General features: G+C 42.9%; 5 protein-coding genes across 5 annotated transcripts; 2 read left to right on the forward strand and 3 right to left on the reverse strand.

Moving 5' to 3' along the window:
* Positions 1-371: 371 nt before the first annotated feature.
* On the reverse strand, positions 372-35351 carry LOC124110762 (26S proteasome regulatory subunit 7). Its single transcript, XM_046470152.2, has 12 exons — positions 35177-35351; positions 32691-32728; positions 32238-32319; positions 25906-25980; positions 18958-19114; positions 18109-18181; positions 17199-17294; positions 14899-15063; positions 12165-12252; positions 10930-11132; positions 10224-10320; positions 372-842 (listed from the first exon to the last, which is right to left on the reverse strand). The coding sequence occupies exons 1-12, from the start codon at positions 35244-35246 to the stop codon at positions 685-687; spliced, it is 1302 nt and encodes a 433-aa protein (XP_046326108.1). The 5' UTR covers positions 35247-35351; the 3' UTR covers positions 372-684.
* Positions 35352-35365: 14 nt separating this feature from the next.
* Positions 35366-66400, forward strand: LOC124110761. Its single transcript, XM_048394354.1, has 16 exons — positions 35366-35480; positions 39512-39724; positions 39839-39979; positions 40480-40634; positions 42438-42531; positions 48561-48704; positions 50799-50875; positions 51577-51666; positions 52369-52468; positions 52996-53144; positions 54546-54673; positions 55149-55258; positions 56085-56189; positions 61631-61761; positions 62481-62572; positions 63638-66400. Exons 1-16 carry the CDS (start codon positions 35448-35450, stop codon positions 63802-63804), a joined length of 1929 nt encoding a protein of 642 aa, XP_048250311.1. The 5' UTR covers positions 35366-35447; the 3' UTR covers positions 63805-66400.
* A 4837-nt stretch (positions 66401-71237) lies between these two features.
* LOC124110794 (ultra-long-chain fatty acid omega-hydroxylase-like) lies at positions 71238-86819 on the reverse strand. The gene is made up of 12 exons (XM_046470214.2): positions 86429-86819; positions 85456-85603; positions 84619-84806; positions 83956-84077; positions 82325-82387; positions 79154-79277; positions 77618-77738; positions 76074-76203; positions 74764-74876; positions 73888-74053; positions 73326-73391; positions 71238-72144 (listed from the first exon to the last, which is right to left on the reverse strand). Exons 1-12 carry the CDS (start codon positions 86591-86593, stop codon positions 72027-72029), a joined length of 1524 nt encoding a protein of 507 aa, XP_046326170.1. The 5' UTR covers positions 86594-86819; the 3' UTR covers positions 71238-72026.
* A 4739-nt stretch (positions 86820-91558) lies between these two features.
* On the reverse strand, positions 91559-170037 carry LOC124152542 (ATP-dependent RNA helicase dhx29-like). The gene is made up of 29 exons (XM_048394355.1): positions 169851-170037; positions 166899-166972; positions 165309-165422; positions 162027-162156; positions 161301-161440; positions 141176-141298; positions 140837-140963; positions 140082-140348; positions 137723-137891; positions 136867-136993; positions 134047-134148; positions 129899-130027; positions 129275-129532; positions 127608-127877; positions 126942-127118; positions 124483-124572; positions 123935-124030; positions 109411-109500; positions 109014-109153; positions 108158-108331; positions 106204-106332; positions 105514-105589; positions 102232-102456; positions 100772-100908; positions 100346-100436; positions 97266-97616; positions 92235-92366; positions 91868-91964; positions 91559-91678 (listed from the first exon to the last, which is right to left on the reverse strand). The coding sequence occupies exons 1-29, from the start codon at positions 169915-169917 to the stop codon at positions 91626-91628; spliced, it is 4155 nt and encodes a 1384-aa protein (XP_048250312.1). The 5' UTR covers positions 169918-170037; the 3' UTR covers positions 91559-91625.
* Positions 170038-206557: 36520 nt separating this feature from the next.
* On the forward strand, positions 206558-249213 carry LOC124152517 (alpha-(1,3)-fucosyltransferase C-like). The gene is made up of 3 exons (XM_046525479.2): positions 206558-206848; positions 246659-246738; positions 247669-249213. The coding sequence occupies exons 2-3, from the start codon at positions 246679-246681 to the stop codon at positions 248953-248955; spliced, it is 1347 nt and encodes a 448-aa protein (XP_046381435.2). The 5' UTR covers positions 206558-206848; positions 246659-246678; the 3' UTR covers positions 248956-249213.
* The last annotated feature ends 4370 nt before the right edge of the window (positions 249214-253583 follow it).

The following is a 253583-nucleotide window of genomic DNA, read 5'->3' on the forward strand; positions in this document are numbered from 1 at the left end:
CTGTGCTGTGTGTATAAGTATAAAAGGCCCCATTTCTAAAAATTATTGATTAATGGTAGTTTTCAGATCAGCCTTGCCCCCTGACTGATGCCATTGTGTAGGTGGTCTTGTGCTGCCAGTCCTGGCATTTTTAACTCATCAAGTGTAGGAAACCTGAGCACATTAACATAGTATCACCCATGTGTGTGTGTGTGTCAAAATTTAACATTTTCCCATGACCCCCTTCCAATAATACATGACCAGTGCATGAATAATGTTCAAATTCATAACTTTTTTATTTTGAAATACTAGACCAGTTTTCCAAGTTATAGGATGGGAATGTCGATTTTAGACATTTGAATCTTCCAGATAAAGTGAAGACATACACAGAATAAGTGCTGAAATGTTTATTAATCAGCAAATGAAGTTGTGACCATCTGAGTCACAGTACTGGAGTGTGGAAGGGTGGAATTATCCCACAGTTGAACATGTCCACCACATATACATGTCCCTCATGATCCACAAATCCATGTTGTCTCGAGATGTTTATGGTCAGTTAACATGCTGCAACAGGAGACCCATTTCACATTTACCAGACATTGTACTCCACAGTGATGACAAAAAGAGGTCAACACATCTTAAAAGACAACAAACGGTAAATGACTTTAATGACTTTGATGATGTTAAATTAATCATGTGATCCTCCTAATTGTATGTCATGTATCTTGGTGTGGCGCTGAACTTGGCATAAGCTTTGATGACTTTATTGACAGCCTCAAGGAAATCCTTCTCAGTTGCCATCTTCCTCCGGGCCCTGATTGCGAACATCCCTGCCTCTGTACATACACTGCGGATCTCGGCACCTGCAGCCACAAGATGTCACAATCAACATCAAACATGCTACAACACAGCACTTATAGCCACAAGATGTCACTAAAACAGACATGCTACCACACAGTGGATATCAGTACCTGCACACAAAACTAAATTATTGAACAAGAGTGCAAGATTGTTTCAAGTAAACATTTCAAGACATATGTTGCATCATATAGTCCAACATCCTGAGTTAAATAGTTTTAAAACATGAAAGGTCGATTCAAATGACTTTCAATAATAAAGAGTAAACACACACTACTTCAACAGCCACCATTCAATACTGTTTCATCACAACAAACCTTATCCGATATGTTCATGAATACTCTTGTTCTAAGAAAACTTTCAATTAACAGTGTGATGTTTTGACACAGACATAATAACGATAAAGTGCATAACATGTGCATCAATTTTCATTAATCATATATGTGTTCCAGGGTGAGAAGCGAGTTGAGTAATGACAAACCAAGCTCCGCATCTGTTTTCAGTGCTGGACGAGGATGTAAGTACAGGCTATCAGGTGACAGTGTGTTACACAGGGAAGTAGTACTGGGCAAACTAGGACTAAATCTGACCCGTATATAATATACTGAGACAGTAGATGCTGCAGCAGGAAGGTGTCCTATCAAGACAAACATGACTGATATCATGACAAGGCTCTTGTGACATGGTTCTTCCTGGTACTGCAGTGGGGACAGCATTGGCTATTATATTTCTCACATTTTGATAGGGGCAATCAAATATGCCATTTAATATAAATATATACTGTTGACATATTATGAGGATCAGTTTTGTATGTCTATAAAAAATAATCCTATCAACAGTAAAGTAGCATATGTCTTGAATGAAGAAAATATAGCGACCTGTTTCTCAGCTTATCTCTCACTAGCAACTTTCTTACCACATTTTACTCAAATATAAGATGTCTATGTGATATATTGCAAAGAACAACGAAAGAACGAAGTGGTTTATTTCATGATAAAACATTGTTCTATTATGACGTCATTTTTGGAGATTTGAACATGTTCTCGCAACTTGACGTCGAAAATTGGACAACGTTATTTTTGAGAGGGAAGTGTCTAGTGAGTTGTTCCCCATAGATGTAGCTGGGCAACTTAGTTAAACGCAATGGTCAAACCATTGAAAAATGTGAAAATATCTGTGAAATACCAAACTTCATAAGTTCATAAAATTGTTCATAAAATTGTTCATAAAATGGACTTGTTCGACATTGCTAAGGTTGGATTGTATTCAGGCAGTCATCATTATATAAATACGAGTAAATATTTATAAAGCTTGTACATTATATTAACATTCTCAACGAGGATGTTCATAATTTTAATATCTCATATAAGAAATAAATGACTCATAGACATTGTTTGTCATTCAATAAAACGCTGCAGGGAGAATAAACCACACAGGGCTGCCCCTCATGCTTTATTCTGCCTCCAGTGTTTTATTGAATGATAAACAACTCTTACTCATCGTTTATTTCTTAAATATATCATCCTAACATTGACAACAAATGTTTGATGTTTAGCAAATTTGTATGTTTTGTAAAGTAGCAATATTCTACAGTGTATGACACTCGTGCTGAGGACAAGTAAAAGTCTCATGATAGTGGTAGTCATCAATATAAACACACAGATAATGATCTTTACTTCTGATGAGTTAACCTGGTAGACAAATTAAATCAATAATTGTTTTAGATAACTCTGGTTGTTTATGTATGGATAGAAGTTTTAACTTGGAGGTTTCCTGTTATGAAGCCAAAGGGTGGAGTGGTTAGGCCTATCAGATACATGCAGGAAAACAGCACTTGAGATCTTTCTACATCCTTGTAACTATGAAGCAAGGGGAAGTGTGTGTGGTAGCAGCATCGCCTTGAGGCAAGGCTATATAATGAGCAGTTACTCATGTTGAGTGCTACACAGCAGACTACTGTATCACTGTGTTTGAAGAATTCTACACCACTTTATGTTCAATGTATAGCCAGTGGAGTTTATGAAAACCCTAATAGCATGAATACAACAAACATTTACTGAACATGTTGAAAGGAATTAATCTGTTATTTACTGAACATGCTGAAGGGAATTAGCCAATCTGATCATTTACTGAAAATACTGAAGGGGATTGACTGTTATTTACTGAACATGTTGGAAGGGAATTAGTCAATCTGTTATTTATTGAAGGGAATTAATTAATCTGTTATTTACTGAACATGTTGAAGGGAATTAGTCAATCCCTTATTTACTGAACATGTTGAAGGGAATTAGTCAATCTGTTATTTACTGAACATGTTGAAGGGAATTAGTCAATCTGTTATTTACTGAAGGGAATTAATTAATCTGTTATTTACTGAAGGGAATTAATTTATCTGATTATTTACTGAACATGTTGAATGGAATTTGTCAATCTGATTATTTAATGAACATATTGAAGGGAATTAGTCAATCTGATTATTTAATCTGTTATTTACTGAAGGGAATTAGTCAATCTGTTATTTACTGAACATGTTGAAGGGAATTTGTCAATCTGTTATTTACTGAACATGTTGAAGGGAATTAGTCAATCTGTTGACAAATTGTTTTGAAAAAACCCAGAAGATACTTTACATGGCCCTGCCATCAACCCCAAATAATGAAACTGTCATAAACCATTGTAAACACTAGCTGAAATGAAAATAAAGTCTACCGAACTCTAGTCTTACATTGAAAGCATAGTGATGATCAAAGCTCCTCGAATCCCAGCTCGCCCCGATTATGTTCTAGGTTTGTGAGCACCATACCCGTGCTCGTGGGTTTCACCAAAGTGGCAAATGTTTAAGACCTGCATCATTTCGGGCTTTCCTCCCACATTAAGCTGACACGCTGTGATATAACTGGATTACAGTTAAAAGCGGCGATAAACATAACTCACTCACTCAAAGCTCTTCAATGACTGCATCCTTAATATGTTATTCCTAAAATACTATCATACACAAATACTCCAGTGCACTTTCTTTATCATGAAATAAACAATGACTTGCCACACATGAGACCATTGAGAGTAAGGAAATGCTTCTACTTCATTCCATAACATGACATGTTTTTATGTGTAATAGGACACTTGACAAGCCCTCGTCAAAGTAGGGTGTGTGCCCAATGTTATATTACACTGTGTTCTCCAATAGCACAGCCTGGTTGCTGCTTTGTGAATATCAACAATGTGACAATCAGTTATAATAAAGAGATAACTGACTTCTTTACACTAATCAACCTTTGCTTTGGATCACACCTCTGACCAAAGATGATGACTGTTTTGGTAAAAAGCAGATGTTGAATAGTATATTTTAATATATAATTAAGGAAATAGGTTTTATAGTCGTAACCGATTTGTGTGGCAATAATTTTCTGACTTAATATACAATACAATCATAAATAACCTTGAGTTATGATGATACATGTTATATAATGAAAATTAACACAATTAGTAAAATCTAAATATTTTTTACATTTGTATACTTATCCTGCATTACTCCTTAATGCATTCACTGCCTACCTTACGACAACAAAAAGAAGCGGAGGTGGAAATAGCTCAGGAAAAACGCCATTACGTAAGGGTCGTTCAATCTTCTTACAGAAGGAACATAGGAATTAAAGAGTAGTTCCCTATGCATATTTAGTAATAAAGAAAATGTTGGCTAGGCAGCTAGTTCTTTAGTAACTATGTCATAGAGCCAAGGCCTGACAAAAGAGGTTGTCTTATTTTCTTCCACTGGCCAAATCTCAGCGACTTGCGTGGGGAAATAGACTGGCTCTGTACAGGGCGAGTTCAGTATTTGCATCAGGGGTTGGTAACCTGCTTGGGCTACTACCAGAGGGCCCAAACTGCGCATGCCTTCAATGTCCTCGAGAGTCACATCGCGAAGATAATGACTAGCGAAAAGTGTTTCGGACCTCTAAAAACATCCTTCCGTGATCGTTCGAATAGTCGAGGCTAACGCCCTGATATCGTGAGGATTATTCGCTCTTGGAGGATCTAGTTTAGCGATCTCGTAAGCCTGAAGGATGACTGCGTGTAACCATAGAGATATTGTGTTGCGAATAACTTCAGTCGTGGACATAGGATATATGGGTTTAAATAACTGCCTCCTCGAACCACGCCTAGTTTTGGAGAAGTTCACCCTCATCTTCCGTTCCTACAATGGTCAATATTGGTGGGATGGTGAAGGAATGATCGGGTTGGCCTTGTAGTTAATTTGTGTTATAAAATCCCAGAACAAACCGGGATGTACCGCTCCATGCATCCCATGTTCAAAACAAACCCGGGTGATACTGATTGCAAGTAGCTCGCTCACCCGTGCCACCGTGGCTAATGCCAAGAAAAATATTGTTTTCTTGGTGAGGTCATAAAATTAGGATGCATAGAGGGGCTCGAAGGGGGCCCTCGCAAACCTCGAAGTACCATGTTCAAGTCCTAAGCAGGGGGGTGGAACTTGGCCTTCTGATCCTCAAGCCTGAATGAGGGTAGTAGGGCCTGTAGTCCCCAGACCTTAGTCATCTTGCGATTTTCTGGAATGGCCAACACTGAGTTAAGTGCAACCAAATACGTAGTAATGGTGCTACCTTTCAAGTGTTTTTGGGTACGCAATTGTAGGAAGTATTCGGCTAGGAGTTGTGGTGGTGCAGTCATGGAGTCTTGGTGTTTTCGCACTTAACACCTTTTAAAGATGTAAATTGTAGTTCCGGATGATACACTAGATGGAAAAATCTGAATGTCTGTTGAAGCAGGGAGTGGGAGGGCGTTGTTCCCTGATTGCACCACAGTGCTGATGTCTGTGGATATTGCGAGTTGGGTGGACTGTAGCTGATTCTGCCAAAGAGATATGGCCAGAATTAACGCTTCCAACACCAGATTATTTATGTGCCACTTTTGATGAGCGCCAGACCATAGCCCTGAGGCTGTCTGGCCTTGTGGAGAGCACCCCACCAGTGGAGAGAGGTGTCTACGAAGAGGTGCAGTATCGGGGATAACCTGGATAAAGAGACTCCTCCTAAGACTTTCGACTCTACCCTCACCAATTGAGGTTAGGTCTTAGATGGGCCCGTAGAGTGATGGCCTTGTGTGGATCCTGACTCTTGATGTTTGAGTTCAGGAATTATTGAATTGGCCGCAGTCTGCTGGTTAAGTCCTGTGCCGAAGTGAGTAACCCTAGTAACACTTGCCATTGGTGAAGCATGCGTGGTTGGTGTAGTTCAGGTGACATGAGGCGTAAAATCTTTAGCCATCTGTCCCTCGGTACTGATAGGAGATCCTGGTCTGTCTGGAACAGGCCTCCTATGAACAGGAGCCGATAAGATGGAGTTAACTCCAACTTCGCCTCGTTGATTATCCATCCCAGTTGATATAGTATCCGTCTGGTAAATTCCTGATGGCGTACAAGCGTTGGTTGGATAGGTATATGCAGGTAGTCATCCTGCAAGTCGAGTGTTCTGAATTCGGTCTCAATGTGGTGAGGTGGTAATAAGGTGGATGCTTCAGATAACATTCGTTGAACACGGACAGATTGTGGATCATATCTTCTTGTCTGAGTCCTTCATGGGTACCAGGCAGATGTGAAAATAAGACCCCAGTGTTAACTATGGCGTGTGAACCAGCTCTACAGCTCTTTTCACCAACAGTATGTCTATGTCGGATTTTAATATCAGATGTTGCTTTCTTGGATATTTCCAAAGCGGAGGAGTTGTGGACAATGGTGGAGTTACCTCTACATCTAGACGGTAACAGTGACGTAGGACGTTGAGTATGTAATCATCCTTGAGAATGAATCTGTTTTGGGAAAACTGGACCAGTCTTCTGCCTACGTGAGGCAGGGAGTCGCTAGACATGACTGTCCAACACTTCAGTGTTTACCCCTCTTATCACCTCCCCTGCCTTTGTATTTACCATGAAGGGATTGATAAGAACCTTGAGGTTGATTCTGTCACGCCCATTTCCCATGAAGGGAGTCCTGGTCTTGGCCTTCCTTTAGAGATGCGCGTCTAGGCTTATAACTGCCTGACCTGTCAGCCCGCAGGGATAGACGATGAGAGACGTTCTCTAGAGCCTTGAATGCGGTCTCATCCCAAGCGTCATTGGGAACTTTGGTGTGCGTGTCTGCAATCTGTTCATTGAACAGGGAAGAAGATGACTAAGGTTGACGTAGAAGCCTGCGCTTGAACTCAAGAGTCCCAGTTGGAAAACTATGTTGGAAAGTATGTGTGTGAGGGTAATCTCTGCCAGAGCGGCCTTAAGATGGTTTCTCATATGGTCAATCAGAAGCTGTTGGAACTTCACCATAGTCTGGAAATGATGCCTTGACGATGTTTCAGTACACGCCTGATTTCCGTTTCTATAAACGCAAATCTGGGACCTTGTACCTTAAGGGTGGTTGGTCCTGACGATCCCATCATCCTTTGAATGTTTTCATCTGAACTATGAGCTTGGTCTGCGATAGGAAAATCATCCTTCCTAAACTTGGGTAGTTTGACTGACGGAGCAAGTGTAAGCTTGGAGAAGTCCTTGTCCAATGACCTAATCATGTCTGTCACCGGCAACGATGTAGAATGTGACCATATGGTGTCCCTTTTATCCACCCCGTTACCAGGGGAGGGCGCCACTGACAAGACGGTCTGCTACCCAATCGGGTACTTGCGCTAAGCCGAGATGCGTATTCCATTCCACAGAGGAATCGACTTCCTCGCCATTTGATAAGTCAGACGAGTCAGAGCGATGTTGATGCACTAGCCTAGACGGCGATGGGCTTCTGCTCCGGTGCATAGCACCCTCTTTTAGAATGCTTTGATGACCCTCCTGGTGATAAGGAGTTATGCGCCGATGTCCCCGTACACGCTGGCATACTAGCGCTGCCTAGCCATGTATGCACTGTATGAGAACGCATATTAGGTGTTTGGTATACGTTAGACGCCTGTGTAGGCGTTAACACTTGTGCCATAGATGTAGCTGACGCAGGCGTCTGATACATAGGCATAGGCGCAGGATACAGGTGTGCCATAGACTGCACATGTTTTGCATCCTAATAGTGTTCTGGAACAGTGCTTAGGCCTGAGCGTACATCTGCTGCGCTGGATAAATTGTTGGATCAGCGCTTAGCTCATCATTTGTTGCCTACGTAACAGAGTACGCTGTAAGCCCTGGGGCTGATGTCATTGTAGAGGTGGTTGGTTGGTAGACAGACGCTGCACTCGGCGAAGGTGTATGAGAAGCAATGCTCATCTGTGATGATTGGATCATTGTTGAGGCGCCTGGGTGGTAGGCAGGCACTGCCCTCAGCGTAGGTGTATGAGATGCAATGCTCATCTGTGATTACTGGGTAATGGCTTATGCCTGCGCTATCCCCATCAAGGCATCTTGAGATGTGAGCGCCAACGTCGATTTCGGTGGAAGATGCACATCTTCAGTCACAATGACGGATCAATATTAGCCACCAAAAATAATGGCTGGTTAGTAATGACAGAAGCATGTCCATCGCTAACCTCTAGCGATTGTGACATCTTCCTCGCCACTCGAGGGGATTGCTGCAAAATACATTTGAGAGTAACCTGTCAATAGATTGCAAAACTCACTTGAGAGTGAGTTAACCAAACAATTACATTTAAAGTTTGGAGAGCAAATCTGCGTGCATGCCAAACAACATTGATAAGTATCTTGGAAGATTTTATCCACGACAATTAGTACAATGCGCAAACATAAGTTACGCAAAATATAGAATGGTTGATGAAACGGTGTGAGAATATTGCCATAGAATTAAACAGTATTCTATCAGCAGATTTGAAAGTGTATACATATTATTGATACACGCAAACTCAATGTAACGCCAAAGCTAGTAGTATTTAAAAACACATGACTATGTTATACATACGTAGCTGAGAATTGTAAACAATTTGACTACCTTTGCAGGTAAATGATTGTAATAGAAATTCAAAATGGTGGGAAACAACGAGTATGTGGTGGGAAAAATGACAAAGTCTTTTTACGCCTAAATCACCCACATAAAACAACACAACTTGGTGAAAGTAATATGAAAAGAATACATCACCCATTGCAGATGATATTCAGAATTATAACCGAAGCTGAAGGTCTAAAATGATCCAATTTGAATGAGTGAGTTGGGATTAACGGTGCTTTTAACAGTATTCCAGTTATATCGCGGCATGTCAGCTTAATGTGGGAGGAAAGCCTAAAGTGATGCGGGTCTAAGACATAAACCACTTCGATGAAACCCACGAGCACAGGTATGGTACTGACAAACATAGAAACATAATCGGGGCGAACCGGGATTCGAACCCACAATCATAGGTTTCTGGCGTGCCCAAGAGGTGCAACTCTGCACAGCGAATCGCGGCACCTTAGACGACCGGGCCACCTGTGCTCCCTTATCCAATTTGAAGAGCTCTGCTGAGGCACGTCCTTGCTGTAGCACAACAGGCAGTGATGTGAGGAAGGTGACTTGTCATCAAGGTCACATGACAGTGGCGATGGTCGAAACGAAAAGAAGGATTGGGACTTTGAAACAACTTTATTTCTTCACCCAAGACCACTGCTGTGCGCTGTCTTTTTGTTGTCGTAAGTTTAGCAGTGAATGCATTAAGGAGTAATGCAAGATAAGTAAAAAATGCCATTTTTATAAAAGTCTCGAGAATAATTTTACAAAACATGCTATAAAGGTTTTTGAAAGTCTGGCCAGGATAAAACAGTTAATACGACTCAGGGTACATTGACCCACAATCAACCCATTCACAGAGACTCTTACAACAAGAATCGTAAACGAGCGACATATTCTGGCCCTGCATCCTCATATGAGATTCCACTATATACCAACTATGCATCATTAACGTGATTAAGATTACACTTGTCAGAGGGGTACACAAATATGTGATCTCGACTACCAGTTGTCGGACTTCCATTTTTGTGGAAGCCTCGGTGGCTGAGTGGGTTAGATTGTGGACTCAGATTAGGTGCCTGACTCTGAGAGTGTGGGTTCGAATCCCCCAAAATACTAGAATCTGAACTCAATATAATGCTTGTTACATGATAAGAAAAACAAGATTCAGCAAAACTGCAGTAAATATGACAGCAATTTACAAGCCCTTAAACATGTTTCCAAAACTAAACATTTCAATTTAGTTCAGGATCAAAATGGATATCCTGAAACTACTGCACTTATCACTGATTTAATTGTATAACTTTTTGAAAGGATTTTGTCCCAATTGTCTTTGACATTATATAGGCACGATATCCTCAAGGGCACCAACCACTGATCCAACATGAGTTAATTTGTTTGATTTATATAAATATTGATGTATTTGGGCCGAGTAATCGCAACAAACCTGTGCTGTTGGGGCAGAGTCGTGCGAGGAGCTCATATCTGATGTCCTTCTCCACACTCATAGATCTGGCATGAATCTTGAATATATGAGACCTTCCCTGGAACAGATCAGAGTGAGAGATGCAGTTGTCATCTAGATCATAGTGATATGAAACAGTGAAGCCTGTGAGTTTGCATGGTTAATAACACATTTCAAATCCCTACTATATGCAGTCTGCGACTTTAGCCACTAGTCCAAAGCCTGAGTCTACATTGGTCTAGTAACATTCTGTTCTCTATAGTAACCTCAGCTCACAATAATCTGAGAGTGTCAACATTCACTGTCAATAAATTATTGATTGATGTCAATTATCATTCATAAATGTAGAGGTAGATTCCCAACACTATTTCGAACCGTATTCTTTACATTCATCATGATTCATCAGCTTCCACTCGACGAACATGTACACTGGAGTCTTAAACACTTCACCTACATCTATGCTTGACATGCTTAATCAAATGGCCAAGATTCTATATCTTTTGAAATATGTTGTGAACAGGAGTGTAGGACCCCTTAAAAAATCTGCCATCTTATTCTGTCTGCATCAGTGTCTTTTTATCATGTTGTAACCAAAGCAAATACATTTTTTGAGAAGTACAGTTCATCTACAGAAATAAAACAAACATAACACTGAACCACATAAAAAATATGGAGTCAAAGCACATACCTCTAAGTCTGGTAGACCAAACTCAATCTTCCGGTCAAGACGCCCCGGTCTCATCAAGGCAGGGTCTAAGGTGTCGGGTCTATTTGTTGCCATGAGAACCTTGATATTTCCACGGGGGTCGAAACCATCCAGCTGGTTGATGAGCTCCAACATAGTTCTCTGGACCTCATTGTCTCCCCCAGCTCCGTCATCGAATCGTGCACCTGAACACATATGCAACAACACTAAACTACTGCACATAGGACACCTGAACAGATGCAGCAACACTAAACCACTGCACACGGGACACCTGAACAGATGCAGCAACACTAAACTACTGCACATAGGACACCTGAACACAGATGCAACAACACTAAACCACTGCACACGGGACACCCGAACAGATGCAGCAACACTAAACCACTGCACATGGGACACCTGAACAGATGCAGCAACACTAAACCACTGCACACAGGACACCTGAAGAGAGATGCAGCAACACTAAACCACTGCACACGGGACACCTGAACAGATGCAGCAACACTAAACCACTGCACATAGGACACCTGAAGAGATGCAGCAACACTAAACCACTGCACATAGGACACCTGAAGAGATGCAGCAACACTAAACCACTGCACACGGGACACCTGAAGAGATGCAGCAACACTAAACCACTGCACATAGGACACCTGAAGAGATGCAGCAACACTAAACCACTGCACACAGGACACCTGAACAGATGCAGCAACACTAAACCACTGCACACAGGACACCTGAAGAGATGCAGCAACACTAAACCACTGCACACAGGACACCTGAACAGATGCAGCAACACTAAACCACTGCACACAGGACACCTGAAGAGATGCAAAAACACTAAACTACTGCACATAGGACACCTGAACAGATGCAGCAACACTAAACCACTGCACAGGGACCCTTGGTTTTAGCCTGTGCAGCCTGTGCAGCCTGTGCAGCCTGTGTTGTGATAGATTTCATCACAGGTTAGAATGTGAAGAATGAATACAAAGGTTTTTCTATCTTGCAATAAGGTTGACAAGGACTTCTACCACAGAAAACCCCACCTAATGCAAAGACCAGCATCTCCTTGAACTTTCCTCCTACACTAAGCTGTCACTGTTAAAAAAAGTGGTAAATTCAACTTATTCAAATCGTGCTCAATGACAGCAAATTAATGTTTGTTCAAAGTTCATAAAGAACATTACTGATTTGCAAGACAGTTTCAAACTAACCTCCAATAGCATCGATCTCATCAAAGAAGACAATACATGCTTTCTTTGACCTTGCCATTTCAAACAGCTCTCTGACCATCCTGGCACCCTGAATAACAAAGAAACTTACATGGACAAATGTGTACAGTACTGTTTAATGGTGTTACAATACAATGAGTTGTTTGTTGTGTAATGTCGCACTCAGCAATATTCCAGCTACATGATGGCGGTCTGTAAATAATTGAGTCTGGACCAGACAGTCCAGTGATATGGTGACATGCATCAACGAAGTCAGCGAGCCTGACCACCCAATGTCGTTAATCGCCTGTTCAGTGTTAGAAATTGGCACTAGTCCTAAAGTCCTTACCGAAATGCCCAATAGTTAAGGTATCAGAAGGACTAGTAGAAATTTGCCATTTTAAAGGGTTTTGCTATCTGTTATCGTTGTAAGGACTAGTGGACAAAAACAGTTAGTTTCTATCGCTGCTGATCCGACAAGCATGAGTTGCTGAAGACCTATTCCCCCAGGGGTGACACAAGAACACTGATACATCATCATGTGATACAAAGCTGCCCATATGCACAGCATTACCTGTAGTGCAATATGAACATGCCAAATCTAATCAATTCACACTGAAAATACTAGAAAAGATATCAAAGCATGTCATCTTAAATTGCTTCCTATTATACATCTGTAAGGTTATCCGTAGATCTGTATTTAACTTTATTATTTAAATAATCTAGCTAATTTAACTTTATTATTTAAATAATCTAGCTATTGTGCTGGGTGAACTGCCATGCCATATTCACAGTTTATTTTGTCATTAATAGCATTAAACTTTCAAAAAGATTTTAATCACATATGGATAAAACGATAATCTATAAGAAAACATCACAATTTCTCTATATTGGTGTGCAAATAGATAAAATCCTTCAGCGACATTGTTGAGGTCATACAGTGGTTTGACGCCATGCATCGCAGATCCACTGTACTGAGGTCATAGTTTATTGAATGTTACTGCACTTCTCTCATTCCCTTTTGCCAAAAGGAATATGCAACATGGGAATTAATTCACTTTTTATATTGTATATTATGCCATATACAGTATAGTACCATTAATCCAACATGGTTGGTTGCATATGATTATGTTGGATTAACAAGTATGTCGGATAAAGGAAATTAGTGAGTAAGTTGGGTTTAACACCGTTTTAACAGTATTCCCTAAACCAAATTAAGTAGTATCAACATTCATGATTGAAAATCAGATAACTACACAAAAGATATTGATACAAACAAGTAATAAAAAAAATGAAAAAGGAACTATTCATATTGTTATGTTAAATTAACATGCAACCTCTAAAGCTTAACACTAAACAACTGTTATGGACTGTATGACTGATTCAACTTCCTGTTAAAGTACTCATGGAAATGGAAAAACCTGTTTTTTCAATCTCAGATTTTAAATAAATGCAGCTAATATACAAAATATATAAATATTTAAACAACTCAATTAGTACTAATTGGGCCTTGGCACAAAGGTTTTTATGTCTTTTTACATGTAAAAGTGTGTAAAAATATGAACAAAACAGACTATTGTGAAACTGAGCATAACCAGGTGTTAGCAGATCAAGGTGAATGTCCATGACCTATGACACCTTGACGACAGGTGAAAACAGTTGCTTGAAACCCACGTGCATGTGATTTGTGAGTGGTTAGTGATTTGTGAATGGCATTGTGGGATAGTGAATCATCGTCAAAATATCAGAACGTAAAAGTAACATATTCCCTTCTTCAACAACAACTTACATGTCATTATTATTATGTACATAAACATAGCTGTTATTTTTATTGTTGTTTTGATAACTTTTTTCCAGGCTAATTTACATAATGCCTATAGCCTGTTTCTGCCATGTCAATTTGGACTTTTATTTTTGAATGTTGAAAGTGCCTACAAATTACCTCCTGTAAAGTACATTTTGTATTGAGCACCGAGATAAAACTAGCAAATCCAGACTAGTACTTTTCCAGTTGTTTTGTTAATTCGTATTTACATCTACGTAATGCTTTGTGTCGATTATTAAATCCAGCAAAACAGTTTATTTTCATTTCCATGAGTACTTTAGTCATTTCATTGGTCGGTTATAGTTCGCGAAAGGTCGTTCTGTAATGGGATGTCCTCGGCGATAGTGAGAACTTGTATCTGATATTAGTGAGATTGAGGTAATCTAAGCATGTGATTAATCTTCTCCTTTTTTTTACTGCATTAATTATTTATTGTTAAGCAAGTTTATCCTTGCAGCCGTTGTAATATGCAGCTACCAGTCAACTCGTCTCGTGGGCAGATGACCACAGAGTAAGTGGATCTTTGTGTCAGATTAACAAGACTGTTTAATGAGTGATTTCAGCAATTCATTCAGCATAGACTGTATTTGACAGTTTGACTTTCATCAATTATTCCCAGCTCCATCACTTCAGATTAACTTAAACTAAATCATATTCCAGATACACGACAGTTCAAGTTGTGCAGTGAACAGAAATCATACCAGCAGATATCCAAAACATTCAATTTATGTGCATCAACAAATGCGTCATATTGCAAATATATTACGACTTGGCAGTTTACATGGTTTTGATAGGGGTGATCAGAGATGTCATTCTATTTAAATATACAGTTGACATGTGAGAATCAGTCTTATGCATCATGGAAAGATAAAAACATCCCGATTAAAAGTGGAGTAGCATATGACGACATACCTCTCCCACATATTTCTGTACAAGTTCTGATCCAATGACTCGGATGAAGCAGGCGTCTGTCCTGTTAGCGACGGCCCGGGCACACAAGGTCTTCCCTGTTCCTGGGGGCCCAAACAACAACACTCCCTTGGGGGGCTCAATACCAAGGTTGACAAACCTTTCAGGCTGGAACCAATTTGAAGACATTACTATGCAAAACTGATGATGATGACAAAAAAACTTCTACATTAGAATGTCTTGTGTTCATATTTGTTGAAATGTACTTATACTTTTGGCAAAAAAGTAACTTCCTCTTGAATTAGTTTTTTAGGTAATCTTTGCATGTCTGCAATATTCAGATATCTGGACAAAAATGAAGAGAATTGTCTTATTTTGTCACAAAGATTACTACATAGTGAGTGAATGAGTGAGTTAGGTTTAACGCTATTTTGAACAGTATTCCAGGTATATCAGAGCGTCAGCTTAATGTGGGAGGAATGCCCAAAGGAACACAGGTCTCAAATGTTTACCACTTTGGTGAGACCAACCAAGAAACATAATCAGACTGAACTGGGATTTGAACCCACAATCATAGGTTACTAGTGTGCCAAAGGGATGCAACTAGAAAATACAACTAGTTCACTTTAACTCAGAATGCAAGGATGTTTTCATATTCCAAACAGGAGCTAGTGTTCATAGCATGACAGTCAGATTTAATTGGAGATCTGTACATGTGGCAAGTGAAGGCAACCGATGGATTGGTGTTACTCAATGCAAGGATATTGATGCTGAAACTGAAGTCGCCAATCTGTGCCTCCAGTCAGGCCCAGATATCCTGATATACTCATATACAGCAAACAGAGAGGTGTCGACAGTCCAGGTAAACACTGTTTCACTCCTCTCCCCGAGGCAAGGGAGTTAACTGACAATATAAGTCCAGTTTCCACCAAGGCTTGAATTGTGGCTGGACTAATGAATCTATGCATAGTCCAATCAAAATTGCCCAATGAAATTGACATCTGGTTCGTAACATGTAGTGCAGATTTCGGTCGATTGCAGGATTTACAAAGCATGCGTACCATGAACTTAGTTCTACAGATATTTAAAAAAAATCTTTTCATGTTTTTTTATCAAGGTGCTCACATGTTTTGATGTACTACGTGAAGTAAGCCCTATTTTATTACAATACAGATCTTGATTATCGATTAGATCGCCCTGACTGGGCACCGCCATTTTGTTTGAAGCAAATGTAAGTGATATCAGAGGTGGAAACTGATTGGTCAACAGGAGGGAAATGGTTGGACATAACTCATAATAGCCACTGGTGGTGCTACGATTGAACCTAGAAATTCCAGCCAGTTCGGCAATGGTGGACACTGCTTTAACAGTCAGTTAACTCCCTTGCCTCGGGAAGATGTATTTTACAAAACACTCATTCTACATGACCAAAGACCAGTCAGCCCAATACTTTGATCTAATCTCTTTTTTTGAATATGAACAACATTAACAAAAGAGCTTGATAAGTATGGCAATAATTACTATTCAAAAAGAATCCTACCAGCTGCAGACTCAACACAACAGCAGCTTGTATAAAATTTCACAGGCATCACAGAATTCAAGAGTTATCTTCCTTGAGAATATCATGTCTACTCAGTACTGTGTGTGTATAACACCACACTCAGCAGTATTCCAGCCATATGATGGCAGCCTGTAAATAATCGAGTTGTGATCAAACAATCCAGTGTTTGTCATTGTGAGCAATGATTCTCACTGTTGGGTTACACTGACATGCCATCAACCAAGTCACCGAGGCTGACCACCCATTTCATCGCTGCCTCTTACAACCAGCATAGCTTGCTAGAGACCAGTTATAATACAGAATGCCCATGGGTTGACCTCTTAGAGACCAGTTATAATACAGAATGCCCATGGGTTGACCTCTTAGAGGCCAATTATGATACAGAATGCCCATGGGTTGACCTCTTACAACTAGCAATGAGATGCTGGGGACACATTTTCCTGGGTCCCTACAGAGTACTTAGTACTAAGTATTGTATGCTTCAATCTTATCAATCAATTGGCAGTATCAGCATGTCAAATATTTTGTTTATTAATAGGAACAGAGACCATGGTTTGACTTCAATAGCTAAATCCAAATAATTTACAATAACCAATATATGATAAGCCTTCAATAACCATGATAACATCGATTCAAAAGCTGCTGCTGGTGTTGATATTTATTATCTTCATGTTGTGTTTGGCATGGATATCAATAAAAGTTTTCAAATGATCTAAATTCCAGAAATCAGGCGAATACTGACATGTAAGAGAGGTGTCTCCACAACTTCTCGTAGTTTCTCTATTTGCTCTTTACAGCCACCCACATCGCTGTACGTCACATCAGGCTTTTCTTCAACCTGGAACAGAATCAACATACTGAAATCATCACAGAATAGAGCTAATACAAGGAGGAACAAAGTATCTGTCTAGAACAAATCAATACCAAGCATTTGCAAAGGACTGGCTACAATAGGTGAAGTGAGGTGAAATGAAATGAAGCTTAACGTTGCGTTCAAGATTATTGCACTCCTAGAGTGATGGGCATGCACATGTGTGTGTGGCTGCTTGTACTGTCCAAACTAATGCCGATACCATGCCACAATTCAACATGAATACCCGACTCAACACACAACATACCGACTCTGAGCAGACCAGTCCTTGCTTTAGTCCCTTACTGCTTGTACTAGTTCGAACTAATGCTGTTTTTGTAGTGCCAGCCCACTGAGATGCCATGCCACAGTTTAACATGTATACCCCTCTCAGACACAGTATACTGACTCCGAGCCAACCAGTCCTTGTTTTAGCCCCTTAGTGCTGAGCACCAGGCAGGGTATAAGTACCATCTTTTAACATCTTTTGGTATGACACGACCCGGGATCGAAGCCCTGACCTACCGCTCTCCAGGCAGACACTAGACCATGGAGGCGGTCTTTGAAGAACAGATAATTAGTAACTGTAGAACTTCATATCTGATTACCCACTGTTATTTCAAGGAAAAAACTGCACAAAAATGAATGAAATGTTTCCAGTATAAAGAAGTTTTGTAATGTCAAAATAATCAAGGTGTTAGTTATTTTCATTTTCCCTCAAGTTGGCTTTAATTGTTTGGAGAACAAATAAATTTTCTGATCAAGCAATAGGAAACTGGAAAGTGTGTGAGACAAGACAAACCTGCATCATGGTGACAGTGGGGTCAATCTTCGGGGGGAGAGGAATGTGAATCTGGTACTTGTTGCGGTCAACTCTGAATGAACAACATGCAGGGCATCATTGCCACATACAGACATTATTACAAGAAACAGTCCTAAAATCACAGGGATGTTGATAACAATTTGTTGTGTATGTTGGCAACAGTGAGTGTGGTAGGAACAATATTTCAGTTATTATACCATGTCATGTCAGTATGATCATTGTTGATGTGAGAGAAAAGCCTCAAGTTATGCAGGTCTCAGACGTTTACCACTTCAGTTAAATCCAAGGGCAACAGTATGGTGATGACAAACCATACCGTTTTAGAATATTAATCAGAAACATAATCAGGATTCAAACTATGATCATGGGTTTCTGGCATGCCCAATGGATGTAACACTACACAGCAAATTGTGGCACCTTAGACAACTGGCCCACACATGCCACAGTGTTGGTACAAATATCTTTGATACAATACAGAGGCCATATTACCCAAGTTTGACAGAAGAATATTATGAATAAAACGATGATAATGTGATATAAGCTTTGAAAAAGTCAATAATATTGTTATCAGCGATAGAAACTAACAGTTTTAGTCCACTAGTCTTAATAATGATAACACATAGCAAAACCTTTTAAAAATGGCAAATTTCTAATAGTCTTTATGATACCTTAAACATTGGGCAGTTTGGCAAGGACAATAGAACTAGTGCCAATTCTAATGCTGTAAAAGTTATGCTCATTCACTTCCTGACAGTGCCAAGATTCTTATTTTCCATAATATTCTAAAAACAAAATTCTTGTACTATCCATCATGTGTATTCCACTCACCCAACTCTCATGCCTTCTTCAATATCTGTGGGGGCCACCTGATCTCCAAGATCTACTACAAATTTGGCAAACTGTTTCACATTGATAATGTATTTAGGGTCGTCTGAGTCTGCATTGATGATCTTGGTACACCTCGCTACTTGTAGGGGCTGCTCACCTGAAATAATAATGTATCAGTAATCTGGTAATCGAGGGCCTCAGTCCTGTGTGGGTTACTGCACACACATCAACATGACAAAATGTGATAGCAAGTAAGTACAGATGAACCTCATTTTGTCGACTTGGATGTGTGCCATTACGGTTGTCTCGAAATCACATTTAGGTCCCTGAGAATTCCTGACATATTTATCATCATGTATACTCAGATCAGTCAAAACAGATGTGTCGAGTTCCTGGTTGTCTCAAACTAATTTGGGAGTCCAAATTATCCAAATTAAGCATAACATTTAGAAGTTTTAACAGACGGGTTATCTGGTGGTCTTCATGCACTGTATTAACATGACGCACAACCTAATACTTCAGAGTGTCTCCAAACAATATAGTCATGATAATGTGTTGTGCTGGTTTCAAATTTCCAGTTTCCTCATTCACACACGTCAACGCCTGGTTTACTAAACATGGAATTTTGTAGAATTTTCCTATTCAGAATATTCTATAAGTAATACGTTACCACTGTTATACCGAGGCTGTTGTCTCCCACAACTGCTGCTATAGCGAAATCTACCACAGAGATCTCAATTACCTCATGCAGCCTGTGCGTAGCCACCTAGCTGCCATGTGACACCCTTCACTCTTGTCTCTCGCGAGAGCAAGGTGCTCAGGGGACGGACGGGCGGGCAGCAGCCCAGTTGTAACGTATTACTTATAGAATATTCCGAATAGGAAAATTCTACAAATTACATTAAGTAATACGTTACCACTGTTATACCGAGGCTGACTACCACAGTAGGCGGTGGGGAGCACCTACAACCCGAATCCTGACTGCTAGCGTTCCTTCCGACCAGCGGAAGTAAACACCAAGGTGGAAGCACTCGATGCGCATGCACCTAGCTAGGCGTTACCCTATAGGAATACCAAAGCACTGTCAAGCGCATACCATAAGGCTCAATCGTCATTGCCAAAACGATTGGTGACTCCAAACGGCCCCACTGGATAGGTATTTCATCGCCGCAGCGGATGAGAACACTGTATCTGCGTGAGCTAAATCATAGATCAGGTTAAACAGTCGAAAGAGGGAAATTAATTTCATTCAGACCGTATATCCCAGAGCAAGCCTACTTAACGTATGTATTAGGCGCGTGACCTACTTCCAGTATTCGTAAGCATGTATCACAAGGATGGAATACACGACAGACAATTAAATGCATAATTGTCAAACACAAATAAGGACAAAACACACAAAAAGCCAGCCTCACCTGTGGTGTGAGTGCGCTTGGTTTGCAGGACCCCCACTCCTGTACCTACGGCGTGGGAACATTGGAGACAACCCAGATTGACAATCGTGCAAGGACTGACGACTGCAGAGTTTGGAATTGCGCTGGACACACCCCCTAGATGCCTGCTTGTGCCCCGATCAGCGGCCCAAGACGGTGCATCCCCTCCACGTCTTCATCAGAAACCTTTCTGAGGTAATGATTGGCAAAAACCGAGTCAGAACGCCAGTAACAACCTCGTAATATTCTGTGAACAGAGATATTCGAGTGTAGGGCAAATGTTGCCACTAGCGCCCTGATCTCGTGCGGGTTTGACCCCGTTACCGGTAACCCCCGAGACCGGTACGCCAGATTGATGACAGAACGAAGCCACAACGCAATCGAGTTGCGAGTTATGTCAACCGTGCGATTAGGGTTACACGATATGAACAGACGGTCACGTCCTTGTCTACGTTCATTCGAAGCCTTAAAATAATACTTAAGGGCCCTAACCGGACACAGCGCTCTGTCCCCAGTATCAGCAGGATGTAAGATTTCTTTGAGTGATCTTACAGTGAATTCTCTCTCAGTTTGCCCGATTCTCTGATTCTTGGCGACGAAGCCCATGAGCAGGCCCAGGCGGACCGCTCCTTCATCACCTCTATCGAATCGTACTTTGGCGACATCGAGTGCATGAATTTTGGATACACGTGCCGCCGTGGCAAAGGAGAGGAGAAATGCTGTTTTCCAAGTCACATGCCGGAACGAAGCACTATGCAAGGGTTCATACGGAGCTTCCGTAAGTGATTTCAACACTAGGGAAAGATCCCCGGCCGGTGCCCGAAGGCGGCCCTTCTTAAGATCTTGCTGTTTGAAACCCTTGATAATACCCCGTATCACCGGCTCTTTGGAGAGACTGGTACCCATAGCAACGTCCCGTACCGTAGCAACGGACGAGACATAGTTGGCAATGGAACCCCCGGAGAGTTTCCGGGTCTCTCGCAAGTGAGACATGAAACGAGCCATATCCTGCACTGATACCTTATCTGGCGAATGAATGTGATGTTTACAACACCACTTCGTGAAAATAACCCAACGTGCATTATACACCTTCTGGGTAGAATCACGATGCATACTAACGTATGCCCGAGACGCCCAACGAGAAAAACCTTTACTCCTTAGATGCTCGGTGACAACATCCACGCGTGCAAATTGAACTGCCCTGCGTTTGGATGAAGCTGACTGGTGTGAGGATGGATCAAGAGATCTGGTCTCACAGGCAGTGGTAGTGGCGACTGCGTGACCTTGGTCAGCAAGTAGGGGTACCACGATCTGTTCGGCCACATGGGCGCGATCAGTAACATTCGACAGCAAACTCCTCGGAGCCGGCTTAGAATGTGTGGTATCAACGCTGTCGGCGGGTAAGCATAAGCGTCCAAGCCCGTCCAGTCTAACGCGAGAGCATCGTGATCGATGGCCCTCGGGTCCGGGACTGGTGATACAAACAACGGGAGTTGATTGTTGAACCGTGTTGCGAACAGGTCGACCATCGGACGACCCAAACGTTCACACAGCCACTGAAACACTACTGGGTTCAGCATCCACTCTGTGGGGCTCGGGTCCTGAGGCCTCGATAGAGCGTCGGCCAGTACGTTCCGCACAACTGGGATGTGACGGGCGCGTATCTGGCACGGGACACTGTCCACCAGAGCGAAAAACTCCAACATGAGATCGAGTAGCGAGTGACTGTGGGTTCCCCCCAGTTTGTTCACATAGGACACTACCGTTGTGTTGTCGGTTGCCAGCATGAGCCGGGCGTCGATGAGACGATGCTTCCAGTGATTGACTGCGTTGATCACTGCCTTGAACTCGAGACAATTGATGTGAAGGCCTTGTTCATCTACGCACCACAGCCCCGAGCTCACCTCCCCCTCTAGATGGGCGCCCCAGCCAACTAGAGAGGCGTCTGTATACAGGTTCAATGTGGCCCGGTAGGGGCGCATAGAGACTCCTGATAAGACATTGTAAGGGACCGTCCACCACTCCAGATGTGGTCGGAGCCAATCCGGGAGGGAGACGGTCGCACTGTTCTCCTCCTGTGCTAACAACTGGATTAAAAACCGTTGCAGCGGGCGGAGTTGGAGACGACCCCGTTCGGTGCGGTCCTGGGCTGACACAAGTAACCCTAACAGCTGTTCCCAAAAGTGAACAGTCTGTTGCACCGCTAAGACTTTGGCAATCATCGCCTGAATCTTGTGCCACCGGTCTGGGGGGACAAAGAGGCGATGGATCACCGTGTTGAACCGACCTTCGATGAACTGAAGTTCTGAGAGGGGGTTAACTCGCTCTTGGGGAGATTGACAATCCACCCCAATTGCTCAAGAGCCGAAGTGCGAAATTGAGCTGCTGAGACAGCGTGTCCATCATTCGATTTGCTACTAGCGAGTCGTCCAGGTACGCAAAGTACCGGACACCCCTCCGGTGGAGGAAATCCACTATGGGGGTGGTCAACCGGGTGAACAGCCACGGAGCGGATGAAAGACCGAATGGGAGTACAACCCACTCGTAGTGCCTGCCTTTAAAGACAAACCTGAGATACTTGTGATGATCCGAGTGAATCGGAACATGCAGATAAGCATCCTTCAGGTCGATCGAAGCTAGCCAGTCGGCCGGCATGATCAGAGCTTTCAGGTCCGCCAAGCTCAACATTCTGAACTTGGGCGGCTTGTGCAGGTAGAACTCGTTGAACGATTTCAAGTTGTGAATCATTCTGAGTTCAGCAACGGTGAGCGGCAGACTCCCTTTGAGATCGAGCCGATAGCCGTACCGAATCGTGTTGACCACCCACGGGGCGTCGAAAACTTGTTCCCAATTCTCCCAGAAAGTCTGGAGTCTGGCTACCACTGGGGAAGGAGATGGGGGCCTGACAGGCTGCGGCAGGCGCAACTGTCCAGGGCCAAGTGACTCGGGTTCACCTACGGGCCAACCGAAGTTGGCGCTGTCGGCATACGAACCCCTCCAATAAGAGTCACCTGGAGGGGCCCTTGCCGTCCTTAGAAGACTTGGGCTTCCCCCAGTTCCCCTTCTTCCCGCGAAAGGGCTACTGATGGCCCTTACCGGAGCCCTCAGGGCGGGGCTTCCTACCGGAAGAAGAAGAACCCGACCCTTTAGGCCTGTCGGCCGCAGCATCCTGGGGCACGCTCCGCTTAGGAGCTGCACCCAGGCGCCTATGCAAGGACCCCACAAGATCCAGTGTGTGCCGAGAGGCCTCGGCAGACACAGCGGCCTGTTGTTCTTTCAGAACCCCAGGGATCTTGTTATTAAACAGGGTCCAAGCAGACCAAGGCTGCGAAAGGAGCACCTCCTGATTAGCAGCGTCCAACCCTGAGGCAACCAGATACGACTGGCGCCGGAGAAAATGGCACGTGCCGGAAATAAAGGCCAAAGCCCCGGCAACGTACTCCAGGGAAACATTTAAACCGAGCAGGCAGTTATAAATGCGCTGATCTCGGTCCGTGGGAGAACCTTCGACCAGACTGGCCGCTGCAGCCAGGTATGTGTCTCCATGAGACATTGCCAGCATGGAGTGTCGAGCGAGGGTGTCCAGCTGTTGCAAGGTACTTTGTGGTACCGTGGAAGCCGGTGGGGCACGGACACCCAAACGCTCAACATGGGCTTCCGCGGTAGGACCAGCCTCGGGAAAGGCAAGGTCATGCACCGGGAAGGACCCTTTTCTCCACGACGGTGGAGGTAACGGGGACCCCGACCGGACGAGCCGGCCACCACAGGGGTGTAGACAGACTGGACGTACAGTCGGTAACGCTCAAACTCTGCAGGCCCCAGACCTTCGCACAGGGTGCACCGGGTGTCCCCGCAAGGAACCCTGCACCGAGGGCAACGTGGGGATCCCGGGACGACAAGAATTTGCGGCACACCCCGCAACTCCGAGGAGTAGGGGTAGAGGGGGTTGAAACCGGGGACATTTCCATGTCAGACATTGTTTGATTCTATGAACAAAGAGCAAAACATGGTTACAACCCACGCACCACAATGATTCACAAACGAACATTTGCACAAGAAAATAAACGAGCAATGTGAACATATAACATACACATATAACATATAGAGAAATAAGTGATGTTAACCCCAAAACATACAAGAACAGGGGAAACGTGCATACGTGAACCCCGCAAGTCTAGAGAAAAAAGGGCGGGAAAAATTCTCCGTTTGGCGGGAAAATTATATCCAAGCGTAGCTACCGCAACGCCCCATAAAAGCACAGTTTATTAGAGAAAAAACTATAATAAATATCACCGAATATTCGAGGAACGCTTCAGCAGTAGGATACACGTCTTGCTAACGCAAGCGAAGGAGACAAGAGTGAAGGGTGTCACATGGCAGCTAGGTGGCTACGCACGTGCTGCATGAGGTAATTGAGATCTCTGTGGTAGATTTCGCTATAGCAGCAGTTGTGGGAGACAACAGCCTCGGTATAACAGTGGTAACGTATTACTTAATGTAATAATCATGAAATCTGTGATGAAATACTTTTGCAATCATAACAATCATGTCTGAAACAAACAGGGGTCCTGGGGTACTTGAGGTTTGCTCATATAGGAATCTAGAGACCCCCCAGCTTTTATAACAACTAACACTAGGGTTATGACAAGGACCTCTTGACATTCATGCTTAATTTCGAACATTGTAGTGTACATGTTGATGATGGAATAACTCTGTCTCGATGGACTGTTTGGATGACGGGTAACCAGATAGCAGACATAGTAGAACTTGGCTTGTGTACATCATGTGTTCTCTGTCTGACCTTATTCAAACTTGCAAACATTGTAGTTCATGCACCCCCATTCAGACGGAGTTGCAAAATGTGGATCAGGGGAGATAATCTGGCAAATTTACGACAAATGTACACATGTTCATGATCATGCATACATGAATCCTTCCAGATATTAACACATCTAATATATACCACTAATCATGGTAATAGTAGTAGTACTTGCCATTCTACTGACCACATGCTGATAATTAGGACACTTTGTCATATTAACATGATCATGATGATATGTTATTATCAGTGTCCAAAATTCACCATAGAAGTCATGGGGATCAATTAAAAAAGCTTTAGTTAATAGTTAAAGATTAAGGTGTCCCATGATTGAAGCACTCCTGGAGCAAATAGCCTGACATTCTTATTGCAATTAAATTCATGTATTGCGATACTTACAAGCTATAACAGGCGTTCTTTCATCTATTATTTGTTATGGACATAAATAAAAATAACTCACATTTTTGACAAGTTGTAGTGATCCGTCAATTTGTTGCTATGGTCATAACCCATGCAAAATTGACACATTAGATCATGTAATATATAGGAAACTGGTTGTGAATAATTTAACATTTTTCGATCACAGGAATCAGCTGCTCATTTCCAGATATGTGTTCCACTTGTCACTTATGTGAACTTTGACTGCTCACAGGAATCTTAAGCAGTATGAGATATAAAGTTGTATGAATGACTTACTTTGCAATGTCTGTTTATCTGCAGCAAGATCCCACAGGGCCGGTGGCGCCAGGCCTGTGTCGGACTCCTTGATACCTGAAGTGGTATCAAAGTGTGGCATGTACATGATGTTAGAAGTTACATCAACAGTGACGAGTTTGTTTACTGCATCAAGTAGTTTGCACTAAGAACCTGAATAGTTCTGTGATCAGAGATGAAGTTGCAGCCTTCCCTCTTGCACGAGGAAATGCAATTTTAACAGAATTTGGGAATAATTTACTATCATGATTGTCATGAATAGTACTCAACATTTGCTCAATCAATGTTTACATTGATGGCTAATCTGTTATGTGGCTTACAGAATAGCTTTCAGGATTTCAAAAATCTGACATGCCAAGGGTGGTAAAGGGGCCATTTATAACCTCAGGGCAGGTGTTGGGGCATTCCCCAAACGGAAAAAAAATCAAAATAATCACAGACACTATTTGTAAACCAGTATCCTTTAACAATCAAATCAACATGTTGTCCTGGTAGGCATTGCTCATACAAAATGTCAACAAATCAGCAGACTATTACTTTAAGTCCAACTTGATGAGAGAATTTCTATCTAATCTGTCTGTCTGAGTAGTTATTGAGCTATATTGAAACAATACCATGGAACTGGGATTTGGAACTTTGTATTTCTATGTCAGGTACACACAAATATGAAGAGATTCAAAGTCAAACTTGTTGTTGCCATGGAAACTGAAAAAAATATAAAATTTAAAACTGGTAAAATCCTAGATATTTTTTATATATTTGTATACTTATCCTGCATTAGTCCTTAATGCATACGACTGCTTGTTTCTTGACAGAGAAAAGAGCTGTGTGAGGGTCTTTGCTTGAAGAAGTTTCTCCAACTAGCTGAGAGGCATGCCCATCAAGCTGCTCCCACGTGACCAAGGGAAGTGACGCCACGGATCCTCACATTACTCTGTAGTCCGAAACATCAGAAGGCATCGTGGGGAGGTAGATCTGCGATGGGTGGGTCCCTTTAGACACAGTAATGCAGGATAAGTATACAAATATAAAAAATATCTAGGATTTTACTAGATTTTTTACTTATCCTGCATTACTCCTTAATGCATCTTCATCGGACGGAACCGGAGGTGGGCATACCTTCAGATGTGGACTTTCATCTGTTATTTCCAGACTCCATTCCCTAGCCAATCCTTGGCTGTGTGGTCGGCATCGGGTGACCACTCCATGTATAGGAAACTCTGTTTCCCTCAGCCCGTCTTCGGCTGTGGTCGGCCTGGATGACCATTACATGGAAGGGAAGAGTCAGGTATGCGTTGTGTCCTGGTACTGCGCAGCCTGACAATAACGCTCGGTAAGGTCAAACTGGAGCACCGAGCCGTATGTAAATGAGGCAAGAACCTTCTAGTCCAGGGCTCATGCCAGGGGAGGACGAATGGCCAGCTCTGGACTGGGAGTTGTGGTCAATGATGTGTAGTAGTGGTGACCTGCTGTGCCACTACTAACGGACCAAAGCTGTGCGTGCCTTGCACATCCTCCAATGAGACGTCTCGCAGGTAGTGACTGGCGAAGACCATGTGGGACCGCCAGAAACATCCTTCCATGATGGCGCGTAGAGAGCAGTTGCTGTGTAGCGCCCGCCCGGATCTCATGCGGGTTGTTGGAGCGTGGGGGGTCAAATTCCGCTGCCTCGTAGGCCCAGAGGATGAAGAGGCGTCGTTGTTGTCTACGGCGTTCCTTGGATCGTCGGATGTAGCAACGAAGCGCTCTAACTGGACATAGAGGAGTTCTAGTTCATCTTCCGCGCCCACAATCGATGAAAGAGGGGGGATGAGGAACGATCTATCGGGCTGGCCAGGGAGCTGACTCTTTGCAATAACGTTCAAGCCCCAAGCTGGTGTACAAGAATTCGCCTTTTGGTCTTCCAGCCTGAATGAGCGGAGCAGAGCCTGTAGTTCCGGGATTTACGTGATGTGCCGATCTTCCGGAACTGCCAGGACGGAGTTGAGCGCCACAAGGTAGGTCATGATGGTACTGACCTTGAGCTTACACTTGTGACGCATGTGAGGCGATGCAGATGTGGGGGTCTAAGTGCTTGCCCCTGCAAAAGCTCTCGAAGGATTGCCACTTGTCATCATAGAGAATCCTGGTGGTTGGGCTATGTGCCATTGTGATGGTCCAGGCCGCTCTGGCCAAGTAGCCTTTGGCATTCAGTGCTCTCTGTAAATGGACAAGACGTGAAGACATAACCTGTCTGGTCCTGGATGTGGCTGTCTGCTGTGAGGGTGGATCAGCAGATTTGGCCAATCTCGGAGTGGCAGTGGGTTGGCGTCGGACAGCTCTCTGAGGTCGACGAACCAAGCCCTTGCTGGCCACCAGGGCGTGACCAAGGTCAGATTGAGGTTCCGTGTCGATCTGATCTTCTGGACGACTTTGGGAAGGAGTACAGGTGGCGGAAAAGCGTACGTTTTTAGTCCCTCCCAGGGGACACTGAAAGTGTCGACTGCCCAAGCCAATGGATCCGGCACCGGAGATATGTAGGTCGTGCATCTGGTAGCTCTGGCTGGTGTCAAATAGGTCTATGTTGGATAGACTGTGGTCCTACAAACAAGATCGAAGGCATCTGGGTGAAGTTTCCACTCTGTGGGAGCCACTTTGCCTGGCTGAGAGAGGGCATCCGCTAGGATGTTTCGGCAGCCCGGGATGTGGTGGACCTGGAACTGAATCCCCAGATGATCCACCAGGTTAAACAATCGGAAAGTCTGTTGAAGGAGCGAAGTCAAGCGTGTCGTTCCTTGGTTCCGAAGGCACCATACGACAGTGATGTTGTCCGTCGAGATGGAGAGCCGGGCGTGTCTGAGGGCCTGCTTCCAGTGAGCGATGGCCAAGATAAGCGCTTCCAGTTCAAGGTTGTTGATGTGTCATAGGCGCTGATCGGCGGACCACAGCCCCAAAGCAACCTGTCCCTCCAGGTGTGTGACCCATCACTGCAGGGGCACGTCTACGAATAGGCGCAAGGAGGTCGTAAGTCCTGTCAAGGAGACGCCGCCCAAGACATTCGATTCCACCGTCCACCACCGGGGATGCTGCTTGAGATGATCCGGGAGGACGATGGAACATCTGAACTGGGCGCAGTTGGAGCCTTCCTCTGTAGGTCTCTGGGTACAGAGAAGAGATCGAGGTCCGTCTGGAAGAGGCCCCCGATGAACTGAAGGCGATTTGAGGGTGTCAACTCTGACTTCCTGAGATTGATCTTCCAACCCAATAGGTACAGGAGCCAGGAGTCCCTGCAGCGAAGTAGAGTGACGGTGTCCCAATGATTCAGGAGACAGTCGTCTATGTATGCCTCAAACTGAATGTCCCGGAGATGGTGGTAAGCTGTGTGAGTAGCCACGGTGCCGAAGAAAATCCAAATGGGGGAACCGCCCATTGGTAATGGACCCGGTTGTCGGGATGTATAGGGACATGTTCATAGGCGTCCTCAATATCTAGGCTGATGAATACATTCTGTTCCTGGGTCCGGGAGCACAGCAGCCTGAGGTGGTCATCCTGAATAAGGTGGACGCACCAGGTAGCGTTTGTTGAGTAGGGGGGTAGGTGGCTATGGGCAACGACGTGAGCAGCAGGTCGTCTATAAGCCCCAGCTTGTACCCAAGTAGCGGCGGGTCGTCTATAAGCGCCAGCTTGTTTCCATGTCGTATGATGTTGGTGACATATGGGTCCCCCCGGATCACACAATTCTGCCAGCAACGACCCAGTCTCCCACATACTGGAGTGTTGACAACTTAGACGGCTGGGGGTGGAAGTCCCAGTCGTGCTTGTCTGGCTATTCACTGGAAGTCCCTGCAGTCGGCGTTACCTTTGAGGTGGTGCCGCGACACTGGGGCTGGAGGGTGTTGCGTCGCGGCTGGTATGAGCCAGACTGGGACGCCTCAGCGAAGGCTGGCTAGCCAGGGTCTTGAGAATTGTCTCGTCTCGGGCGAAGGCTGAGACTCGGGATAAAGTCATTGATGTACAGCGACAGGCGTCTGGTCGAGTGGTTGCAGTGTGGCGCATAAGCGATCATGCAAGCCAGTCTGTACAAATACACTGGACGGATCCCATAAGGTCGATTGACCTGATTACGGTCGATGATGTTTACAGTCGTAGTTTTTGACATGTGACATGTATGTCGTCCTGCGCAGTAAACTGTAACCCATATGCTGAGTGGAATAGTTCAAGCTCCACACACGGCCAATCCCCTGTGAACCCTGTGGTTCACAGACCAGTGGTGTGTCCGAGTTCTGTGTAGTACTGTGACGTTGCCGGTGTAGAGGCAAGTTGATCCCCATGATAAGAGTGACGCCTGGTCCGGTGTTGGGAACAATGACTCAGTTGGGTACCCAGAAGCATATGACGATTCTGTTGAATACCGAATCGGTCATGGGGTTGTGATCGTCAACTGTGGTGTAGATAATATCTACCAGACGCCGTTGAGAGTTTGTTCGCTTTCTCCGAGGATAGGTTCAACCAACGTTGATAGACGAGGAGAATTGGCGGGAGATTTCCACAGAACATTGGGAAGTGTTGGAGCGCCGTTGTATGGATGCCAATCAAGTGTCCAGCGACCGCTCTGGTCTCCGTAGGTAGTTGACAATCTCATAGGCCCGTAGAATCATCTGTCTGCGCGGTTGTCCCGGGTGTGCGTCTGTAGGATAGGTGCAACCAGAGATGCCAGGATAGAAGCATTTATGGACGCTGTAGACGGTGCTTTTGTAAAGGCATCTGTATAGGCGTCCGACAAGGCGCTGGCGTCTGTATAGGCGTATGACGAGGCGTTGGCGTCTGTATCTGAGCTGTTAAGGATAGGCGCTATCTGTATAGGCGCTAGTAGAGGCGTCTGCAGAGGCGCTATGGGGGGGGGCGCTTGTAGAGGCGTCTGTAAAGGCGCTGGCGTCGACGGCTGTCTGGCCTGTAACTACTCAATGTACTGGAGGAGGGAGGCATCTATCATGGCTGTCAGTGCCGTAGGCAGGGGCGCCTGTGGGAGACCGAGCGTCTGTGCCGTAGGCGGGGGCGCCTATGGGAGACTGAGCATCTGTCCGGAAGATAGTATAGGCGCCGTCTGGTACCTGAGCGCCACACCGGGCGACACGGTGGTCACCTCCGTAAAGATAGTTGCTGTCGTGGTTGTCAAAGTGCTCTGGGTAGAGACTGCTTCCATGGGGTCCGACATCAAGGTAGCAGTTGAGGTCGAGTGGTGGTCATCCGAGAGAGCCGATCTGGAAGGCGAAACCTCAGAGTAGTCTGACATCGTGTGCCGGTGTTTCCTGGTCTGCTGTGTTCTGCGTTTTTTACACACACGGAGGTACTGTCTGAAAGCTGTGGGTGAAAGCAGTAAACAGTCTTTACATCGGTGACCCTGGAGGCATTGAGATGTACAATTAAGGCACAGGATGTGGGGATCCCACGCCGACATATTACGCCGGCACTTTGAGCAGGAGGGCATATCTGCAACGAAGCAGTGTAAAATCACAATGTGTCCCCGCCCGATTATGTAGGCTATAATTTGTTTATCCCACTGTGTGGGTTTATGAAACAAATATTACGACAAACGTAAGACAACATACAACAAAACAAACAATACTTGCGAGGATATGCCAATCATGGGGTACCAAGCAAAAGAATATAGAACGCAAACCAGTTCACAAACTGCTGGCTACACAAAATATTCAAGATGGCTACTTGGAGCAACAAGACACCTGGCCTATGTTTTCTTTTGAGAAAACACCAGTAAGTGTCTAATAACGTTATGCACATGTTTATCAAACATAGAATGTACAAAATACAAACCATAGGCACAACACAAAGACAAAACAACATTAACTCAGATAGCAAACACGTGAGGGTTTGAATCAGTTTTATGTTACAGCCAAAAAACCAGGTCTTCTCTCATCAAGTGACAAAAGTAATGTGAGGATCCGTGACGTCACTTCCCTTGATCACGTGGGAGCTGCGTGATGAGCTGGCCTCTCAGCTAGTTGGAGCAACTTCTTCAAGCACACAGCTCTTTTCTCTGTCAAGAAACAAGCAGTATTCTGCATTAAGGAGTAATGCAGGATAAGTAAAAAATATCCCTAAATATTATATGCTGGGGGGATAAAAAGGGTGGTGGTGGTGGTGGCGGTGGTGGTGGTGGGACCCCCAGAATCCCACCTCTGGATTTGCCACTACATGCACTTCTTATTTCCCATGTCGGGTGAATTTGGTGGCAATCTGTAAACATGACAGTTAACATGACAGGTGATAAGCACAGACCTGTACAGCAGTCTTCTGAAAAATTTAATGGCACCTACCTGCCAGTTCATTAACTTTCTTGAGAACATTTTGAATGTCTTCTTCTACTCCTTTGATAGCTTTGCTGTATTGACCAACACCCTACAAGCAAAGAAACAACAAAACACATGGTATCTATGATCATGATCGTGTACAATATGCTGAACAGAAGCAAAGCTGACATATGACAATTCTGTATTTTAAATGTTTAACACCTTTTTGGGTGATGCACACTTTTTAAATGTTAGCAGTTTAACAATGTTTGATAGATAACCTTACCAACTATTGAGAAACTACAAAAACGCTTTGATTAGAAATGACAGGAATACAATTCAAAACATGGGCATGTTATAAAACCTTTTGTTCTGGCACTTCACCATGGCCAAACTAGAATTTTAGAATGTGTTCATTGAAAAATCTGTAATATAAGACAAGCAAATGTGAACACTGGTCAATATTACACAGATACTTACATAGGTCTTCAACAGGGCAATGTCCCCTTCATCAAGAGCTTCAAGAAAAGAAAGTCAATGCAATACTTTTATTGTAAAACATGGATATCATTCTATATCTTTGAACATGTTATGCACAATTTAAAGGGGCGCTGATCTAAAGCAATTCCCCGGGACTGGTTGTTGCCTTTGTTATTGTTTTTTTCCTACGAGTACCCGGATGATACGCAACGCAACTGAGCGTGACAAGAGACTGGACTACCGTCTGCAAGGACAGCTAAATAAACCTGGAGGCAATATTTGTTTTACGCATTTTGGATCCCTGATTGGTTAACCGTGATCTATAAAGATTTAAAAAAGGGTGCATTTATTGTCTTCAGCCTAAACAGACAAAAAGAACGGCGGAGCTCATCGGATGTCGTCATTTGGAAATACCCCAGACGGTTATAGTTTAATCATAAAAAAAGCATCCATGCAGTGAAAGCATTTTCGGATTTCGGATTGCTTGGATAATACGATTACTACTCCCTTGTTGTCATCCACGTTTTCTGGTATAACCCTACACTTGTGTAGGGTTATACCATTCACTTGATGCTCAGTTAATGAATTTATTACAGGTATAATTAGTGGTAGCACCACTCCGAATACCTGAGGAAGCTTTCCATTTGGCATTTATTGTGTCTTGGGTAATTATTCAATCAAAATCCAGGTTTGAAGTGAGGTGAAATGTGTGTTATGTAATATACATGTGGCAGCCCAGCAAGATATGAATATCAGTAGATTTACTTTTTTTGTAAATCAGCGGAACGTTTGTAGTCATCAAAGGATTAACAGAAAAAGAAAATACATCGATTGATTAATCACTGTTATCTTGCACAGTGGATATGTCAAAAGTGAGTGTTTACATGTCTAGGTTTACTAAAACAAAGGGCATACACTCATATCATGGCGTGAAGTGCTGATATAAAAACAACATACTTTGTTCAAAGGGTTAACTGATAATACGTTGATTAATTGCTCATTGTTATCTAACTGAATGGATTTTTTTAGGAACAGTGGACGTTATGAAAATAGTTGTCATGTGGGCTTTCTCAGCCGACCTTTGAGTCTTGACACTGATGTGAAACACCTGAAACAATCTAAGTCATCAGTTGAGAAACAAAAAATTATACCCATAAATTTGGTAGGTTGTAATTATGATATTTGCCTTTTGTTTTCCTTCATTTGCTGTATTATTGGACAGATTCATTCTTGTTCCTCTTCGTCTTGGTTGGGAAATTCTTCGATGCGCGATAGACGTTGTTTTCACAAGTCTTTTTTTTGTAAGCGTGTATATATTACAGACAATTTGTAAAATGCGACTCTCTCAGGCAATTTATAAAAATGTGTAAATATTTCAGTCATTTTGACTGAAAAATCTGTCCATTTCTATAACAGATTGACTAAAATTGATTAAGATGATCAAAAGGGCCTAAAAACATCACAATAGATTATTATGTAGGTTGGATTATAAGCCAAACAATATAGAAATGTACTTTTCATCGTAACATTTAGTCTCTTGGTGATGATATTAAACAAAAATCTTTGGAATTCATTTTATAATAATACAGATGGACATATTTTTCAGTCAATTTGTAAAATAACTGAATATTCAGGCGTTTAATAAATTTCCTAAGTGAAAATTTTCACATTTTGACTGTAAAACATGAACACGATAAAATAAGCAATACTCAGGAGAAATATTTGCTTTGTGTTGCAAGTCAAAATAGTGTAAACGAAAATCGCACAATTACCAAGCAAGTGACTTATCAAAACTTCGCCACCAATACCGATGCTACCCACAAAGATACCTACATTTCCTTATTATTTCCAAAACTGTATTTCATTTTATTGCTCAATGTGACCATATGCCGTTATACTATCAACAAAAGTGACAATTGCGCTTACCAATTGCGCAGCACAGGTCGAATACTAGTCTAGATTTCTACTGTATCATCCGGGTACTCACGGATGAACAATAACAAAGGCAACAACCATTCCCGGGGAATTGCTTTTAGATCAGTGCCCCTTTAATGATACATTGCTCTTTTGATAACTATGTACAACAATCATTCAACATGGCAAAGGCAGGTGTGATTATTGCTCTGGATCACAGAAGTAGGCATATCCGAGATGTCGTATTTGTGAATGAACATAATAAAGGGCAGTTATCATTATTATCATATTAAGAGCAGAGACAGAGACGTTTTTTATCCTCACTGTGTCATTTGAGGAGAAATTCGGGTGATTAAAATCTGAGCTCGAATAGAATAAAATGTGACGTTTACAGATAATCACCATGATCAGGTCGCTCAGTTTCATTAAATTTTTATGCTTATTGAACCTCGGTTGTAAGATGAGTGTCTAGTCTGAGAGTTCACGACTAGTTTATTCTTTTTTACGGTACATTTTAGAAAATGACAATGCAAATTTGAAGTGGTAATTTCAATCATTTCTCCAGTATTTACCCTGAATGGGCTTATCTTCTTCTTTATCATCCTTCACTTTCCTCTGGTCAGATCCTAAGTGATCAGGCATGATGAAATAAAATTATAAACAACAAACACCGTCGAAAAAGACCTGCCAAATAAGTGTTTGGGGATAAAACTTGTCTGTAATACCGGAAGTAACGTTTTCACGCTATGTCTCGCGAGATTCGGTCCATTCACTTCCGGTGATGTCATCACCTTGGAAAATATGACAACAAAGTTGGCCTAGCGATCGAACTAGAAAATAGAAATGTTACTGTACGTAGAAGATAAAGCTTTCCCCGTGAGTAAATCGTATTACGTTTACCGTCAGGTGATGTTATATAGCAGGGAACTTTAGGGTTAGAAATTAACAATAGCATGCTAGCCCCGGGAATTCCGCAAATTCATCCGGGCTAGTACAAATTTCCCATTTCCCCATTGTTTTAACATTACGAGGGCAATTATACCGGGCATCTTCTTACATTTTGATAAGGGATGTGCATGATCTCATTCCATAATAATGGTTTCTGTGTTTTTCAGACGCCATTGTAACATTTTAGATAAAATAATGGGGTGTGTAATTTGTATTAGTTTAATTACCAAACTAACTACACGTTCGCTGAAATGTTGCACCAAATGGTGACACTGATGAGGTTGTCGCACGACATTATGGAATATCCACACAAAGGAACAATATCCCAAACGTCTGCAGCTGTACAAAGAAACGTATTCAATGTAACATGTCTCTGTAACAATCAAATATTTTAAAATATATATATCGTTTCGGGGATATTATAACCCGTGTTCGTTTCTCAACTGATGGATTAGATTGTTTCAGGTGTTTCACATCAGTGTCAAGTCTCAAAGGTTGGCTGAGAAACCCCACGTGATAACTATTTTCATAACGTCCACTGTTCCTAAAAAAATCCATTCAGATAACAATGAGCAATTAATAAACGTATTATCGGTTAACCCTTTGAACAAAGTATGTTGTTTTTACATCGGCACTTCACGCCATGATATGAGTGTATGCCCTTTGTTTTAGTGAACCTAGACATGTAAATACTCACTTTTGACATATCCACCGTGCAAGATAACAGTAATTAATCAATCGATGTATTTTCTGTTAATCCTTTGATGACTACGAACGTTCCGCTGATTTACCAAAAAAGTAAATCTACTGATATTCATCTCTTGCTGGGCTGCCACATGTATATTACATAACACACATTTCACCTCACTTCAAACCTGGATTTTGATTGAATAATTACCCCAGACACAATAAATGCCAAATGGGAAGCTTCCTCAGGTATTCAGAGTGGTGCTACCACTAATTATACCTGTAATAAATTCATTAACTGAGCATGAAGTGAATGATGACAAATACACAAGTGTAGGGTTATACCAGAAAACGTGGATGACGACAAGGGAGTAGTATAAAAAATGTTATATTTGGGATAACACTTTCTTAGTAATGTACAGATTCTCGTACTTTTTTTGGTTGAGTCCCGTCCGGGATTCGAACTCACACTCAATTCGAATCCCGGACGGGACTCAACCCAAAAAAGTGCGAGAATCTGTACTTTACTAAGAAAGTGTTATCCCAAATATAACATTTGTTACATTTGACCACTTTCTAAATGGCATTGTGTATTCAAGGGAGTTGTAATCGTATTATCGATGCAATCCGAAATCCGAAAATGCTTTCACTGCTTTGATACTTTTTTAAAACTATAACAATCAGGGGTATTTCCAAATGACGACAACCGATGAGCTCCGCCGTTCTTTTTGTCTGTTTGTTTAGGCTGAAGAAATTAATTAACATGCGCCCTTTGTCGAAATCTTTATAGATCACTGTTAACCAATCAGTGTTCAAAAATGGGTAAAACAAATATTGCCTCCAAGTTTCTTTAGCTGTCCTTGCAGACGGTAGCCCAGTCTCTTGTCACACTCAGTTGCGTTGCGTATCATCCGGGTACTCGTAGGAAAAAAACAATAACAAAGGCAACAACCAGTCCCGAGGAATTGCTTTAGATCAGTGCCCCTTTAAACATGTTAAAGTTTCATGAGGACAAGTAGAAATTTGCCATTTGTAAGAGTTCTGTTAGATTCTATATGTTATCAATATAAGGACTAGTGGTCCAAAAATGTTAGTTTCTACCACTGTTATGCATTGTTTTGATATCCAAATTCAGTGTTTAATCCATTAAACCATGCAGTGCATTTATACTGCTTATTTTTAGCTTTATTGTCCTACTTTTCAAATAGTGATGCTGTCGCTTCAGGCTTTGTTAGTACCATCAAACAAACATGGCGGATAGGTGTCAAGTATAATGCATGTATACACCCTGTTACATTTGTCACCCTGTGAGGGTTACTTAAAATAGCGTCACAGAGTATGTGACGTGTATCTGTGACGTGTAGGTTTAAGGTTTATCAATGTTAGGCCTATAAAAGATTTGCAGTGCAGAATTGAAAGATCATTCTAAGCAAGACAGATATATTGCACTAACTGGCGCACATTTACCTGTTTTATCGTGCCTCTTCGATTATTAGGCATAAGGGTTGCCCCTTTGTGTAGAACCTGTGAAGATCCGGGGTAGAATAGGTCTTCAGCAACCCATGCTTGACGTAAAAGACGACTGTGCTTGTCGTAAGAGGTGACTTACGGGATCGGATGGTCAGGCTCGCTGACTTGGTTGATGCAGGTCATCAGTCCCAATTGCGTGGATTGATGCTCATGATATCAATCACTGGATTATCTGGTCCAGACTTGATTATTTACAGACCGCTTTCATATGGCTGGAATATTGCTGAGTGCTGCATAAAACAACAAACCAAACCAATTGCAACTGCTTTGTGTAGCCAAGAGCCATGTGTGGGCTCCAACAATCAAAACATGACCCTACCTCAAGCCTGAGAACATTACCTTTTTAAATCAACCTGGATTCCAGTGGCAAATTTAGGGTACCGGTACTGAAATTTCATTTTGAAATATTTATTTGGGAGCTGTTAAATGATCCTGTGCAGTGTGTAACTCGGTTGAGATGAACTGTGCAGTGTGCAACTTGGTTGTGATGAACTGTGCAGTGTGTAACTCGGTTGTGATGAACTGTGCAGTGTGTAACTTGGTTGTGATGAACTGTGCAGTGTGTAACTCGGTTGTGATGAACTGTGCAGTGTGTAACTCGGTTGTGATGAACTGTGCAGTGTGCAACTTGGTTGTGATGAACTGTGCAGTGTGCAACTTGGTTGTGTTGAACTGTGCAGTGTGTAACTTGGTTGTGATGAACTGTGCAGTGTGCAACTTTGTTGTGATGAACTGTGCAGTGTGTAACTTGGTTGTGATGAACTGTGCAGCGTGTAACTCGGTTGTGATGAACTGTGCAGTGTTTAACTCGGTTGTGATGAACTGTGCAGCGTGCAACTTGGTTGTGATGAACTGTGCAGTGTTTAACTCGGTTGTGATGAACTGTGCAGTGTGTAACTCGGTTGAGATGAACTGTGCAGTGTGTAACTCGGTTGAGATGAACTGTGCAGTGTTTAACTCGGTTGAGATGAACTGTGCAGTGTGTAACTTGGTTGTGATGAACTGTGCAGTGTGTAACTCGGTTGTGATGAACTGTGCAGTGTGTAACTCGGTTGTGATGAACTGTGCAGTGTGCAACTTGGTTGTGATGAACTGTGCAGTGTGTAACTCGGTTGTGATGAACTGTGCAGTGTGTAACTTGGTTGTGATGAACTGTGCAGTGTGTAACTCGGTTGTGATGAACTGTGCAGTGTGTATCTCGGTTGTGATGAACTGTGCAGTGTGCAACTTGGTTGTGATGAACTGTGCAGTGTGCAACTTGGTTGTGTTGAACTGTGCAGTGTGTAACTTGGTTGTGATGAACTGTGCAGTGTGCAACTTTGTTGTGATGAACTGTGCAGTGTGTATCTCGGTTGTGATGAACTGTGCAGTGTGTAACTTGGTTGTGATGAACTGTGCAGTGTGTAACTCGGTTGAGATGAACTGTGCAGTGTTTAACTCGGTTGTGATGAACTGTGCAGCGTGCAACTTGGTTGTGATGAACTGTGCAGTGTTTAACTCGGTTGTGATGAACTGTGCAGTGTGTAACTCGGTTGAGATGAACTGTGCAGTGTGTAACTCGGTTGTGATGAACTGTGCAGCGTGCAACTTGGTTGTGATGAACTGTGCAGTGTGCAACTTGGTTGTGATGAACTGTGCAGCGTGCAACTTGGTTGTGATGAACTGTGCAGTGTGTAACTCAGCCGTGGTGAACGGCATGTATAAATCAGCTGTGAAGAACTTTGTTATGTGTGTTGTTTCAGCACAAGACATTTGTGGTGGTGGTGAAGGGGGAGGAAAAGGTGGCTCGAGTCCGGGCGCAGCTGTTGCACATCCTGTACAACATTGGGAAGGAGACGCATCAGTTCCGCCTCAGACACAAGGGTCAGTTTCTCCGGGATGCCCACACGCTTGACCAGTATGACATAGTGGACAACTCCATCATCAAGATGATTCCCATGTCCAAGAAACCAGAGGTGATTATCCGATGTTGGCCTATTGCCTCTTAACTGTAACATTTGCCCACATTTTAAAGATTTGTTGTGTTTTGAGTGTTATTAAATGATAATTGAGCTGTAATATATTTGCAGGCCTCATTTGACACCATCTCGATCACCAGCAGCACAGTCAACCTGGACTTTAGCCCAGGGCAACCGCCTAATGTGAAGAAGGCCTTGTACTCAGAAATCAAACATTTGGACTGGAGAGAGAGAATTCTGAACGACTTCAAGGTAAGACAGAGTTTTGCAGTTCGGGCACATCTGAATAACACATGCATGATACTTCCAACTAATGAGTTTATGTTTCACAAGGGGTGTAAGGGCTAGATATTGCCTGCTGTAACATATTTTGTGACTAGATATTGCTTGTTGATTGTCCTGACAGATACTGTGACTAGATATTGCTTGTTGATTGTCCTGACAGATACTGTGACTAGATCTTGCTTGTTGATTGTCCTGACAAATACTGTGACTAGATATTGCTTGTTGATTGTCCTGACAGATACTGTGACTAGATATTGCTTGTTGATTGTCCTGACAGATATTGTGACTAGATCTTGCTTGTTGATTGTCCTGACAGATACTGTGACTAGATATTGCTTGTTGATTGTCCTGACAGATACTGTAAATAAATGTTGCTTGCTGAAATCATGGTAACAGGTACTGTGACAAGATGCTGCTTGGTGATTGCTTTAAGATGAGATCTTGCTAAGATGTTGCTTGTATTCCAGACTCTGTTGTTCCTCCACCTTTTGGCAATGGTGCTCTCCGTCTTCACTGTGCACTGGTATGCTGTGTTCTGGGTGGGAGCCCTGCTGGTCTTGGCGGCTTGGTATTCTCCATCATACACTAGGATCGGGGGCTTTGTTGGCAACTACACATACTAGTAAGACAAACTCTCTGCTCTCTGTTTATCATGAATTGTTGCTCCTGGTGCAAAATAAGTCTCAACATTCCCATGCTGTAGGAGGGAATGGAGGTTTGTGTCGTACATGATTACTGAAATCATATATACAAATCATACATATATGACCTTGATTAAGCAACCTTGAACTGTGATCCTACTGTCAAAGTCCTGTTAATCCGACTTAATTACACATAGTTTTGATGATAAAGTTAAGCAGTATCGAAAATCGAACTTTGATCTGATTTTAATGAAATTGAAGTAATCTAAACATGTGATTAATCCTGTTTTGTTTATTTTAAGGATTACTTGTTTTTTGTGAAGCAAGTTTGTTGTAATATACTCGCCAACTCATCTCGCATCAAAACACAGGGCTGTGTACTCGTGGGCAGATGACCACGGAGTACACTGATCACTGTGTCGGATTAACGAGACTGTGTAATGAGTAATTCATTGCAAATTAGGTGTGTCGGAGCTGGAGTGTGAAACTCTTGGGTTAACAGGTCTAAACAGCACTGATTTATTTATTTCCCACCATAAGTGTAGGAAAAAGCCGATTGTTAGATCAATGAGTGTCTGACAGTAACAAGACTTGACTGTACTTAGACGGCTGGGGTTCACTGCTTGGCAGGGCCTGTCCTCATTTCGCCTACACCTCATTTCGCCTACACCTCATTTCGCCTACACCCTTATCAAAACAAATTTACAGCTGACTGCACATAAGTCAAGTGCTGTGTTACCTCTAAAATAATGAACTGACCCAAAAGAAGGTTAAACAGACAAGACAATCTTGAAGCTTCATACATTGTTTAATAGCTGATATTTACATTATGCAGTAATAATAATAATGACTCATGATTACTGTAGCTTTAGTACATATCCAACGGCATCAAGAAATTGCATTACAGTTTTTCTTCTACTAAGAAGCTGTGTCTTTAGTCTTTCAATTCTTTCGTCCCTTTGTCTGTCAACACGAGCTCGGGGTCTGCATGATCCTCCAAGATCAATTTGTTTCCTGGAGCGTCTGTCTGCCTTTTCAATCTTCTTGATCTCCTTCAAGAACTGATAGATGTTAGGGTGAGATCGGGGCATTCTCTTTTTCAGTCCACAGTGGAACCCTTCCAGATGGTTGTTGGTTCGGGGACCGGTGTTGTCGTGCTGGTTCCAAATATGGCAGGGGAATCTAGCGTCGTCATCTACCCATGTGCTGGTGACATAGTCGTTAAAATCAACAATCTGTTGATCATCAGGTCCTTAGATAAATAATAAATTTACTAAACAAGATTTACTTGCACATTCAAAACAACTAAGGATTAACAGAATGACCAAGTCAAACAAGAGTTGTGAGAAGTTGTCATAGGTTGTAAAAACTTCACTTTGAACATCTATGCTGCTTGGATTAGATGAGAGCTTGGATTAGTTAACAGCCTGAGATGGACAATGCCCATTCATATAATAGGGGTGAGGCAATTAAGCATTTGAATTATTGTAGGCGAAATGAGGTGTAGGCGAAATGAGGTGTAGGCGAAATGAGGTGTAGGCGAAATGAGGGCAAGCCCTTGGCACAACTAGCCTCATGCTAAGTAACCTTGCAATAGCTGAGATAATTTTACAGTGTTCAATGCCAGACTTTACATACTCACTAGATAGTGTTCAAGCCAATTTGATTGAATTGCGTATATGTGTGTTTATCTGTCAGGTTAACGTGAAAGGATTATACAGTACTCTATATTATATTCTATTATATAAGCTTGACTTCTATCTCCAATACATATCTGTTTCCAGCAGGAACATCTTCTGCTGCAGTGCTGGAATCGTCTTCCTGACTTTTACAGCCATAGCACTCTACTTGGCTGCCGCGCAGTGGATAACTGTCATTGTAGGTATACTTCACATGACTACACGTGACTTCACATTCAAGATCTGCTAGTCTCACTCATTCTACTTTTTTAATAAAAAGCTAAAATTATGATGTCATTCCATTTTTTACTTATCCTGCATTACTCCTTAATGCATTCACTGCTAACCTTGCGACAAAAAAACTGGGACAGCGTACCGGCGATTGTCCTGGGTGAAGATAAATAAACTGAATCCCTCTTTTATACCACGCCATCGCTGTCCTGTGACCTCACGTGACCTTAGGTCACCTCTTCACATCACTGCCTGTCGCGCTACAGCACGGACGTGTACCAGCGCAGCTCTCGTTTGGGATTTATTTAGACCTTCAGTTTTCTTCTACTATTCTAAAATACATCTGCGACGGGTGATGTATTCCTTTCATATTTCTTTTAACATGTTGTGAAGCTGTATGTGATTTATTTAGGCGTAAAAAGGCTTCGTCTTTTTTTACCACCACATGCTATCTGTTCCCGGACATTTTGAATTGTGTTACAATTGTTTGCCTGTCAAGTAGTCAATTTGTTTACAATACTCAGCTATGTATGTATAGCATATTTTATGTGTGTTTTAATACTACTATCTTTGGCGGTTCATTGAGTTGCGTATATACAAATCATTGAATACACTTCCAACTCGTTTCAGAATTTGCCGATAGATTACTTATTGTCTGCAGCAGTTTTTTCCAAAGTATCTATATTGCATAACTTATGCTTGCTTACTAATTGTCGTGGAAAAAAAACTATTAAAGACCCCCATTCATGTTTTTTGGCATGTATGCAAATTTGTGCACCAAATTCTAAATGTGGTTTTTTTTTTAAATCTATCTCCAACGAGTTTCACGAGGTATAGGCAGGTCACTCACAAATATATTTTGCAGCAATCCCATTGTGAGACTAGGAAGATGTCACAATCGCTGATTAGCAAGGGACAGGGTTCGATCATTACGACACAATCTTTATCCTCGATGGGTAAAATGTCGGCCGTTACTGTCACTGCGGAAGTGCACGTTCTGCCGAAATCCTCTATTCCAGAGGATGTTGTGAGTATTATAACTGACCCTAATTTGCAGTCATCTGAGAATTCTACATCTGCTAAATCTGCGATAAGTGCGCCAGCGTCTCAAGATGCTTTGTCGGGGGTAGCGAAAACCCAGGCCACGCACAAGCCTACACCATTGAACATTGAGCCTCATATGCCTGCGCCAAGCGCAGCCACTGCCTACTACCCAAGTGCATCTACAATGATACCAGCCCCAGGGCTATCAGCGTACAATAATACGCAAGCAGTGCATGATCAGCTTAGCACTGTACCAGCATATCCAGTGCAACAGAACGCTAATTGGATGCAAAATCTGTTAGAATCCATGTGGCAGCAGTCCATGACACAATTGTATCCTGTGCCCACGCCTAGCCTATGTATCAGACACCTGCGTCAGTTACATCTACGGCACAGATGTATATAATACTCCCATTGTGAATCATAATACAGTGCATTCTTCGTTGAATAGTACCTGCATGTGCTTGGACATCAACTCGTGACTCCATTTCACCAGGCAGTTCATCTAAGCCCTCAGTCAAAGGTAGCACTATACATCGGAGTAGAAGTCGTTCACCATCTAGACGAACATGTCAACATTGTTCTGATTCGTCTGATTATTCTAATGGTGAGGAGGGTGATTCCTCGACTGAATGGAATACTTACCTTGGCCTGGCACAAGTACCTGATTGGGTAGCTGACCACCTCATTTCAGTACCTTCCCCGGGTAGCGAGGTCGATAAAAAATATACTATTTGTACACACATCCTACGTCGATTCCGATTGACCCTATGGACTTTTCCAGGCTGACACTTACGCCGTCATTCAAGCCTCTCAGGTTTAAGAAAGATGAATTTCCTATTCATGGCTTTGAGGCAGCTGACCAGGCACATAGTGGACGAGGATATACAGAGTATGACAGGCTCGTCAAGGCCTACTACTCTTAAGTTTCAGGATACCAGAGTTGTGTTTATTGAAACGGAAATTCGAAGGGTATTAAAACCTTTATCAGCACTAACATCCACAACACGTGCAGTAGAGCAGGATCTGTCAAAGGGTAACGCTAACCGACAAGATCACCTCCACACTTTAGTACATTTTGAACAGCGTCAGATTGACTATATGAGAAATCATCTTAAAGCCGCGCTGGCGGAAATAACTGTCACACAGAGACTTGGTTAATTAGCCCTTGGGCCTTGGAGTTTAAGCACAGGTTGTTACATCAACCCTGGTCTTTCACATCTCTGTTCAATGAACAAAGTACGGACATGCATGCCAAAGTGTTCCAGTTACACTAAGGATTAAAAGGCACTCAAGGCTTTGGAGCACGTTTCTCAGAGTTTATCCCAGCGATCAGGCAGGTCAGGCAGTTATACAAGCCTAGACAGGCGCAAGATTCCTTTCGTGGTAGAGGGCGTGGCAGAGGGAAAACCTCAAGGTTCCTATCAATCCCAATGTGGTAAATACCACAGTAAGGGAGGTGATAGGAGGGGCAAACATTGACATGTTGGACAGTCACGACTGGGATCTCCCACCCCCAGTCGTCCCAATTGTTGATACCCCCATAGGTGGGAGACTGAGTAGATTTGGAAGAACTGGAGCATCCTCAAGGACGATTACATTCTCAACATTCTACATCACTATACGTAGAGGTATTTCCACCATTGACCACGGCTTCTCTCCCTTGGAATTATCCAAAAAAGCAACATCTGCTTAGACTTGCTGTTGGAAAAGAGAGCCGTAGAGATTATACACACCCCGGCGTTAACACCGGGGTTTTATTGTCACATCTCTCTGGTACCCAAGAAGGGCTCAGACAAGATGAGAATGATTCACAATCTCTCGGTTTTCAACGAACGTTACCTGAAGCGTCCACCATATTTCCGCCTCATCACATTGAGACTACTCAGAACCAGCATAAAAGCGTTTGATTCCTTGATCAGTCTCGATCTGCAGGATGCATATCTGCACATACCGATCCATCCCAACGACCACAGGTTCCTCAGGTTCCAGTTCAATGGGGTTCACTACCAGTGGGTAGTACTCCGTTTTGCATTTCAGTTGCCCCGTGGCTACTTACACGAGTAATGAAGCCCGTAACTGCGTTTCTACACCAGAGGAACATTTGGTTCAAGTTGTACATAGACGACTGTCTCCTGTGTCATCAACACACACAGACGTTAGTGTGCCACCGGGATTTCTCCAGAAGGCTACTATACAAAGTCGAACTCCATAATTTCAACTCCAGTTCATAGGAGGCCTGTTTCGAACAGATCAGTACCTCCTATCAGTCCCGATATAGTAGGAGATTTTACGCCTCCTGTCATCTGCTCTTTATCAACCATGCACACTTCACCAATGGCAAGTGTTGTTAGGGATACTCACCTCAGCCCAGGACCTAACCAGCAGAGGCTAATTACAATTACGTCCAATACAACAATTCCTGAACCCTTACATCAGGAGTCAGGATCCACCTAAGGCCATCATGCTACCTACTCATCTAAGGCCTTACCTCATTTGGTGGAAGGTAGAGTTGAATGTCTTAGGAAGAGTCTCTTTGTCCGAATTGTCCCTAATCTACACCTGTTCATAGATGCCTCCCTTCAGTTGTTGGGTGCACACCTGCAAGACCGGACCACCTCAGGGCTATGGTCTGGCGCTCATCGAAAGTGGCACATAAACATACTGGTGTTGGAAGCGTTAATTCTGGTCATATCTCATTGGCAGAATCAACTACATCCACAGACTACAGCACTGTGGCGCGGTGTTTGCACAATCAGGGAACAACGCACTCCTGCTCTCTACTTCAACAGACTTCTAGTGGATCGTCTGCAACTACAGTTCATAGTTCAGTACATCCTTGGATGTCGAACGGATGCCTTATCGCGTCCAGACAGGGTAGCACCTACCGAGTGGAAACTTCTCACAGAAGCGTTCCAGTTACTGCTTCGGAAGTTTTGTTCGCAACTTGCCAAAATTACCAACTCAGGACATATGCTTCCCCATTACCGAATCTGAAGGCTTGGGCAGTGGCTTGGGAAGGACTAAAAGCGTATGCCTTTCCGCGGCCAGTCTTACTTCCCAGGGTAATGCAAAAGATCAAGGAGACAAGGATACTTGCTCCGACCTTGGTCACGCCCTGGTGGTTAGGGAGAGGGTGGTTCGTTGAGCTCAGAAATCTAGCAGAAAACAATCCACTACCCCTCCCACAATGGTCCAACCTACTTATCCACCCTCACAGCAAATTGCCTCATCCAACACCAGACAGATTTTGTCTGCACGGTTGGTTCATCTTAAATAGGCGTTAAGTGCATAGGGCTATTCGGTACGGGCAGCAAAAGCTATAACATTAGCTCACTTGAAAGGTAGCACCATTACTACGTATTTGGTTGCACTTAACTCAGTGCTGGCCGTTCTGGATAATTGTAAGATGACTAAGGTCCTGGAACTACAGGCCTTATTACGCTCATTCAGGCATGAGGATCAGAAGACCAAGTTCCACCCACCTGCATGGGATTTGAACGTGGTACTTCGAGGTTTGCGAGGACCCCCCTTTCAAGCCCCTCTATGCATCCTCTTTATATGACCTCACCAAGAAAACAGTGTTTCTTTTGGCATTAGCCACGGCGGCACGGGTGAGCGAACTACATGCAATCGACATCACCCGGGTTCGTTTTGAGCATGGGACACATGGAGCGGTGCATCTCAGGTTGTGCTGGGATATCATTGCTAAGAATCGATTAACAAATTTTCATCCACCGTTCCAAGACTAGGCGTGGCTCAAGGAAGCGGTTATTTATACCCGTATCTACTATGTCCATGACCGAAGTCAGTCGCAACACCATATCTTTATAGTTACGCGCAGTCATCCTTCAGGCCTATTCGATCCACCAATCTGGATCCTCCAAGAGCGAATAATCCTCATGAGATCAGGGCACTAGCCTCTACCATGGCCTTACACAGCAATTGTTCTATTAAAACAATCATGGAAGGATGTTTTTGGAGGTCCAACACAGTTCTCGCCAGTCATTATCTTCGCGATGTTACTCTTGAGGACGTTCAAGGTGTACAGAGTTTTGGGACGTTGGTTGTAGCTCAGCAAGTTACCAACCCTTGACGCAAATAATGAACTTGCCCTATACAGAGCCTTTCCCTTTCCAGTGCAGTCGATCAGATTTCACCAGTGTAAGAATATTAGACAAGCAATTGTCCACAGGTGACCTAGTGGTAATTTCATCGTGTCCAGATACAAGCACAAACATCCAGAATTAGTCTGTCAATAGTCTGAATCTCATTCACTAACTCACTGTACCTGTTTCAGACCACCTCCGTGGTGTAATGGTAGGGCGTCTCCCCGAACAGTGGATGTTTGGGGGTTTGATCCCTGGCGGCATCATACCATGAGATGTTAAGAGATGGTACTTGTTGTTACCCTGCTTGGTTCTAAGGGGCAAAAACAAGAACTGGTCGGCTCAGAGTCAGTATACTGTGTCAGAACGGGGTCTTCATGTTAACTGCAGCATGGTATCTGAATGAGCTAGCACTACAAAAACAGCATTAGTTCGAACTCATACGAGCACACACACATAGTGCATGCACATCACTATATACCGTATTCCACGTAATAAGAGCCCAGGGCGCTCACAAAATTAGAAATAGGGGGCTCTTATTAGAATATTATTTTGGTGGAAAAAAACAGAGTTGAAAGATAAATTTTGTGGTTTATGCTAACGGCCTGACTGTTTATATACGACAGATATATTTTTCCAGAATTTAATTGCCCATAATAAAGGGTGCATATAACACACGAGTGCGTATTATACATGAATAAATAAGTCTTGTGTACATTGATCAATCGGAAGGGGTGCTAATTGGGATTGTTCACTTGCCAATACATTTGCAAATATCGCCGTGGGTGCTTATTAGAGTGGGGTGCTTATTACGTCGAATACGGTAAGTGCAATAATGTTTCAGGGTCACGGCTGTGCTGACTGGAAGTTTGTGGATGAATGTTCCCCTCAGAAGGTGTACACAGCAGTGTTCTTCTCTGTCCAAGCCCTCCTGCTCCTGGTGTCCGGGATCCTGGCCTGGGTACTGCTGGTCAACTTTAAAATGAAGGTGGGTCAATGTAGCCGACCCTACCAAGTGGGTAACTAGATACTTGTGCTCAGAAACATTTCCTTTTCCTAAACCTTGTCTGTCCGGTGTTCATTCTCTTCTGGGTGACTTAACTTTCCTCATCAGCTTGTACACCACAGACTTTTGATATTATCTTTTTGAGAATTCTGATAAAGTTTTAAATTAAAAGCTAAATATTAATGTATGATTACTTGAGTTTCTCTGACAATATCTGTGTCAATATTTACTGATTCCTTTGATTCAGTGTGTTTTTAAGAAGGAAATGGTGAAGGATGTAGAGAGATGGTAGGATGTAGAGAGACAGTAGGATGTAGAGAGATGGTAGGATGTAGAGAGATGGTGGGATGTAGAGAGACAGTAGATTGTAGAGAGACGGTAGGATGTAGAGAGATGGTAGGATGTAGAGAGATGGTAGATTGTAGAGAGACGGTAGGATGTAGAGAGACGGTAGGATGTAGAGAGACGGTAGTACGTAGAGAGACGGTAGTACGTAGAGAGACGGTAGGATGTATAGAGATGGTAGGATGTAGAGAGACGGTAGGATGTAGAGAGACGGTAGTACGTAGAGAGACGGTAGGATGTAGAGAGACGGTAGGATGTAGAGAGACGGTAGGATGTAGAGAGACGGTAGTACGTAGAGAGATGGTAGGAGGTATAGAGATGGTAGGATGTAGAGAGACGGTAGGATGTAGAGAGACGGTAGTACGTAGAGAGACGGTAGGATGTAGAGAGACGGTAGGATGTAGAGAGACAGTAGGATGTAGAGAGACAGTAGTATGTAGAGAGACGGTAGGATGTAGAGAGACGGTAGGATGTAGAGAGACGGTAGTACGTAGAGAGACGGTAGGATGTATAGAGACGGTAGGATATAGAGAGACGGTAATACGTAGAGAGATGGTAGGATGTAGAGAGACGGTAATACGTAGAGAGACGGTAGGATGTAGAGAGACGGTAGGATGTAGAGAGACGGTAGTATGTAGAGAGACGGTAGGATGTAGAGAGACGGTAGGATGTAGAGAGACGGTAGTATGTAGAGAGACGGCAGGATGTAGAGAGACGGTAGGATGTAGAGAGATGGTAGGATGTAGAGAGATGGTAGGATGTAGAGAGACGGTAGGATGTAGGGAGACGGTAGGATGTAGAGAGATGGTAGGATGTAGGGAGACGGTAGATTGTAGAGAGACGGTAGGATGTAGAGAGACGGTAGGATGTAGAGAGACGGTAGGATGTAGAGAGACGGTAGGATGTAGAGAGACGGTAGGATGTAGAGAGACGGTAGTATGTAGAGAGACGGCAGGATGTAGAGAGACGGTAGGATGTAGAGAGATGGTAGGATGTAGAGAGATGGTAGGATGTAGAGAGACGGTAGGATGTAGGGAGACGGTAGGATGTAGAGAGATGGTAGGATGTAGGGAGACGGTAGATTGTAGAGAGACGGTAGGATGTAGAGAGACGGTAGGATGTAGAGAGACGGTAGGATGTAGAGAGACGGTAGGATGTAGAGAGACGGTATAATGTAGAGAGACGGTAGGATGTAGAGAGACGGTAGGATGTAGAGAGACGGTAGGATGTAGAGAGACGGTAGGATGTAGAGAGACGGTAGGATGTAGAGAGACAGTAGTATGTAGAGAGACAGTAGGATGTAGAGAGACGGTAGGATGTAGAGAGACGGTAGTATGTAGAGAGATGGTAGGATGTAGAGAGATGGTAGGATGTAGAGAGACAGTAGTATGTAGAGAGACAGTAGGATGTATAGAGACAGTAGTATGTAGAGAGACGGTAGGATGTAGAGAGACGGTAGGATGTAGAGAGATGGTAGGATGTATAGAGACGGTAGATTGTAGAGAGATTATGCTTTCAGTCATTGGTTTGTTAGGTTTATTATACTATTGCTGACTGCGGCATTAAACAATATTCACTATGTAATAACTCACCTGTATCAGACAAGATATGTGTTTTTTGATAGTTCTAGTTCAGAAATTGTTTCACTATTATATGTGCACAATTCATGTGACAGCGTGTTTGTACAAGGTTATCATAGTATGTATATGAACTCTGTAAGTATTATTCCAGATGGGTGATAGAATTGAGAAGAACTTGATACAGGAGAGAGACATTGACCAAGTCATTCTGGCTGCCAAAGATGGGAAGTATGTAGATATGTTGCACATACAAGTTTTCTCCCCTATAATTTATGGGTACACTCCACTGTCCCCTCTGACCTCATCGTGACTTGAATCATGGGGTTGAGATTCATCCTGCCAAACTCTGCTTCTCCATCTGAAATACTGTTCAAAGTAGTCTTGAACCTCAACCACACAGGGAAGGGGGTTGACCACGTCGTCTAAGGTGCTGCATGTCCCTGTGCGTCCCTGTTGTATCCCCTTGGCTCACCAGAAACCTATGATGGTTGGTTCAATCCCGGTTCGCCCCAATTATGTTTCTAGGTTTGTCAGCACCATACCTGTGCTCGTGGGTTTCACCGAAGTGGTAAACATCTGAGACCTGCATCATTTGGGGCTTTCCTCCCACATTAAGCTGACATGCTGTGATATAACTGGAATACTGTTCAAAGCGACATTAACCCAACTCACTCACTCACCACTCACACTAGATTACACTACTTCGTAAAATAATATTTGACAGAATGTTGTTTTTGTTTGTATTGTGGTAATGGGATGTGGGTTGGATTGGTCATTTAATGGAGACTGTTATTGTCCGATTATACTTGTTTTTGTTATGCCTCTTCAATATTTTAGTGTATTTTTCAAATGTCATCTACATTTAGTGTTGTACTTTTATATAATTCAATGTGAGATTCAGTGTATTTCACAAGGATGTGTTTGTTCAGATTGAACGAGAAGCGGCAGGCGTCGAGTGAGCTGGCGATCATGGCAGCTGCTAATGATGACAACAAGTTCAGGATTGTGGCAGAGGGAGGGTGAGGCTGTCATCATCTCATGGAGTCATGTCAGGGCCCTTCCACATCATCACCTCAGCACTACAACTGCTGTTGTCATGTCAGAATGATGAGATGTGATTGGTCCACGTGATTGTGATAAAATACTATGTATCCCGCCTTGGAAGGAAATAAATTTCTAAGCGAGAGAATAAATCTCTTATAGACAGGCTGCAAATGGATTTCGGAGAGGCAGGTTAAATCCCTTATTGCTTCGAGGCAAGAAGCCGCATGCTTTTTCCCAGTCAATGAAAGTCACGTGACACAGCACAAGCTAACCTCCACTCAATACAACGACTCATACCTCACATTGTTTAACACTGTCATTGTGCTTTCTTGGCCTTAACAGTTGTATCTGTTCTTTTTAATAACAAACCATTTGTCATAGGTGTCCTATAGAAATATTGGGAAGTGTTAGTTGTTTAAATATGGATTCTGAGGTTGTAATATGCTTATTCAGAGCTATTTAAATGGAATACCAGTAGAAAGGTTTCCTTATCGATTTCTGAAATAATTGAAATGTTTCTGTTCAATGAATATATATAAGTTTAACTCTAATAATTTCATAATCCAATAAAATTCAGAAATTTGCGACTCAACACCTATCCAATTCTTTCACTGTTAGAAACTTTACATCAGGGATGTGAAGACATCTAGTCTGTACTTGGTCTGTGATTGTTGCAGCTTGGACATTCTGATGTCCCTGTCCCTGCAGCATGATGACTCCACCCAGGAGCATGCTCTGGAGGCCATCAGGGAGCTGCTCACCATCCCCTCCATCCAGGTGACACATCTTAGGGGGTTTGTCATGTCATGGTAAACTATCTTAAAGAGGAATTTTAAATCTACCATTTCCAAACAGTGTAAGTGAGTAAGTATTGTTTTACGCGACTTTTAGCAATATTCCAACAATATCATGTCAGAGGACACCAGAAATGAACTTCATATAGTGTACCCGTGTGTTGAATTGAAGCACAAGGCTACCCCACCACCCCACAGAAAGTGCTAGTCAACAAGCATGGAAGCATATACCTCCACCACTGTAGAAAAACTGTCCTTTAAGCTTCTTATGGTCAGAATGGGTCAGTCTGGTCCAAACCCGTGAAGATCCGGGTTAGAATTGGTTTTCAGCAACCCATGCATGTTGTAAGAGGCGATCATGGTTGTAACCGCCATTATATAGCTGGAATATTGCTGAGTGCGGCGTTTAAGCAGCACACAAACAAACAGTCTGATCCAATTTTCCTGTCAGGATTTGTATGCATTTAGGTCAATACTAGTAAGTTGATGTCAGTCTGTGTATTTACTAAGGACACGTTTGTGAACATGGGCAACGTGAGCAAGCTGACAGCACTGCTCCACTCACAGTGCCCTCGGGTGATGCAGGCTGCTGCTTCCACCATCTTCACCATCGTCAACCAGTCCGAGGAGAACAAGAGTGTCATCATTGCTGACCATGGGTAAGTAAGACTGCTTCGTTGAGCGAGGCAGATGTTGCTTGATGTTGTTCTTTATACATACTGTTTCATGGATGGGAAAGGGGGAAAATAATTATCATGATCACAGCCATCTGTGAATTGTCCAATTGGAAATTTGATATTGGTGCTTCTAGCACAGGTCCACAGTACTTTGTGGGTAAAGCTGACTAACACGTGTTGGTTGGCCACAATTTCTCCGGAGAATTTGTATGGTGATCAACAGGGAAGACCTGATTGAACACATATCACTCTACCCAAGTGAGGCACACACTGTCCATGGATGGGTGATCACCAGGGAAGACCTGACTGAACACATATCACTGTACCCAAGTGAGGCACACACTGTCCATGGATGGGTGATCACCAGGGAAGACATGACTGAACACATATCACTGTACCCAAGTGAGGCACACACTGTCCATGGATGGGTGATCACCAGGGAAGACGTGATTGAACACATATCACTGTACCCAAGTGAGGCACACACTGTCCATGGATGGGTGATCACCAGGGAAGACGTGACTGAACACATATCACTGTACCCAAGTGAGGCACACACTGTCCATGGGTGGGTGATCACCAGGGAAGACCTGATTGAACACATATCACTGTACCCAAGTGAGGCACACACTGTCCATGGATGGGAGATCACCAGGGAAGACCTGATTGAACACATATCACTGTACCCAAGTGAGGCACACACTGTCCATGGATGGGAGATCACCAGGGAAGACCTGATTGAACACATATGACTGTACCCAAGTGAGGCACACACTGTCCATGGATGGTTGATCACCAGGGAAGACGTGACTGAACACATATCACTGTACCAATGTGAGGCACACACTGTCCATGGATGGGTGATCACCAGGGAAGACCTGATTGAACACATATCACTGTACCCAAGTGAGGCACACACTGTCCATGGATGGATGATCACCAGGGAAGACCTGATTGAACACATATCACTCTACCCAAGTGAGGCACACACTGTCCATGGACGGGTGATCACCAGGGAAGACCTGATTGAACACATATCACTGTACCCAAGTGAGGCACACACTGTCCATGGATGGGTGATCACCAGGGAAGACCTGATTGAACACATATCACTGTACCCAAGTGAGGCACACACTGTCCATGGATGGGTGATCACCAGGGAAGACGTGACTGAACACATATCACTTTTCCTAGGTGTAGTTCACATGTTGACCACATGTTTGTTCCGAACTTGACTTGAGATTGTTTACAGGTTGCTGTGTTAAAGTAATATTTCCGAAAATGTTATATGTAAATCACTCAGATGCTTGAAATTGTCTCCTTTCGTAGTTTTATTTTATTTTTTTATTTTATGTTAAGATGCTCCTTACTTTCATGTTTCAGATTGGAGGATTTGGCCCACGCTGCAAGGAATGGAACTATTGCCTGTCAGCAGTCAGTGGCCAGTATTTTCAATGAGCTGGCTATCAATTCTGACATCAGGGCACAACTGACTGCTGGGAATATCCCAGGTATGAGTCTAGAAGAGCAGGTCCCTGTCACCCATTTGTCACGAGCACCAACTGATGAGTGACTGGCTGTATCGCGCCATGGTGATCTATGTTATACACTTTACGTCTTCTTCAGTCTCAGACTGCCCCTGTGGTCTTGTGACTTGTGTGTCTGCCCGGAGAGCTGAAGGTCATTTAAAGACGTTAAAAGATTATAATTGTTGTTACCCTGTCTGGCGTTCGGTGTTAAGGTTAAAACAAGGACTGGTTGGCTCTGAGTCAGTTAACTGTGTTATAGTGGGGCACCCATGTGAAACTGCTGCAATGGTATCTCAGTGGGCAAGCATTATCAAACTGGACACATGTCGCTAAATAACTGCAATTATCTTGAATGTGATGTTAAATCCAATTTCACCTGGTTCAGTCTGACGTAAATTTCGCCTGCTTGGACTGGTGTGTGGTTGCAAATACTCCACTCTTTCCCTGTGTTTACCAGCCCAGGCACTGACAGAGCTGTGTCGCAGCAATGATTCCGACACACTGAGAGATGCCCTACAAGCTCTGGAGCTGATGGCCATTGAAAGTGCTGAAACCATCTGTGCTCAGGTTTGGAACCTAATTGGTATAATTTCATCCACCATTAGAATAATAATCAGGAATCTTTTGTTAAATGATACAAACACGTAGTAAAAAGGAAAAGGGAAATATTCATATTGTTATTTTACATTGTGTTTTCTAATCATGCAACCTCTAAAGCTCAACGCAAAAAAGCTCTACGAGCTGGAATGGAAGTCGCCAGTTTGAAACTTGTGCCACAATGCTCAAGAAAGTTGCTTTCTTAGTGGGTAATGTCAACTTCCTGTTAGTCATTTCATTGATCGGTCAAAGTTTGCAAAAGGTCATTCTGACGTGACCCATTGAGTGTTGGAATAAGGAGACATGACTGTATTTGTGACCACAATAATAATAATAAATATATGTGAGAAATGATAATAAAGTGACACATACAGTATGTTTAAGTAAATCATTCTTTGTCTGCTTAATAGCAAATAATGTATTCAAGGTAATTAATGCTCTTCCTTATTGCCACAATGCTAAAAGGGATCAACCTGCTACTGCAAGGCATTCACTGTTGCTTTTTATTGGATATAATTATTATTAATTAAGCTTGCTTACTTTTCTGATTAATATTAATACTATTGAATGATGTTCTCAGGGAGTTGATGTAAAGTTAGGTATATTTGGGATGAAAAGAGTACAAGGTTGTAATATCCACGACAGTGTCACAATGAGCACCACCATTGTGACATTACCAGCCCACTTGTTGGACTGAGTACTGGTATGGTACTCGAACTTCAGCACAATAAATAGAATGTGCATATCATGACTTGTGGTTCCCTCGTATCCTAGTCATCTCCTGTGTACTGTGTAGGAGGACTTGCTGCAACTGTTGCTGCAGCTGCCATTCCGCACCATGGACGAACGCAACTACCTGCTTGTTGCCAAGATACTCATCTACTATGCAGAGAACAAGGAGGTAAGTTGAGTAGCCTGATAGTATCAAGAAGTATGTTCAGTAACTTGAAGCTTACAGTATCAAGAAGTATGTTCAGTAACTTGAAGCTGATAGTATCAAGAAGTATGTTTAGTACCTTGAAACTGATAGTATCAAGAAGTATGTTCAGTAGCGTGAAGCTGATAGTATCAAGAAGTATGTTCAGTAGCGTGAAGCTGATAGTATCAAGAAGTATGTTCAGTTGCGTGAAGCTGATAGTAACAAGAAGTATGTTCAGTAGCGTAAAGCTGATAGTATCAAGAAGTATGTTCAGTAACTTGAAGCTGATAGTATCAAGCAGTATGTTCAGTACCTTGAAGCTGATAGTATCAAGAAGTATGTTCAGTAGCGTAAAGCTGATAGTATCAAGAAGTATGTTCAGTAACTTGAAGCTGATAGTATCAAGAAGTATGTTCAGTAACTTGAAGCTGATAGTATCAAGCAGTATGTTCAGTAACTTGAAGCTGATAGTATCAAGAAGTATGTTCAGTAACTTGAAGCTGATAGTATCAAGCAGTATGTTCAGTAACTTGAAGCTGATAGTATCAAGAAGTATGTTCAGAAGCATAAATTTGATAGTATCAAGCAGTATGTTCAGTAGCTTGAAGCTGATAGGATCAAGAAGTATGTTCAGTAACTTGAAGCTGATAGTATCAAGCAGTATGTTCAGTAACTTGAAGCTGATAGTATCAAGAAGTATGTTCAGTAACTTGAAGCTGATAGTATCAAGCAGTATGTTCAGTAGCGTGAAGCTGATAGTATCAAGAAGTATGTTCAGTAACTTGAAGCTGATAGTATCAAGAAGTATGTTCAGTAACTTGAAGCTGATAGTATCAAGAAGTATGTTCAGTAGTGTGAAGCTGATAGTATCAAGAAGTATGTTCAGTAGCGTTAAGCTGATAGTATCAAGCAGTATGTTCAGTAGCGTAAAGCTGATAGTATCAAGAAGTATGTTCAGTAACTTGAAGCTGATAGTATCAAGAAGTATGTTCAGTAGCTTGAAGCTGATAGCATCAAGAAGTATGTTCAGTAACTTAAAGCTGATAGTATCAAGAAGTATGTTCAGTAACTTGAAGCTGATAGTATCAAGAAGTATGTTCAGAAGCGTAAAGCTGATAGTATCAAGAAGTATGTTCAGTAACTTGAAGCTGATAGTATCAAGAAGTATGTTCAGTACCTTGAAGCTGATAGTATCAAGCAGTATGTTCAGTAACTTGAAGCTGATAGTATCAAGAAGTATGTTCAGTAGCTTGAAGCTGATAGCATCAAGCAGTATGTTCAGTAGCGTGAAGCTGATAGTATCAAGAAGTATGTTCAGTATCTTGAAGCTGATAGTATCAAGAAGCATGTTCAGTAGCGTGAAGCTGATAGTATCAAGAAGTATGTTCAGTAGCATAAAGCTGATAGTATCAAGAAGTATGTTCAGTAACTTGAAGCTGATAGTATCAAGAAGTATGTTCAGTAACTTGAAGCTGATAGTATCAAGCAGTATGTTCAGTAGCGTGAAGCTGATAGTATCAAGAAGTATGTTCAGTAGTGTAAAGCTGATAGTATCAAGAAGTATGTTCAGTAGCGTAAAGCTGATATTATCAAGAAGTATGTTCAGTAACTTAAAGCTGATAGTATCAAGAAGTATGTTCAGTATCTTGAAGCTGATAGTATCAAGCAATATGTTCAGTAACTTGAAGCTGATAGTATCAAGAAGTATGTTCAGTAACTTGAAGCTGATAGTATCAAGAAGTATGTTCAGTAGCATAAAGCTGATAGTATCAAGAAGTATGTTCAGTAGCGTGAAGCTGATAGTATCAAGAAGTACGTTCAGTAACTTGAAGCTGATAGTATCAAGAAGTATGTTCAGTAGCTTGAAGCTGATAGCATCAAGCAGTATGTTCAGTAACTTGAAGCTGATAGTATCAAGAAGTATGTTCAGTAACTTGAAGCTGATAGTATCAAGAAGTATGTTCAGTAGCATAAAGCTGATAGTATCAAGAAGTATGTTCAGTAGCGTGAAGCTGATAGTATCAAGAAGTACGTTCAGTAACTTGAAGCTGATAGTATCAAGAAGTATGTTCAGTAGCTTGAAGCTGATAGTATCAAGAAGTATGTTCAGTAACTTGAAGCTGATAGTATCAAGAAGTATGTTCAGTAACTTGAAGCTGATAGTATCAAGCAGTATGTTCAGTAGCGTGAAGCTGATAGTATCAAGAAGTATGTTCAGTAGTGTAAAGCTGATAGTATCAAGAAGTATGTTCAGTAGCGTAAAGCTGATAGTATCAAGAAGTATGTTCAGTAACTTAAAGCTGATAGTATCAAGAAGTATGTTCAGTATCTTGAAGCTGATAGTATCAAGCAATATGTTCAGTAACTTGAAGCTGATAGTATCAAGAAGTATGTTCAGTAACTTGAAGCTGATAGTATCAAGAAGTATGTTCAGTAGCATAAAGCTGATAGTATCAAGAAGTATGTTCAGTAGCGTGAAGCTGATAGTATCAAGAAGTACGTTCAGTAACTTGAAGCTGATAGTATCAAGAAGTATGTTCAGTAGCTTGAAGCTGATAGCATCAAGCAGTATGTTCAGTAACTTGAAGCTGATAGTATCAAGAAGTATGTTCAGTAACTTGAAGCTGATAGTATCAAGAAGTATGTTCAGAAGCGTAAAGCTGATAGTATCAAGAAGTATGTTCAGTAACTTGAAGCTGATAGTATCAAGAAGTATGTTCAGTACCTTGAAGCTGATAGTATCAAGCAGTATGTTCAGTAACTTGAAGCTGATAGTATCAAGAAGTATGTTCAGTAGCTTGAAGCTGATAGCATCAAGCAGTATGTTCAGTAGCGTGAAGCTGATAGTATCAAGAAGTATGTTCAGTATCTTGAAGCTGATAGTATCAAGCAGTATGTTCAGTAGCGTGAAGCTGATAGTATCAAGAAGTATGTTCAGTAGCGTGAAGCTGATAGTATCAAGAAGTATGTTCAGTACCTTGAAGCTGATAGTATCAAGAAGTATGTTCAGTAGCGTAAAGCTGATAGTATCAAGAAGTATGTTCAGTAACTTGAAGCTGATAGTATCAAGAAGTATGTTCAGTAACTTGAAGCTGATAGTATCAAGAAGTATGTTCAGTATCTTGAAGCTGATATTATCAAGCAGTATGTTCAGTAGCTTGAAGCTGATAGTATCAAGAAGTATGTTCAGTAGCTTGAAGCTGATAGTATCAAGAAGTATGTTCAGTAGCATGAAGCTGATAGAATCAAGAAGTATGTTCAGTACCTTGAAGCTGATAGTATCAAGAAGTATGTTCAGTAGCATGAAGCTGATAGTATCAAGAAGTATGTTCAGTAACTTGAAGCTGATAGTATCAAGAAGTATGTTCAGTAGCGTGAAGCTGATAGAATCAAGCAGTATGTTCAGTACCTTGAAGCTGATAGTATCAAGAAGTATGTTCAGTACCTTGAAGCTGATAGTATCAAGAAGTATATGTCAACAGCCTGTGTGTGTGTTAGTGAGAATGTTATAACATATGCTGCTGCTGTTCCAGACAAGTCAACTGCCTGTGTGTCTGTTAGTGAGAATGTTATAACATATGCTGCTGCTGTTCCAGACATGTCAACAGCCCAGGTGTCTGTTAGTGAGAATGTTATAACATATGCTGCTGCTGTTCCAGACAAGTCAACTGCCTGTGTGTCTGTTAGTGAGAATGTTATAGCCTATGCTGCTGCTGTTCCAAACATGTCAACAGCCCAGGTGTCTGTTAGTGAGAATGTTATAGCCTATGCTGCTGCTGTTCCAAACATGTCAACAGCCCAGGTGTCTGTTAGTGAGAATGTTATAGCCTATGCTGCTGCTGTTCCAAACATGTCAACAGCCCAGGTGTCTGTTAGTGAGAATGTTATAGCCTATGTTGCTGCTGTTCCAAACATGTCAACAGCCCAGGTGTCTGTTGGTGAGAATGTTATAGCCTATGCTGCTGCTGTTCCAAACATGTCAACAGCCCAGGTGTCTGTTAGTGAGAATGTTATAGCCTATGCTGCTGCTGTTCCAAACATGTCAACAGCCCAGGTGTCTGTTAGTGAGAATGTTATAGCCTATGCTGCTGCTGTTCCAAACATGTCAACAGCCCAGGTGTCTGTTAGTGAGAATGTTATAACATATGCTGCTGCTGTTCCAGACATGTCAACAGCCCAGGTGTCTGTTAGTGAGAATGTTATAACATATGCTGCTGCTGTTCCAGACATGTCAACAGCCCAGGTGTCTGTTAGTGAGAATGTTATAGCCTATGCTGCTGCTGTTCCAGACAAGTCAACTGCCTGTGTGTCTGTTAGTGAGAATGTTATAGCCTATGCTGCTGCTGTTCCAAACATGTCAACAGCCCAGGTGTCTGTTAGTGAGAATGTTATAGCCTATGCTGCTGCTGTTCCAAACATGTCAACAGCCCAGGTATCTGTTAGTGAGAATGTTATAGCCTATGCTGCTGCTGTTCCAAACATGTCAACAGCCCAGGTGTCTGTTAGTGAGAATGTTATAGCCTATGTTGCTGCTGTTCCAAACATGTCAACAGCCCAGGTGTCTGTTAGTGAGAATGTTATAACATATGCTGCTGCTGTTCCAGACATGTCAACAGCCCATGTGTCTGTTATTGAGAATGTTATAGCATATGCTGCTGCTGTTCCAAACATGTCAACAGCCCAGGTGTCTGTTAGTGAGAATGTTATAACATATGCTGCTGCTGTTCCAGACAAGTCAACTGCCTGTGTGTCTGTTAGTGAGAATGTTATAGCCTATGCTGCTGCTGTTCCAAACATGTCAACAGCCCAGGTATCTGTTAGTGAGAATGTTATAGCCTATGCTGCTGCTGTTCCAAACATGTCAACAGCCCAGGTGTCTGTTAGTGAGAATGTTATAGCCTATGCTGCTGCTGTTCCAAACATGTCAACAGCCCAGGTATCTGTTAGTGAGAATGTTATAGCCTATGCTGCTGCTGTTCCAAACATGTCAACAGCCCAGGTGTCTGTTAGTGAGAATGTTATAGCCTATGCTGCTGCTGTTCCAAACATGTCAACAGCCAAGGTGTCTGTTAGTGAGAATGTTATAGCCTATGCTGCTGATGTTCCAAACATGTCAACAGCCCAGGTGTCTGTTAGTGAGAATGTTATAACATATGCTGCTGCTGTTCCAGACATGTCAACAGCCCAGGTGTCTGTTATTGAGAATGTTATAACATATGCTGCTGCTGTTCCAAACATGTCAACAGCCCAGGTGTCTGTTAGTGAGAATGTTATAACATATGCTGCTGCTGTTCCAGACAAGTCAACTGCCTGTGTGTGTGTTAGTGAGAATGTTATAGCCTATGCTGCTGCTGTTCCAGACATGTCAACAGCCCAGGTGTCTGTTAGTGAGAATGTTATAACATATGATGCTGCTGTTCCAGACATGTCAACAGTTGCTGGACCAGGAGAATGTCCGCGACTCGCTGGATCAGTTTGCGAGGACCCGCGACCCCCTGCTGCAGCGCGTTGTGGCCAGGATCATCACCTGCATGATGGAGACACAGCAACTCAAGTGAGGAGCCTCACACATGAAAAGTCATGCAAGGGGAGATTTATGCCGTGCTGTCAAATGATATTGGCTAGCTGTCTAGGCCCACTTGCACTGTCTTAACTCCCATACTTCAACATTGACTTACGTTAGTCCTAGCACTAAGATGACTTTGTGCAAGTGGGTCCTGGGTACAAGAGTACACCGCCTTCACCTTATTGTATGAAGAAACTAGGCTTGGGTGAGATGTGGTGTGGCGTTGCATTGGTAGACAATGCTTCTGAAGCATGATGGTTACAGGGCTATAACACAGAAAGCTCCATCTCCATTACATGTTACAGGGCTACTATAACACAGGAAGCTCCATGTTACAGGGCTACTATAAAACTCCAGCCCTGCTGAATATTACAGGGCTACTGTAACAGAAATCTACATCCCTGCTCCATGTTACAGGGCTACTGTTACAGAAAGCTCCTTCCCTGCTCCATGTTACAGGGCTACTGTTACAGAAGGCTCCTTCCCTGCTCCATGTTACAGGGCTACTGTTACAGAAGGCTCCTTCCCTGCTCCATGGTACCACTCCATGTATGGTCTCAGGGTGTCTAGCACAGCAGAGAGCAGCGATAATATAGTCAGCCCTGTGTGATAACATAAGTTAAGATACTGCAAATGTAGCATTGCCCAGCCTGTCAGCATAGAAGGTAACTGATAATATATATGTAGGATTCTCTTTCTGTTTAAAGACGTCAGGCTAAAGAAGTTAAGATGAACAAAGTGTTGGAGTATATTCGTGACCACACTGCCGACAGAGACTTGTGGGTTGAAGCTGACCAAGGTAGGTAACTCTCAACTCATATGTCATACCATGGTCTATAGGTAATTTCATCTAAATGACTTAAGCTCAGTATCAAGTTGTGTAGGGATGAGTGCACTATGAAAGAAGGGTTCATTTTTCTATATCTGTAAAACATTTCTTCCCTGTTCTTATTGAAAACAGAGTTGTCATGGATTTCACCCTCTTTATTCTTCAGCCTATCAGTTCTGTTGAAGGAATTTAGTTTAAACCCTGTCAACACTGTTGTCATGAATACTACAGATTGTATACTACACTTACAGATACAATTCTTACTGTCCTCTACTTCTGTAACTGTTTGATTGGCATTCTAGAAGTTGGCAAAATCAGTAAGAAAAACGTCAATCAAAATCTACATCTAAACATTGCTATATGGAATACACCAGAAGTTGTTATCCATAAAATTGTACGTTTTTCTTACTCTGCTTTTGTAGATGGAAAAAAAAATGGAAAAATATAATCTTTTTGAAAAGTATGCCTAGGTATGATAACAACCCTTTTTGACCACTGAAAATGTCATTTTCACATCACTGACAACTCAACTTCTTTTTCAGTAAGATTTATGTAAGTGTGGTTACAATGAGTGCAAAAGGCTGTGTGTTTTTTTCAAGTGGAAATCTAAATTTTCACCATGTTTGTTCTGTCCTTACTCTTTGTCTTTAACAAATTTGCCACATTTTATCCTTATCTTAGTATTTAATGCTGCTGTGAGGACTGCAAAGCTTGGTTGTGTTGAAAAAGCAAAACAAAGCCTAATTTGCATTGATATGAACATTTCTGAAAATTCATAACAATTTTGATAGAGATATGCAGATCTGGACCCAAGAAGCCTTTCGTTACGCTCTCTCTGGCTGGCTGAAAATATTTCTCTCCTTTAAATCCATTGGCTTTGCCACTTTTGATTGCTGCATAGCAGGCTGGGTCTCAGGGCAATAACATGTTTTGTAGAAAATCATGTTACCCCTTCTCAACCAATGAAAATACAGATGTAATTTGTAAGTGTAATAATTCTGGCTACAATGATGATGAAGATGTGTTTGTTTGCAGCACTTCAGATGATGAATTCGGATGACCTGGGCAATCACTCATCTGTGTTAGACAAATCCAAACTGGAGGTCAAGGACAGTTTCGGGTCAAGGACATCCATGGGGTCGATCAAAAAGAGGCCAGCAAGTGTTTCCTCTGGGGCAGAGTCTGACAAGGGACTTGCCTAGGCATAGATTGTCACCTGCGTTTCTTTGTTTATATTTTCATCTTCAGTATTGCATTGTGTATTTACGAACCTTAAACTAACTTATTTCTGTCATAACTCAGTGAAGGGCTAATTATCCAACCATGAGCTTTGAAAACCTAAAAGTATCGGCTACGGTATATAAGAAGAGATATGCCATAATGAGTGACTGGAGATTTTACACCGGCCAACCACTTTCCTAGTGGCAGGTGATGTGGTAGGGCAGGACATACCTTGCCTTTTGCCAACACCAACAGCCTTTTACGCCCAGGAATCTGTTTCAGCGGATGAATAAAACTGGTTGTTCTCTAACACTGACATTTTATATTTGCTTATTGTGTGAACCTTTGTGTCTCAGTACATCAAGTTATTTTTGTATGGTAATGGGATTTCAGTTATGTAATTTCCTATCACTGAGAATGTATTGAGATTATTCTGAAAAATTGGAGAAAATTTGTTGACATAAAAGCTGAGTTTGCTGTTTTCCGTTTAGTTACTTAAACAATATGTCTGTCTGATGAATGATGCAATGCCTTGTCATGGCTTGATTTAGCTATACATGTATATAACATGCAATAGTGCAACCCGTTATTGAAAAATGCAATCTAATATTTATGTCTACATGCACCAAGTGAATGTAAAAAAAGAATTGTGTCTGACTAACCCGTAATTGTCCAAACAAAATTGATCTTTGAACACACTCAGTACCTGTAAAGTGTATTTGCCATACTGCATCACTAATCCCTGTGTTAATTTGTCCTGCTTGACAATAATGCTTCATTGATTTATGACAATGACAGCAAACCAGCCTGTATTTCAACTTTGTTTAATTTATTGGACTTGGTTTTGCTTGGTGCAACTTGCTTTCAATGTCCTCATGCATCTGGTGCAGGTTACATCAAATTCCTTAAATCGAGAGCTTGTTCAAGCTTTAATATATTTTAGGATATGTTATAGAGAAATTGAAAACGAAGGCAAAAACTGATTGATTTTGGTTCAATCGCTTTTTGATACCGAGTGTGTCAGTGACACATGATGAGACAGTAGTCATCACGATAAACCTCTGTTGAAGTGTACCATCGTGGATATGTTGACCTGACTTGTAGAGGGAACAAATGTACTGGGATGTGTATTGCTACAGAATGAGGTGTATGGTATAGTGACTCCTTTATGCCTTATAACTTTGAAGTGAAACAAATCTATGTATAAGGTCAGTTTTACTTGTTGAAGAAACATATACTTTGACACTGTGAAATATCATAATCAACTTTAACTTAAAATCAGAAAAGTGTTTTTGTGCATCTCCAAACCCATTAAATGAGATTTGAACCCATATAACGACATTGTTGCGTTTAATTACCTCATGCCTAAATACCAGGAACTAATTTGATTTTTATGGCCCTTTTGTCAAATATTACAAAAAATGAAATATGCATTTTCACAGTGTCTCAGTATTATTTTTTACTAAATGTTTTGACAAATGTTGTTTACATGCAAATGGAACTAAATTGAACTAGATATTTGCACAATTTTCATTCAGGTGATGGTATTTTCTTATTTTTATTCACTCAAACTGTCTTCAGATTTTTGACAGTCAGTGCACTTTGTACAAGGACAAGTACTATCCTTTATCATGGAAACTCTTTGAAAGTAAATTCAGTATTTGAAAGTATTTATCCATGATATTTAATCGTTGAGAACAGGAAAGATGTAGTGACATGTTGGATAGCATGATGTGACAGTACCGGTATTTAAGGCGGAACAAAGATATTTGGTTCTTGGGCATTGACTTTTGAAAAACGGGATGTGCAGTCTCTTTGTCATATGTTGTTCATAAAGCAGAAACTAGCTCTTTCCTGCAGGAATAATGAACTCACATGATTAGTGCCATGAACCAAACTTTGTGTTTGTTATCCTAAACTTGTGAATCACCCTCCGTCCTGCATCAAGATGTGGTACACAGATAGAACAGCACCCCAGAGCAGATCCTGCTGCAATGGTCATCTCCTACACTGGCATATATGTCAAAGGGAGGCAGTCACTGATAAATACTCTCTAGTTTATACATGTGTCATCAAAGTTGTTTCAATGAAATACTGACATAACTTTTATCATTAGAAACATCCATCAGGCAAGACCATTAGTTTTTGTTCTACAGTTGAAGTTATATTTTGCAAAATTGGATAAAAAATTAAAAATTAAACCAAATATTGTGTTTTTGAGGAATATAATGCCAGAATCTTTATAATTTACAAACATTTTGAAATAATATCCTTTTAATGTTGCAATCAGTTATCTTTCTTGTAGTTTGTAACTGTAAAACAAAACATTAATTTGGTATGGCCTCAGTGAAAGTTTAAGCTTTTGTTGACACAAAAGTTGTTTAGATTTGTCTGAAGAGTCAAGACTAGGATGTTCATGCCAATATCAAAACCACAAGCAGCATTTGTTATACTCCATTTATATCTTGATGTATGTGATTTTTGTTGATTTTTTCCATTAATGGCAGGTCCATAAAAGCATTTTGTGATATTTATTCTAATATCAAATAACTTTATTAAAACATTTACATCTTTTTACACTGAGTTGTGTCATGCAGTGGAAGTTATTGCTGTGGATATGATGATGTAATCTGACAACAAAGATGGTTGGTGTTGTTGTTGATAGAGGACAATGTATGGTGTATAATGAAGGATGACGAATAGTAGAAGTCAATGGATGATGTTAAAATAAGGATGACAAATAGCAGAGGACAATGGATGATGTATAATGAAGGATGACGAATAGTAGAGGACAATGGATAATGTATAATGAAGGAGGACGAATAGTAGAGGGCAATGGATGGTGTATAATGAAGGATGACGAATAGTAGAGGACAATGGATGGTGTATAATGAAGGATGACGAATAGTAGAGGGCAATGGATGGTGTATAATGAAGGATGACGAATAGTAGAGGGCAATGGATGATGTATAATGAAGGATGACGAATAGCAGAGGACAATGGATGATGTATAATGAAGGATGACGAATAGTAGAGGGCAATGTATAATGAAGGATGACGAATATTAGAGGACAATGGTTGGTGTATAATGAAGGATGACGAATAGTAGAGGGCAATGGATGATGTATAATGAAGGATGACGAATAGTAGAGGACAATGGATAATGTATAATGAAGGAGGACGAATAGTAGAGGGCAATGGATGGTGTATAATGAAGGATGACGAATAGTAGAGGACAATGGATGGTGTATAATGAAGGATGACGAATAGTAGAGGGCAATGAATGATGTATAATTAAGGATGACGAATAGCAGAGGACAATGGATGATGTATAATGAAGGATGACGAATAGTAGAGGGCAATGTATAATGAAGGATGACGAATATTAGAGGACAATGGTTGGTGTATAATGAAGGATGACGAATAGTAGAGGACAATGGATAATGTATAATGAAGGATGACGAGTAGAAGAGGGCAATGGTTGGTGTATAATGAAGGATGACGAATAGCAGAGGGCCATAGATAATGTATAATGAAGGATGACGAATAGTAGAGGGCAATGGATGATCTATAATAAAGGATAACGAATAGTAGAGGACAATGGATAATGTCTAATGAAGGATGTTGAATAGTAGAGGACAATGTATGGTGTATAATGAAGGATGACGAATAGTAGAAGTCAATGGATGATGTTAAAATAAGGATGACAAATAGCAGAGGACAATGGATGATGTATAATGAAGGATGACGAATAGTAGAGGACAATGGATAATGTATAATGAAGGAGGACGAATAGTAGAGGGCAATGGATGGTGTATAATGAAGGATGTTGAATAGTAGAGGGCAATGGATGGTGTATAATGAAGGATGACGAATAGTAGAGGGCAATGGATGGTGTATAATGAATGATGTTGAATAGTAGAGGGCAATGGATGGTGTATAATGAAGGTTGACGAATAGTAGAGGGCAATGTATGATGTATAATGAAGGATGTTGAATAGTAGAGGGCAATGGATGGTGTATAATGTAGGATGACGAATAGTAGAGGACAATGTATGATCTATAATGAAGGATGTTGAATAGTAGAGGGCCATGGATGGCGTATAATGAAGGATGTTGAATAGGAGAGCGCAATGTTTGATGAAGGATGTTGAATAGTAGAGGTCAATGTATGATGAAGGATGGTGAATAGTAGAGGGCAATGGTTAACGAAGGATGGTGAATAGAAGAGGACAATGGTTAAGAAAGGATGACGAAAAGTAGAGGGAAATGGTTAACATAGGATGGTGAATAGTAGAGGGCAATGTATGATGAAGGATGGTAAATAGTAGAGGGCAATGGTTAACGAAGGATGGTGAATAGAAGAGGACAATGCATGGTGAAGGAAGACAAATAGTAGAGGGCAATTGTTAACGTAGGATGACAATTGGTTGAAGGCAATGGTTAACATAGGATGGTGAATAGTAGAGGGCAATGTATGATGAAGGATGACAAATGGTAGAGGGCAATTGTTAACGTAGGATGCCGAACAGTTGAGGGCAATGGTGAATACAGGATGGTGAATAGTAGAAGGCAATGGTTGACGAGGAATGGAGAATAGAAGAAGGCAATGGTTGACGAAGGATGGTGAATAGTAGAGGGCAATGTTTAACGAAGGATGGTGAATAGTAGAGGGCAATGGTTAACAAAGGATGGTGAATAGCAGAGGGCAATGGTTAACGAAGGATGGTGAATAGTAGAGGGCAATGGTTAACGAAGGATGGTGAATAGCAGAGGGCAATGGTTAACGAAGGATGGTGAATAGTAGAGGGCAATGGTTAACGAAGGATGGTGAATAGCAGAGGGCAATGCATGATGAAGACAAATAGTAGAGGGCAATTGTTAACGTAGGATAACGTTTAGTTGAAGGCAATGGTTAACATAGGATGGTGAATAGTAGAGGGCAATGGTTGACGAGGAATGGAGAATAGGAGAAGGCAATGGTTGACGAAGGATGGTGAAGAGTAGAGGGCAATGGTTAACGAAGGATGGTGAATAGTAGAGGGCAATGGTTAACGAAGGATGGTGAATAGTAGAGGGCAATGGTTAACGAAGGATGGTGAATAGCAGAGGGCAATGCATGATGAAGACAACTAGTAGAGGGCAATTGTTAACGTAGGATGACGTTTAGTTGAAGGCAATGGTTAACATAGGATGGTGAATAGTAGAGGGCAATGTATGATGAAGGATGGTGAATAGGAGAGGGCAATGTATGATAAAGGATGGTGAATAGGAGAGGGCAATGTAAGATGAAGGATGGTGAATAGAAGAGGGCAATGCATGATGAAGGATGACAAATAGTAGAGGCAATTGTTAACGTAGGATGCCGAATAGTTGAGTGCAATGGTTAATAAAGGATGGCGAATAGAAGAGGACAATGGTTAAGGAAGGATGACGTAAAGTAGAGGGCAATGGTTGACGAAGGATGGTGAATAGAAGAGGACTATTGTCAATGAAGGATGGTGAATAGAAGAGGGCAATATATGACGAAGGATGGTGAATAGAAAAGGACAAATGTCAATGAAGGATGGTGAATAGAAGAGGGCAATGGTTAACGAAGGATGGTGAATAGTAGAGGGCAATGGTTGACGAAGGATGGTGAGTGAGTGAGTGAGTATGGTTTTACGCCGCTTTTAGCAATATTCCAGCAATATCACGGCGGGGGACACCATAAATGGGCTTCACACATTGTACCCATGTCGGGAATCGAACCCGGGTCTTCGGCGTGACGAGCGAACGCTTTAACCACTAGGCTACCCGACCGCCCCCGAAGGATGGTGAAATGTTGAGGGCAATGGTTGACGAAGGATGGTGAAAAGTTTAGGGCAATGGTTGACGAAGGATGGTGAAAAGTTGAGGGCAATGTTTACAAAGGATGGTTAATAGTAGAGGGCAATGTATTATGAAGGATGGTGAATAGTAGAGGGCAGTGTATGATGAAGGGTGACAAAAAATAGAGGGTAATTGTTAACGTAGGGTGGTCAATAGATGAGGGCAATGGTTAACAAAGGATGGTGAACAGAAGAGGGCAATGGTTGACGAAGGAGGGTGAATAGAAAAGGACAAATGTCAATGAAGGATGGTGAATAGAAGAGGGCAATGTATGATGAAGGGTGTTGAATAGTAGAAGGCAATGGTTAACGAAGGATGGTGAATAGAAGAGGGCAATGGTTGTCTAAGGATGGTGAATAGTAGAGGGCAATGGTTGACGAAGGATGGTGAAAATGTTGAGGGCAATGGTTGACGAAGGATGGTGAAAAGTTTAGGGCAATGGTTGACGAAGGATGGTGAAAAGTTGAGGGCAATGTTTACAAAGGATGGTTAATAGTAGAGGGCAATGTATTATGAAGGATGGTGAATAGTAGAGGGCAATGTATGATGAAGGGTGACAAAAAATAGAGGGCAATTGTTAACGTAGGGTGGTCAATAGATGAGGGCAATGGTTAACAAAGGATGGTGAATAGTAGAGGGCAATGTATGATGAAGGACGACGAATAGGCGAGGTCAATGGATGGTGTATAATGAAAGATGACGAATAGTGGACAATGGATGGACAGATGATGGATGGTGAATTGTAGCGGACCATGGATGATGGTAATGAACTGGATCAACACAAGATTTCACAATGGTACAATTCCTTCTAACTCAGCAATCAATTCTCAATTAATTAACAAACCCCAATAAATCAGATAATGTCCTTGAATTTTGAAGTTTGCAAACAAGGGATTTGAAGCCTTATATTTAAGAAACATTCTCAGACAAAAATCAGTTTCCCATATAACCCACAATATTTCAAATTTCAGGAACCATCAATTTCTTTATTTTCCTGTACGGACACCATTTCATTCAGGTATATCGATGATAAGATATCGTTCAATAACCATCAAATAGCCAATTCCCTCCACTGATTTACATTCCTGAATAGAGCAGAACAGTGAGATCGCCTCATCTCTTTCATATTTAGATCTATGCATAGAGAGTCGTAGTGCCAAAATACTCTCCGCATGACTGTATGACAAGAAGGATGACTTCAATTTTCCAATGGTCAACTTCCCTTATTATCGAGCAATATTGCCGTCAGTGACAAACATATACGATGCACTTCCCTTTTTTGACTTATACCACATGTTCCCGTTCTTTTTCAAGTGAACATTGACTTGCCTTGGCATATGTTTGTGACGGGTGGGCAGGATCCACTCACCTTTCCGCGAACATCTGGTATCATCACTATGCACCACAAACACATACGCATGACAATAGTCGTACAATCGACTGTTTTCAGCAAACATTTCTTTAGAACATGGAAAGGGATTTGTACCTTTTATTACACACATGGTACTACCTAAACAGGTGTCAAACAAACGTGGCATGCACCTGTATGGGATTTGATTGGTTGATACGCGAACTTGGCTCCCTGGTTCTACATTAGATTCATTCACACGTTTAGAAGACTGGACACGTCATAAAGCAGATTTATTCACTGACAAAAAATTGTACACAGTGCTTTTGGGAATATATACATAAATGTATCATAATCGTATTCTGTATCCTCACCGACTGTACTGTGTGTGGTTTCAGGTACAGAGCAGATGTGTGGAGAAAAGGACAAAATAAACTGACACAATACATCTGGAGCCTGTTTCTTTTCCCTTGAAAATCTAAAATATTTGTATGACCTGCCGATCGCGATGCTGATGACGTTGTAATGCCAACTGAATATTATGTCAACAGAATTAAACATGTTGTTTTATCGGTGTACGATAAGTAGAGAAAGGGAATGAAACCCAAGTGTGTCGTGCCCCCAAATTCTTTCAGCTTTCAGATTTCCCCTTGGTTTCTTACTTCCACTGATCTCATAGTAAGGACATAATTCGTAAAAAAACGTCTATTTTATTTGCATCTAATAGTTGTGAGTACACTTATACAATGGTTAAATGTGGTTTCATTGTATGGTTCTGAAGTAACTCGAACGTTTAGCAGGTCTATTAACGTGACAGAAATGAAACAGCATGCGCCCTTTGTTGCATCGACATTCTCATAGATTAAGGGTAACCAATCAATGTTATTGACAAAATGCGTTCCTGTAATTCTCGGGTTAAGTAAAACTTATTCCACTCGGGACACAAACGTGACATGAATGGGAAGTCAGTATTATATCCTATTATCATGTAACATGGGTTGTGGATCTGGGTGTGGCAAATATTTGTATTCCTGTCTCTGTGGTCATGGTGATGTGTGTCCATCTTCTCACCGTGTGTGAGGGGACCAGTGTTAAAGTGTACCTGCAACACAAGCCAGAATATATGTCATAGGCAGCGAATCAGTGCATTGGAATCTCTCTCAGCTCCCTGGGGAGTATAGAAGTTAAAGCTGAGGTTCTCTAGTTCCCTGATCTTCGTAATATTTCTTACTTAAAGATGAAATTATTTTTTTCATTCAAATAAGAATGAAAGGACCAAAACATAAGATAAGATACTTGAATACAATTTCTGAGCAACAATTTCATAATTCTGTGAGCAAAAACAGACACTATTTCTGAGACCGTGTACTAAAATGTCCACCTGCCGACAAGGTCTTCAGCAACCCATGCTTGCCATAAAAGGCGACTATGCTTGTCGTTAGAGGCGACTAACGGGATCGGGTGGTCAGGCTCTCTCTGACTTGGTTGATGCATGTCATCGATCCCAATTGCGTGGATCGATGCTCATGATGCCAATCACTGGAATTTCTGGTCCAGACTCGATTATTTACAGACCACCGTCATATAGCTGGAATATTGCTGAGTGCGGCGTTAAACTACAACCAACCAACCTTCCGACATATCATGGTTTAACAGCAGATATAACTAGACGAAGGTCACGTTAGCGCAAAAGAATAAGGGCTGAACAGTGGTGTATTGTGTTACATAGTTTCCATTGTTTGCAAGATCCGGGTTAGAATTGGCCAGCAAACCATGCTTGTAAGAGGCGACTAACGGGATCGGGTGGTCAGGCTCGCTGTCATCGTGTCATCGTGTCCCAATTGCGTAGATCGACGTTCATGTCAATCACTGGATTGTCTGTTCCAGACTCGATTATTTACAGACCGCCTTCTTACAGTTGGCATATTGCTCAATGCGGCGTTAAACACGAAACAAACGAACAAACATTGTTTGTTATTCAGCGCGTACCTGTGTGACATGGTATACCAAAAGGCAAGAATGTGACCTCCACCAATCTACCACAGACGACTGTATGTGGTTGTTCCAACAATAGATTGATCTTAATTCAAAGTCACTATTTGTAAAACAAATATTAAAACCTACTCGCAAGTGATAATTATGGATTATTTTCCAGTATGAAATAACGTTGGTCGTCTTGAGTCTTGCCTATCACTCGGACCAGATAATCTATAACTCCTCATAGGATATTCTGTTAACGTTTATATGTCAGAATTATAAGAATTTATCATAATAGGAATTTACCTGTGAAGTATTCTTGACACAAGAACCTTTATTTCATTCAGCGCAAAGTTCTGTCCAATACAATTTCTGAAATAAACATAAAAGAAAATCATTCTCGGTTCATCATGAGTGAGTGAGTATGGTTTTACGCCGCTTTCATCTTTATTCCAGGAATATCAGGCCGGAACACCAGAAATGGGCTTCACACATTGTAGATGTGGGGAATCGAACCCGGGACTTCAGCGTGACAAGCGAACGATTTAACCACTAGACTCCTCCACCGCCCATCAGCGTAGGTGAGTGACTTGAACTACTCGCTCTTTTAAGTATTGACATATTGGCAAGGTATATGAAACACCGGTTCCTCAAATCTCTGGACTTCTTTACGATTCTAGTGTAAAATATGTCGCCAGTATTCCATGATTGCAGTAAAAGCCGCCTATCGGTGACAGGGCTGATTGTCTGTCATCAGACCCTGCCGGGTTTCGTTCACACTCTGAAGGTACTGAATACCGGGGATTAAACACATTTGGTTGGTTGTCAGGCATTACATAGAGGACTATTATAAAAGTGCTACACCCACCGTGGACCAGCCGAGAAGGGGACAAAGGCAAAAGGATCCATGCCCCTGGTATTCTCTGGTAGAAAGCGCTCCGGGCGGTAGTCCTGGGGGTCGGTCCAGACATGGGGATTCAGACCAAGGTTGTGGATGTTAACAGCCATTATCGTGCCGGCGGGAAACTGAGTACCTGGAAGTGGGCGGGAGTCATCAACATCACGGAGATTGTGTCTGGAATAATGCTACAAAACTATCACAAGAATGTTTCTTTGTTAGATCAGAAAACATGGGTTAGGTCAAGGGTAAGACAAAATATGTTGTGCGCATATAAAATTTTATAAATAAATATTAAATGCAGAAGCGGCCGAGTACTGGACAAAAATGTGTTTTCAATGAGGCTGCCCTGCCGTGCCGAACTTCTGCAAGCGCCATAGCTGGGATTCTTCATGCAAAGTTTCAGATTAATAGGCCTTGTGGTTTCTGGAAAGACGTTAAAAATGCAAAAGTTTCAGTAAGGTAAGTTAATAAGTGTCACCCACGCGCCCTGTCTGGGACCGCGTCCTCCGTATATGTACCAGTGTTTCCAAAACAGGGACTGTCTGTACATGAGACTACTGGTCTCAATACCTGGTTTAACATTAACAACAAATATCTGGTAGGTGATTGAACTTACACCTACCGTGCTTGACAAAACTAAGTGGCCATGAGACCTGTATATATCTTGTCGAGAATTAGGTACAGTGAATATTATCGTACGTTCCTCAGGATGCAAAGTATTTTTTTCTGCGTCCATTCTATACTTTCGTGCCTTACAGGACTCACATTGCAGCGTCATGTACAACCCTGTAGCTGTGTGGATGGTGCAAGGGACCTACGTTGTATTCTGTCCATATTACCTACCCTGGATGTCCATGGTCCGGGTGAGCTGTCTCTGTATCGTAGGTACTGGAGGGCACAGTCGGAGGGACTCCTTCACGCACTGCGTCAGGTACACCAGCTGGGGCAGGTGCTCCCTACAATACATCAGTGAGTGAGTGAGTTGGGTTTAATTCCGCCTTGAACAGGATTCCAGTTGTACCGCGGCGTGTCAGTTTAATATGTAAGGAAAGCCCGTAGTAGTGCAGGTCTCAGACGTTTACCGCTTTGGTGAAGCCCATGACCACGGGTCTGGTGCTGACAAACCTAGAAACATAATCGGGGCGAACCAGGATTCAATCCCATGATCATAGGTTTCTGGCGTGCCCACAGGGACGCAACTCCGACCTTAGCGACCTTAGACGACTGGGCCGACGGTGCCCCTACAAAACATCAGCTGAGAACAGTGTTCGAAATAGCTGCCTGTCCAAATGCCAGCGACTTGTAAATTGGGCTAGTAACACTTCCATCAAGCTGGTACGACTATCCAAAGGAAAATTCTTGACAATACATATTCATTTCTACAAATCATCAAGTCAATTTAGGTGTCATGTAGTTTTCATTTCGTTGTGTATGATGAGGGCTTGCGACATTTTTTGTCAACAAGCCTTTCTGGCCAAGTAACTTTGGTTACTAATTCATACACTGGCTGTGTTTTTTATTCGTTTGCCGTTTAATGCAGCACTTAGCAATATTCCAGCTATGTGACGGCGGTACGTAAATGATCGAATCTGGAACAGACAATCCAGTGATTGGGCAATCCACGCAATTGGGAGACGATGACATGCATCAATCAAGTCAGCGAGCCTGACCACCCGATCCCGTTAGCCTCGTACGACAAGCACAGTCACCTTTTACGACAAGCATGGGTTGCTGAAGACCTGTTCTACCCCGGATCTTCACGGGTTGGCTGAGATTTGTCTCACTGCAGCACATGCTGGGAAGCAGTGGGAAGACAAATTAACATGTACTGTGTGAGGAGACGGATGTACCTCACTGTAACACTGTGGCCCATGTGCTCATCGGGAGTACACGAGTCATACCACGTCCGAACACGTGCAATATATGCAGGTACGAACACCTGTACATAAACAAATTTAAATTCAAAGGAAACGTTTCCATTTAATAATCTGACAGTTTGAGTATTTTAAATATTTAGGTGTTAAGATTGTGACAACTAATGTGTTTTTGTTGTGTTATATAATTAGGTTGACACACAAACAGACATGGTGTAGCACATAGTTTACGCGTGAAAGCGGAAGACGGAGAAATGCTGTAGATATGACGTCATATACCACTCAACATAATCCAGGGACTGCCCAGCGAGGACTCTGTCGACTTCCTGTTGAACACGTAATTGGTGATCCGGGTACTTGGCCAGGTGGTACAGAAGCCAGCTGATCCCACTAGTGGTGGTATCATGACCTTTGACAACAACAACAACAACAACACTGACAACAACAACAACAACAACACTGACAACAACAACAACAACAACACTGACAACAAGAACAACATGAAGGAACTGGTGCTGACCAAGTCAAAGTGAATTCAATATTACATATGTCCTGCATTCTGAGTGAGGTGCGGGGCTGGGACATTGGTTCGAGACAGGATATTTTTTCGGTTACTTCTTCATTGAAAACGGCAAAACCCGTTCCATAATCGTAACAAACCTCTGCTGAAAGTGAAACACGTTATTGGTTTATTGAAGGAGGAACCAACTAGTATCAATGGGATGAAACATTCCTGTGATGTATCCATGGTAACACGGTCTATCTGAAGTATTAATGGTAACAAAACATCTATTTGGTATCTATGGTAACGAACATTCACATGGAGTATCTTTGGTGATAAACATTCGTGTGAGGTGTCCATGGTAACAAAGGTCCTTTTGAAGTAACAATGGTAACAAACATTCATGTTAAATATCCATGGTAACAAACATCCATTTGGCATCCAGAGTAACAAACATTCAGTTGAAATATCCATGGTAACAAACATTCGTTTTAATGTCAATGGAAACACCTTTAGTAAGGCATTTGGTAAAGCCAGTTGAAGTCAACAAGCATAATATCAGCTCTCTGAAATTTCACTTCGCTGAAAAGATGATGCTAAACACTTTCCACTGTTGGAGAATATTGTATAAATTCCAACTGAAACAAGATAACTAAATGTTCAACTCCAGACCACGCACTGAACGACACATTCTAATAAAGATGAAGCTCGCTGGGTCTTGTGGTTCAATGGGATATTCTAAAAAAAGTATTTTATTAAATTTTACTGGCATGAATAAACATGAATACCATCGTTTTGCTATATATTTGTGTTTCAGATTTCTTGACCTTGTGGCTTCTTAGAAAATTCTTCAAATAATTCAAAGTTGTTTTTTAAAATATTTTTATTGTAAATTGTTGTAATGTTTTCAACGACATGTACACATCTGAGTAAATAGAAATATCCACACAAATTACAAAAATACAATCCCCATAAAGTTTGTTTCGTAATGAAAAGAACCGGCATATTTTTAATATGGTCACATGCTTCGTGATTTAAAGTGTCAGGTTCAAATGAAATTATGGCGGGTTCTTATCATTACGATGTTAACTTTAGGCGGATTATGTTTTTGTAAAATGGGCGTCTATTTCTAGTGTGTACATTTTCCACAGTTTGATAGCTCTCTGCGGGTTTTCTGCGGGTTTTCTTAGGTAGGCCTGAGTTAGGGGAAAAAGAAAGACAGACGACAGAGAACACAGTTTCCCAGAACACATACCACTAATGTTATAAATCCTATTAACGCCGTCGAAGTACCCAACACGATGCAATGTGTCGGACCTACCTGCGAACAAGAACGTGTCCACTTCATTCCGCATCTCCCGAAATGTGAGTCCATGTCCATTCTCATCTTTAGCCATCAGCAAGATATCTATAAAGTCGTGTTGTTGTTTTGATTGTACACGCTGAAAAAGAGGAGGCCTGGACGTTCATACCCTCTACACACACGAGACACGCGTGATGCAACCCATTGATCACTCTGTGGAATCCGTCCGCCGCGAGTGTGCATCCCGAGTACCACGCGTTAGACGCGCCGGTTCAACTTGTGAAAAACACGTGGCCCATGCGTTCGGTACGCGTGTGAGAAGCATGTATTCTTGTCAGAGTGAGCGAGTTAAAATTTTAAGTCACATCGGCAATATTTCAGCCATATCGTGACTATCAATAGTTAAACATAATACATATATTGAATCTTACATAAATACCTGCCAACGAAGGACAGTAAAATAACTAGACTTATCACAGAAAAATATTTAAAACTAGTATGGAATCATAAAATTGATAACATCACGGTATAAAAACGGTCTGTAGATCGCCAGCAACTGAAGGTAGATCACCATACTAGGTACCATGGGGACTTACAGTACTTTAGCTTCCTGCATGGAACCCAGCAGGATTTACATCATCCCTTCAGCAACTGGTGATTGTACGCAAAGTTAGCCACAATTAAAATGACAAATATACTACGTTTAAAAGAGTAGTAGGCAGAACTATTCTTTGAATGAAATGGACTTACTATATCCTCTCTTACTATATCCTCTCAGGGGGACAATAATTTTACACTACGTCAACCCCCTTTGAGGATACTGCCAGTAACAAACACAGATATAAATTCATTCTACCAATTTTAAAAGGTCATTCATTTTATACAAGACATATAATCAAAATTTACTATACAATTCTATTTCTTTTAAAAATCCAATCATTAAATGAGAATTAATTTTGTTAAAAAAGATCCTTTAGAGAGGATGATTTGAAATATTTATCGCTTGTGATGGCAAAATCAATACAGTCAAGCAGGACATGCTTGACTGTGATTCCCTCATCACAAGGGATACAAAATGGAGGATCTTCACCTTTTAATAAATATTCGTGACGATATCTACTATGGCCAATACGACATCATCGTAAAATGACCTCTTCAAATCTTGACTGACAACCCAAGTAGGTGTAACCGATATTTGGTACTTTATTGATACCTTATTCTTGTAAGAGGTATCCGGGGTAGAATTTGTCTTCAGCAACCCATGCTTGTCATAAGAGGCGACTAACGGGATCGGGTGGTCAGGCTCGCCGACTTGGTTGACGCATGTCTTGTAGATTGCTGATCCTTAACTTGTTTTGAATAGAATACTACACTGTCCTCGCAATCCGCAATCAATTCTGAGTGGCTATGCGTCGCGAGTTACCAAGAAACAGTATTTTAAATGTACCGTCCATTTCCAAGTCCAACCAAATACTTTCAATATCTACAGCGTAGGCAATACAGGTGATAACTTCATATTGCATTGCAGAACACAGTTGCAGTCAGTGTACCCACCTTGGTAGCTTTTCGTTTCTGTATGATGTCCTCGGCGAATCGGTGCACATATTTGCAGTGCCTTAGAAACTTTTTCCCGTTGCTGGTCCTGTAGTAGACGAGGTCGAGGTACAGCAGAGGGTTGCTGTGGATGTTTAAGATGCTGCCTTTAGACGTGGTGTTCATTTTAGATGCTTCGTGCACCCTCTCCAGTTTTCACACATGTTGGCAGAAACTCTAACAAAGGCCTAACAAAGCGACATCTGCCTGGACAGGATCATCGTCGCATTACATTGCACTACGCACCAGATTCTGATATGCTCCTATTATCAATAGACAATTCCGTACAAAACAGGAAGGCGAATTTCAACATATACCGTTAAAACCAACCCGAAGGCAAGGCGTGACGGTTACAGCTTACCCTAGACGGCACAAATTGGGGTGGGATAGACAAGACAGGGTTACACCATGTTCACAGACGAATCAAGGTTTTGCCTCCGATTCACAGATGTAGAAGAACACGATGTTGGCGACGGAGCCGCGAGCGGTCTGCCATAGCAACAGTACTTGACCATCTCCAGATGGGGGCGGAAGTACCATAATGTGGGGCGGTATCACACATGACTGATTTAGTTATTGTGAATGGACATTCGACTGGCCAGCCATATGTTGACGAAATTTTGCCTCCTGTCGTTGGGCCTAGTAGTTAAAATGGTGGAATACTGCTAAAAGCGGTGTAAAACCATACTCACTCGCTCCATTCGGTAGAATTATCGGCAGAAAGTTTGAATCACCGATTATCTCCGACGAGAAGGCATAGGGACATTGGGCCCGCTAAGTACCCTGACATGTCCCCCCAAAAGCATAGATCTGTGGGATGTTCTCGGGCAGAGAGTGTACGCCAGAGACGAACCACCCGCCAGCGTGGCCCAGCTTGAGGCAGCTCTTCAGACGGAATGGCGGGCAATACCAAGGGCAACCATACACAAGTTAATCAACACCATGCCATCAAGGTGTCATGCATGTATCGCCCAACGTGGTGGACACTCCAGATATTGATCTTCACGTTCGAAATTAATTTACAGACATTTATCATCATTACACCTTCAATATCATTTCATCAGTTCCCTTATGTTTGTCGGTAGTTCATATTCTTCATAACATCGCCAACAATGGCCACAGTGGGGCAGATGGTGTGCATAACAATAACTTACAATCTTTATCTTCAAAAATACTTCCGTTGGATAACTATTCTTACCTTTTTAATTTAATTGACAATCGAAATGTATGATGAAATCTGTACTCCATTGTAATGCTCACCTTAGCTACCCAAACAGGCGCAACATTTCACACATAGAATATAATGTAGGTTGCACCGTACATGCGCTGTTAAAATGTTATAATTACTCAATTCATCTGTAAACTATTGTTAGTAACTGTTGTATCCTTTGTATAATCATACAGAAATGTACTTCACATCATGTTTCAGATCACACGACCCTGCGGTTTTTTCGCTGACATTCTTTAAGATTCTTTCACAATTAAACTAAGCAACTAAAATGTTTATTTTAAAGCGATGATAACATTCCATTCAGATCTTTGAGCTAGACATCATCCGACAGTTTCAGGTTCATCTCTTAACCGCTTTAATAATAAGGGAAGAAGGAGAAGTTAATGAACCAGAGGACGGACAGACGAGCCAATATAACGGTGACAAGCGCCCTGATTATATGACTACACGAACATTAGCTTTCAGGTGTTCATCGACGTGTACAGCATGAGTGCGACTCATGTGCCCCAAGACGCAAGGCTTGTTAAACGAAGTTATTGTTACTCATAACTCTACACTTTCTAAGCACTGTTAAGAAACAGTTTTTTCAACTCATATTTCATTTTTGCAGGGATCAGACTGTTTGCACAAGTCCTGTTTTACTCCTGTAACCTGAGACGTCAATTATTCACACTGTCTAAAAGAGCTAATATCTCACTAAACGGAAACTGGGTCGCCCTTTCCCGCATAGCAATATGCTGTAGGCTTGTTTCCGTCCTTTTCGACCGACAGACCCTCTTCACGGAAATGGGTCAACGTTTCACCGCAGCGAAATGCTGTATGGGGAAAGAGGTCGGAGAGAGATACACTGGTAACCTGCTCCTCGCTTCCTAGCGGCTGCAGGCGAGGAGCGCAAGCGCTAGCGCTCAAAACCAGTTTAGAACAGGACGTGGACGTTATGATAGTTGCCGAAAAACATAAACATATTTAGCGTAATAATTAACAGAAAGGAATGTTTTGAAAAACATTTTCATGAATATTTGTGTATTTAGAATGTACGCATATCATCATTACACACATGTGAGACAAAAATAAAATTTTGGTTACATCTATCCAACGATTACCCATCCCCATGGCCCATGCCCCCGTGTAATTTTCTCCAACCCATAGCAAATAAGGCGTGGGGCCCTGCAATTACCATTAGGGAGGTAACTCTCATACAGAAGTATGGTTCATGGCTTCAACTTTATCAATATCTGCAAGTCTCCATGAGCAGATCTACTTCATTATACAATAATATTACAACATCGTAGCTATTACTTTGAAAAGATTATTATGAAAAAAATATGAATACCTTTATCATCGTAGCTATATCAATGTCAACAGTATCATGTATACTACTGTGATTGTGTCAACTTAATACCCAATGTTCCTTGAAACCAATAACAAATGTTTCAGGAAGTTCTGAAAACATTTTACTTGTTTGGTTTTCACAATATGTTTGTTTTCTACTTTTATATGACATAAATATTTAAACTGAAATGTGCAATATTCTCATTCCTAATTCTGAAATTCACGGGACAAACTTTAGTGTGTTAAAATTGTTAAAACTAGTTCGTGAAGTTTGACAAACTGTTGTCGAGAATTGGAATTGGTCTCCTTTTTCACCAATATGTTGGCCAACCTTGTTCTTAAACTCGATTTGGACGCTTACAACGCTTTCAACCAATCAGATACTGCATAGATATCACGTGAATTTTACTTTCGTCTGCTAGAAAATGGCGTCGGCTTATGGGAGAAGATAAGAGAATCGAGAATCTAAGGACTTTTTTGGAGTTTGCCAACCTTGTGTGGCAAGGTCACTACAACACCGCAACCTGTTTTTGCCTGCGTGAAGCCCCCAAGACCATATCAATACTCACAACGCACGGTCGCCCCATAGTCGGATCATCTCGTTCACTGCTTGTACATACGGGTGTCTTTCCCTGGAACAAGTGTGGGCAAGGGCAGTGAGCAGAACGCTGAAGGTAACGCTCGCCAGGAGTTTCAATGACTTAAAGAATTGTCATTTCATTGCTGGCGGAAGTCATGTGCTATAAGTAACAGATAATGTGAATTATTATAAGCACCACTGTAAGCGAGTGTTTATTTGTTTGTTGTCTAACGCCGCACTCAGCAATATTCAAGCCACATGACGACTGTCTGTAAATAATAGAGTCTAGACCAGACCATCCAGTGATTGACATCATGAGCATCGATCTAAACAAAGGGGATATGATTACATACATAAAGCAAGTCAGCGAGCCTGACCACCCGACTCTGTTAGTCGCCTCTTACGGGTAAGGGTCGTTTTACGGCGCGTCAGACTTCTCGCGTATTAGACCAAGGTCGCGCGAACGCTTTAATTTAAAGGCAACCAGTCCGAAGCCTCTACAATGTAAATGCAAAGCTGTTTATGTAAGTGGATAAATCAACAGGCAGACGGGCATATGGAAGTCGATGAAAAAAATTCAATCAGCAAAAAATATTTCAGTTCCATTTCATTCTTATTTCGAAGTGATTACACGTGTCATTGGTGCATACGTGGTTGGCAGTTGATTGCATTGAACACCATAAGTGTGGCACAGTAAAGTCCATATGTCGGCAGTCTGTTAATAATCGAGTCTGGACCAGACAATCCAGTGATTGATACCATGAGCATCGATACACATAACTGGGATATGATGACATGCATCAACCAAGTCAGTAAGCTTGACCACCCGATCCAGTTAGTCGTCTCTTACGACAAGCATGGGTTGCTGAAGATCAATTCTACCCCGAATCTTCATAGGTAGCCCAATTTGGGTCCCTCTTACGACCAGCAATGAGATGTTGGGGACACATTCTACCCCGGGTCTCCACGGTTTTATTTTTAGTCATGTAATGAAACGAGTCCGTGTGTAACTCACGAAAGTTAAATGAGTGAGTTGGGCTTCACGCCGCTTGAGCAGTATTCCAGTTACATCACGGCGTGCCAGCGTGATGTGGGAGGAGTGAGTGAGGTCTAAAGCCGTTTTTAGCAATATTTCAGCAATATCACGACGGGGGACACCAGAAATGGGCTCCACACATTGTACCCATGTCGGGAATCGAACCCGGGTAACCACTAGGCTACCCGACCGCCCCTGATGTGGGAGGAAAGCCTGATGTGATGCAGGTCTCAGACGTTTACCACTTTGGTGAGACCCACGAGCACGGATAAGGTGCTGACAAACATAATCGAGGCGAACCGGGGGGCAAACCCACGACCATAGGTTTCAGTTGTACCCAAGGGTCATAACTCTGCACAGCGAAGTACGGCGCCATAGACAACTGGGGAACACGTGCCCCGAAAGTCAAATGAGTCCGACGTGCGTGGCTAACCCTACCTCTGCCTGAAATAGTAGCAGTGTGTAGAGTAGATGGTTGCTGCACATGTTGTGTGTGTGATGTGACGTGTGTTTTCACGGAAGATTGAGGTACGTAGGGTATACAAGCCCCTGAGGTGCTGACGATGTAAGCCCATTTTGCTCACTCTGTTTGACAGTTGGTCCTATGTGAGAAGGCACACTGCAGGAGGACGTCTAGGGAGTACAGCGCCACTGTGCTGAAACACTCGAAGGGTTCACCCGTCTTGCTTAGCCTGTTCATCTTACCCTGCAATAGGTGATTGAGTGAGTGAGTGGGTGGGCATGGGAAGAGAGAGAGAGAGAGAGAGAGAGAGAGAGAGAGAGAGAGAGAGAGTGTGTGTGTGTGAGTGAGTGAGTGAGTGAGTATGGTTTTACGCCGCTTTTATCAATATTCCAGCAATATCACGGCGGGGGACACCAGAAATGGGCTTCACACATTGTACCCATGTCGGGAATCGAACCCGGGTCTTCGGCGTGACGAGCGAACGCTTAAACCACTAGGCTACCCGACCGCCCCGAGAGAGAGAAAGAGAGAGAGAGAGAGAGAGAGAGAGAATCTACAACACGGCTCTAGCCCAGTTTATGTCCACTAAAAATGAAGATATTTTAAGAATCTTGAATAAAGTCTACAGAACTAAGAAGAGTGATAGAACACAATAACACTGTCTCTCTTTTGTAACACTATGTGATATTGGCCGCTGGGCTACATTCCTTTGTGAATAAATATAAATTCAATGCATATGTGTCACAATATCAAACAGTTATAGTTTGAATATGACGGTACTCGCCAGTAACACGTCGGCTGCTTGGTTGTAGACTTGCATGTACCGGCGCAAGATGAGGAAATGAAACGCCGGTGTCAGCAGGCGCCGTGTCCGCTCCCATCTCATCCCGTTTGAAAACAGAAGACCTTGTCCAAGCCATGGCATCCCCATCTCCATGGGCATCGAGATGTAGCGGCTGTGAGGCTTCGGTTCTGGGGAGACGGAATAGAGAATGCCACCCTGGCTTAGGGACCGACCCTTAAAATTATCCCCGAAAATGTTTGAAAATTATAATTATGCATCAGACTGCGGGTAAAAACACAAATTGTCTGCCTCAAAAATTACATTGCTTTTAATATATATCAGGCTCGTAGTTTTAATTTAACAATATCTGGATTTGCATCTATAGGTGAACAAAATATCTAGTCTCCAAACAAAATCCCAGCAGTTCCAAGGAGTAATGCATGAGGCCTTAAGAATAAAATATTATAGAAACGGCCATTCAAAGTGTATCAAACTTTCTACACTTGATAATAGACACATAAGGTCAGACTTTATATTTTTCTAATTAAAAGTTAAACTATTTGAATTTGTAGATTTGTTTGTTTCCTGTTTAATGCTACACAATATTCCAGCTATATGAAATAATCGAGTCTGGACCAGAAAATCCGTGATTGATAACATGAGCAATGATCCACGCAATTGAGATACGATGACATGACTCAACCAAGTCAGCGAGCCTGGCCACCCGTTAGTCACCTCTTGCGACAGGCATGGGTTGCTCAAGACTTATTCTCTACTCGTCGCTTCACGTGCAGGAGAGGTGTTTACCTCAAACACATTAATACAATGGTGAGTTACCTGAAGACTTGAGGATAAGTTTGACCGTGTCTGGGTGGTGGACAACGATGAAGGGCAGGAGAGATCCTACCCATACCCTCACGAACATGGGGAACTTCTTAACGAGGTCAAGGTTGTAGGCAACACCCTCTTCATTTGGACCCGGAAACTAAATGGAATTGAAACTTCATCATAAAGTGAGTGCCAATACTAAAACGTGTTTAGTAGTCACAGAATACTAGAAACTCGAATATTGGAACATATTCAGAAATAATACCAACCAATTCATTTCAACCTATTTATCCAAAACAGAATGGAATTAATTCAAAACTTCATGATAATGTGAGTGCCAATCCATAATTCTTGAATACTAAAACGCATTTTGTAGTTACAGAATACTAGAAACTAGAATACTTGAACATATTTAGTAATATTACTAACCCATTCATTTCAACATTCTCCCGACAAGTACTGCCTAATTTGTTGTCGCTGAACGCTTCTGTAAGTGGTAACCAGATTAGTAGTCACTGACCATATGTGTTAAAACGTATTCAGTAACTGAGAAGGTATTCCGAAACACGTTGTCAGAATACTGAACAGGTAGTTGGAAATCTTTATTGTAATCATTGAAGTGTAACTTTTAGTTTGGAAACTTATTGAACCCGATTTGATCGTTGTGTATGTAGTATTTTGTACTCAGGATGCACACGGTCCTGTAGCATAAGATACACCATTGGCTAAATGACTTTCCGTTTTACATGCAATCAGAACATCCGCATCTGAAACCCTGAACATCCGGGTGGAATTGGTCTTCAGCATCCCATGCTTGCCTTAAGACTTGGTCGATGCATTTCTATCTTATCGCAACAACTACATAGATCGATGCCCATGATGCCAATCTCTGGATTTCTTGGTCAAGAGTCGATTATTTACAGACCGCCGTCATATAGCTGGAATATTGCTGAGAGCGGCCTTAAACGACAAATAAACCAACCTTGTGAAGATTGCCATATATATAACTGTAGTCTTCCTCTCCCGGACATCCATGAAATAGCTGGCGTAATTTCCACAACCTTCCGCATCGCCACATACATTTAACCACCACGTATCCAAGCACAGCCGCCAACACCACATGCCAAGCACATACGGCGATGAACATTGCAGGGCAGGTAACACCAAAATGACAATATTCTGCTTCTCTTTACGCATATATAATGAAACGGGGGTGTCACATGTCAACTCACTTGATGCCACACAGAGTTAGTTAATAACCACGTATAGCATTTGGGACCGGATGCGAATTCTGCATTTTTAATTGACAAAATGCAATATATACTTAACGGTACAAACAATCATTAATTAAATTAAACAGCATGGGAAGCAACACGTGGACAGGTGCGGTTAAACATTAGCAATTAGACAAAACACGTAGGGGTGGCTTTGCTATCAAGAATCCAATATAAAAATTTAATGTAATATAATGAATTCTGTTCAAACAATAGCTGTAATAAATGGATAAAATGTTTGGAAAGTATTTGTAATGAAACCGACTATAGTTTTTGTTGGTTAAGCCTACAAGCAGTCTTCCTAATGTCCTTAAATCTACAATTTCTTACAGATCGTCTGATACAGCATCTCCAACATCGAATGCAGAGATTACAAATTCCTTTGCATATTTAAAACTGAGCTCGTCTTTGAAAAGTATTTATTATTTATCCCTTTCTCTTTGACTGTAAAATTTAGAGCCTCATGCCATCATTTAAGGTAGGTGGCACAAAATTCATGTCCATGAACGAAACTGGTTATAGACGAACGCGACATGAGCGATGTTGGTGAAGAATTCCATTATATTTTTCTTTCTAAATTTGTTAAACGCCAACGGAAAATATAAATGCCCCAATTTCATATGCTAAAAAATGTCTAAATTTAAAGAACGTTTTAATTGTAAAAAAATAAGTGTTATAAAAAATATATGTACATTCTGTAATGTCATTATGAAAACTGTAAAATCTTCCATGTAAACCATCCCGCAATCTTATGTATTTACTGTTTTGTAAATTTGTACCTCATGTGCCGTGGATCCCGGCCTGAGTGGAAATAAAGCTCTGTTCTGTTCTGTTCTGTTCTGCTGGTTAGACAAAGCAGGCATGTTGGTCAATCCTTTCTATTGTAAGCACACGTGGCGCGAAACAATGCCAGTATGGGTCTTAAGGTCACTGGGGGCGGCCGGGTAGCCTAGTGGTTAAAGCGTTCGCTCGTCACGCCGAAGACCCGGGTTCGATTCCCGACATGGGTACAATATGTGAAGCCCATTTCTGGTGTCCCCCGCCGTGATATTGCTGGAATATTGCTAAAAGCGGCGTAAAACCATACTCACTCACTTAACGTCACTGTACAACGCAAAATCAGGATTACATGCAGGTACAGATGTGCGCGTTGTGCACAATACTCGCATGTAAAACTAGAGAGACAGTACATGAGTACTGGGTGACCTATAGTTTAAAACATTTCAGGGCTAAACACACTTTCAGTTTTATTCTAAAACCCATTTCTCCAGCAACTCTCCACGCTGGGAACGGTCTCAGTTGAGGGTATTTATATTTCAATTTGCTCTTTTAATGGCCACATAGGAAGGAAAATGGAGAAAAGAAAACAATGCCAGGATTAGTTAGTTGCTCGTCATTTATTGTGTATATGGTCCAGATCCCTTCCTGCAAATGACATCCTTTGACTTTATTCAGACAAGGAACACAATGATATGTGGCCTTCATAGCCAGTTAGTATTCACCACATGTCAGCTCATGTCGGACCCCAGGCTCTGTACTACAACTTAGTGAGTGCGTTGGGTTCAACGCCTTGAACAGTATTCCAGTTGTATCACAGCGTGTCAGCTGAATGTGGGAGGAAAGCCCGAAGTGTTGCAGGTCTCAGACGTTTACTCTTTGATGAAACCCACGAGTATGGATATGTTGCCGACAAACCTAGAAACAGTATCGAGGCGAACCGGGATTCGAACCCACGATCACAGGTTGCTAGCGTGCCCAAGGGACGCAGCTCTGCACGGCGACTTTGACGACTGGGTCACCCGTGGCCCCAACTCCAACTTTGTAACCATCAATTGCTCATCTTTAATACTATATATGGTCCAGCTACTTTCCTTCAAAGAGACAGTCTTTATTCAGCCAAGGATGGTGGAACATCACAGTCTTGCACATCGAGGATGTGCGTCAGGTCGGAATGTGAACATCACTGTCGATTCCCTTCTTTCTCTATTTATATACATGTCAAATCTGTGATATGTTCATTAATAGATGCACGGACGTGGGTGTTGACAACATCTGGAGCATACAGCCTGTTTATTCTATACATACTGGTTTACTGACTGATCCGGGAACAACTATCAACGTAATCATGGAAATTCATATGAATATCCACACACTTTTAATAAAATGTCAATGGAAATAAATGATGAAAAATGAGCGGATGCCTACCGTGATTTCATTTGCATATTAATTTAATCAAAAACAAATATGCTATTATTAATTATGATATTGCGATGAAGCTGCATTGATTCGGGTAGCCCAGTGGTTAAAAGCGTTCGCTCGCCACGACGAAGACCCGGGTTTAATTCCCGACATGGAAGCCTATTTCTGGTGTCCCCCGCCGTGATATTGCTGGAATATATCTAAAAGCGGCGTAAAACGATACTCACTCACTGCAAAATGTCAAACGCACTTGTTAACATAAGTTTCATTCTAAATTCTCGTGGTGGTGGTCATTTGATATATTCTGGCTTTAGGTATTCAGTTATGACTACGAAAGGTACCAGAATTCACGGGAAGTACTGTCTGGCAGGTTGTCCAGCAACCATAAACACATTCAGTGACGTTTTAAGTAGTTCTAGAGATGACCATGACCACTTCGACACCCAAGGGCCACGTACGGCCAACCACGTAGAGGGATGGCATTCCAAAATCGTGAAATTGTCAGCAAGCCATCTCAGCAAGTATAAATTCATTGACTTGATAAAGAAAGAAAAATCCAAAATTTGAAATTACACTGTGCCAGTTACGGACGGGCAGTTCCATCCGTCTGCTGCGGGGAACATATTCTGCCATTGAATATGGAGATGCTGTTTCCCATCTTGATGGTAGTCCAGTGTAAAAAATGACTGTATATGTTATGCTGATGTGAATAATACATGAATATTGTGTTGTACATACTGATTGCCTGGCTGCTCTATTTGTGATTAAAATATGAATACCGAATGATAAGAATGAAATATAAATACATCACCATAATTATGTGACGTGAATACAAAAATCACTATGACATTTACTATTACTTTTCATTATTTGGCTGGCTATAGGCTACAGGCCGACACAGACTACAATCTAATGCCCTATTGTTTCGGGGGTCATCACCCCCACCCCGCGGAGTTACACACTGTATTCTAGAGGTAGGCCAACATATCTTCCATAGAAACACAAAAACTAATACCTCAAGTACACGTATGTATCCACCGACCTGGGCCAATGGCCTAAGAAAACTACTTGACTTGAAGTCATACTTCTCCCCACCGCTCCGAGGCAAGGGAGTTAACTGACTATAAAATATCCAGTTTTCAAGTGGAAACTGAGGGTCCTGACAGTACGAGAGTGTCCTGACAGAACGAGAGCGCCCTGTTAGTACGAGAGCGTCCTGTTATTACGAGAGTGTCCTGACAGTACGAGAGTGTCCTGACAGTAAAAGAGCGCCTTGCTAGTACGAGTGTCCTGTTAGTACAAAACTGTCCTGTTAGTACGAGAGTGTCCTGTTAGAACGAGAGTGTCCTGACAGTACCACAGTGTCCTGACAGTACAAGAGCGCCCTGTTAGTACGAGAGTGTCCTGTTAGTACGAGAGTGTCCTGACAGTAAAGAGCACCCTGCTAGTACGAGAGAGTCCCGACAGCACCAGAGCGTCCTGACAGTACAAGAGCGCCCTGACAGTCATTTGATTCCTAGCAGAACACTGCCATGGCTGGACAACAGCATACTGTAACATCTTCTTGGGATGAAATAGCATGACATGTTGATGGTCCTCCAGACCATCCATCACCTTAACCAAACAGGGATGGAATGGAATGGAATAAAATCTATAGTAATCTATTTATGAGTATGTATTCATTGGTATGCATGAATTGGTGTTGACAGATGGTAAGGGTGTTAAGCAGTGTACCAATTAGTTTCCAAAGTTCACTGGCCAGGAGGCTTTGCCAACAAAAAGTGTTGCTAGACCTCACCATATTTTACAAGGAAAAATCACTTCAATAAATTATGAAATGATAACAAAATGACAGCAGACTTTGACATTAAATGACGTCTTAACTGACTTAAATATGTCATATTGATGTGTATTGACAACAGTTTTCAACCAGACAGTCAGGCCAGCTGGAAATGCTAGAAAACTGATATTTTGCCCTTAAACAAAACAGATATGGAAGATGTTTTATTTAAATACCTCATCAAAAAGGTTTGTCTTAGGGTGGGTGTGAATAATTTGAATATGCCTCATTTCTATATGCAACTTTAAAGGAGGGATTTTCCTTCAAAATAGATGTTTTATTATTTTTACTAAGTCCAATGAAGAAAATCAGAAACATACTATAGATTTAAGAAAATGTTTTGTATCCCATAATAATATTTTGCGAACCTAATGGTATATTGTGTATATGGTATATACAATGGTCATTGTGTTGCACGCTGGAACCTGTGAAAAAGGGGTGTGACTTTGTCTTTGAGGCTCAAAAGGCTAGCGGAACTTTAGCCTGGTATAAAGTCACTGGCATTTGGCTAGTGGGCAGGCAGTTATTTCTTGCCTTGGCCCCACTCCATCCTGTCTAATTGTGTTCCACTACATCTAGTCTAGTTACTTGTGGTCATTTGTATTATTTTACTTACTCATCGAGTACCTAAAAAGTTTTTTAAAAAAACCCTGACTATCAACCATGTTGTATTCAGTTATCTTAGATACATCTCAAGATGCATCAATAACTATTGTATATGTTGCCTGTATATCAGTGTCTGCAGAATATACTACTATTGTACAACTTATCCATGTAACATACACCTCAACAATTTGTAGAAAATAAGATATAATTTATTCATATTTGTTTTTACAATAATTGCAAATAATATCTTCAAACAGACATCAAGTTTTCTCAGCAGTGATCAGTCTCCGGATTAGTGGAATCAACATGTCCTCTAAAAAAAACATGGGGAAACTTTCGTCAAATACAGCAATGAATAGATATACCCACAAGCATTGAGCAAGACATGTTTCTTATTCAATCAGTCATCTTGACCAAAGACAACTGTTTGACTTTTCCATAAAATTAATGCTGTGTTATGAATTATTACATTCCAAGTATTGATCCACATTGAAAAACACACCTTTCAGATCTAGAGCTGGATCTTCAAGTTTCTTCTGTAACATGTCTGCCAGTAAATATCGAAGTTCCTTGAATATAACACCCGTCTTTGCCTTTGCCTGAAAAAGTAGATCCGATATAACACTTATATCAAATGCGGACACTTTGGTTCACATACATCAGACATATAAAGTTATATCAGACATCAGACATATAAATATACTGAACAATTGAACCATTGAGCAGAGATATGGTGCTGACAAACCAAGGATAGTAATCAAGGCATGTGTGATGTTCGAACCATCCAACAGCACTTGTTGTCATGGTAATGGTACACAACACTGCAAAGTTAGAGATGGCGACAGGTACCAGGGATACGGGGTACTGACCTTGAACTGTATCCACGTATCTATGGAGACAGCCTGCTGGGTGTGCTGCACGTCGATGTCGCCCCCAAACAACATGAGTGGGTATGAGGAGGTGAGGGTGGAGTCACGCAGGTACACCCGCGACAGCTTCACCTGCACAACAAGGTGATCACTTGCACATTTCAATAAATATGGAGCACCTAAGCTTCATCTGGCATCAGAAATATTTGTGTGGTATTTGTAAGCTCTCTTTCATTGTGAGAACATAGTCTGACTTTTCACAAGAACCTGCTGTATGTTGTTTTATCACAAGTGCATTGGTATTTTGTATTATCACAAGTGCATGGTATGTTGTTTTATCACAATTGCATGGTATGTAGTTTTATAACAAGTGCAAGTGCATGGTATGTTGTTTTATCACAAGTGCAGTGGTATGTTGTTTTATCACAAGTGCATGGTATGTTGTTTTATCACAAGTGCATGGTATGTTGTTTTATCACAAGTGCATGGTATGTTGTTTTATCACAAGTGCATGGTATGTTGTTTTATCACAAGTGCATGGTATGTTGTTTTATCACAATTGCATGGTATGTTGTTTTATAACAAGTGCAAGTGCATGGTATGTTGTTTTATCACAAGTGCAGTGGTATGTTGTTTTATCACAAGTGCATGGTATGTTGTTTTATCACAAGTGCATGGTATGTTGTTTTATCACAAGTGCATGGTATGTTGTTTTATCACAAGTGCATGGTATGTTGTTTTGTCACAAGTGCAGTGGTATGTTGTTTTATCACAAGTGCATGGTATGTTGTTTTATCACAAGTGCAGTGGTATGTTGTTTTATCATAAGTGAAAGGTTTTTATCAAAGCTGACAAGAGCTAGGACTTCGAGGGAACAACCAATCTCAATGTTATTCACTATTTTGACCACTCAGTCTACATTTGGTCGAAGGTTAAAAGCCTGACAATTGACACTGCCATAAGGACTTGTGCTGAATCAAGGGTACATTTCGAAAAACAGTGAGACTATTAACTGGAGCCTTTGTCACTTGATATCCAACCACTGACAATGTTTGTCTTGGTAGATCCATCTTTGTGCTCATAACACAAACTGATCGTATTTAACGACACATCTGATAAATTGACACATGACCGCCTGTGTGGTATCTTGAATCCATCAATGTTTTACACTTTCAACTTCTCAGAAATGGCTTGATGGCTTCACACTGTGAATTGAAGTAATGGTGATTGCTCCCGCTAACATGCTGGAAGATTACCAGAGTCAGAAGTAAACTGAAAATCTTAGTAAAATCTAAATATTTTTTATTGGTATACTTATCCTGCATTACTCCTTAATGCATTCACTGCTTACCTGCTGACAACTAGATGGACAGTGCAACTGAGAAGGTCCTGGGTGAAGAAATAAAGTTGTTGTTCTGAAGTCCCTTTACTGACCTTCCGTCGCTGTCCTGTGACCTTGATGACACCTAAGGTCATCTTCTTCACATTACTGCCTGTCGCCCGACCTCTTAGAAAAACATACTTTTGAGGTTTCTGAAGCCAAAGTGGGGAGGCAAGTCTAACGACGGGTGGGCCTTAAACGTAGTAATGCAGGATAAGTATACAAATGTAAATAATATTTAGATTTTACTATTTTTTTTACTATCCTGCATTACTCCTTAATGCATCTGTATCGGACGGTTTGGAGGTGGGTAAACCTTCAGAATACAGAAACCTCAATAATTCACACCCTGAAATACGACACCAGTTGGTCGATAAACCGTGAAGAAGAAGAGTTCAGAAAAACACTATCACGGTAGGGTTGTTCAAATATCAAAACGATTGAACATAGGAATTAAAGAGAAATTCCCTATACACACTTAGTAATTAAGAAAATAATAGCTAATCAGCTAGTTCTTTACTTACGACATCATAGAGCCGTCATTGTCCATAGTTCAAGTCCCAAGCAGGCTGGCAGAACTTGGCCTTCCGATCCTCAAGCCTGAATGAGCGTAATAGGGCCTGTAGTTCCGTGACCTTAATCACCTTGTGATTTTCCGGAACAGCTAACACTGAGTTAAGTGCAGCCAATTACGTACTAATGGTGCTACCTTCCAAGCGTCTTTGGGCACGCAAATGTAGGAGGTATGCTGCTAGGAATTGTTGTGACGCAATCGTGGGGTCTTGATTCTTTTGCCTTGCAAAAAGTCGTAAATGATCCCCACTTGTCATTGTATAGTCCTCCGGGAGAGGAACAATGAACTGAAGCTATAGCTTTGCTGCCCGTGCCAAATTAACCCATCGCACTTAAACGCCATTTAAAGATGAACCATGCGTGCAGATGAGTAGGTTGGACCACTTCTGGTAGTGAATCGTCTTCTGTTAGATTTTTCTGAGCTTGACGAACCACCCTCTCGCCGGCCACCAGGGTGCGACAAAAGTCAGAGCAAGATACCCTGTCTCCTTGATCCCCTGTATCACCTTGGGAAGTAAAACTGGTGGCGGTAAAGCGTATGTGTTGCTCCCTGATTGCACAGGCACCACACCGCAGTACTGTTTTCTGTGGATATTGCAAGTTGGGCTGACTGTAGTTGATTCTGCCAATGTGATATGGCCAGAATTAAAGCCTCCAACACTAAGTTGTTTATGTGCCACTCTCGCTGAGTGCCGGACCATAGCCCTGAGGTTGTCTGGTTTTGCAAGTGAGCACCCCACCCCTGAAGGGTGTAGATTCAGGGATAATCCGAATAAAGAGACTCCTCCTAAGGCATTCAACTCTACCAATTGAGGTAAGGCCTTAGCTTAGCTGGTATAGTGATGGCCTTGAGTGGATCCTGACTCCTGATGTAAGGGTTCAGGAAAAGATAAATTGGTCGCAGTTGTAAGCGGCCCATCCTAGTTAAGTCCTGTGCCGAGGTGTGTAATCCTAGCAACACTTGCCCTTGGCAAAGCGTGTGTGGTTGGTGTAGAGCAGATGACAACAGGCGTAGAATCTTGTGTCATCTGTCCCTCGGTACTGAGAGGAGATCCTGGTCTGTCTGGTCTTGAACAGGTCTCCTATGAACTGAAGCTGATAGGAAGAAGATAACACCGACACTACCATTGGTAGTGAACCCCATTGAACTAAACCTGAGGAGTCTGTGGTTGGGATAAATAGTTGAGAATGATCAAGGATCAAACGTATTGATGTTGAGTATGAGCGGTCTTATTTACCCCATTACCAGGGGAGGGCGTCACTGACATGAGATGGTCTGCTACCCAATCGGGTATTTGCGCTAAACCGGTGATCTGCTTCGGTGCTCAGTGCTTCCTCTATCAGCAGCTTTTGATGACCCATCTGAATAAGGAGTCATGTGCCGATGTTCGCGTACGCATCGGCGTACCAGCACTGCCCAGCGATGTATCATGTGCCGGTTGCGTAACGTACAGCGCAGGTCTATGAGAGAGGGCTCATCGGTGAAGACTGGATCATTGTAAAAGCGCTTGGGCCATTGTCCAATTAGCCTACGGGAACAATGTTGACGCCTGAGCGTACATCTGCTGCGCTGAATATGTTGGAACAGCGCTAAGCTGATCGTGTGTCGCCTGCGTAATAGAGGAGCTTGGGTAGTAGTCAGGTGCTGCGCTCAGCGCAGGTAACTGAGACACAAAGCTCATTGGTATTGACTGGACCATGGCTTGCATCTGCGCTACCCCCATCAAAGTGTCTTGAGATGCTGGTGCTGTCGTCGGCGTTGCATATTTAACAGATGTGGATGTGTCAGGCGGCTGAAAATTAGGAGCAGTTACGAAACTCACAAAATCCTCCTGAATTGTTGATTTTGGTGGAGGGTGCACTTCTGTAGTCCCAGTTGTGGGTGTCATTTTACCCACCGATAATAACGGCTGGGTGGTAATGACCGAACCAAGTCCTTCGCTATTCAGTGATTGTGCCATTCCTCTCGGCTCACGACAGGATTGCTGTAAAATATGATTGTGAGTAACCTGCCTTTATATTGTGAAACTCGTTGGAGAGAGATTAACATTTAGAAAAACATTTAGAATTTGGCGAGCACATCTACGTGCATGCCCAGGAATGTGAATAAAGATCTAGGGGCGATTTTTTCCCCGACAATATGTACAACGCGCAAGCATAAGTTACGCAATTAAACCATTGTTGATGGTACTGGAAGAATGCTGTAGAATTAAAAAATAATCTTTCAGCAATAATATGAGTTGAAAGTGTATACAATATTTTTAAATATGCAACTCAATGTAAACCAAAGCTATTTTCATTTAGATTTTGGTGAGCACATGTGCTTGCAAGCCAAGCAACGTTGATGATAATCTTGGTAAGATTTTTTCCAAGACAATTAGTACAATTGCGCAAAAATAGGTACGCAAATAAAGAATTGTTGATGAAGCAGGACTGGAAGAAAGCCATAGAATTTATATTAATCTATCGGCAAACATATTTTTAACGAGTTGAAAGTGTATACAATAATTTATATGTACGCAACTCACTGTTATGCCAAAGCTAGTAGTATTTAAGAACACAAGAATATGTTATACATACATAGCTGAGAATTGTAAACAATTTGACTACCTTGGCAGGCAAACAAATGTAACACAATTCAAAATGGCGGCGAACAACAAATATGTGGCGGGAATAAAGACAGAGTCTTTTTACGCCTAATTAATTAAAAAAAAACTACACAACATAAAGAAAGAAATATGAAAAGAATACATCACCCATCACAGATCAATTTTAGGATTGTAGATGAAAACTGAAGGTCTAAATTAATCCAAAAGGAAGCTCCGCTGGGACACGTCCTTGCTGTAGCGCAACAAGCAGTGATGTGAAGAAGATGACCTAAGGTGTCATCAAGGTCACAGGACAGCGACGGAAGGTCAGTAAAGGGACTTCAGAACAACAACTTTATTTCTTCACCCAGGACCTTCATAGTTGCCTTGTCCTTCTAGTTGCCGTAAGGTAAGCAGAGAATGCATTAAGGAGTAACGCAGGATAAGTAAAAAATAACAATATTCCACCTTTCTGTGTTTTCTACTAACCTTTTCAAGATAGACAAGCCAACCATTAGCCTGGAGAAACCTGTTGACGGAGGACGGATGTATCTGTGCAATTCCCTGGGATGTTTCAGCAAGGCAAACAATTTTCTCTGGATTGGCTGCAGCGTCCACTGCAGGAGTGAAGCTGATCTGGGCCACGCTGGGGTACAGCCCGGCAGTGATGACCGCTCGGACCACTGCGATGGTGTCCGTAGTGAGGCCCTGGTCGATGGTGGTGCTGCTGCTGATATCAAGCACATCTGGCCTCTTCCCCTTTGACCTCCGCACGCTTGACATGGTGATGTTCTCAAAACCAATTGAGGTCACCAGCTTCACGAGGTCATTCTTCACATTCTGTAACAGCATCAAAAACTCTTGCAATACTTTATGCCATTCCAACATTTATTTTGCCATAGTCATGCCTCACATGAACAGTTAGTCCATGAATGTTGTTTTATGCCTGAGTCTGCACATACCTCTATGTCCATGAGGGGTTTCACATACCTCTATGTCCATGAGGGGTTTCACATACCTCTATGTCCATGAGGGGTTTCACATACCTCTATGTCCATGAGGGGTTTCACATACCTCTATGTCCATGAGGGTTTTCACATACCTCTATGTCCATGAGGGGTTTCACATACCTCTATGTCCATGAGGGGTTTCACATACCTCTATGTCCATGAGGGGTTTCACATACCTCTATGTCCATGAGGGGTTTCACATACCTCTATGTCCATGAGGGGTTTCACATACCTATATGTCCATGAGGGGTTTCACATACCTCTATGGCCATGAATGTGTTTCACATACCTCTATCTACATCAAGGTGTTTCACATACCTCTATCTCCATCAAGGTGTTTCACACACCTCTATGTCCATGAATGTGTTTCACATACCTCTATGTCCATGAATGTGTTTCACATACCTCTATGTCCATGAAGGTGTTTCACATACCTCTATCTCAGTGAAGGTGTTTTTCATACCTCTATGTCCATCAAGGTGTTTCACATACCTCTATGGCCATAAAGGTGTTTCACATACCTCTATGTCCATGAGTGAGTGAGTGAGTATGGTTTTACGCCGCTTTTAGCAATATTCCAGCAATATCACGGTGGAGGACACCAGAAATGGGCTTCACACATTGTACCCATGTCGGGAATCGAACCCAGGTCTTCGGCGTGACGAGCGAACGGTTTAAGCACTAGGCTACCCGACCGCCCCCTATGTCCATGAAGGTGTCTCACATACCTCTATGTCCATGAAGGTGTTTCACATACCTCTATTTCCATGAATGTGTTTCACATACCTCTATGTCCATGAAGGTGTTTCACATACCTCTATCTCAATGAAGGTGTTTTACATACCTCTATGTCCATCAAGGTGTTTCACATACCTCTATGGCCATCAAGATGTTTCACATACCTCTATGTCCATGAAGGTGTTTCACATACCTCTATCTCAATGAAGGTGTTTCACATACCTCTATGTCCTTGAAGGTGTTTCAAATACCTCTATTTCCATGAATGTGTTTCACATACCTCTATGTCCATGAAGGTGTTTCACATACCTCTATCTCAATGAAGGTGTTTTACATACCTCTATGTCCATCAAGGTGTTTCACATACCTCTATGGCCATCAAGGTGTTTCACATACCTCTATGTGCATGAAGGTGTTTCACATACCTCTATGTCCATGAAGGTGTTTCACATACCTCTATGTCCATCAAGGTGTTTCACATACCTCTATGTCCATGAAGGTGTTTCACATACCTCTATGTCCATGAAGGTGTTTCACATACCTCTATGTCCATGAAGGTGTCTCACATACTTCTATGTCCATGAAGGTGTTTCGCATACCTCTATGTCCATCAAGGTGTTTCACATACCTCTATGTCCATCAAGGTGTTTCACATACCTCTATGTCCATCAAGGTGTTTCACATACTTCTATGTCCATGAAGGTGTTTCACATACCTCTATGTCCATGAAGGTGTTTCACATACCTCTATGTCCATCAAGGTGTTTCACATACCTCTATGTCCATGAAGGTGTTTCACATACCTCTATGTCCATGAAGGTGTTTCACATACCTCTATGTCCATCAAGGTGTTTCACATACCTCTATGTCCATGAAGGTGTTTCACATACCTCTATGTCCATGAATGTGTTTCACATACCTCTATGTCCATCATGGTGTTTCACATATCTCTATGTCCATCAAGGTGTTTCACATACCTCTATGTCCATGAGTGAGTGAGTGAGTATGGTTTTACGCCGCTTTTAGCAATATTCCAGCAATATCACGGCGGAGGACACCAGAAATGGGCTTCACACATTGTACCCATGTCGGGAATCGAACCCAGGTCTTCGGCGTGACGAGCGAACGGTTTAAGCACTAGGCTACCCGACCGCCCCCTATGTCCATGAAGCTGTTTCACATACCTCTATGTCCATCAAGGTGTTTCACATACCTCTATGTCCATCAAGGTGTTTCACATACCTCTATGTCCATGAAGGTGTTTCACACACCTCTATGTCAATCAAGGTGTTTCACATACCTCTATGTCCATCAAGGTGTTTCACATCTCTCTATGTCCATGAAGGTGTTTCACATACCTCTATGTCCATGAATGTGTTTCACATACCTCTATGGCCATGGAGGTGTTTCACATACCTCTATGTCCATCAAGGTGTTTCACATACCTCTATGTCCATCAAGGTGTTTCACATACCTCTATGTCCATCAAGGTGTTTCACATACCTCTATGTCCATCAAGGTGTTTCACATACCTCTATGGCCATCAAGGTGTTTCACATACCTCTATGTCCATCAAGGTGTTTCACATACCTCTATGTCCATCAAGGTGTTTCACATACCTCTATGTCCATCAAGGTGTTTCACATACCTCTATCTCAATGAAGGTGTTTCACATACCTCTATCTCAATGAAGGTGTTTCTAATACCTCTATGTCCATGAAGGTGTTTCTAATACCTCTATGTCCATCAAGGTGTTTCTAATACCTCTATGTCCATGAAGGTGTTTCTAATACCTCTATGTCCATGAAGGTGTTTCACATACCTCTATGTCCATCAAGGTGTTCCTCTTCAGGAAGTTTTTACTACAGTACGAGTGTTCCGCTTGTCTCCCTTGGCTGCGAGCAGTAACCCAACTGAGCAGACACAAGCAGTTTTAGAAACACACAAATACATCCTTCACATGGCCAACAGTTGCAATGTAATGTGAGACCAGTACATCATAGCAAGGCATACCACTAGTTCTCATTAAATCTAACTGTCACTGACATTGCAATGCATAGTCACAATTCCCAGTCATTTATAAGTGTTACATTCTATAGGGCATTGTAAAGGTAATTGAAAAATGTAGTGAAATCTATTCCAGAACTGAGTTTGTCATTCTTACAGCATAAGACTCTGGAGTGAATAAGGACACACACTTTAATGTACAGGCATGGAATTGATAGGTGATAATGACAGCACACCTTACCCTTCAAATGCTTTGTACACAGTGAGATGGTCGGAGCAGGCAATGGACATAGCCCTTTTAGCTGTGTCGGCAAGATCCCGTTTGCCAAGTGGAACAACAAACGGTGACTTCTCAGTCATTGCTGCTGCAATAACTGCCTGCAAATATTCACATGTTCATACTTCATAAATACTGCATCCAATAGACTTGTATTCTGTCTGTCTACATACATGCATTGGAGAAAATGCCAAGAAAGAGGAGTTCAAATACTGCATTCCATAGAATTCTATCCTGTCTGTCTACATATTGGAAGTGAAATGCTGCAGACACTCCTCATGTTCAGAGGATATAGGTCCATCTCAATTCCTCTGTGAAATGTCCTGGTGGGAAACAATCATGTCCAGATATACAGGCTTTTCCCCAGATTCTGAGACAGGTTCATCATTAAAGTCATGGTACACAGGGGCACTTCTTGATGTCTCCAACCATAAATGCATAGAAACTTTGAAAACAGATTTCTGAACAAAATTTTGTTGCATCCAACATGTTTTATGTACTTCTTGAGAGGCATTTAGAAGTTAGAGGACTGAGTAAAGATGAGATATATGGATGAACAACTTCTTTATTACAATTAGGAGCGACGTTTCGGTGTAGGTTCTAACACCATTATCAAGCAATTTGGAACCTACACCGAAACGTCGCTCCTAATTGAAACATCACATGCTTGATAATGGTGTTAGAACCTCCTTATTGCTTCTAATTGTAACAAAGAAGTTGTTCATCCATATATCTTATCCTTACTATGTTTTATGTATAACTTGTGCAGTGTATGAGGGATTTAACAGTCAATAACAGTCCTTTTTCAGCCCTTGCTGAACTAGATTGGAACTTCATGTCTGATTGTAGCGCCACCAGTAACTATTATGACTAATATCCCTTCTAGGTCCTTCCTTCTGACCAATCAGATTCCACCTCCCATCATTTGCATTTGCTTCAGTATAAACGGCTGTGTCCAGTCAAGATGATCTGATTAATATTCAACATCTCTTTTGTAATAAATTTAGGCTCTCGTACCTCGCGAAGTGCATCAAATCACTTGAGCACCTTGTTTAAAAACATCAAAATATTTGGAAAATATATTTGTCGATGCCAATATGACGGTACACATGCTTTGCAAATCCTGCAATCGACCAACATCTGCACAGGAGATGCCACCTTGTTTACGAACTGGATGTCTACTTTGTTACATGATGCATTGACTAGTTAATCCAGCCAAAATAGAACTTCGAAATTCCAGCCTAGTTCAGCAAGGGTGGAAACTGGACTTTAATAGTTGGGTAACTCCCTAGCCTCCGGTAGATGTGCCTTGTGAAATGGAGCCCTGGTCTGGTGATGAATAGTTTAATTAAGTATCATGAAAGCTAAGCCATGCTCTAAGCAGCAATATTGTTAAACATCTGTAGTGGAATTTCTGCACCTACCACTTGTTCCAGACATCCAAAGATGGCTGCAAAGATGAGCATCTTGCCGATGCGGACATGCACTGGGAGGGCGGCCAGGTGGTGGCCCAGGGGGGTGAGGCTCCCTCCCTCCAAGTCACACGCCCCCACATCCCGTAGGAGGGCCAGTGCTCTGGACACCACCACAGACTGAGGAGGGTCCATAGCTCGGCTCAGGAACTCAACCGGCTTGCCAAACTTGCATTTCTGAAATAGGTAATGATAAGCATGGTGCCTTTCCTCACAACAATGTATTCATGTGCAAAACAAATATTCATCTGAAGACATCATCACAAAAACATTTTGAATTTCTGTTTAATTGACTTTCATCTTATTGCAGTTTCTGGACCCATTTCTCTGTCGATCTGTGAGTATATATGAATATGAGTGCTGGTCCAATGATGTATCAGTGATGTCCTAAGCTGTCCCTATGATATACATATCAGTGATGTTCCTATGAAGTATAAGTGATGTTACCTATGATGTATAAGTGATGTTGCTATGATGTATAAGTGATGTTCTAGGCTATACCCTATGATGTATAAGTGATGTTCCTATGATGTATAGGTGATGTTCCTATGATGTATAAGTGATGTTGCTATGATGTATAAGTGATGGTCTAGGTTGTCCCTATGATGTATGAGTAATGTTGCTATGATGTATAAGTGATGTTGCTATGATGTATAAGTGATGTTCCTATGATGTAGCAGTGATGTTCTAGGCTGTCCTATGATGTAGCAGTGATGTTCTAGGCTGTCCTATGATGTAGCAGTGATGTTCTAAGCTGTTCCTATGATGTAGCAGTGATGTTCTAGGCTGTTCGTATGATGTATCAGTGATGTTCCAAGCTGTTCCTATGATGTAGCAGTGATGTTCTAAGCTGTTCCTATTATGTAGCAGTGATGTGACTATGATGTAGCAGTGATGTTCTAGGCTGTTTCTATTATGTATCAGTGATGTTACTAGGATGTAGCAGTGATGTTCTGAGCTGTTCCTATGACGTTACAGTGATGTTCTAGGCTGTTCATATGATGTATCAGTGATGTTACTAGGATGTAGCAGTGATGTTCTAGGCTGTTTCTATTATGTATCAGTGATGTTACTAGGCTGTAGAAGTGATGTTCTGAGCTGTTTCTATGGTGTAACAGTGATGTTCTAGGCTGTATCTATGATGTATCAGTGATGTTACTAGGCTGTAGAAGTGATGTTCTGAGCTGTTTCTATGGTGTAACAGTGATGTTCTAGGCTGTTTCTATTATGTATCAGTGATGTGACTATGATGTAGCAGTGATGTTCTAGGCTGTTTCTATTATGTATCAGTGATGTTACTAGGATGTAGCAGTGATGTTCTAAGCTGTTTCTATGACATAACAGTGATGTTCTAGGCTGTTTCTATTATGTATCAGTGATGTTACTAGGATGTAGCAGTGATGTTCTGAGCTGTTTCTATGACGTAACAGTGATGTTCTAGGCTGTTTCTATTATGTATCAGTGATGTTACTAGGATGTAGCAGTGATGTTCTAGGCTGTTCCTATGATGAAGCAGTGATGTTCTAAGCTGTTCCTATGATGTAGCAGTGATGTTCTAGGCTGTCCTATGATGTAGCAGTGATGTTCTAAGCTGTTCCTATGATGTAGCAGTGATGTTCTAGGCTGTTCGTATGATGTATCAGTGATGTTCTAAGCTGTTCCTATGATGTAGCAGTGATGTTCTAAGCTGTTCCTATGATGTATAAGTGATGTTCCTATGATGTGAAATTGATGTTCTAGGCTGTCCCTATGATGTATCAGTGATGTTCTAGGCTGTTCATATGATGTAGCAGTAATGTTCTAAGCTGTTCCTATGATGTAGCAGTGATGTTCTAGGCTGTTTCTATTATGTATCAGTGATGTGACTATGATGTAGCAATGATGTTCTAGGCTGTTTCTATTATGTATCAGTGATGTTACTAGGATGTAGCAGTGATGTTCTGAGCTGTTCCTATGATGTTACAGTGATGTTCTAGGCTGTTCGTATGATGTATCAGTGATGTTACTAGGATGTAGCAGTGATGTTCTAGGCTGTTTCTATGATGTATCAGTGATGTTACTAGGCTGTAGAAGTGATGTTCTGAGCTGTTTCTATGGTGTAACAGTGATGTTCTAGGCTGTATCTATGATGTATCAGTGATGTTACTAGGCTGTAGAAGTGATGTTCTGAGCTGTTTCTATGGTGTAACAGTGATGTTCTAGGCTGTTTCTATTATGTATCAGTGATGTGACTATGATGTAGCAGTGATGTTCTAGGCTGTTTCTATTATGTATCAGTGATGTTACTAGGATGTAGCAGTGATGTTCTAAGCTGTTTCTATGACATAACAGTGATGTTCTAGGCTGTTTCTATTATGTATCAGTGATGTTACTAGGATGTAGCAGTGATGTTCTGAGCTGTTTCTATGACGTAACAGTGATGTTCTAGGCTGTTTCTATTATGTATCAGTGATGTTACTAGGATGTAGCAGTGATGTTCTAGGCTGTTCCTATGATGAAGCAGTGATGTTCTAAGCTGTTCCTATGATGTAGCAGTGATGTTCTAGGCTGTTTCTATTATGTATCAGTGATGTTCTAAGCTGTTCCTATGATGTAGCAGTGATGTTCTAGGCTGTTTCTATGATGTGAAAGTGTTGTTCAAGGCTGTCCCTATGATGCGAAAGTGATGTTCCTATGATGTATAAGTGATGTTCTAGGGTGTCCCTATGAAGTGAAAGTGTTGTTCTAGGCTGTCCCTATGATGCGAAAGTGATGTTCTAGGCTGTCCCTATGATGTGAAATTGATGTTCTAAGCTGTTCCTATGATGTAGCAGTGATGTTCTAGGCTGTTTCCATGATGTATCAGTGATGTTCCTATGATGTGAAAGTGATGTTCTAGGCAGTCGCTATGATGCAAAAGTGATGTTCCTATGATGTATAAGTGATGTTCTAGGGTGTCCCTATGATGTGAAAGTGATGTTCTAGGCTGTCCCTATGATGCGAAACTGATGTTCCTATGATGTATAAATGATGTTCTAGGCTGTCCCTATGATGTGAAAGTGATGTTCTAGGCTGTCCCTATGATGCGAAAGTGATGTTCTAGGCTGTTCCTATGATGCGAAAGTGATGTTCCTATGATGTATGAGTGATGTTCTAGGCTGTCCCTATGATGTGAAAGTGATCTTCTAGGCTGTCTCTTTGATGCGAAATTGATGTTCTAGGCTGTTCCTATGATGTAGCAGTGATGTTAACTACCATGATGTTAAGGCAAAGTTCTTCTAGCGGAACCCTCAGCAGCTCAGGGACAGTGAAGGGCCGGAAATTCTCATACCTGTAAAATAAATCATATCCCATTGTGCGAAGAATGATCCCAACCTAGAAACAGATATGAATAGACCTATCTGGACATATCCACAACATCCACTGTCATGGCTTCATGCAACATGGCAGGAGACACACCTACCATCCAAGTCTGGCACAGGTCAGCATGAACTCCAGGTCAGCATGAACACTGTGGTGATTCACAAGATGGTAAACGACATGCTTTAGGTCACAGATGTCGTTGCACTCGGTCCCTAACTCCAGGTCAGCATGAACACTGTGGTGATTCACAAGATGGTATACGACATGCTTAGGTCGCAGATGTCGTTGCACTCGGTCCCTAACTCCAGGTCAGCATGAACACTGAGGAGTGTGACTGCATTGTGTACCAATCCTTGTGTTACCACTTGTACAACTTTTCACCCAAACATCACGCCATTTTTGGGGTATTTTATATGTCAAAATACTGATCCAAATATTGTTTGACTCATAACTTGTTTTAAGAGGGTATATGCCCTATGCCCTGCAGCAAAAGCCATGCCCTGCCATGATATTGCTGGAATATTGCTAAAAGCGAGTAAAACCATACTGACCCACTCATGCATGGTATAGCAGAGATCTTACATTTGTTGCGTATACAGCCTAAAGCAGTAGCCCTCCCGGACACGACCTGCTCGACCTTGGCGCTGCTTGGCGTTGGCTTTACTGATGAAAACTTCCTCCAGGGAGCTCATCTGACTCGACTCGATGTACCTGGAGCAGAAACACCACAAACATACTAACCGAAAAACACAACACTAGCTTCCTCCAGGGAGCTCATCTGACTCGACTCGATGAACCCGGAGCAGAAACACCACAAACATACTAACCGAAAAACACAACACTAGCTTCCTCCAGGGAGCTCATCTGACTCGACTCGATGAACCTGGAGCAGAAACACCACATACATACTACCCGATAAACACAACACTAGCTTCCTCCAGGGAGCTCATCTGACTCGCCTCGATGAATCTGGAGCAGAAACACCACAAACATACTACCCGATAAACACAACACTAGCTTCCTCCAGGGAGCTCATCTGACTCGACTTGATGAACCTGGAGCAGAAACACCACTAACATACTACCCGATAAACACAACGCTAGCTTCCTCCAGGGAGCTCATCTGACTCGACTTGATGTACCTGGAGCAGAAACACCAAATACATACTACCCGATAAACATTACACTAGCTTCCTCCAGGGAGCTCATCTGACTTGACTCAATATACCTGGAGCAGAAACTATGGGAGGCCATTCGGTCAAAATATACAAAGTTTAAAAAAAGGACAAAAATACGCAATTAAGGTCAAATATTACGAATAAAGAACTAAATGTTACTACTAAAGGTCAAAATACAATATAAATAGTCAAATGTTACGAAAAGACGTCATAAGAAAAGAAAGAACAACGTGTACGAAAGAACGTTTTCAATAAAGAACGTCAGTGAGCACGAAAGGACGTTGACAATAAAGAATGCCAGATGGCGCTGCAATTTGTAAAACATTCCGAGTTTAATCGGCTTGTTCCGCTGTGTATATAATAACTGTATGCCGAGGTGCACAATGTATTAGGTCATTCCTCGTGCACTCACCTTCTGACGTCACACATATATATACAGAATGCAGGAATTTCAATCAATATAATTATATGCAGTTATTTATATATTGTGTAATTTGTAGGTATTTTTGTCCTTTTTTTAAACTTTGTATTTTTTGACTGAATGGCCGCCCATAAGAAACACCGAAAACATACTACCCGATAAACACAACACTAGCTTCCTCCAGGGAGCTCATCTGACTTGACCTGATGTACCTTGGGGCAGAAAAACCACATACATACTACCCGATAAACACAACACTTGCTTCCTCCAGGAGCTCATCTGACTCGACTCAATGTACCTGGGGGCAGAAACACCACATACATACTACCCGATAAACACAACAGTTCCTCTAGGGAGCTCATCTGAGGCAAACTCTACATCACCAGATCATCCTTGCATAAAAGCATCATATATTTCAACTTTAAGACAAATGAGGAAATTAGGACACCCAGATAATCCTACCTTCTCTCCCTCAGCTAAATTAGACAATGACTATGATGACTGAATACCAACCATGTTTAAATTTTCTTGATATTAAAATCCTTGACAAGGAACACAGGTAAAATAGGGTATTTTACATGTATAGCTCCTGATAACACACATGCAAGATGTACCTGTGAAGATTTCGGGGTAGAATAGGTCTTTAGCAACCAATGCTTGCCGTAAAAGGTGACTATGCTTGTCGTAAAAGGCGACTAACGGGATCGGGTAGTCAGGCTCGCTGACTTGGTTGACGCATGTCATCGATCCCAATTGCGTGGATCGATGCTCATGATATTAATCACTGGATTGTCTGGTCCAGACTCGATTATTAACAGACTGCCGTCATATAGCTGGAATATTGTTGAGTGCGGCGTTAAACAACAAACCAACCAACCAACCAACCAACATGCAAGATGTGATAATATATTAAATATAGAAACTTAAAAGTGTTTTACCTGTTTTCCTTTGCCTTCCCTGCATCAACGACAAATACAACATCAGGTATGGTGATGCCGGTCTCTGCAATGTTTGTTGCTATGACGATCTTCCTGACCCCTGCAGGTGGCACTGTGAAGGCCTGGTTCTGGTCCGTGGAGGACAACACTGAGTGAAGTGCCAGGACTCGGTACCTGGGACAGAAAATACTATGTCGTTTACCACCTACAGCCTATCACACAACAACAAAAAACCTGATTACATTGTCAGCTTTGTGTAAATCAGTCCCAACTATCCTGCTTATTTCTAACCCATGTATTAGGAGTATAGAAAAAACATTGCAGATGTGTATCATGCACAGGAAGAGATACATGGACAACAAGAATATAAGATCAATCTTGTTCAGTAAAACCTAAGTAACTGACTGGTTTTAACACAATTTTCAAAACCAAGACACCATGAAACACAGGCCTATACATTCCACACACCTTGAAACACAGGCCTACATGTTCCACACACCTTGAAACACAGGCCTACATGTTCCACACACCTTGAAACACAGGCCTACATGTTCCACACTCCACACGCCTTGAAACACATTCACCTTGGTTTTAGCCTGACTGAGTATGGTTTTACACTACTTTTAGCAATATTCCAGCAATATCACGGCGGGGGACACCAGAAATGGGCTTCACACATTGTACCCATGTCGGGAATCGACTCGGGTCTTCGGCATGACGAGCGAATGCTTTAACCACTAGGCTACCCGACCGCCCCCTTGGTTTTAGAGGTGTGCGTCAAGAAGTGTGGAACATATATCCAGAATGTGTAGGCACAAGTTCCATCCATTATAGTGTCTGCTATGTCAGTAGGTACCGTGTCGTGTCTGAGAAGTGCCTGTCTGCCTGCAGGTTTTCGTACAGTTCCTGGATGTCGGACAGGCCGGGAAGGAACACAAGCACCGAGCCATCAACACTGCAGAACGGCTGCTTTTTGTCCAGGTAACGCAGGATCTCCTGGGAGGGAAACATTGATCAGAATGCATAAAATGTACTGACACACAGCATGGATTAGACAGAGATCACCCCTCAGTCCCATACCTCTTTCATATTGACATCATCAGTGTCAGACAAGTTTCTAACAGTGGAAGAAGACAACCGTTAATTTCTAGAAACTGCCTCAGACAAACACGAAGGACTGGGATCCCCCGAGGGTTTAATCTGTGAAGGGTTTAAGATACACAGAATTGCAGCTTCTGCTGCTCCTGACCCACCATGATGAGGTCCATGTTGATCCTCTTCATGTTCAGCCTCGTGACGGCGTTCCTGGTCTTCAGACTGTACTGGTCAGCAGGGAGGTCAGTCTGGAACATGACACCAAGAGTGAGTGAGTGTGCTATACACACGTACCAGTGGTGGTGTGCCAGTGTTGTGTAGTGTGCCAGTGTGTTGTGGTGTGCCAGTGTGGTGAGGTGTGCCAGTGGTGGTGTGGCAGTGGTTGTGTGGCAGTGTGGTGTGCTAGTGTGGTGTGCCAGTGTGGTGTGCCAGTGGTGGTGTGGCAGTGGTTGTGTGGCAGTGTGGTGTGCTAGTGTGGTGTGCCAGTGGTGGTGTGCCAGTGTGGTGTGCTAGTGTGGTGTGCCAGTGGTGGTGTGCCAGTGTGGTGTGCCAGTGTGGTGTGCCAGTGTGGTATGCCAGTGTGTTGTGGTGTGCCAGTGTGGCGAGGTGTGCCAGTGGTGGTGTGGCAGTGGTTGTGTGGCAGTGGTGTGCCAGTGTGGTGAGGTGTGCCAGTGGTGGTGTGGCAGTGGTTGTGTGGCAGTGGTGTGCCAGTGTGGTGAGGTGTGCCAGTGGTGCTGTGCCAGTGTGGTGCAGTGTGCCAGTGTGGTGAGGTGTGCCAGTGTGGTGAGGTGTGCCAGTGTTGGTGTGGCAGTGGTGGTGTGGCAGTGTGGTGTGCCAGTGCGGTGTGCCAGTGGTGGTGTGGTGTGCCAGTGGTGGTGTGGCAGTGGTGGTGTGCCAGTGGTTGTGTGCCAGGGTGGTGTGCCAATGTGTTGTGGTAGGCCAGTGTGTTGTGGTGTGCCAGTGTCATGTGGTATGCCAGTGTGGTGTAGTGTGCCAATGTGTTGTAGTAGGCCAGTGTGTTGTGGTGTGCCAGTGTCATGTGGTATGCCAGTGTGGTGTAGTGTGCCAGTGTGGTGTAGTGTGCCACCGTGGTGTAGTGTGCCAGTGTGTTGTGGTGTGCCAGTGTGGTGAGGTTTGGCAGTGGTTGTGTGCCAGTGTGGTATGCTAGTGTGGTTTGCCAGTGTGGTGAGATGTGGCAGTGGTGGTGTGCCAGTGTGGTGTGCCAGTGTGGTGAGGTGTGGCAGTGGTGGTGTGCCAGTGTGGTGTGGTGTGCCAGTGCAGTGTGCCAGTGCGGTGTGGCAGTGATGGTGTGCCAGTGGTTGTGTGCCAGGGTGGTGTGCCAATGTGTTGTGGTGTGCCAATGTGTTGTGGTGTGCCAATGTGTTGTGGTAGGCCAGTGTGTTGTGGTGTGCCAGTGGTTGTGTGCCAGTGGTTGTGTGCCAGTGTGGTGTGCCAGTATGGTGTGCCAGTGTGGTGTGCCAGTATGGTGTGCCAGTATGGTGTGCCAGTGTGGTGTGCCAGTGTGGTGTGGTGTCGCAGTGGTGATGTGGCAGTGGTGGTGTGCCAGTGTGGTGTGCCAGTGTGGTATGCCAGTGTGTTGTGGTGTGCCAGTGTGGCGAGGTGTGCCAGTGGTGGTGTGGCAGTGGTTGTGTGGCAGTGTGGTGTGGCAGTGATGGTGTGCCAGTGGTTGTGTGCCAGGGTGGTGTGCCAATGTGTTGTGGTAGGCCAGTGTGTTGTGGTGTGCCAGTTTCATGTGATATGCCAATGGTGGTGTGCCAGTGGTTGTGTGCCAGTGTGGTGTGCCAATGTGTTGTGGTGTGCCAATGTGTTGTGGTAGGCCAGTGTGTTGTGGTGTGCCAGTTTCATGTGATATGCCAATGGTGGTGTGCCAGTGGTTGTGTGCCAGTGTGGTGTGCCAATGTGTTGTGGTAGGCCAGTGTGTTGTGGTGTGCCAGTTTCATGTGATATGCCAATGGTGGTGTGCCAGTGGTTGTGTGCCAGTGTGGTGTGCCAATGTGTTGTGGTAGGCCAGTGTGTTGTGGTGTGCCAGTTTCATGTGATATGCCAATGGTGGTGTGCCAGTGGTTGTGTGCCAGTGTGGTGTGCCAGTATGGTGTGCCAGTGTGGTGTGCCAGTGTGGTGTGGTGTCGCAGTGGTGATGTGGCAGTGGTGGTGTGGCAGTGGTGGTGTGGAAGTGTGGTGTGCCAGTGGTGGTGCGGCAGTGGTTGTATGCCATTGTGGTGTGCCACTGGTTGTGTGCCATTCCGGTGTGCCAGTGTGGTGTGGTGTACCAGTGGTGGTGTTGTGTACCAGTGGTGGTGTGGTGTGCCAGTGGTGGTGTAGCAGTGGTGGTGTGGTGTGGCAGTGGTAGTGTGGTGTGGCAGTGGTGATGTGGTGTGGCAGTGGTGGTGTGGCAGTGGTGGTGTGGTGTGCCAGTGGTAGTGTGGTGTGCCAGTGGTTGTGTGGTGTGGCAGTGGTGGTGTGGTGTACCAGTGGTGGTGTGGCAGTGGTAGTGTGGTGTGGCAGCGGTAGTGTGGTGTGCCAGTGGTGGTTTGGTGTGGCAGTGGTGGTGTGGCAGTGGTGGTGTGGCAGTGGTGGTGTGGTGTACCAGTGGTGGTGTGGCAGTGGTGGTGTGGTGTGGCAGTGGTGGTGTGGTGTGCCAGTGGTGGTGTGGTGTGGCAGTGGTGGTGTGCCAGTGTGGTGTGCCAGTGTGGTGTGGTGTGGCAGTGGTGATGTGGCAGTGGTGGTGTGCCAGTGGTGGTGCGGCAGTGGTTGTGTGCCATTGTGGTGTGCCAGTGGTTGTGTGCCACTGTGGTGTGCCAGTGTGGTGTGGTGTACCAGTGGTGGTGTGGTGTGCCAGTGGTGGTGTGGCAGTGGTGGTGTTGCAGTGGAGGTGTGGCAGTGGTGGTGTGTCCTGCCAGTGGTGGTGTGGTGTGGCAGTGGTTCTGTGGTGTGGCAGTGGTGGTGTTGCAGTGGTTGTGTGCCAGTGGTGGTGTGGTGTGCCAGTGGTTGTGTGGTGTGCCAGTGGTGGTGTGGCAGTGGTGGTATGGCAGTGGTGGTGTGGTGTGCCAGTGTGGTGTGCCAGTGTGGTGTGCCAGTATAGTGTGCCAGTGCGGTGTGCCAGTGTCGGTGTGGTGTGGCAGTGGTCGTGTGGCAGTGGTGGTGTGCCAGTGTGGTGTGGCAGTGGTGGTGTGGCAGTGGTGGTGTGCCAGTGTGGTGTGCCAGTGGTGGTGTGGCAGTGGTTGTGTGCCATTGTGGTGTGCCAGTGGTTGTGTGCCATTTTGGTGTGCCAGTGGTTGTTTGCCAGTGGTTGTTTGCCAGTGTAGTGTGGTGTTGCAGTTGTGGTGTGGTGTGCCAGTGGTAGTGTGGCAGTTGTGGTGTGCCAGTGGTGGTGTGGTGTGGCAGTGGTGGTGTGGTGTGCCAGTGGTGGTGTGGTGTGGTGGGGCAGCGGTGGTGTGGTGTGGCAGTGGTTGTGTGGTGTGCCAGTGGTAGTGTGCCATTGTGGTGTGCCAGTGGTTGTGTGCCAGTGTGGTGTGGTGTTGCAGTGGTGGTGTGGTGTGCCAGTCGTAGTGTGGCAGTTGTGGTGTGGCAGTGGTGGTGTGGTGTGCCAGAGGTGGTGTGGTGTGGTGCGGCAGCGGTGGTGTGGTGTGGCAGTGGTGGTGTGGTGTGCCAGTGGTGGTATGGTGTGGTGTGGCAGCGGTGGTGTGGTGTGGCAGTGGTTGTGTGGTGTGGTTGTGTGGTGTGGCAGTGGTGGTGTGCAAGTGGTTGTGTGGTGTGGCAGTGGTGGTGTGGTGTGCCAGTGGTGGTGTGGCAGTGGTGGTGTGGTGTGCCAGCGGTAGTGTGGTGTGCCAGTGGTGGTGTTGCAGTGGTTGTGTGCAAGTGGTGGTGTGGTGTGTCAGTGGTTGTGTGGTGTGTCAGTGGTTGTGAGGCAGTGGTTGTGTGGTGTGGATGTGTGGTGTGGCAGTGGTGGTGTGCAAGTGGTTGTGGGGTGTGGCAGTGGTGATGTGGTGTGCCAGTGGTGGTGTAGCAGTGGTGGTGTGGCAGTGGTGGTGTGGTGTGGCAGTGGTGGTGTGGTGTGCCAGTGGTGGTGTGGCAGTGGTGGTGTGGTGTGGCAGTGGTAGTGTGGTGTGCCAGTGGTGATGTGGTGTGGCAGTGGTGGTGTGGCAGTGGTTGTGTGGTGTGGCAGTGGTTGTGTGGCAGTGGTTTTGTGGTGTGGTTGTTTGGTGTGGCAGTGGTGGTGTGCCAGTGGTGGTGTGCCAGTGGTTGTGGGGTGTGGCAGTGGTGGTGTGGTGTGCCAGTGGTGGTGTGCCAGTGGTGGTGTGGTGTGCCAGTGGTGGTGTGGTGTGCCAGTGGTGGTGTGGCAGTGGTAGTGTGGTGTGCCAGTGGTGGTGTGCCAGTGGTGGTGTGGTGTGCCAGTGGTGGTGTGGTGTGCCAGTGGTGGTGTGGCAGTGGTAGTGTGGTGTGCCAGTGGTGGTGTGGTGTGGCAGTGGTGGTGTGGTGTGCCAGTGGTAGTGTGGTGTGCCAGTGGTTGTGTGGTGTGCCAGTGGTGGTGTGGTGTGCCAGTGGTGGTGTGGCAGTGGTGGTGTGGTGTGGCAGTGGTAGTGTGGTGTGCCAGTGGTGGTTTGGTGTGGCAGTGGTGGTGTGGTGTGGCAGTAATAGTGTGGTGTGCCAGTGGTGGTGTGGTGTGCCAGTGGTGGTGTGGCAGTGGTGGTGTGGTGTGGCAGTGGTGGTGTGCAAGTGTGGTATGGTGTGGCAGTGGTGATGTGGCGGTGGTGGTGTGCCAGTGCGGTGTGGCAGTGGTGGTGTGGCAGTGTGATGTGCCAGTGGTGGTGCGGCAGTGGTTGTGTGCCATTGTGGTGTGCCACTGGTTGTGTGCCATTGTGGTGTGCCAGAGTGGTGTGGTGTAAGAGTGGTTGTGTGGTGTGCCAGTGGTGGTGTGGCAGTGGTGGTGTTGCAGTGGAGGTGTGGCAGTGGTGGTGTGTCGTGCCAGTGGTTCTGTGGTGTGGCAGTAGTGGTGTTGCAGTGGTTGTGTGCCAGTGGTGGTGTGGTGTGCCAGTGGTGGTTTGGTGTGGCAGTGGTGGTGTGGCAGTGGTGGTGTGGTGTGCCAGTGGTGGTGTGGCAGTGGTGGTGTGGTGTGGCAGTGGTGGTGTGGTGTGCCAGTGGTGGTGTGGTGTGGCAGTGGTGGTGTGCCAGTGTGGTGTGCCAGTGTGATGTGGTGTGGCAGTGGTTGTGTGGCAGTGGTTGTGTGGTGTGGTTGTGTGGTGTGGTAGTGGTGGTGTGCAAGTGGTTATGGGGTGTGGCAGTGGTGGTGTGGTGTGGCAGTGGTGGTGTGCCAGTGGTGGTGTGGCAGTGGTGGTGTGGTGTGCCAGTGGTGGTGTGGTGTGCCAGTGGTGGTGTGGCAGTGGTAGTGTGGTGTGCAAGTGGTGGTGTGGTGTGGCAGTGGTGGTGTGGCAGTGGTGGTGTGGTGTGCCAGTGGTAGTGTGGTGTGCCAGTGGTTGTGTGGTGTGCCAGTGGTGGTGTGGTGTGCCAGTGGTGGTGTGGCAGTGGTGGTGTGGTGTGCCAGTGGTGGTTTGGTGTGGCAGTGGTGGTGTGGTGTGGCAGTGGTAGTGTGGTGTGCCAGTGGTGGTGTGGTGTGCCAGTGGTGGTGTGGCAGTGGTGGTGTGGTGTGGCAGTGGTGGTTTGGTGTGGCAGTGGTGGTGTGGTGTGGCAGTGGTAGTGTGGTGTGCCAGTGGTGGTGTGGTGTGCCAGTGGTGGTGTGGCAGTGGTAGTGTGGTGTGCCAGTGGTGGTGTGGTGTGCCAGTGGTGGTGTGGCAGTGGTAGTGTGGTGTGCCAGTGGTGGTTTGGTGTGGCAGTGGTGGTGTGGTGTGGCAGTGGTAGTGTGGTGTGCCAGTGGTGGTGTGGTGTGCCAGTGGTGGTGTGGCAGTGGTGGTGTGGTGTGGCAGTGGTGGTGTGCAAGTGTGGTATGGTGTGGCAGTGGTGATTTGGCAGTGGTGGTGTGCCAGTGCGGTGTGCCAGTGGTGGTGCGGCAGTGGTTGTGTGGCATTGTGGTGTGCCACTGGTCATGTGCCATTGTGGTGTGCCAGAGTGGTGTGGTGTAAGAGTGGTGGTGTGGTGTGGCAGTGGTGGTGTGGCAGTGGTGGTGTTGCAGTGGAGGTGTGGCAGTGGTGGTGTGTCGTGCCAGTGGTGGTGTGGTGTGCCAGTGGTGGTGTGGCAGTGGTGGTGTGGTGTGGCAGTGGTGGTGTGCAAGTGTGGTATGGTGTGGCAGTGGTGATGTGGCAGTGGTGGTGTGTCAGTGCGGTGTGTCAGTGGTGGTGTGGCAGTGTGGTGTGCCAGTGGTGGTGCGGCAGTGGTTGTGTGCCATTGTGGTGTGCCGGTGGTTGTGTGCCATTGTGGTGTGCCAGTGTGGTGTGGTGTAAGAGTGGTGGTGTGGTGTGCCAGTGGTGGTGTGGCAGTGGTGGTGTGGTGTGGCAGTGGTAGTGTGGTGTGCCAGTGGTGGTGTGGTGTGCCAGTGGTGGTGTGGTGTGCCAGTGGTGGTGTGGCAGTGGTAGTGTGGTGTGCCAGTGGTGGTTTGGTGTGGCAGTGGTGGTGTGGTGTGGCAGTGGTAGTGTGGTGTGCCAGTGGTGGTGTGGTGTGCCAGTGGTGGTGTGGCAGTGGTGGTGTGGTGTGGCAGTGGTGGTGTGCAAGTGTGGTATGGTGTGGCAGTGGTGATTTGGCAGTGGTGGTGTGCCAGTGCGGTGTGCCAGTGGTGGTGCGGCAGTGGTTGTGTGGCATTGTGGTGTGCCACTGGTCATGTGCCATTGTGGTGTGCCAGAGTGGTGTGGTGTAAGAGTGGTGGTGTGGTGTGGCAGTGGTGGTGTGGCAGTGGTGGTGTTGCAGTGGAGGTGTGGCAGTGGTGGTGTGTCGTGCCAGTGGTGGTGTGGTGTGCCAGTGGTGGTGTGGCAGTGGTGGTGTGGTGTGGCAGTGGTGGTGTGCAAGTGTGGTATGGTGTGGCAGTGGTGATGTGGCAGTGGTGGTGTGTCAGTGCGGTGTGTCAGTGGTGGTGTGGCAGTGTGGTGTGCCAGTGGTGGTGCGGCAGTGGTTGTGTGCCATTGTGGTGTGCCGGTGGTTGTGTGCCATTGTGGTGTGCCAGTGTGGTGTGGTGTAAGAGTGGTGGTGTGGTGTGCCAGTGGTGGTGTGGCAGTGGTGGTGTTGCAGTGGAGGTGTGGCAGTGGTGGTGTGTCGTGCCAGTGGTGGTGTGGTGTGCCAGTGGTTCTGTGGTGTGGCAGTAGTGGTGTTGCAGTGGTTGTGTGCCAGTGGTGGTGTGGTGTGCCAGTGGTGGTTTGGTGTGGCAGTGGTGGTGTGGCAGTGGTGGTGTGGTGTGGCAGTGGTGGTGTGGCAGTGGTGGTGTGGTGTGGCAGTGGTGGTGTGGTGTGCCAGTGGTGGTGTGGTGTGGCAGTGGTGGTGTGCCAGTGTGGTGTGGTGTGGCAGTGGTGATGTGGCAGTGGTGGTGTGCCAGTGCGGTGTGGCAGTGTGGTGTGCCAGTGGTGGTGCGGCAGTGGTTGTGTGCCATTGTGGTGTGCCAGTGGTTGTGTGCCATTGTGGTGTGCCAGTGTGGTGTGGTGTACCAGTGGTGGTGTGGTGTTCCAGTGGTGGTGTGGCAGTTGTGGTGTTGCAGTGGAGGTGTGGCAGTGGTGGTGTGTCGTGCCAGTGGTGGTGTGGTGTGCCAGTGGTTCTGTGGTGTGGCAGTAGTGGTGTTGCAGTGGTTGTGTGCCAGTGGTGGTGTGATGTGCCAGTGGTGATGTGGTGTGCCAGTGGTGGTGTGGCAGTGGTGGTATGGCAGTGGTGGTGTGGTGTGGTGGTGTGGTGTGCCAGTGTGGTGTGCCAGTATAGTGTGCCAGTGCGGTGTGCCAGTGTCGGTGTGGTGTGGCAGTGGTGGTGTGCCAGTGGTGGTGTGGCAGTGGTTGTGTGCCATTGTGGTGTGCCAGTGGTTGTGTGCCATTTTGGTGTGCCAGTGGTTGTTTGCCAGTGTAGTGTAGTGTTGCAGTGGTGGTGTGGTGTGCCAGTGGTAGTGTGGCAGTTGTGGTGTGGCAGTGGTGATGTGGTGTGCCAGTGGTGGTGTTGCAGTGGTTGTGTGGTGTGGCAGTGGTTGTGTGGCAGTGGTTGTGTGGTGTGGTTGTGTGGTGTGGCAGTGGTGGTGTGCCAGTGGTTGTGTGGTGTGGCAGTGGTGGTGTGGTGTGCCAGTGGTGGTGTGGTGTGCCAGTGGTGGTGTGGTGTGCCGGGGTGGTGTGGCAGTGGTGGTGTGGTGTGGCAGTGGTAGTGTGGTGTGCCAGTGGTGGTTTGGTGTGGCAGTGGTGGTGTGGTGTGGCAGTGGTGGTGTGGTGTGCCAGTGTGGTGTGCCAGTGGTTGTGTGCCAGTGGTGGTGTGCCAGTGTGGTGTGGTATGCCAGTGGTGGTGTGCCAGTGTGATGTGCCAGTGGTGGTGTGCTAGTGTGGTGAGGTATGCCAGTGGTGGTGTGCCAGTGTGGTGTGCTAGTGTGGTGTGCTAGTGTTGTGTGGTATACCACTGCTGGTGTGCTAGTGTGGTGTGGTATGGCAGTGGTGGTGTGCCAGTGTGGTGTGCCAGTGGTGGTGTGCTAGTGTGGTGTGGTATGCCAGTGGTGGTGTGCTAGTGTGGTGTGGTATGCCAGTGGTGGTGTGCTAGTGTGGTGTGCCAGTTGCAGTGTGCCAGTCGTGGTTTGGCAGTGGTTGTGTGCCAGTGTGGTGTGCCAGTGTGGTGTGTCAGTGTGGTGTGCTAGTGTGGTGTGTCAGTGGTGGTGTGCCAGTGTGGTGTGGTATACCAGTGTGATGTGCCAGTGGTGGTTTGGCAGTGGTTTTGTGCCAGTGTGGTGTGCCAGGGTGGTGTGCCAGTGTGGTGTGCCAGTGGTGTGTGTCAGTGGTGGTGTGCCAGTGTGGTGTGCCAGTGTGATGTGGCACTGGTTTTGTGCCAGTGTGGTGGTGTGGTGTGGCAGTGGTGGTGTGCCAGTGTGGTGTGCTAGTGTGGTGTGGTATGCCAGTGGTGGTGTGCCAGTGTGGTGTGCTAGTTTGGTGTGGTATGCCAGTGGTGGTGTGCCAGAGGTGGTGTGCTAGTGTGGTGTTGTATGCCAGTGGTGGTGTGCCAGTGGTGGTGTGCTAGTGTGTAGTGGTATGTCAGTGGTGGTGTGCCAGTGGTGGTGTGCTAGTGTGGTGTGGTATGCCAGTGGTGGTGTGCTCGTGTGGTGTTGTAAGCCAATGGTGGTGTGCTAGTGTGGTGTGCCAGTGTGGTGTGCCAGTGTGGTGTGTCAGTGGTGGTGTGCCAGTGTGGTGTACCAGTGGTGGTGTGCCAGTGTGGTGTGGCAGTGTGGTGTGCCAGTGTGGTGTGGCAGTGTGGTGTGGCAATGTGGTGTGCCAGTGGTTGTGTGCCAGTGGTGGTGTGCCAGTGGTGGGTTGGCAGTGGTGGTGTGGCAGTGTGGTGTGGCAGTGGTAGGGTTGCAGTGTGGTGTGGCAATGTGGTGTGCCAGTGGTTGTGTGCCAGTGGTGGTGTGCCAGTGGTGAGGTGGCAGTGGTGGTGTGGTGTGCCAGTGTGGTGTGCCTGTGGTAGGGTGGCAGTGTGATGTGCCAGTGTGGTGTGCCTGTGGTAGGGTGGCAGTGTGGTGTGGTAAGCCAGTGGTGGTGTGCTAGTGTGGTGTGCCAGTGTGGTGTGCCAGTGTGGTGTGCCAGTGTGGAGTGCTAGTGTGGTGTGCCAGTGTGGTGTGCCAGTGTGGTGTGCCAGTGTGATGTGCCAGTGGTGGTGTGCCAGTGTGGTGTACCAGTGTGGAGTGCTAGTGTGGTGTGCCAGTGTGGTGTGCCAGTGTGGTGTGCCAGTGGTGGTGTGCCAGTGTGGTGTGCTGTGGTGTGCCAGTGTGGTTTGCCAGTGGTGGTGTGCCAGTGGTGGTGTGCAAGTGTGGTGTGGTATGGTGTGCAAGTGGTGATGTGCCAGTGTGGTGTGGTGTGCCAGTGTGGTGTGCTAGTGGTGGTGTGCCAGTGTGGTGTGTTATGCCAGTGGTTGTGTGCTAGTGGTGGTATGCCACTAGTGGTGTGCCAGTGGGGTGTGGTATGCCAGTGGTGGTGTGCCAGTGTGGTGTGCCAGTGGTTGTGTGCCAGTAGTCGTGTGCAAGTGTGGTGTGGTATGCCAGTGTGGTGTGGCAGTGTGGTGTGCCAGTGGTTGTGTGCCAGTAGTCGTGTGCAAGTGTGGTGTGCCAGTGGTGGTGTGCCAGTGGTGGTGTGCCAGTGGTGGGGTGGCAGTGGTGGTGTGCCAGTGTGGTGTGCTAGTGTGGTGTGGTATGCCAGTGGTGGTGTGCCAGTGTGGTGTGCTAGTTTGGTGTGGTATGCCAGTGGTGGTGTGCGAGTGGTGGTGTGCTAGTGTGGTGTTGTATGCCAGTGGTGGTGTGCCAGTGGTGGTGTGCTAGTGTGGTGTGGTATGCCAGTGGTGGTGTGCTCGTGTGGTGTTGTAAGCCAATGGTGGTGTGCTAGTGTGGTGTGCCAGTGTGGTGTGTCAGTGGTGGTGTGCCAGTGTGGTGTACCAGTGGTGGTGTGCCAGTGTGGTGTGGCAGTGTGGTGTGCCAGTGTGGTGTGGCAGTGTGGTGTGGCAATGTGGTGTGCCAGAGGTTGTGTGCCAGTGGTGGTGTGCCAGTGGTGGGGTGGCAGTGGTGGTGTGGCAGTGTGGTGTGGCAGTGGTAGGGTTGCAGTGGTGGTGTGGCAGTGTGGTGTGGCAATGTGGTGTGCCAGTGGTTGTGTGCCAGTGTGGTGTGCCAGTGTGGTGTGCCTGTGGTGAGGTGGCAGTGGTGGTGTGGTGTGCCAGTGTGGTGTGCCTGTGGTAGGGTGGCAGTGTGATGTGCCAGTGTGGTGTGCCTGTGGTAGGGTGGCAGTGTGGTGTGGTAAGCCAGTGGTGGTGTGCTAGTGTGGTGTGCCAGTGTGGTGTGCCAGTGTGGTGTGCCAGTGTGGAGTGCTAGTGTGGTGTGCCAGTGTGGTGTGCCAGTGTGGTGTGCCAGTGTGATGTGCCAGTGGTGGTGTGCTAGTGTGGTGTGCCACTGGTGGAGTGCTAGTGTGGTGTGCCAGTGTGGTGAGCCAGTGTGGTGTGCCAGTGTGGTGTGGCAGTGTGGTGTGCCAGTGGTGGTGTGCTAGTGTGGTGTGCCAGTGTGGTGTGGCAGTGTGGTGTGCCAGTGGTGGTGTGCTAGTGTGGTGTGGCAGTGTGGTGTGGCAGTGTGGTGTGCCAGTGTGGTGTGCCAGTGTGATGTGCCAGTGGTGGTGTGCCAGTGTGGTGTGCCAGTGTGGAGTGCTAGTGTGGTGTGCCAGTGTGGTGTGCCAGTGTGTTGTGCCAGTGGTGGTGTGCCAGTGTGGTGTGCTGTGGTGTGCCAGTGTGGTGTGCCAGTGGTGGTGTGCCAGTGGTGGTGTGCAAGTGTGGTGTGGTATGGTGTGCAAGTGGTGATGTGCCAGTGTGGTGTGGTGTGCCAGTGGTGGTGTGCCAGTGGTGGTGTGCTAGTGTGGTGTTGTATGCCAGTGGTGGTGTGCCAGTGGTGGTGTGTTAGTGTGTAGTGGTATGTCAGTGGTGGTGTGCCAGTGGTGGTGTGCCAGTGGTGGTGTGCTAGTGTGTAGTGGTATGTCAGTGGTGGTGTGCCAGTGGTGGTGTGCTAGTGTGGTGTGGCATGCCAGTGGTGGTGTGCTCGTGTGGTGTTGTAAGCCAATGGTGGTGTGCTAGTGTGGTGTGCCAGTGTGGTGTGCCAGTGTGGTGTGTCAGTGGTGGTGTGCCAGTGTGGTGTGCCAGTGGTTGTGTGCCAGTAGTCGTGTGCAAGTGTGGTGTGCCAGTGGTGGTGTGCCAGTGGTGGTGTGCCAGTGGTGGGGTGGCAGTGGTGGTGTGGTGTGCCAGTAGTTGTATGCCAGTGGTGGTGTGCCAGTGGTGGGGTGGCAGTGGTGGTGTGGTGTGCCAGTGGTGGTGTGCCAGTGGTGGTGTGGCAGTGTGGTGTGGCAGTGTGGTGTGGCAATGTGGTGTGCCAGTGGTTGTGTGCCAGTGGTGGTGTGCCAGTGGTGGGGTGGCAGTGGTGGTGTGGCAGTGTGGTGTGGCAGTGGTAGGGTTGCAGTGGTGGTGTGGCAGTGTGGTGTGGCAATGTGGTGTGCCAGTGGTTGTGTGCCAGTGGTGGTGTGCCAGTGGTGAGGTGGCAGTGGTGGTGTGGTGTGCCAGTGTGATGTGCCTGTGGTAGGGTGGCAGTGGTGGTGTGGCAGTGTGGTGTGGCAGTGGTAGGGTTCCAGTGGTGGTGTGGCAGTGTGGTGTGGCATTGTGGTGTGGCAGTGTGGTGTGCCAGTGATGGTGTCCCAGATGTGTTCTGGCAGTGGTTGTGTGCCAGTGGTGGTGTGCCAGTGTGGCGTGGCAGTGTGGTGTGGCAGTGGCAGTGGTTGTGTGCCAGTGTGGCGTGGCAGTGTGGTGTGGCATTGTTGTGTGCTAGTGGTTGTGTGCCAGTGGTTGTGTGCCAGTAGTGGTGTGCCAGTGTGGTGTGCCAGTGGTGGTGTGCCAGTGGTGGGGTGGCAGTGGCAGTGGTTGTGTGCCAGTGTGGTGTGGTGTGCCAGTGTGTTATGGTGTGCCAGTGTCATGTGGTATGCCAGTGAGGTGTGCCAGTGGTTGTGTGGCAGTGGTTGTGTGACAGTGTGGTGTGCCAGTGTGGTGTGGTGTGCCAGTGTGGTGTGCCAGTGTGGTGTGCCAGTGGTGGTGTGCCAGTGGTGGTGTGCCAGTGTGGTGTGCCAGTGTGGTGTGGTGTGCCAGTGTGTTGTGCCAGTGTGGTGTGCCAGTGGTGGCGTGCCAGTGTGGTGTGCTAGTGGTGGTGTGCCAGTGTGGTGTTCTAGTGTGGTGTGCTATGCCAATGGTGGTGTGCTAGTGTGATGTGCTAGTGTGGTGTGCCAGTGTGGTGTGCCAGTGTGGTGTGTCAGTGTGGTGTGCCAGTGTGGTGTGCCAGTGTGTTGTGGCATTATGGTGTGCCAGTGGTTGTGTGCCAGTGGTGGTGTGCCAGTGTGGTGTGCCAGTGGTGGTGTGCCAGTGTGGTGTGCCAGTGTGGTATGCCAGTGTGGTGTGCCAGTGTGGTGTGCCAGTGGTGGTGTGGCAGTGGTTGTGTGACAGTGTGGTGTGCCAGTGTGGTGTGGTGTGCCAGTGTGGTGTGGTGTGCCAGTGTGGTGTGGTGTGCCAGTGTGGTGTGGTGTGCCAGTGTGGTGTGGTGTGCCAGTGTCATGTGGTTTACCAGTTGTGTGGTGTGCCAGTGTGGTGTGGTTTGTCAGTGGTGGTGTGGTGTGGCAGTGGTGGTGTGTTAGTGGTGGTGTGCCAGTGTGGTGTGGTATGCCAGTGGTGTTGTGCTAGTGTGGTGTGCCAGTGTAGTGTGCTAGTGGTGGTGTGCCAGTGGTGGTGTGCCAGTGTGGTGTTCTAGTGTGGTGTGGTATGCCAATGGTGGTGTGCTAGTGTGATGTGCTAGTGTGGTGTGCCAGTGTGGTGTGCCAGTGTGGTGTGTCAGTGTGGTGTGCCAGTGTGGTGTGCCAGTGTGGTGTGGCATTATGGTGTGCCAGTGGTTGTGTGCCAGTGGTGGTGTGCCAGTGTGGTGTGCCAGTGGTGGTGTGCCAATGGTGGGGTGGCAGTGGTGGTGTGGTGTGCGAGTGTGGTGTGGCAGTGGTGGTGTGCCAGTGGTAGGGTTGCAGTGGTTGTGTGGTGTGGCAGTGGTTGTGTGGTGTGCCAGTGGTGGTGTGCAAGTGGTGGGGTGGCAGTGGTGGTGTGGTGTGCCAGTGTGGTGTGCCAGTGTGGTGTGCCAGTGGTAGGGTGGCAGTGGTGGTGTGGCAGTGTGGTGTGGCAGTGTTGTGTGCCAGTGGTGGTGTGCCAGTGGTGGTCTGGCAGTGGTGGTGTGCCAGTGGTGGTGTGCCAGTGGTGGTGTGCCAGTGTGGTGTGACAGTGGTGGTGTGCCAGTGGTGGTGTGCCAGTGTGGTGTGGCAGTGTGGTGTGCCAGTGTGATGTGGCAGTGTGATGTGGCAGTGTGGTGTGGCAGTGTGGTGTGCCAGTGGTGGTGTGCCAGTGGTGGTCTGGCAGTGGTTGTGTGCCAGTGGTGGTGTGCCAGTGTGGTGTGACAGTGGTGGTGTGCCAGTGGTGGTCTGGCAGTGGTTGTGTGCCAGTGGTGGTGTGCCAGTGTGGTGTGACAGTGGTGGTGTGCCAGTGGTGGGGTGGCACTGCAGGTGTGGTGTGCCAGTGTGGTGTGCCAGTGTGGTGTGGCAGTGTGGTGTGGCAGTGTGGAGTGCTAGTGTTGTGTGCCAGTTTGGTGTGCCAGTGTGGTGTGCCAGTGTGGTGTGCCAGTGTGGTGTGACAGTGTGGTGTGACAGTGGTGGTTTGGCAGTGGTTGTGTGCCAGTGGTGGTGTGCCAGTGTGGTGTGACAGTGGTGGTGTGCCAGTGGTGGTTTGGCAGTGGTTGTGTGCTAGTGGTGGTGTGCCAGTGTGGTGTGCCAGTGTGGTGTGCCAGTGTGGTGTGCCAGTGTGGTGTGGCAGTGTGTTATGGTGTTATGTGGTGTGGTGGCATGGTGGCGTGTAGGTGTGGTGTCGTTATGTGGTTGTGTGGTGTGGTTGTGTGGTGTGGCAGTGTTGTGATGTAGTGTGGTATGGCAGTGTGGTGGTGGTGGTGGTGGTGTTACTTACCATGTCAATCTTAGTGATGTCCTGCTTGGTCCAGTAGACGTCCACCTGGGACGAGTCTCCACCCTTCTCTGTCACCTCCAGCGTGGCACTCTCCTCCTGGATAAAACACAACACATGTACACATTGTAAACAAATACATACAATGTATATATATAACCTCCAATACAGCATACATAAGTCTTCCCATGCGTTATCAACTGTTGTGTATCATTATTTGTCAAATATTTATCCTTTAATATTATTGGATAATGTTTGGGATATATACGTCTTCAGTTTTGTAGTTTCAAATACTTTTTACAATTTGATTTATGTCTTTTACAGTCTTCAGTTTGAGTACTTCATCTGACTGAAGTCAAACTGTGTTTCTATAGTTTCCTGCACCTGTAAAGATACAAATAATAACTGTGTTTTAAGGTACATGTCCATCAGAGACTTAGCTTGATGGGTGGTAAAACAAAACTAGATTTTTGAACTCTAAATCTTGATGGCTTATTAAGGATGTGATGGGCCATGAGTGAACTGATGTGTGGGTCTGTGTTCAGTCTCACCTCCACCAGCTGCCCAGACTTGAGTGTGTAAGGTGAGTCCTCATCCACCACGTAGCCGATAGTCTCTATAACATCTTCGATGTGATAGACCTGTAATGATGGAAACAGAAACAGTTGCTAGATAATCCAGTTGGGGATTTACTCTCTGTGATGAAAGTTCAAACTAACTTTAACTTCAGTCGATGTTCTCAGATTGGCATAATAACATCTATATGTTGATGCCATGATGCCAACACTTGTTATAATGCTAACTGTGGTTATAATGCTAACTGTGGTTATAATGCTAACTGTGGTTATAATGCTAAACTGTGGTTATAATGCTAAACTGTGGTTATAATGCTAAACTGTGGTTATAATGCTAACTGTGGTTATAATGCTAACTGTGGTTATAATCATGATAATGCTAAACTGTGGTTATAATGCTAACTGTGGTTATAATGCTAACTGTGGTTATAATGCTAACTGTGGTTATAATCATGATAATGCTAAACTGTGGTTATAATGCTAAACTGTGGTTATAATGCTAACTGTGGTTAAAATGCTAAACATGGTTATAATGCGAACTGTGGTTATCATGCTAAACATGGTTATAATGCTAACTGTGGTTATCATGCTAAACATGGTTATAATGCTAACTGTGGTTATCATGCTAAACATGGTTATAATGCTAAACATGGTTATAATGCTAACTGTGGTTATCATGCTAAACATGGTTATAATGCTAACTGTGGTTATAATGCTAAACCGTGGTTATAATGCTAAACATGGTTATAATGCTAACTGTGGTTATCATGCTAAACATGGTTATAATGCTAAACTGTGGTTATAATGCTACTGTGGTTATAATGCTAACTGTGGTTATAATGCTACTGTGGTTATAATGCTACTGTGGTTATAATGCTAACTGTGGTTATAATGCTAACTGCGGTTATAATGCTAACTGTGGTTATAATGCTAAACATGGTTATAATGCTAACTGTGGTTATAATGCTAAACATGGTTATAATGCTACTGTGGTTATAATGCTAAACTGTGGTTATAATGCTAAACATGGTTATAATGCTAACTGTGGTTATAATGCTAACTATGGTTATAATGCTAAACATGGTTATAATGCTAACTGTGGTTATAATGCTAAACATGGTTATAATGCTAACTGTGGTTATAATGCTAAACATGGTTATAATGCTACTGTGGTTATAATGCTAAACTGTGGTTATAATGCTAAACATGGTTATAATGCTAACTGTGGTTATAATGCTAACTATGGTTATAATGCTAAACATGGTTATAATGCTAACTGTGGTTATAATGCTAAACTGTGGTTATAATGCTAAACATGGTTATAATGCTAACTGTGGTTATCATGCTAAACATGGTTATAATGCTAACTGTGGTTATAATGCTAACTGTGGTTATAATGCTACTGTGGTTATAATGCTAACTGTGGTTATAATGCTAAACATGGTTATAATTCTAAATGTGGTTATCATGCTAACTGTGGTTATAATGCTACTGTGGTTATAATGCTAAATGCGGTTATCATGCTAAACGTGGTTATCATGCTCAATGTGGTTGTAATGCTACTGTGGTTATAATGCTAAACATGGTTATAATGCTTACTGTGGTTATAATGCTAAACATGGTTATAATGCTAAACATGGTTATAATGCTAACTGTGGTTATCATGCTAAACATGGTTATAATACTAACTGTGGTTATAATGCTAACTGTGGTTATAATGCTACTGTGGTTATAATGCTAACTGTGGTTATAATGCTAAACATGGTTATAATGCTAAATGTGGTTATCATGCTAAATGTGGTTATAATGCTACTGTGGTTATAATGCTAAATGTGGTTATCATGCTAAACATGGTTATAAGGCTAAACATGGTTATAATGCTAACTGTGGTTATCATGCTAAATGTGGTTATAATGCTTAATGTTGTTATAATGCTAAATGTGGATATAATGCTAAACATGGTTATAATGCTAAACATGGTTATAATGCTAAATGTAGTTATAATGCTGAACTTTCTCATAATGCTAACTGTGGTATAACTTTGTAACTGAATGACAAGACACTTCTGATAGCCTCTCGGGCATGGGTGGCCCAGTCAACTATGGCGCTGCAATTCGCTGTGCAGAGTTGCGTCCCTAAGGCAAGCCAGAAACCTGTGATTGTGGGTTCGAATCCCGGTTTGCCCCAATTATGTTTCTGGATTTGTCAGCCCCATACCCGTGCTCGTGGGTTTCACCGAAGTGGTAAACGTCTGAGACCTGCATCACTTCCGGCTTTCGTCCCACATCAAACTGCAAGCCGTGATATAACTGGACTAATGTTGAAAGTGGTGTTACACTTAACTCACTCACTCACTCTGAGAGCCACTGATAACTCTGCCTTTTTTAGTATTCAATATGGTTGCAACAAATATTGTGTGAGGGGGGGTGTCGTACCTGCACTGGGAACGTCCGGCCAGGAATGTTAATGACTGGACAGTGGCTGAAGTAGGCTGAGAATTTCTCACTGTCCAAGGTCGCACTCATCAGTATCACCTTGAGATCTCTCCTCTGACTCAGAATCTCCTTGACAACAATCATCAGGAAATCGGACTGGACACTTCTCTCATGAACCTGAACATTTTGATTGAGAGAAGTAAAATATTCACACGTCGATGATAACATAGAGACTAAGGGACGAACCACTTGATACTGAGTTGTGAATTTCTTTTCAAGTGTATTTGTTTGGGGTACTCACTGTAAAACCTATTTTTGTCTATCATTTTCAAGAATAAGTTATATTTAAAAAAAACCAAACCAAGGCCTCACCAGAATGACCAATTGTCAATCCTTAACAATGGTCAAATCAATCGTTTTTCACAGTAAACACCTAGCTTTGATTTTAACATAAAAAATAACAAAATCAGACCATTCTTGGTGTTCCCTGTAGTGGTAGTGGAACTCAACAAAACACTTTGATCGCCTGTTTTAATGCTTCTAAAACTTTAACAATTGTAAATATTTTCTTCACAAATTGACACTGAACTCTCTAAAAATACTCATATGTTTCATGTGGTCTTATGTATGACATGCCTGACAGCCCAGTTGCATCACAGTGTTTACCTCATCAATAATAATATGTGTGACATGTGACATCAGTGGATCCTGCTGCAGTTGTCGTAGCAACACCCCAGTAGTGCAGTAGGTGAGTTTTGTGTTGGGCCCTTTCTTGGACTCGAAGCGTATCTGATAGCCGCAGAGAGAGTGTTTCTGTCCAGGCCCCCCCTCACCCAGCTCCTCGGACACCCGCTTGGCCAGACTCACGGCGGATATGCGACGGGGCTGGGTGCACACTACATTGCACTGCAATCCCGCACCAGACAGTATTGCATCCTGAAAATGACATTAAATGTTGTTAACACTTTGGTGGAATTGTATTCAATTCTCTATTTACTTGAAAGCTCCCTTGGCATCGGTTTGTGTAGACATACAACTTTTTGTGCCATGGCACTGTAGTTCACCAGCTAGAATGTCCACTGTTTACAATGTCCCAAAGACACTGAAACATGTCGTCGGCATTGATATTCAAATATTTTCCAATCTCATAAAAGCTACCACTACACAAAGACCTGAGGACATCCAAAAACAGGTCACATCAGAACAACCTTTTGCGAAATTTGACTTCTCATTATATTCTTAGGAACACAACAATACAAATCACAAGTTTCAATTCATATTTACTACAGAGATTTTCTGCAAAGTCCCACTTTCAGACTTATAACTGTTTATGTAATGATTGCAGTTTTTAGATATAATGTCAGATTAATTAAACACAGACACAAATGCTGAAATGTTTTGAAATTTTTTTTTACTACAATGTGAATTAATGGGAGAAAAATAAGAAATATTTGCACAGTCCTCACACATGGCAATTTGACATTAGTTTGAAGTAAGTTCTCTTTATGACGTCACAGCACAATTGTATCCTAGCACCCATAAGGTCCCTTTTCTCCAGGTGGGTCACTTATATTAAAACCCAAGCATAAAGCATATAGAAACAAAAGCCACAGTTTGTACAAAAAGGACTGAGTAATGGCCATAAATATATTAACAATGTGTCTGCTGTGATATACCGGTACATACTGAAAATCAGATTTGACCATCTTGAACAAATGTAAGTTTCATCATTGGAAGGGGACAAGAATGGGCAGCTTCATTTCATTGGTCCAGTGGTTCCAAGGAGAGGCTGTTTAGAGTTCACAGAAATGCATGCATTTTGAGAGACATTAGGAGCATAGTCAAAGTACAAAGGTCAAACAAAGATCAAAATCTAAAACACTGTGTAAAATAGAACATATGTGTTGAGCTCCATCACTAACTTCATCAAGTTACATTTTGAACAAAAATGATTGAGTTTTACTCAGTAATAGCCATATACATTTTTCTTAAGATGGTTGCCATGGTGGCCATATTGAAAATCAGATATGAACCCTGTGGACAATCTTTGGTGTCATTATGTTTAGCCTGAACCTAGTTTAGCCTGCATCTATGTTAAGCCTGCATCTATGTTAAGCCTGCATCTATGTTAAGCCTGAACCTAGTTTAGCCTGCATCTATGTTAAGCCTGCATCTATGTTAAGCCTGCATCTATGTTAAGCCTGAACCTAGTTTAGCCTGCATCTATGTTAAGCCTCGAGTACTAGTCACCTATTCTATGACATCCATACAGGGATCATGATTCTGCAAAATGAGAAAAGGACCTCCAGACGAGAAGATGTGTCCTTACTTACTTCTAGGACAAACTGAGGTATCTGGGTACTCTTGCCACTTCCTGTTTCTCCAGCAACCACTACCACATTCTCTCTGTTGATCCTATCCATGACTTTATCCCTGTGCTGGAACACCGGCAACCTCTGCCTTGTGCCCAGCAGAGTCTTGTAGACGCGGGATGACAGCCTGTCCTTCATCAGCTGTATCAAGGCGCTGCTGTCAAGCCTCGAGGCGTGAGAAGATGTTGGTCTTTTGCTTGTATGTGGGCCCCAGTCATCCTGCATTCAAAAGCATACATTATGCCACCCAATGTTGAATGCCCTTGAAACCATCCATCCATAGATCAATTATGATTAGTATTATATACAAGAGTGTGACATATGTAGTTATATGAAAAGAATAAAAGTCATATTTCACAATCATTTAAAACAACCCCAGTATTTTCACCAGTGAATACAACTACTATTGAAGGTAACACGCTAAGTAATGATTGACATTTTTTCAGAATTTTCTAAATTCAAAATTTGATTGGAAAAAACATTGGATATATCATAAATTCATAATGAGCCGCTGTGGACAAGCCAGGCAAGTGTTGTTTTACTGCTGCCAGTGCAATGGTTTCTGTTGACGAACAAACTGCTCACCTCATCTGCAAGGTCTTCCCATGTCATTTCTTCATCATGTCTCTCGCTGACCTTCACTTTGGCAGGTGTGAGCTTCTTGTCCTCCATCTGGACTTTCTTCAGGAATCTGGCGATGAACTGATCTCGTGGCTGCCAGACAGGATCAGAAACAGAAAATAAGTATGAAGTATAACTTCTTACTTTGAACAACACCAGCTGGTACTTACTCTAAACAACACCAGCTGGTACTTACTCTGAACAACACAGCTGATACTTACTCTGAACAACACCAGCTGGTACTTACTCTGAACAACACAGCTGATACTTACTTTGAACAACACCAGATGGTACTTACTCTGAACAACACCAGCTGGTACTTACTCTGAACAACACCAGATGGTACTTACTCTGAACAACACCAGCTGGTACTTACTCTGAACAACACAGCTGATACTTACTTTGAACAACACCAGATGGTACTTACTCTGAACAACACCAGATGGTACTTACTCTGAACAACACCAGCTGGTACTTACTCTGAACAACACCAGCTGGTACTTACTCTGAACAACACAGCTGATACTTACTTTGAACAACACCAGATGGTACTTACTCTGAACAACACCAGCTGGTACTTACTCTGAACAACACAGCTGATACTTACTTTGAACAACACCAGATGGTACTTACTCTGAACAACACCAGATGGTACTTACTCTGAACAACACCAGCTGGTACTTACTCTGAACAACACCAGCTGGTACTTACTCTGAACACCACCAGCTGGTACTTACTCTGAACAACACCAGCTGGTACATACTCTGAATAACATCAGCTGGTACTTACTCTGAACAACACCAGCTGATACTTACTCTGAACAACACCAGCTGGTACTTACTCTGAACAACACCAGCTGGTACATACTCTGAATAACATCAGCTGGTACTTACTCTGAACAACACCAGCTGATACTTACTCTGAACAACACAGCTGGTACTTACTCTGAACAACACCAGCTGGTACTTACTCTGAACAACACCAGTTTGTACTTGCATTGAACAACACCAGCTGGTACTTGCATTGAACACACCAGCCGGTACTTACTCTTAAAGACACCAGCTGGTACTTACTCTGAACAACACCAGCTGGTACTTGCATTGAACAACACCAGCTGGTAAATACTCTGAACAACACCAGCTGGTACTTACTCTGAACAACACAGCTGATACTTACTCTGAACAACACCAGATGGTACTTACTCTGAACAACACCAGCTGGTACTTACTCTGAACAACACAGCTGATACTTACTCTGAACAACACCAGCTGGTACTTACTCTGAACAACACCAGCTGGTACTTACTCTGAACAACACAGCTGATACTTACTCTGAACAACACCAGATGGTACTTACTCTGAACAACACCAGCTGGTACTTACTCTGAACAACACCAGCTGGTACTTACTTTGAACAACACCAGCTGGTACTCTGAACAACACCAGCTGGTACTTACTCTGAACAACACCAGCTGGTACTTACTCTGAACAACACCAGATGGTACTTACTCTGAACAACACCAGATGGTACTTACTCTGAACAACACCAGCTGGTACTTACTCTGAACAACACCAGATGGTACTTACTCTGAACAACACCAGCTGGTACATACTCTGAACAACACCAGCTGGTACCTACTCTGAACAACACCAGGTGGTACTTACTCTGAACAACACCAGCTGGTACTTACTCTGAAAAACACCAGCTGGTACCTACTTTGAACAACACCAGCTGGTACTTACTCTGAACAACACCAGCTGGTACTTACTCTGAAAAACACCAGCTGGTACTTACTCTGAACAACACAGCTGATACTTACTCTGAACAACACCAGATGGTACTTACTCTGAACAACACCAGCTGGTACTTACTCTGAACAACACCAGCTGGTACTTACTCTGAACAACACAGCTGATACTTACTCTGAACAACACCAGCTGGTACCTACTCTGAACAACACCAGCTGGTACTTACTCTGAACAACACCAGATGGTACTTACTCTGAACAACACCAGATGGTACTTACTCTGAACAACACCAGCTGGTACTTACTCTGAACAACACCAGCTGGTACTTACTCTGAACAACACAGCTGATACTTACTTTGAACAACACCAGATGGTACTTACTCTGAACAACACCAGCTGGTACTTACTCTGAACAACACAGCTGATACTTACTTTGAACAACACCAGATGGTACTTACTCTGAACAACACCAGATGGTACTTACTCTGAACAACACCAGCTGGTACTTACTCTGAACAACACCAGCTGGTACTTACTCTGAACACCACCAGCTGGTACTTACTCTGAACAACACCAGCTGGTACATACTCTGAATAACATCAGCTGGTACTTACTCTGAACAACACCAGCTGATACTTACTCTGAACAACACCAGCTGGTACTTACTCTGAACAACACCAGCTGGTACATACTCTGAATAACATCAGCTGGTACTTACTCTGAACAACACCAGCTGATACTTACTCTGAACAACACAGCTGGTACTTACTCTGAACAACACCAGCTGGTACTTACTCTGAACAACACCAGTTTGTACTTGCATTGAACAACACCAGCTGGTACTTGCATTGAACACACCAGCCGGTACTTACTCTGAACGACACCAGCTGGTACTTACTCTGAACAACACCAGCTGGTACTTGCATTGAACAACACCAGCTGGTAAATACTCTGAACAACACCAGCTGGTACTTACTCTGAACAACACAGCTGATACTTACTCTGAACAACACCAGATGGTACTTACTCTGAACAACACCAGCTGGTACTTACTCTGAACAACACAGCTGATACTTACTCTGAACAACACCAGCTGGTACTTACTCTGAACAACACCAGCTGGTACTTACTCTGAACAACACAGCTGATACTTACTCTGAACAACACCAGATGGTACTTACTCTGAACAACACCAGCTGGTACTTACTCTGAACAACACCAGCTGGTACTTACTTTGAACAACACCAGCTGGTACTCTGAACAACACCAGCTGGTACTTACTCTGAACAACACCAGCTGGTACTTACTCTGAACAACACCAGATGGTACTTACTCTGAACAACACCAGATGGTACTTACTCTGAACAACACCAGCTGGTACTTACTCTGAACAACACCAGATGGTACTTACTCTGAACAACACCAGCTGGTACATACTCTGAACAACACCAGCTGGTACTTACTCTGAACAACACCAGGTGGTACTTACTCTGAACAACACCAGATGGTACTTACTCTGAAAAACACCAGCTGGTACCTACTTTGAACAACACCAGCTGGTACTTACTCTGAACAACACCAGATGGTACTTACTCTGAAAAACACCAGCTGGTACTTACTCTGAACAACACAGCTGATACTTACTCTGAACAACACCAGATGGTACTTACTCTGAACAACACCAGCTGGTACTTACTCTGAACAACACCAGCTGGTACTTACTCTGAACAACACAGCTGATACTTACTCTGAACAACACCAGCTGGTACCTACTCTGAACAACACCAGCTGGTACTTACTCTGAACAACACCAGCTGGTACTTACTCTGAACAACACAGCTGATACTTACTCTGAACAACACCAGCTGGTACTTACTCTGAACAACACCAGCTGGTACTTACTTTGAACAACACCAGCTGGTACTCTGAACAACACCAGCTGATACTTACTCTGAACAACACCAGCTGGTACTTACTCTGAACAACACCAGATGGTACTTACTCTGAACAACACCAGATGGTACTTACTTTGAACAACACCAGCTGGTACTTACTCTGAACAACACCAGCTGGTACTTACTCTGAACAACACCAGCTGGTACATACTCTGAACAACACCAGCTGGTACTTACTCTGAACAACACAGCTGATACTTACTCTGAACAACACCAGATGGTACTTACTCTGAACAACACCAGCTGGTACTTACTCTGAACAACACCAGATGGTACTTACTCTGAACAACACCAGCTGGTACTTACTCTGAACAACACCAGCTGGTACTTACTCTGAACAACACCAGCTGGTACTTACTCTGAACAACACCAGCTGGTACTTGCATTGAACACACCAGCTGGTACTTACTTTGTTTTCCTTCTCCTTGGCCTCCTGCTTGACGGCATTATCAGCGTCTCTCCACTCCAGCCACACATCTCTGTACGGCGGTGGCAACAACTGGTGGATTGGCTGGTGAATAAAACAAACATACAAAGGTAAATATTGCTCGAACATGATCAAATTTTTACAATGACAGTCTGTGTTATACAAGCCGTTGTTTGTTCTACCTGGACATAGGTAATACAGGCCAGTGAGAAGGGAGCTGATGTTTGCCCTTCCTGTCCGGGACACATGTGATACAAACCAGTGAGAGGGAAGTGGATATTGGCCCTACCTGTTCAGGACACATTTGATACAGGCCAGTGAGAAGGGAGCTGATATTTGCCCTATGTGTCCGGGACACATGTGATACAAACCAGTGAGAAGGGAGCTGATGTTTGCCCTACCTGTCCGGGACACATGTGATACAAACCAGTGAGAGGGAAGTGGATATTGGCCCTACCTGTTCAGGACACATGTGATACAGGCCAGTGAGAGGGGAGCTGATATTGGCCCTACCTGTCCAGGCCCGAGGTGATACAGGCAAGTGAGAAGGGAGCTGATATTTGCCCTATGTGTCCGGGACACATGTGATACAAACCAGTGAGAGGGAAGTGGATATTGGCCCTACCTGTTCAGGACACATGTGATACAGGCAAGTGCGAAGGGAGCTGATATTTGCCCTATGTGTCCGGGACACATGTGATACAAACCAGTGAGAGGGAAGTGGATATTGGCCCTACCTGTCCAGGACACAGGTGATACAGGCCAGTGAGAGGGGAGCTGATATTTGCCCTACCTGTCCGGGACACATGTGATACAAACCAGTGAGAAGGGAGCTGATATTGGCCCTACCTGTCCAGGACACAGGTATACAGGCCAGTGAGAAGGGAGCTGATGTTTGCCCTACCTGTCCGGGACACATGTGATACAAACCAGTGAGAGGGAAGTGGATATTGGCCCTACCTGTTCAGGACACAGGTGATACAGGCAAGTGAGAAGGGAGCTGATATTTGCCCTATGTGTCCGGGACACATGTGATACAAACCAGTGAGAGGGAAGTGGATATTGGCCCTACCTGTTCAGGACACAGGTGATACAGGCAAGTGAGAAGGGAGCTGATATTTGCCCTATGTGTCAGGGACACATGTGATACAAACCAGTGAGAGGGAAGTGGATATTGGCCCTACCTGTCCAGGACACAGGTGATACAGGCCAGTGAGAGGGGAGCTGATATTTGCCCTACCTGTCCGGGACACATGTGATACAAACCAGTGAGAAGGGAGCTGATATTGGCCCTACCTGTCCAGGACACAGGTATACAGGCCAGTGAGAAGGGAGCTGATGTTTGCCCTACCTGTCCGGGACACATGTGATACAAACCAGTGAGAGGGAAGTGGATATTGGCCCTACCTGTTCAGGACACAGGTGATACAGGCCAGTGAGAAGGGAGCTGATATTTGCCCTATGTGTCCGGGACACATGTGATACAAACCAGTGAGAGGGAAGTGGATATTGGCCCTACCTGTCCAGGCCACAGGTGATACAGGCAAGTGAGAAGGGAGCTGATATTTGCCCTATGTGTCCGGGACACATGTGATACAAACCAGTGAGAGGGAAGTGGATATTGGCCCTACCTGTCCAGGACACAGGTGATACAGGCCAGTGAGAGGGGAGCTGATATTTGCCCTACCTGTCCGGGACACATGTGATACAAACCAGTGAGAAGGGAGCTGATATTGGCCCTACCTGTCCAGGACACAGGTATACAGGCCAGTGAGAAGGGAGCTGATGTTTGCCCTATGTGTCCGGGACACAGGTGATACAAACCAGTGAGAGGGAAGTGGATATTGGCCCTACCTGTTCAGGACACAGGTGATACAGGCCAGTGAGAAGGGAGCTGATATTTGCCCTATGTGTCCGGGACACATGTGATACAAACCAGTGAGAGGGAAGTGGATATTGGCCCTACCTGTCCAGGCCACAGGTGATACAGGCAAGTGAGAAGGGAGCTGATATTTGCCCTATGTGTCCGGGACACATGTGATACAAACCAGTGAGAGGGAAGTGGATATTGGCCCTACCTGTCCAGGACACAGGTGATACAGGCCAGTGAGAGGGGAGCTGATATTTGCCCTACCTGTCCGGGACACATGTGATACAAACCAGTGAGAAGGGAGCTGATATTGGCCCTACCTGTCCAGGACACAGGTATACAGGCCAGTGAGAAGGGAGCTGATATTACCCTACCTGTCCGGGACACAGGTGATACAGGCCAGTGAGAGGGGAGCTGATATTGCCCTACGTGTCTGGAACACATGTGATACTCGCCAGTGAGAAGGGAGCTGATGTTTGCACTACCTGTCCGGGACACATGTGATACAAACCAGTGAGAAGGGAGCTGATGTTTGCCCTACCTGTCTGGAACACATGTGATACAAACCAGTGAGGGGAGCTGATGTTTGCCCTACCTGTCCGGGACACATGTGATACAAACCAGTGAGAGGGGAGCTGATATTGGCCCTACCTGTCTAGGACACATGTGATACAAACCAGTGAGAGGGGAGCTGATATTGGCCCTACCTGTCTAGGACACATGTGATACAGGCCAGTGAGAGGGGGGGCTGATGTTTGCCCTACCTGTCTGGAACACATGTGATACAAACCAGTGAGAGGGGAGCTGATATTGGCCCTACCTGTCTAGGACACATGTGATACAAACCAGTGAGAGGGGAGCTGATATTGGCCCTATCTGTCTAGGACACATGTGATACAGGCCAGTGAGAGGGGGGCTGATATTTGCCCTACCTGTCCGGGACACAGGTGATACAGTGCCAGCGTGGCAGCCAGATGCTGGGATTCCATGTTGTTTTCACACAAAATCTCAGGCGTCACCGATAACATGCCATCATCTTTCTTCCTATCCACCTTGCATCTGAAACAAAGAACACCCTCAAGGCATAATATCTCATGTTTCTACATCACATGACTTTAAGAGTAAGAGCGAGGTGTGTTGTTTCACTCTACAGCAACACCACAGGTTCTGGTATACCTCCACCCGTGGAAATCAGGGTCAGAATAGGTCTTCAGCAACCAATGTTTGTCGTAAGAGGCGACTATCAGGATTGGGTGGTTAGGTTCACTGACTTGGTTGATGCATGTCATCATATCCAAATTGCATAGATCAATGTGCATAGTGTCCAGACTCGATTATTTTCAGGTTGACGTCATATAGCTGGATTGTTACTGAGTGTGGTTCTAAATAACAAAAAAAACAAAAAAACAAACAAACAAATAGTATTAAATACTTTTACATCAGAGCTATGTTTTCACAAGATGGTGACTTGTGATCTATTTTCCTCTGGAATCTTTTAGCCACTTCAGACAAACATAAACAACTTATTCTACACTAGTACAGCACTGATTTTTTCCTGATGTTTACTCTAGCACACACAGGAAAGAAGTGTTAAGAGCACTGGGCAGTGGAGGACTATTATCCATATGACTGATTATTGATAGCTGACAGTGAAGAGGGCTTCTGTTGAAAATCTAAAGATTTTTAAAGTGAAATGACAACCAAAATTCCGGATTATGGCATATGTAATAGAGGCAGGGTATTTGCAGGAATCGTTCTGTCTCTGACATTACTGTGTTTAATACATACGTGCTCCTCCACTTCTGTTTGTGCTGCTTCTTGTCAAACTTTGGTGGGTCACTCCGTGGCAGGTGTTTGCGCACCCAGTCGATAAGGAACTGTTTGGGAGACTTCCCTGTCCACTGCTGACGAGTGTACTCAAAGTTTCTCACATCCATCTTTACCTCTTTTGCTGCAACTGAAAATGTTTCACAAATTTGCGTATTTCCATCTTTTAATTAAATTCCCTGATAGTGAGTGTCTGGTATACTGTGCTATTGGGCAGAAAGTCAGCTGTATCCAGGCAGTCTTGATTCTGTTGCCTGGTCACAAGAGTCGGCATCGCCTTCATCCAGCCATCAGTGGTCACAAGAGTCGGCATTGCCTTCATCCAGCCATCAGTGGTCACAAGAGTCGGCATCGCCTTCATCCAGCCATCAGTGGTTACAAGAGTCGGCATCGCCTTCATCCAGCCATCAGTGGTCACAAGAGTCTGCATTGCCTTCATCCAGCCATCAGTGGTCACAAGAGTCTGCATCGCCTTCATCCAGCCATCAGTGGTCACAAGAGTCGGCATCGCCTTCATCCAGCCATCAGTGGTCACAAGAGTCGGCATTGCCTTCATCCAGCCATCAGTGGTCACAAGAGTCGGCATTGCCTTCATCCAGCCATCAGTGGTCACAAGAGTCGGCATCGTCTTCATCCAGCCATCAGTGGTCACAAGAGTCGGCATTGCCTTCATCCAGCCATCAGTGGTCACAAGAGTCGGCATCGTCTTCATCCAGCCATCAGTGGTCACAAGAGTCGGCATTGCCTTCATCCAGCCATCAGTGGGCACAAAAGTCGGCATTGCCTTCATCCAGCCATCAGTGGTCACAAGAGTCGGCATTGCCTTCATCCAGCCATCAGTGGTCACAAGAGTCGGCATCGCCTTCATCCAGCCATCAGTGGTCACAAGAGTCGGCATCGCCTTCATCCAGCCATCAGTGGTCACAAGAGTCAGCATTGCCTTCATCCAGCCATCAGTGGTCACAAGAGTCGGCATTGCCTTCATCCAGCCATCAGTGGTCACAAGAGTCGGCATCGCCTTCATCCAGCCATCAGTGGTCACAAGAGTCGGCATCGCCTTCATCCAGCCATCAGTGGTCACAAGAGTCAGCATTGCCTTCATCCAGCCATCAGTGGTCACAAGAGTCGGCATTGCCTTCATCCAGCCATCAGTGGTCACAAGAGTGGGCATCGTCTTCATCCAGCCATCAGTGGTCACAAGAGTCGGCATCGCCTTCATCCAGCCATCAGTGGTCACAAGAGTCGGCATTGCCTTCATCCAGCCATCAGTGGTCACAAGAGTCGGCATCGTCTTCATCCAGCCATCAGTGGTCACAAGAGTCGGCATTGCCTTCATCCAGCCATCAGTGGTCACAAGAGTCGGCATCGTCTTCATCCAGCCATCAGTGGTCACAAGAGTCGGCATCGCCTTCATCCAGCCATCAGTGGTCACAAGAGTCGGCATTGCCTTCATCCAGCCATCAGTGGTCACAAGAGTCGGCATCGTCTTCATCCAGCCATCAGTGGTCACAAGAGTCGGCATCGCCTTCATCCAGCCATCAGTGGTCACAAGAGTCGGCATCGCCTTCATCCAGCCATCAGTGGTCACAAGAGTCGGCATCGCCTTCATCCAGCCATCAGTGGTCACAAGAGTCGGCATCGCCTTCATCCAGCCATCAGTGGTCACAAATTCACATCATGTCCTCAGCACAGCTGGCATGTTTTCTTTAGAGGACAACTAATTAATTTAAAACGTAAAAATATTTGGTTTTCAAAATGCTTGTATGTTTTTTTCAAATGGGCAACCAATCTTTGATTAAATGTAACAGATTTTTGCTATGTCTCCATATTTTTCGTAATGTTTCCCCATTGTGCCATTATGAACATCCTGTATCATACATTTGGGTCAACACACTCCAAGGCTGCAGTTTTGTATAGTGCAACTTTCCCTAGTCTAATGACACAATTCTACCTTTTTTACATGCATAACCTATGACAATATTAATTCATAAATATCCAGCTCTCCTGGGAGGAAATGGGTCCAGTGTTTTGAAAGTTCATATTTCATCTCAATTAATCCAAGATTAGTTGTTGTTCCGAAAAATAATGCAAACATATTGAAATCCAAAAAATCATTATGTTCCAGCATGTTTTGGTCATGGAAAGGATGTCCATCTGCTCTCAGATCTAACAATTCCTTATTTCCATGGTTACTACTCAAGAAGTTACTTTTTTACAGGATGACAGCCCAAAAATAAAGAAATAAATGAACATAAGAACTTTATTATATAAAAGTTGGCTTTGGCATAAATATAATAAACTACACACATTTTGTCCTTACCTTTAACTGGTTTGTCAACAGATGTTGCTTGTTCTTCCATTGCTGCAAACCCTGATAAGTCAAAAGAGTCCCCTTCAGCTGATTGGTTCTTTTCACATCTGCGGGCTGTTGATTGGCTACTCACTGGCCTCATGGAATCTGATGGGTCATTCAGGGTGCTGGTACCTTTTGATTGGTTTGCACCTGATGCCCCTATTTTCTCTTGGTCAATATCTTTTATTTTTACAGCTGGGTTAAATCCAGGTTGAAGTTCAAGAAAATCCATTTCTGAAAATTTCAACATATATTGTGAAAATTCAGTACAAGTACAATTTATGTCCACATGAACAGATACAAATGTTAGAGGAACATGTACACTTGTCTGACCGTGACCTTCCAGTCGAGACTTCAGTCAGTGGATTATCTTATTACTTTTGTTTGTTTGTTGTTTAACACTGCACTCAGCATTATTCCAGCTACATAACAATGGTTTGCAAATACCCAAACCTGGACCAGACAATCCAGTGATTGATATCATGAGCATCCATCTATGCAACTGGGATTACAATGACATGCAAGTCACCAAGCCTGACCACCCGATCCAGTTAGTTATCTCTTTCAGCAAGCATTGTCACCTCTTGCTACAAGCATGGCAAGCTGTGGACCAATTCTAACCCGCATCTTCATGGGTGTTTATCTTTTTACTAAATTATTTATTGGTTATAATAACCATACATTGATAGTTTCCCAAAGGACATGTCTACATCATGATGTACCTTGTCTTATATCCCTGATCTTCTTGGACAGCTCTTTCTGCTGCGTCTTGTTGGCCTCCTGTTTAGCCTGGGCTGCCTGACTCTTGGCATCCAGCAACTTGGCTGTCATAGCAAGGTAGCGCTCATTCTGGAGTAAACATGGTGTGGACTACACTTGACCTGTTCAAGGCCATTAGGGATGAAACATGCTAGCACAACCATAATGACAGTCTTTCATCCATTTTTTAAATGAATATTGGCTGCAATGTGGAATACTAAAGAAAAGACAAAAACCTTTTCTTTAATGCTTCAAAGAGAATTTTTTAAGATTTAACTCAACAGTAGAGAATATATACTCACTGGGTCATCTTCAGTTTCCTCCTGTTCATCCTCCGAGTCATCTGAAAACTCAGCATAGTTCAGAATCCAATCTTTGACTGAGGATTTCTGTTCAGGGGCTGCAGAACTACCAACCTGTTTCTCCTGAACAAAACAAAACACACATTGTAAAGCATGGAATAGTTTTTCTAACTGTTATGACCATAACATTCATTATACCAAGCCAGCCAAGCAGCTAGTGACTGTCATGTGTGTTGACGAGACAAGCAACCAGCGACTGTCATGTGTGTTGACGAGCCAAGCAGCTAGCGACTGTCATGTGTGTTGATGAGCCAAGCAGCTACTGACTGTCATGTGTGTTGGTGTATCAAGCAGCTAGCGACTGTCATGTGTGTTGATGAGCCAAGCAACCAGCGACTGTCGTGTGTGTTGACGAGACAAGCAACCAGCGACTGTCATGTGTGTTGACGAGCCAAGCAGCTAGCGACTGTCATGTGTGTTGATGAGCCAAGCAGCTACTGACTGTCATGTGTGTTGGTGTATCAAGCAGCTAGCGACTGTCATGTGTGTTGGTGTATCAAGCAGCTAGCGACTGTCATGTGTGTTGATGAGCCAAGCAACCAGCGACTGTCGTGTTTTGAGCGACTGCTTGTGTGTTGACGAGCTAAGGGACCAACGACTGTCATGTGTTTTGACAAGCCAAGGAGCTACTGACTGTCATGTGTGTTGGTGTATCAAGCAGCTAGCGACTGCCATGTGTGTTGATGAGCCAAGCAGCTAGTGATTGTCATGTGTGTTCGAGTATCAAGAAGCTAGCGACTATCATATGTGTTGATAAGCCAAGCAGCTAAAGACTGTCATGTGTGTTGATGAGCCAAGCAGCTAGAGACTGTCATGTGTATTGATGAGCCAAGCAGGTACTGACTGTCATGTGTGTTGGTGTATCAAGCAGCTAGCGACTGTCATGTGTGTTGATGAGCCAAGCAACCAGCGACTGTCATGTGTGTTGGTGTATCAAGCAGCTAGCGACTGTCATGTGTGTTGGTGTATCAAGCAGCTAGCGACTGTCATGTGTGTTGACAAGCCAAGCAACCAGCAACTGTCGTGTTTTGAGCGACTGCTTGTGTGTTGACGAGCTCAGCAGCTAGCGACTGCCATGTGTTGACGAGCCAGGCAACCAGCTACTGTCATGTGTCTTGACGAGCCAAGCAGCTACTGACTATCATGTGTGTTGGTGTATCAAGCAGCTAGCGACTGTCATGTGTGTTGATGAGCCAAGCAGCTAGTGATTGTCATGTGTGTTGGTGTATCAAGAAGCTAGCGACTGTCATGTGTGTTGATGAGCCAAGCAACCAGCGACTGTCATGTGTGTTGATGAGCCAAGCAGCTAGCGACTGTCATGTGTGTTGATGAGCCAAGCAGCTACTGACTGTCATGTTTGTTGGTGTATCAAGCAGCTAGCGACTGTCATGTGTTGGTGTATCAAGCAGCTAGCAACTGTCATGTGTGTTGATGAGCCAAGCAACCAGCGACTGTCGTGTGTGTTGATGAGACAAGCAACCAGCGACTGTCATGTGTGTTGACGAGCCAAGCAGCTAGCGACTGTCATGTGTGTTGATGAGCCAAGCAGCTACTGACTGTCATGTGTGTTGGTGTATCAAGCAGCTAGCGACTGTCATGTGTGTTGGTGTATCAAGCAGCTAGCGACTGTCATGTGTGTTGACAACCCAAGCAACCAGCAACTGTCGTGTTTTGAGCGACTGCTTGTGTGTTGACGAGCTCAGCAGCTAGCGACTGCCATGTGTTGACGAGCCAGGCAACCAGCAACTGTCATGTGTCTTGACGAGCCAAGCAGCTACTGACTATCATGTGTGTTGGTGTATCAAGCAGCTAGCGACTGTCATGTGTGTTGATGAGCCAAGCAGCTAGTGATTGTCATGTGTGTTGGTGTATCAAGAAGCTAGCGACTGTCATGTGTGTTGATGAGCCAAGCAACCAGCGACTGTCATGTGTGTTGATGAGCCAAGCAGCTAGCGACTGTCATGTGTGTTGATGAGCCAAGCAGCTAGCGACTGTCATGTTTGTTGGTGTATCAAGCAGCTAGCGACTGTCATGTGTTGGTGTATCAAGCAGCTAGCAACTGTCATGTGTGTTGATGAGCCAAGCAACCAGCTACTGTCATGTGTGTTGACGAGACAAGCAGCTTGTGACCGTCATGTGTGTTGATGAGCCAAGCAGCTAGTGATTGTCATGTGTGTTGATGAGCCAAGCAGCTTGCGACTGCCATGTGTGTTGACGAGCCAAGCAGCTACTGACTGTCATGTGTGTTGGTGTTTCAAGCGGCTTGCGATTCTCAAGTGTGTTGATGAGCCAAGCAACCAGCGACTGTCATGTGTGTTGATGAGCCAAGCAGCTACTGACTGTCATGTGTGTTGGTGTATCAAGCGGCTTGCGATTGTCATGTGTGTTGATGAGCCAAGCAGCTAGCGACTGTCATGTGTGTTGATGAGCCAAGCAGCTACTGACTGTCATGTGTGTTGATGTGCCAAGCAGCCAGCGACTGTCATGTGTGTTGATGAGCCAAGCAACCAGCAACAGTCATGTGTGTTGATGAGCCAAGCAGCTACTGACTGTCATGTGTGTTGGTGTATCAAGCGGCTTGCGATTGTCATGTGTGTTGATGAGCCAAGCAGCTAGTGATTGTCATGTGTGTTGATGAGCCAAACAGCTAGTGACTGTCATGTGTGTTGATGAGCAAAGCAACCAGCGACTGTCTTGTGTGTTGGTGTATCAAGCAACTAGCCACTGTCATGTGTGTTGATGACCAAAGCAGGTAGTGATTGTCATGTGTGTTGATGAGCCAAGCAGCTAGTGATTGTCATGTGTGTTGATGAGCCAAGCAGCTACTGACTGTCATGTGTGTTGGTGTATCAAACGGCTTGCGACTGTCATGTGTGTTGATGTATCAAGCAACCAGCGACTGTCATGTGTGTTGATGAGCGAAGCAGCTACTGACTGTCATGTGTGTTGGTGTATCAAGCGGCTTGCGATTGTCATGTTTGTTGATGAGCCAAGCAGATTGCAACTGTCACGTGTGTTGATGAGCCAAGCAGCTAGTGATTGTCATGTGTGTTGATGAGCCAAGCAGCTAGTGATTGTCATGTGTGTTGATGAGCCAAGCAGCTAGTGATTGTCATGTGTGTTGATGAGCCAAGCAACCAGCGACTGTCATGTGTGTTGATGAGCCAAGCAACCAGCGACTGTCATGTGTGTTGGTGTATCAAGCAGCTATTGACTGTCATGTGTGTTGATGAGCCAAGCAGCCAATGACTGTCATGTGAGTTGACGAGCCAAGCAACCAGCGACTGTCTTGTGTGTTGGTGTATCAAGCAGCCAGCGACTGTCATGTGTATTGATGAGCCAAGCAGCTAGTGATTGTCATGTGTGTTGTCGAGCGTAGCAGCTGGCGACTGTCATGTGTGTTGATGAGCGAAGCAGCTAGCGACTCTCATGTGTGTTGTCGAGCCAAGCAGCTTGCGACTGTCATGTGTGTTGACAAGCCAAGCAGCTAGCGACTGTCATGTGTGTTGACGAGCCAAGCAACCAGCGACTGTCATGTGTGTTGATGAGCCAAGCAGCTACTGACTGTTATGTGTGTTGGTGTATCAAGCAGATTGCGACTGTCATGTGTGATGGTGTATCAAGCAGCTACTGACTGTCATGTGTGTTGATGAGCCAAGCAACCAGCAACTGTCATGTGTTGATGAGCCAAGCAACCAGCGACTGCCATGTGTGTTGATGAGCCAAGCAGACAGCGACTGTCACGTGTGTTTACGAGATAAGCAACCAGCGACTGCCATGTGTGTTGATGAGCCAAGCAACCAGCAACTGTCATGTGTGTTGATGAGCCAAGCAGCTACTGACTGTCATGTGTGATGGTGTATCAAGCGGCTTGCGATTCTCAAGTGTGTTGATGAGCCAAGCAACCAGCAACTGTCATGTGTGTTGATGAGCCAAGCAGCTACTGACTGTCATGTGTGTTGGTGTATCAAGCGGCTTGCGATTGTCATGTGTGTTGATGAGCCAAGCAGCTAGCGACTGTCATGTGTGTTGATGAGCCAAGCAGCTACTGACTGTCATGTGTGTTGATGAGCCAAGCAACCAGCAACAGTCATGTGTGTTGATGAGCCAAGCAGCTACTGACTGTCATGTGTGTTGGTGTATCAAGCGGCTTGCGATTGTCATGTGTGTTGATGAGCCAAGCAGCTAGTGATTGCCATGTGTGTTGATGAGCCAAACAGCTAGTGACTGTCATGTGTGTTGATGAGCAAAGCAACCAGCGACTGTCTTGTGTGTTGGTGTATCAAGCAGCTAGCCACTGTCATGTGTGTTGATGACCAAAGCAGGTAGTGATTGTCATGTGTGTTGATGAGCCAAGCAGCTAGTGATTGTCATGTGTGTTGATGAGCCAAGCAGCTACTGACTGTCATGTGTGTTGGTGTATCAAACGGCTTGCGATTGTCATGTGTGTTGATGAGCCAAGCAGATTGCAACTGTCATGTGTGTTGATGAGCCAAGCAGCTACTGACTGTCATGTGTGTTGGTGTATCAAGCGGCTTGCGATTGTCATGTGTGTTGATGAGCCAAGCAGCTAGCGACTGTCATGTGTGTTGATGAGCCAAGCAGCTACTGACTGTCATGTGTGTTGATGTGCCAAGCAGCCAGCGACTGTCATGTGTGTTGATGAGCCAAGCAACCAGCAACAGTCATGTGTGTTGATGAGCCAAGCAGCTACTGACTGTCATGTGTGTTGGTGTATCAAGCGGCTTGCGATTGTCATGTGTGTTGATGAGCCAAGCAGCTAGTGATTGTCATGTGTGTTGATGAGCCAAACAGCTAGTGACTGTCATGTGTGTTGATGAGCAAAGCAACCAGCGACTGTCTTGTGTGTTGGTGTATCAAGCAACTAGCCACTGTCATGTGTGTTGATGACCAAAGCAGGTAGTGATTGTCATGTGTGTTGATGAGCCAAGCAGCTAGTGATTGTCATGTGTGTTGATGAGCCAAGCAGCTACTGACTGTCATGTGTGTTGGTGTATCAAACGGCTTGCGACTGTCATGTGTGTTGATGTATCAAGCAACCAGCGACTGTCATGTGTGTTGATGAGCGAAGCAGCTACTGACTGTCATGTGTGTTGGTGTATCAAGCGGCTTGCGATTGTCATGTTTGTTGATGAGCCAAGCAGATTGCAACTGTCACGTGTGTTGATGAGCCAAGCAGCTAGTGATTGTCATGTGTGTTGATGAGCCAAGCAGCTAGTGATTGTCATGTGTGTTGATGAGCCAAGCAGCTAGTGATTGTCATGTGTGTTGATGAGCCAAGCAACCAGCGACTGTCATGTGTGTTGATGAGCCAAGCAACCAGCGACTGTCATGTGTGTTGGTGTATCAAGCAGCTATTGACTGTCATGTGTGTTGATGAGCCAAGCAGCCAATGACTGTCATGTGAGTTGACGAGCCAAGCAACCAGCGACTGTCTTGTGTGTTGGTGTATCAAGCAGCCAGCGACTGTCATGTGTATTGATGAGCCAAGCAGCTAGTGATTGTCATGTGTGTTGTCGAGCGTAGCAGCTGGCGACTGTCATGTGTGTTGATGAGCGAAGCAGCTAGCGACTCTCATGTGTGTTGTCGAGCCAAGCAGCTTGCGACTGTCATGTGTGTTGACAAGCCAAGCAGCTAGCGACTGTCATGTGTGTTGACGAGCCAAGCAACCAGCGACTGTCATGTGTGTTGATGAGCCAAGCAGCTACTGACTGTTATGTGTGTTGGTGTATCAAGCAGATTGCGACTGTCATGTGTGATGGTGTATCAAGCAGCTACTGACTGTCATGTGTGTTGATGAGCCAAGCAACCAGCAACTGTCATGTGTTGATGAGCCAAGCAACCAGCGACTGCCATGTGTGTTGATGAGCCAAGCAGACAGCGACTGTCACGTGTGTTTACGAGATAAGCAACCAGCGACTGCCATGTGTGTTGATGAGCCAAGCAACCAGCAACTGTCATGTGTGTTGATGAGCCAAGCAGCTACTGACTGTCATGTGTGATGGTGTATCAAGCGGCTTGCGATTCTCAAGTGTGTTGATGAGCCAAGCAACCAGCAACTGTCATGTGTGTTGATGAGCCAAGCAGCTACTGACTGTCATGTGTGTTGGTGTATCAAGCGGCTTGCGATTGTCATGTGTGTTGATGAGCCAAGCAGCTAGCGACTGTCATGTGTGTTGATGAGCCAAGCAGCTACTGACTGTCATGTGTGTTGATGAGCCAAGCAACCAGCAACAGTCATGTGTGTTGATGAGCCAAGCAGCTACTGACTGTCATGTGTGTTGGTGTATCAAGCGGCTTGCGATTGTCATGTGTGTTGATGAGCCAAGCAGCTAGTGATTGCCATGTGTGTTGATGAGCCAAACAGCTAGTGACTGTCATGTGTGTTGATGAGCAAAGCAACCAGCGACTGTCTTGTGTGTTGGTGTATCAAGCAGCTAGCCACTGTCATGTGTGTTGATGACCAAAGCAGGTAGTGATTGTCATGTGTGTTGATGAGCCAAGCAGCTAGTGATTGTCATGTGTGTTGATGAGCCAAGCAGCTACTGACTGTCATGTGTGTTGGTGTATCAAACGGCTTGCGATTGTCATGTGTGTTGATGAGCCAAGCAGATTGCAACTGTCATGTGTGTTGATGAGCCAAGCAGCTACTGACTGTCATGTGTGTTGGTGTATCAAGCGGCTTGCGATTGTCATGTGTGTTGATGAGCCAAGCAGATTGCAACTGTCATGTGTGTTGATGAGCCAAGCAGCTAGTGATTGTCATGTGTGTTGATGAGCCAAGCAGCTAGTGATTGTCATGTGTGTTGATAAGCCAAGCAGCTAGTGATTGTCATGTGTGTTGATGAGCCAAGCAACCAGCGACTGTCATGTGTGTTGATGAGCCAAGCAACCAGCGACTGTCATGTGTGTTGGTGTATCAAGCAGCTATTGACTGTCATGTGTGTTGATAGCCAAGCAGCTAGCAACTGTCATGTGTGTTGATGAGCCAAGCAGCCAATGACTGTCATGTGAGTTGACGAGCCAAGCAACCAGCGACTGTCTTGTGTGTTGGTGTATCAAGCAGCCAGCGACTGTCATGTGTATTGATGAGCCAAGCAGCTAGTGATTGTCATGTGTGTTGTCGAGTGTAGCAGCTGGCGACTGTCATGTGTGTTGATGAGCGAAGCAGCTAGCGACTCTCATGTGTGTTGTCGAGCCAAGCAGCTTGCGACTGTCATGTGTGTTGACAAGCCAAGCAGCTAGTGACTGTCATGTGTGTTGACGAGCCAAGCAACCAGCGACTGTCATGTGTGTTGATGAGCCAAGCAGCTACTGACTGTCATGTGTGTTGGTGTATCAAGCAGATTACGACTGTCATGTGTGATGGTGTATCAAGCAGCTGTCGACTGTCATGTGTGTTGATGAGCCAAGCAACCAGCAACTGTCATGTGTTGATGAGCCAAGCAACCAGCGACTGCCATGTGTGTTGATGAGCCAAGCAGCCAGCGACTGTCACGTGTGTTGACGAGATAAGCAACCAGCGACTGCCATGTGTGTTGATGAGCCAAGCAGCTACTGACTGTCATGTGTGTTGGTGTATCAAGCGGCTTGCAATTGTCATGTGTGTTGATGAGCCAAGCAGCTAGTGATTGCCATGTGTGTTGATGAGCCAAACAGCTAGTGACTGTCATGTGTGTTGATGAGCAAAGCAACCAGCGACTGTCTTGTGTGTTGGTGTATCAAGCAGCTAGCCACTGTCATGTGTGTTGATGACCAAAGCAGGTAGTGATTGTCATGTGTGTTGATGAGCCAAGCAGCTAGTGATTGTCATGTGTGTTGATGAGCCAAGCAGCTACTGACTGTCATGTGTGTTGGTGTATCAAACGGCTTGCGATTGTCATGTGTGTTGATTTATCAAGCAACCAGCGACTGTCATGTGTGTTGATGAGCGAAGCAGCTACTGACTGTCATGTGTGTTGGTGTATCAAGCGGCTTGCGATTGTCATGTGTGTTGATGAGCCAAGCAGATTGCAACTGTCATGTGTGTTGATGAGCCAAGCAGCTAGTGATTGTCATGTGTGTTGATGAGCCAAGCAGCTAGTGATTGTCATGTGTGTTGATAAGCCAAGCAGCTAGTGATTGTCATGTGTGTTGATGAGCCAAGCAACCAGCGACTGTCATGTGTGTTGATGAGCCAAGCAACCAGCGACTGTCATGTGTGTTGGTGTATCAAGCAGCTATTGACTGTCATGTGTGTTGATAGCCAAGCAGCTAGAAACTGTCATGTGTGTTGATGAGCCAAGCAGCCAATGACTGTCATGTGAGTTGACGAGCCAAGCAACCAGCGACTGTCTTGTGTGTTGGTGTATCAAGCAGCCAGCGACTGTCATGTGTATTGATGAGCCAAGCAGCTAGTGATTGTCATGTGTGTTGTCGAGTGTAGCAGCTGGCGACTGTCATGTGTGTTGATGAGCGAAGCAGCTAGCGACTCTCATGTGTGTTGACAAGCCAAGCAGCTAGCGACTGTCATGTGTGTTGACGAGCCAAGCAACCAGCGACTGTCATGTGTGTTGATGAGCCAAGCAGCTACTGACTGTCATGTGTGTTGGTGTATCAAGCAGATTACGACTGTCATGTGTGATGGTGTATCAAGCAGCTGTCGACTGTCATGTGTGTTGATGAGCCAAGCAACCAGCGACTGCCATGTGTGTTGATGAGCCAAGCAGCCAGCGACTGTCACGTGTGTTGACGAGATAAGCAACCAGCGACTGCCATGTGTGTTGATGAGCCAAGCAACCAGCAACTGTCATGTGTGTTGATGAGACAAGCAACCAGCGACTGCGATGTGTGTTGAAGAGCCAAGCAGCCAGCGACTGTCACGTGTGTTGATGAGCCAAGCAGCTGGTGATTGTCATGTGTGTTTGTGTATCAAGCAGCTTGCGACTGTCATGTGTGTTGATGAGCCAAACAACCAGCGACTGTCATGTGTGTTGACAGGCCAAGCAGCCAATGACTGTCAGGTGTGTTGATGAGCCAAGCAGCTAGCGACTGTCATGTGTGTTGACGAGCAATGCAGCTAGCGACTATCATGTGTGTTGACAGGCCAAGCAGCTATTGACTGTCATGTATGTTGACGAGCAATGCAGCTAGCGACTGTCATGTGTCTTGACAGGCCAAGCAGCCAATGACTGTCATGTGTGTTGACGAGCAATGCAGCAGGCGACTGTCATGTGTGTTGACGGGCCAAGCAGCCAATGACTGTCATGTGTGTTGATGAGCCAAGCAGCCAGCAACTGTCACGTGTGTTGACGAGATAAGCAGCCAGCAACTGCCATGTGTGTTGATGAGCCAAGCTACCAGCAACTGTCATGTGTGTTGATGAGACAAGCAACCAGCGACTGCGATGTGTGTTGAAGAGCCAAGCAGCCAGCGACTGTCACGTGTGTTGATGAGCCAAGCAGCTGGTGATTGTCATGTGTGTTTGTGTATCAAGCAGCTTGCGACTGTCATGTGTGTTGATGAGCCAAGCAGCTAGCGACTGTCATGTGATTTGACGAGCCAAGCAGCTAGCGACTGTCATGTGATTTGACGAGCCAAGCAGCCAGCGACTGTCATGTGTGTTGACAGGCCAAGCAGCCAATGACTGTCAGGTGTGTTGATGAGCCAAGCAGCTAGCGACTGTCATGTGTGTTGACGAGCAATGCAGCTAGCGACTATCATGTGTGTTGACAGGCCAAGCAGCCAATGACTGTCATGTATGTTGACGAGCAATGCAGCTAGCGACTGTCATGTGTGTTGACAGGCCAAGCAGCCAATGACTGTCATGTGTGTTGACGAACAATGCAGCAGGCGACTGTCATGTGTGTTGACGGGCCAAGCAGCCAATGACTGTCATGTGTGTTGACGAGCCAAGCAGCTAGCGACTGACATGTGTGTTGACGACCCAAGCAGCCAATGATTGTCAGGTGTGTTGACGAGCCAAGCAGCCAATGACTGTCATGTGTGTTGACGAGACAAGCAACCAGCGTCCGCCATGTGTGTTGATGAGCCAAGCAGCTAGTGATTGTTATGTGTGTTGACGAGCCAAGCAGCTAGTGATTGTCATGTGTGTTCGAGTATCAAGAAGCTAGCGACTATCATATGTGTTGATAAGCCAAGCAGCTAAAGACTGTCATGTGTGTTGATGAGCCAAGCAGCTAGAGACTGTCATGTGTATTGATGAGCCAAGCAGGTACTGACTGTCATGTGTGTTGGTGTTTCAAGCATCTAGCGACTGTCATGTATGTTGACAAGCCAAGCAGCTAGCGACTGTCATGTGTGTTGATGAGCCAAGCAACCAGCGACTGTCATGTGTGTTGGTTTATCAAGCAGCTAGCGACTGTCATGTGTGTTGGTGTATCAAGCAGCTAGCGACTGTCATGTGTGTTGACGAGCCAAGCAACCAGCGAATGTCGTGTTTTGAGCGACTGCTTGTGTGTTGATGAGCCAAGCAACCAGCGACTGTCATGTGTTTTGACGAGCCAAGCAGCTACTGACTATCATGTGTGTTGGTGTATCAAGCAGCTAGCGACTGTCATGTGTGTTGATGAGCCAAGCAGCTAGTGATTGTCATGTGTGTTCATGTATCAAGAAGCTAGTGACCGTCATGTGTGTTAACGAGCCAAGCAGCTAGCGACTGTCATGTGTGTTGATGAGCCAAGCAACCAGCGACTGTTGTGTGTTGATGAGCCAAGCAGCTAGCGACTGTCATGTGTGATGACAGGCCAAGCAACCAGCGACTGTCATGTGTGTTGACGAGCCAAGCAGCTAGCGACTGTCATGTGTGTTAATGAGCCAAGCAACCAGCTACTGTCATGTGTGTTGACGAGACAAGCAGCTTGTGACCGTCATGTGTGTTGATGAGCCAAGCAGCTAGTGATTGTCATGTGTGTTGATGAGCCAAGCAGCTTGCGACTGCCATGTGTGTTGACGAGCCAAGCAGCTACTGACTGTCATGTGTGTTGGTGTTTCAAGCGGCTTGCGATTCTCAAGTGTGTTGATGAGCCAAGCAACCAGCGACTGTCATGTGTGTTGATGAGCCAAGCAGCTACTGACTGTCATGTGTGTTGGTGTATCAAGCGGCTTGCGATTGTCATGTGTGTTGATGAGCCAAGCAGCTAGCGACTGTCATGTGTGTTGATGAGCCAAGCAGCTATTGACTGTCATGTGTGTTGATGTGCCAAGCAGCCAGCGACTGTCATGTGTGTTGATGAGCCAAGCAACCAGCAACAGTCATGTGTGTTGATGAGCCAAGCAGCTACTGACTGTCATGTGTGTTGGTGTATCAAGCGGCTTGCGATTGTCATGTGTGTTGATGAGCCAAGCAGCTAGTGATTGTCATGTGTGTTGATGAGCCAAACAGCTAGTGACTTTCATGTGTGTTGATGAGCAAAGCAACCAGCAACTGTCTTGTGTGTTGGTGTATCAAGCAGCTAGCCACTGTCATGTGTGTTGATGACCAAAGCAGGTAGTGATTGTCATGTGTGTTGATGAGCCAAGCAGCTAGTGATTGTCATGTGTGTTGATGAGCCAAGCAGCTAGTGACGGTCTTGTGTGTTGGTGTCTCAAACGGCTTGCGACTGTCATGTGTGTTGATGTATCAAGCAACCAGCGACTGTCATGTGTGTTGATGAGCCAAGCAGCTACTGACTGTCATGTGTGTTGGTGTATCAAACGGCTTGTGATTGTCATGTGTGTTGATGAGCCAAACAGATTGCAACTGTCACGTGTGTTGATGAGCCAAGCAGCTAGTGATTGACATGTGTGTTGATGAGCCAAGCAGCTAGTGATTGTCATGTGTGTTGATGAGCCAAGCAGCTAGTGATTGTCATGTGTGTTGATGAGCCAAGCAACCAGCGACTGTCATGTGTGTTGATGAGCCAAGCAACCAGCGACTGTCATGTGTGTTGGTGTATCAAGCAGCTATTGACTGTCATGTGTGTTGATAGCCAAGCAACTAGCAACTGTCATGTGTGTTAATGAGCCAAGCAGCCAATGACTGTCATGTGAGTTGACGAGCCAAGCAACCAGCGACTGTCTTGTGTGTTGGTGTATCAAGCAGGTAGCGACTGTCATGTGTATTGATGAGCCAAGCAGCTAGTGATTGTCATGTGTGTTGTCGAGCGTAGCAGCTGGCGACTGTCATGTGTGTTGATGAGCGAAGCAGCTAGCGACTGTCATGTGTGTTGTCGAGCCAAGCAGCTTGCGACTGTCATGTGTGTTGACAAGCCAAGCAGCTAGCGACTGTCATGTGTGTTGACGAGCCAAGCAACCAGCGACTGTCATGTGTGTTGATGAGCCAAGCAGCTACTGACTGTCATGTGTGTTGGTGTATCAAGCAGATTGCGACTGTCATGTGTGATGGTGTATCAAGCAGCTGTCGACTGTCATGTGTGTTGATGAGCCAAGCAACCAGCAACTGTCATGTGTTGATGAGCCAAGCAACCAGCGACTGCCATGTGTGTTGATGAGCCAAGCAGCCAGCGACTGTCACGTGTGTCGACGAGATAAGCAAGCAGCGACTGCCATGTGTGTTGATGAGACAAGCAACCAGCGACTGCGATGTGTGTTGAAGAGCCAAGCAACCAGCGACTGTCACGTGTGTTGATGAGCCAAGCAGCTGGTGATTGTCATGTGTGTTTGTGTATCAAGCAGCTTGCGACTGTCATGTGTGTTGATGAGCCAAGCAACCAGCAACTGTCATGTGTGTTGACGAGACAAGCAACCAGCGTCTGCCATGTGTGTTGATGAGCCAAGCAGCTAGTGATTGTTATGTGTGTTGATGAGCCAAGCAGCTAGTGATTGTCATGTGTGTTCGAGTATCAAGAAGCTAGCGACTATCATATGTGTTGATAAGCCAAGCAGCTAAAGACTGTCATTTGTGTTGATGAGCCAAGCAGCTAGAGACTGTCATGTGTATTGATGAGCCAAGCAGGTACTGACTGTCATGTGTGTTGGTGTATCAAGCAGCTAGCGACTGTCATGTATGTTGACAAGCCAAGCAGCTAGCGACTGTCATGTGTGTTGATGAGCCAAGCAACCAGCGACTGTCATGTGTGTTGGTGTATCAAGCAGCTAGCGACTGTCATGTGTGTTGGTGTATCAAGCAGCTAGCGACTGTCATGTGTGTTGATGAGCCAAGCAGCTAGTGATTGTCATGTGTGTTCGAGTATCAAGAAGCTAGCAACTATCATGTGTGTTGATGAGCCAAGCAGCTAACGACTGTCATGTGTGTTGATGAGCCAAGCAGCTAGCGACTGTCATGTGTATTGATGAGCCAAGCAGGTACTGACTGTCATGTGTGTTGGTGTATCAAGCAGCTAGCGACTGTAATGTATGTTGACAAGCCAAGCAGCTAGCGACTGTCATGTGTGTTGATGAGCCAAGCAACCAGCGACTGTCATGTGTGTTGGTGGATCAAGCAGCTAGTGACTGTCATGTGTGTTGGTGTATCAAGCAGCTAGCGACTGTCATGTGTGTTGACAAGCCAAGCAACCAGCGACTGTCATGTGTTTTGACAAGCCAAGCAGCTACTGACTGTCATGTGTGTTGGTGTATCAAGCAGCTAGCGACTGTCATGTGTGTTGATGAGCCAAGCAGCTAGTGATTGTCATGTGTGTTCGAGTATCAAGAAGCTAGCGACTATCATGTGTGTTGATGAGCCAAGCAGCTAACGACTGTCATGTGTGTTGATGAGCCAAGCAGCTAGCGACTATCATGTGTGTTGGTGTATCAAGCAGCTAGCGACTGTAATGTATGTTGACAAGCCAAGCAGCTAGCGACTGTCATGTGTGTTGATGAGCCAAGCAACCAGCGACTGTCATGTGTGTTGGTGTATCAAGCAGCTAGCGACCGTCATGTGTGTTGGTGTATCAAGCAGCTAGCGACTGTCATGTGTGTTGACGAGCCAAGCAACCAGCAACTGTCGTGTTTTGAGCGACTGCTTGTGTGTTGACGAGCTCAGCAACCAGCGACTGTCATGTGTTTTGACGAGCCAAGCAGCTACTGACTGTCATGTGTGTTTGTGTATCAAGCAGCTAGCGACAGTCATGTGTGTTGATGAGCCAAGCAGCTAGCGACTGTCATGTGTGTTGATGAGCCAAGCAGCTAGTGATTGTCATGTGTGTTGGTGTATCAAGAGGCTTGCGACGCTCGTGTGTGTTGATGAGCCAAGCAGCCAGCAACTGTCATGTGTATTGATGAGCCAAGCAGCTACTGACTGTCATGTGTGATGGTGTATCAAGCAGCTGTCGACTGTCATGTGTGTTGATGAGCCAAGCAACCAGCAACTGTCATGTGTGTTCATGAGCCAAGCAACAAGCGACTGCCATGTGTGTTGGTGTATCAAGCAGCTAGCGACTGTCATGTGTGTTGACGAGACAAGCAGCTTGTAACCGTCATGTGTGTTAACGAGCCAAGCAACCAGCTACTGTCATGTGTGTTGACGAGACAAGCAGCTTGTGACCGTGATGTGTGTTGATGTGCCAAGCAGCTAGTGATTGTCATGTGTGTTGATGAGCCAAGCAGCTAGCGACTGTCATGTGTGATGACAGGCCAAGTAACCAGCGACTGTCATGTGTGTTGACGAGCCAAGCAGCTAGCGACTGTCATGTGTGTTAACGAGCCAAGCAACCAGCTACTGTCATGTGTGTTGACGAGACAAGCAGCTTGTGACCGTGATGTGTGTTGATGAGCCAAGCAGCTAGTGATTGTCATGTGTGTTGATGAGCCAAGCAGCTAGCGACTGCCATGTGTGTTGATGAGCCAAGCAGCTACTGACTGTCATGTCTGTTGGTGTTTCAAGAGGCTTGCGATTCTCATGTGTGTTGATGAGCCAAGCAACCAGCGACTGTCATGTGTGTTGATGAGCCAAGCAGCTACTGACTGTCATGTGTGTTGGTGTATCAAGCGGCTTGCGATTGTCATGTGTGTTGATGAGCCAAGCAGTTAGCAACTGTCATGTGTGTTGATGAGCCAAGCAGCTACTGACTGTCATGTGTGTTGATGTGCCAAGCAGCTAGCGACTGTCATGTGTGTTGATGAGCCAAGCAACCAGCAACAGTTATGTGTGTTGATGAGCCAAGCAGCTACTGACTGTCATGTGTGTTGGTGTATCAAGCGGCTTGCGATTGTCATGTGTGTTGATGAGCCAAGCAGCTAGTGATTGTCATGTGTGTTGATGAGCCAAACAGCTAGTGACTTTCATGTGTGTTGATGAGCAAAGCAACCAGCGACTGTCTTGTGTGTTGGTGTATCAAGCAGCTAGCCACTGTCATGTGTGTTGATGACCAAAGCAGGTAGTGATTGTCATGTGTGTTGATGAGCCAAGCAGCTAGTGATTGTCATGTGTGTTGATGAACCAAGCAGCTACTGACTGTCATGTGTGTTGGTGTATCAAGAGGCTTGCGACGCTCATGTGTGTTGATGAGCCAAGCAGCCAGCAACTGTCATGTGTATTGATGAGCGAAGCAGCTACTGACTGTCATGTGTGATGGTGTATCAAGCAGCTTGCGACTGTCACGTGTGTTGATGAGCCAAGCAGCTAGTGATTGTCATGTGTGTTGATGAGCCAAGCAGCAAGTGATTGTCATGTGTGTTGATGAGCCAAGCAGCTATTGATTGTCATGTGTGTTGACGAGCCAAGCAACCAGCGACTGTCATGTGTGTTGATGAGCCAAGCAACTAGCGACTGACATGTGTGTTGACGACCCAAGCAGCCAATGACTGTATTGTGAGTTTACGAGCCAAGCAACCAGCGACTGTCATGTGTGTTGATGAGCCAAGCAACCAGCTACTGTCAGGTGTGTTGGTGTATCAAGCAGCTAGCAACTGTCATGTGTTTTGATGAGCCAAGCAGCTAGCGACTGTCATGTGATTTGACGAGCCAAGCAGCCAGCGACTGTCATGTGTGTTGACAGGCCAAGCAGCCAATGACTGTCAGGTGTGTTGATGAGCCAAGCAGCTAGCGACTGTCATGTGTGTTGACGAGCAATGCAGCTAGCGACTATCATGTGTGTTGACAGGCCAAGCAGCCAATGACTGTCATGTATGTTGACGGGCCAAGCAGCCAATGACTGTCATGTGTGTTGACGAGCCAAGCAGCTAGCGACTGACATGTGTGTTGACGAGCCAAGCAGCCAATGACTGTCATGTGTGTTGATGAGCCAAGCAGCCAATGACTGTCAGGTGTGTTGACGAGCCAAGCAGCCAATGACTGTCATGTGTGTTGACGAGCCAAGCAGCTAGCGGCTGCATGTGTGTTGAAGAGCGAAGCAGCTAGCGACTGTCATGTGTGTTGACAGGCCAAGCAGCTAGCGACTGTCAGGTGTGTTGATGAGCCAAGCAGCCAATGACTGTCATGTGTGTTGATGAGCCAAGCAGCTAGCGACTGTCATGTGTGTTGACGAGCCAAGCAGCCAATGACTGTCATGTGTGTTGACGAGCCAAGCAGCTAGCGACTGACATGTGTGTTGACGAGCCAAGCAGCTAGCGACTGTCATGTGTGTTGACGAGCCAAGTAGCTAGCGACTGCATGTGTGTTGATGTGCCAAGCAGCTGTCAATGACTGTCATGTGTGTTGACAAGCAATGCAGCCAGCGACTATCATGTGTGTTGACAGGCCAAGCAGCCAATGACTGTCAGGTGTGTTGACAAGCCAAGCAGCCAATGACTGTCATGTGTGTTGACGAGCCAAGCAGCTAGCGACTGCATGTGTGTTGAAGAGCGAAGCAGCTAGCGACTGTCATGTGTGTTGATGAGCCAAGCAGCCAATGATTGTCAGGTGTGTTGACGAGCCAAGCAGCCAATGACTGTCAGGTGTGTTGACGAGCCAAGCAGCCAATGACTGTCATGTGTGTTGACGAGCCAAGCAGCTAGCGACTACATGTGTGTTGAAGAGCGAAGCAGCTAGCGACTGTCATGTGTTTTGACGAGCCAAGTAGCTAGCGACTGCATGTTTGTCGAAGAGCAAAGCAGTCAATGACTGTCAGGTGTGTTGACAAGCCAAGCAGCCAATGACTGTCATGTGTGTTGACGAGCCAAGCAGCTAGCGACTGCATGTGTGTTGAAGAGCGAAGCAGCTAGCGACTGTCATGTGTGTTGATGAGCCAAGCAGCCAATGACTGTCATGTGTGTTGACGAGCCAAGCAGCTAGCGACTGTCATGTGTGTTGACGAGCCAAGCCGCCAATGACTGTCATGTGTGTTGACGAGCCAAGCAGCTAGCGACTGACATGTGTGTTGACGAGCCAAGCAGCCAATGACTGTCATGTGTGTTGACGAGCCAAGCAGCCAATGACTGTCATGTGTGTTGACGAGCCAAGCAGCTAGCGGCTGCATGTGTGTTGAAGAGCGAAGCAGCTAGCGACTGTCATGTGTGTTGACAGGCAAAACAGTCAATGACGGTAATGTGTGTTGACGAGCCAAGCAGCTAGCGACTGTCATGTGTGTTGACGAGCCAAGCAGCCAATGACTGTCATGTGTGTTGACGAGCCAAGCAGCTAGCGACTGACATGTGTTGACGAGCCAAGCAGCCAATGACTGTCATGTGTGTTGACGAGCCAAGCAACCAATGACTGTCAGGTGTATTGACGAGCCAAGCAGCCAATGACTGTCAGGTGTGTTGAAGAGCCAAGTAGCCAATGACTGTCATGTGTGTTGACGAGCCAAGCAGCTAGCGACTGCATGTGTGTTGAAGAGCCAAGCAGCTAGCGACTGTCATGTGTGTTGACGAGCCAAGTAGCTAGCGACTGCATGTGTGTTGATGTGCCAAGCAGCTAGCGACTGCATGTTTGTCGAAGAGCAAAGCAGCCAATGACTGTCAGGTGTGTTGACAAGCCAAGCAGCCAATGACTGTCATGTGTGTTGACGAGCCAAGCAGCTAGTGACTGCATGTGTGTTGAAGAGCGAAGCAGCTAGCGACTGTCATGTGTGTTGATGAGCCAAGCAGCCAATGACTGTCATGTGTGTTGACGAGCCAAGCAGCTAGCGACTGTCATGTGTGTTGACGAGCCAAGCAGCCAATGACTGTCATGTGTGTTGACGAGCCAAGCAGCTAGCGACTGACATGTGTGTTGACGAGCCAAGCAGCCAATGACTGTCATGTGTGTTGATGAGCCAAGCAGCCAATGACTGTCAGGTGTGTTGACGAGGCAAGCAGCCAATGACTGTCATGTGTGTTGACGAGCCAAGCAGCTAGCGACTGTCATGTGTGTTGATGAGCCAAGCAGCCAATGACTGTCATGTGTGTTGAAGAGCGAAGCAGCTAGCGACTGTCATGTGTGTTGACGAGCCAAGCAGCCAATGACTGTCATGTGTGTTGACGAGCCAAGCAGCTAGCGACTGACATGTGTTGACGAGCCAAGCAGCCAATGACTGTCATGTGTGTTGACGAGCCAAGCAGCCAATGACTGTCAGGTGTGTTGACGAGCCAAGCAGCCAATGACTGTCAGGTGTGTTGAAGAGCCAAGTAGCCAATGATTGTCATGTGTGTTGACGAGCCAAGCAGCTAGCGACTGCATGTGTGTTGAAGAGCGAAGCAGCTAGCGACTGTCATGTGTGTTGACGAGCCAAGTAGCTAGCGACTGCATGTGTGTTGAAGAGCGAAGCAGCTAGCGACTGTCATGTGTGTTGACGAGCGAAGTAGCCAACGACTGTCATGTGTGTTGACGAGCGAAGCAGCAAGCGACTGACATGTGTGTTGACGAGCCAAGCAGCCAATGACTGTCATGTGTGTTGACGAGCGAAGCAGCTAGCGACTGACATGTGTGTTGACGAGCCAAGCAGCCAATGACTGTCAGGTGTGTTGACGAGCCAAGCAGCCAATGACTGTCATGTGTGTTGACGAGCCAAGCAGCTAGCGACTGCATGTGTGTTGAAGAGCGAAGCAGCTAGCGACTGTCATGTGTGTTGACAGGCCAAGCAGCCAATGACTGTCATGTATGTTGACGGGCGAAGCAGCCAATGACTGTCATGTATGTTGACGGGCCAAGCAGTCAATGACTGTCATGTGTGTTGACAAGCCAAGCAGCTAGCCACTGTCATGTGTGTTGATGAGCCAAGCAGCCAATGACAGTCATGTGTGTTGATGAGCCAAGCAGCTAGCGACTGTCATGTATGTTGATGAGCCAAGCAGCCAATGACTGTCATGTGTGTTGACGAGCCAAGCAGCTAGCGACTGACATGTGTGTTGACGAGCCAAGCAGCCAATGACTGTCATGTGTGTTGATGAGCCAAGCAGCCAATGACTGTCATGTGTGTTGTTGAGCCAAGCAACCAGCGACTGTCTTGTGTGTTGGTGTATCAAGCAGCCAGCGACTGTCATGTGTGTTGATGAGCCAAGCAGCCAGCGACTGTCATGTATGTTTACGAGCCAAGCAGCCAATGACTGTCATGTGTGTTGACGAGCCAAGCAGCTAGTGACTGACATGTGTGTTGACGAGCCAAGCAGCCAATGACTGTCATGTGTGTTGACGAGCCAAGCAGCCAATGACTGTCATGTATGTTGACGAGCCAAGCAGCGAATGACTGTCATGTGTGTTGATGAGCCAAGCAGCTAGTGACTGTCGTGTGTGTTGATGAGCCAAGCAGCTAGCGACTGTCATGTGTGATTTGATGAGCTGACAAGCCAGCGACTACAGAATGTTAAAACCAATGATCACATGGTTCCGGCATGCCAAGGGACGCAACTCTGTACAGCAACACTGTGTCAGCTTGTTCTCATTATGGGCCTCAGTGATACACACAAATGGTATACCAGGATAATGATAGGAAGCAAGTGAATGGTTTTTATGCTGCATTCAACACTTAGATCATGAATTCTATGAATTACTATGTCACAAATAGATAATGATTTTGACAAATGGTGGCCATCTTGGATTTTGGTTGGCTAACATTGTTTTTCTCAATATACATACCAACAGCAATAGTCATGTAACGTTTTTCACGCTTGTATCATCATTTGAAGAATACTGCTATAAGGGCTGCCACAGGGCATAGACCTTGTGGAACCACTGATCACAACTTACGGCTGCTCCTGCGGACTGTGCTTGACTACTTGGGCTAGGGTCAGTAGTTGTGGGTAGGGCCTGAAGTGAGGCATCAAACTGGGGTCTTCGTTTCTGTTCTTCTCGCAGCAAGGTCTGGGAGAAGCCTTCAGGGAGTTCATCTGCAGCAGAGGTAATGCTCATTCTTACACAGCAATGATTCAATGTATTCCTCTGTGGAATCATTGTACTCCTTTGTATGATCATAGGATGTTTGGTTTTACGGCTGTATATTTCTTTCCACAGCAGGGTAAAAAACATTGTTTACAAATAGTTTTTACCCCACCACTTATCATCATGATCATATTCAATTCTGCATACCACATTACCAGATGCGTACTGCACATTAATTTCATAAAAACTCAAAAGGACCACTAATTTTAACTTGTCATAAACGTAGTTCGTTATAAGCATATGTACCACATATATACAGCAAATGGATGGGACCAAGAAATAATTTGTTATATCCGTCAATTCGTTTTAAGCGAGTTCGTCATAAGTTTACTGTTGAGAAATTCTGGAGAGACACCAACATAAGTGTAATTCATACAAAGTTTCACACACCTTATGATTTCAGAGGAGGTGTCAAAATTGTTAAAATTTAAACAGGTTCATGATGTTAAACAGATAAAAGATGGTAGATGGACAAAGTGTCATGTCATAAGCAAACAAAAACTAGAGCCAGAGCCACTAAAATGACCATCCTACCGTTCCTTGTGTTGAGACACAGCCAGTCGAGGGCACTGATGAGGTCGCCACCATGTGCCACCGTATTGTTCATGGCGGCCTCGATCTGCTTCTGAGAGAACCCAGCATCTGACAGGTTGTTGTACAGATCCTAGAAACAACATGACAGGTTGTACAGATCCTTGACACGACATGATAGGTTGTACAGATCCTTGACACAACATGGTAGGTTGTACAGATCCTTGACACAACATGGTAGCTAGGTTGTACAGATCCTTGACACAACATAACAGGTTGTACAGATCCTTGACACAACATGGTAGGTTGTACAGATCCTTGACACAACATGGTAGGTTGTACAGATCCTTGACACAACATGAGAGGTTGTACAGATCCTTGACACGACATGATAGGTTGTACAGATCCTAGAAACAACATAACAGGTTGTACAGATCCTTGACAAGACATGACAGGTTGTAGAGATCCTTGATACGACATGATAGGTTGTACAGATCCTAGAAACAACATAACAGGTTGTACAGATCCTTGACACAACATGACAGGTTGTACAGATCCTTGACACGACATGACAGGTTGTACAGATCCTTGACACAACATGACAGGTTGTACAGATCCTAGAAACAACATAACAGGTTGTACAGATCCTTGACACGACATGAAAGGTTGTACAGATCCTTGACACAACATGAGAGGTTGTACAGATCCTTGACACGACATGACAGGTTGTAAAGATCCTTGACACAACATGAAAGGTTGTACAGATCCTTGACAAGACATGACAGGTTGTACAGATCCTAGAAACAACATAACAGGTTGTACAGATCCTTGACACGACATGACAGGTTGTACAGATCCTTGACACAACATGGTAGGTTGTACAGATCCTTGACACAACATGAAAGGTTGTACAGATCGTTGACACAGCATGACTGTGTGATGACACACAACCAACACAACCAAACATCCAGGCCACACAATCCACACTGTGCGATGACACACAACCAACACTGTGTGATGACACACATCCAATACTGTGTGTTGACACAAACCAACACAATCAAACATCCAGGCCACACAATCCACACTGTGTGAGGACACACAACCAACACTGTGCGATGACACACAACCAACACTGTGTGATGACACACAACCAACACAACCAAACATCCGGCCACACAATCCACACTGTGTGAGGACACACAACCAACACTGTGTGATGACACTTAAACCAACACTGTGCGACGACACACAACCAACACAACCAAACATCCAGGCCACACAATCCACACTACTATGACAAACAACCAACACGGTGTGATGACACATAACCAACACTGTGCGATGACACACAACCAACACTTTTCGATGACACACAACCAACACTGTGTGATGACACACAACCAACACTGTGTGATGACACACAACAAACACTGTGTGATGACACACAACCAACACTTTTCGATGACACACAACCAACACTGTGTGATGACACACAACCAACACTGTGAGATGACACACAACCAACACAATCAAACATCCAGGCCACACAATCCACACTGTGCGATGACACACAACCAACACTGTGTGATGACACAAAAAACACAACCAAACATCCAGGCCACACAATCCACACTACGATGACAAACAACCAACACTGTGTGATGACACACAACCAACACTGTGCGATGACAAACAACCAACACTGTGTGATGACACACAACCAACACTGTGCGATGACACACAACCAACACTTTTCGATGACACACAACCAACACTTTTCGATGACACACAACAAACACTGTGCGACGACACACAACCAACACTGTGCGATGACACACAAACAACACTGTGTGATGACACACAACAAACACTGTGTGATGACACACAACCAACACTTTTCGATGACACACAACCAACACTGTGTGATGACACACAACCAACACTGTGAGATGACCAAAACCAACATTGTGTGATGACACACAACCAACACTTTTCGATGACACACAACCAACACTGTGAGATGACACACAACCGACACTGTGCGATGACACACAACCAACACAATCAAACATCCAGGCCACACAATCCACACTGTGTGATGACACACAACCAACACTGTGTGATGACACACAACCAACACTGTGTGATGACACACAACCAACACTGTGCGGCGACCAACAACCAACATAACCAAACATCCAGGCCACACAATCGACACTGTGTGATGACACACAACCAACACTGTGTGATGACACACAACCAACACAATCAAACATCCAGGCCACACAATCCACACTGTGTGATGACACACAACCAACACTGTGTGATGACACACAACCAACACTGTGTGATGACACACAACCAACACTGTGCGGCGACCCACAACCAACATAACCAAACATCCAGGCCACACAATCGACACTGTGTGATGACACACAACCAACACTGTGTAATGACACACAACCAACACAATCAAACATCCAGGCCACACAATCCACACTGTGTGATGACACACAACCAACACTGTGTGATGACACACAACCAACACTGTGCGACGACACACAACCAACACTGTGCGATGACACACAACCAACACAACCAAACATCCAGGCCACACAATCCACACTGCGATGACACAACCAACACTGTGCGATGACACACATCCAACACTGTGTGATGACACACAACCAACACAATCAAACATCCAGGCCACACAATCCACACTGTGTGATGACACACAACCAACACTGTGCGACGACACACAACCAACACAACCAAACATTCAGGCCACACAATCAACACTGTGTGATGACACTCAACCAACACAATCAAACATCAAGCCACACAATCCACACTGTGTGACGACACACAACCAACACTGTGCGATGACACACAACCAAACATCAAGCCACACAATCCACACTGTGCGATGACACACAACCAACACTGTGTGATGACACTCAACCAACACTGTGTGACGACACACAACCAACACAATCAAACATCAAGCCACACAATCCACACTGTGTGACGACACACAACCAACACTGTGCGACAACACACAACCAAACATCAAGCCACACAACCAACACTGTGCGATGACACACAACCAACACTGTGTGATGACACTCAACCAACACAATCAAACATCAAGCCACACAATCCACACTATGTGACGACACACAATCCACACTGTGTGACGACACACAACCAACAAACATGGGGACCTGACAACCTGTTCTGTCCCCTGACGCCCACAGAGATAAGGTTTTCAAGACCTACAGTGAGTTTCTTGGTGGACAGCCTCTTGGACACATCTCCCTGGACCTTGTTGTCCTGCTGGTGCTCCAGGATCATCTCGATTATCTCCTGCTCCAGGCGGTCCGGGATCACAACCTACACACATATTGACATCATAACAGGATATTTAGATATTTTACATGTTCAACACACACTTGTTTTTCAACCTGATTGTCATCATAAAGGTTCAAGGTCTTTCAGTCACTCAGTCCCATTCACATTCCTGATAACTTGGCATCATGTGCACATGTGCAGATAATATTTGGATAGACAGAGACTTGCAGATGCTAAGGTAGGGCAACGGTATTTGGAAATTCCTCATCCTTTCAATGTACAGTGAACTTTTTATGGAACTTCTGCAGTACTCGGGTACTTACAAAAATACATTTCATTTTGTGGCATCATTTGAAAATCACAAATTGCATTGATACAGAATCGAAAGTTTCAACAATACCATTTTAGTAGCTGAATTCAACAGCTGAAAATCAACATCATGGACTTGACTTGATGTCAAGTTACCATAGTTACGTGTTGAAATGTCATTGCGTTATGTCATATCATTCCTAGTCTCACTCAATGGGAGAAAACCACTTCTCAGCCTGTGTTCTACGGGTATTCCGGGTAAGAATATGGGTCCCAGGGAACCTGTGCTTGTAGAAAGAGGTGATTAAATGGATCTGATGTTGAGGCTTGGTCAATGTGATTGCATGTCATCTTATCCCAGTTGCGTTGATCAATGCTCATGATGTCGATTATTGGATTGCTATTTACATACCACCGTCATATAACTTTTTTATATTGTTTCGTGTAACAACAAACATACAAACAAACTTCCTAAGAACTAGAGATGAGGTGAGGAGAGGCTAGGTGAAATGGAGTTTTATCTCGCGTTCAAGATGTGTGTGTGTGAGTGCACGCCTGTGTGTGTGTGTGTGTGTGTGTGTGTGTGTGTGTGTGTGTGTGTGTGTGTGTGTGTGTGTGTTTGAGTGCCTGTGTGTGCGCATGTGTGTGTGTGTGTGTGTGTGAGTGCATGCCTGTGTGTGTGTGTGTGCCTGCGTGAATGCGTGTGTGTGTGTGTGCATGCCTGTGTGTGTGTGTGTGTGCCTGCGTGTGTGTGTGTGTTAGTGTGTGAGTGCATGCCTGTGTGTGTGTGCCTGCCCGTGTGCATGCGTGCATGCGCGTGACCCTGTACTAGTCCCGAATGATGCCGATAGTGCTAGCCCACTGAGATACCACTTTAACATGAGTACCCCACTGAGACACAGCATACCAACTCCGAGCTGACCAGTCCTTGTTTTAGCCCCTCAATGTTGTGTGCCAGGAATGGTAACAACAAATACCAACATTTTAGGTATTTTGGTATAATGTGGTTGGGGATCGAAACCCCTGACCTTCCACTCTCTGGGTGGTTGCTCTACTACTAGACCACAGAGGCGGTCCTAAACTAGAAATGAAAGATTGAGATAACACTGTGTGCAATGATCATGCTGATACATATTTACATAATGACCATCTTGTAAACTACTTTAGGTACACATGTACACTTCTCAAACAAATATGAAATGAGATCACCTTTGGCTGTTCGTCTTTCTCATGTCGATGACTTGAGGAAGCTTCTGTCTTTGACAAAGCATACGTCTTCTTAGCTGAAACCAAATCAGAGTGTGAGATCAATAATCATGACAATTTGGTGTATCTTTCTTTTTACATACATGCTACTTGCCATTGCCAGACTTGAGGAGAGAAGCGGGCCTGGACATCACTAAACTGCAATCAGTGAGTAAGTGCGTTTTCTTTAATGTCGCTTTGAACTGAATTTTTCATTATATTATCATAAAGCCCGAATTGATGCAAGTCTTAGACGTTACCACTTTGTTGGAACCCATGAGTAACTTGCTGACATACCTTGAAATATAATCAAACCTGGACTCAAAGCCAGAGATGCAACTTTGCACAGCAAATTGTGGACCACCCATGCCCCCATCAATCACAGACTTCATAAGAGGAAAAGAGTTTTGAGAAACTTGGATTACCCCAACTTGCAGTCTCAGAGGGTATTAGTGAACTGGCAGTCTCAGAAGGTATTAGTGAACATAGTCAATCAAACCAAATTCATCAGTTTACTTAACATACTTAACAATGAGGTCTTTGATGGGCTTCAAGAAGATGGAAGAACATGAATACATGACACTTTTTATGGATAACAACTTCTTTTATTCTCTGTCATGACATTTGACATTTCAGCTGATGAAGGGGCAAGAAGTAGCTCTCAAACATGGTGACAAAGAATAAAAGAAGTTGTTATGGATAGAATGGGAGCACCTTTAGAATACAGTACCACAACTTCTCGTGAGGACGGTCTCTGCCGTAGGTCACATGTCTCAAAGACAAGCAATCAGTTTTTGTGAGAATCCATCGGACACAAACTCGCGACCTTCAGATTGTTAGCCTGACAGCTAACTGACTGAGCTACGTCCACACTGTGAACCTAAGTGCAAATTTACCTAGTCATGCCTACGACATTATGGTACTGACCGAAAAGGGTCGACTAGGTGCAGACCCTTACGAAGGATACGGGTAGGCATGGTGTCTCGTGACTTTAGTCTATCGACACTTACGAATGATCCCGATGCCATTTTGCACACTCGTCCCATTCCGTAATCTACAAGATACCGAGTGGCGAGGAATGATCTGATATGGCGCGAACTGAAAACGGATCCAGGCATCAGACGTCAGACGCCGAACTCGCGAGTACGCATGAATGACGTGTTATTTTATAATACGTCGGGTGGATTTTGTGACAGAAAAGTGTGGTAGGGAACACTGTAAGCATGATGTGGATAATAGTAAGGAACGAGGGAGACATGTGTATGGCTAGTGACGACACAAAGGTGAGTTCGCTTTTGAATCAGTACTGAAAAAATGTAGCCGGTGAAAGTGGCTTGTGTGAATGGTGAAAGTGGCTTGTGTGAATGTTCCAGGACAGTTTCCAGTAGCCAAAGTATTCAACACAAAACCATTTCATTCTTTTTACTTGATGTTTTTGTGTGAAGAATATTAGGAGCCGCTGAAGATTCTATAATAGAAACTAAACTGGTAGATTTACCGAACCCTAATGATCGTGAAGGGTTGATTGATCGTAAAGGGGATCCAAGGGCTAAGGACAGAATTCGGGTAATCTAATAGCCAGTAAACGGGTACCTAACCCTAATGATCGAAAAGGGGTGATTGATCGTAAAGGGGATCCAAGGGCTAAGGATAGAGTTCGGGGTAACCTACCCTAACACTAGCTATATTTGGATGTGTTCAGCGCCAATAGAATGTCCCTAATAAACTACATTCTTGTGCATAATGAAAATTAATGCACCAAAAAATAATATATGTATATTAGTTCCCATTTATAACCCTTTTAGCCACTTGAATTACAAGAAAAACGAAATAAAAATTATATAAATAATAAAAGTGCTTTCGTAAACTAACGCTTGCTATAAAATGCGCGGCCGCAGGCTATATTCAGTAAACAAATATTCAAAACACTCCACAGCGCTTGGCGTATTCAATGACATTTCGTGTAGTGATGATAGATCACTGGGAGGAGCTTATGCACACTTGATGACTCCTGACGTCACAAGGCATTGTTTCGCGGGTGTGACTGGCAACAAAATACTACAAATTACGTCATAGGTATTGTCACTTGTTTGAAAAGTTTGTGGTACTGTATTCTAAAGGTAGGCCCTTTTATTCTCTGTCATGACATTTCACCTGATGAAGGGGCAAGAAGTAGCTCTAAAACATTGTGACAAAGAATAAATGAAGTTGTTATGGATAAAAAGTGCCATGTATTCACGCTTAACAGTGTTTCAAAATAATCATGCTAATGATGAATATAAAGAGGCAGTTTGTTTTCTGTTGAATATATTCAAGCGCAGATATACTATTTTCTATAAACATCACAATTTATTGTATGCAAACTCAGCTACCCTTTTCTCTTCAACAATGTTTAAATGTCATAATTCACTATAAATAATTCATTTCTAAACATCACAATCTTCCCAAACCTATTCCATTTTGTGGAACTTTCCTACAGGCCCAATAAGTTGTGATGCTTACTGAAAATAAGACAGCTGAGCCTGAACGAACACACGTCTTGGCGACTGTCGGACACAATCGCGGCTCCTGGCCACTGTGGTAACACCACCACGGCCCTTCGAGCAATTGTAATGTAATGGTCACAAATTAATTGTCTTCATTTTCATGTCTACGTCTTGCCTCGAAAGCAGCTCAAGAACTAAATGGCCTAGCTACTACTTGAGAACACACTAACATTCTCCATTTCATGCTGTGTTCGACCTGGCGTTTCACCATATTATTTCACCTACCACTCAAAACTCCCGAATCACGTCATTTGAACCGAATCAACTTTAAAAGAAATATTTATGAAAAACCCAAACATTCATAACAGCAAATCATCAAAACAACCTGTGGCTGTGGAAGTGCCAAAATATATAACAGCTCAATACTTACCCTTTTCATCTTTTTTCGCTAATTTGTCAATTGCCGTCAAACTCTTAGCTTGCTTCTTTTTCCCCATTTGTGATACAGCATTCAAATGTCATATATCTAACGCTGCATTTATCTTTACTTATTACATATTGATACTACACACACAGTGATCCCCACTCAATATTTCACATTGGCCATGGGAGCTGACATCTTTGTAAGGGACGTAACTCTAAGGATGATGAAAACTTGCCAGCCACACATCATATTCAGTGGGCTTATAACAGTAAAATACTAATTAAAAAATGCTCTTAAACGTTTAATATTTGTTTTCCTTTCAAATTACCTATAGTATAGCGTCTATATGAGAGTCTTGTCACCATAAAGCCTGTATAGACGCCTGGTGCATGTCCACACACCACCCAGTTTGACAACATTTGATAAATTACAAACGTGAGTAGGTTGTTAACGCCGCACTCAGCAATATTTCAGCAATATGACGGCGGTCTGTAAATAAACGAGACTGCGTCTGGACTAGACAATGCAGTGATTGACATTATCGTGTCTGAACTCAGCACGCCAACATCGATACCTACTTCAACTACATCGGTAAGACTTCTGTTGCGAGGAAAACTTAATTATGATAGTTGACGTCATATCCTCATGAAAGTTCCTTCGTGGGAAAGATAAGTCATGAATATATGTCCCCGAGCATTCCAGACGTGCTTGAGTGAAGTCTTGTTTCGTTTGTGTGTCAATGATAAAGAATTCGCGCCAATTTAAACCACATAATTGCTCAGCATCACTGAACTCCATTCTCTCAGTGTACTAGATCACAGGACAAACGAGCTATTTTTGAGAGATAGCCTGATGATACTCGAACGTATATAAACAGAACAGAAAGGATATTCTATCAATTTCTAAAAATAAAACATGAAATCATATCAATAGAAATCTCATCAACACAAAAGCAGTAATTTTATCAACTCCGAGTAGATATGTGTACCCTACTGACGAACATGTCTCAAAGAGGGACAGGTAAGACGAAATTGCTAAGGCAGAAGGTGGCCACTTAAAGCAACAACAACAACACACCAGGATCGTGAGCTCAAATCGATCACAACCTGCCGACTCTGACAGTGACAATAGGGCTAGAGCCTGGAATAGGAATGTTTTTCGGAAGATGAACTGTCTGTCTGTCTGTCTACATGGAATCAAACTGCTATAATATGTACAATACAGGTATCCCCACAAACAATGAATCGATCGCGTATATTCTGTTATTCTGATTGTAATACCCAATCAGCTTGAAGGCCAAATCCTACCCACAGGACCTTGCGTTGTGGCTTAAATATTTCTAGATCAATTGATATCACGAGTGTCAGAAAAGCACTGTCTTGTCATGTTTGTATATTATTATAATAGGACAGTGCATTTCTGACACTCGTGATATTAATTGATCTAGATATTTAAGTAACGACACTTGGGCACGTGGACAGCCGTGCTAATTAAGCCACGCCTACCATTTGGCGCATTAAAAATTCTTTTGGGTTGTTACAAACACAGAACACAAAATATGTACTTTTAATGAAGCACAACAGCGCTAAGTTTACATTACGTTCGCACACTGTCTTTATCGGGAACCGTATTGTACATGATAGTGGCTACATAATAATGTAAGAGAAATTTATAACATCTTTTATGATATTTGGTCTTTAAAATGTGTAAACAACAAGACTATAACTTTCCCATTCACTCCGACGCTCATTAAGGCTTGGTCCTCATTTACGTTTTTCAGAACAGCATGGTACACATGACTATTTGGGACGATCGGTGGGTGATTCTTGGTGGAAGTGTTGATGCTGCACCTTTTCTCCTTCTTCCAGTACAACAGAGAAAACTTCAGGGAATATTTACATCAAATCGGTACATGAATCAAATTCTTCAACCTCACCTTCTTCCAATCATTGACCGCCACAGGGAGCTGTTTCAACAGGACAACGCTCCACCGCACACAGCTCGTGTCACGGTAGACTACCTCCATAATGCCAACATCAACGTTTTGCCCTGGTCGTCGAAAACTCCAGATCTCAACCCAATCGAACACCTCTGGGATGAACTCGAGCAACGTGTATGTCAACCTCAGACACTCCAACAACTGGCCAACGCGCTACAAGCAGAATGGCGCAGAATTCCGCAGGACAGAATTCGTACACTTATCCATGGAGAGCCGTGATTGCTGCTCGGGGCTGTCACACTAGATACTGAGTATAGCGCGCCCTTTTGGCCTTGTGTGACATGACAATGAACAGTTTTCAATGCCTTCGTACAACGACAACATGTGACTATCGAGCTCCAAAACTGCATATGTATATCTATGATATTAAATTAAGTATATCGACTTTATTAGGTGCAATAACATTGCTAAAATGTACCTGTGCATTTCTTTGTTTGAAGAGTGTATATAGGCCGAACACTGGAGGAAGACCTTGACAACTCAGCAAACAATATGCTACAGGCATCTTCTTAGACTACTCCAAAGCTTTCGACATACTATGGCACGACGGGCTAATACAAAAACTACAAAAAATAGGACTCAAAGGTCAAATAATAAACTACATCCAGGACTTCCTAAACAATCGTAAAATAACCGTTGGTATAGACCAAACGCTATCGGACCAATGTCCCCTAGAAAATGGCACTCCCCAGGGCAGTATCCTCAATATAATGATAAATGATCTATTCGAGGGCCTATCCCCTAAAATAAACACATCTAAATTCGCGGATGATGGATCCGCACAAAAAGCATTAAAATGGCCCAAAACCTACTTCAAAAATCTCTAAACAAAATACAGCAATGGGCTGACAAATGGGGCTTTTCCCTTAACTCGGCTCCAAAGACACCCTCCTCTCACTCTATATATCACTAATTAGATCTAAAATAGACTACGGATGAGCCATATACGACACCCTAAGCCAATCCTTAATAAAAAAACTAGACTCAATCCAATATCAGGCTCTTAAACTAATAACACGCACTCAACATGGCACCTCCTACACTTCACTCCAGGCCTTAACAGGAGAAATGCCACTAAATCATCGAAGGGAACAATTAACCCTAAATTTCTGGGCCGCGTCTCAATCCTACCCCCTAATCCAAAACCTAATAAACAAAAATATCAGCCCCCCCCCCCCCCCCCCCAAACAAGCTCTAGCTCGTAAACACCCCTTACTTACCCCAATATCCCAAAGAATAACAAACTACCTAAATGAACACCAAATTAAAAATCTTAAACAAAACTGTAAAAAATCAAATATCTTCACCCCAAAACTTAAAACACCCAAAATAGACATAACACTAGCTAGCACAATAAATAAACAAACCGACCCAAACATAGCAAAAACCACCACACTAGCATACATACACGAAAATTGGCCAAATTGGTGTTGCATTTACACAGACGGATCCTCAGATCCGATCTCCAAACACACAGGCTTCGGAGTGCACATCACACAACCAACTAAAGCCACACAATCCTACCGACTCCCAAACAATCAATCAATATTCACGGCCGAACTAATGGGCATGGCCTCAGCCCTTCATAATCAACAATCTAAAAAACAACAAAAAATCCTAATACTTACCGACTCGCTCAGTGGACTACAAGCCCTCCAAAATAAAAACACCAAAAACCGCCCTGAACTAATAAATCAGATACTAAAAAGCTCAAACGATTTAACTAAGGCAGGCAAACAAATAACATTCTTATGGATCCCCGCCCACGTAGGAATATACGGTAATGAAAACGCCGATAAAGCAGCTAAACTATCCCTCAAAATCCCAGAAATAAGCTTAAACTTACCCATCTCAAAATCAGAAATTGAAAGTGTAAACAAGCAAAAAATCACAAAAATGGCATAACCTATATCTAAACTCAAATAGCCAAATCAAAAAAGTACTCAGCAAACCACTAACAAAACCAAAAATTCTCCATCCATAAAAAAAAATCGACAGAGTAATCACTAAACTCCAAACAGGACACACCAACCTAAATAACCACCTAAAAATCTATTCCAAATCTCAAAATTCCCAAATTCTATATAAGCAATCCCTAAAGACCCCTCTTGGGTTGCTCACATCACTTTCGCCCCTTTCGGAAACACATTAAGTGGCCTGGCCGGGCCCGTGTGCGAAATACGCATCAGTCGGAAAGCGCACGTTAAATCTCCAAAGTAAGTAAGTAAGTAAGTACCACCCCGCAGTTTAACATGGACACCCCACTCAGACACAGTATACTGACTCCAACCCGAACAGTCCTTGTTTTAGCCCCTTAATGCCGAGCGCCAGACAGGGTAACAAGAAGTAATATCTTTTAACGTCTTTGGGTATAACGCGGACTGGCATCGAACCCCCGACCCACCGCACTCCAGGATACGCTCCACCACTAGACAATGGAGACGATCCTCCATATAAAGAACGCTTCTGTTTATTCTGCCTTGCCGGAGGCCTTGCTTATGCGAAGATAACCAAAACAAGTATTATTGAAATGTGCCAATCATCTCATCAATCCACCGACAACTGAAGCCTGTGTAAGACTGTTGACAATCGAAAGTATCCCTATTATTAAATAGTTGAGTGAGTTCCAAGTACTAAAGATAAGAAGCAAACCATTTGTTGCTATAACAAAGTGTATTGTACTGTCGCCGCATAATCAGTACGCATATTTATTCGTGCTTTCCATCGTGTTTGTATTATAGGGCCCAGAGCTACAGGACAGAATAAATTCTCTGTCTGAATGTTTGACGGATTGTCAACCATGATCTTTACGACTTTAAAGGAAGGCACTCTCCCGTAATTTCAGTGTCTAGTTGCAGGTACCCTGTGGACGTGCCCTCTACTAGTATCATGTAATACAGCTACTAAATTAATATCACGAATACTAGCAAATATAGGATTCTGAACTGCCGGCGCCCACATGGTAAAGGTTCTACCAAATAATACCTCTACCAACCAAAGTGGACCGATGTGGTAAGACAAGTAGAGACCGGCCTAGATCATCAACATGAGTGGACGGATTCCATGGCTAGTCGTGGCGTTGACTGCAGACGCCGCATCACCAAGGATAAATGTTCACCACTAAGCTTTGTCTTCCTCCATCCTCCACCCAGAGCTGCCAACAAAAGGGCAGCATGTGTTGTTGGATGGTAAAGTACCCGGGTGGCATGCGTAACGGACACTTGGAATCGTTCAACGGATTCCACATGATTATGGAAATGATTGTGTCTCGTATATTTGCTGTCACTGTGCACGACCTACTACCCTAACTCTACCCGATTTATATTTGTTTGTTTGTTGTTTGACGCTGCACTCAGCAATATTAAAGCTATATGACGGGGTCTGTGAATAATCGAGCCTGGACCAGAGAATCTATGACATCATGAGCATCGATCCACGCAGTTGGGATACGATGACATGCATCAAGCCTGAACCTTTCGATCCCATTAGTCGCCACTTACGACAAGCATGGGTTGCTGAAGACCTATTCTACCCCGGATCTTCACGGGTCTAACTCTACCCGAACTCGCAGCAACGTGGTTTGTAGATAGTGGGAGCAACCCAGTCAGTAAGACAGCATCCCCACAAATAGTAAACCAGCAACAAGACAATATCTCCACAAATAGTAAACCAGCAACAAGACAATATCTCCACAAATAGTAAACCAGCAACAAGACAATATCTCCACAAATAGTAAACCAGCAATAAGACAATATCTCCACAAATAGTAAACCAGCAATAAGACAATATCTCCACAAATAGTAAACCAGCAACAAGACAATATCTCCACAAATAGTAAACCAGCAATAAGACAATATCTCCACAAATAGTAAACCAGCAACAAGACAATATATCCACTGACAATAAACCAGCAACAAGACAATATCTCCACAAATAGTAAACCAGCAACAAGACAATATCTCAACTGACAATAAACCAGCAACAAGACACTTTCTCCACAAATAGTAAACCAGCAACAAGACAATATCTCCACAAATAGTAAACCAGCAACAAGACAATATCTCCACAAATAGTAAACCAGCAACAAGACAATATCTCAACTGACAATAAACCAGCAACAAGACAATATCTCCACAAATAGTAAACCAGCAACAAGACAATATCTCCACAAATAGTAAACCAGCAACAAGACAATATCTCAACTGACAATAAACCAGCAACAAGACACTTTCTCCACAAATAGTAAACCAGCAACAAGACAATATCTCCACAAATAGTAAACCAGCAACAAGACAATATCACCATTGACAATAAACAAGCAACAAGACAATATCTCAACAAATAGTCAACCAGAAACAAGACAATATCTCCACAAATAGTAAACCAGCAACAAGACAATATCTCCACTAACAATAAACCAGCAACAAGACACTATCTCCACAAATAGTAAACCAGCAATAAGACAATATCTCCACAAATAGTAAACCAGCAACAAGACAATATCTCCACAAATAGTAAACCAGCAATAAGACAATATCCCCACAAATAGTAAACCAGCAACAAGACAATATCTCCACAAATGGTAAACCAGCAACAAGACAATATCTCCACAAATAGTAAACCAGCAACAAGACAATATCTCCACAAATAGTAAACCAGCAACAAGACAATATCTCAACTGACAATAAACCAGCAACAAGACACTTTCTCCACAAATAGTAAACCAGCAACAAGACAATATCTCCACAAATAGTAAACCAGCAACAAGACAATATCTCCATTGACAATAAACCAGCAACAAGACAATATCTCAACAAATAGTCAACCAGCAACAAGACACTTTCTCCACAAATAGCAAACCAGCAACAAGACAATATCTCCACTAACAATAAACCAGCAACAAGACAATATCTCAACCAAAAGTAAACCAGCAACAAGACAATATCTCCACAAATAGTAAACCAGCAACAAGACAATATCTCCACTGACAATAAACCAGCAAGAAGACAATATCTCCACAAATAGTAAACCAGCAACAAGACAATATCTCCACAAATAGTAAACCAGCAACAAGACAATATCTCCACAAATAGTAAACCAGCAACAAGACAATATCTCCACAAATAGTAAACCAGCAACAAGACGATATCTCCACAAATAGTAAACCAGCAACAAGACAATATCTCCACTAACAATAAACCAGCAACATGACAATATCTCCACAAATAGTAAACCAGCAACAAGACAATATCTCCACTGACAATAAACCAGCAACGAGACAATATCTCCACTGACAATAAACCAGCAATAAAACAATATCTCCACTGACAGTAAACCAGCAACAAGACAATATCTCCACAAATAGTAAACCAGCAACAAGAGAATACCCATACAAATAGTAAACCTGCAACAAGACAATATCCCTACAAATAGTAATCCAGCAATATCCCCACTGACAATAAACCAGCAACAAGACAATATCTCCACTTACAATAAACCAGCAACAAGACAATACCTCCACAAATAGTAAACCAGCAACAAGACAATATCTCCACTAACAATAAACCGGCAACAAGACAATATCTCCACTAACAATAAACCGGCAACAAGACAATATCTCCACAAATAGTAAACCAGCAATATCCCCACTGACAATAAACCAGCAACTAAAAATATCTCTTAAGACCTACATCAGTACGTTAGTCACAATAACAACGCATCGTAATACATGATATTGCCTAAAAGTCGGGCCAAGAAAAGTCGGGCCGGACTGGCGGGTAATACTAAAAAAGGATTGCAGAATAATAAAACGAAACGTACATATCTAGGCAGATCTCAAATGTCCACAAACGTGTAGTTTTTCTCATTTAATTGAGTTTGAATCAAAATGCATCTTCAACAATGTAATAAATTGATAATTATGGCTACATACCGTGAGTCCTCGTAGAAAAGTCAGTGTCTTGCCTGTGTGTTTTCTTTAATGAGAAGCTTTCTCACCGACCTTAGCGTGTAGGGGTGTGATGTCCTGGGCAGAAAATGACAGTGTTTTGACTACTCTTCTTTCATTAATTAACGTGTTGGGCATCCCTAATAAACCTTTACAAGTTCATGTTAAACCAAAACAGGATGTTTTCTGGAAGTGGTTATTCGCGAATGTCATTGGGCTGACACGACACGTGTTAGTAACTGTCCTGGCACTTCTAAAGTTACTGAACATTCTTTACACCTAAAGACACCGTAAACACGAAAACGTCGTTTTTTTCCGTATATGGTCATTGGACGGAAAAACGACTAAAGATTCATTAAAATTGATTAATTGGTTAGCGTCTAGAAAGTGTCCGGAAAAGCGTCGAGTTTTTCAAGCGTAAAATGGACGGAAAAACGATGCTTTTTGCTCCGCCTTGTACAACTGTTAACGGCCAATCAGATGGCGCTGGTCCCCCGACGCACGTGATGTCCAAGGCTTCCTTTCGGAAGCATTAGGTTTCGTATTTCTAGCATGACTTGCTCTAGTTTCTGTCGCGCGCGGCGAGATTTGCTGATTAGTCAGTTTTAGGATATGTAACATGTTAATGGAATTCAGACACACGCCAAGAAGTCAAACCAAACCATGTTACCAAGTTTATTGAGATAACATATCCCTCCGCTATGCACAAATACCTCTATCAGATAATGGGTTGTGTTTCATTTGGTTATAACAGCAACTAATTTTGTAATGTGAGGTTTACACGATATACGGCTTTTTCATAGGACGAGAGGTGGGTCAAATGACATTTTTCACGTGACTGTATTCTTGAAATTACGTAAGCACTGGCTACTTCCACATTCCTGAGGAAAACCCTGGGAATTCCCTAGTACGAATTCATACAGAAACGTTGTTTCTCATCATTTAGACCGTCTTAGCACACTCTAGGATAAGTCATAGAGTTTGGTTGCATGCCCGTTCAAGGATACCCTCGCTACAACCCATCCTAGAGAAAAAAAACCCCAAAAATCCAAACTATCGTCGTGGCAATCTACAGCAATCTATGAATTTACCTTAGTATCTATTTGACACATCTTTACAATCACCTTTTAATGATCGGCCAACTGATCAGTGATGACAAAGGCTTGAAATCGCCACAGGTTAATTAACAACTTCGGAAATATCTCCCTCCACGTTTATCGTGTCGGCCATTTTGACGTCTTGTACTTGATGTAAATATAATGTATTACGACGCTCTGTCATTGTGAAACAGATGTTCCTCGCTTTTGGGGGAACTATTTTATTCCGGAATGGCTTATTAAAGCTAATACTCAAAGCACCATGCGTGTATATGATCTGTTGTTATATGTGTTTGACAAATACGGTTTTGGGCGTTAATAAAATACACTGACGCAAGTATACTCTTATCAATTGGATAATTGAATATGCTTTATTTTACATATTACATAACATCACTACACACAATTTGGACAGTTGCAGTAACACACAACGGTGATCGTATTAAACACCACTTTGAACAGTATTTCAGTTATATCACGGTGTATCAGACTGATGTGGGATAAAAATCCGAAGTGGTTCAGGCCATCCAACGGGTGTTCGCTAAAAGGTGAGCGTATTCTGCCACACAGGTGGCACCCATCACAAACACATGCAAGGACAAGTCAATTGTTCACCTGGACAAAGCACGGAAACACACAATGATGCCCGTCCTCACTATTACCGAGCATGTAAATTATATTGTCCGTCAAAAACATGGACGAGTAAAAACAATATGTTCCTACAGGTAATTATGGAATACTGTAAGGGACATTCTCGCGATCTCGCATTCTCGCCATCTCGACCTTTGGAAACGAGCTAAATATGCCAAAAACACGAGAATGCGTGTTTTTGATACATAGCACTTTTTGTCAAAAATCAACAACGCGAGAAAGCGACATTTGGACATGATGAAAAATCTCGCAATCTCGACTTGTCAAATTAGGTCACAAAAACACAAAATCGCGAGAATGCGAGAATGCGACATTTTATTTTCTCGCGATCTTGCGTTCTCGTTTTTTAGACGCTGTCCGTGCGCATGCGTAATATCATAAGGTCAAGGCGCATGTGCACATTAGTAGTCATGCACAGTGGTCATGCTTCTTTCATGCTCTTCATTCTCAAAGTAGCATTTAGAAAATGTACGACTTGAGCTTGAAAATGCTATGTAATTTACATACAGAAAGTCCCATGTAGAGTAGAGTAGATTCCTCTCCCTTTTTTCTATGTACTTAAAATTAAAACCCTCAACATGCTATATATAAGTTAACAAAAGAAATTGTTTACATGAGTGTTCATGGATAGTGAAAACATTAAAGTGTCCGGAAGCTGGAAACAAAACATCACTGTCAGTGAGAGAGTAAATATTGCTTAAAGCCACATCATCAGTATTGCAGCTATTCGCGTCAGTTACAGAAATAATCACATTATTATTCATTTAAACAAAATTCTCAAAGACCAATTTGTAGCATTCGGCTAAAATGAGATTGTCCGATGTTTTTACACGACACCATGGTCGCTACTTTAGGCAATACAAAATTAATTAATAGATTTTCATCCTTTCCCACCTGACTACAAAACATCCCGCCTTACATGATTTTATTTCCTCAAAGTTCCTAGAATTAGAAATATCGCTAATATGTGTGTTCCTACTCCGTGCAAGTAGCCCTATTGAACACGCATGATGCATGTGAATCGCACCCTGGCCTTCGACAGCAATTGTACACAGATGCCTTAAATAGTTCGATAAGAAAACAATAAGTGAGTGAGTTTGGCTTAACACCGCTTTGAACAGTATTTATATTTCAGTTTTACCCTGGCTTGTCAGCTTGAAATGGGACGAAACTCACCATCATAGGTTTCTGGCACGCCCATGGGACGCAACTCTACGTACACAGCGAATTGCGACGCCTCAGACGACTGAGCCACTAGGTGACTGTATAGGTAATTGGCAGAAAAACGCGAGAACGCGAGATCGCGACATTGGTCAAGTTTCGCAATCACACGTTCTCGCGTATAAGCAATTGACACAAAAGCACAAGATCGCGTTTTTGAAAATAGTTACATATAACTGCAGAGGCAATTGGCACAAAAGCACGAGAACGCGAGATCGCGACATTGGTCAAGGGTCGCAATCTCGCGTTCTCGCGTTTTTGAAAACAGTTGCATACTGTATAGGTAATTGACACAAAAGCACGAGAACGCGAGATTGCGACATTGGTCAAGTGTCGCAATCTCGCGTTCTCGCGTTTTTGAAAAGAGTTGCATATGACTGAAAAGGCAATTGACACAAAAGCACGAGAACGCGAGATCGCGAGATAGCAACATTGGTCAGGTGTCGAGATCTCGAACTCTCGCGTTTATTACGGTTTGAGTCGAGACATGGAGCGCTTGCCAATCAAAATTCGCATATATACACACAATGACATGTTATAATAAACATTCTTCATTTGCACTGGTTGTTACGCTGATTAATTAATTGAATTGATTGTCTCTGAATAGTTTGTGTGTACTCCAACCCTGCATTGCATTGAAGCCTGCAGCAAAGTCGGTGAAGAACATGTTCCCTTCAAACAACCATAGGCATATTTTGATAAATGAAACATCTTCGTGTGCATAAATGGAATCCCAAATGTCTACTTCGTTTGCAGAATTCGTTCAAGATAAAAAAACTCTCTGTCAATGCGTTCAACATGTACATACATTTCATACATGATGTATTGACCTGGTCCCAGCTGGCAAACAGGAGTTCTAATAGTTTACTGTTTCGGCATAACTTCATCTATTCATCTGAGGCAACAGCTTATTTTTGCAAACAACTGGGTCCTCACTGATCCATGAATATAATTTTACCGCTATTATCAACGTTGTCAGGAATTTGTTTTCCGTTGGCAAATCGAAATTGGTTATTCACCAGCATTCTCAAGCATTGATGTTTCATTTTTTTACAGTAGTATTGGTTGATAACAACATCTGGTGTCACATGACACCAAATAATAAGTGTATGTCTGAAGTAGCTTGAAAATGCTATGTAATTTACATACACAAAGTCCCATGTAGCATATATATCAAAGCAACATGAATACGTAATTCGTATTAAATCAAAAATTGACTTATAGGTTATAACATGAATATTATTGCGCTTTTGAGGATAAAAGTGCAACTTTTGTTTTGGGATGAAAGTACAAAAAATACCCTTCAAAAGACATGATTAAAGAAAATCAGAATCAACTGTATTTATGCACGACTTCAAACAAACTGAAAAAGTATACATATGTTTATAAAGCTATATTTACATGTATGGCACAAAGATTAACATGAAATAATAATGTTTGTCATGTTTGTTAATTTCTACATTTCACTGTTATTGGTATTCTGAGGATGTTGTAATTATACAAGGGTTCTGGTCTTCTTTGACGTAGAAAACATGAACTGGTTGAGTGACTTCTGCCATCAACGTATGAGGATTACCCACACATATACCCACAATCCTTTGACAAAGAGAAAAAGGGTCATATATCGTACAGATATCATAGAAGAAGAAGAAGTAGAAGAAAATTATTTTTTTACAGTGCCACCTGGTGTTTAAAGACAATAAAAAAAACATTACACATATACATACGTATGATATATAAAAACATCAGCCGACCCATGAAGGATCTATGAGGCACTTAAAATCATTAAATTATCCATTATATAAATTGGCAAGAATAATACACGAACATAATCGAAAGTACACTTCATTTTCAATCACACATGGAAGTTCACCACATCCACTCAATATCACGTGCGCATACATCAACTCTCTGTCAATGCGTTCAACATGTACATACATTTCATACATGATGTACTGACCTGGTCCCAGCTGGCAAACAGGAGTTCTAATAGTTTACTGTTTCGGCATAACTTCATCTATTCATCTGAGGCAACAGCTTATTTTTGCAAACAACTGGGTCCTCACTGATCCATGAATATAATTTTACCGCTATTATCAACGTTGTCAGGAATTTGTTTTCCGTTGGCAAATCGAAATTGGTTATTCACCAGCATTCTCAAGCATTGATGTTTCATTTTTTTACAGTAGTATTGGTTGATAACAACATCTGGTGTCACATGACACCAAATAATAAGTGTATGTCTGAAGTAGCTTGAAAATGCTATGTAATTTACATACACAAAGTCCCATGTAGCATATATATCAAAGCAACATGAATACGTAATTCGTATTAAATCAAAAATTGACTTATAGGTTATAACATGAATATTATTGCGCTTTTGAGGATAAAAGTGCAACTTTTGTTTTGGGATGAAAGTACAAAAAATACCCTTCAAAAGACATGATTAAAGAAAATCAGAATCAACTGTATTTATGCATGACTTCAAACAAACTGAAAAAGTATACATATGTTTATAAAGCTATATTTACATGTATGGCACAAAGATTAACATGAAATAATAATGTTTGTCATGTTTGTTAATTTCTACATTTCACTGTTATTGGTATTCTGAGGATGTTGTAATTATACAAGGGTTCTGGTCTTCTTTGACGTAGAAAACATGAACTGGTTGAGTGACTTCTGCCATCAACGTATGAGGATTACCCACACATATACCCACAATCCTTTGACAAAGAGAAAAAGGGTCATATATCGTACAGATATCATAGAAGAAGAAGAAGTAGAAGAAAATTATTTTTTTACAGTGCCACCTGGTGTTTAAAGACAATAAAAAAAACATTACACATATACATACGTATGATATATAAAAACATCAGCCGACCCATGAAGGATCTATGAGGCACTTAAAATCATTAAATTATCCATTATATAAATTGGCAAGAATAATACACGAACATAATCGAAAGTACACTTCATTTTCAATCACACATGGAAGTTCACCACATCCACTCAATATCACGTGCGCATACATCACATACAAACACTGCCCACATACTCATCTATCAATCACAAAAACATATACAATATATACATCACTGCCCAGCACGTTGTCGCCGGAAAAACATTGACGTCACTGTTGACAAGCTGACACACTGCATAAGGAAGCGAAGTTGATCACAAGGGTGGAAACTCAGAAACTGTGAATTGGCAATGCAGGCTTTCCTCCATAGGTCGTAGCGGATAGCAGAGAAGAGGGTACAGTTGATCAGGAAATTGGTCTCGTTTTCAACTTGATGTTCATCACAGAACTGACATATACGGTCATTAAGTGGGATAATCGGTCGCCGGGATCTGCCGAGCTCAATTTCTAAAGGTAAAGTCGCACATCTCAATTTTGCAAGAACACTACGCTGTTGTCTGTTCAGAATATTCCGGACATAAGACTCGACGTGCGCGTATACCTTGAATAGCCTGTAGGTCCGCAGTTTGTTCCCATTGGCTAATCCCCTGTCATTCCATAGATCCATCCACTAAGAGTCATCGTCGGCGGCAATGATACGGTCCTTAAGAACTTTGAAATCATTTTCAGCAATATTATACATGTCCAGATTACTTAAATCAAACCTTTTCAACAAAGACACAGCAGAATTTACCCATGATTTCCGGAAGCGTTTAGACCAGTTCACTATCACAGTGATCTTTCGATCAGATTCAAGAGATACTATATATTTTCTTCCACAGTCGTAATGTTTCTAAGTTTTGAAGAGTTATCGACGAAAGCCAGCCCATCTCGCCACGAACAACTAGGTTGGGAGTTTTATTTCCGACGCCCAAGAAAAATCTGCAGGCGCGGTGTAAAACATTATTAATGCATCTAAATTCTCTTAAACCCCAGATCGCAGAGCCGTAAGATAAAATTGGTTGCACCAAATTACTGTACAATGTGTTGAAGACATCATACGCCATGCCTCCTACCGCTTTGAATTTACAAATGAGAACTCCCAAAGCTCTATTAGCCGACTTCGCAAGTTCCTTAGCACAATAATTTAGATCCAAGAGTTCTTGGAACCACAATCCCAAATATTTATAAGCGTGGGCAAAGCTGATCTTTTCCGTGCCAATAACAAACGACGCGCTCGACTTTTCCACAGCTGTTGGTCGGAAATGAACCACCTTCGTCTTGTCGATGTTTATCAGCAGACGCCACTTAGAGCACCACCTTGCGACGACGTCCATCATACGTTGTAAACTGGCTTCGTTTGGAGCAATCAAAGCAATATCGTCTGCGTAGAGGAGTATACTTAGCATCGAGTCGCCAACACTGACGCCACACTGAAGAGAGTTAATTTCACTGGCCAGGTCGTTTATAAAAACTGCAAAGAGCGTAGGTGACAGGACACAACCTTGTCTCACCCCGGTGTTAACATTAAACAGGTCTGTTAAATATCCATTGACGCGGACTTGTCCTGTAGTGTTTTCATACATGGACGTAACAGCTTCATAGAACTTTCCGTCTATTCCTAGTTTATGGAGTTTGTACCATACGCAGTCTCTGTTCACTTTGTCGAACGCTTTCATGGCATCTATAAAACAGACGAATGTGTATTGTTTGGACAGTTTTCTGTTATGCATCATATCTACCTGGTACTAAAAGTTCACTATCCATCTCCTCTGATAACAAACTGTTACATTTTATATCCCCAAGCACCAATACTCAGTATGCTCATGGAGTAATTGTCAAAATCAGAAACCCGAATGAAATCCTGTCTACATGGTCACACCCGGTGATAGTTAAGATCTACAGATCTACTCTGACAACATGGCAGTCTGTATTCATTCACCCCAAAAGTCCCCCACCAAACTTCCTCCTATTAATTCTTACAAAAACAAAAAAGTGGTATTTTGGGAGATGTCCTACTGTGAATGGGAAATTGTTCATGCTTTTAACATATTTTTTATTCAGTAAATGAATCGGGATTGCTAAAAACTGCCCCAGAAACAAAGTTATAGTTATCAAGTAATATTGATATGTGTTGGTTAATATATATATACATACATATTAAAAAATATAATACATATATACATTAAAACAGAACACAAACGAGTGGCCAACAGTTTGGTGCGGTTGATGGAAAAGTATTCAATTATTAAGAAAAGCTATTTAAGTCTTTAATACTTAATACATATCTTAAAATATGAATTAATTCTTAAGAACGTAGGATGTACATAGGGACTAAATTCAAAATAGCTAAATTGACAGATTTTGTTTCCCATAAAGCACTGAATTCAAACTCCAACCTTTAGAATAGAAAGATGAATCGTTTCTTAAAATATTGTAGTTAGGGCATGTGAAAAAAATACAGTATATGGGATAGCCACAAGAGCATGCATGATGCGTTATCTGAGATGTGTCTTTCAAGCCGATGGAAGTTAATCACTACAACCGAGTCCGGGGCGATAAATGATTATGTGACAAAATCTGGTATAACTGAATATTAGTAACATTGTCCAATTATAATAATAGTTTAATAATACTCAGGTGACTATTCCGATTATTAATGGTATCAGGAAGGAATGACTTGGCATAGCATTCTGTTCAGCAACTTTTAGCCTGTAAATTGGTTCGATTCCTTTAAAAGTAATCACTAACAGAACAGATGTTTTCAATCTTGTGAAATAGTGTTTTCTTTTGGCTATGTTAGTTTCTCTGTAAAGTTCCTCATGACTTGTACCCCTTGTCGCCCCACAAATAGTCCGTAATGAATCTAAGTGTAAACCTTCTAGGATTGATTCTTGTTCTTTGGTACAATTATCCCAGATATGGGAGCAAACACATGGGCAATATATGCTTGTACATACCTTCTAACGACTTGACTTAAAGACTAACTTGAAATTGAATAGTTTATGTTTTCTTTGGATTAAATTTTACTTGCTTTAATCCAATTGGTAATTTTCTCCAAATTGGCATTAATATTTTACGCAGTAGTATTTGGAGTTGTCCATTTTGGGAATTGTCTGGACCCCATCGCAAACACAGTAAACATAAATTCTAAGGGTGAAAATATATACAATAGTTTGTTGGCTCGACATGCTAAGCTCCATAGTTTTAGTTATAATGTAAAAATAATAGTGATTTTGAATTATATTAAAACTTTTTTATACATTTATGTATTTGACGTGAGAGGGGTAGCGACACACATATATAAACATGCTCTATTTTATGATAATGATTGTACAATTTGGATTGCTTTAAACCTGTTTCGTCAAACAAATATAGGATTTGATGTTGTCATATCGTGAATCAATTAATTTAATATTCACTTGATGATTTTGTTGTGTACTAGTCTTGTAAGTAAATTTTATTTCTTCCAAATGTTCTATTGCGAACACATATAAAGTCAGCGCTCATGATTGTCATATCTATTGCACGAATGAATGAACATATCATCATAAATAAACTTCACTGTGTGTTCTGAAGTCAAATCTCTGTAAGATACAAACACATTTCGATATTAAATGTACTTGATTAACTGATTCTTGTATCATTTTGCTTTGCTAATTAAATCTGAAACGTTTTCATTCTAAACAATTCCGAAACAAGCTTAGGATACAAACATATTTCGGCATAAAAACCCGTTTAACTCATCGGGCAAGGATTAAACACTATTTACAACGTTGTTACCAATAAGACGTCTTCTAGGGAAAGGAAGTGCCCACTACTAATATAAAGACAGAGCTTATTAGATTATTTTATGCTATTTGAGTATCCCAATATCTTCAAAAGTCATTTCACAGACATTGAAAAATAATCATCGTTATTCCAATACAAAATTTACATGAAATGAAGGATACGAGAAAAACGTTTTCTGTTGTGAGCGAAGACTCAACAAGAATGACAAATTATATGGAACTTTAACTTGAATGATAAAGGAAAACATTACGCATAAAACACTTACATGTATAATAAATTATTACAAATACATTCGCCTACATTCTGTGAAAGAGTATTCTTAGTTGTACAGATCTGAGTTTCAAGGTGAATGAGGTAAGACTGTTGCATGCTAGTAAGTGTGACCTAGAGGATTAAATTGAAACAACACTTGTAATATTATTACTGTGAGGTACGATGTTACAAATTCACTTATAAGGACATATCCCTCTTTTAAGAATGCATGTAGTTCCCCCGAATAGTACCATACACGTGTGAATTTCAGGTTTGTGCATGTTGTCAGAATGTTTAAAAGCTGTAATTCTGTACAAACTCCAGAAAAGTCATAGAATGAAACTTTAGGCTTGGTTGGATATTCAACTGAATTTATTCTGAATATCTACCATCCTTTAAAAAGCTTGCATATTATTGTATCGTTCACGGCGGCAATTCCGGTGAAAGACTATGAATTTCCTTTTTAAACACAGACTAGATCTAAAACAAACTATTTGTCCACCGCAAATGAAAATTCATAACCTCCTATTTACTCAGGAATTGACTTTTAAATATTCTGAGGGTAGCGTATGTCGGGGTGAGGATTATTTATACATTTATGGAAACGTAATTATGTGAATCATTTCCTTAAAACAAACATATCTGTTCATAACACAACAGTATAGTCATTGGATTATAGAAAGCTTCAACACATAACCAGCATGCATATAAACGTGTGAGGGAGTTAACCCACATGTTTAAGCATGTTTATAGTTTCAGTTAATCGTTAATAGTATCAGTTAAAAAATAAAGTATGTCATTCCGCTTGGATGGCCAGTCCCTGGTGTGTTGTTTGTTTGACATACCCTTTCTGCTTGAGAAATCAGGACTACCCTTAATCTTCTTCAAGGTGTACAGCTACATGTAAGAATCTACGTTTTGACACATTCACATTCACACATTGAGCATGGGAGTTCAAACAAGTGCTTCAGATAAAAGAACGTTTATGGTATATATACAATTATATGTACTTAACATTTGTTGATGTGCACTCATGTCCTCCATTACTTAGTATCATAAGCAGCATGTAGTTGTCATATTATAATTATCCTGACAGCCAATATGCACTTATTGTAAGGTGATATGACGTCAAACCAATGGGGCGACTACAACAGACGTCATGTTTGGCTTATTCATCATTTTTTTAAAAACAAATGATATTTCATCTTTACCTGGTTATAAAATTACATAAACTCTCGACTGTATTTTTTTACCGAAAACAAACCTCAAAAAGTATTCGAAAAATTAAAATAGTGGCATAGATCCACATCTGACACCAAAACAAGCATTGTTGATAAATAGTGTGGGGGCGGTCTGGTAGCCTAGTGGTTAAAGCGTTCGCTCGTCACGCCGAAAACCCGGGTTCGATTCCCGACATGGGTACAATGTGTGAAGCCCATATCTGGTGTCCCTCGCCGTGGTATTGCTGGAATATTGCTAAAAGCGGCGTAAAACCATACTCACTCGCTATTCATGTACAACGCGTCTGTTAAAATAATATTATGTATGTCCGTTTATATACAGGATTTCTCTTTTACGATTCGTTGTCGGAAGTGACAAGATCAAAGTGGGAGATTGCGGTAAGTACATTTTTTTGGTTCCCTAAAGTACAAGTAGATATCTTTAAAAAACACTATGTACTATGGGGAACAGCGTAAAATATATTCTTAACAGTGAGCGGGCTGTTTTTCTTTCAAACTCTTTCTCTTTCATGTTTTATTTCCTGAATGATGAGAATACTTATCCTGCCTTTTGATTTCATAGAAGTAAGATCAACAGTTATACATGTTGTATGCAGTCTAGCATTGTCGTGCTGAAGGATAACTTGATGGAAACAACATGCGGCTGAAGAGTTTCATCACAATAGCGTTGGGTCGTTCAGTTGCCTGGCACTAGGTATATTCTACCTGTGTGAGAGAAATTTGCCTACATTATTTTGCTGCCAAAGTCAAATCTGTCGATCTGCCGATGTCGGTGCACCCTAGCTTACCCATATTCTCAGTGCGGCATAAATCGCTTACCCAAATGTCGCTGAACAATGTTCCATCGCTGTTTCGGGCATATACTGCTTGCGGCTCATTTGAGAATTGCAAATAACGTAGCGGTATGAAGCGGACCTTGGAAGCCACTGTAACACGGGAACGGCTCGACCTGGGTCAGTCAATTGACGTGCCATGCTTTTCGTATCGATACCAGAGGAATTGATGGTGTCTTGGCTCACATTTCAATATCCTGGCTACAACTGACTGCAAGTCTCCTGTTTCCTATCGACCTACGAGGTTGTTCCGTTGAGCTTCAGTGAGACGTGGCCCGATGTCACAGGTAAAACAGTTGCTACCAGTCAAACCACCCCACCATGAACGTGCATTGATCCTATTATAATGTGGTGTTACCATTCTTACTTTTGCAATATGCATGTGGTCGTTGTTGCGCTTTGAACGATTAAAACAATGACAATTTAATTATTAAGTATGTATATGAAGACAACAAGGTATGAAATATATCATGTATATTGTTATGGTTCGGGTAATGATGTCGCTCTGCCACTACTTTGGGTCATTTCCATAATATTATGCTCCTTGCATTTGCAATTGGCCAATCAGCCTCAGTTTCAGTTAAAAGTGTTGTCATGTCCTCACAATGTCATAACGCAATTACACAATATCGGTCTGTTGTCATACCATCATACTGTCATATCAAAATATTACTCTATTACCATGTTGTTGTTTTGCCGTATCATCGTATCGCGTGGCCATATCGCTTTATGGCCTTTTTGCTTCGAATTCATCGTGATAACATGTCATGTTATCACCATAACATGTCTTTCTATCCCTATGTCGTGTCACGCTATCAACTTGTCGTGTCGTACTATCGCTCCATCGTCTAATTCTATTGTTTTGTCATTGTGTTTCGTATTATCGCTTTGTCGCGCGATATTGTGTGGATTTCTCGGAACGATATGGCGAGGACCCCTCTCAGTGACCATCTTCTTATAACATGTTGAACAAAATGCAGGTGTGCAAGAGAACTACCACAACAGGAATACTTCTGTCACACTCCTACGATTCGATTCCTGATCTGGCTTGAACGTTGTTGACTGCGTCGTCAAAACACTCACTCGCAGGGATGAAATAGAACTTCCTTGTAGCCATCTGACACAAACATGGACTCTGAAACATTCTTTCTGATATATTCTCACTAACAAAACAAGGATCCTGTAAAACAAGGATGATACATCTTGGTGTACACGTATATGTAAGCCTTATCAGTGACGGGATGTTCTCTCCCTCAGATGCGGAATGATTTTCCCACCAACCATCTCTGTAGATATTTAGGATCTTCATCCTTTGTTGTGATAGGAACCAGGAACAGACTATGGAGAGGATGATTTGCAAGCGCTTCAGTTTGGTGTTTCTTTTGACGGTACTTCAGAGTGGCATGGGAAAGTATCTCTGTTGTGCTTTTATTACCCCAGTATCTGCAATAAAAAAAACATGTATCATCCATATGATACGGATCCTTTACCAGAGTAAATATCGTTTTGGAATTTATAGATTAACTGTATTAGTACAAAGAATGACATGCCCTTTAAATCAGCTTTTCACTCAGCATCGAATTTCACACAGTAGGGGATGTCAAGTGAGTGAGTGAGTATGGTTTTTGCCGCTTTTAGCAATTTTCCAGCAATATCACGACGGGGGACACCAGAAATGGGCTCCATACATTATACCCAGTTCGCGAATCGAACCCGGGTCTTCGGCGTGACGAGCCACCAGTCTACCCGACCGCCTCAGGGGACGTCAAGAAACATACGTTGGAGTTACTGTTATTAAATAAAATGGAGATGACCAGATAATTGTCAATGTAATATTTCTAACACATAACTGAATGATACGCGAATCTGCATGACTCCTGAGGATCACAATGACTTGATTATTTGTGATTAGTATTTAATATACATATCTTGAATCGTAACAAGTTTGCTTTCTATCTTGAAACACATTACAAGTTTCTAAAAGCCGTATTTTACTCCATTGAAAGAAACGCAAATACAAGAGGAAATGTATGCTGTGACCGGCTTTATGTGGTGTTTTCCGATATGAATTAACTTTGGGCTTTTATTTGATATGGAGCTTCAACTTTGAGACATATGATCACCGTGTATTGTTGTATGCACAATCACCATTGTCCTGAATGCTCTGATCGGATTTTCTGACATTTCCAAGGCATTAAATAAAAAGTTGATACCCCAGTAAATACTTGATCATAGAGTATTCGAATGTATTCCTTTTTATTGTAATAGGTGCTGAGCTTTCCCAGTCCTTTCTAAGTGTACTAGGGTTTGAAATATAAACGTTTCCTTAGGTGGGGTACATTTGTAAATATAGAATTTTCAAATGTTTTCAAGCCTTAGAAAGTTATGTATCATTCAGGATATCAAAGGTATGTATTTGAATAGTTTATGCTCATATTATCGGTACTAAAATAAAATGATGATACGTTTCCAACATTTTAAATATTGGGTTAACTATAATTTCACTTATACTGAAACCTTTGCCATCAAGGTTCATTAACCTTTCTGTGAAGGTTCTGGTTAAATAAAACACTATTATGCAAGCTGAAACCTTCCCATTAGGTCATCAATTTAATCGCTTCCCTTCACCAGGTTGCCAGTTCTTTTGACAATTGAGTGGGAGTTTGGGAGACCAGGGCATCCGATAAATGACTGAGCCATTGAGCGTTCACTCAGATGTTATAATTCACATTGGGTATCGATAGTTTGTTGCGGTATTCAGTGTATTATTACTCTCGTCCCGTCTATAGGGTAATTATTAAATTTTGCTGTGTTCATTGAAATTCCTGCATTCCGATTTGCTAAATTGTTCAAATGTTATTGCATTCCTTTCCCAATGAATGTAAAAACTTAAGCCATGCCCACCGAGGCGGACTACTTTTATTACTGCGGAATGTCGGGGAATCCGTATATTACCGTCGAGGGAATTCCCTTTCTGCTCACGTGTATCGTCATGCACAGGACATTAAGCGACATTCATGCATATTCATTGTCCAAACTACCCTTTGAAACCGAAGGCCGAGAAGGAATGAAACAGCAAACGTGCAGGCTCGCTCGCCTTTATCCCCGCTGGCTTCGGTTCCACAACTTTCATGTCTTCGGGTTTCATTTCTAACTAGCATTTTTCCGACTGTGTTTTCCCGTTTTCAGGGAACATATCTATTTCTTTTGAGTGATTGAGGGATTATTGTTTAACGCCGCATCAACAATCGTCTAGCTATTTGCGTGGATTGTTCCCAAGAATTATGGCTCACATTTTACCGTACCGTTAATTTTCAGACCATGTCATTTGAAACAGCCGCTTTCTCCCGGACATATTTCGTCCGGTTCGTTACAGTCTGACTGCTGCAGTTCTTCTCGTCTCTTGCCTTGATTGACAGGTCCAATGAACATTGTTTTGATCCTACCCTCCGTTTATTGGCTACTGACCGTGTAGGCGTGTCAAGTTGTATGAATACATTAACATCTTGTACAGATCCCACCATTCCCCCTCCCCCTCCCATACCCCATGGATTATAGTAGAATATATCACACGAGCACCTCGCATATACAAATATACATGAGCACCTCGCGTACACAAATATAAATGCACGTGCACATGCTCGCACACGCGTCTTAGTAAAACACTATGGTAGCCTTGACACATTCCATAAAATCACGTTCTTATCAAATATCATAAAGACATGTTGATCAGTTTGCATACATATTTAACAATGTTGGGGGAAGTGAATAGGATTTAGGTGTGTGCTATTTCACCAATGAAGAGAACAATCTGCAACATAACGGGACGGTTAAATGTGAGCCATAATTCTTGGGAACAATAGACCCAAATAGCCAGACGATTGTTGGTGCGGCGTTTAACAACAATCACTCAATCACTCAAAAGAAATAGCTATGTTTCATTTTGTAACACCCTAAACAATACAAATATAAACCATGTCATAATTACTTATAAGCACCGCGCCAGGAAAAGTACCAGACGCCTCAATCGCTTACCCGTCAATATCATTGCAAAGAGAGAAAGGACTCCCGCTAACAGTGAGGAGTACTAATTGAACATTCCAGTAATGTTACACGCCACTATATCAGTCACAGCCACTATAATTATTTTGATCGGCTTTTTGCACATACAAAACAATTTTAGAATAATACATAGCAATATCCCCCTTTACCAACATTTACAAAGCAACACAGTGCTCAACTTAAAACTCTTCATTTTGCACATATACAATAATTATACACGAATACATAACAATTATCTCCCTTGACTGATATTTACAAAGAAAAACAATTTTGGATACATCATATATACAAAATTGTATATTTTTGTATATGTTATATATACAAACTTGTATATTTTTGTATATCTCATCATTCCAAACTTGTATATGCTTTGGATATATCATCTTTCCAAAGCATATACAAGCTTGTATATATGGATTTTTTTTGCAGTGTAGTGTCTCATATTGAAGAGGGGTTACACCCTCCCTGGACTTTAAAAACTCCCAAAGTTGACACTGCTTTAACATCAGAAGTCACTAAAAAAGAAAACCCAAACCTACTACGATCAGTAGCTATCACTAAAATTCAAACAACCTGGGACAGCTGGGCCCATATATACACGGATGGATCCAAGAATCCTATCAACAACAGTGCTGGTTACGGGATCCATTTCAACAGCTCCAAACCCCAAGTTCATCCAGTTCGCCTGCCTGATGGTCAGTTAGTATTCATGGCTGAATTGAAGGCAATTCATCATGCACTCAAACACATACTGGAACTTCCAGAAGCAAAGGCAGTCGTCCTGTCAGACTCGCTAAGTGCACTTCAAGCCATCAGCGGCAGAAACTCAAACTCCAGGCCAAACACAGTCAACAATATTCTATACGAATATACAAAACTATCGGACCAAGGGCAACAGGTGGAGCTGTGTTGGATCCCCTCTCACATAGATATTCATGGAAATGAAAAAGCAGACTCACTGGCGAAGCTAGCTCTAGACAAAGCGGATATACATCCTATTCCCTTTAATAAACTAGAGATAAAACGCAAAATCAAAGCCTCCATAGCAGAAAGATGGCAAGCCCAATGGGACGCAAGTAGGATCGGCAGATGGCTATTCAAAATTCAACACAAGGTCCAACAAAAGCCAAACTCATACTCAAATGAAAGGAAAATTAAAATTGCTATCTCACGCCTAAAACTCAGTCACACAAAGAACTATGACAAGGTTTGCTCATCTTGCAATCAGGCTGAAACAATTGATTAGTGTTACTAGAATGTCAAGACCATGCCCCAACCCGGCTAGGTTAAAACAAGACTTGCAGTTAGATCTGCTATCTGTTGTAGATCACCTAAAGCCAAGAGATGTAATAGCGAAGGCCAAACTAACTTTATTTCTGAGAGATGGACAGCTACTCGAACGTACATAAACAGAGCAGCCAAGGATAAAAATGAAATCATATCAATATAAGAAAATAGAAATCATATCAATACAAAAACAGAAATTATGTGAATACCAAACTCACAATAGATATGTGAACCCTACTCACACACAGGAGTCCCAAAGAGGGACAGGTCAGCCGAAATTGCTTAGGCAGAAGGCGACCTCTTAAACACTTAATGCAACAACAACATATTGCAGTAGTTAAAGAAAACACGGTGCTCAAAGGGAAGCCCATTTCCATCTACTTTCTCAACGTTCTTTGTTAGAAGTGATTGGTCTGTGCTCGGTCCGACTCGGCCTGGGCTGTCAAAATCAACTTAAACCTCATATATGTATCATGCCATGGATTCAGATCTATAGATTAGTATTATATCTAACTATATACCACTTCATAGTGCCTCAGATATTTACAGAAATCAAGAAGCTCAAAGTGAAGCCATTTTCCCTCTACATTCTCAACATAGTCTCTATCAGAAGTGTTTGGCTTGTGTTGGGTCCGACTTGGCTCGGGCTGTCAAAATAAACTTTAAACACACAGATGTATCATCAAATGTGTTTACATCTATAGACTAGTATAATATCTACCTATATACCACTTTATAGCGTCTCAGATTGCGGTATTAAAGAAAACAAGGTGCTCAAAGTGAAGCCCTTTTCCTTCTACATTCTCAACAAAGTCTCTATGAGAAGTGTTCGGTCCGAATTGGCCCGGGCTGTCAAAATCAACCTAAACATCACAGATGTAACATCAAATGTGATTACATTTATAGACAAGTATTATATCTACCTAAATACCACTTTATAGTGTCTCAGATCGCGGTATTTAAAGAAAATAAGGAGCTCAAAGTGAAGCTCCTGTCTGTAATCGGTTTAATTGTACGGTATACATTGTAGACAGACAGACAGACAATAATTCATTAATGTCTCACTTCTGTACATACATAAAACAGCTTTGTACAAATAAACATTGACAGAATGTACAGAACCATTCAGAATTATGAGAGATTATTAACAGAATATCCCACTGCTAAGTATATGATAAATTGTTGAATTAACGTTAGATAAGGTTGAGAATTAATTGTGTATTTTTCAATACATCTTAGACTGGTGAGTCGTCTGCTCGATGATAACCAGCCTACTCATATGTTTACCCTGTTCCCCATTGTTGGAAAGTGTGTCGTCTGCTACCCCAGCTGGAGCCATCTGGTAACAATTAATCACAAGCTGTCAATACACAATACATTATAATACATCAAGATGGCAGTTTCCATGTAACGATTAAGTATTTCTAAGCAACTTAAAGATATGTACAATATCTAGATATATGTATCTTTAATTTGCTTAGAAATACTTAATCTTTACATGAAAACTGTCATCTTGATGTATTATTCTGTTTTGTATATTGACAGCTGGTGATTGAGCCGTGATTGCTGCCAAGGTCGGTCCCACGAGATACTGAGTTCAGCGCACCCCTGCGGCCTTATGTGACATGACAATGAACAGTTTTCAATGCCTTTGTACAACGACAATATGTGACTATCGGATTCCAAAATTTCATATTTGTATCTATGATATTAAATTAAATATATCGACTTTATTAGCTTCAATAAATTTACTAACAAATCTACCTATTGCGCATTGAGCGATTATCTCCTTTAGCTGTATGCGTAGTATAGAGCTTTATCACGCGTGACCTTGCAATGCTGTACATCGTATCTTATTCAAGCTGTATCACTGAGAGTGAGTGATAATCTCCCTAACCCGAATAGCTCTTTTGCGCACTACCTTTGCAATGTATCGTACGTTTTTCAGGCAGCCATCGAGAATGGTTCCAGGGAGGAATTAAGGTCAAGCATGTAAGGCGCACTCTGTCTTTCTCCCTTCACACTGCTATTGCAAATTATTGTTCAACACGATTAAATACCAGGCTTCTATGAAGCATGACTTTGTTCAATAAACAACACATGTAAAACAACGGGTTTGATATATAGGTAGATATTATACTAGTTGATAGATGTGAAACCATTTGATGTTACATCTGTGAGGTTTAGTTGATTTTGACAGCCCTGGCCAAGTCGAACCCAATGAACACTTCTGACAAAGATTTTCTTAAGAAAATACAGTAAAAGTGTTTGACTTTAACGGATCAGTTTTCTTTCAATGCGATGTACTGTGACACTATAAAGTGGTATATAGGCAGATATAATACTACTCTATAGATGTAAACACATTTGATGATACATCTGTGTTTTTAATGTTGATTTTGACAGCCCGGGCTAAGTCGGACCAAACACTTGTGAGACTGTTGAGAGTATGGGGAGAAGAGGTCTACTTTAACCAACGTGTCTGCTTTAAATACGATGAACAGTGACATTATTAAGTGGTATTTACTTAGACATAGTACTGTCCTATAAATGTAAACGCTATGCCGACAGATGGAAATTTGTATCACGATAGCCAGAAGTATTTGATACGTTTCAAATCCTATTTCGTTTAAGGATTGCCCTTTTACATGTTACCTAGATCAGCGACGCTTACACACAGATCCACTTTCTGGTTTTCAAGCGATTTACTCCGATTCACTTAATTATGGTGCACGTTCTTGGTTGATGATTGTTCATTGATGTCATGTGTGTGTGTTGCATCAATAATATGTAGGTATGGTCCCCGATAATGGAGTAATTAGCCAATACAACTTTGGCCCGGCCCGGCCCGACCTTTAGGCAATCCCGTAATACATTTACATCCAAGTTTAAGACCACTCTCCTACCCAGAGTTCCTTGCGGCCGGCAGCCAGCATAGTCGCCAAAACGTCAAAATTGCCGAAACGATACACGTGACGGGACAGATTTCCGAAGTTGTAATGAACCTGTGGCTATTACAAGTGTCAGTCATCACTGATCAGTTGGTCGATAGCTGAAAGGTGATTGTAGAGATATTATGGAACACTAAGGAACATTAATATATTGCTGTAGACTGTCACTGTATGACAGACACGGATCGAGTTGATACGACGGTAGTTTGAATGTGCTTTTCTTCGTTTTGTTCTCTAAGATGAGCTGTAGCGAGGATATCCTTGAACGGACATACAATCAAACTCTCTGACTTAATCCAATGTATGCTAAAACGCTAAGTTTAAGATAAAAGGGTCTAAATGATGAGAAACAACGCTTCTGTATTTATTCGTGCTGGGGAATTCCCAGCTGTTGCCCCAGGAATGTTGAAGCAGTCCGCCAGTGTTTACGTCACTTCAAGAACACGGTCTCGTGGAAAACGTATAAACGTCATCAAGCTCCCCACAGCGATATCCCGTTCTCTATACTATCGCTGCCACCAGTCAAAACTCCCCACAGTGATAGATAGCCACAACTGTGCTTGGAATTGAACTTGCAGCCGATTGAACGTTATGTTTAGAAACAAGTGACTGTCGTGACGCCGAATACACTTACCTCTGCTAAATTACTTTCTTTGTTTGTCAATTTGAATTTCTATTATATTAAAACTATCATGTGATTGATAAAGTGAGAATGTGAGGGAGAAAGTGGTTGATTTCCGTTAGTCTGCAATCTCGAACCAATTTGATTATACCAACAACAAAGTAGATTCATCTGGAAAACATGGTCAGTCGTAAACCTTTTCAAAATAAGTCATGATGGCATTCCCAAAGACATAAACAAAAGTATGAACGTGACTACGTTTGGGGTTAGAGGGCAAATTTCAAGATTCTTGTAATGACCACGCCCACACTGGTAGCAGCGATGTTACCGAGAGTGTAACGAAGGTGTCACGCGCTGGGGAGGAGCTTGGGACGTCACGTGATCTCTCGCCCAATAGAAAAGCTCTATATCGTGTAAACTTCAAATTAAACAATTATTATATTATACATTTATATACAGCTTGATAAGTTTGTTTTGTTGTTTATATAGGCAATATATTTCACGAATAAACAAAGGACACAAATACAGTAGCAAGCTATTTGTATCTAGATGACGTAATTATTTTTGTCAAGATCCATAATATCAAATATTTGTCTTTAAATAACATAGATAACCTATGTGTTGTTTTTACAACGAAACAAAATACAATAATTACAATTGCTTTTGCTGAAAAATATTAAAAATACTCTTTATACAAATATACTGTACAAAATATTGGATGGGGCCATCTTAGATTTACGAGAAACCTAAGATATCTTAGGGAAACGATAACTTACGGTTTCCTTTCGATAACTTTACGATAATTTTATGGCTATGGTCGTTTTTATAATCTAGGCCCAGACGAGTGGGTTCTTTTGTGTGCACAGGGTGTATGTATTGTACACTAGGGGTAGTGACAACACTGTAAAGACCTGTAAACTTTGTTGGTCCTGTTTCAAGTTGTAGTTTTGTGGGTACAAAGCACAAACAAAAAAACAGCGTGTTCATTTAAACACGAGGTTTATTAACTGCCGGAGCACTTCCGGTTCTTGCTTATATGCAGACCTGTATAGTGATATTGTATGCAGGTAAACTGTAAAGTTTACCAGCAATATAATGCAATAAATGAAACAAAAAGGATTGTGGATGAAAATATGGCGCGGTGTGGATGGCGCCGACGGGACAGTATGCATGAGCAGCATAGTTGTGGCCCTCCGCCGTGGCATGGCAGATGGGTATAGGAATGGGATCTTTGTACTCCCTCCCGTGGAAACAGCAGGCAGGAATATGTGGACTGCCGCTGTAGAAGCAGCAGACAAGAACCCAGTGTTAATTTTGATATTGATATGCTGTCCCGCCGGCACCATGCCAAACGGCCACACCAGCAGGCCATTGCTGGACAGCCGGCGGGGCTGCCATCCACAACGGTTAGAGTAAGTAAGTGAGTGATAAAAAGAGTCAAATAAGTCCTTTGATGGAACTTGACATTTGTCGTTGGAGCCTAGATGAACAATTACAAATGACCTGCATGGGCCCCTCTCCTGGACCCTTGAGGTCCTGCCATCTGAGGCCTCCCTTGGCTGACCAGACTATGCCCCCATCCAGGCCCAGGTTGCTGCGCTGCGGCCCAATAGCTGTGCAGCCTGGCAAGGTAGCTGGATCTGATGATCCAGGCTGACCCTGTAACCTACAAAGCAGTGATGTTAGTGTTACCTAAGGAGTGGAGGTATTCTGATGTAAGTTTTGAATGCAGTTGATGTCCACCACCCCAACTGCTGTATCTACTGTGGCAGGATACCCTGTAAGGTAGCTGTTGTCGCCGCTCTGATACGGAAGGAATGTGAAGAATAAAGATTAACATTTATATCGTCTTTTGTTGCTCTTAATGTCTTATCAGCACGGTCTGAAATTGAAATTTGGTTAAAGGCAAAGAGTTTGCATGTAAGAATAAATATCCACTTGTTGTTGGCTGAACTGTCAAGAAAGATGCCAGGGCTTTTACAGGGCATCGTGTGGCTTGTATAGAAATGCGAGTGCCACGGCCTCGCTGGTCCGTCTTCGATGATCTTAGGACAACCTCCATGTAAGATAGATCACTGGCAAAGGACAAGTCGGATAACAAAAATGCCCTTTGTGTGTTGTGTCTGTTGCTGAGTCAGCCACTACTTCACTTACCCTGCAAAAGTCAAAGAAGGTTAACAGGTATGCCGACGAGAAAAGTAATGCTTCATAAGAATTGTAACATACCTTGGGGAGGAGCTGCATGAAGTGAAGTAATAATTCCACTGTGATAGGTTGTCTTGCGTCAGTGCGCCGACAGAGCCTGGACATCCCGGCAATGGCCTTCTGCACTAGAAAATGGTTACACATGCCCAGCATCGAATTTAGCCTGTACACTGATGCCAAGGCTGAGACTTAAGAGCGCGCTGTACTAGGTGACCTACCTGACAAGGAGAGGTGTGCAATGAAATGGAGTAAGTGGTCTAACGGTACTGGCCAGATGTCGGGCAGGGAATACACTGCCCTGAAGAGTTGTAGCGATTTAACCGCTGCCTCATAAGTCCTCCATGTATTAGGGGGCACTGAGCCGGCCACCAAATTGCTCACTTCTGTAGTCAGACAAGCCAAATGTCTGTCGGGATATGGGTTGCCTGCTGGTCTGCTTGAGGTACCGCTGCTCGAAACCGGGCCCACTGAAATCTCGAAAGAACGTCTGCAATGATGTTTGCCTGAGTTGGTATGTAACGACCTTTGAAATGTATGTTTTGTAAACATAAAAGTACCATTTGCCTGAGGAGTTTCATGACCCGTTGACCCTTGGCAGTGTGTTTATTGATGATACTTACCACTGCCTGGTTGTCGCAGAATAGTAATATCATTTTGTTGACTAAGCTGCCACCTCAGATTCTTATGGCCAGCACTATTGGGAAAAGCTCCAATAATGTAATGTCTTTGACCCACCCCTGCTGTATCCATTGCTCCGGCCAACTGCCGTTAGTCCAGTGACCTTGAAAGTATGCTCCGAAGTCTTGGCTGCCTGCTGCGTCTGTATATAGTTGAAGGTGTGGGGTGGTGAGCCACTCCCGTTCCAGAAATAATGTTGTGCCATTGTGATTGAAGAGGAATTGTAGCCAGAGGTTGAGGTTATCCCGCATGCCTGCTGATTTGCATATTCGATGATGAGGCTTGCGTGCCCCTTTTTGAGCGTCTATGAGACGCCGTAGGAATGGGCGACCCATGGGGATTGCCCTGCATACAAAATTTAGCTTACCTACGATAGATTGCAGTGTATGCAGTGTAACCTTCCTGGTGGTTGGTTCTAGTATTTGTGATAGTTGCTGGACCAATTGAAGCACCTTGTCCCTTGGTAGCCTGACTTCACCCTTCAGCGTATCTATAGTAAGGCCGAGAAATGTAAGGCAGGTTGTGGGGGGTACTGTTTTATGATGTGCAACGGGTACCCCTAAATGATGCGATGTAATGCTTCATAAGAAAGTTCGTGCATGTGCCTTCTTTGACTGCTGCTAAGATGAAATCATCCAGATAGTGTGCGATGTTGTTGTTGTGTGTGAGATCCTTAAGTGCCCATTGTATAAAGGTGCTGAAAGTCTCAAATAATGCACATGAAATTGCGCAACCAAAGGGAAGGCATTTGTCGAAGTAGAATTGTTTCTGAAAAGTTATACCTAACAGTGGAAAGTCTGCTGGTGCTACCGATAGGAGACGAAAAGCCGACTTGATGTCACATTTGGATATGTGTGCGCCTTTACCAAGTTTTTGTATCATGGAGACTGCTTGATCAAAGCTAGTGTACTGTACCGTGCACACCTCTGGTGGTATGAAGTCATTGACAGACGAGCCCTCTGGGTAAGGTAGGTGATGGATGAGGTGGAAGGCAGCCTCCCCTTGCAGTGTCGCATCAGATTTCTTTGGCACCAAGCCTATTGGGGAAACTATAAGGTTATGAAAAGGTCTGTGAGAGAATGGACCTGCTTTGCGTCCTAGTTGAATTTCTTTTTGTAGTTTTTCCTTAACAACTTGAGGGAGAGCATTAGCGGAGTTAAGGTTGGTAGCATCGCATGGTTCCTGGGGACCCTGATACTGTAAGCTAAAACCGTGACTAAAACCTAGTTTTAATGATGAGGCCGCTGCTGGATTGATCATCTGGTAACGCTGTAACCATTGTTCTAACTCCAAAATATTAATTGGGGTTGGTGCCTTACAATGTGTTTTTGATGGGAAGTCGTGCTGGTTGCTTTGGTGCTGATGCTTGCATTGGCTTGGCCTTTTTTCCACGAAAACAAGGTGAAGCTCCATGGCCACCGACGTTGCATGACAGGTATTTGTGTGCATACCGGCATGACTGCCCCCTGTCGCATCCTTCGCGATTGAAATTCCGACAAATTTCGGCTGGTGTTGACGAGCGCTGTACCTGGTTAGAAAACCTTGATGGTGTTATGTTGTGCAGCCATAGCTGCCATCGATTGTGGCCCATGACCGGGAAGGGTCCCTCTCTATTGTTTGCCGAAACTGTATATCATATTGTGCCCAACAGTCGCCCCCAAAGCGTACGGCAGCGCCGCGGATGGTCTAAATGTAGGTGAGCAGCTCCTGCATTTTGTTGATGTGAGTGCTTCGCTCTACGACGATGCTGATGTATGTGAGAAAGGCTGTATGTCCAAGACCCGATATTAAGAGGCTTGAATGGTTGTTGTCTAGGTTTGAAGGTAACCTAGCCTGATGAATCCAGTTCCATAATAAAGTGTGATCCTTCCTTTGTTTGCTGCTTATCTAGCGGTAACAGCGTTTTCATGTCAATGAAGTCACCCCGATGTATGTTTTCCCTAATTGTCTGTTTAACGTGAAACCCAATGTTTTCATCGTTGAAATTTAGCTGTTGATTACTGACTAACTGGATTGAAGCGTTCGTAATTGGCTGATCGGCATTTTGAAAAGCTGTGATGGATCCCTGAGCCTCCGGCAACGTGGCCAGGTTGTGGTGCCCTTGACTGATGGATTGAGCATTTTTTCATTGGTTGATTGGCATTTTGATAAGCCGTGTTGAATTGTGTGAGTGAGTCGGCGATAGGTGTTTGGTTAACCTGTGAGATTAGCATTTCAGGCATTATCTTGACATGGTGAGCGTTTTCATTAAACGGGTACCTACCTTGATTATTGTCAGCCGCTGCCATGGGGGTGATGAATGATGGTGCCTCCGTGACCGCTGTGGGACGACTTTGGGCCGCCATTGTTGAGGGAAGACCTGCTGTCGTGCGAGGAGCCGCGGTCGCGGGGATAGCACCACTCCCGCGAGGCTCCCCGGGCGCCGTTGTCTGTAGAGTAGCTGCGTGTATGATCTCCGGACGAGGAGCCGCGGCCGAGGGGATGGCACCAAAACCGCGCAACTCCCCCGCCCTACGCTTAGCCCCCTTGGCCCGGCCTCCGATTAGCGTGTGGTTAAACCGCCAGTTACAGCCTTTCAGCACCCAAATCGGCTTCCCACTTTATGTTCTAAACATTACATTCCTCTGCCACATACAATTATGGATAAGGGGTCATATGGCCCTCTGCCTCTCAGCTGGGGACTGCTGACAATTCTCAGGTCCAAGGCAGCATAACATATTAAAACAATTGAAATATAACAAAGCAGATCTCACTTCTCAATTATGTCTATGTATTTATATATATATATATATATATATATATATATATATATATATATATATATATATATATATATATGATGGCTATAGTGGCATGATCTCATGTCAGGTCAAGTCAGAGCCAAATATCACAAAATCATACAAATACATTTAGAAGCTGACTACAAACAACTTGTGTACCATATCGCAGTTCATTAGAGGTGAATATGTGTTATTGATGCATATTGTACATATGGCTGCTACGGAACATCGCAGGACAACAGGTCTGTGGGCTACAAATTTGATAATAATGAAACAGTTACTGCATAATAAGAATATATCCAGTCAAAGTGCATATCCTAATCAAATGACTTATATACATTAATCACGAAATAATGTTCCTTGTAACCATGTCCGTTTATAGAATAGTTACATTCACTATATATACAATAACAAAAAATGTATTTACAAAACGTAAGGTATACAAATTCAAGTGGATTCCCCTATTCCCGGGGAAAAGTACATTGCAAATCAGCCAGATCCCGAGGGTGACAATCGAATGGAGGAGGGCACAGGCCCCTACTGTTTTATCAAACCCTGTGTAGCCACCATCAACGGAACAGCCAGATGGATGGGAGTCATGGGACATGCGCTCCCTCCAAGCCCTAATAACTGCACCATCAGAAGAGCTCTCTACTATAAATTTTGAAAATAATTGACAACTGTAACGGGTGGTAAATACCAGAATATGTTCAAAAGAAGATCAGACTGGGTGATGGGGAGCATGTTGTCTTCCTTCACAGACAAATAATGCCGGAATGTGTGTTGACACTTGTGCGAACAAAATACCCAAATGGGATAAATGAGCCATATATGGGACACAAGTGGTGGCGAACTGACTTTGTTATTTTTCTCTTTGTATATATATATTATCATTGATATTCTTTTAGACTAACATTTAATCTCTGAAATCTTATATTACACAATATCCTTCTTGACTCTAAAAATATAAAAAATTCCCTATGCTGATTTCAGAATAGAGCTAGCTTCAGCTGGCTAGACTTGCTTTTGTATGCATTTCTAGATTATTATTTTTTCATAAAATAAATATATTCCACGGCCATGGTGCAGGACTAATATTCTTTCAAAAACTGCAATTAATTTCTTGGGGGAAAATCAAAATTTTGTAAAGCATAACACAGTAGTGAAACTCTTGGCATCATGTAACTGACTATGGCAATACAGTATCCTTATCAGACAAGTGATTGTGTTTTGTTTACATAAAGAGTGTAATTGCTCCTAAGAGGTCAAATGTGTGACTTGTGCTGTGTCTCAAAGTTGACAGGCCTTCCGTTCCCTCCTGGAGGAAAAAGTGGCGGGAGGCATGGTTGTTGTGCGCAGGAAAAAACGAGAGTTTAAGAAAGTTTTAAGAAAGAATTTTAAACGGCGGGCCGAACAGATTAGAAGTTAAACAAGTTAGTAAACAAAGCCGCGAGCGATAGCGAAGATAGCGATAGAATTAGCGATAAATTTGAGCGATACAAAGGAGAAGCCAAAAGTGATAGCGAGCGCGGCACGACGCTTTAGTGAGAGGAAGTGACGTAGGCCAGAGAACGTGACGTAGGGCACGTGAATGTAGCGGAAGTGACGTAGTTGCCATTGCTGATAAACACGGAAGTAAATGGCGGATTGTATGTGCGATGAAATTTTGACTATTAGACGTAAGTTGCTTATAGGAGAAATAACAGGTGGAATGTAAGATAAATGCTGCCAATAAACCCATCTAGCGAATTACTGCTAAATGTTAATAACATAACATAAACCGGAACAAACCGAAATATTTTTACAGGCTGAATCGCAACCCTAATTCGTCACCACTCGCCCCTTTCCGTAACCCACAAGAAGACTCGTCTCCCTTTCGATGAATGTTATGTGCGAAAATACGACAAACCAATCAGAAAGCGCGTATGATTTTAAGTTCCTCGTCAAAGAATCCCTCAGAAATAATTTTTGATTTTACATATGTCTTGCATCTTAAAATATACCCAAGACACAGTTAAATGTGTTCAATCATACTGTATAATTCCGCACGTCCCAATGTGCTTTAAATTGCATCTGAAATATATATAATACATGGGGAAATTATATGTGAACCATTACGCAACGAGTTGACAATTGTTTAGGTATGCCCGTTTGCGCTAAGACGGAACCCGGTCGCAAAAATGGCCATGATAAGGGCACGAGTCGCTATTCGGCTTGTCCCGGAATAACACGAGTTGGTCACGAATGTAGCAACCCGGTCACCAGCGGGATACGATCTCAGCACATGACGCTCTTTTACCTGCTCCGCCCTATATTCACACGACATGTGGAGTGGAGCGGAGTGACACAAGGTCACATCATTGATTTCGCTATTGGTTATGAGCGTTGTCACCATGCGTTAGTTTGAACAAGGACTCTCCACATAGTGCTGAGGTAGAGATAGATCTGGATTTATCGTTATTACTCCACCAGAAGAAGTAGCAGGTAAGCTTATTTCCACAGCTAAATTAATCAATATTCACCATTTCTACCAGTCCCTGACTTACCTAGGTCAGAATATCCCGTACGGCTGCAGACAGGTGTATAATGACTACATGGACTTTGTTGTATGGAAATTCCGCTTATCCCTTACAGGTTAATGATTTGACAAGTTAACATCCTCATCATAACCATCGCAGTAGAGAGGCAAGAAATAAATCAATTCTGCCTAGAAACGGTCGGAGTTGTATCCACACTCCATCGTCCAACCATTGAATCCAATGAGTGCACGCCCTTAAAATAAATAGGTTCATGGCAGCTGATCGACAAAGGAAACGAATGTTTTAGAACTTGGTTTAAAAAAAGAACCTGGATTTTGTCTGTATTCGTCGTTTTAGAAAGAAGAAGCACAAGTGTTGGCTGCATCTTTAGATAATGAAAAGACTTTCGAAGGTATTTGGCACGACGGACCATTTGTCTAGTTACATGGCCTTGGTGTCAAGGGCAAATTATGGAATCTACATGTTCACATCTATAGGTGCATATTGGCTTTTATATCATGGAAACATTACATAAGGTGTTGGGTAATGTCAGCCTGTTGTTTTGTATTTATTTTATAAATGATATTATATGTGCATGAAGGAAAGCAAACACTCGCCTCTCTGTTCACGGAATTAATGTACCCTGGGCCTTATGCCGATGATAAAACACTCTTGTCAACAACCTCTAGCACCTTACAGTCTTCTTCGGTTCAGTTTATTAATATGCCAACAAATGGAGACTACCGACAAGCTCGGTGATGCAACAATTGACAGCTCTGACTCAGTCAAGTAGGGTGGTATTATCATAAACAGTAACCTATCACGTGAAAAGAGAGTCTGACGAGTTGATCAAAAGCAAGAACCCATGTTAATTCATGACGGTCACATGGGTTCTGATTTGTCTGTTTATTTGTTTGTTTGTTGTTTAACGCCGCACTCGGCAATATTCCAGCTATATAACGGCGGTCTGTAAATATTCGAGTCTGGACCGTTCAGGTGGAATACTACTTCCTACAAGAAAAAAGTTTGAGAATGTTGTGAAATGGGCAAGAATCCCTAAAAGTTTAATATTTGTGGGTATTCGACAAAACCATGTTAAATACAGATAAGAATGCAGTGTGCTCATGTGCGTAGATTGACCCAGGTCCGTCACGCTGGTGAAGTACGTTATTAACTGACCGCAGTAACGGTGTGTTATTGTTGCAAGAAGAGCTACTAGATGTTCTTTCTCACTGCGACGACTTTTATAGTATGTTAGATGGAGATTTTAATGCACGGACGGACGGGTTCCTTAGCCGGATTGTGTTAAAGATGATATTCTTGAATATTTCCATACTCGACCATGTTAACATGGTGGTACGAGCGTCGGCAGACAATGTGTTAACAAGTTTGGAGAAAGTTGGATAAATTTATGTTGTGTCTAAACATTCATCTCATGAATGGAAGATGTGGGCCACACTAGGAAGTTGGGGACTACACGTTTATTGGCAATCAAGGTGCTAGCCTCATAGCTTACATAATCTGTTCATCTGGGTTTTTGACGTATCAAGCAATGAACATCAGATCCTCTGCGTTATAATTTTTTTCGCTATATATTTTGCTATTGCAGCCATTGCTACTGTCAGTAAATACAGATTGACTCGGCATATATTCAATTTCTTACTTAGGAATGTGGTTAATGAATGGCTCCATAGGTATATGTAGATTACTATTATTAGGCTATTGTTAATATTAGCCGTCTGGTAAAGCCTATGCAGCAATTTTGTAAATATTTCTGAAAGGTATCATTTTGACAACTGTATGAATACTATACTGGTGGTGGTTAATTCCCAACTAAGTCAGCCATGAGAGCTATTGTACTCAGACGTCTGTCAGAGAAGGAACAAAGCAATTGAAAGAGAGACTAGCACAGAGCCAAGACCTCTCAGTTTTATGAATTCATACACGTTTACAAATGCCCTTGATGACCCGAAGCATCGCCATCCACAACTGAAGACGACCCCTGCAACTTTGTATCGCTCACATCACCACGGCAGTAGAGATGCTTATTGAAGCTCGGAAACAAAGCAGAAAATAAATCAATTATCCCTAGAAACGGACCGACATTTATCAACAATGAACAACAAATATATCGTTATATCTGAATTATATATACCAGCAATAGCAGGATTTGCAATATGACATACTCAAAATCAAACAATGTGAAATACCATTTTATTCACCGATGAGACGCAGATAGCTCAATGTCATTCTCTTTATCGGCCGACTTCTCTGGCATGTATATCCTGCATGCATTCCTAGGGTAGACGAGTGTGTCTATATCGTTGGACCTGGATGAGCCCTACCCGGGAAAGCATTAATAAATTGAATATGTTATTTGTTATTATTTATAACCTCGTAAGATTTAAGGATTTTTTTCTGATATGAAATGTTCTCTGTTCTTCGAGAGGACCTTGCGCCGGTACCTGCATTGTACCTTCTAACTTGCCAATTTTAAATCGTGGACAGTACTAAGCAGATTTAGTAAACCTATGGTGACTTCGACTATTGTTTTGCATATGCATTCCTATCATGAATGACCTCCAGCCATGTGCACGCGCGAGGATACTCCTTTTTAAAACCCTCTTGGTGCCACTAGACCATATATGGTCCCTTTCTTTTCACACCATCTTAGTGCCACGGGACTATATATGTTCCCGTGAAAATGTACCCTTTTTAACTGTAAATTAAGATGTCAAACTCTGAGCAAAATCAAATTATAACCATCCACACCCTAATCATCTCAGCTTTATCATCTGTAACTCATATTGTTTACAGTGCTACTATACGGACTGCAAAATATGGTGACATTAGTAAAGTGGCTACCGCTCTCCTCGACCTGCCTTGTTGAATTTCATGCTTTATTATGCACCCATGCCACATACACGTAACCGTAAAAATACCAGACAGACCACCCCCCTTTCACACACACACACACACTGTACAGTTATTGGCGTATGACTACTAACGTTAGCCCGCAACGGATGTATTTGTTATAGTAGTTTATCGACTTTGTGTCATGGCGGTTAAGCATAGCGCTGGAGACGAAACGACAGTGCAGATTGTCTTTCTGATTATCATACTAATATTACAGAAAATATTTAAAGCTAAGATATCGAAAGATTGCTATGATCGTTAATATTTGGTCGTACAGTGTATATTTATGGGCAGGAAGTTCATGATCAAAACATTGAATGGAAATATCGAAGCCCATTGAAGTGATCGACAGGGCACGTTCGCATCATAGCTGCGCCGCGATTTCTGGTCTAACGGTTGTCTTTCATGCTCGCCCGTTTCCACAAATAACTGCTGCTTTTTTTTCATATGAAATTACTAATGCGTTATTGCTGTAACTACCATGCTTGTCGTGCGAGGCGACTAACGGGATCGGTTGGTCAGGCTCGTTGACTTGGTTGATGCATGTCATCGATCCCAATTGCGTGGATCAATCACTGGATTGTCTGGTCCAGACGCGATTATTTTCAGACCGCCGTCATGTAGCTGGAATATTGCTGAGTGCGGCGTTAAGCAACAAACAAAGCAATGCTCTAACTACCTGACCTTGTGCACGAATTGCCCTAACAGATTTCACACTGTGACGCAAAAGGAGATTTCAAAAGTGTGGCCACGACATCTAACGTTAGTCGACGCCATATTGTTAACAAATTGTGTCAAGGTCGGTTTCATATGTGGTAGCTCGGCCAGCGTTTCTGTCGGTGGTACACGCGAATCAAACATAATACAACTACTGGAAACATCATCATAACTTCTAAAATGATGACAGCAATACTTTTTTGCATTTGGGTTAACCGCTCATAGATACGATGTGCCTTAAAGTTCGATTTGGATTTGTTTTTCCTTTCATTGAAACTGCGATAATGGCGCTATGATTGGTTTGCTGAAATAGCTTTCTTTCCGTGAGTCTAATGTACATGGAACATGCTGTGATTTTGCAAGATAATTGATAATCAATAGTATGTGTGTGTATATATATATATATATATATATATATATATATATATATATATATATATATATATATATAAAATCAAATACACATTTTAAATCTCCTCAGAAAATGGAATATGTTTCATAGCACGACAGCTCGTATTTTCACCACAACATTATGCCATGGATATTAGATCCAATAAATACTAAATTTGTGAATTATTTATGTACCCTGTACTCTCGATTAACGTAAGGTAATCTATTGCAAGTCTTCAATTCTTATATGATATGTTATCTGAAAAGTCAGGAATGAGTAACGCTTTATTCCTTTTCGTTCAATGACGTACACTCTTCAATATTATTTGTGTAGGCGAGTAGAGTCCCGCTGACTTGGTTGATGCATGTCATCGTCCCAATTACGATCGATGGTCATGATGTCAATCAATGGATTGTCTGGTCCAGACTCGATTATTTACAGACCGCCGTCATACAGCTTCAATATCGCTGAGTGCGACCTTAAACAACAAATTAAACAACAACAACAACAACAACAACAAAACGGTCGGTGATTTCCCGCCGCTGTGATTTTGTCGCCTGGACAGGTGTGCGTGCTTTGACATCGCTTGTTGTGACGTGAATGACGTCATGTCAAACAGTTGATCTAATGTTGTGGCAGTCGTATGGATACACGTGGTTTCTGTTTCCAGATAATAATATTCTCTTTGACTGAACTAGAAAGATCGAGTACATCACTATTGAGAAGATTTCCACGGCGACCAGCGAATGAATGAGACGGTTTATCACACTGCAAACACGAAAACGTCGTTTTTTTCCGTATATGGTCATTGGACGGAAAAACGACTAAAATTTCATTAAAATTGATTAATTGGTCAGCGTCTAGAAAGTGTCCAGAAAAGGGTCGAGTTTTTCAAGCGTAAAATGGACGGAAAAACGATGCTTTTTGCTCAGCCTTAAACAACTGTTAACGGCCAATCAGATGGCGCTGGTCCCCCGACGCACGTGATGTCCAAGGCTTCCTTTCGGAAGCTTTAGGTTTCGTATTTCTGGCATGCCTTGCTCTAGTATCTCTCGCGCGCAGTGCAGCGAGATTTGCTGATAAGCTAGTTTTAGGATATGTTACATGTTCATGGAATTCAGACACGCGCCAAGAAGTCAAACCAAACAATGTTACTAAGTTTATTGTGGTAACGGCTATGTACAGTTACCCCTATCGGATAATGGGTTGTGTTTCATTTGGTTATAACAATAACTATTTTTTTAATGTGAAGTTTACAAGATATACGACTTGGACGCGAGGTCGGTCTCATGACGTTCTTCACGTGACTGTATTCTTGAAAAGGCGTAAACACTGACTACTTCCACATTCCTGGGGAAAACCCTTGGAATTCCCCGGTACGAATTCATACAGAAGCGTGGTTGCAAGCCCATTTAAGGATACCCTCGCTACAACCCATCCCAGAGAGAAAAAACACGAAAAAAAATCCAAACTGTCGCAGTGACAATTTACAGAAATCTATGAATTTACCTTAGTATCTATTTGACACAACTTCACAATCACCTTTCAATGATCGGCCAATTGATCAGTGATGCCAAAGGCTTGAAATAGCCACAGGTTAATTAACAACTTCGAAAATATCTCCCGTCACGTTTATCGTGTCGGCCATTTTGACGTATTGTACTTGATGTAAATGTATTACGACGCTCTGTCATTGTAATTGACTTACTGAGGTAAGATCTTCTCATCTGATGAGGATATTGTTTGGAATATATTTCTTGTAAACATACTAAAACATATGTTCCTCGCTTTGGGAGGAACTATTTTATTCCGGGAGGGCCCATTAAATCTAGTAGTAAGTCAAGGCACCATGCGTGATCTGTTATTTTATGTGTTCAAATTACGATTTGGGGCGTTAATAAAATACACTGACGCAATTATATTCTATTCAAATCAATTGGCTAATTGAATATGCTTTCTTTTACATATTACATAACATCACTGCACAAAATATGAACAGTTGCAGTAACACACTACGGTAATCGCATTAAACATCATTTTCAACTGTACAGTATATCAGTATTTCAGTTATATCATGGTGTATCAGACTGATGTGGGATAAAAATCCGAAGTGGTTCAGGTCATCCAATGGGTGTTCGGGAAAAGGTGAGCGTATCCTGCCACACAAGTGGCACCCGTCACAAACACATGCAAGGACAAGTCAATTGTTCACCTGAACAAAGCACGGAAACACACAATGATGCCCGTCCTCAGTTTTACCGAGCATGTAAATTATTTTGTCCGTCAAAAACATGGACGAGTATAAACAATATGTTCATTCACGTAATACATGTCATACATTTGACAAAATGTGTTGACTCGGAGCATTATTGTTAATCACAGCGTATGCAGTTGAACTCATCACCCATCCCATTATTGATAACCCTTCTTGAAGATCTATGAAATCAGAAGCTGCAACACTCTATCTTTTAACTGGCATGTCAAACTTCTATTTCATTACTCAGTTTTATTTGCACGGATTACTATGGAAGGGACATTGTCTCGTTGTCGCATTGTCGCAATGACACCTTTACAAAAACAAGCAAAACGTGTCAAAATTAACAAAAGCGCGACAATTGGCCATTTGTCGCATTGTCGCGTGTTCGCATTGTCGCTCTTTGATAATCCTTTTCTTTATTTTACAAAAGGGCGACGATGCCGTAACGCGACATTTTCAAGGTCAAAATATGTCTCGTTGTCGCATTGTCGCCCCATCACAAATGTGTATAAAAGGCGTAAAGTTCAATTATTGTTACAGTTAGGAAGTTCAACCTGATAAATGTACGTCTTGAAATGAAAACAGAAGTCCGTCCGCGAGTCCATAACGTTTTATTGTGAGCTCTTCTCTAAAAGTGCTTAGTGTTCAACTCCCAGTTCCAAACACGTAGTACCTCCTCAATAATCCACATACCTCCAGTGCAGTGGTCTTCCGGAAGATCTTACTCTTGACCGTATTAGACAACTGACGTGGGCATTGCCTAAAAGTCGGGCCGGGCCGGGCCAAGACGGGCCAAAGTGTTATTGGCTAATTACTTCATTATCGGCGATCATACCTACATATTATTGATGCAACATACACACATGACATTAATGAACAATCATCAACCAAAAACGTGAAACATAATTAGGTATTTCGGAGGAAATCGCTTGAAATCCAGAAAGTGGAGCTGTGTGTAAGCGTCGCTGATCTAGGTAACATGTAAAAGAGCAATCGTTAAACGAAATAAGATTTGAAACGTATCAAATACTTCTAGCTCTCGCGATACAAATTTCCATCTGTCGGCATAGTGTTTATATTTATAGGATAGTACTATATCTATGTAAATACCACTTTATAATGTCACTGTTCATCGTGTATAAAGCAGACACGTTGGTTAAAGTAGACCTCTTCTCACCATACTCTCAACAGTCTCACAAGTGTTCGGTCCGACTTGGCCCGGGCTGTCAAAATCAACTTAAGCCTCACAGATGTAACATGAAATGGATTCACACCTATAGATTAGTATTATATCTACCTAAATATCTCTTTATAGTGTCTCAGATCGCGGTTTTTAAAGAAAACAAGGTGCTCAAAGTGAAGCCCTTTTCCCTCTACATTCTCAACATAGTCTCTATCAGAAGTGGTGCTCGGTCAGACTTGTCCCGGGCTGTCAAAATCAATTAAACACACAAATGTATCATCAAATGTGTTAATATCTGTAGCTTAGTATTGTATCTACCTATAAAACACTTTAAAATGTCACAGTACATCGTATTTAAAGAAAACAAGGTGCTCAAAGTGAAGCCCTTTCCCCTCTAGATTCTCAACATAGTCTCTATCAAAAGTGTTTGGCTTGTGGTAGGTCCGACTTGGCCCGGGCTGTCAAAATCAACTTTAAACACACAGCTGTATCATCAATGTAGAGGGAAAAGGGCTTCACTTTGAGCACCAAGTTTTCTTTACATACCGCGATCTGAGACACTATAAAGTGGTATACAGGTAGATATTATATCATTTTGTCTTGGAACATGTATAAGATGTACAGCTACATGTATTTACCAAAAGAAAGAATCTACGTTTTTACTTCATTAAATAAACATTCACTCATTGAACATCTCCAACAGTTTTGTCCATGTTGAGATCCACTGAAATGGTTAGATCACTTGTTACATTTATATCGACCAGAACGACATTTGTGATTAAATATGATTGTGGATACATTTACCTTGGCTATATTTTGAAATTCAACAATAGCTTGCGTGTGGTTTGGTTGGAAGCATAAAATCAACTATTGTTTGTAAAAACCATTTGTGTGTGTTAATATATATGTTTTTTAAAGGAAGAGGTGTTTGAATAAATAATTATTTGTGTGTTCACAAACCCCTATCATGTAATTATATTTTCCTGAATAACATGTTGTTTGCATGTAAAATAAATGTCCCTGTTCACCTATGTAGAAAGTCGATAAGCGAAATAAAACTGAGTAACAGACTGTGTATTATAGATCCATAAAAATACGATTGCATAGACGATCAATTCAGAATACAACAGGTGTAAGGTGTGGCTAATTGACATGTATCTCGATGACTTACTGAAATGTATTTCGCAGGTAATAATCAATAAACATTGTGACTGAAAAACAAGTGAAGGATTGAGTTGAATTTTAGTTTTGCGAAAAAGGTCCGTGGTTTCTGTGGATGAAACTAAGTTTGACAATGTTGCAAATGATCACTTTCTTTGACTTCATTACGGATTCCTCAACCTGTATCGAGGAGAATTGTTTACAGTTAAGTAAAATTCTAATTAAGATTTCTTAAAGCTGTCACGGTGGCAAATTCAAACTTCGATATCATGGTACACAGTTCTATTGTAAAGTCAGATTGGGAGTTCGAATTGGCGCTATGTATTTTTATCTCGAATTTGAAATAAGCGGTTAAATTTATATGTTTTGTTTGTTTGTTTGTTTTTTTGTTTAACGCCACACTCAGCAATATGCCAGCTATATGACGGAGGTCATGCAAATAATCAAGTCTGGACCTGACAATCCAGTGATTGACATCACGAGCATCAATCCAAACAATTGGGATAAGATGATATGCATCCAATCAACCAAGTCAGCGAGCCTGACAACCAACCCGATCCCGTTAGTCGCATCTAACGACAACCATAGTCACCTTTTAATACAAGCATTGGTTGCTGAAGATCTGTTCTAACCCTGATCTTCACAGGTCCAAATCTATATGTATTTTTATGGTGAGGCGGTCGTGATCGGAGAATAGGTTCGAGAGTTCGGTACACACATTCGTGGTCAATATCTCTCTTGTTGTGGATGATAGGGATTTTGTCATGTTTTGAAGAAATGTCATCACTGGCATGCTTTTGATGGTACACAAAACGTAAGCTTTACCTCGAACATACTAGTTCCGGTCACAAAATATATGCTTTATCTTTTACTGATTTTTGTATTAATAACATTACAACGTTTCTCAAGGTTACAGACTCCAAGGATTCATTAAAGTGCATTTTAAGCACCTAAAATTGACAACTAACACCCTGATCGCAAAACTCCTAACGATTTTTACTAAAAATAGATACGAAAACTTTTGCTGAACCCGAGATTTGAATGACTGACAAATCCGTACTTTCTTGTGTTCTCATACATAAAACAGCAGTGTAAACATAATCTAACATGGCTTAATGTGGAATGTGTCTAGGATTGTAAACTGTCCATATTATTCCAAATTGTATGCATACACATGTGTCATGTCTTTATTTGGTTTTGTGTCACTACCCGCAAACATATGTGGCAAGATACACCTTCCAGGATAGTGGACGATGTGGACACTGACGAAAATTTCTACAACATGTCAAAACATTCCCAAACAGACAGAATCATATGCTTTCTGAAAGTCAATCCAGCACATCGTTGTTGTCGTTGTCGTTTTTGTCGTCTACGTCATCATTATCCTTCAAGGATAGTGGACGGTATGGACACTGGAATATTTCGAATATTTGGAAATGTGTGCATTTTAATTAATATAAACACTATTTTAAGCGTCAGGAAACGGGATTTTTCTTGTCATGAATGGCGAGTATAACAACTTGGGAAGCTAGCTTAACATTTCGTTAGTACGGTCCTCATACTGTCTTTGCCTTGTTTCTCCTGAATCTCATTAGTTTCAAAAGAAACAGATAAATCGGTCATACAATGCTTTCATTGGATTTATAAAAAAGGACCATATCAGGTTTGTTCGCTTGGATACGTCTGACTCTGTATGTGGGCGTATTCCAAAGAATTTTATATGTAATTATCATTTCCCACGACGCCCTCTGCATATTCTGGGTCGTACCATTGATGGTCTCGGAGTCAAAACCACACATTACGGTAACAAGAGGATCGAACCATGCCAAAGATACTGTGTTTGTGTCAAGCTGGACATCAACTTTGACACAAAATCACACATTGACGTTTTCGAGTAGCAAGTGACTGGTTCTAGGTCGATTTGATATGGCACTTCGCTTGATTGACACTCATTTCTGTACCGTCCAGCACCATCAACAAAATAAACATTAACATTGATATTCAGTACTGCATCAATGGGTCGTTTAGGAAAATCCATTGAATGACTTGTTTTCTTGTCTTGACATGCTTCACAAGAGGATCTTCAGATAAATAAATATGTGCAATAGTGCACGATTAAATTCAATCATGAAAGGCATCCTTGTTAATCACAACACAGACGTTAAAATATGGTGATCATCCTCATCATAAACAACTATCATCATCATTATCATTATGATGTTTATGTTCCCGTCAGAGTACATCGTATTTAAAGAAAACAAGGTATAGATATAAACACATTTGATGATACATCCGTGAGTTTAAAGTTGATTTTGACAGCCCGGGCCAAGTCGGACCCAACACAAGCCAAACACTTTTGATAGAGACTATGTTGAGAATGCAGAGGGAAAAGGGCTTCACTTTGAGCACCTTGTTTTCTTTAAATACAGCGAACCGAGACACTTTAAAGTGGTATATAGGTTAATATTATACTCGTTTATAGATGTGAATACATTTGAATATACATCTGTGAGGTTTAAGTTGATTTTGACAGCCCGGGCCAAGTCGGACCCAACACTTCTGACAGAGATTTTCTTTAGAAAATACAGGAAAAGTGTTTGACTTTAACGGACCAGTTTTCTTTACATACGATGTACTGAAACATTATAAAGTGGTATATAGGTAGATAAAATACTAATCGATAGATGTAAACACATTTGATGATACATCTATGTGTTTAAAGTAGATTTTGACAGCCCGGACCAAGTAGGACCTAACACAAGCCAAACACTTCTGATAGAGACTATGTCTAGGATGTAGAGGGAAAAGGGCTTCACTTTGAGCACCTTGTTTTCTTTAAGTACAGCCATCTGAGACTCTATAAAGTGGTATTTAGTGAATATAATACTAATCTATAGATGTGAATCCATTTGATGATATATCTGTAAGGTTTAAGTTGATTTTGACAGCCCGGGCCAAATCGGACCGAACACTTTTAACAGGGATTTTCTTAATAAAATATAGTAAAAGTGCTTGACTTTAACGGTCCAGTTGTCTTTGAATGCGATATACTGTGACATTATAAAGTGGTGTATAGGTAGATATAACACTAGTCTATAGATGTAAATACATTTGAATATACATATGTGTGTTTAAAGTAGATTTTGACCGTCCGGGCCAAGTCGGACCCAACACAAGCCAAACACTTCTGATAGAGACTATGTTGAGAATGTAGAGGGAAAAGGGCTTCACTTTGAGCCCCTTGTTTTCTTTAAGGACAGCGATCTGAGACACTATAAAGTGGTATTTAGGTAGATATAATAGTAATCTATAGATGTGAATCCATTTGATGATACATCTGTGAGGTTTAAGTTGATTTTGACAGCCCGGGCCAAGTCGGACCGAACACTTCTAACAGGGATTTTTTAAAGAAAATACAGTAAAAATGCTTCACTTTGAGCCCCTTGTTTTCTTTAAATACGATGTACCGTGACATTATAAAGTGGTATATAGATAGATTTAATACTAATCTATAGATGTAAACACATTTTAAGATACATCTGTGCGTTTAAAGTAGATATTGACCGCCCGGGCCGAGTCGGACCCAACACAAGCCAAACACTTCTGATAGAGGCTATGTTGAGAATGTAGAGGGAAAAGGGCTTCACTTTGAGCACCTTGTTTTCTTTAAATACAGCGAACTGAGACACTATAAAGTTGTATATAGGTAGATATAATGCTAGTCTATAGATTTAAAGACATTTGATGATACATTTGTGTGTTTAAAGTGCATTTTGACAGCCCGGGTCAAGTCGGACCCAACACAAGCCAAACACTTCTGATAGAGACTATGTCTAGGATGTAGAGGGAAAAGGGCTTCACTTTGAGCACCTTGTTTTCTTTAAAGACGATGTACTGATACATTATAAAGTGGTATATAGGTAGATATAAAACTGATCTATAGATGTAAACACATTTGATTATACTTCTATGTGTTTAAAGTTGATTTTGACAGCCCGGGCCAAGTCGGACCCAACACAAGCCAAACACTTTTTATAGAGACTCTGTTGAGAATGTAGAGGGAAAAGGGCTTCACTTTGAGCATCTTGTTTTCTTCTTTAAATACAGCGAACTGAGACAATATAAAGTGGTAAATAGGTAGATATAGTTCTAGTCTATAGATTTAAAGACATTTGATGATACATTTGTGTGTTTAAAGTGCATTTTGACAGCCCGGGCCAAGTCGGACCCAACACAAGCCAAACACTTCTGATAGAGACTATGTTGAGAATGTAGAGTGAAAAAGGCTTCACTTTGAGCTCTGTGCTTTCTTTAACTACTGAAATATGAGACAATAAAGTGGTATATAATTAGATATAATACTAATCTTTAGATATAAAGAATCTTAGGAACTTGAGAAGTGCTTGGACAGTTATTAACACGTGTCGTGTCAGTCCTTTGACATTCGCGAATATCCACTTCCAGAAAACATCCTGTGTTGGTTTAACACGAATTAGTAAAGGTTAATTAGGGATGCCCAACACGTTAATTAATGAAAGAAGAGTAGTCAAAACACTGTCGTTTCCTGCCCAGGACATCACACCCCTACACGCCAAGGTCGGTGAGAAGCATTCTAATCGAAGAATACACACAGTCAATACACAGTCATCTCGGCTTGGACACTCGCCCCGTGCAGACGTGTCCTTCCAAGCTCGCTACCCACGCTCAACTATGAGAGACATCGCTCTGTCGCTACCGAGGGAGCTAGTTGCCATCCTGGAGCCCTTGCTGGCTTTCAGGGTTGGGGACTACTCCCTCAGGACTTCCTACAAGTCCAACTCCTCCACCCTCTCCATCTCCTTTGACTTAGGTCTCTGGTCAAAGCTCAAAGTGAAGATGGCTCCACCAGTCGCCGCCATGGAGATCCAGGAGAGCCTACCCACCACCCCTCCGCCCCCAACAGCAGCATTGGAACTCGCTCCGCTCGAATCCAGAGGGGAGGAGCCCTTTCGCACGCCTGTAGGGACAGGACACGGAAGGAAGAAGAGAAAGAGGAAAAGTATCTTCTCCCCTGACTTCCCCCCCCCCCCCCCCATCACCACCTACAAGCAAGACCACGGAAACACAGACCGCCGTAACACCAGGCCCCTCCCTCAGCACCAGCCAAGTCCAAACCGACCCGGTTCCGGAACCAGTTGTAGAGGTAGACGTCCGTGTCGACCTTGCCCAGAAGGCCAGCCTCATCCTGGAGCAGCACAAGGTCCACCCTAACCCCTGCTACCAGCATGAGAGCGGCAAGGTATACCCCAGCAACCGCCCACGCCCACCCATGGTGCTGGTGCAGTACTGGGGAGAAGAGAGATTTGAACATGAAATCCACAGCTACCAGGATCTCTCGGATTTCCTGGTCGACTGCGATCTTCAGCCCCCTCTTCATCACCAACGCCGCCGCCCGCCTCACCACCGTTTTGTTCCAAGCTCTCCCTCCAGGGGAGCTTGACCTAGACAGGAAGCTCCAGCTTCCACCACCACCCTAGCTCGCCAGCCGACGCCGTGCCTTCCCACGCCTGACCCCCCCCCCCCCCCCCCCAAGCCCAACTTTTCCATATTATTATTATTCTCTTATCACCCCCTCCTTCCCAGCCAAAACTCACACCCCTAGATTATCATTTTAGGTTTACCTAATTTACATTTTTTGGGGTCGCACTTCTTTATTTATTAATTATGCTTTTTTCCCCCAATAGTATAAATGTTTCCCCGTGTGCGAGATACGCTAAAGTGTAATTTATTACACGCGGAAAGCGCACGTTAAATCTCCGAATGAACGAACGAGCACAGTCAAGACACTGACTTTTCTACGAGACTCACGGTATGTAGTCATAATCATCAGTTTATTACATTGTTGAAGGTGCATTTTTATTCAAACTCAATTAAATGAGCAAAACTATACGTTTGTGGACATTAGAGATCTGCCTAGATATGCGCGTTTCGTTTTATTATTCTGCAATCCATTTTTAGGATTACCCGCTGGCCCGGCCCGGCCTGACTTTTCTTGGCCCGACTTTTAGGCAATCCCCCCACTGACGAGTGCACGCCTGACCTGTGACCTCGTTGCAACCCTCGTGATGTGTTTGCCGAAGGGAGAGGTGTAGGAAATGTGTGCTCCAGTCCAGCGCAGAGCTCGCGACACACTGTATACTGATGTATACAGTATATTGCAGTTGATATACTGTATACTGCATGTGATACATATTTGCGGAAATGTTACAACTTTCAAGATTCAAGATTCAATTTGCATATATTTCATATACAACAGACCGCCGTCATATATCACTGGAATACTGCTGAGAGCGGCGTTAAAACAAATTGTTTTCATAATGGTGCGCTGCAGTCATTTAATATAGAACCGTATACACATTTATCATATAATGGGTAGGTTTCTCGGCAGGATAAAGCCAACGGATAAAAACGATATCCGTTGGGGTCATATGCGGATAGAGATGCAAATATCAAAGGTCAAGTAGGGACTACTTTCACTGTTTATAAACAAACATGGCGTCGCCCTTGTCATTCGGCGATCGAGTCAGAATTAACCATCGGGAATCTGGATAAACTACAGGGATAGTTGCTATCATTATCAAAAGAACAGTCTAATATACTGAAAATCTGTGTCTAACTGTGACGTAGCTAAGGCATTTTTATAAGTTTTGTCAACTTTGGAGATATAAATTTCGAAACAATTTGGCGAGGGCACGAGGCCTAGCCAAGCGGGATCAGTAGCCATATCTGTGCTTGTAGACCTCTGCGGCTTGAAACCTCCTCCACAAATTAAAATAGTTGGATTTGGCGGAAATATGTTTGAATTGTTACCTTGTTTCGTTTTGTCGCTGTGTGTACATCTGACTACACTTCTTATTGTAATGACAGGACAGACCGACTGTCAACAACGTCTGACCGTGGCCGTGACGTCTCATAGACTAGGGTTAGAGTAGCTTCCCTTTGACAAAGGGCAGTTACTCTAGCGGACAGACCGATGGATTGCCGCGAAAGGCAATTAAAAACAATTGTTGTTTTGCGTATATGTTGCTTCGCCACTGTATAAGAAACAGATTTCATTTGGAACTATATTGGCTACTGTCACTGTCCGACTGACACATCACTTACCATGTGACGTAATAGATATTAATGCGCGCATTCCAGGAAAACTCGCAATGTTTCGGTAATGTTTGTGAGAGAGGGAAAGCGATTTTGAAGCACAGAATTAAAGAATGACATTATATGATAAAGAGGTTATCACGCTTGTGTGTTTGGGGATGGTAAATATCCTGTATTAGGAATAAACACTATGTATTTAGCTCGCCAAGGCTCGCTAAATACAATGTTTATTCCTAATGCAGGATATTTACCATCCCCAAACACACTCGCGTGATAACCTCTATGTACATGTAGTACCAACTCACTCTATTTGTTTCGAATATTCAGCAGAAAATATATCATTAACCAGGTCTTTTGGAAAAAATATCAGATTTTTATAAACAGCCACATAGGGATGATAAAGGACCCCTCGCTGATTAGGTTCTTGTTTACTTAAGAGCAGAGTTGGCCATGTTAGATGATATAACCAAAATCCAGGCGCTCCGGCGAGGGGCAAGCTGGTCTTGTTAGTGTATGGTATGAGCTGTGACGTTGACCCAAGAGAATAATGTAAAACATGAGACCAACTCAAGTCTATAATGATTGGGAAAGTTTAGATTTCCACAGCTCTAGCCTGAAATTAAGAATTGTTCTATGCTCCATTTTAATTGTATTATTTTCATTTTGTAGACATGGATGGACCAACCAGGAAAGAAATTGATGGAATATTAATATCACATGTTACCACTGATCCAGTTAAATTCATCACACAATAATAAATTAGTATTTGACATTACGGCATTTGATTATTAGGGCATGATCATGTACATGTTCACTGTAGTAATGTACACACCAGTCAACCTGATTATAATTTTTATCAAAGTGTAGCGCGGCATCAACGATTACTTTATGATATCCTCACTTGTCATCGATGTATTGACATCGAACAATGGACGGCAATTCGAAATTCTTATGGATAGCTTCAATAGGTACAGCGCCGGTGTCAGTACAATTTTCCTAGTTAAAATAAGTATCTACAAAATATAATCTGAAGCAGACAAGAACAATATTTTTTTATTAATGCTTACTTTCATGGATAGAATTAAGGCAATCTAGGCTTGCCAAATCGTTCTAGACTTGAGCTGGATTCCTTTTAAATTTATTCTGTATGGTCTGGGAGACGAACGGGCGTAAATATCGCATTGAGAACTGGGACAGCCTTAATCAGTGTAATCGGATATGTTGTGCAGTTTCGGTTTTGGGCTGTTTGCTGAATATATAGAATTGTGAGTTATGTATACTCTGTATTCTTTCGGCATGGAAGCATATATATTTTCTATGTTGCTTTTTGAATTATTCACAAATAATGAGAACTACAATGTAAACCTCTCTCTGGAGATATGCAATAATACTACTGAAGGGCATATCTGAAAAATGGGACTTCTCGACAAATATTTCTTTCTTAAATACTACCCGTTACAGGCATTCTGATCATTATATCATACTTTGTACAGATTAAAAGTCAAATAATGGCAAATTGTGTATCTTTCTACATTTTGAATTAATTATATTTTCTGAAATAAAACCTTAGCATCAGATAGTGATATACACGAATATGATCTATACTATTATAAATGAATTATCAATTTCGTATTATGAATTAGATAAGCAGAAATATGATAGTAAAACAAATTATTTTAATCTATTCTTGTGAGTAGGTAACGAGAGATCTAGGCAACGCACTAACGTAGCAATTTATGAAAAATGAAATATTTTTAGGGGTTTGAACATGCACATTGAATGACAGGGAAGAAAGCAACGCAATAATTAAATTATGAATCAAATTATGTTATAAATATAACATAATATTTAGAAAATATAAGTTTAATTTCTCATTGTTGGAAGGTGTTTAATAATTATATAGATTTTGTTTGATTGTTTGTTGTTTAACGCCGCACTCAGCAATATACCAGCTATATGACGGTGGTTCGTAAATAATCCAGTCTGGACCAAACAATTTAGTCATTATCATCAAGAGCACCGATCTACGCATTTGGGATACGATGACATGCATCAACCAGGTCAGCGAGCCAAGTCGCCTTCGTAGAAGCATGGTTTGTTGAATGCCTATTCTAACCCGGATCTTCACGGGTATTTTTTTAAAATAATAAGGTACAATGAAATTCTGTATATGTCCATAATAAGTGTGTATAAGTAGATGGATAATATGTCAATACACGCCAAGTAAATGGTATATGCATTAATTTAAATGCAAATGATTCAATGATGAGATCTTTCACAAGTCCATATTTCAAGGCATGTATTTGATATTCATAATAACTCCACAAAAGCTACACAATGGCAACAAAACGGTACCAGCATCACAGATACCAATAATACATGAGATACATATGATTACTTTAAAGTTAAAACATGTATCTTTATAGAAAATTAGAAGGATACACTTCCGACATTTTTCATATTTTGTTTTCGTTTGGAGAGAGAAGTTGTGATTGGTATCTGATGGGTGCAAACAGGTGTTCCCTTCCGCCCAGGCCTTGCGGCAATGCTATAGCCCAAAATGAAACAAGCCTTGTTCAACAGGTTCAGACTCAAATTTCTATCCCACTTGGGCTCCTTTTAAATTTAAATATAATTTCTCGTGTCGATATGTGTCAGAAGAAATGAAATATTACAGCACTGGTGAATAGGTTATATGCGCATGTCAGCGTCGATCCTATAATATCCTTTTATGCAAAATACATATATACTGATGAATTAAGGTAGTAATACTACGCAAATATATGTCAAGATGCATACATCAGTATCATCTCGTGATCTTAATTCGTGCTTTGAGCCCTTTTTCTACCGGAGATTCTGGGGTGTTACATCACACCAGAAAGTCAGGTCCAAATTCAAGTCATAATTTCATGGTCCGTCTTGTATGTTGGAAACCAATATCGCAATATGGCTAAATATTGCTGAACGTGGTATTAACCCGATTACTCACATAATTATTCCATTTTCTACAGTCATCTACGAACACTATCTTTAAGGAGTTATATCTGTATCATCCAAATGTCCATACATATATGTCCACATTTATATGTATAAAGCAAGTCGTCCTGCACTCTTCCTTAAAAGATAAATGTTAAGCATTTCCTCTGTATGGATTTATATAATGTAATATCGTTTTAATGTAATGCTGATGCAGTAAACGTGCCACAGACCTAATGCTAGAATAACATCTAATTTCTGAAATGAACATATTTTACAGAAAAAAACAGTTTTAAACAATACTTATAAAATATAAGAACAAGGAGCCAAGAGCCAAATATTGGGCTGTGTTGGACATATTTGTTTCGGGGTTTTATGACAGACAAACCTGATGCCTTTAAGTATAAAGATAAGTAAGTATAGATGTTGTACATATTCAAATATGTTCGTGATTAACCCAACCTTGAAAAATATTGAAAGATGAGTGGTAACTATTTATGCCATTATTTCAAATTAGAATGAGAGCACATCAGGAAAGCATGGTACTTTAATATACGTATCTTGTTAACCCAATATTCTTTTTTAAGTAAGAGCAGCATGTATATCGAGAGTATAGGTTTGGTGCGTGACTTATCTCGCAGTACTTTCAGAAAGTGTGCATATTCTGTTTATCGGTAATAAATAACATAAGACGATTCATACGGGTAAATACGATTTACTTCAGAACTAGTATAGATTATTTAAGGTTAGGGGGAAATGTATGTAATTAACAGAACTTTGGCCGGGTTTGAAGGATTTGGGTCCTGGCTTGGGCTTTGTGTTGGACGTGTAGACGGCATTTCCAGGTTTGACGTATCAATGACAAAAATGATGTCAGATGCAGTTTTCTGCCTTTTCGGGTGAACAATTGGCTTGCCTTTGGATGTGTTTGTGGCGGGTGCCACTAGTGGATCGGGATGAGCTCGCGTTTTTGCGAGCATCCAATGTCATCATTTATTATGATGAATCATGAAACATGCTCCTGATGTTGTCGCAATGGTGCAGTTGGCGCTACTTTTGGCAAGGGTTTCTCATGATAATGGAAATGATTATGTCGCTTTTGTTGACCGATAAACATGAAAAGATATAATGTTAGTGTATATGGTCATGTAATTAAGAAACAAACGACGAGTGGGAGTTGTTTATTGTACGATAAACAACGACCGAGACTCGTTTATTTCTATATGAGATATCAACATTACGTACAGCCTCTTTTAGGGTGTTAAATTAGGAAAAAATACACGCTTTACAATATTTACCCGTACTTAAATAATGATGATTCCTTGAATAGAATCCGACAGCGGCCATGCTAGATAAGTCCATTTTAGGATTTGAGTTTGGTCCCGCATATTCTCACAATTTTCTCGTCAATCATCTGTACCTTTTCTCCCAATACCGATTGTCATATCACTCTCATTTTCGGATTCTCAAGCAACATTTATTGGGAACAACTCACTAGACACATACCTCCCAAAAATAAGGTCAAATTTACAAATTTTACTTTTCAAGTTGCGAGTGCATGTTCGAATCTCAATAAATGACGTCATGACAGAACAATGTTTTATCGTGAAATAAATATCGCTTCCTTCTTTGTTCTTTGTGATTTATCGCGTAGCTATCTTATATCATCAAATGCCAATTTCTAATTGCTTTATCATGACGTATCCGTGTCATGTAGCAATAACATACACAAATATCGTTGACTTCGACGTTGAATAGTGTCATGAAATCTGATTATCCTCTTGTGTGCAATATTTCTGGTTGATAAATCTAACATATTCTTACTTTAAGAATAGCGACTATTCATTACTATATATCCCTTATCAGGTCTCTGTAACATTTGCAAAATGATACAAATATAAAAATACAACTGAACCTAAATGTAATGTTTTAATATCCTTACGTTGCTGAGTGCAGCATTTAGCAACAAACAAACAAAACATAATATATTTAAGAATTATGTTAACAATTCCGATGCTAAAAATAATCTCACAATCTCCATACCTCTTCTCTCTCTCTCTTTCTCTTTTTTTTTAATAATCTGAAGGAATAATAATGGCAATACTATCATAATTATCATCATTATTTATGTTACTTATCCTCAAGTGAAGTAGTCCTTCACACTATACATTCAGTGAAGAAGCCCATGAACATATGAACTATGTAACATACATTCATGGAAATAAGATGAACAGCTGAAGTAAGCAAATGATATTATTCGGTCGAACGTCTATCAGCCATCTATTCTATTCATGAAGAACATTTCACGTGGGACCAACAGAGGGAATTATGACTATCGACTTGCTAATTATTTTTTATATTCATGCCAGCTCAAACGATCTATTGCCTTGATTTATTGTTATGGTATCCACAAAATAAGTAGGATCCGAGTTTTTCCGTTTTTGTTGAAGTAAAACTGAATAATATTTGCTGTTTACATATCGTATACTCAAGGTCATCTCTGGAGTAAGCAGACATCTATTCTCCTCCAAAATATGTGATTTGGCCAGAATCAGGAACACATGGGCAAGTACAATGTACACTACACTTGTGTAACACAATCAAGAACAAGTTGCACAATAGCTGTTGACTGTAAACATGAAGAGAAGTCAGCAAATAGAAGATGAAGAAATGACCACATGTGAGGTAGTGCCGGTGTCCCGGTATAAACTCTCCCCCGTACAAATTCTCCCCCCGGAGATTTTATACCGGTACAGATTCTCCCCCGGCGAATCTGTTCTGAAATAAAATCTCCCCCGGGCGGATATATTTCGCGCCCCCCTCAGTATAAAGTCTCCCCCCTGATTATTCGGTTTGTTGCAATGTCTTTAAGTACTATATTCTTTAAATAGTTATCTTTAATGTAAGGAGGGTTACTTTAAAATATAGATTATGAAATATGGTCATAATGAATTAATATTTCAGAATATTTTATTTGGTAACTGTACCTTCCATCCTAAAATAATTATAAGACATAATCATACCAAACAAAGGATGGGAGACATGAGTCTCTACAGAACTTGTTGTTTCTAATACAGTTGTTGTTGTCTGTATACATTTTTTTAATATACCAGTTTGAGTCTACATGTGAACACAATCGATGGTTGAAATGTTAGTCTAAGAACAAAACATGAACTAATTCTAAAGAACTCTGATGTATAAAGTTACCTTCATCTTTGATTGACTGATGTATTTTCAATCTTTATTCAGCACTGAAGAGGCCACAGGCCTATAGTACGAAGTATTCAGTTTATGAATAAACTGTTATAAAGTATTCATAAAGTATCAGGGGTCATTTCAACTTGCAAAATGATTGACATAGTCCTTTATAGAGCGAGGATTGGGCTGTTTTCCCACCCGATTGACTGACATACAACATTCACATGGTTTAGAATGGTACAATGAATGGTAAAGCATGCAAATTACTCTAATACGCGATATTTCATAAGAAAATTTCATATCTCCGTTAAAACATAAAACCAATATTTATGAGTCTACATATTGATATAAGACTTTATCACTGTATCCAATTCCAACATTTTAGATATAAACTTTCGGACAGTTCAGTTCAAAATTCTTCAACCTTTAATACATCACAGGGATTTGTAGCTAGACGACGGGAATCTACAGTCTTGACTGTGTGTGTGTTTTTTTATGAGAATGTTTCTCAACGACCTTAGCGTGTAGGGGTGTGATGTCCTGGGCAGGAAATGACAGTGTTTTGACTACTCGTCTTTCATTAATTAACGTTATGGGCATCCCTAATTAACATTTACTAATTCATGTTAAACCAACACAGGATGTTTTCTGGAAGTGGACAATCGCGAATGTAATAGGGCTGACACGACATGTGTTAATAACTGTCCTAGAACTTCTTAAGTTACTCAACATTCTTTATATCTAACGACTAATATTATATCCACCTATATACCACTTTATTGTCTCATATTGCGGAAGTAAAGAAAACACAGTGCTCAAAGTCAAAATCTACTAAGACTGCGTACGTTTACATGTATAATCTTTATAAGCAAAGTAACCCAAAATATAGATAATGTGTATCATCTTCCCGAAATGATTAGCATGTAGAATAGATTCAAAAACACCTGTATTGAACAACATCAACCGGCATCGTCAAAGCAAAGTGTACATGTAATTGTTACAATGGGGCTGGCGGTGAATATTAATGAAGAACATCTTGTTAAAAAGACACACCGAAACTGATTTGCATAACTGATGACCACAACATATTGCAAAATATCAAAATAGTAAAAATGATACAGTTTAACCTCACACTGAAGAGAAAACAAGAACGACACAGAAAAGTAAAATAGTACGTCATATAGAACTGAGATAAAGTAATCTGAGAAGGGATTCATACGTTATATACAACTTAAAAATATAATATTATGAAAAACGAAAGGAAAGGTGGGACACCCCCCACCCCCCACCACACACCCCACACCCCACACAAGTAACTAAATGTATAATTCAGAAAAAATAAAGGAGATAAAAAAAAAAATGAATAAAAAAACACATAAACAAATAAACATTAAAACTATTGGCAACTGCATGGCAAGTATTTATAAAACGACCGGGGGAGGAAATATTCTGGGGGGAGATTTTATTTCGTAGGGTGGGGGAGAGTTTATTTCGAGAGGGGCGGAACTGTACCGGTATAAATTCGCCGGGGGGAGATTTTATTCTGGGGGCGAATATATTTCGTGACACCGGCCAAGAAACAAGATGGCGCCTCCAGCAGGAAGAAACCCTACACCATCAACAAGGGTAAGGCCATAAAATCTAAGATGGCTGCAGTGGACAGGGTATGTGTGACCATCACTGAGACAGGGGGAGGTCTAAGGCTACACCTCAATGCTGGGACCTATGAATTGTTCCGAAGAAACTGTGACAGTTACTTTCATGCACAGTCATCAATACAAGACAATATCCATAGTGTGGACAAGCGTGGGATTGAGACAGAGACAATCTACAGGATTTCTTCCTCTAACTACAGATACACTGTGTATCTGTATCACACAACAAGTAGTGTTCTGGTAAATGGACAGGATACCAATGTATTTATGTCTGAACATCTCCCCAAAATTCTAACTCAAGAGCCCATTTCTGGTGTCCCCCGCCGTGATATTGCTGGAATATTGCTAAAAGCGGCGTAAAACCATACTCACTCACTCACTCTAACTCAAGAAGACAAAGTAGAAGGTAATAACCTGACAGAAGTCTTTAAGACCATTCTTGAGAAGTACAAAACAGTTGAAGACCAGTGGGGTGGAGCTGCTTGCACAGTGTGTAACTATCGAGACGATATAGGTGCTCAACTCATGTGCAGCAAGTGTGAGGGCTGGTGCCATAAAACCTGCCTAGGTCTCACAGATGAGGAATATTCCCAACTTGCTGACTCAGACTGTGAATTTGTTTGTGGAAAGTGTGAGTCACCTGGCAGCCCTAGTGGCCACAGTAACAGTTGGACCCATTCCCTGGACAATGAGGGCTCCATACTTTGCACCACTCCCAAACGCCCAGGTAGGAAGGCAGCGGTTAAATCTCAAAAATCTCTCCGGAAGCCCATAGCTGTTCGATCTAGCCGTCCACAACCTGATGCGAAGAATCTGCTGGCTCTCCAGAACTTACAGACTGCTATGTGCCAACTACAGTCAAGTTTCCAAAATCTGAGTAACAATAGAACCCAATGCTGCCCCACCTGTACGTCAACAGAGCAGGATATTACAAACCTGAAGGAGCGGGTGAATCTCATGGGAGAAACCATCAGAGCACAGGAAAGTACAATCACCTCATTAAAGGGATTGAAGAATGAAAACTTAAACTTACGCAAAGAACTCTCTTGCCTCAAAGACAAACTTCTAACTATTGACAAAATGGTCCTACAAACACAGACACAAATGTCTCTAGCTGCAAAGCAAGAGGATACTCTCTCAAGTCAAAGGAACAACACTCCAGCTGCAACATCTTTTCCTCCCCCCACCCCCCAGGGTGGAACCCCCAACAGTCAGCTTCCCTCCACTCCTCAACACCCCCAACCTACAGCAAGCCAGGCAGCCCAGCAGGGAGTCTCTAGGAATGTGGGACAGGAGCATGTAGAAGAGGCTACCACATCAAGAGATAAGGATAATGACCCCATCGACCAGGCCAGCTGTAGCATCTCAGGTAAAGCATCCCGCTTTGAAAAACAGAGGGGCAGACTACCTGAGAGGGTGCCACACCTTATTCTTGGTGACTCTCTTCTGAAAAACTTTGACAGGCGGAAGATTAATTCGGATGGTGATGCCCATATTAGATCCTTTCCAGGGGCAACCTGTGACGATATGGTCGCATTCCTGTCCCTGATACACATACACCCAGAGACAGAAACGGTCTGTTGTCTCATTGGGACGAACGACTGTGACAAGAAACGGAATATGAATCAGACAATGGAATCCCTACACTCAAACCTTAAGGACAAGTTCCCCAACGCAAGACTTGCTATCTGCGGCATCCCTCCAAGGCTAAATGAACAGGGCCTCAAGTACAACAAACACATCTGGAACTTAAATGATCTTATAGAGAGTGTGTGTACCAGATTCAAAATTGAATACATTCCGGTTGACTTCCATTTCTGTGATAAAAATAACTGTATCAAGACATACTTATATGTAGATAGTGTCCACCCCAACAAAATTGGATCTGCTGTCATTGGTAGATCAATGAAATTGTTCATCTACAAACAGAATCAGAGTGTGCCAGAAGAAGTCACCACAACTCAGGTCACTTCCCCTATTGGAAGACACCAAGACCACGCCAACTTACCAAATCAAAGTAAGATTTCTACAGTCTGTGATCAGACCCCCACCCCTGCAGAACCCACAAGTCAATCTGTGGGCAGGTATGGCCAACCAGGTTCATCATTATCAGCCCCAAATGTGGACACCAATCTACAGAAATCTCCACAGCAAAATACAGCACCAGCATCTCCGACCCCAACGAGCCATCCCACCCAACCCATGCCATGGGCACAACCACCCTGGCATAGCACGGTGCCACCCCCACCACCGGGATACCCCCAAAGACTACCAGTACCACCATATTGGATGTTTAATCCCTTAATGACTCACATGACCAGAGCCTTGGCTGGATCACCATTTATGTGGAATCCCTGGGTACCCCATGGATGTTCTTCATATTAAGGGCACCAGGTGCCTATAGTACTGTGATATGACATTAATGTTATGTGAAATATAAACACTGTTAGATGTTGTAAACAGTGTAGAGCCTAGGTCACTTTCTAAGGTATGTAACATTAGCAGTGACATGTATATAATCCATTATTATTACCACTTTATTTGTTGTATATAGTGTATCTATGTAGCTACATGTGCTTGCCCAAGTGTGTTTACTTGATTTATGCATAGTGCCCCTTTCCTGAAATATGTCACAACTAATATCTTTTGGTTTTTGGAATATACAAGGTATTAGTGGTACTAAGCAGTCTAGTGATTTTCTGCAGTCCCTTGAATACCCTGACTTCATAGGTCTCACTGAATGTTGGTTTCGACAGAAAGAGGTAGAAGCTGAAATATTTAGCGATAGCTTTAAAGACTATAATATGATATGCAACCCGAGGTTAAAAAGCTCCCATAGTGGATATGACAGAACTAGAGGTGGCACAGCCCTAATGTACAAGAAAACATTTGAATCTTCATTAGAAGTCCTCGATCGGGAAACGGAGACATGCTGTGGATAAAGATCAATGGGAAAAAGTCAAATCTTGCCAACGATATCTACATAGGTATCATCTATATCCCACCAGAGAACTCCACTATATGGAGAAGTAAACAATATGATCCATTTGTTGTTCAGGAACAGAAGCTTGCACTGTATGGCTCAAAAGGCTTTCTAGTGGTGGGAGGTGACTTCAATGCCTGGACTGGGAGCCTGTGTGACCTGCTGCCTAATCATGAAGAAGACAAATCTCCCTTACCACCTACAATGGATACGCCAAACTTGCCCCTCATCAGGAACAACACCGATTGTATTGTCAACAAGTTTGGCAGGGAATTAGTACAAACATGTATCAACACAAACACTTGTATTCTTAACGGTAGAATCATTGGTGACATATTTGGCCATTACACATCCTACCAATATAACGGATGTAGTACTGTGGACTATGTTATTACAAAGTGTGAGGATTACACCATGTTCAACAGGCCATCCACTCACCCACATGTCGGATCACTGTTCAATACTGGTCAACATTAGCTGTCCCTTAATATCAGAAGAGAAGAATTCAAGACCTCATCCTTCAAAGATAAAAGCAGAGAGAATCTTCAAACTTGTATGGAAGTCAGAGACAGGAGCCCTCTACATGGAACAACTTCGTTCATCACACTCCCGTTCACTGGCCGACTACTTCCTCATGTCCCCCAAAAGTGATGTGGACTCAGCAACAGCAGACCTCACAAATATTTTGTTAAATGCAACGAAAGGTACAGTGAAGCTTGTTCAAGTGAAACGGAAGACAAAAAGGAAAAATAAATGGTTTAACTCAAGTTGTAAAGCACTAAAACAGGCTATGCTCTCAGCGTGGATGGATCACAAACAGTTCCCACTTAATAGAGCGTTACAAAAGAAATTCTATGAGGCCAGGAAGAAATATAAGAAAGGAAGGAATTGGGCAACTAAGAAGTACCATGAGACCCTACTAGAAAAACTGGATCATCTTTCCAAAACTGATTCCCAAGCCTACTGGAAACTTGTACAAGAGGTCACAGGGAAAAGGGAAGAGAATCATGACAATATACCCAAAGAAGAATGGGAGAACCATTTCACTCAACTAAATACTGAGGTCCGTGACAGTACAGGATTCCATAAATATGTGACAAAATCAGTATCAGACTGTGGAAATAGCACTATATCATCTAATTTCCATCTCAACAAACCTATTGCAGCAGATGAATTATGCCAGGCTATCCGGAAACTGAAGAAGGGAAAATCTGGGGGCCCTGACCTGGTGCTTAACGAAATGATCCTGTGTTCCTCCTCTATTCTTATAGATCACTACCTTAAACTCTTCAACACCATCTTAGATGCTGGCACTTTCCCCTCACAATGGAGATCGTCATACATCGTACCTGTCCACAAGAAAGGGGATCTTAATGATGTTAACAACTACAGAGGCATAGCTCTCGGTAGCTGTCTCTCAAAACTGTTTTTATCAATACTTAATACAAGAATTACCAAACATATGGACTTGAACAAACACTATGACACAAGCCAGGCAGGATTCAGGAGCAACCACAGAACAACTGACAATATGTTTATACTTAGAACAATCATACAGAAGTACAGGCAGTCCAAGAAAAAACTATATACTTGCTTTGTGGATTTTAGCAAGGCATTTGACTCGGTGTGGCGGGAGGGACTCCACTATAAACTGATAAAATATGGCATCACAGGAAATATCCTGAATGTTTTAAACAGCATGTATTCAAACGTCTCCTACATCATCAAGACCCAGGATGGCGTCACTCGTCCTGTCAAATCCAACATTGGTGTCAAGCAAGGTTGTGTCTGTAGCCCAAACCTATTCAATATCTACATTAATGACCTAAAGGACTACTTGTCAACTAATGATACTGCTGCCCCATCGCTAGACGGCGTCCCTTTAACACACTTACTATTTGCTGATGACCTGCTACTGCTGTCACAGTCTGCAAAATGTCTCCAGACCAGCATAAATACTTTATGCAGATTTACAGAGGACTGGAAATTAAAAGTTAATATATCAAAAACAAAAATAATTATATTTGGCGGTTCCAAGAGTGACCAGAAACTTCATTTTAAGTTAGGGACAGCGTCACTAGAAATCAGTGAATCATACACCTACCTTGGTGTAATATTTCATCAAAACGGTTCTTTCAAGAGTGCAATCTCAACCTTGAAAGGAAAGGCTATGCGGGCTTGGTTCAAAATTCAACACAGCCTGACAACAAATACCCATTTATCCATAGAAGTCTTACTACGACTCTACCATGCCCTAGTGGTTCCAATAGCAACCTACGATTCTGAAATCTGGGGCTGTCAGCTGTTTAAATCTACTTCTGATCCACTTATAAACTGGCACAGACAACAATGTAACAGTACCTCCATCAAAGTCGCGAAGGGTCTCCTCAACATTCCAAAGAGAAGCAGCAACATTGGTTCCCTTAGTGAGTTAGGTATCTACCGATTATCTCTCCAAATCTATATCAACATGTTCAAGTACTATATACGTCTTGGCAACATGGATCGTGGTAGACTGCTCTATGCAGCTTTTCAGGAGGACAAGAAACTAACTAGCTCCTGGTTTTCACACATCGAGTGTCTTCTCCAAAGTGTGATATCTGAAGGTCTCCATCGAAACAATACCACCACTCAGCAATTTTCCAAAAGCCTGATATCAAAGTTTGAAGATTTTTATCTCATTGAAACTGACCAGATTCCAACCGGTGTAAACCATAAGCTGCGACATCTGGGGCAGATAAATGACAAATATGGATTAAAAGATTACCTCACAACTGTAAAGAATACAAGTCACAGAAGGGCCCTTACCAAGCTCCGACTGAGTCTTCACAGCCTGGAAATTGAGAGGGGGAGATACTCCAACACCCCAGTTGAAAATAGGTTCTGTCCGCACTGTGACTGCCATTCCGTGGAGGATGAAGAACACTTCCTGCTTTCATGCCCACTATATACAGACCTTAGGAGAAATCTGATGGCACTGGTAGAAATAGGCGACCCTTCCCAGACCGATAAAACAAACCTCTTAAAACACTTTATGAATCCACCAAAAGAATGGTCAAGTCTTGTTGCCCGGACTATATACCACATGTTCAAGCTGAGGCCATAAGAAAATTCTATTATATTCAATCCAATTAAGTGTACGCTGCCAGCAATAACCTAATATACATAAATGTTTATATGATGTAAATGAAATAATGCCTCTATACAAAATGTACATCATATACATATACCTGTCATATCTATAATTATATACATGTTCATATGTAGATAGTCTGTACCCTGCCCTATGAGGGTGTTCAGTACAATAAAATTCTATTCTATTCTATTCTATTCTATTCTATCAAAGTTTGCCAAATTGTTACAAAATGTTTGCCCACAGCAAGGCTACGTATCCCCAACATATTGTGCTAGGCACAGTATCACTGGACTGAGGGAGGGCGGTATTCCTCCTTGTGGGTCACCTGCTTGGCAATATGGGACGGGAAAACTGCAGGGGGTGAGGGCAGTTAAGTTGATGGTACAGACAGATAAGAGAGATCATTTTACAAATGTGAAACCTCAGTCCACAAAGGAAGAGGCGAAAGCTGAAACTTGGTGAGGTTTACCGAACAAAGGCAGTTATTTCTAGTTTCTTACTGACTCTCGAAGATACATTTAATAAAACAATTAATGCGTGTGTGTGTGTGTGTGTGTGTGTGTGTGTGTGTGTGTGTGTGTGTGTGTGTGTGTGTGTGTGTGTGTGTGTGTGTGTGAGGTAGAAGAAGAATTGTACACCATAAAAATGGCTACGTATGTAGTTGGGGTAGATATGTTGAATGCCCGACCAGTATGACCTTTGAGTCGTCACTACAGTTTCAGTCATTAAAATGCGAAAACAGTATTTGAGTGAAAGAAAACACTATAAGTGAGTGAAACAAAAGACCTCAGTACAGGCACACCCAGTCCCCCAACCCCAAGTCTGCATGTATCAATACTCATACCTGCCACATCCTCAACCACTTAACTTACTCACACAATCATCTGACAACATGTTCGCCAACCCTCGTATCACAACGCATGCACGCATGCACGCATGCACGCACGCACGCACGCACGCACGCACACACACATCACATTCTTCTTCCCCCACCATTATGTCTACGTCAGCCATCATGGATCCATGCGCATGCTTTCATACATAATCCATCCTCCCACCATTCCCCAACATCCATCGAACTATAACTATATCCGCCCTCATGTATCGGTATTCGTGCTTTCATACATACATACACCCCCCTACCATTCCCCTACATCCATCGCAGTATAACTATGACTATAACCCCCTTCGTGCATCCGCACTAATGTTCACATTGCATTGCATATGCATCGAATTTTACACGTTTAACATATCGTAAATATTTTACAACATGTACATATTATATATCAGCAAACAGAGATTATTATAACGCAATAGATTTCATCCGTTAAAACATCACAGAAAGAGGGGCAGCCTGGAATTTTACAATGGCATCTGAATGCACTAAGACGTTCAACTGGTCAGGAGGTGAGAGTTGCGGAAGATTACGGTAAACTTCATTTACAGATCTCCATTACGAATATCTAAAGTATGAATAAAGATCACAGCTTGCTATGACGTGTACTTCATGCCTGCAGAATTAGCAATGCCCTTAGCTCTAAATTGTATGTCTAAATGCTTATGTAGACAAAGACCCAAATGTATATAGGCATGACCATATTATATTCTACGCAAATATCACCACATTTAAAAACAAAGCTAGATTGAGTCTTTGAAGGGCATTAAGAACTGCTACACACAAGGAAAACTATTTATGGATGTCAACGGAGGAACACTGCGTTTCGGAATATATACTTTCTCCTTCATCAGGTGCATATTATTAAATGCTATGAGGCAGAGAACATATATTTGTACCTGTAAGAACAACAAAAGTAAAAAGATAGCAAAGAAGGGAACGCAACAAGGGAAGCCAACAGATAACTGGCATGGCGCTGATTACCCCGCCTCCCGTTTGCCCATTGTCCATTTCCCATTACCAATCATTCATAAGTTAAGTTTTGGCTTTAATTTGTCCATTGATAATCAACCATCAACGTCTATTATCTCCACCCTAAAAATATGTAGTTTACTGAGAAAGTGGTATCCAAATATAATGTGTGTTACTGTTGACCACTTTCTTAAAGGCATTGTTGGTTCAAAGCTTTCGGTCATAGAAGCCGTGCCATTTTTCTCTTGTCAGAGGAGTACACAAAGTATACGTCATCTGGACTAACATTTTTGGTTCGGTGGCTGGGTTAGATCGCCAACTTTGTGTTCTGGCGATTGGGTGCCTCACTCACAGTGTGGGTTCAAATCCCGGACGGGACTCAACCCAAGAAAGTACGAGAATCTGTACTTTACTCAGAAAGTGTTATCGCAATTATAACATTTGTTGTCAAGAAAACACAATAAATGTATATTCGGCTTTGGATGGGTAAAGATATCACAGACATATACGGATATTGATGATGACTTGGAGGAGCTTCGTAACGCACGTCTTCTCAATTCAGGGATTGGTAAATCCAAATATGTGTGTGCGCGTGCGTGCGTGCGTGCGTGTGTAAATGTGGGCCTGTTGGATGTTACATAAAACATTCATCTTGAGCGGGATGGTAGTTCGAGTTGGATTAGCATGTTAACTATATGATCTTCTTTAGGCAGAGAATGCCGCGAATGAATGTATTGATGAAATTCCTAGGTACATGGGGCCTTTTCGTCCCCAGGAATACCCACAGTGGAGACTTCAATGGGTATAGGGTCTACACAATGTGCTACCTGGTAGATTGTGTGTCATCAGACCGGACAACGTTGGTCTTTGACTGATTGTGGCGTAAAACACACTTATTCATTTACTTATATCGGAAATTAAATGTTCATCTTAATTGTTATTGTTGGACATGTAATATATTTTTAAAGAAATAAAACAGTGACATAATAACTACAACTTTATGTGAGCGCGAGTAGCTTTTTTGGAATGAGATGAATAAGTCTTATAAAGTTGTAAGCTTCTTCACAACCGTGAAACTATGAATTGACTTTATTGGGTAATCAAAAAAGAGATAGGACCTAAAATAGCCAAATTTCATACGATTTCACTTGTCCGCCATCTTGGATGCAAAGGCGAAAACATTTCAGCGCGTTTGAAGCCACTGAGAATGCCCCCTGCAGAGTTGGACGAACAGAGGCTATCAGCAGTATTTCCTGTCGAGGTTATTTAGGTCAGTTGTTTGTGTGTGTGTGTGTGTGTGTGTGTGTGCGTGTATGCGTGTTTGCGTGCGTGCGTGGGGGGGGGGGGGGGGGGGGGGGGGGGTGGAGGGGGGGGGGAGATTGGGGGGATAGATGATAGATTTAGCAACATGTAAGGTCATCTTGAGTGGGAGGGTATTCGCAGATGGATTAGCATATGAACTATGATTCTCTTTAGGCAGAAAATGAGGATCCACGATGTTCGACCTGGTAGAAGTGTGTTATCAAACCTCACATCATTGGTTTTTTGACTGACTGTAGCGTCAAAACAAACTCATTCATTTACTTGAACTGAATGTTCATCTTAACTGTTATGGATAGTCACGGAGCCATGATCCAGAGAACAGGGTGTCGTTAGATAGAAATAAACTAAGTAATAATAGGATTACCAGAAAAACGGGGTTTTACACACAAGCCAATAAACTTCGCTCATTAACACCAGAGTAAGTCAGTACAAGATTGAAAACTGCCCCATAATTATGTATGACATGCTTGTTGGGTATTGCTACATATATATGTGAAAACAAAGTTATTAAAATGAAGAGCAAAACTGATGAAAGTTAACAATAAACGTGTATACGTGTTATATCGTCACTGCAAAAATAATGATTGTTTGTCTTTAGTATTAACATTCAAATACGTTATATCTGTATTAGCGATATTGTCTTTGTTCCACCGGTGAGTCAGCGTTAGCCGTACTATCTCGATGTATAATTGAATTTCTGAAGACATCACGATACAGTTTTTACGATGCATCACGTCTGCACTAGCACTTGATAACAGCCTTGTGTTTGGGTGTTTCAGTGGTTTAAATCGCTGCTCTTGATATTGTTGATTAAACTTTGATACTATGAACAATATAATGTTATGTGAGAGGTTGACTTTAGAACGGTAACATACTAATAGTATATAGGATGACATAAACAGAACAATGAAAAGTTCGTCCAGATTAGTGTATAGGCAACATTTAATAATTAAAATAATTACATTCAACAACTCCCCTTTTAAGTCCATTTTCCTGACTTATAAGTTAATGCAAGAACAATTGGCCGGAATACAATGTATAGTTCTTGTCCACTTCCATATATATATATGACTATATAGCATACAATAAGCTATCGGGTCCCGTTTAGATCGGTTTGGGTGGCAGCCTAGATAGCCATAGAATAGTTTCATCTTGGAATCTCCCATATCACTGGGGATCCTCTTCAATTTAAATGGAGTTACTCGTTACGATTCCGAACCTTCACGTGACTGTGTTTATGAAACATTGTCAAATAGTGGTGACATTAAATCTAGGAAACAATACGCGAAATCGCGCATGCACAGAACGGAAAATTTGGTCAAGGCATTAAGTAATCCGCATGCTCAGAACGATTGATTTCAGTACTTCCGCTAAGCGCTTCGAGTGCAGCGTCAAACGCGGGCCTGTAATCTAACACGCGGGGACTGACCAATGAAATCTGAGAAGTAGAAACACCGGTAGACGCTGTTGCTTGATTGACAATGTCACTCAAGAAAGGGAGGAGCTTAACGCTATCGTTCTCTCCCAGTAAATTCCGATGTCAAATAACGACGTTATTTGGACGGAAAAACGATGGTCTGAAAACGTCCAAATAACGTCGTTTTTCCGTCCAATGACCATATACGGAAAAAAAACGACGTTTTCGTGTTTGCAGTGTCACTTGACTAACACTGTCAGAATATTTGTCGCACTTTTATAATATTGGTATGTTGACATATGTGCTTTTCCCAAGAAAATAATGTGCATACAGTTGAGTAGTGGAATGGAATTTTTGACAGTGAGAAAGCTGGTAAAATGTATCCAATATTAAACAACCTTTTTAATAGTTTAGCCTCATATATTAGAATCTCGCATGGTGCAGTTTCTAACAGCAATTTAAGCTTTCTTTTGTTTGTTGGTTGGTTGTTTAACGCCACACGCAATATTCCAGCAATATGACGGTGGTCTGCATGTAAGAAGTCGAGTCTGGACCACACAATCCAGTGATTGACAACATGAGCATCGATCCACGCAATTGGGATCGGTGACATGCATCAACGAAAGGAAGGGAGCCTGACCACCCGATCCCGTTAGTCGCCTTTTACGGCAAGCATGGGTTGCTGAAGACCGCATCTTCATGGGCCAGTAATTTAAGTAATTAGATCTACACACAATACTTCAAGATAATCGATTTCTGAATGACAAAATGTTTTCAGTGTAAATGTGATTTGTTATGTTTCTGATGTTTTAAATAGATTCCATATATGGATTGTTTCACTGTGCATTATCTCAATTATCAAATACCTCGATCAGTCACATACACTCTTCAAAAAGAAAAGAAAAGCACAGGTAGTATGTAGTCCACTGAACCTGACTACACACACAATCCGGTATATAAAGCAGAGACTCAGCGCTTAGCGCCGATTGGAACATCGCCATTGGACGTATCCAAAGAGGGGAATCGTAGTCTTCTGTTGCACGCCACTTCAACGTTCAACACAGCACCATTTGCCGCCTTTGTGACCGAAAGACACAGTTCAATTCCACTGCAAACCGTCCGACCAAGAGTTACCACCCCTGCACAGGATCGCTACATTCAACTGTTCCATCGCAATGCCACAGCTACGGAGACGGCAGGACGCATTCCTGGTTTGAGGAGGATATCTGGGCTGGAATCCGACCCAGAAGTCCAGTTATCGGCCCTGTTTTGCAACCGATCCATCGACAGCGACGCTTGCGTTGGTGCCATACCTTACAGCCTAGGACTATGAGAAAATGGAGACTAGTGTGGCTTAGCGATGAATCACGATTTCTTCTTCATCGGCGAGATGGCAGACAACGTGTTTATCGTCGTCGAAATGAGCGTTTTGGGTGGCGGTAAACAATTTAGGTGGCGGTAGTGACATGGTGTGAGGGGCCATATCTTTCACCAGGAGATCTGACTTGGTTGTGGTTCAGAGAAATTTGACAGCAAATCGCTACATGAATCAAATTCTTCAACCTCACTTTCTTCCAATCACTGACCACTAGATGGAGCTATTTCAACAGGACAACGCTCCAGCGCACACAGGTCGTGTCACGTTAGACTACCTTCATAATGCCAACATCAACAGCAGACACTCCATCAACTGGCCAACGCGTTACAAGCAGAATGGCGTAGAATGTCGCAGGACAGAATTCGTACACTCATCAGTCAGTGCCGAGGAGATGCAGAGCCGTGATTGCTGCCCGGGGCTTTCACACAAGATACTGACTTCAGCGCAACCTTGTGGCCCCTATGTGATATGACAATGAACTGCTTTCAATGCCTTTATACAACAACAACATGTGACTAACGAGTTTCAAAATTTCATACTTTTATCTTTGATATTAAATTAAATATATCGATTTTATTAGGTACAATAAATTAACTTACAATCTACCTGTGCGTTTCTTTTTTAGAAGAGTGTATGTTATATATACTTTTCTTGTATGTTCACTTTAATTTATCTCCAAAACTCAAATAAAAGCGACAGAAAAACATATTTATAATCATAAGAAATCTGTGCCAAAATCAGAGTCCATTGTACGAATCCGACTATATCATGACCATGTGCCAAGAGCATGTATTAATGTAAGGGTAACGCTATTTTTCAGGGCATTATCATTTGCAGAAGGCCGAGGTCTTCCATTAGTGGCCGAATAAAAAGTAACAAAAATATCGGTTTTTGAAACATTTACTGCAATCAACACGAATGTCACTGACCCACTTTACATATATGGAAACGTCATTGAACAACCCAGATGACGTCACTGTTGAACGTGACGTTACTTTCCTTATAGTTAATGGAAGACCTCTGGCTTCTGCAAATGATAATGCCCTGAAAAATAGCGTTACCCTTATACTATCCTCTGACATCACCTAACAACGGGTGTGATAATGACCCGTCGTCAAGCAATATGAGGGCATTATCAAGTTACAGTGGCCCGCTGATTTCTGATAACATGCGGGCGGTTTAATGATAATTCTATCGATTTTAGCTATAATATCATATAGTGATGATACCAGGTGTTCGCGAAAAAGGAACCATCCTGTCCCATTATGAGCACCCGTCACAAACATATGCAAACTTTACTTCAAAAAGTGATATACTTGCTACTTTGTCTTACTTAAACCTCATCGTTGCAAATGTTTGTTTGATTGTAATCCGTTAGCAATATTCCACCTCCTATCACACCTGCGTGAAATTATTCGCCTCTGGACCAGACAAATCAGATTGAAAGTATAACCACAAGCATTTCAATCTTGTGCCCTTTGATCATATCATTACATGTACCAAAAGAATTGCAATTGGATTATAAAGCAACAAAACCCTTTCATAATCATCAGATACGATTCCGACTATATCATGAGCACGATTAACAATGTGAGAATATCCTGCCCCACTGCTGACAACCGTAACCCATGCAAAAGCACACCAATTGTTCACCAAGTAATGACATTTTCCTTGCGTTCATTGAAATTCCCGCATTCTGATTAGCTGAATTGGTCACGTGTTATTGCATTCATTTCCCAATGAATATAAAAAATTAAGCCACGCCCACGGAAGCGGACTACTTTTATTATTACGGAATGTCTCGCTTCTTTTTGTCCCGCTCGCCTCGGTTCCACAACTTTCATGTCTTCGTGTTTAATTTCTAACTAGCATTTTACCAACTGGGTCTTCCCGTTCTCAGGGAACTAATGTTCGAATCTGGCGGAAACTGACTGTGTCATTTGAAACAGCTAGCCGCCTTCTCACGGACATATTTGTTCCGGCTCGTTACAGTCTGACTGTTGCAGTTCTTCACTTGATTGACAGTTCCTATGACTTTGTTTTAATCCTGATCTCCGTTGATTGGCTACTGACTTTGTGGACGTGTCAAGTTATGTGCATAAATTAAATACGCCACAGTATGTATTCCTACACCTGGAATGTTTATCAAACTCGTCATTTTTGCCTGCTTTGATATAAACAACTGTTTTGGGTTAAACTATTACATATTTTCGTTGTCGAATTTAATTATAAGCATTGACTGACAGGTGTATTTTTTCGGTTCATTGATGTATGAATCGAAAAACCGATGTGCAAACTTTTGTAAGAATCCGCTACGTGGATTCATACAGTTAACATATCGGTTTTTCGATTCAAACGTCAATGTACCGAAAAAATACAGTCAATCCTTAAATAAAACACGGGAACAAATGGTTCAAGTCAAAATAGGGAATTGCATCGGACATATTTTTTTATCACTGATGCGTCAAATCTGGAAATGTCCTTCAGATGCCTACCAAAAACCTTTAGAAAGCTTCACTGAAAGGCATTGAATGTTGATCAAACAACTTTTGAGCTTGTGTCGTTTGACGTTCTTTGAAACCGTCAAAAGGCATGCTCGATTGTATCTCAAAATCTGTGAAAATGCAGACACCAAAGGTTAGAGCTTCTGGAATCAGTTGCCGACATAAAGGGGTGAGTACCTAAATGTCTTAACTCCAAATGTTACATAGATGTTATCATGGAGGAAGTCCAGCATTTCACATAGTGTTTATTCAGAAAACTTCAGATGGCATTTGCTTTTATGATTACGTTATCCTGAACCTCTTAAGAATGAGGTGTAACTATATCTTTGGTCACCACGTTTAATGACAAATGCCCAGTGGATCAAGGAATGAAGTTTTTCCCGAAGTTTGCTGGCTGAGATTGTGGTGTACAAATCAAATCAGGATTAAACATCTTTCTTTTCTGAGATTAGAGACCTTTCACGAAAACTCTTTGTGTTTTTGAGAATCCTCATGGTAGTATTGCCGTTCCTGTTTCAAAACGTTCCATGAATATAAAGAAAGTCCTTCCTTGATTGTATTAATGATCATAGTTCATAGTTGGGTTACTTGGTGGTAGATTTTTTAGACCCAGCAATATATCTCCCTTTACACGGATGTTTATGGAGGAATGGACATGTCTTTAGGTTTTGGAGGTTTCAGATTTCGTCCCCAGTTAACACCCTGGCCTTATTAGTGGCAGTTTCAAGCGATCTATGCAGTGATATACATATAATATGGGAACAACTCATAGCTTTTCATATAGGACAGACTTTGAAAACAGCTGGATGGGACAGAATGGGTTCATTCCAATTCTCTATCCTTTTTTCAGTTTTTGCATTCCACCAATGACAACATCACACACTGACTTCAACTCCGAAAAACATCCAACAGGTCCCTCTTTTCTTTTGGCCATCTGTTTGCATATACTTAGACAGCATCCATAATGTAATAAAGCTGAGGTCCCCGGAGGAAGGATGCTGCTCATGATAGTCTGGCCCGGTGAATGAGGTTGTTTCTGTCTCTTCCTCTTGGTCTGTTGGGTGTTCAGACCACGTTTAAACCTGCGAAAATTCCTTCATTTTTTGGTAACTAATAGAAACTATTTATCTCTGTGCTGTGAACACAAACCAAGTCACAATATCATCTTACATATCATACATTTCAGCTTTCTTTGCCTTGCAGTTTCAAAGAGACAAATAATCAGAAAATCTTTAAAGTTTTTCCATTTACGTTTGCCTATGTGATTCCTTTGTGTTGCAAGTATTTAGCCCTTGCAGTGTACCATATCATGTTTACACTGTTCCCATGTTGATTTGTTTCATATTTTATTTCATTTCAAACATATTGTGAGTTTGGTTTATTTCATCAAGTCCAAGTCTAAGATGCCAGGTTAATTAACTGGTAACGAGATGAATGAATATGCAAGCGATGATGGAAAACGTGCCATGTCATATTCTTCATTCCAGGTGAGCTAAAATCACTGAAACCCAAAACGTTCGCTTATTAAACTGAATCCTTGTCATTACCATAACCAGTAGCGACATTTGTATGATTTCAGATTGTGGGCAAAGCCCAAACATGATCAACAGGTACCCAACCCAAAAGGCTTCTGAACAGAATGTTCCGGATCGATCAACCGTAAGCACAATTTTTGACTGCACATTGATCCTAGGAACCCGGAACATAATGTGACGCGGGACTACACAATGAAAGAAGGGTACACTGGCTATATGTAGGTACATGTATTTGCTAAACCAGACAGGACAATGTGCTCTATTGGAGGGTACCTTTAGGCTATTTTACAAGGTGACACAGCGAACAGTACATTCTAAACTAGGCACCCGATACGCAACGTGGTGTTGTTACCCTGTATGTGAGCCTGTGTACCCCTCGTCTAACGGCTCGGGATACATAGACTCACACCCAGGGTACATCGCACCATATGTACCGAGGCATCGGTTGAAAACGAATTTATCTCACCGACATTCATTCAAAGAGACCCGGAATATATTCCAAAGTGTATAACTGAGTAAAACGCTTCGATTCTGCCATTTTGACAGCTCCAGACGACGCAACGAACCGAGTTACTTCCCTCTATTCAATGCTTTCGGATAAACATCGGTTCATTTCAGCTCAACGATATTTCGGAGATAAGCAAGTTACCTAAGATGTGTTCCGATTGCTCTCAGAGCAGGCGACATGGAAAACAATTCCCCGCTCCTTTACCAATCAGAAGCTAGTATTTTAATGGAAGGCGAGATAAGGTTTCATTCACCTGCTTCCTGATACACAATCTTACAAGGTGATACATCAACCAGACATTGTACATCAGGGGCCTGACATTCAATCTTCCATGGTAATAAATAACATAAGACAGTGCACACAAGGGGCCTGATACACAATCTTACAAGGCGATACATCAAACAGTGCCCTGAACATTTGACAGTCTTGTAAAGTTGTACATCAAAATATACCCTACTTCAGAATAGTTATGTGTTTCTGTATACGTGTGTATGCCAATCAGTTCTCTGTTTTGTCACATCTACACATAGGTCTCATTTTTTTCAGTTTCAGACTATGGCGTCACAACAGACGTTAAAGTACTGCCTGGCTTTGCTAATTGCCACGGTGTTGTGTGGAACCGTAATGCTGAACTACAATGAGTCCAGTTTTAAGCTGACTGGAGTATGGGCGGTGTTTCAGAGAGACAACGTATCGCACAACGAAGGAGGAAACACCAATAACAATGTGACAGTATCGACAATTGGCTACAAAATGACTTTTAATAGTTCAAATCGTACGTATCCATATTTCTATAAACCAATCTCATTTCATTCTTCGGAAAAGTACAGACAGAAGACGTCTTACAGCGTGAATTTCAACCATGGATACCATCCGGTAACAGGCACCAAGCCGAAGCTCATCCTGTTTTATAATCCTCCCGGATGGTTCAAAGTGTTTCAGAAATTTTGTCCACAAGGTTTACAAAAATGTCCACAGAAACACTGTGAATGTTCCTTTCATCCAAATCAAATGGACAAAGCAGATGTTGTCATCATCGACGCAGTTGATCTCCAGTACAGGACGCCTCCAGCTAAACCAACCAACCAAGTATGGATCTTATTCGGATTAGAGTGTCCAAACTATTACCCAAGTCAGTTATACCAATCAGAGCAATGGCGCCATGTGTTTAACTGGACCATGACGTATCGTCTTGACTCGGATGTCATCTTGCCTTACAATATCCTTTTAGATCAGCAGCAATCAACACCAAGAGGTAACTTTACTGAAATTGCTCAGAATAAAACAAAGTCAGTCCTGTGGTTTGTTAGTAACTGCAACACACCCTCCAAACGGCAACAATATGTGAAAGAACTAGGGAAGCATATAACAGTGGACATGTATGGAAGATGTGGTCCATTGAAATGTAGCGGACAGAATTGCGATGTTCTGTACAACAAATACAGGTTTTATTTATCCTTTGAAAATTCATTTTGCATTGACTACGTCACAGAGAAGTTGTATAAAACCTATTCTCACAACATTGTTCCTGTCGTTCGGGGAGGTGCTGATTATGATGCCATGATACCAAAAGGAACGTTCATTAATGCAGCGCACTTTTCAAGTCCAAAAGAACTGGCAAAATATCTTATATATCTGGAGAAAAACGTCACAGCCTATGCTAGGATACTGGAAAACAAATCCAGATATAGAAATGATAACGGTGAAACGTATGAATCTGCATTTTGTGACATTTGTGTGAAACTTCATAATTTGAATTCATATCATCAACAGTATAATGATAGTGGTAAATGGTTGAAACAAGACACCTGTCACCTACCTACGGATGTTTGACCAAACACATTTCATTATTCAAGATTCTTTCGCGTTTACATCTGAGAATAAAAGGACGATATCATCTCTATCGTTATGTCAGTACCAATTCCTTAACATGCACTGTACATTTACTGATAGCAAGTAGTTTATGTATTTAAAGAGGTTTGTTTATTTGTTTGTTGCATAACGCGGCACTCAGCAATATTCCAGCTATATGATGGCGGTCTGTAAATTATCGAGTATGGACCAGACAAGCCAGTGATTGACAACAAGAGCATCGATCTACATAACTGGGATAAGATGACATGCATCAACCAAGTCAGCGAGCCTAACCACCCGATCCCGTTAGTCGCCTCTTACGACATGTATAGTCGACTTTTATGGCAAACATGGGTAGCTGAAGACCTATTCTACCCCGGATCTTCACGGGCCACATGGATTCTGACCTCCCTATTGCGAGTGTCAAGATCTTCACGGGTCCAATGCTGATGTACATTGATAAGGTAAGCATGTGGTAAAGTATTATGCAGGAAGCTGCGAAGCAAACACACCTGAAGCCACCAGCGGTGGTAAATGGAGGATATTATATTCGTGTTCATGTCATACTATGTTTACAACACGAGTGTCTACATTGCAGTATTTCCCGAGCGAGGGCGAAGGAATTGACAGACTTTAGGCACAAGTGTCGTATGACATGAGTGAGTGAGTGAGTGTGATTTTACACCGCTTTTAGCAATATTCCAGCAATATCACGGCGGGGGACACCAGAAGTGGGCTTCAATCAATCACTGTACATCAACCCTATCTCTTGTATAAACTTGTCTTAGCATAACTACCTAATCAATCAGTGTACATCAACCTTATCTGTTAAATAACATCTATCTATTGTTATGTATATATTATGCTCATACCTAGTTTGTACATCATTTGCTTGATAACGGTGTTAGAATCTACACCGAAACGTCGCCCAATTGTAATAAAGAAGTGGCTCATCCATAACAATTTTGTCTTAGTTACCATTCCAACTTCTAAATGCCACTCAAAGAAGTTACATTGTACCCATGTCGGGAATCGAACCCGGGTCTTCGGCGTGACGAGCGAACGTTTTAACGACTAGGCTACCCGACCGCCACTCGTATGACATGAACTCGAATATAATGTTCTACTTATTACCAAGAAGATGTCTACCTACTGAGACGAATTATAGTGTTTACTTGCAAGTCGCAACAGCTGCGGAACCACAATTTGTCGACGTCAACAATCATCATTCCGACCTCACGTCACAATAGGATTCGAATGACGTCAACAATGCCGTCCGGATGACGGAAACTAGTATAGGTTGGCAATTTGTAATTTTCCTAAAAACAGCGTTAACTAGTGGAAAGTGGATATTGGGAATAAGACTGCCCAGGAACAGGTACCAAAAAACACCTCACCCGAACGCGCCACCTTTGACGGCGCTCGTGCGGGGACAAAAACTGGTGAAACAGGTTTCCCGCCTATGGCATAAACTGCACGTGCATGTTAGCTGTATAAATGCGTTCGTCTGCAGGGTATAACCACACGTGATGAAAGCACACACAAGAAATGCCACGACTGTCACAGGAGCAGAGAGAGAGAGCCATCGGTATAACCGAAATGGGGACAACACAGGTCCAAATTACCAGAAGGTTTGGTTGTACACCATTGACAGTAGCCAGGCTGATTCAACGGTAAAGGCAAACAGGGAGGTCACAGGACAGGCCTAGAACCGGACGACCCCGAGTGACAACACCACTGGAAGACAGTAAGGCACGGTTCATTCACCTGCGAAACAGATTCGTAACGGCGACGGCAGCAACAGCGTTGGGACATCCCATTAGCCAACGTACAGTACTACGACGACTTCGTGCTGCTGGAATCCGAGCGTATCGTCCTTTCCGAGGAATGATACTAACTGCTCAACAACGACGCCTGAGACTGCGATGGGCGAAGCGTTGGGCGTCGAGTGCTGTTTACTGATGAAAGTCGGTTTAACTTGTTTCGAAATGACGGCAGAGAACGAGTTTATCGACGCAGAGGGGAACGTTTGGCTCCGGCGTGTATTCGAGAGGTCCATCCATTCGGCGGGGGAGGTGTCATGGTGTTGGGCGGTATTTGTTGAGATCAGAAGACTGATCATGATTTGGTGATTATACAGGGAAACCTGAACGCTGTGCAGCCAGTTGTGCTTCCGTTCTTACAAAACCAACAGCAGGGGACATTGTTTCAACACGACAATGCCAGGCCCCACACTGGAAGACTTACTTGGAACTTTCTAAACCAGCAGAACGTTGACGTTTTGCCCTGGCCTGCCCACGCATCCGAAATGAATCCTATTGAACATCCGTGGGACCATCTTGACAGACAGATTAGAGCACGCCATCAGCCTCCAGTCAATAGACAAGAATTGCAGCAGGCCCTGAGAGACGAGTGTCAACGGATTCCAGTCCACGTCATCAGAAGGCTGACGCCATCGATGAGGCGGCGTATCACAGCATGCATTGAGGCAGCTGGAGGTCATATACACGCCATTGAAGGCAACTGTGTCGACAATGAACTTGTAATGTGTCTGACAATTTTTTGACATTGCAGACAGCTTTTGAAAATGAAATTTCTTACCCCACCATTGTTTACCTTGAGCTTACATTACCTGTGATTGCACAATTTCATTCAAACTGTGGTTGATCAATCAATTGTTACCCCTCCCTAGATTATATTATAATTCACAACAAAACCTCTTCTTGTTTTTTTTTTATCGATCATGGAACTCGACCTATACTTTCTTTTGCCGCCCAGTTTACATACTGTTGATATGATTCTATGATTTTTATGAACCCCGATGTTTACCGTCGAAGGTAATAAAAATGTATATTCCCATTACTATACTCAGCAACAAAAGTTCCTGTGACACTAATATTTTAGTGTATTTTTGTAAAGTAAAGTTTGGTTTTCAATATTGTAGTACATGTATGAATCAAGTCACAAAAACTCAACTGCTACAGAAAAGCATGCATTCTATGCCAAAGTTGACTTTTATGCAAGCCCGATGCATTTCACTACCCAAGAATGGGTATAAAAACATGTGCGTTAACGGGATTCCATGTTCATTGTTTAGCATCGTGCTGACAACAACCACTCAGAAAAACAACACAATTACGCAATTATTCAACATTACGAAATGCCACGCCTGTCCGAAAATGAGCTTCTGCGAGCCATTGGTATGCTTGAAGCAGGATCGATGCAAGACAATGTTGCAAGACAATTTAACGTCCACAGAAGCACCAATTGGTGTTTATGGCAACATTGGCAACAGACGAATGCAGTCACAGACCATCCTCGGAGTGGCAGGCCACGCGTAACCAATAATTGACAAGACAACTGGATTCGAACAACACACCTACGAAATCGATTCCAGCCAGCACAGCAGTGACTGCAAGAAGCATCCCTGGCCTTCGACGAATATCTTCACATACCGTACGTCGTCGCCTCAGATGTGTAGGGATTGTCGCCAAAAGAACCGCCAGACGTCCCATTTTGACAAGAAACCACCGTCAAGCACGTCTACAGTGGTGCAGACAGCGTCTACGCTGGACGGCCATGCAGTTGGGACAAGTTCTATTCACTGACGAGTCTCGTTTTCACCTCAGCCACAGCGATGGACGGATTCGAGTGTACCGTCGTCGAGGTGAACGTTACGTCAATCATTGTGTCATGGAAGAAGATCGATTCGGGAGCGGTAGCGTTATCGTATGGAGTTTGATTACAGCAAGACAGAGGAGCCGTTTGATAGTGGTAGAGGGAAATCTCAATTGACAGCGCTACCGCGACGAGATCATCGGAACCTGTTGTTCTACCGTTTTTGCGTCATGGATATGGACAGATATCCCACAGGACTTTGGGCGACGCCTGGTCCATTCCATGAAACGAAGATGTGTTGCTTGCATCGCAACCAGAGGTAAACACACACGCTATTGATTTGTAAACTGACATTTTGGCATGTTCATGTTTTATGAGATCACGCATTTTCTGAAGTCAGTATGGCAAATTCAACCATTTGAACACTTACAGGAGTCTTTCATCTTTTATCAGTATATATTATATATATTATATAAAAGTTTCAGGTAGTTGATGATTAAGAATACTTCTTTTCTCACTGAGCTGCCAAACATGTTTGTGCCTTTCTCCCAAGCAACTTACGTTAAAAAACAACAAAATAAAAACAATACCAAGATATCTTCCATATTTTCTTCTTTTGGGAACCATTTTTCATTAGTGGAGTGTGCCTCCAAATCGAAAGAGTAGTTTTGTATTGTTGAAATTAACTTTCATTCGATTTTCTGAACAAACACTTCCAAAACATTTTTTTTCATTTGAAGCAGTGTCAGAGTGAGATTAGACATCACCAGTCAAACAAATGTATCTGCACCGATCTTTAACAGTGTCACACCCGGAGCAGTTAACCTGTTACAAGACTCACATACAGTGTAGACCCGTGAAGATCCGGGGTAGAATAGGTCTTCAGCAACCCATGCTTGCTGTAAAAGGCGACTATGCTTGTCGTAAGAGGCGACTAACGGGATCGGATGGTCAGGCTCGCTGACTTGGTTGATGCATGTCATCGATCC

The sequence above is a fragment of the Haliotis rufescens genome, unplaced genomic scaffold, assembly GCF_023055435.1.
Source record: "Haliotis rufescens isolate VD_foot unplaced genomic scaffold, xgHalRufe1.0.p SCAF_13, whole genome shotgun sequence".
Taxonomy (NCBI): Eukaryota; Metazoa; Mollusca; class Gastropoda; order Lepetellida; family Haliotidae; genus Haliotis; species Haliotis rufescens.

Coding starts and splice junctions, on each gene's coding strand:
- LOC124110762 (XM_046470152.2), bottom strand. CDS start 35,246: ATGCCTGATCACTTAGGATCTGACCAGAGGAAAGTGAAGGATGATAAA. Junction 12,253..14,898: donor TACAGAAATATGTGGGAGAG/GTATGTCGTCAT, acceptor TTTGTTATTCAG/GGTGCCAGGATGGTCAGAGA. Junction 843..10,223: donor ACTCTGCCCCAACAGCACAG/GTTTGTTGCGAT, acceptor TTGTGGCTGCAG/GTGCCGAGATCCGCAGTGTA.
- LOC124110761 (XM_048394354.1), top strand. CDS start 35,448: ATGTTACTGTACGTAGAAGATAAAGCTTTCCCC. Junction 48,705..50,798: donor TGGTCAACTTTAAAATGAAG/GTGGGTCAATGT, acceptor GTATTATTCCAG/ATGGGTGATAGAATTGAGAA. Junction 55,259..56,084: donor CTGAAACCATCTGTGCTCAG/GTTTGGAACCTA, acceptor TGTACTGTGTAG/GAGGACTTGCTGCAACTGTT.
- LOC124110794 (XM_046470214.2), bottom strand. CDS start 86,593: ATGTTCATCGCCGTATGTGCTTGGCATGTGGTGTTGGCGGCTGTGCTT. Junction 85,604..86,428: donor TATATGGCAATCTTCACAAG/GTTGGTTTATTT, acceptor AATTCCATTTAG/TTTCCGGGTCCAAATGAAGA. Junction 72,145..73,325: donor GTGTCAAGAATACTTCACAG/GTAAATTCCTAT, acceptor CTTGTGTTGCAG/GTACACTTTAACACTGGTCC.
- LOC124152542 (XM_048394355.1), bottom strand. CDS start 169,917: ATGGGGAAAAAGAAGCAAGCTAAGAGTTTGACGGCAATTGACAAATTA. Junction 134,149..136,866: donor ATCACCTGTGTCCCGGACAG/GTAGGGCAAATA, acceptor TTTATTCACCAG/CCAATCCACCAGTTGTTGCC. Junction 100,909..102,231: donor TTGGATGTCTGGAACAAGTG/GTAGGTGCAGAA, acceptor GAATATTTGCAG/GCAGTTATTGCAGCAGCAAT.
- LOC124152517 (XM_046525479.2), top strand. CDS start 246,679: ATGATCAACAGGTACCCAACCCAAAAGGCTTCTGAACAGAATGTTCCG. Junction 246,739..247,668: donor ATGTTCCGGATCGATCAACC/GTAAGCACAATT, acceptor CATTTTTTTCAG/TTTCAGACTATGGCGTCACA.